This window comes from Vicugna pacos, chromosome 9 (genome assembly GCF_048564905.1).
Source record: "Vicugna pacos chromosome 9, VicPac4, whole genome shotgun sequence".
Classification (NCBI taxonomy): Eukaryota; Metazoa; Chordata; class Mammalia; order Artiodactyla; family Camelidae; genus Vicugna; species Vicugna pacos.
Window position 1 is genome coordinate 54,262,214 of NC_132995.1, and position 204,445 is coordinate 54,466,658.

The 204,445-nt window shown below is 45.6% G+C and overlaps 5 protein-coding genes, 2 long non-coding RNA genes and 4 other non-coding genes across 20 annotated transcripts; 7 read left to right on the forward strand and 4 right to left on the reverse strand.

The window, feature by feature from the left end:
• The first annotated feature begins 802 nt into the window (after positions 1-802).
• Positions 803-6,128, forward strand: LOC140698219 (uncharacterized). Its single transcript, XR_012075849.1, has 3 exons — positions 803-1,125; positions 3,097-3,302; positions 4,922-6,128. It is a non-coding gene; the product is annotated as an uncharacterized lncRNA (long non-coding RNA).
• Positions 6,129-9,136: 3,008 nt separating this feature from the next.
• On the reverse strand, positions 9,137-9,954 carry LOC140698226 (uncharacterized). The gene is made up of 2 exons (XR_012075858.1): positions 9,841-9,954; positions 9,137-9,320 (listed from the first exon to the last, which is right to left on the reverse strand). It is a non-coding gene; the product is annotated as an uncharacterized lncRNA (long non-coding RNA).
• Positions 9,955-12,060: 2,106 nt separating this feature from the next.
• Positions 12,061-39,049, forward strand: LOC140698213 (NBPF family member NBPF4-like). 5 transcript variants are annotated; one of them, XM_072967861.1, is made up of 19 exons: positions 12,061-12,196; positions 13,244-13,468; positions 17,615-17,903; positions 17,987-18,099; positions 19,610-19,820; positions 21,409-21,538; positions 22,200-22,414; positions 23,465-23,516; positions 24,382-24,596; positions 25,600-25,651; positions 26,445-26,659; positions 27,663-27,714; positions 28,503-28,717; positions 31,186-31,237; positions 32,001-32,176; positions 33,223-33,274; positions 34,141-34,331; positions 36,576-36,803; positions 38,772-39,049. In XM_072967861.1, exons 4-19 carry the CDS (start codon positions 18,079-18,081, stop codon positions 38,966-38,968), a joined length of 2,274 nt encoding a protein of 757 aa, XP_072823962.1. In that variant the 5' UTR covers positions 12,061-12,196; positions 13,244-13,468; positions 17,615-17,903; positions 17,987-18,078; the 3' UTR covers positions 38,969-39,049. The 5 variants fall into 5 exon arrangements, with proteins under 5 accessions (XP_072823962.1, XP_072823960.1, XP_072823964.1 ...); XM_072967859.1 differs by lacking the exon at positions 12,061-12,196 and adding an exon at positions 12,413-12,479; XM_072967860.1 differs by lacking the exon at positions 12,061-12,196 and having other exon boundaries at positions 13,141-13,468.
• Positions 39,050-48,126: 9,077 nt separating this feature from the next.
• LOC140698227 (NBPF family member NBPF4-like) lies at positions 48,127-75,644 on the forward strand. Its single transcript, XM_072967871.1, has 18 exons — positions 48,127-48,193; positions 48,958-49,182; positions 53,329-53,617; positions 53,701-53,813; positions 55,324-55,534; positions 57,123-57,252; positions 57,914-58,128; positions 59,180-59,231; positions 60,097-60,311; positions 61,305-61,356; positions 62,145-62,359; positions 64,823-64,874; positions 65,639-65,814; positions 66,861-66,912; positions 67,787-67,977; positions 70,219-70,446; positions 72,415-72,620; positions 74,238-75,644. The coding sequence occupies exons 4-17, from the start codon at positions 53,793-53,795 to the stop codon at positions 72,609-72,611; spliced, it is 2,007 nt and encodes a 668-aa protein (XP_072823972.1). The 5' UTR covers positions 48,127-48,193; positions 48,958-49,182; positions 53,329-53,617; positions 53,701-53,792; the 3' UTR covers positions 72,612-72,620; positions 74,238-75,644.
• A 5,526-nt stretch (positions 75,645-81,170) lies between these two features.
• On the reverse strand, positions 81,171-81,242 carry TRNAQ-CUG (transfer RNA glutamine (anticodon CUG)). Its single transcript has one exon. It is a non-coding gene; the product is annotated as a tRNA-Gln (tRNA).
• Positions 81,243-81,358: 116 nt separating this feature from the next.
• On the forward strand, positions 81,359-187,256 carry NBPF7 (Putative neuroblastoma breakpoint family member 7). Of its 5 annotated transcripts, none has more exons than XM_072967877.1 (19): positions 81,359-81,517; positions 81,860-82,073; positions 158,487-158,711; positions 162,856-163,144; positions 163,228-163,436; positions 164,854-165,064; positions 166,653-166,782; positions 167,444-167,658; positions 168,709-168,760; positions 169,626-169,840; positions 170,844-170,895; positions 173,737-173,951; positions 176,420-176,471; positions 177,236-177,411; positions 178,458-178,509; positions 179,384-179,574; positions 181,836-182,063; positions 184,027-184,232; positions 185,851-187,256. In XM_072967877.1, exons 5-18 carry the CDS (start codon positions 163,320-163,322, stop codon positions 184,221-184,223), a joined length of 2,103 nt encoding a protein of 700 aa, XP_072823978.1. In that variant the 5' UTR covers positions 81,359-81,517; positions 81,860-82,073; positions 158,487-158,711; positions 162,856-163,144; positions 163,228-163,319; the 3' UTR covers positions 184,224-184,232; positions 185,851-187,256. The 5 variants fall into 5 exon arrangements, with proteins under 5 accessions (XP_072823978.1, XP_072823973.1, XP_072823976.1 ...); XM_072967872.1 differs by lacking the exons at positions 81,359-81,517; positions 81,860-82,073 and adding exons at positions 157,253-157,371; positions 157,499-157,722 and having other exon boundaries at positions 163,228-163,340; XM_072967875.1 differs by lacking the exons at positions 81,359-81,517; positions 81,860-82,073 and adding an exon at positions 157,356-157,371 and having other exon boundaries at positions 163,228-163,340.
• LOC140698573 (U1 spliceosomal RNA) lies at positions 83,001-83,159 on the forward strand. Its single transcript, XR_012076377.1, has one exon. It is a non-coding gene; the product is annotated as a U1 spliceosomal RNA (small nuclear RNA).
• On the reverse strand, positions 98,111-129,138 carry LOC140698229 (myomegalin-like). The gene is given in 24 exon segments (XM_072967880.1): positions 98,111-99,137; positions 99,798-99,849; positions 100,731-100,777; positions 101,065-101,203; positions 102,287-102,430; positions 103,573-103,700; positions 103,703-103,798; positions 104,344-104,460; positions 106,454-106,678; positions 109,644-109,768; positions 110,381-110,570; positions 112,031-112,150; positions 112,827-112,958; positions 114,241-114,492; positions 117,801-117,986; positions 120,006-120,158; positions 120,780-121,003; positions 122,049-122,100; positions 123,109-123,344; positions 124,797-125,325; positions 126,005-126,124; positions 127,031-127,223; positions 128,079-128,169; positions 128,171-129,138. Coding segments are annotated over 24 exon segments (4,023 nt in total). The 5' UTR covers positions 128,497-129,138; the 3' UTR covers positions 98,111-98,991.
• On the forward strand, positions 144,331-151,537 carry LOC140698228 (NBPF family member NBPF4-like). 2 transcript variants are annotated; one of them, XM_072967878.1, is made up of 4 exons: positions 144,331-144,536; positions 146,125-146,352; positions 148,326-148,531; positions 150,150-151,537. In XM_072967878.1, exons 1-3 carry the CDS (start codon positions 144,479-144,481, stop codon positions 148,460-148,462), a joined length of 423 nt encoding a protein of 140 aa, XP_072823979.1. In that variant the 5' UTR covers positions 144,331-144,478; the 3' UTR covers positions 148,463-148,531; positions 150,150-151,537. The 2 variants fall into 2 exon arrangements, with proteins under 2 accessions (XP_072823979.1, XP_072823980.1); XM_072967879.1 differs by having other exon boundaries at positions 150,428-151,537.
• Positions 187,257-192,759: 5,503 nt separating the features above from the next.
• On the reverse strand, positions 192,760-192,831 carry TRNAQ-CUG (transfer RNA glutamine (anticodon CUG)). The gene has a single exon. It is a non-coding gene; the product is annotated as a tRNA-Gln (tRNA).
• Positions 192,832-194,589: 1,758 nt separating this feature from the next.
• LOC140698571 (U1 spliceosomal RNA) lies at positions 194,590-194,749 on the forward strand. The gene has a single exon (XR_012076374.1). It is a non-coding gene; the product is annotated as a U1 spliceosomal RNA (small nuclear RNA).
• The last annotated feature ends 9,696 nt before the right edge of the window (positions 194,750-204,445 follow it).

Consider the following 204,445-nt stretch of genomic DNA (forward strand, 5'->3'; position numbering starts at 1 on the left):
TTCACTGTCATTCAGTCATCAACTCTGCAATATTAGAGGTAAAGGTTTACTGTGAACACTTTCATAGTCTTTGCCTCTGCTGTATAACTTGGCCCTCCCAGTAGTTGCAGTCTACTATTGCAAGACTTGGCTTGGTTACCGTCTAATAAGGATTATACCACTTTTGCAAGGTCATTCTTAGACTTTCAACCTCTTTCTCTCTCACTCTCTAATCTTGAAACTTGTGTTTGATTAAGAAATTGCTCTCACTCAAAAATCAGGAGTTGATTGAATGGCAAAAATAATACACACGCATGCATATGACATGATATGGAACATATGAAATGGATTGTGAAAGTGGGGGAGGAATAAACTTTATTGGCCCATAGAAGGGATGAGAGAATAAGGAGGGAGGGCTGGGGAGAAGAATGAATATGGGTGGGAAAACTAAAATGGAATGATTTAAAATGTGTAAATATACTTTCTAGCCTTCACCATTCACCTTCGTGATAGATACGTACAGGGAAATACAGGCAGACTACAGTGAGTTTCACTTTGTAGCTGATGCTGCTTGTACCAGTTCTATCATTAGTAAGTCACCATTTAATTCTTCCACAGCCAGACAAGGCTCTCTGCTTAGTACAATCATAGTCATGACCTCACCTACTTTCCAGTACCCTCTGGACCCAAGTGGGTGGTTTTTAATCTCAGCGATGTTGCCGCCTGACACCTGCCATCTCAGCGTCCCCAGGCACAGCCGTGAAAATGACATCTCCTTCATGTCCATGACGTGTGCCTCTGTTGTCTGGTTGATTGCGTCGTTTCCATGATACGCGGTGATGGCAGAAATGGGTGTCGTGGGAGGGGCTGACAAAGGGAAAGTTGCAGCGGTCCTACTGAACTGTTCTCTCCTTTCAGGTGACTCCTGGGAGGACCATCCCCAAGGGCCTTTGAGTTTCCAAGGGTCAGAGATGAAAGCTTCACAAGCACAACTGCAGACAAGCTCCCAGGTGACCCATCACCTGCAGCTGCAGCGGGACCAGCAGTTTGACTGTGGTGACGGCAACGCCAGGCTCGGCCTTTCCTCCACCGTGTGGGGCTTCACAGCCAACACTGAGTTTGGAGACCAATGGCCGCCCCTCCAAGGTAAGAAAGGAAAGGAAGCTGTAGTCCAAGAGCTGGTCGTTCCAGGGCTGAGGGTGGAGGAGACAGTGGGGCCTCTGCCATGCCCCTTTCAGGTCCACTCGAAATCCCCAACGCTCTAACAGAGGGAAGCGAGCAAGAGCCTCAGATTTAGGGCCGGCTCTGCTCCAGGTCCTGGGTTTGCAAACTCTTGGTTGTTTAATTGAACCAACTTATTTATCTTCTGAGATATTCACATCTCATTTCCCTTGTCTGGCCACCGGAAAGTTAAATCTCCCTTCCAGGGTTGTTGGGAGTGTTAAGAAACATAGTTCCCAGAGTCCCTGATTCGATAAAACCTCCATCAGCACACCTGTGACAGTGTGATGTCTATCTGTGTATCTTGCTGGAGATTTAACACTTACACAATGCGTGCACATGCAGTGTCTCAGCTGAAATGCGGGACATTGGATGGTCAACACGATCTCTAGACCCCGTCTTCCCTCGCTTTCTCAGAAAGGCACGTTTGCCAGTGTTCTCTTCTCATCATCCATCCTCAAGCCAATCTTCCCATCAGATGCTCTCAGCAACAGTACGCTACTAACGTTAAGTCGCAACGTAAAAACTGACCGCACACTTCAGTCTCCTGTTGACTGTTTCACATGGCGGTTGTTTTTCTGTTTTTAGCCCTTTATTTAAAAGAAAGAACCACCTTCGTAGATGAGGTGAGCCCCTCAGGTTCTTTTCTAATACTCCATTTAATTTGTCCTCTTCACTCATCTCCACGGCCACGTCCTCAGTTTTCTTACCATGATCCCACTCTTCTTTGATTTTCATAAATGAGCTTTCAAACCCTCACGTACATGTCATCTCAGACGTATTCATCTTTCCCCTCTACTGCTCTCACTATCTCCACTGGAGACTGGGCCCGCCTGGTGCTCATCTGTCAGGCGATGGCCTCATCTGAGAAATGAGGAGAGGGGAGGTGAGAGAAGAAAGAGCACCACTGACCACCTTACAGAGATCTCATGGGAAGGGCTCAGAGCATGTTAGGGTTGTGTGGCCATGACAAGTGCCATTAGCCCTAGTGGTATTTCATTGTGTTCCCTTCCCTCTAATCTCTTTTTCTTGACTTTGGCTTCCCACATCCCTGGCGAGGACTCAGCCCCACTGGCTCAGTCACTCTCTCTCCTGCTCACTTTCCCTGGAGGCCCGAGTATGAATCCAGGCATCAAAACAGATTTTGCTGCAATGCCTAGTCTTCATGCCCTTTATTCTCATAATCGCCCAGATCTAATAGTTCATGTTACCACCTTACCTCTCTTATTCCTCTTATATGTTTCTTTTTCCTTTTTCAAAGTCAACTCATCAGAGGCTGTTACAATGATGCATTGCACATCTCAGTTCCAATATCCATTTCTTCCTTTATACACACACACAATTGTGAGAGTTGTTGTATGTTTTTTAAACATCTTCCATGCCTTATTTAGCTTGAGTATGTATAAACATTATATATAGCGTACGAACATATATATGGGAAACATATACTGATACACATCTGTAAAAATTTCCCGTTTGGGACTTCCCCAGTTCTTTGCATGTTGCAGTTTTGTTTCAACATTGAATTTGTTTACTTTCTGCAATCCCTTCCCTTCCAGCAGTATAACCTCTGAATGTCCTGATTTCCTTGCCTTTGTCTTTTCTAACTGGGAAATTTTTGTTTTCATGAATTCTATTTTTCTTTAACAAATATTCTTTTGGCAATGTGAAGATGTTTTCCTCTTGGCAATCTTACCAGAAATACATAGTTTGGGGACGATCAACAAAAGTGAAAACTACCAAGGTGTCTCCACTGGCTTCACCTGGCAGGGACGTTGAGATGGCCTCTCTTGTTCCTGGACACTTTGCTTACTTGATGTTCCACTTGGAAGACGAGTAAGTCATTGTAAGGTCATGTATAACAGTGGATCCTGTTTTCTGTGGTGGTATCTTCAGAGCTGGGTTTGGATGCTTCCATTGGAATGAAGAACCCCCCCAAGGTGGAGGGTGAGGGCTCAAGTGCCAGCCAACATGAGTGTCAAGTCTCTAGCAACAGCAATGCCTCCAGTGTCCTGAAACAGAAGATTCTGCGAAGAAAAGTGCTGCGCAGCAAGTGGAGAATTGCATGCAGATTCCCTGGCCTTCAAGCTTAGGGGACAGAGGTAATCACATCTAGGCCCTTCCATGCATGTCTTCCCTGTTGCTCCTCATCTAAGATTACAGCTCAGACTCCACTCTCTTTTCTCTTCCTTGTTCCTTCACTGAAGAGTTGATCCTACCTGCGTCTGGTCTTTCCTTGTTTTTCTGTGGGAGCTGCCACCCTGCCAGGCCCTTCCATCCCCACTTTCTGTTTGTACTGTGAACTCTGCTGTGTTCTTGCTGCTGCTGCTGCTGCCCTGGTACTTCTTCTCACCTCTACTCGTAGCTACTGGGAAGCCCGGCCCCGCGGTCCTCCTCATCAGAAGAGCGTCATTTAGGGCCCTGAACACGGGGTTCTTTGCCTGAAATCACACACTCCCTTGGTGTCATTGCCTTCCTTTCCCTACCCTTCCTCCCTCCACTCCACTGCCTCTTCCAGAATCACTGACGTCATGAATCACATGCACATGGGTTGGGTTTTGCAGAACACAGCTAGGACAACCTTCACTCCTCGACGTCTCCACGTGAATAAAATTGGTACAACTGAGGAATGAGAACCCTGGTTACAAGAACCAAATATAAATCTCTGTCATAGGTGGGAGCGCTGGACTGGCCTGGAGTCAGGTTTCTCGCCAGACACTGGTGGTCAGCTCTGTGCTAATGTCCATGGGGCTCCCAGTGCCTCACTGGAGCTGGCATTAGGTGGAGGACGGTAGATGGCACCCTAAAGGGACATTGGCCAAAAGCAGAGGCACAGGCCATGTGTTGACAGAACACAAAGAGCGTGACGTGCCTAGGGTTTCAGACCTCTCTTCCTTTTACTCACATGACTCTTACTACATGTTCAGTGAAAGTCCAGGAAAAAACATGGGCTGAGTTGGCATCTGACGCCAGGGAATCTAGGAGAGCATCCCAGTGAATTAACCTGGGGCAGATTTATGAAGACTCAGGTATACAGGATACAAGAAGATCATTGCCTCAGGCAAGGCCGTTTGAGAAGGCAAGTGATTTCCTCTAGACTGTGAGAAGGAAGGTGAAAAAAATCTTCATGGCCAGCGGGACAGGAGTTCATGGTGGAAGTAATGAAGCGAAGGAAAAAGAAAGGTGTGAAGTAGTGTAGGTCTAGTGGGTAGCTCTAAATCTTGCTATCATGAAGAAACGCTGGGTGAGCTTGGATCTATCTAACATGAATGACTTGACCCAACCCCTTGATATTCTGATTCTAACGTTCTGAGGTGAGGTTTGGGCATTAGTATTTTGAAAAGCTCTGCTGACATGCATCTAGGGATTGGAAGGACTATGGATCTGGTGGAATATCAGGAAGCAGTAGAGGAGTGTCCCAAGGATCCTTGCTCCAGACAGCAGTCTGTTTCTGAATGTATATGAGGGATGCTCAGCCCATCCGTCCCTGGGACATGTGAGAAAGGCAGCACTTCGGTCCAGGTCAAGGGCAATCAAAAGTCAGTTGGTTGCTGAGGAGCCAGCGGTGGGGATCTGGCTAAGACTCTGCAGCAGCTGTGAGGTGGCGTGTCCCCAAACACTGGTGGGGCGAGGACAGGGGATCCTAGATTCTGCACTACAGTCTGCACGTTTGTTTCAGGAGGGATTTCTTCTAACGTGTGGATCTCACTTTTCCCTTCAGCCAGCCTCGGGCTCGACCTTCAGCTCCTCCTATCAAGACGATCCCGGGCTGCTCTTGCCTCTTCCAAACATGTGGTCATCCCCCCAGGCGCAGCCATCAACAGAACCCAACAGAGACCCACATTTGATCCCTCTGTCATTCTCCTTGTCCCTCTATCTCTCCTCTGTCTCTCTATCTCTCCGCTGTCTCTCTTTCACAGCTACCCAGTATTTTAGCTACTCTGAACAGATATTCCAATTTGGAAGACACCGCATCATCAAATTTATTTTTCCTACTAGATGCAAAAAGTCTACGGCATGAAATCAAGTTCAAGTCCACACAGAACACTGCAGGGATCCTTTCCTGAGAATCATCATCACAACCACCAGCCACATCCCATGATTATTATTGCAAAACACTGATTTGATGGGAGAACTCCCAGGCATCAGGCTCCAAACGTTACCCATTGAAAAGGAGACCAGCGCTTTGATGGATACTCAGCTTTGAGAGACCGTAATGCTCACTCCTCTCAATTGCCATCCTGTTCACACTGGCATCTGGAGCAGGTGGAAGAAGGCAACATGTCAGCCTGGACCTTCTCTGCCACCAGATGGGCTGTGCTCGGTGCAGCCGGCTTTGAACATGCAGTGTCCGTGCTGAACAGGTTTCGTTCGAGTTTCATCACAAGGAAGTTATCAGACAACTGTAGAATCTAGACCATTGAACAGGACAACTGGCCTGTCTTTTTCAAACTGCCAATGCCTCCACAAACGGGATGACAGAAAGGAGAAGAGTTATTTTGGGTTCCAAAGAACTAAAGAGATTGTGCTACTATATTTCTTTAGTTCTTTTGAGCCCAAAACCTCTCCTCACCTTACTGTGTTTGTCTTTAATGGTGGTGACATTGACTTGTTTGCAGAGGACAGGTCAGTTGTCTGGCTCAGAAGTCTACATTCTGCAGTTGTCTGACCCTTCCTCATGATTAAACTCGGGCCTAGCCTTCTGCCAAGGGCACCACATAGTGCACACTGTGTGCTTCGTAGCACAGCCCCTCTGGAGTTGAAGAATGTCCACTTTGCCTGTCACCACTCTTGTCATCTAAGCACTGAACATTTGGCTATAGAGGGAGGAGCCAGTGAGATCCATTCATTGGAACACACGTTTTTCTGTCTAGAATCAGTCATTTGACGAGTAGCTCTTCGAGAGTGTATAAATATTTTATTCTATGATTCTCATTCTCTAACAATTTTACCGTCCCTGATCGATCCCTAATGTGTGTCAATGACCATATTTGTGTTTGTACAGCGGAACTTTTCCAAATCAGTCAGTTTATTTGTACTGCTTGCATTGTGCTGTGGAAAAGACAATCCCCACCCCTTCCGTTTCATTAAAAGTTCTTTGGAGTTTTACTGTGAAGTTGTGTATTTTTCAATTCAGTGTTATAATCTATGATTCTCCTGCCTGATTTAGTAGGTATGGATATATATTGATAGAAACAGTCCTGTTTCTCCTCTTCATTTTCATATCTTAAACTCTCCCACAGCTTTTAAGCTATATGTACCAATTGTAGTAGATTGCATTCAGTGTTTGTTTTCTCTCTGTTATTTCTGTGTGTGTGTGTGTGTGTGTGTGTGTGTGTGTGTAGTTTGTCTAGTATGTAGGAAGGGCTAAATAGCTAGTGTGTAGCACTGCACTAAAATATTTGTCATCTCAGTCCCTTAGTATGTCGTCACATAGTTTCAATGTGAAGTCGAAATTTTGAATGATATCTCTCAACTTCAGCTTTTTACCAGTGTGACCATCAAGGACATTATTCTACTTTTCTGTTTCCTTCTGTCTTTACCTGACACTTCTGATAATTTTCTAACAGTATTTCAACCTAGTCCAATGTATACCCTTTACATACTATTTTTTCCTACCTTGTCCCCACTACCTCCCCATTTTGTGTTAACTTCAGAAAAAAGTAGGGTAGGGACAAGAGCTGGAGGAGGAGCCCATGGGGGACTTTGGGGATCCCTACCTGCACAGGAGGCTGCCCCACCCCAGGAGCGTCAGTGGCCTCGTCGCAGAGGTCCCAGGCCCCAAGCAGGCTGCCCCAAACGCAGGGCACATGTACACCGGCTTAAATGTATAATTACATCTACTCAGTGGTGACCAGGTCTTCAAAAGTCAGACTTTCCTGGGTCACTTCTTGACATGTAGAGTTCATCCTTCAGGATTTCTAACGGTGGAAATGAGGGCTCCTTACCTTTCGCGTGTTATCTACTCATTTTCTCTTGCTTTGATACATGGACAGCTTGGCTGAATATGAAGGACGTGCCCACAATGACTCGCGTTGAGTTTTTAAAAAACATTGTCCTCCTCGGTATTTTGTTTGAGACGTGCAATGTAAACTGATTTTCTCTTCTAGTTGGAGCCAAGGAAGGTCTGGAGCTTCACAGGAATTGTTTCTTTAAAAATGTAATCTTTTACACTGGAATTTGACACAACATTGTAAGATGATTGTAAATCAATAAAAAATGTTAAAAAAATGTAATCTTTTAGCCCTAATAGGATGGGTGTTAAGGTTGAACATGGCAGTCCTATTTCTTCCAGATATCTATGACTTTCTCTCTGACCCTTTCTCATTATCTTTGACACATTTTCTTTTTGTTCAATGCTTTCATTTTTGAATTCTATGTGCCCTATGATTGTAGAGAAATGAGATCCTTTATACATTTTCATTGAGCCTATTTTTCAGAGAATTCTCTTTTTCTTCAGTTTTTCCCTAATTACTGCCAATTCTCGTTTCCTCTATCGCGTCTAAGTTTGTGTTCTGGGTTCCCTTTCTTGTCTGTGTGAGTCTTGTGTGTGTGTGTGTGTGTGTGTATCTGGATCTCAAATAGGTTCTGTTTAGAATACTTATTTCCGAAATAGATACTGTTTTATATTTTTTCTAAGTTTTTGATTGATTTTGAGGGAAGTCTTTTCATGAGCTGAAATCTATAACTCTATTTTTGTTTTTCTCTAATGTCACCTTAGAAGAAATGTCTGCTCTGTGATTTTCCTTTCCGCTAGAGTAGGATTGACCTGTGTGAGACATGGCAGTTCTAGGTGGGATCTGATGCATCTTTAAGCAGCTTAGTCAGTTTGTTTTGTCTAGATCTCTTTGTCTTGTGCAATTACTGTAGCAGATGTAAGCTTTTGAGGAAAGGCATGGTGTGTCTCCTGGTTCTGAGATTCTATTTTCTTCCGGTTGGACCTTGAATTTCTACTGGTTGCTTCATTCTTTCTCTTCACTACAAGCATGCAAAGGACATTACCTTCATCCAGGTCTCACCGTGGCCCCCACAATTGTGCCTCCTGAAGACTGTCACCCTCTGGTCCTCTGCACTGCCCAACCCCTTCCTGGCAACTCCCCAGTCGTCAGAGCTGTAGTCCACCAGGTCTCAGGCATGCTGTGAGTTTGTCCCCTTGCTCATTTGTAGGTAATTTTTCCTGCGTTCCCTCCTTAGGATTCCCTCCCTGCTGTCCTCCCCTCTGTGTGTACTGTCTTGGCTGCTCCCTCTACTGCTGTGTAGCCCCAAGCCCTGGCTAAATACAAACCACCAGGAGTCCAGTGTTGTGTGGCCCCTGGTTCTTCACGGGAAGCGTTCTGCATGGTTTTGTTGACTCTAGCATAATCCCTAGCCCTCTGAAATCGGTGTTGAGAGATTCAGCTGCCATCATCCTGGTGGACTTGTAATCTCTAATCATTCAGTGTCACATGCAGAATATCAATAGGACACAAAAATAGACAGGACATCAAACAACAACAACAGCAGAAATAACAGAAAAATACAACATAAAAGAATTAGAAAGAACAGAACATCCCCATCCTTGTAAGCCATCTTCCACAATTATCAACTACTGGTGGACCTTGTTTCACTACAATCCCACCTACTTACCTTTTCCTGTATTATTGAAGTAAATGTCAGACCTCACACTTCATCTGGAATTACACCACTGTGTTCCCCTCCGTGAGGACTCTTTCTGAAATTTGTATCATAGTATTACTGCTGTTGGTAAATGGACTCAAACTTTTGAATATCATAAAATAGACAGTGTTCAAAGCTCCCATGGTTGTTTTTAAGTTAGTTTCTTTTTGGGGGTTCCAAAAACAAATCCACAAACTATAATCAGTAGGATATGTTTTATGTCCCTTCATGTATGTTTCTCCTGAGGTCCTCCCTCCCTCCCTCCTTCTTTCCTTCTCTCTCTCTTGCTGCTCCTGCTCCCAGTGTGTTCCTTGATCTCTTGCCCTCCTGTGTTTGCAATTCATTTACTCAAGTTACAGCCTTGTTTTTCTCTAGTAGCCCACATCCTGAGTTTGGTCCCTGGGTATACATCGGCATAACCTCCTGTCCTCCTTTATGGTGGCAGAATCCAGAGCAGCATTGTCCTAATACAAAGAAGGTAGAAGCCACACATGCAATTAAACATTTTCTAGTAGCTACACTGAAAACCAAGAAGTACACCAGAATTCAGAAACAATCGTACACATAAGACACTTAAGTATCGATTGCTACATGTTAAAGGAACTGTAATTCTAAAGCATTAAAATTGTATTCAATAGGAAAATTTTTACCTATTCGGTTTTAAAATTTACATTTAAATGAATTCCAATTAAGCAGAATTAAAATCCATCTCCTCATTCCTGCCAGCCTCATTTAAATATCCAGTAGCCACATGCATCTACTGGCCACTGTTTTAGACCTGGCAGATGTAGAGACTTACCAGGTTCATGTTTGACATGTTGGCAAGAACACCTCAGAGGTGGTGCGTGCTCTCTGATCAGGAGGCACATCAACTCCTGTGTGATACTTCTAAGAGTATTAGAGGCCGTTTTATTTCAAGGCCTAGATCCATTAACTGATTGTTTGGAGCAAAATGGTGCTAATCCATCATCACGAGTTACTTACCTGGACACTTCTATAGCGATTAACTTCCCCGAAATCGTACAGATTGTATACTTAGTGGTACAGCCTGGAGCTTAATGAGCTAATTCCTCAACATTTGTGTGTGGTCATCAATTAGTTTCTTTGCTTTTTCTTTCTTGTTTTCCTGTGTTCATATGAAATCAATGTTTCAATCACACTGAAGTGTTTCAATGCATTGCTATAGAGTGCTTCCTGATACACCAACTGTCCTCTCTTTCAGCAGTGAACATGAATTTAGCCTGACCCCTACGTCCCTTTGCTAAGATCCTAACAGACTTTGAGACCTTTCCTGGTATCACTAGGACAAGGTGTTTTTCATCTTGAATATTTACTACCGCTGACCTGGACTCAGTCCTTTCTTTAAGACTCTCTGGTGTCTTTATTTCCAACACAGTATTCACAGAGCAAACTGAATATCCTAGAGATACTCATTGGAATTGGTTTATTTAGGCCTTTCCAGTGGACAGAGCTAGGAAATACGTATTCATAGTGTGTGGGTTCATGTATTCACCTACAGTCACCAACATGACAATTCAAGTTCAGAACTACAGGCTTTATATTGAAACTTCTTTGTCTGAAACAAAGCATTTTCACTTTTAATGACTCTTTGAGGAGTAGAAAAACAATATCCTAGAAAGACTCATTACATTTCCGCACATTATATGAACACACGATAAAAGATATAGCAAAAATTCTGCTAACACCACAATGGAGGAAAGCAGTTTCTGGTTTGGTTACTGCCATCGGGTGCACATATTGTGTTTTAGTCTCTTGGCCTCGTTCTTCTCCACATTGCAGGTCAACAAGGGGTGCACAGGGGCATTTTCAAAGGCTAGAGGTGACATTCACGAAGTTACTGGGGGTAGGAAGGGAGAAATTGTGAGTTTGAGATTGCAAATAGTAACTACTATACATACAATAAACAAATAAGTTACAGGGAACTATATGCAATAATGAAAAAGAATACGGAGACGAATATACCTATTTGTTTGTATGACTGAATCATTAGGCTGTACACCAGAAATGTGGTCTCCAACTCAAGTGTAATAAAACAAGGTATATTGAAGTATGCTCTAGCCTTCACTGAAAGATGTGCAAGTGTCTCAAATCCCTGGAGGGAAGTGGACCAGGCAAGCCTGATCTCTACAGACTCTCAAACCCATAGCCTGTTCTCTTCTTTCTGGCTGGGCTTGGGATGAAAGGACAATATTTTAGGAGTGAATTTTTAAATTTCAGCCTAACTGCAGCATTTCATATCCATTGAGGACATAGGACTAAGAAATTCTGAATAAAAGCGGAGTAAGCCGGAAAAAAATTAAGTAAAATCTGGAATAAAATAGGGCATCTGAATAAAACCCAGGACTTCCAATTCAGGTCTGCAACCATGAAGCCGAAAACTGAGACCCAGGCTTCCTCCTGGCGGATCAGCGACAGCACAGCCCCTCACACCTACCATTTACTCACAGAGACTGACGATGCCCTGGTTCCAGGACGTGAGGTGTGAAGCCCCTGGCGATGCAGGTTTCCGTTGGGGGGACGGTGGGCGCGGCCTCTGCCCTTTAACCCTGAGACCCAGGGTGACCCGACGAGGGGGTGGCGCTGGCTGTGTCTCCGCGCCCTTAGCGGCCGGGCCGGGGCTTCCGATGTCCGGCTCCGGGCACAGTCGGCCTGGTCCAGCGGGGACGCCCCGGGCTGGGTTCCCCCACCTGCCCGCTGCCTGGACCCCACCTCCCAGAGAAGCCCGTTTCTGGGACCCAAGCTCCTGAGCAGGAGGCGGCAAAACGCGGGGAACGCGGCGGCGGGAGCCAAGGGACTGCGGCTGCGGGAGCCCATTGGCCACACAGCTTCGTTTCTGGGACCGAGAGCGTCGGGGACCGAGAGCAGCACAAAGTGGGAGGCGGGAGCGGGACAGCACGTCCACTCCGCGCGTATCTGAGGCGCGAGTTCGCTTGCCGGCAGCTACGGAGGTGGGGCTGCGAATAAAAGACGGCTGGGCGCGGTCTAAAGGGAAAGCTGCAAGGAGACTCGAACTCGGATCACCCGGATTCAGAGTCCAGAGTGCTCACCATTACACCACGGAAACGCAGGCGAGCCCGCCGCTCCCCTGGAGAGCCAGGCAGCGATCAGCCCCGCGGGAGCCGAACGCGCCTCCTGCACGGCGCTCGCTTCCTCCGCGACGCCAGGGGGCGCCTCACTCGCTTTCCGTCGGCGCGATCCCGCAGGTTTCTACCTCGTGGATGAGACGACGTCCGCTCGGGGATGATCCACAGGCAGGGCTTTTAAACCTTGCCCGAAATCCACCTGCTGTGCCGGGATTACCTCAGGTTTCTGCTCTGAGGTAAAATTCCCGCCAGGAAAGAAAAGATGCAAAAAGCGTTCCTTACCTTTTGTGTTCAGCTGTCCTTTTCCCCCCGCCCTGGGAGCTCTGCGACCCTCAGAGCAGCCCTCGGGTCTCCCTGGGACTGCCCCGCCGTTGGACCGGAGGTGGAAACGGTAGAAGCCCGGCCGGCTTCCATCGGGGGCCTCATTCCTCTGCTGGGAGTCGTGTTCGGAGCCTAAAGACCCCTAGGCGGAGCCCCGCCAGAGCCTGGCCTCGTCTGCCCCGTGGGGGATGGTCGGGGGTAAGGAGGTGACAGCGTTTCTTCTGGCCTCTTTCCCCTCTCCCTTCTTTCTCCTCTTCGCTTTCCGGGTCCCTCCTTCCTGGCCTCTCGCGTCCCCGAGACTACAGGCGACGCTCGGTCTCGGGTGGGGAGCTCCGTGTACTGCTCGACTGGCTTCTACACGTTTCCATGCTCCTGACGTTTCAGGGCTTCAGCAGCCAGTGTGAGAGCTTCCAAGAGCGGCCCCTTTGGAAAGCCTTTCCCAGCCTCCCTTTGTGGGGAGGGTGCAACGCGCCATGTGAGCGCAGGGAAGGTGGTACATGGGGGACGTCTGCCCGAGAGGCGGGGTCGTCAGCTGAGGGGGCTCCAGGGTGGCGGGGACCTGGCGGCCAAGGCCATGGGGTCCCGCGATGGGGCGTCGTGTGCCGCTTCCTGGTGTCAGGCCCCGAGCGTGCCCCCGTGAAGAGCCAGCCCGTGTGCCCAGAGCCAGCGGGTCTGAATGGGCTTCCAGCCGAGGAGGGAGGGGTTGGGGAGCACGTTCGCTCCGCGTGGCAACAGCGTAAGATTTTATAATCCTGCTCTGAGCACAACAGGAGCCTACGACTGCTAACTGGAAGACCTGTGCTTCAAGCCCAGCACGGAACGTTCTAGTCTTACTTCCACTCATTCTCCTGCTTCTCAGTGTCCCAATCTACCAAGCCTCCCTCCTGAGCTGCTTTTATGCTTCAGGCAGCGACCTGTAGCTCTCAGTTCTTGTCCTCACTAGCTTTGCTCTGTGGGCGCAGGGCGTGCAGCTGTGGAAGCTCAGTCGTCCTGGGTATTGACGGAGCTCGGCCCAGCGCGATGGATTCTCGCCATCGGGGTCTCACCAGATGCCTCTGGTCTCTCTGCACCTTCTGGAGCAACCAACCACACCTTGACCTACCTGATGGGACCTGTGGATTCCACAGGACCTGCCATGCTGATGGAGGCTGAAGAAAGGGCGTGGATATCAACTTCTCAGACTCCAGGTTGGTGCATCTCCACAGTCAGTCATAACCAGCCATCACAGGGTGCCACCAACACTTTGATTTCAGGGTGTTGTGTGCTTACCGTTTTAAAACATTGAACAACATTGCTTTTTTATTTTTTTTAATTTTTAAATTAAAGTGTACTCAGTTTACAGCGTTGTGTCAATTTCTGGTGTACGGCGTACTTTTTCAGTTATATATATATATATATTACTGTTTCGATTCATTTTGCATTACCACAAGATATTGAATGTAGTTCTCTGTGCTGTATAGAAGAAGAAGGTTGCTGCTTATCTACTTTATATGTAGTAGTGAGCATCCTCACATCTTCAATTCCCAATGAACCCCTTCTCATCCCCTTTCCCCCACTGGTGACCATAAGTTGGTTTTCTATGTCTGTGAATCTGTTTCTGACTTATAAATAAGTCCTTTTGTGGTTTTGTTTTGTTTTTTTAGATTCCACATGTAAGTGATAGCATATGGTATTTTTTTTTCTGTTTCTAGCTTACTTCACTTTAAATGACAGTGTCCTGGTCCATTTGTGTTGCTCCAAATGACATTATTTTATTCTTCCTTACGGCTGAGTCGTATTCCATTGTATATACACACCACGACTTCTTTATCCAGTCATCTGTCAATGAACATTGAGTTTTCTCCAATGACACTGCTTTTTACACAGGTTTAGGTGTACACATACATGAAGCAGATATTACAGAGTCCTCTCGTATGCTCTGTTCTCCCTCACACTATTTCTTCTATTATTAATATCTTGCAGTCGTTTGCGACAAGGGCAGATGGATACCATGATCAAAGTGGAAGGCAGTTTTCCCAAAGTGAGGCTTATGCACTGAACCTCGAATGTGCTGACACTTATCATTTCCCCAAAACTGGCAATCGTGAATACACAAATTGTAGTATCGGGGAACTGTGTTTGAACTCTTTACTGCCATTTATGGTGAATAAGAGACCATTTATTCTCTTTAATAGTTGGGGTAAAGTCTTGGAAGGCACTTCTGGGACACATTTTCCCCAGAGGGCAAAGCTTCCTGCTCCCCTTCTAAGTTGCTTTGGGGAAAAAATGCTGCATTTCCTTCAGGTGACAGACTGTGAATTAACAACCTTCCAGGTGAATGAAGATTAAGGTCTTAATCCGCAAAATAGGAACACTTTATTTCAGACTAGTTCCACTCCCCATTTTCTGTTGGAAAGAGAGAGTTGGTCATCTTACTCCTTTACTGCAGAAACACCACTTGAGATCTTGAACTCAGGGAGACCTATGTGGACAGGTGACTGCCTCTCCCAGCCCAGGGAAGACAGATGTTTCTGATAGTCTACCTAGCTTTCCCCAGTTTTACTTTTGTCTTTTATATCGGACATGCAATAACCCCAACTCACAAGCAGTAGTATCTAGCACGGTGTCCAGGGCGTAGCAAGTCAGGCACCAGAACATTTTCTACCAACTAGGGGAGAAAGATTTTGTGAGTGGAGTATTTTCCGGGGTCTCTATTGGAACGATACAGTGAGGTTCCCGAAAGAGAGTCTGGGAATCTTTGCCCATCCTTCAGTGACTGGTTTCCAGCATAGGGACCTGAAACATCTGGTGTCTCTTCCTCGCTCCCGCAGGAACATAAGTCAGCCTTGGACCAGTGTTTCCCTAGAGGCACCCCATGAAAGTGCACACGTTCCCTTTCGCCTGTCTGTGGTCATGATCATCCTTCCGTGAGGGACCTTTTGGGGATTACAAGTAACCAAGGCTGACACGCTTTTAAAGGGGCCTTTCCGCTCACAGAGAACTGGTTTTTAGCGCAGACCTCAAAGGAACATCCCCTCAGTCTTTGGGCAGCGGCCTGTGGGACTTCTGCATCCCCTAATATAGACTCAGACAGTTTTGTCCTTGGAAATGGTAGGGTGCTTTTAAAATGCAAACTTTAAGAGTTTCCCTTAGTTTCGCCCTGGTTGTGGCTGTGTTCTTTATCGTGTAAAAGCCATTTCAGAATCTTGAGAGACATTTTCCAGCTTGGAGTTTTAAAAGGGGTGCCATGTGAATACAGAGTAAGGGAAGTTGGATTTACTTTCCTGAGAGAAAGGACAAAAGAAAATGACGACAACACACTGGGTGAGACACAGGAAAGAAGAATTTTCAAGAGAATGAGCGTGAGGCAACAAAGGTTAGTGAGTGATCCCTGAGAAATGGAAAACAAACAAGTGAGCCCTGCAATTGCTCCAGTTTGCCACCTGGAGAGAGTTTCCAGGCAAGGTGAGAGAGGAGACGGACAAGAAGCCCCATGGATTTCACTGAGTGGAGGACAGTGAGCTGAGACTCTTGGTTCCTTCTCATCATCTCCCTTTCCCCACGTTGAGCCTTTTGGAGTTTGGTGTTCTCACCTGCTGATAACCCACAGTGTCCTGGGAAGAGTCAGGTTTAAGCCCTCTTCAGAAAGGAATGTGCCGCTCAATGTGAATCTCCCCAGTAGAATTAACACCATGCTTTACCCGCAGGGACTCCATAAATGCTGATAAATGATTAGGTACATAAATGGACGCCTCAACTGAGGTGACACTACGGGCCAAACTGATTTCTTCTTATGTTGGAAATAAACAATCTCCAAGAAAGACTATTAAACTCAAGACAAGATGATTCTAAGACCTGAGTAATCTGGCAAAAGAAGGCTACCTTATAATTTTGTCCAGGCACAGACAAACCAAGGTCACTGTGCAACCGATAAAATCCCAAACTTCCTCTTCTCTTAAGGCAATGTTTTTCACATCTGTACTTCAGTCATAGACCTGCCTGTGCTGAGTCACAGTATTCAATATGGAACAAACCCTCCTTCCTCCCATCCTCCTTCGTATCTTCCAGCCAAAGCCCAAGTCTGATACGAGACTCCTTCTGATACCCTTTTCCTTAGATCATATTGTCTCTAACTGGCTACAAAGAACTAAAAACCCATATTGTTTAATGAGAAGTGTGTTCCTAGAGTTTGGCTTAAGTGAATTCACACGAGCTTTCCAGAAATGAGCATCTGCAAAGGGAGCCTCAGAAAGAAAGGTTATGTTGTGTGTCAGATAGCTAGGCTTAGAACTCCAGAACTTGCTGTTATCCTTAAGAAAAAAAAAAACAAAAACCAAGATCCTTTCTATCAAACCCTTTAATAAGTGACCTTAGGAGGTCAGACAGGATTGTCCCATGTGTTATTGAAGAGAGAGATTGAGGATAAGGTTCAGGGAGAAGGTTATTAAGGGAGACTGGTCAGCACAAACTTAGCTTAAAGAGACCTGGGATCTGGCAAAACAGAGAAACAAACAACGTTGTTGACCTTGAACCAGCAGCCAGTGCAGTAAGAGGTGAATGAGCTCAGAGATCACTCAGGGAAAGAGAGAGTCACCTTCTAACTTGCATCCTTCCCATGGAGTTGGAGCCTGAAAAAAAGAGGGATGTTCCCAAGAGATGGGTCACCATAACATAGCTGGGATTGGCTGGGTTGGTGGTTTCACAAGGGTGACAATGACCATAACCTCCAAGTGATCCACGAAGCATTCATGACGTAGTGATGGAAGGATAGAGCGGATTACTTTTCAACTCCAGGGCCCCAGGTTCATCACAACCCTGTTCACACTGAGGGATGATACTTCTGTGTGAGGACACTCAAAAGTACATTCTGTCCAGTCAAAACTAGTTGTCCAAATTCATCCTAAACTGAGGTGATTGATAATGAATTCATTACTCGGTTGACGTTCCTAGAGTCCTTGTGCAGTATTTGAGGTGCTATGAAAAATAACTTTCTATATCATTTATGAAGTAAGTACCAGCTTATTAAAAACCTTCAAAGTCTGACCCACAGCTTGCTCAGTGAGGAAAGCCAGGATTCAGGCTGATGAGTTATTTTGTAGTTATTTGTACAATGGGAAGCATTTCATCACTAAGACTGTATCCAGAGTGCGTATGTTCTTTATAAAACTGTTAGCATGGATAGAAAAATCAGGATTCTGTAGGAAAAAATGTGAGATAACTTATGGAGGAGAAAGAGTGCTGCTCAACTCCACTGGCCCACAGAGACACAGGAATCTCTTCATGCACTTAAACAAGCTGTAGGCCCGTGCCTGCCCCTGACATTGTGTAATAATACAGAGACCTTTAATTTACAGGATAAAGTGAATGAAGATGATGACAATGACCACAGCTTATCAGGAAAATCTAGCTTTGGGCTTTGGGAGTTGCAAATGGATTTGTATACAAGAGCAGTATGTGATTTTGGAAGACAACTTAGCAACATATTTGATTAAAATGGCCATTGAATATTTAGTCCATGTGCTGCCAATCACTTGATAGAGTGACTAGCCTACTTTGACTCTCGCCAACACTGACAATTTGAGAAAGGTCAAGGACTGACAGAAGAGCACATCCCCGCAGGAGTGGAGATACTTGTGACTTCAAGTAAGCCAAGTACCTTTTGTGAGCCTTTGGGTTCATCATTGTAGAGTGAGGAAATTTGGCACATTTTGTTTTTTCCCCCACAGAATTTGCGGCCCCACAGACAGCAGAAAATCGATTTCTTTCAAGCCTCTTCTGCGTCTCACACACCAATGGCATTAAGCAGTGTGGTTGGAGGATGACTTGGGGTCGGGAGAAGGTAAGCTTTCCTAAGTGGCTGATGCAGTCTTCCGTCTTTAACCTTGACACAAATGCTCCGGGGCACTTGGTCACACCCATTTCACCCTCAAGTCAGGTTAGTGCAGCAGCTAAACTGAAGGGACTGATGCTTCTGAGTGTCTCCTAAATCTCAGGGTCACCCGACCCAGGTGCTGAGAAAGTGAGGACTTCCTTTAGAACATCACTTTCCCCTGCCTGCCTGTCTTTCTCTTCTCAAGCTAATCTTCTATGTCCCTGAGCACAAGGGCACACAAATGCTGAGGATCATCAGCCTTCCCTGACCCATGACCTTGAACTTACCATGTTTTATTTTTCAGATCTAGACCAGGGCAATGGCACGTGTAAAACTCAAAGAGATCTGTCAAAGCAAGTTGCACGAACACTGCTTTGGATCCCTTTCTGTTCGATATGTGGGTGAAGTGGATGAATATAGAAGAGCAGCGTCATGCTGACAAGTCTTTCCAAATAGATGGTCTCTATTCAATGACATAAGCAGAAATTGCTTTTATCATTTAGACAGCTTGGAGACAGATTTTGTGGGACTACAACGCAATTCATATGTGAGAAGTATAAAATGTAGTGTTTAGTGACATTGCAAAAAACAGCAAATAGAGCAATCCACACCTAGAGGAGGAGTTTAGAAGACTGGCACGTCAAACCTGACGTACGTTTATGGAGCCAAGAAGTTGTCCAAGTGAGATGAGGATCTGAGCTAACAAGGGATGCAGTGAACAGAATATTGAGTCAGGACGGAAAACACTGTTTAAATGAATTATTCATTCACATGATACAATATTCTGCTCTTTGTCCTACAGTTTTTGTGATTTACACAAAACTGGCAAAGACCCAGAGGACAATGTCGTGTCATTCTACAAGTCTGCCATCTTTCACGGTGAAAAAGCCTTAAAATGTGTGAGCACTTAATGAGAAAGTGGTGTGACTTTATGACAGCCTTTAAGAAAATAAGACTTTCAAGGAAACACTTTATCTCTTGATATTTTTATAGACACAGGAGACAACACGAGAACTATGCTTGGATGACTTTTGGGAAGAGATAGGTTGGTGGTATCAGCACAAGTGTAGAAAGCGATCAAGAGTGGCTGGAGAAGGAGTGTCCCCATAGGTGGCGACGTTCATGAGACCCCAAGCGGCGTGGCCTAGGCAACTGGAAGGCAGGGGCCCCCAGGATTCCATGCCCCTCCCCCACCGTCCAGTTCTGTTATTGCAACTGCAGGCGGTTACCTGGCACGCCAGGGCCCGCTCCATCACTCCTGTTAGAGTCTGCGCAGCAGGCAGTGCCTGGGGCCCTGAGCTCTGTGCTCTTGAACGTCGTTTGTGTGGTTCGAGACCCTCAAGTGTTGTGAGCTGGTGATCCAGTTGTTGCCAACAGTAAGTTAAGTACTCCCGTTGTTGTCATGCCTCAATCCTGATTAAATTTATGTGGCTTCACTTGTTTTTAATCCATCATATGCTGCGTTTCTTCTCCCCAGCCCCCAGCTCTACATCCTCTACCTCACGTCACCATGGCAGAATGTCTTGGCCCTTTATGTGGTCCGAGGGCAGAAGTTACACTGTTGGAGATCAACCAGGAGCTGCACTTAGAGCTGACCAAACAGAAGCAGGACTTCCGAGATCTCACCCAGAAATTCCTTGTATGCCAAGCTACTACCTACTACCTGGCCAACCAGCTGCAGAAATACAGTAAGTCCTAAGGGTCATGGTCAGCAACGTGGGGAATGATCACTTTCTTCCCTCTCAGAAACGGAAACTCTCCAGACTTTCCCTTGCACCCCTTTGTCAGCATAAATGTCATTCTGAGCACAAGGCAGGAAAGGTAGAAGTAGCTATTTGACCCTCATTTCCCTGAGGATGGGAAAACTGCGGCACAAAGAGTTGAGCAAATGTTCCAGGTGTGTAGTGAGCTGTAGTGTGCGACTAGAGTTCAAATCCCAGTTCTTGATGCCTCGTGAGATCTCTCTACAACAAGCTAAACTCTGTCCATTGGAATCTTTGCTGAGGTGTATCTGGTCTTGCATCACTGTCGCCTAAACGTCTGGGACTAATGACTGCCCTCAGCAAGCTTCCCTGAGGTCACCGTGGCAAAGCACTGTGCCAGTTACACTGAGGTCATGTGGTGACAGCACACACTGGGGGAAGCAGTGATAGCACCTGCTTTGAAGGAGCTAAAGGATGAGCCAAGTCCTCGTGGAAACCGTGGTCTCGATGAGTGATACCATTCAGACAGGGGCTCCCTGGTGAGAGGGAAGCTGAGTTTCCTGGGTGGAGGGTCTCCTTCCAGAATCCCAGGAGGTCATGTGACACCCTGTGTTGAGAGTCCGGATGTTTTCTGGAGAAATCTGACAATCTGCATCACCCAGTTTGTCTCTTGCTGTGCTGGTGAAACTTTGGTGATGTGGGTCAGCAGGAAATCCAGGCGACCTTGAAGGCTGGATCATGAGACATGTGGCCAAAATGAGAATGAGGGTAAGTGGGGGAGAACCCCATCCCTAGTAAAACCCACAGCAGTATGTGGGGCAGGCCCTTCCTAGTGCAGAGAAGATCAGAGACTCTCGGCCAGGCTTCCTGGGCTCATAATCCATGCTGCATTTCTTTCTGTGCCTCAGTTACCCTCTCTGTCCATCCAGTGTTGCTGCATGTTTGAGATGCAAACAATAGTAAATTCTTGTAAAACTCTTACAACAGTGCAGGCAGATTGTAAAGACACTTCCTAGCATTGCAACTTGGACTAACACAGATTATCCTAGTATTTTGGCTCATGTCTTTCACGTCCTTATAGTTCTATGCAACATATTTCACACAAGTGTATCCAGAAGAATTTTCTTTACCCTTTGAGGTACTTCTTCATTACTGAAATCCCAGCACAAGGGAACCATGAGTCCATTAGTCCTAGGGTCCATCCCAACCACACAGGAAGCCACCACTTCATGCCCGTGCTCGGTGTTTCACCTCTGAGGTTGCAAGTCTTGGTAGAGTGGCCCGTGATGCAGGGTCAGTCTCAGGAGATGTGAATTCTGACCTTTGCTAATGCCACTTTGTCTTCTTTACTTCCTTTCTGTGCCTTGGAGTTTCTCGTTCCTCAGCTCTGAAATGGGGACTAATGGAATGCCATGCAGTCGGGAGGCTGAGGAATGAGACGTGGAAATCCCTGCCTAGAGCCTTGTAGCAGGGTTACCTCTGACCTTGGGCTGGACCCTGCCTCCTCCCTGGAGGGCAGTGAGCACAGCAGGGTGTGCAGCTTTCCCCTGAGGCAGCGTCTCTGTTTCCTCAGAGTGTGAAGAGTGCAAGGACATCATTGAATCCGTGCTGGGGGAGAAGCTGCAGTTTCGGGTGGTGACGTTGGCAGAGAAGCTGGCAGAGAAGCTGGCAGAGAAGCCAGTGCTAGCTGATGAGAGGTTCAGGTAAGGAGGGCTCTGTGCAGGGGGGCTGGTGGGAAGTGTAGGCCTGTCCGAAGTGGGGCCGCGAGCGACTTTGGGCCAGGGGAGTGCAGAAATGGACATCACAGTACATGAAATTCACCAGATTCAAATCCAGTGAACAAGTCAGTGGCCTTTGGAACCTTCACCACGTTGTGCAACCAGTACCTCACTGACCTCTGAATCACAGTCCCCTCCTGAATCACTACACCTTGTCATCCTTCCTTGACTCTCTCATTCTCCTGTGCTTTCCACTTGTCACCAGCTGGACGTGTCCACACCATGTATGACTTTGTGACACTCACTGCCCAACATACCCTACATGGATCTTTACATGCAAAGGGGCATGGCTCCGTGAGACACTGAACAGACAGCTTCATGAAGCAGGCTTAGGAAGACATTAGGGTTTGTTGCCAGAAGAAGAAGATGACTGGGACGTAACGGAATCTTAGAAGAGTATCCCTGATACAGAGGAAGCCTTTGTTATACCATTTGTCTCCTCTTTCCACAGGACATTCCCCCCATATGTGCCAGAATACTGCTCTGATGGCTCCTCGGGGATGTTCTCACAGAATTGCCTTTGAAACCTCTGACCACGTATCATCCAACTGTGCATTTTAACACCGTCTCTTCTATCTCTTCTTAGGGAATACGATACCCTAATTCGCTCTCAGGCACGAGAGCTGACCGAGTTACGGAGGAAATTACGGGACGGGAGAGAAGACTCTGTCCTGCTCATCCAGCAGCTGAAGGACATCCTCACCCACGATGACCTGGACAACAACCAGGGACAGGGCTTCCAAGAGCAGCTGACCAAGGGACGCAGGCTGGCAGAGCGCCTTGCCCGCAAGCTCAGCCCAGGTAACGTGGCCACAGGCTCTGATAGTGCTTGCCTCTCAGGCAAAGCTTCCTGGCTCATAAGAGACTCCTCACCTCGACTAGGAGTGTGCTGTTTCCATGTTTCATTTTGGGGAGCATGACAGGACCAGGACTGGCTGAGTGGGAGGACGGAGGAGAAATGCACAAGACAGAGGTCACAGTGTTTCAACGACCTGCTTCCCCCTGATGGACGGTGGCCTTTGGGGCAAGAGAGCATCCCCCGGGGTTAAAGCCCGGGAAGGAGGATGTGACAGGGGGTAGCTTGTGGGAGTGGAAAGTGCCCTGCGCTATGCATCAAAGTTCCCAGACTCCAGCCTGAGTGTTGCCTTTACTGACTGTGAGTGAGTGATTGATTTTCCCTATTTCAGTGTCTAGTTCCTCTTCTGTACAATGGATCAAACGGTCTGTTGATGGTGCTGCAGTGATTAATCTGGGAATCTTCATGAATCAGTTCAGAAAAAGAGAAGCCCTTCACTGTGTAGGGTTGGATTGGGCACTGAACGTTGCTGAAGTTGTGTTGGGAAATTTGTCTCAGTGCGCAATTTCCATAGAGAGAATTTCCACTGATAACACTCAGAGAGCATGTGAAGTTCCCAGGATCCGTGCACGTGGAGGCATGTGGGACAGGGTCGTTTTCCTCTTCTTTCACAAAGCAGAGGATCTCTATGAGAGCCGTGAAAGGGTGTACAGCCTGTGTCTAGGGAGAACTTTTTGGCCGGATAGATGAATGTGTTGTAGAGGTTGAGATGGGAGGTGGACACTTGTACAGTGGTATAGGGAACAAAGACCATTTAAATGTCGACCCCATGTCAGGTAGAGGGGACGGGATTGTCATCCAGCTGTTTGGTGTCACACTGAACGATGGATCAGACATCTGGACCAGGCCAATTATTTAAAGACATTGCATTGGAACCTGAGCACAGCAGTGACTCATACAAAAATATTTATGTTCCCATGGCCATATATAGCCATTCTGATTGCAGTCTGTGAATTGGGGAAAAGCTGACTGGATATTTGTGAATTTGTTCGCAGAAGTTGATGAAGATGAGGAATATAAACTGGAAGAAGAAACACTCACCCCCAGGTAACCATGAAGTCTTAGGAACCGGTAATGGGTAGGTGAGCTACGGAGAGGGTAGAAGAAAGATGAAGACGTGAGGGCAACACAGTGTCATGTAGCAGATGTGAGAAACGCAAACCTGCAGATTGCATTGATTGATTTCAATCACCCAGCATGGAAGTGGCCCTTTCACTTGGTTGTCTACTGTTCTGTGGCCCTTGTAGCTACGGCCCAAGAGAATGTACCACCTTTAGGGTTTCCTGCGCACACAGAGACTATGGATACTCTCCTAAATGAACACTAAGATGAGATAAATAAGTACTTTTACAGAGTTTTCAGTGCTTGTTAGTAAGGAAGGTAGCAATGGAATCAGCAAAGGAGGAACTCAAAAAATAAAGCACCAATGAAACTGCCTAGAAAAAAGTGGAGTTCTCGTGTGGCACCAGTAAGAGAAAGGCTTTAGAGGCCTTTCTGTTCCTAAATAGAAGGGATAATATCTCTGAGGCCCTAGAATACCTTGAGAGTTAGAATCACTTGACTACCTTATCTTAAACTGAATATGATAGAGGCAGATGGCAATAACACCTGGTGTGGCGGTTCACTTGTGCTTCGTGATCGTGATAGGACCACACTGGGATGTTTGAATCTCATTCCTCATCACATGCTGTGTGGCCAGTGCACCGAGCAACTACTGGTCTCTCCCTCTGCCACCCCCTGACAGCCACACTCTGCTTGACATCAAGAAGAATAGTTAGTTCCCTCTTTCTGAGGACTGACAACTTTCCTTTTCATGACTACATCCTATGCCCTCAATCAAAATCAGTTATGACAACGTGGTGTCCGATGGACATAGCTGAATTTTCTGTCATCCCTTTCCCACCTGATACAGCATTGAGCTGCAGGAGTTGGAGAAGGAGGAAGTGCTCCAGGACGGCCAGGATGAATGTGTTCTGAATCCTTCACTTCTCCAAGAAGGATCTGTCTGCAACCAGCTAGGCAGTGAAGGCAACGTTGCAGTCGGTGAAGAGAAAGTCGGCCGTGCTCCGGATGTTTCTGGTGATTGCTCCTGTGTTCCAGAGGGTGAAATTCCAACTGACCTCCCAGGTAGCCTTTCTAGTTTTGTTCCCCCACACACTGTCTACAATGAAGAAAGTTTTCTATGGAATTAGACACTAGTGGTACATGCTGGCTTAACCCGGAGAACAGGATGGATTAAGAAAGAGAGGCATCATGTGAACCAGGAAGCCTTGATTCCTTTCTAGGCCCAATTCTTACATCTGAAACCCTCGAGCCAAAGTCAGGCCATGGGACCCACGTCAGGGGTGACAAACTTGCCCCCACTTTCGCGGAACATTCACACAAAGTGTCTGTCAGACATCGTTTGTGTGAAGTGTGTCTTCCAACCTACAGTGATCTAAGTGTTCTTTTGGACACTGTCCCTAGCCTTTCTCTGCCTTAGCAAACAGAATGGTAGCCTCCCCTATATGTTAGGTCATGTGGTGTCTCTGGTTTCACTGATGTCAGTGCAAGTCTTCATCTTCCTGTTGTTGGCTTCTCTTAGTTAAGTAGATGTTTGAAAATCAGAAAAGAACCCAGTGTTCCTGTACCTTGCTCGGATGTTTCCATGAAGTAAGGCTGGGCTCTGGCAGTCTCTCCAGCCTTGAATGCCCATGGTTTCTGTGTAGCAGCAGATTTTCTCATGGATTTGAAGGTTTGTAGAATTCACCTGGTCTCAAGCACAAATTCCTCCATAGCATCAGCAACCGCCTTATGTGATGGGATGAAGCAATAGTATAGAAAGTCTTCTAGAAAGCACCTGAGCTGATTTCTAGGAACTTGAAGGAAAATATTCTATGAAATCTACAGTCTCAGAAGATGGGATAGTGGGAAAAAGCTCACCCAGATCAGCCAGAGAATGTCCCCCAAGCATTTGGCAGAAGTCCTGTGTAAATCTCCTAAGACTTAAGTGTCCTGAAATACCTCTCCTAAAATATTCTGTTGTTGCACTGAGAATATTAATGTCCTTGTGCTACCTGCGTGCAGTGTGTTGGCATGCGTGAGGTGTGATTAGTTCATCGTGACCTGCTGTCTCTGAATTTCTTCCCAGACAATCAGAATGACCGTGACGAAGCAGCTGGACAAGAGCCAACGACCCCCAGGTAATTCTGAGGATTTCTGGGCTGTTGATGCCAATCTTGACACCAGAAGACCTCAGATGCAGGGAAAAGATAATGTGCTGAGTATACCTTTTTGACCCATTCACTCAACAGCCCCATATGCACTTTAAAAATGTTGTTTCTTTCCATTGTGCTAGATGTGTGTGTTTGAATTTGTGACTCTCTCCAATTTAGTCATGTGCAGTGATTTGACCAAGGTGAACTAGCCAAACTTGGGGGTCTCAGCTGTCAGGAGTCCTCCCCTGTGTGGATAAAGGCAGGGTGAGATTCACATGTGTTTTGTGCCTGTTTGGCATCAGCATGTCGATAAGCATTTGACTGCAAGTGAAGAAAACAGACAAAAAGATTCAAAAGTATCTCAAAATGTTGAGAGTACACTCCTTCAAGTTAGGAGTTAGATGTGTGCAATTCCTAAAAAAGCCCTGTTTTCTTGGGCACCACATGTATAGCTCAACACAATGTATGCTGAAAGCAGGAGCCAGGGTCGTAGTCCTCTCTGTTTCCTGGGAGTCATGCCTGTAACAGCACACACGGCGAGTCCAAGTGCTCCTTCAACAGCTGGTTGCATGGCCAGGGTTCGGAGCACCTGCTGCTCTCTCCCTCTCCCACCCCATCGTGGCCACACTCTGCTTGACATATAGGAGGATACTAATTTCCCTCTTTGGGTGGCTTTCTGTGCCCACTCGCTATGCCCCTCTTTCCAAACCAGCTAGGAGAGCTTGGTGTTCGATCCTCGTAGTTGAATTTTCTGTCATCCCTTTCCCACCTGGCACAGCGCGGAGCTAGAGGCACCTGAGAAGGAGGAGGTGCTCCTGGAGTCCCAGGATGAATGTGTTTTGAATCCTTCACTTCTCCAAGAGGGATCTGACCGCACCCAGCTAGACAGTGAAGGCAAATTTGCACTCGATGAAGAGAAAGTTGGCCGTGCTCCGGATGTTGCTGGTGATTGCTCCGATGTTCCAGAGGGTGAAATTCCAACTGACCTCCCAGGTAGCCTTTCTATTTTTGTTCTCCCACACACCGTGTAGTCTGAAGAAAGTCTTCTCTGAAGGTAGACCCTAGTGGCACATATTGCTTTAGCCCAGAAACAGGATGGATTATGGCAGAGAGACATCATGTGAGCCAGGAAGCATCGATCCCTTTCTAGGCCCAATTCTTGCATCTGTGACCCTGGAGCCAAAGTCAGGCCCTGGGACCCAAGTCAGCGGTGACAAAGTGTCCCCTGCCTTGGCAGAACATCCGGAGGAAGTGTCTCTCAGACATCGTTTGTGTGAAGTGCGTCTTCCAACCTATAGTGATCTAACTGTTCCTTTTGGACAGTGTCCCTGGCCTTTCTTTGCCCGAGCAAACAGAGTGGTAGCCTCGCCTATATGTTAGGTCATGTGGTGTCTCTGGCTTCATTGATGTCTGTGCAAGTCTTCATCTTCCTGATGTTGGCTTCTCTTAGGTAAGTAGCTGGTTAAAACCCAGGAAAGAACCAAGTGTTCCTGTCCCTTGCTCGGATGTTTCCATGAAGTAAGGCTGGGCTCTGGCAGTCTCTCCAGCCTTGAATGCCCATGGTTTCTGTGTAGCACCAGATTTTCCCATGGATTTCAAGGTTTGTAAAATTTATCTGGTCTCAAGCAGAAATTCCTCCATAGCGTCAGCAACCGCATTATGTGACAGAATTAGCCAATACTGTAAATAAAACTCAAGAAAACATCTTAGCTGATTTCTTGGACCTTTGGAAAAATACACTCTTTACTAGACAGAGTCGTAAGTTGTGGTATTGGAAGAACGCTCAAGTAGATCAGCCAGAGTACTTGAGCGAAACATGTTTCATCATTCCTGTCCAATTCTGATAAGACTCAAGTGTTGTGAAATGTCTCTCCTAAAATTTTCCTGTTGTTGCACTGAGAATATTAATGTCCTTGTGGTACCTGTGTTCACTGAGTTGGTATGTGTGATGTGTGATTTGTTTATGGTGACCTTCTGTCTCTGAATTTCTTACCAGAAAATCAGAATGAGTGTGTCGAAGCAGCTGGACAAGAGCCAATGACCCCCAGGTAATTCTTAAGAATACTGGGCTGTTACTGTGAATGTTGACACCAGAAGACGTCAGATCCAGGGAAAAGAGAATGTGCTGAATATGACTGTCTCATCCATTCACTCAACAGCCAAACGTGCACTTGAGCAATGGTGTTTCTTTCCATTGTGGCAGTTGTGTGTGTTTAAATTTGTGACTCTCTCAAGTTTAGTCATGTACAGTGCTTTAAGCCAGGTCAACGAGCCAAGCTTGGGGTTCCCTGTAGTCAGCTGCTGTCTTCTCTGTGGATAAAAGCAGGGTGAGATGCACATCTGTTTTGTAGCTGTTTGGTGTCAGCATCTGGATAAGTATTTGAGTGCAAGAGAAGAAAATACATTCATATTCTATAAAAATGTAAGGAATTTTTGCTTGAATGCTGATTTATATTCTATATTTTCTCAAAAGATGTATTCACTTGAGCACTGCATATATAGTTCAACACAATATCTGCAAAGTGGACCCAGTATTTAGTCCTCTGTGTGTTCTGGGAGTCATGCCTGTAGCACACAGGGAGAGTCCGTTTCCTCCCTCAACAGCTGGTTGTGTGGCCAGGGCTCGGAGCGCCTCTTGCTCTCTCCTCTCTCCCTCTCCCACGCCATGGCGGCCACACTCTGCCTCACATATAGGAGAGTCACTTCCCTCTTTAAGGGGCCTTCCCTCTGGCTTTCTGTGACCACTACCTATGCTTTCCTTCCATAGCAGGTGATCTGATTAGGTGTCTAACCGTCTTAGTTAAATATTCTGTCATTCCTTTCCCACCTGGCACAGCACGGACCTACAGGAGTTTGAGAAGGATGAAGTGCTCCACAAATCCCAGGATGAAGGTGTTTGGGCTCCTTCCCTTCATCAGGAAGGTTCTGACGTCTGTGAGACTCACAGTGATGGAAAATTTGCATTTTATGAACAGAAAGTGATGTCTACCCTGGAGGGAGCCGGTGGTGGCCCCCATGTTAAAGAGGATGAAATTCCAAGTGACCTCCCAGGTAGTCTGCATTGTCTTTACCCCACACGATTTGTCTAGTCTATGAGAATTTGTTGACATGTATACATTATAAGCTTACATTATGTTTCGAATCAGGCCCTACTATTGCCTTCATTTGTTTCTTTATTTATTCATTTGGTTATTTGCAGTATGTTTAGTGTACAACGTGTCAGTTTCTGGGTTACAGCATGATATTTCAGTCGTCCATATGCATACATATATTCATTTTTATATTCTTTTCCATTGTAGGTTACTACAAGATATTGAATAGAATTCCCTGTGCTATACGGAAGAAATTTGTTGTTTAACGTCCTTTATATATAATAGTTAATATTTGCACAACTGGAACTCCCAGTTTATCCCTTCTCTCACCCCCTTTCTCTCCAGCAACCATAAGTTTGTTTTGTATGTCTGGGAGTCTATTTCCGTTAGGCAGGTAACTTCATTAGTGTCTTCTTGTTTCTCGTTTATATTCCGTACATGAGTGATATCATGTGGTCCTTGTCTCTCTCTTTGTGGCTTACTTCCCTTGAACGAGCATCTCTAAATTCATCCATGTTGCTGCAAATGGCCCTATTTTATTCTTTTGTACGGCTGAGTAGTATTCCATTGTACAAATATGCCACAGACTCTTTATCCAGGTATCTGTGGATGGTCATTTAGGTTGTTTCCATGTCTTGGCGATCGTATACGGTGCTGCTGTTAACATTGGGGTGCGTGTGTCTTTTCCAATTAGACTTCACTCTGGATGTATGCCCAGGATTGGAATTGCTGGATCATATGGTAAGTGTGTTTTTAGTTTTTGAGGAATCTCCAATCCTCTTTTCCTGTAATGGCTGCCCCAAACTGCATGTCCACCAATACTGTAGGAGGGTTCCCTTTTCTCCACACCCTTTCCAGCATTTAGGGTTTGTGAGCTTTTTCATAAAGGCCATTCTGACTGATGTGAGGTGATCCTTAATTGCAGTTTTGATTTGCATTTGTCTGATAATTAGCGGTATTCAACATGTTTTCATGTACCTCTTGGCCATTTGCATGTCTTCCTTGAAGAATTCCTTTTTAGGTCCTGTGTCCATTGTTGGGTATGATTTTTTGGGTTTCTGTTGTTGTTGTTTTTAAGCTGTATGTGACGTTTGTATACCCTGGAAAGTCAACCGTTGTCAGTTGCATCATTTGCAACTATTTTCTCCCATTTCGTAGGTTATTGTTTTGTTTTTCTTTTGGTTCCCTTTGCTGTGCAAAAGCTTCTAGGTTTAATTACGTCCCATTTGTTAATTTTTGCTTTTTCTCATTTGCCTGGGTAGACTGCCCCAGGAAAACATTGCTAAGATTTATGTTCAAGAATAATTTGTCTATGATTTCTTCTCAGCGGTTTATAGTGTCTTGTCTTGTATTTAAGTGTTTAAGCCATTTTGATTTTATTTTTGTTTATAGTGTCCTCACGTCGTTGATATATGTGTGCCTGTCCAGTTTTCCCAACGCTGCTTGCTGAAGGGACTGTCTTTTCTCCATCGTATATTCTTGCCTCCGTTGTAGAAGATGACATGATTGTAATTCTGTGGGTTTATTTCTGGGCTCTCGATTCTGTTCCATACAATTGCCTTTAAAATAACACATTCCCTGAGTTAGTGAACATTACTCAATTCCTAGTCATGTTTGTCTCACTGGCCAATCACTAGACCAAAGGTGGTCCTACCAGACTCCCATAGAGCTCTCCAGTTGTGTCATAGGAAGTAACTTTCTGGTCTCCTAATTTTGAATGACTCTCTTATCTTGCATTTCATGCTCTAATTTTGGTTCCTGAGCAGTGTCCTTGAGTTTCTAGACCTGTCCTAGGGTGTTGGCAGTCTAGTTTATATCTTTGGAGATGTCACTTCTTTGATTGTTTGTGTCAACCCAAAAGTATCTCCTTCCATTTGTCTTATCTTATCCAGAGGCTTCAGAAACCTGAACACAAGCACCACTATCATCTTTGGTATGTTTCTCTGAAGCAAGGCAGGGTCCTGGAACGTGCAACCAAATGAATGGCCACCCTTTCTTGGGGGCACTGAAGACCGTGTTGACTTGTGTTTAGATTCTGCTCATCAGTCTAATGTCAATGGAGAATGTATCTACCCCAGTAACAGACAGCATTTCAGATGGAAAAATTCTGAATATTAGTGCAAACTTCTAAGAAATAGCTAGGCAGTCCCTCAGGATCTGTGGGTAAAAGGATGTGGTTACTGTTTGCCTAGACTCAGGACATAGTGTGGGGACATCCTGTCATATTAAGGAGACGTGTCCAGGGGCTCAAGAAGCATACCAAGTGCCTTCTTCTAAGGTTCTGTCTAGGGCCTCCCGGAATATTTCTCCCACACTACCCCGTTACCACATTGCATACGTGCATGTTGCTGTGCTAAGTTTTGCATGGTATTGATCATAGGGAAGTGGGTTTTGCCCAATGTAACTGTTCTGTGAACTCATTTACAGAAAAGCAAAATGATCAAGATGGTGTGAAAGGAGCAGAGCCAATCGTCCCCAGGTAATTTTGAATATTTTTACCCTGTTGATAAAATGTGACTTCTGTAGTCCCCTAATCCAGGGTCAGCAGGAAGTGCTGAATACAACTGTATGGTCCACTTTGCCAACCAGAAATTACCTTTTTTGTAATCTTTTCTGCTTTCATTGTGCTACTTACATGGTTTCCTTTTCTAATTAACTTCTTACTTTGGTTTTCTTTTTGATACTCTGATTTTCATGCACTCATTTTTTCTCTCCTGTGTGATTGACAGAGTGAGATGCAAATCTGCTTTCTGCCTGTTTTGTGTTCACATGTTGGCATGTGTTTGATAGCAAGAGTGTAAATAGACAGTAACAGAATTATATTCTGCCACAATAATCTTACAAAGAGGCCTTGGTAGCACGAGATTTCTGGGACACTAGGGTGCCCCCAAAGCTATATGCACTTTCTTTCTCCATGTAGCACTGAGTGCAATCGAAATGAAAGGGTGAAAGGCAATGTTACGTGGCCCTATGTTATGGGTCATGATTCTACGGTATAGAGAGAATCAGTCTCTTTCTTCATCAGCTTGTTATTTGGCCAGGGTCCTGAGCACCCACTGTCAATTCTGTCTCCTGCTCCTCTGAAAAAACACACACTGTCCCACCAGAAAAGATATTTTATCCTGCTTATTGGGTCAGCCTTCGGCTTCCTTCACCACTCAATTAAACATTCCATCGAAAGGAGAAAGGAGTCTAGATTTCTGATTGCTATTATGTTAATCTTTGGTCTCCCTACCCACTAGGCTCAGCACGGAGCTGCCGCAGGTGGTAGAGGATGACATCCCACTGCCCCCAGTGGAGGAATCCTATTTGATTTACTCAGTTCTTCGAAACCTGTCAGACTCCTTCTGGCCTTCTAGGAGCGCTGCCATCTACTCATTCGAGGGATTGGAACTGTCTTATGCTCGGCATGTCACCAGTGAGTACTTTTATCAGTATGATAAACCTCCAACTGGACTGCCAGGTGGACTTTGTGTCTTTTGTACTTCACACCTCTGGCGGTGCTGAGCTATGGCATCCCTGTGGGCACACACTATAGAGATATATTGAGAAGGTTTAGGTCCCAGAATTGAGTTTTAAGCACAGACATCACGTGGGTCAGGGAGCTGTGCTCTCTTCCTCATCCCAGGGCAACCATATGCTTTGGGCCTCAAAGTAGATCACTGAACCCAAAGCTAGGGTGTCAATGTCACTCACCTCTGTGCCTTTGTACTGAGGTGCCTTTTTTCCTGATTCCCATCAAATGTCTCTTCTTACTTATAATCTTCTCATGTTCATACCCTAAAATACCCCTTGAGTTTCTATGCATTTCAAAAGATGTTGACAGCCTTAACTACATCTCTGGATTTGTTGTTTCCCTGGGGTCACTGCTGTCATCCCCAGTGTCTGTCTCCTCTAACTTGACTGTCTTAGTGGAGCAGCAACCTGAACAGCAGGACACAAGCAGCTCTACCATCACCTTGCATGTATGTTTCCATGGAGTGCAGCTGAAGCCAGCATTTCCCCACTCCATCGAGGGTTGATGTTTCTCTTTAGCAGAAAGCTCATTTTCATGCTAGGGTTTGTAGATTCCAACCAGTAGTCTGTTTTCAGTGTATAACTTCTGCTAAACCACCCAGCATACAGTGAGGGAAGGGCTGAATATCCTGGTATTCTTTTTAGAATGCAGATGGGCTATTCCTCAGAATCTGTGGGGAAAAGATACATTTCACTTTTGACTCAGACTTGGAAAACGTGAGTGTGGTGAGGATCGACCTGACTGAGGAGAGACCGCCCAGTGATCAGGAAAGCAAACCCAGGCAGCTCCACGGGAGGCCACGGGAGGCCTCCTGGGATGTTCTTCTTCCATTATCCTCCCGTGCTTCTGGTGACACATTTTCCCTGCGATAGTATTGGATACCTCCGTATTAACACGTATAGTGGGATCTGATTAATGTTTCTTGCCCTGTCTGAATTGATCCATAGACAATCATACTGTTGTTGAGGAAGAGAAAGGACAAGACTGCATACGTTCCAGGTAATTCTGAAGAATCATGGGTTTTTTGTTTCCCTTATGCTGATTAATTATTGATTGATTGATTGATATCAGAGTCTAGTCAGTTGACAATGTTGTGTCCATTTCTGTTCTATAGCGTAATAACGAATCATGGCTCTTAATTTAATGTTGACATATGGTGAGGTCAGATCCAGAGAAATGAGAAACTGCTGCAGATACCTCATTCTTCCATTCAGAAAACCACAGTGTGTCCCTGTAACAGTGCTGTCTGTTTTGACGGTGGTACTTTTATAAGCCCCTTTGATAATCTCCCTCAAAGAGAGTAACTGCTTTCAGTTGCTGCAGGGCTGCTTATTAGTTCCAGGATTTCTTGGCCTCCCCTCATCTCTCTTTTCATTCAAAGCAGCGTAAGATGCATATCGGCCTCTGCTTCTTTGTTCTTACCACACTGACAAGTATTTCCTAAAAAGAAATATACCTAGAAAAAGGACACTCATGTCACATCTCAGTAGTAGAGAAATGGCATTGGAGACACAGGATTATGCTGCCAGAGTCTTGTTCACTCAGCTGTTGTATGTCAATTTCAACCAGCTTCGTGCAAGGCTTCAAGCCTCCTTTGCAGTTTCTGAGTGTGTGTGTCCTCACTGTTGTGGACTGGGGTAGTTCTGTCTCCTTCGTCCGGAGCTCATTTTCTGGTCAGTGCTGGGACCACCTCCTGCTGTCTCTCCTATTCCCACTGTAAGCACACTCTGGCCCCAGATGGAGGACGATTGTTATATCTCCCTTTGTGGAGAATTTCCATTTGTTTTCTGCCACCAGTCCCTTAACGCTCCCATCAAACCCAGCTAGGACCCTGTGATCACTCATCCGTTTTGTTTAATCATCAGTCCGCCTGACTCCACAAGGCTCCTTAGTGAGCAGCCGGTGGGAGAAGAGAATGAAGACCCACAGGATTCACTGGATGAATGTTATTTGACTAGTTCAGTTGGCCATGACCTGTCAGACTCCTGTAGGCCTTACAGAGGTGTCTCATTCCCATGGGACCAACAGGGAGTCTTCTCAGCGCTTGCTGTAGATGGTGAGTACTCCCCTGGACAGGCCAGACAGCTCCTAATGGTTCCCCAGGTATCCTCTCTAGTCTTTGTAGTCAACAACCTCTATAGATTATGTCAGTCATTTCTGTAAACAAGCCCTGAGACTTCTGTTGATTTGAATCAGGCTGTTGGATCTAATTTGCAGAAGGCATCATGTGAGTAAGAGAACTTTCCTTTCCCCACGTCTCAGGATGCCTTCTGTCACCTGGACCACCTTCACCATTGCAGGCTGTTGGAATCAAGTGAGGCTGGAGACGGGAAGTGAGATGTGTGGGATGTGGCCCAGCACTGCCAGGCCATGATTCAGAATGGGCAGGAGAGGTGAAAATCCCACACACAAATGGGCTGAGGTGAATGAATGGGACACATCAATTATCCTCGGATCCTTCCTCTTTGTGGCTTCTGATCATGGCCTGTGAACAGTGTGTACAGCTGTGATACTGGCAGTGAGGCCACAGGAGATCTGCTCTTTCGCCCCATCCGCCCTGATCAGGGAGAAATGCTGTAGGCACAGCACAAACACTTGATCTTTAAAGACAACTTCAGAATTTTTGGAGGCTTTTCTCTACTTTCCAAACTAATACTGTTGGGGATTCCTTGTGATGTTTGATGAAATATTTTGCCTTTTCCCACGCAAATGGAAAGAATTTTCAAAGCATAGTTTAATAAAACCCATTTGTTGGGAAAAGGGAGAGAAAACGAAATGAGGAAATGAAGCAGTGATATTTAAAATTAATGCTAGAATGTGATTCAAAATAGCATTTGAACATGGTTTTACTGGGTTTGAAATTGTTTCACATAATAAAGTTTTTAATTTCAGAGATGTTACCCTTCACACCAATGTGAATTATCAGTTAACCTTGTTCAGTATCCTGAAATCCAGTGATTAATGATGAATAAACTGTCTGGAGGGAATGAGAAGGGCACAAGAGGCTGAGAGCAGTGATTCTAGGAAAAGCCCAGGAAGCTCTACAAGGTCCTGGTGCAGGGCTGGGGTCAGGAGGGGCAGCTCACATCCAGGGAGGAGTTGAACAAGGGGGATTTGGGAAGTGATGTTCCCGAAGAAAGAGGGGCCAGAACGTAGCAGGACAGTCCAGGCAAGGTGAGGATTTGAGTTCATGTAGGGAGAGTGGGGAGTACCAGTTTCCACAGGCTGAGTTAGACTGGTGAGACTGCTGATAGTGTGGAGAGACAGAATCAGACGAAGCAGTTAGAAGGACGTTGGATCAATCACCCATGAGACTCAGACAGAGTGCGCCCTCTGGAAGACGACGTGGTAACAGACACAGGAGAGACACGTTTAAGAAACACTGAAACAAACCTTGTTGAGCAGGCGGGTCTTGAGGGCGGACCTGTGAGGGGAGCCCCACAGCAATGGGGAGCAGGCCCCGTGGGCCATGAGCCCACCTGAGCCTGACCTGGACTGGATGAGCTACTTGAGCTCTTTGGTTAGCCCACTTTCTGAGAATACGGATTCATTTCACGGTGAATGTAAACATGTTTGATGAGGAGCAGTGCCTGGTGCCCCTGCAGGGGGGTGTAATATAAGGAATGTGCACTGTATCATCTCCCAGAAGAACCAGACATCCTGATTCTGTAGCTTCCAGTAAGGGACTCAGACCTCAGCTACCCTACTTACAGGTGCTAATATCCACCAGCCCACCCAGGACACATGTAGCCACAGGACGGATCCCCGTGTGGTGGCTGGAAGGCCAGTCAAAACACACGGGGAAGGGAGTTGAGAAGGCTCTAGAAGTGGGAAGAGTTCTCATAACTTGGTCCCCGTGCTATAGTCTCCCAAGTCCCTTTTCTAGTGGAATTTGAAGCCTTTAGGCCCTACTTCTCTTGTTACTTCTGTATTCTACTTAGACATCAACGATTCTTTGTCCTCCCTTCCGTGAGGCCTGTCCAGAACCTTGTCTCCAGGCTACAAGGAAAGGTCGCTAATAACAGACCCATAGTCATGACCTCATCTGCCTTCCAGTACCCTCTGGACCCAAGTGGGTGATTTTTGATCTCAGCGGTGTTGCCGCCTGGCACCTGCCATCTCAGCGTCCCCAGGCACAGCCGTGAAAATGAAATCTCCTTCATGTCCATGACGTGTGCCTCTGTTGTCTGGCTGACTGGGTCGTCTCCGTGATAGGCAGCGACGGCAGAAATGGGTGTCATGGGAGGGGCTGACAAAGGGAAAGTTGCATTGGCCCTACTGAACTGTTCTCTCCTTTCAGGTGACTCCTGGGAGGACCGTCCCCAAGGGCCTTTGAGTTTCCAAGGGTCAGAGATGCAAGCTTCACAAGCACAACTGCAGACAAGCTCCCAGGTGACCCATCACCTGCAGCTGCAGCGGGACCAGCAGTTTGACTGTGGTGACGGCAATGCCAGGCTCGGCCTTTCCTCCACCGTGTGGGGCTTCACAGCCAACACTGAGTTTGGAGACCAATGGCCGCCCCTCCAAGGTAAGAAAGAAAAGGAAGCTGTAGTCCAAGAGCTGGTCGTTCCAGGGCTGGGGGTGGAGGAGACAGTGGGGCCTCTGCCATGCTCCTTTCATGTCCTCTCGAAATCCTCAGTGCCCTAACAGAGGGTAGGGAGCAAGAGCCTCAGATTTAGGGCCGGCTCTGCCCCAGGTCCTGGGTTTGCAAACACCTGGTTTTTTAACTGAAGCAACTTATTTATCTTCTGAGGTATTCACTTCTTTTTTCCCTTATCTGACCTCCCGAAAGTTAAATCTGCCTTCCAGGGTTGTTTTCAGTGTTCAGAAACATAGTTCCCAGAGTCCCTGGTTCGATAAAACCTGCGTCAGCGCACCTGTGACTGTGTGTTCTCTACCCATGTATCTTGCTGGAGATTTCACACTTACACAGTGCGTGCAAATGCAGTCTCTCAGCTGAAATGCGGGACTTTGGATGGTCAACACTTTCTCTAGACCCCGTCTTCCCTCGCTTTCTCAGAAAGGCACGTTTGCCAGTGTTCTCTTCTCATCATCCATCCTCAAGCCAATTTTCCCCTGTCAGGTGCACTCAGTAACAGTGAGTTTCTAACGTTATGTAGCAACGTAAAGACTGACCGTACACTTCAGTCTGCTGTTTCACATGGCGGTTGTTTTTCTGTTTTTAGCCCTTTATTTAAAAGAAAGAACCACCTTTGTAGATGAGGTGAGCCCCTCAGGTTCTTTTCTGATACTCCATTTAATTTGTCCTCTTCACTCATCTCCACGGTCATGTCCTCAGTTTTCTTACCATGATCCCACTCTTCTCTGATTTTCGTAAATGAGCTTTCAAACCCTCACGTACATGTCATCTCAGTCGTATTCATCTTTCCCCTCTACTGCTCTCAGTATCTCCATTAGAGACTGGGCCCGCCTGGTGCTCATCTGTCAGGCAATGGCCTCATCTGAGAAATGAGGAGAGGGGAGGTGAGAGAAGAAGGAGCACCACTGACCACCTTACAAAGATCTCATGGGAAGGGCTCAGGGCATGTTAGGGATGTGTGGCCATGACAAGTGCCATTAGCCCTAGTGATATTTCTTTGTGTTCCCTTCCCTCTGGTCTCTCTTTTTCTTGACCTTGCCTTCCTACATTCCTGGCCAGGAATCAGCCCCACTGGCTCAGTTGCTCTCTCTCCTGCTCACTTTCCCCGGAGGCCCGAGTATGAATCCAGGCATCACAACAGATTTTGCTGCAATGCCTAGTCTTCATGCCCTTTATTCTCATAATCCCCCAGATCTAATAGTTCATGTTACCACCTTACCTCTCTTATTCCTCTTATATGTTTCTTTTTCCTTTTTCAAAGTCAACTCATCAGAGGCTGTTACAATGATGCATTGCACATCTCAGTTCCAATATCCATTTCTTCCTTTATACACACACACAATTGTGAGAGTTGTTGTATGTTTTTTAAACATCTTCCATGCCTTATTTAGCTTGAGTATGTATAAACATTATATATAGCGTATGAACATATATATGGGAAACATATACTGATACACATATGTAACGATTTCCCGTTTGGGACTTCCCCAGTTCTTTGTATGTTGAGGTTTTGTTTCAACGTTGAATTTGTTTACTTTCTACAATCCCTTCCCTTCCAGCAGTATTACCTCTGAATGCCCTGATTTCCTTGCCTTTGTCTTTTCTAACTGGGAAATTTTTGTTTTCATGAATTCTATTTTTCTTTAACAAATATTCTTTTGGCAATGTGAAGATGTTTTCCTCTTGGCAATCTTACCAGAAATACATAGTTTGGGGACGATCAACAAAAGTGAAAACTACCAAGGTGTCTCCACTGGCTTCACCTGGCAGGGACGTTGAGATGGCCTCTCTTGTTCCTGGACACTTTGCTTACTTGATGTTCCACTTGGAAGACGAGTAAGTCATTGTAAGGTCATGAATAACAGTGGATCCTGTTTTCTGTGGTTTTATCTTCAGAGCTGGGTTTGGATGCTTCCATTGGAATGAAGAACCCCCCCAAGGTGGAGGGTGAGGGCTCAAGTGCCAGCCAACATGAGTGTCAAGTCTCTAGCAACAGCAATGCCTCCAGTGTCCTGAAACAGAAGATTCTGCGAAGAAAAGTGCTGCGCAGCAAGTGGAGAATTGCATGCAGATTCCCTGGCCTTCAAGCTTAGGGGACAGAGGTAATCACATCTAGGCCCTTCCATGCATGTCTTCCCTGTTGCTCCTCATCTAAGATTACAGCTCAGACTCCACTCTCTTTTCTCTTCCTTGTTCCTTCACTGAAGAGTTGATCCTACCTGCGTCTGGTCTTTCCTTGTTTTTCTGTGGGAGCTGCCACCCTGCCAGGCCCTTCCATCCCCACTTTCTGTTTGTACTGTGAACTCTGCTGTGTTCTTGCTGCTGCTGCTGCTGCCCTGGTACTTCTTCTCACCTCTACTCGTAGCTACTGGGAAGTCCGGCCCCGCGGTCCTCCTCATGAGAAGAGCATCATTTAGGGCCCTGAACACGGGGTTCTTTGCCTGAAATCACACACTCCCTTGGTGTCATTGCCTTCCTTTCCCTACCCTTCCTCCCTCCACTCCACTGCCTCTTCCAGAATCACTGACGTCATGAATCACATGCACATGGGTTGGGTTTTGCAGAACACAGCTAGGACAACCTTCACTCCTCGACGTCTCCACGTGAATAAAATTGGTACAACTGAGGAATGAGAACCCTGGTTACAAGAACCAAATATAAATCTCTGTCATAGGTGGGAGCGCTGGACTGGCCTGGAGTCAGGTTTCTCGCCAGACACTGGTGGTCAGCTCTGTGCTAATGTCCATGGGGCTCCCAGTGCCTCACTGGAGCTGGCATTAGGTGGAGGACGGTAGATGGCACCCTAAAGGGACATTGGCCAAAAGCAGAGGCACAGGCCATGTGTTGACAGAACACAAAGAACGTGACGTGCCTAGGGTTTCAGACCTCTCTTCCTTTTACTCACATGACTCTTACTACATGTTCAGTGAAAGTCCAGGAAAAAACATGGGCTGAGTTGGCATCTGACGCCAGGGAATCTAGGAGAGCATCCCAGTGAATTAACCTGGGGCAGATTTATGAAGACTCAGGTATACAGGATACAAGAAGATCATTGCCTCAGGCAAGGCCATTTGAGAAGGCAAGTGATTTCCTCTAGACTGCGAGAAGGAAGGTGAAAAAATCTTCATGGCCAGCGGGACAGGAGTTCATGGTGGAAGTAATGAAGCGAAGGAAAAAGAAAGGTGTGAAGTAGTGTAGGTCTAGTGGGTAGCTCTAAATCTTGCTATCATGAAGAAACGCTGGGTGAGCTTGGATCTATCTAACATGAATGACTTGACCCAACCCCTTGATATTCTGATTCTAACGTTCTGAGGTGAGGTTTGGGCATTAGTATTTTGAAAAGCTCTGCTGACATGCATCTAGGGATTGGAAGGACTATGGATCTGGTGGAATATCAGGAAGCAGTAGAGGAGTGTCCCAAGGATCCTTGCTCCAGACAGCAGTCTGTTTCTGAATGTATATGAGGGATGCTCAGCCCATCCCTCCCTGGGACATATGAGAAAGGCAGCACTTCGGTCCAGGTCAAGGGCAATCAAAAGTCAGTTGGTTGCTGAGGAGCCAGCGGTGGGGATCTGGCTAAGACTCTGCAGCAGCTGTGAGGTGGCGTGTCCCCAAACACTGGTGGGGTGAGGACAGGGGACCCTAGATTCTGCACCACAGTCTGCACGTTTGTTTCAGGAGGGATTTCTACTAACGTGTGGATCTCACTTTTCCCTTCAGCAAGCTTGGGCTCGACCTTCAGCTCCTCCTATCAAGACGATCCCGGGCTGCTCTTGCCTCTTCCAAACATGTGGTCATCCCCCCAGGCGCAGCCATCAACAGAACCCAACAGAGACCCACATTTGATCCCTCTGTCATTCTCCTTGTCCCTCTATCTCTCCTCTGTCTCTCTATCTCTCCGCTGTCTCTCTTTCACAGCTACCCAGTATTTTAGCTACTCTAAACAGATAGTCCAATTTGGAAGAAACCGCATCATCAAATTTATTTTTCCTACTAGATGCAAACAGTCTACGGCATGAAATCAAGTTCAAGTCCACACAGAACACTGCAGGGATCCTTTACTGAGAATCATCATCACAACCACCAGCCACATCCCATGATTATTATTGCAAAACACTGATTTGATGGGAGAACTCCCAGGCATCAGTCTCCAAACGTTACCCATTGAAAAGGAGACCAGCGCTTTGATGGATACTCAGCTTTGAGAGACCGTAATGCTCACTCCTCTCAATTGCCATCCTATTCACACTGGCATCTGGAGCAGGTGGAAGAAGGCAACATGTCAGCCTGGACATTCTCTGCCACCAGATGGGCTGTGCTCGGTGCAGGCGGCTTTGAACATGCAGTGTCCGTGCTGAACAGGTTTCGTTCGAGTTTCATCACAAGGAAGTTATCAGACAACTGTAGAATCTAGACCATTGAACAGGACAACTGGCCTGTCTTTTTCAAGCTGCCAATGCCTCCACAAACGGGATCACAGAAAGGAGAAGAGTTATTTGGGTTCCAAAGAACTAAAGAGATTGTGCTACTGTATTTCTTTAGTTCTTTTGAGCCCAAAACCTCTCCTCACCTTACTGTGTTTGTCTTTAATGGTGGTGACATTGACTTGTTTGCAGAGGACAGGTCAGTTGTCTGGCTCAGAAGTCTACATTCTGCAGTTGTCTGACCCTTCCTCATGATTAAACTCGGGCCTAGCCTTCTGCCAAGGGCACCACATAGTGCACACTGTGTGCTTCGTAGCACAGCCCCTCTGGAGATGAAGAATGTCCACTTTGCCTGTCACCACTCTTGTCATCTAAGCATTGAACATTTGGCTATAGAGGGAGGAGCCAGTGAGATCCATTCACTGGAACACACGTTTTTCTGTCTAGAATCAGTCATTTGACGAGTAGCTCTTCCAGAGTGTATAAATATCTTATTCTATGATTCTCATTCTCTAACAAACAAACAAAAAACCATTCTTTTACCATCCCTGATCGATCCCTGATGTGTGTCAATGACCATATTTGTGTTTGTACAGCGGAACTTTTCCAAATCAGTCAGTTTATTTGTACTGCTTGCATTGTGCTGTGGAAAAGACAATCCCCACCCCTTCCGTTTCATTAAAAGTTCTTTGGAGTTTTACTGTGAAGTTGTGTATTTTTCAATTCAGTGTTATAATCTATGATTCTCCTGCCTGATTTAGTAGGTATGGATATATATTGATAGAAACAGTCCTGTTTCTCCTCTTCATTTTCATATCTTAAACTCTCCCACAGCTTTTAAGCTATATGTACCAATTGTAGTAGATTGCATTCAGTGTTTGTTTTCTCTCTGTTATTTCTGTGTGTGTGTGTGTGTGTGTGTGTGTGTGTGTAGTTTGTCTAGTATGTAGGAAGGGCTAAATAGCTAGTGTGTAGCACTGCACTAAAATATTTGTCATCTCAGTCCCTTAGTATGTCGTCACATAGTTTCAATGTGAAGTCGAAATTTTGAATGATATCTCTCAACTTCAGCTTTTTACCAGTGTGACCATCAAGGACATTATTCCACTTTTCTGTTTCCTTTTGTCTTTACCTGCCACTTCTGATAATTTTCTAACAGTATTTCAACCTAGTCCAATGTACACCCTTTACATACCATTGTTTCCTACCTTGTCCCCACCACCTCCCCATTTTGTGTTAACTTCAGAAAAAAGTAGGGTAGGGACAAGAGCTGGAGGAGGAGCCCATGGGGGACTTTGGGGATCCCTACCTGCACAGGAGGCTGCCCCACCCCAGGAGCGTCAGTGGCCTCGTCGCAGAGGTCCCAGGCCCCAAGCAGGCTGCCCCAAACGCAGGGCACATGTACACCGGCTTAAATGTATAATTACATCTACTCAGTGGTGACCAGGTCTTCAAAAGTCAGACTTTCCTGGGTCACTTCTTGACATGTAGAGTTCATCCTTCAGGATTTCTAACGGTGGAAATGAGGGCTCCTTACCTTTCGCGTGTTATCTACTCATTTTCTCTTGCTTTGATACATGGACAGCTTGGCTGAATATGAAGGACGTGCCCACAATGACTCGCGTTGAGTTTTTAAAAAACATTGTCCTCCTCGGTATTTTGTTTGAGACGTGCAATGTAAACTGATTTTCTCTTCTAGCTGGAGCCAAGGAAGGTCTGGAGCTTCACAGGAATTGTTTCTTTAAAAATGTAATCTTTTACACTGGAATTTGACACAACATTGTAAGATGATTGTAAATCAATAAAAAATGTTAAAAAAAATGTAATCTTTTAGCCCTAATAGGATGGGTGTTAAGGTTGAACATGGCAGTCCTATTTCTTCCAGATATCTATGACTTTCTCTCTGACCCTTTCTCATTATCTTTGACACATTTTCTTTTTGTTCAATGCTTTCATTTTTGAATTCTATGTGCCCTATGATTGTAGAGAAATGAGATCCTTTATACATTTTCATTGAGCCTAATTTTCAGAGAATTCTCTTTTTCTTCAGTTTTTCCCTAATTACTGCCAATTCTCGTTTCCTCTATCGCGTCTAAGTTTGTGTTCTGGGTTCCCTTTCTTGTCTGTGTGAGTCTTAGTGTGTGTGTGTGTGTGTGTGTGTGTGTGTGTGTGTGTGTGTATCTGGATCTCAAATAGGTTCTGTTTAGAATACTTATTTCCGAAATAGATCCTGTTTTATATTTTTTCTAAGTTTTTGATTGATTTTGAGGGAAGTCTTTTCATGAGCTGAAATCTCTAACTCTATTTTTGTTTTTCTCTAATGTCACCTTAGAAGAAATGTCTGCTCTGTGATTTTCCTTTCCGTTAAAGTAGGATTGACCTGTGTGAGACATGGCAGTTCTAGGTGGGATCTGATGCATCTTTAAGCAGCTTAGTCAGTTTGTTTTGTCTAGATCTCTTTGTCTTGTGCAATTACTGTAGCAGATGTAAGCTTTTGAGGAAAGGCATGGTGTGTCTCCTGGTTCTGAGATTCTATTTTCTTCCGGTTGGACCTTGAATTTCTACTGGTTGCTTCATTCTTTCTCTTCACTACAAGCATGCAAAGGACATTACCTTCATCCAGGTCTCACCGTGGCCCCCACAATTGTGCCTCCTGAAGACTGTCACCCTCTGGTCCTCTGCACTGCCCAACCCCTTCCTGGCAACTCCCCAGTCGTCAGAGCTGTAGTCCACCAGGTCTCAGGCATGCTGTGAGTTTGTCCCCTTGCTCATTTGTAGGTAATTTTTCCTGCGTTCCCTCCTTAGGATTCCCTCCCTGCTGTCCTCCCCTCTGTGTGTACTGTCTTGGCTGCTCCCTCTACTGCTGTGTAGCCCCAAGCCCTGGCTAAATACAAACCACCAGGAGTCCAGTGTTGTGTGGCCCCTGGTTCTTCACGGGAAGCGTTCTGCATGGTTTTGTTGACTCTAGCATAATCCCTAGCCCTCTGAAATCGGTGTTGAGAGATTCAGCTGCCATCATCCTGGTGGACTTGTAATCTCTAATCATTCAGTGTCACATGCAGAATATCAATAGGACACAAAAATAGACAGGACATCAAACAACAACAACAGCAGAAATAACAGAAAAATACAACATAAAAGAATTAGAAAGAACAGAACATCCCCATCCTTGTAAGCCATCTTCCACAATTATCAACTAATGGTCGACCTTGTTTCACTACAATCCCACCTACTTACCTTTTCCTGTATTATTGAAGTAAATGTCAGACCTCACACTTCATCTGGAATTACACCACTGTGTTCCCCTCCGTGAGGACTCTTTCTGAAATTTGTATCATAGTATTACTGCTGTTGGTAAATGGACTCAAACTTTTGAATATCATAAAATAGACAGTGTTCAAAGCTCCCATGGTTGTTTTTAAGTTAGTTTCTTTTTGGGGGTTCCAAAAACAAATCCACAAACTATAATCAGTAGGATATGTTTTATGTCCCTTCATGTATGTTTCTCCTGAGGTCCTCCCTCCCTCCCTCCTTCTTTCCTTCTCTCTCTCTTGCTGCTCCTGCTCCCGCTGTGTTCCTTGATCTCTTGCCCTCCTGTGTTTGCAATTCATTTACTCAAGTTACAGCCTTGTTTTTCTCTAGTAGCCCACATCCTGAGTTTGGTCCCTGGGTATACATCGGCATAACCTCCTGTCCTCCTTTATGGTGGCAGAATCCAGAGCAGCATTGTCCTAATACAAAGAAGGTAGAAGCCACACATGCAATTAAACATTTTCTAGTAGCTACACTGAAAACCAAGAAGTACACCAGAATTCAGAAACAATCGTACACATAAGACACTTAAGTATCGATTGCTACATGTTAAAGGAACTGTAATTCTAAAGCATTAAAATTGTATTCAATAGGAAAATTTTTACCTATTCGGTTTTAAAATTTACATTTAAATGAATTCCAATTAAGCAGAATTAAAATCCATCTCCTCATTCCTGCCAGCCTCATTTAAATATCCAGTAGCCACATGCATCTACTGGCCACTGTTTTAGACCTGGCAGATGTAGAGACTTACCAGGTTCATGTTTGACATGTTGGCAAGAACACCTCAGAGGTGGTGCGTGCTCTCTGATCAGGAGGCACATCAACTCCTGTGTGATACTTCTAAGAGTATTAGAGGCCGTTTTATTTCAAGGCCTAGATCCATTAACTGATTGTTTGGAGCAAAATGGTGCTAATCCATCATCACGAGTTACTTACCTGGACACTTCTATAGCGATTAACTTCCCCGAAATCGTACAGATGGTATACTTAGTGGTACAGCCTGGAGCTTAATGAGCTAATTCCTCAACATTTGTGTGTGGTCATCAATTAGTTTCTTTGCTTTTTCTTTCTTGTTTTCCTGTGCTCATATGAAATCAAGGTTTCAATCACACTGAAGTGTTTCAATGCATTGCTATAGAGTGCTTCCTGATACACCAACTGTCCTCTCTTTCAGCAGTGAACATGAATTTAGCCTGACCCCTACGTCCCTTTGCTAAGATCCTAACAGACTTTGAGACCTTTCCTGATATCACTAGGACAAGGTGTTTTTCATCTTGAATATTTACTACCGCTGACCTGGACTCAGTCCTTTCTTTAAGACTCTCTGGTGTCTTTATTTCCAACACAGTATTCACAGAGCAAACTGAATATCCTAGAGATACTCATTGGAATTGGTTTATTTAGGCCTTTCCAGTGGACAGAGCTAGGAAATACGTATTCATAGTGTGTGGGTTCATGTATTCACCTACAGTCACCAACATGACAATTCAAGTTCAGAACTACAGGCTTTATATTGAAACTTCTTTGTCTGAAACAAAGCATTTTCACTTTTAATGACTCTTTGAGGAGTAGAAAAACAATATCCTAGAAAGCCTCATTACATTTCCGCACATTATATGAACACACGATAAAAGATATAGCAAAAATTCTGCTAACACCACAATGGAGGAAAGCAGTTTCTGGTTTGGTTACTGCCATCGGGTGCACATATTGTGTTTTAGTCTCTTGGCCTCGTTCTTCTCCACATTGCAGGTCAACAAGGGGTGCACAGGGGCATTTTCAAAGGCTAGAGGTGACATTCACGAATTTACTGGGGGTAGGAAGGGAGAAATTGTGAGTTTGAGATTGCAAATAGTAACTACTATACATACAATAAACAAATAAGTTACAGGGAACTATATGCAATAATGAAAAAGAATACGGAGACGAATATACCTATTTGTTTGTATGACTGAATCATTAGGCTGTACACCAGAAATGTGGTCTCCAACTCAAGTGTAATCAAACAAGGTATATTGAAGTATGCTCTAGCCTTCACTGAAAGATGTGCAAGTGTCTCAAATCCCTGGAGGGAAGTGGACCAGGCAAGCCTGATCTCTACAGACTCTCAAACCCATAGCCTGTTCTCTTCTTTCTGGCTGGGCTTGGGATGAAAGGACAATATTTTAGGAGTGAATTTTTAAATTTTAGCCTAACTGCAGTTTATCGTATCCATTGAGGACATACATAGGACTATGAAATTCTGAATAAAAGCGGAGTAAGCCGGAAAAAAATTAAGTAAAATCTGGAATAAAATAGGGCATCTGAATAAAACCCAGGACTTCCAATTCAGGTCTGCAACCATGAAGCCGAAAACTGAGACCCAGGCTTCCTCCTGGCGGATCAGCGACAGCACAGCCCCTCACACCTACCATTTACTCACAGAGACTGACGAGGCCCTGGTTCCAGGACGTGAGGTGTGAAGCCCCTGGCGATGCAGGTTTCCGTTGGGGGGACGGTGGGCGCGGCCTCTGCCCTTTAACCCTGAGACCCAGGGTGACCCGACGAGGGGGTGGCGCTGGCTGTGTCTCCGCGCCCTTAGCGGCCGGGCCGGGGCTTCCGATGTCCGGCTCCGGGCACAGTCGGCCTGGTCCAGCGGGGACGCCCCGGGCTGGGTTCCCCCACCTGCCCGCTGCCTGGACCCCACCTCCCAGAGAAGCCCGTTTCTGGGACCCAAGCTCCTGAGCAGGAGGCGGCAAAACGCGGGGAACGCGGCGGCGGGAGCCAAGGGACTGCGGCTGCGGGAGCCCATTGGCCACACAGCTTCGTTTCTGGGACCGAGAGCGTCGGGGACCGAGAGCAGCACAAAGTGGGAGGCGGGAGCGGGACAGCACGTCCACTCCGCGCCTATCTGAGGCGCGAGTTCGCTTGCCGGCAGCTACGGAGGTGGGGCTGCGAATAAAAGACGGCTGGGCGCGGTCTAAAGGGAAAGCTGCAAGGAGACTCGAACTCGGATCACCCGGATTCAGAGTCCAGAGTGCTCACCATTACACCACGGAAACGCAGGCGAGCCCGCCGCTCCCCTGGAGAGCCAGGCAGCGATCAGCCCCGCGGGAGCCGAACGCGCCTCCTGCACGGCGCTCGCTTCCTCCGCGACGCCAGGGGGCGCCTCACTCGCTTTCCGTCGGCGCGATCCCGCAGGTTTCTACCTCGTGGATGAGACGACGTCCGCTCGGGGATGATCCACAGGCAGGGCTTTTAAACCTTGCCCGAAATCCACCTGCTGTGCCGGGATTACCTCAGGTTTCTGCTCTGAGGTAAAATTCCCGCCAGGAAAGAAAAGATGCAAAAAGCGTTCCTTACCTTTTGTGTTCAGCTGTCCTTTTCCCCCCGCCCTGGGAGCTCTGCGACCCTCAGAGCAGCCCTCGGGTCTCCCTGGGACTGCCCCGCCGTTGGACCGGAGGTGGAAACGGTAGAAGCCCGGCCGGCTTCCATCGGGGGCCTCATTCCTCTGCTGGGAGTCGTGTTCGGAGCCTAAAGACCCCTAGGCGGAGCCCCGCCAGAGCCTGGCCTCGTCTGCCCCGTGGGGGATGGTCGGGGGTAAGGAGGTGACAGCGTTTCTTCTGGCCTCTTTCCCCTCTCCCTTCTTTCTCCTCTTCGCTTTCCGGGTCCCTCCTTCCTGGCCTCTCGCGTCCCCGAGACTACAGGCGACGCTCGGTCTCGGGTGGGGAGCTCCGTGTACTGCTCGACTGGCTTCTACACGTTTCCATGCTCCTGACGTTTCAGGGCTTCAGCAGCCAGTGTGAGAGCTTCCAAGAGCGGCCCCTTTGGAAAGCCTTTCCCAGCCTCCCTTTGTGGGGAGGGTGCAACGCGCCATGTGAGCGCAGGGAAGGTGGTACATGGGGGACGTCTGCCCGAGAGGCGGGGTCGTCAGCTGAGGGGGCTCCAGGGTGGCGGGGACCTGGCGGCCAAGGCCATGGGGTCCCGCGATGGGGCGTCGTGTGCCGCTTCCTGGTGTCAGGCCCCGAGCGTGCCCCCGTGAAGAGCCAGCCCGTGTGCCCAGAGCCAGCGGGTCTGAATGGGCTTCCAGCCGAGGAGGGAGGGGTTGGGGAGCACGTTCGCTCCGCGTGGCAACAGCGTAAGATTTTATAATCCTGCTCTGAGCACAACAGGAGCCTACGACTGCTAACTGGAAGACCTGTGCTTCAAGCCCAGCACGGAACGTTCTAGTCTTACTTCCACTCATTCTCCTGCTTCTCAGTGTCCCAATCTACCAAGCCTCCCTCCTGAGCTGCTTTTATGCTTCAGGCAGCGACCTGTAGCTCTCAGTTCTTGTCCTCACTAGCTTTGCTCTGTGGGCGCAGGGCGTGCAGCTGTGGAAGCTCAGTCGTCCTGGGTATTGACGGAGCTCGGCCCAGCGCGATGGATTCTCGCCATCGGGGTCTCACCAGATGCCTCTGGTCTCTCTGCACCTTCTGGAGCAACCAACCACACCTTGACCTACCTGATGGGACCTGTGGATTCCACAGGACCTGCCATGCTGATGGAGGCTGAAGAAAGGGCGTGGATATCAACTTCTCAGACTCCAGGTTGGTGCATCTCCACAGTCAGTCATAACCAGCCATCACAGGGTGCCACCAACACTTTGATTTCAGGGTGTTGTGTGCTTACCGTTTTAAAACATTGAACAACATTGCTTTTTTATTTTTTTTAATTTTTAAATTAAAGTGTACTCAGTTTACAGCGTTGTGTCAATTTCTGGTGTACGGCGTACTTTTTCAGTTATATATATATATATATTACTGTTTCGATTCATTTTGCATTACCACAAGATATTGAATGTAGTTCTCTGTGCTGTATAGAAGAAGAAGGTTGCTGCTTATCTACTTTATATGTAGTAGTGAGCATCCTCACATCTTCAATTCCCAATGAACCCCTTCTCATCCCCTTTCCCCCACTGGTGACCATAAGTTGGTTTTCTATGTCTGTGAATCTGTTTCTGACTTATAAATAAGTCCTTTTGTGGTTTTGTTTTGTTTTTTTAGATTCCACATGTAAGTGATAGCATATGGTATTTTTTTTTCTGTTTCTAGCTTACTTCACTTTAAATGACAGTGTCCTGGTCCATTTGTGTTGCTCCAAATGACATTATTTTATTCTTCCTTACGGCTGAGTCGTATTCCATTGTATATACACACCACGACTTCTTTATCCAGTCATCTGTCAATGAACATTGAGTTTTCTCCAATGACACTGCTTTTTACACAGGTTTAGGTGTACACATACATGAAGCAGATATTACAGAGTCCTCTCGTATGCTCTGTTCTCCCTCACACTATTTCTTCTATTATTAATATCTTGCAGTCGTTTGCGACAAGGGCAGATGGATACCATGATCAAAGTGGAAGGCAGTTTTCCCAAAGTGAGGCTTATGCACTGAACCTCGAATGTGCTGACACTTATCATTTCCCCAAAACTGGCAATCGTGAATACACAAATTGTAGTATCGGGGAACTGTGTTTGAACTCTTTACTGCCATTTATGGTGAATAAGAGACCATTTATTCTCTTTAATAGTTGGGGTAAAGTCTTGGAAGGCACTTCTGGGACACATTTTCCCCAGAGGGCAAAGCTTCCTGCTCCCCTTCTAAGTTGCTTTGGGGAAAAAATGCTGCATTTCCTTCAGGTGACAGACTGTGAATTAACAACCTTCCAGGTGAATGAAGATTAAGGTCTTAATCCGCAAAATAGGAACACTTTATTTCAGACTAGTTCCACTCCCCATTTTCTGTTGGAAAGAGAGAGTTGGTCATCTTACTCCTTTACTGCAGAAACACCACTTGAGATCTTGAACTCAGGGAGACCTATGTGGACAGGTGACTGCCTCTCCCAGCCCAGGGAAGACAGATGTTTCTGATAGTCTACCTAGCTTTCCCCAGTTTTACTTTTGTCTTTTATATCGGACATGCAATAACCCCAACTCACAAGCAGTAGTATCTAGCACGGTGTCCAGGGCGTAGCAAGTCAGGCACCAGAACATTTTCTACCAACTAGGGGAGAAAGATTTTGTGAGTGGAGTATTTTCCGGGGTCTCTATTGGAACGATACAGTGAGGTTCCCGAAAGAGAGTCTGGGAATCTTTGCCCATCCTTCAGTGACTGGTTTCCAGCATAGGGACCTGAAACATCTGGTGTCTCTTCCTCGCTCCCGCAGGAACATAAGTCAGCCTTGGACCAGTGTTTCCCTAGAGGCACCCCATGAAAGTGCACACGTTCCCTTTCGCCTGTCTGTGGTCATGATCATCCTTCCGTGAGGGACCTTTTGGGGATTACAAGTAACCAAGGCTGACACGCTTTTAAAGGGGCCTTTCCGCTCACAGAGAACTGGTTTTTAGCGCAGACCTCAAAGGAACATCCCCTCAGTCTTTGGGCAGCGGCCTGTGGGACTTCTGCATCCCCTAATATAGACTCAGACAGTTTTGTCCTTGGAAATGGTAGGGTGCTTTTAAAATGCAAACTTTAAGAGTTTCCCTTAGTTTCGCCCTGGTTGTGGCTGTGTTCTTTATCGTGTAAAAGCCATTTCAGAATCTTGAGAGACATTTTCCAGCTTGGAGTTTTAAAAGGGGTGCCATGTGAATACAGAGTAAGGGAAGTTGGATTTACTTTCCTGAGAGAAAGGACAAAAGAAAATGACGACAACACACTGGGTGAGACACAGGAAAGAAGAATTTTCAAGAGAATGAGCGTGAGGCAACAAAGGTTAGTGAGTGATCCCTGAGAAATGGAAAACAAACAAGTGAGCCCTGCAATTGCTCCAGTTTGCCACCTGGAGAGAGTTTCCAGGCAAGGTGAGAGAGGAGACGGACAAGAAGCCCCATGGATTTCACTGAGTGGAGGACAGTGAGCTGAGACTCTTGGTTCCTTCTCATCATCTCCCTTTCCCCACGTTGAGCCTTTTGGAGTTTGGTGTTCTCACCTGCTGATAACCCACAGTGTCCTGGGAAGAGTCAGGTTTAAGCCCTCTTCAGAAAGGAATGTGCCGCTCAATGTGAATCTCCCCAGTAGAATTAACACCATGCTTTACCCGCAGGGACTCCATAAATGCTGATAAATGATTAGGTACATAAATGGACGCCTCAACTGAGGTGACACTACGGGCCAAACTGATTTCTTCTTATGTTGGAAATAAACAATCTCCAAGAAAGACTATTAAACTCAAGACAAGATGATTCTAAGACCTGAGTAATCTGGCAAAAGAAGGCTACCTTATAATTTTGTCCAGGCACAGACAAACCAAGGTCACTGTGCAACCGATAAAATCCCAAACTTCCTCTTCTCTTAAGGCAATGTTTTTCACATCTGTACTTCAGTCATAGACCTGCCTGTGCTGAGTCACAGTATTCAATATGGAACAAACCCTCCTTCCTCCCATCCTCCTTCGTATCTTCCAGCCAAAGCCCAAGTCTGATACGAGACTCCTTCTGATACCCTTTTCCTTAGATCATATTGTCTCTAACTGGCTACAAAGAACTAAAAACCCATATTGTTTAATGAGAAGTGTGTTCCTAGAGTTTGGCTTAAGTGAATTCACACGAGCTTTCCAGAAATGAGCATCTGCAAAGGGAGCCTCAGAAAGAAAGGTTATGTTGTGTGTCAGATAGCTAGGCTTAGAACTCCAGAACTTGCTGTTATCCTTAAGAAAAAAAAAAACAAAAACCAAGATCCTTTCTATCAAACCCTTTAATAAGTGACCTTAGGAGGTCAGACAGGATTGTCCCATGTGTTATTGAAGAGAGAGATTGAGGATAAGGTTCAGGGAGAAGGTTATTAAGGGAGACTGGTCAGCACAAACTTAGCTTAAAGAGACCTGGGATCTGGCAAAACAGAGAAACAAACAACGTTGTTGACCTTGAACCAGCAGCCAGTGCAGTAAGAGGTGAATGAGCTCAGAGATCACTCAGGGAAAGAGAGAGTCACCTTCTAACTTGCATCCTTCCCATGGAGTTGGAGCCTGAAAAAAAGAGGGATGTTCCCAAGAGATGGGTCACCATAACATAGCTGGGATTGGCTGGGTTGGTGGTTTCACAAGGGTGACAATGACCATAACCTCCAAGTGATCCACGAAGCATTCATGACGTAGTGATGGAAGGATAGAGCGGATTACTTTTCAACTCCAGGGCCCCAGGTTCATCACAACCCTGTTCACACTGAGGGATGATACTTCTGTGTGAGGACACTCAAAAGTACATTCTGTCCAGTCAAAACTAGTTGTCCAAATTCATCCTAAACTGAGGTGATTGATAATGAATTCATTACTCGGTTGACGTTCCTAGAGTCCTTGTGCAGTATTTGAGGTGCTATGAAAAATAACTTTCTATATCATTTATGAAGTAAGTACCAGCTTATTAAAAACCTTCAAAGTCTGACCCACAGCTTGCTCAGTGAGGAAAGCCAGGATTCAGGCTGATGAGTTATTTTGTAGTTATTTGTACAATGGGAAGCATTTCATCACTAAGACTGTATCCAGAGTGCGTATGTTCTTTATAAAACTGTTAGCATGGATAGAAAAATCAGGATTCTGTAGGAAAAAATGTGAGATAACTTATGGAGGAGAAAGAGTGCTGCTCAACTCCACTGGCCCACAGAGACACAGGAATCTCTTCATGCACTTAAACAAGCTGTAGGCCCGTGCCTGCCCCTGACATTGTGTAATAATACAGAGACCTTTAATTTACAGGATAAAGTGAATGAAGATGATGACAATGACCACAGCTTATCAGGAAAATCTAGCTTTGGGCTTTGGGAGTTGCAAATGGATTTGTATACAAGAGCAGTATGTGATTTTGGAAGACAACTTAGCAACATATTTGATTAAAATGGCCATTGAATATTTAGTCCATGTGCTGCCAATCACTTGATAGAGTGACTAGCCTACTTTGACTCTCGCCAACACTGACAATTTGAGAAAGGTCAAGGACTGACAGAAGAGCACATCCCCGCAGGAGTGGAGATACTTGTGACTTCAAGTAAGCCAAGTACCTTTTGTGAGCCTTTGGGTTCATCATTGTAGAGTGAGGAAATTTGGCACATTTTGTTTTTTCCCCCACAGAATTTGCGGCCCCACAGACAGCAGAAAATCGATTTCTTTCAAGCCTCTTCTGCGTCTCACACACCAATGGCATTAAGCAGTGTGGTTGGAGGATGACTTGGGGTCGGGAGAAGGTAAGCTTTCCTAAGTGGCTGATGCAGTCTTCCGTCTTTAACCTTGACACAAATGCTCCGGGGCACTTGGTCACACCCATTTCACCCTCAAGTCAGGTTAGTGCAGCAGCTAAACTGAAGGGACTGATGCTTCTGAGTGTCTCCTAAATCTCAGGGTCACCCGACCCAGGTGCTGAGAAAGTGAGGACTTCCTTTAGAACATCACTTTCCCCTGCCTGCCTGTCTTTCTCTTCTCAAGCTAATCTTCTATGTCCCTGAGCACAAGGGCACACAAATGCTGAGGATCATCAGCCTTCCCTGACCCATGACCTTGAACTTACCATGTTTTATTTTTCAGATCTAGACCAGGGCAATGGCACGTGTAAAACTCAAAGAGATCTGTCAAAGCAAGTTGCACGAACACTGCTTTGGATCCCTTTCTGTTCGATATGTGGGTGAAGTGGATGAATATAGAAGAGCAGCGTCATGCTGACAAGTCTTTCCAAATAGATGGTCTCTATTCAATGACATAAGCAGAAATTGCTTTTATCATTTAGACAGCTTGGAGACAGATTTTGTGGGACTACAACGCAATTCATATGTGAGAAGTATAAAATGTAGTGTTTAGTGACATTGCAAAAAACAGCAAATAGAGCAATCCACACCTAGAGGAGGAGTTTAGAAGACTGGCACGTCAAACCTGACGTACGTTTATGGAGCCAAGAAGTTGTCCAAGTGAGATGAGGATCTGAGCTAACAAGGGATGCAGTGAACAGAATATTGAGTCAGGACGGAAAACACTGTTTAAATGAATTATTCATTCACATGATACAATATTCTGCTCTTTGTCCTACAGTTTTTGTGATTTACACAAAACTGGCAAAGACCCAGAGGACAATGTCGTGTCATTCTACAAGTCTGCCATCTTTCACGGTGAAAAAGCCTTAAAATGTGTGAGCACTTAATGAGAAAGTGGTGTGACTTTATGACAGCCTTTAAGAAAATAAGACTTTCAAGGAAACACTTTATCTCTTGATATTTTTATAGACACAGGAGACAACACGAGAACTATGCTTGGATGACTTTTGGGAAGAGATAGGTTGGTGGTATCAGCACAAGTGTAGAAAGCGATCAAGAGTGGCTGGAGAAGGAGTGTCCCCATAGGTGGCGACGTTCATGAGACCCCAAGCGGCGTGGCCTAGGCAACTGGAAGGCAGGGGCCCCCAGGATTCCATGCCCCTCCCCCACCGTCCAGTTCTGTTATTGCAACTGCAGGCGGTTACCTGGCACGCCAGGGCCCGCTCCATCACTCCTGTTAGAGTCTGCGCAGCAGGCAGTGCCTGGGGCCCTGAGCTCTGTGCTCTTGAACGTCGTTTGTGTGGTTCGAGACCCTCAAGTGTTGTGAGCTGGTGATCCAGTTGTTGCCAACAGTAAGTTAAGTACTCCCGTTGTTGTCATGCCTCAATCCTGATTAAATTTATGTGGCTTCACTTGTTTTTAATCCATCATATGCTGCGTTTCTTCTCCCCAGCCCCCAGCTCTACATCCTCTACCTCACGTCACCATGGCAGAATGTCTTGGCCCTTTATGTGGTCCGAGGGCAGAAGTTACACTGTTGGAGATCAACCAGGAGCTGCACTTAGAGCTGACCAAACAGAAGCAGGACTTCCGAGATCTCACCCAGAAATTCCTTGTATGCCAAGCTACTACCTACTACCTGGCCAACCAGCTGCAGAAATACAGTAAGTCCTAAGGGTCATGGTCAGCAACGTGGGGAATGATCACTTTCTTCCCTCTCAGAAACGGAAACTCTCCAGACTTTCCCTTGCACCCCTTTGTCAGCATAAATGTCATTCTGAGCACAAGGCAGGAAAGGTAGAAGTAGCTATTTGACCCTCATTTCCCTGAGGATGGGAAAACTGCGGCACAAAGAGTTGAGCAAATGTTCCAGGTGTGTAGTGAGCTGTAGTGTGCGACTAGAGTTCAAATCCCAGTTCTTGATGCCTCGTGAGATCTCTCTACAACAAGCTAAACTCTGTCCATTGGAATCTTTGCTGAGGTGTATCTGGTCTTGCATCACTGTCGCCTAAACGTCTGGGACTAATGACTGCCCTCAGCAAGCTTCCCTGAGGTCACCGTGGCAAAGCACTGTGCCAGTTACACTGAGGTCATGTGGTGACAGCACACACTGGGGGAAGCAGTGATAGCACCTGCTTTGAAGGAGCTAAAGGATGAGCCAAGTCCTCGTGGAAACCGTGGTCTCGATGAGTGATACCATTCAGACAGGGGCTCCCTGGTGAGAGGGAAGCTGAGTTTCCTGGGTGGAGGGTCTCCTTCCAGAATCCCAGGAGGTCATGTGACACCCTGTGTTGAGAGTCCGGATGTTTTCTGGAGAAATCTGACAATCTGCATCACCCAGTTTGTCTCTTGCTGTGCTGGTGAAACTTTGGTGATGTGGGTCAGCAGGAAATCCAGGCGACCTTGAAGGCTGGATCATGAGACATGTGGCCAAAATGAGAATGAGGGTAAGTGGGGGAGAACCCCATCCCTAGTAAAACCCACAGCAGTATGTGGGGCAGGCCCTTCCTAGTGCAGAGAAGATCAGAGACTCTCGGCCAGGCTTCCTGGGCTCATAATCCATGCTGCATTTCTTTCTGTGCCTCAGTTACCCTCTCTGTCCATCCAGTGTTGCTGCATGTTTGAGATGCAAACAATAGTAAATTCTTGTAAAACTCTTACAACAGTGCAGGCAGATTGTAAAGACACTTCCTAGCATTGCAACTTGGACTAACACAGATTATCCTAGTATTTTGGCTCATGTCTTTCACGTCCTTATAGTTTTATGCAACATATTTCACACAAGTGTATCCAGAAGAATTTTCTTTACCCTTTGAGGTACTTCTTCATTACTGAAATCCCAGCACAAGGGAACCATGAGTCCATTAGTCCTAGGGTCCATCCCAACCACACAGGAAGCCACCACTTCATGCCCGTGCTCGGTGTTTCACCTCTGAGGTTGCAAGTCTTGGTAGAGTGGCCCGTGATGCAGGGTCAGTCTCAGGAGATGTGAATTCTGACCTTTGCTAATGCCACTTTGTCTTCTTTACTTCCTTTCTGTGCCTTGGAGTTTCTCGTTCCTCAGCTCTGAAATGGGGACTAATGGAATGCCATGCAGTCGGGAGGCTGAGGAATGAGACGTGGAAATCCCTGCCTAGAGCCTTGTAGCAGGGTTACCTCTGACCTTGGGCTGGACCCTGCCTCCTCCCTGGAGGGCAGTGAGCACAGCAGGGTGTGCAGCTTTCCCCTGAGGCAGCGTCTCTGTTTCCTCAGAGTGTGAAGAGTGCAAGGACATCATTGAATCCGTGCTGGGGGAGAAGCTGCAGTTTCGGGTGGTGACGTTGGCAGAGAAGCTGGCAGAGAAGCTGGCAGAGAAGCCAGTGCTAGCTGATGAGAGGTTCAGGTAAGGAGGGCTCTGTGCAGGGGGGCTGGTGGGAAGTGTAGGCCTGTCCGAAGTGGGGCCGCGAGCGACTTTGGGCCAGGGGAGTGCAGAAATGGACATCACAGTACATGAAATTCACCAGATTCAAATCCAGTGAACAAGTCAGTGGCCTTTGGAACCTTCACCACGTTGTGCAACCAGTACCTCACTGACCTCTGAATCACAGTCCCCTCCTGAATCACTACACCTTGTCATCCTTCCTTGACTCTCTCATTCTCCTGTGCTTTCCACTTGTCACCAGCTGGACGTGTCCACACCATGTATGACTTTGTGACACTCACTGCCCAACATACCCTACATGGATCTTTACATGCAAAGGGGCATGGCTCCGTGAGACACTGAACAGACAGCTTCATGAAGCAGGCTTAGGAAGACATTAGGGTTTGTTGCCAGAAGAAGAAGATGACTGGGACGTAACGGAATCTTAGAAGAGTATCCCTGATACAGAGGAGACCTTTGTTATACCATTTGTCTCCTCTTTCCACAGGACATTCCCCCCATATGTGCCAGAATTCTGCTGTGATGGCTCCTCGGGGATGTTCTCACAGAATTGCCTTTGAAACCTCTGACCACGTATCATCCAACTGTGCATTTTAACACCGTCTCTTCTATCTCTTCTTAGGGAATACGATACCCTAATTCGCTCTCAGGCACGAGAGCTGACCGAGTTACGGAGGAAATTACGGGACGGGAGAGAAGACTCTGTCCTGCTCATCCAGCAGCTGAAGGACATCCTCACCCACGATGACCTGGACAACAACCAGGGACAGGGCTTCCAAGAGCAGCTGACCAAGGGACGCAGGCTGGCAGAGCGCCTTGCCCGCAAGCTCAGCCCAGGTAACGTGGCCACAGGCTCTGATAGCGCTGAGCCTCTCAGGCAAAGCTTCCTGGCTCGTAAGAGACTCCTCACCTCGACTAGGAGTGTGCTGTTTCCATGTTTCATTTTGGGGAGCATGACAGGACCAGGACTGGCTGAGTGGGAGGACAGAGGAGAAATGCACAAGATAGACGTCACAGTGTTTCAACGACCTGCTTCCCCCTGATGGACAGTGGCCTTTGGGGCAAGAGAGCATCCCCCGGGGTTAAAGCCCGGGAAGGAGGATGTGACAGGGGGTAGCTTGTGGGAGTGGAAAGTGCCCTGCGCTATGCATCAAAGTTCCCAGACTCCAGCCTGAGTGTTGCCTTTACTGACTGTGAGCGAGTGATTGATTTTCCCTATTTCAGTGTCTAGTTCCTCTTCTGTACAATGGATCAAACGGTCTGTTGATGGTGCTGCAGTGATTAATCTGGGAATCTTCATGAATCAGTTCAGAAAAAGAGAAGCCCTTCACTGTGTAGGGTTGGATTGGGCACTGAACGTTGCTGAAGTTGTGTTGGGAAATTTGTTTCAGTGCGCAATTTCCATAGAGAGAATTTCCACTGATAACACTCAGAGAGCATGTGAAGTTCCCAGGATCCGTGCACGTGGAGGCATGTGGGACAGGGTCGTTTTCCTCTTCTTTCACAAAGCAGAGGATCTCTATGAGAGCCGTGAAAGGGTGTACAGCCTGTGTCTAGGGAGAACTTTTTGGCCGGATAGATGAATGTGTTGTAGAGGTTGAGATGGGAGGTGGACACTTGTACAGTGGTATAGGGAACAAAGACCATTTAAATGTCGACCCCATGTCAGGTAGAGGGGACGGGATTGTCATCCAGCTGTTTGGTGTCACACTGAACGATGGATTAGACATCTGGACCAGGCCAATTATTTAAAGACATTGCATTGGAACTTGAGCACAGCAGTGACTCATACAAAAATATTTATGTTCCCATGGCCATATATATCCATTCTGATTGCAGTCTGTGAACTGGGGAAAAGCTGACTGGATATTTGTGAATTTGTTCGCAGAAGTTGATGAAGATGAGGAATATAAACTGGAAGAAGAAACACTCAACCCCAGGTAACCATGAAGTCTTAGGCACCGGTAATGGGTAGGTGAGCTACGGAGAGGGTAGAAGAAAGATGAAGACATGAGGGCAAGACAGTGTCATGTAGCAGATGTGAGAAACGCAAACCTGCAGATTGCATTGATTGATTTCAATCACCCAGCATGGAAGCGGCCCTTTCACTTGGTTGTCTGCTGTCTCTGTGGCCCTTGTAGCTACGGCCCAAGAGAATGTACCACCTTTAGGGTTTCCTGCGCACACAGAGACTATGGATACTCTCCTAAATGAACACTAAGATGAGATAAATAAGTACTTTTACAGAGTTTTCAGTGCTTGTTAGTAAGGAAGGTAGCAATGGAATCAGCAAAGGAGGAACTCAAAAAATAAAGCACCAATAAAACTGCTAGAAAAAAGTGTAGTTCTCGTGTGGCACCAGTAAGAGAAAGGCTTTAGAGGCCTTTCTGTTCCTAAATAGAAGGGATAATATCTCTGAGGCCCTAGAATACCTTGAGAGTTAGAATCACTTGACTACCTTATCTTAAACTGAATATGATAGAGGCCGATGGCAATAACACCTGGTGTGGCGGTTCACTTGTGCTTCGTGATCGTGATAGGACCACACTGGGATGTTTGAATCTCATTCCTCATCACATGTTGTGTGGCCAGTGCACCGAGCAACTACTGGTCTCTCCCTCTGCCACCCCCTGACAGCCACACTCTGCTTGACATCAAGAAGAATAGTTAGTTCCCTCTTTCTGAGGACTGACAACTTTCCTTTTCATGACTACATCCTATGCCCTCAATCAAAATCAGTTATGACAACATGGTGTCCGATGGACATAGCTGAATTTTCTGTCATCCCTTTCCCACCTGGCACAGCGCGGAGCTAGAGGCACCTGAGAAGGAGGAGGTGCTCCTGGAGTCCCAGGATGAATGTGTTTTGAATCCTTCACTTCTCCAAGAGGGATCTGACCGCACCCAGCTAGACAGTGAAGGCAAATTTGCACTCGATGAAGAGAAAGTTGGCCGTGCTCCGGATGTTGCTGGTGATTGCTCCGATGTTCCAGAGGGTGAAATTCCAACTGACCTCCCAGGTAGCCTTTCTATTTTTGTTCCCCCACACACCGTGTAGTCTGAAGAAAGTCTTCTCTGAAGGTAGACCCTAGTGGCACATATTGCTTTAGCCCAGAAACAGGATGGATTATGGCAGACAGACATCATGTGAGCCAGGAAGCCTCGATCCCTTTCTAGGCCCAATTCTTGCATCTGTGACCCTGGAGCCAAAGTCAGGCCCTGGGACCCAAGTCAGCGGTGACAAAGTGTCCCCCGCCTTGGCAGAACATCCGGAGGAAGTGTCTCTCAGACATCGTTTGTGTGAAGTGCGTCTTCCAACCTATAGTGATCTAACTGTTCCTTTTGGACAGTGTCCCTGGCCTTTCTTTGCCCGAGCAAACAGAGTGGTAGCCTCGCCTATATGTTAGGTCATGTGGTGTCTCTGGCTTCACTGATGTCTGTGCAAGTCTTCATCTTCCTGATGTTGGCTTCTCTTAGGTAAGTAGCTGGTTAAAACCCAGGAAAGAACCAAGTGTTCCTGTCCCTTGCTCGGATGTTTCCATGAAGTAAGGCTGGGCTCTGGCAGTCTCTCCAGCCTTGAATGCCCATGGTTTCTGTGTAGCACCAGATTTTCCCATGGATTTCAAGGTTTGTAAAATTTATCTGGTCTCAAGCAGAAATTCCTCCATAGCATCAGCAACCGCATTATGTGACAGAATTAGCCAATACTGTAAATAAAACTTCTTAGCTGATTTCTTGGACCTTTGGAAAAATACACTCTTTACTAGACAGAGTCGTAAGTTGTGGTATTTGAAGAACGCTCAAGTAGATCAGCCAGAGTAGTTGAGCGAAACATGTTTCATCATTCCTGTCCAATTCTGATGAGACTCAAGTGTTGTGAAATGTCTCTCCTAAAATTTTCCTGTTGTTGCACTGAGAATATTAATGTCCTTGTGGTACCTGTGTTCACTGAGTTGGTATGTGTGATGTGTGATTTGTTTATGGTGACCTTCTGTCTCTGAATTTCTTACCAGAAAATCAGAATGAGTGTGTCGAAGCAGCTGGACAAGAGCCAATGACCCCCAGGTAATTCTTAAGAATACTGGGCTGTTACTGTGAATGTTGACACCAGAAGACGTCAGATCCAGGGAAAAGAGAATGTGCTGAATATGACTGTCTCATCCATTCACTCGACAGCCAAACGTGCACTTGAGCAATGGTGTTTCTTTCCATTGTGGCAGTTGTGTGTGTTTAAATTTGTGACTCTCTCAAGTTTAGTCATGTACAGTGCTTTAAGCCAGGTCAACGAGCCAAACTTGGGGTTCCCTGTAGTCAGCTGCTGTCTTCTCTGTGGATAAAAGCAGGGTGAGATGCACATCTGTTTTGTAGCTGTTTGGTGTCAGCATCTGGATAAGTATTTGAGTGCAAGAGAAGAAAATACATTCATATTCTATAACAATGTAAGGAATTTTTGCTTGAATGCTGATTTATATTCTATATTTTCTCAAAAGATGTATTCACTTGAGCACTGCATATATAGTTCAACACAATATCTGCAAAGTGGACCCAGTATTTAGTCCTCTGTGTGTTCTGGGAGTCATGCCTGTAGCACACAGGGAGAGTCCGTTTCCTCCCTCAACAGCTGGTTGTGTGGCCAGGGCTCGGAGCGCCTCTTGCTCTCTCCTCTCTCCCTCTCCCACGCCATGGCGGCCACACTCTGCCTCACATATAGGAGAGTCATTTCCCTCTTTAAGGGGCCTTCCCTCTGGCTTTCTGTGACCACTACCTATGCTTTCCTTCCATAGCAGGTGATCTGATTAGGTGTCTAACCGTCTTAGTTAAATATTCTGTCATTCCTTTCCCACCTGGCACAGCACGGACCTACAGGAGTTTGAGAAGGATGAAGTGCTCCACAAATCCCAGGATGAAGGTGTTTGGGCTCCTTCCCTTCATCAGGAAGGTTCTGACGTCTATGAGACTCACAGTGATGGAAAATTTGCATTTTATGAACAGAAAGTGATGTCTACCCTGGAGGGAGCCGGTGGTGGCCCCCATGTTAAAGAGGATGAAATTCCAAGTGACCTCCCAGGTAGTCTGCATTGTCTTTACCCCACACGATTTGTCTAGTCTATGAGAATTTGTTGACATGTATACATTATAAGCTTACATTATGTTTCGAATCAGGCCCTACTATTGCCTTCATTTGTTTCTTTATTTATTCGTTTGGTTATTTGCAGTATGTTTAGTGTACAACGTGTCAGTTTCTGGGTTACAGCATGATATTTCAGTCGTCCATATGCATACATATATTCATTTTTATATTCTTTTCCATTGTAGGTTACTACAAGATATTGAATAGAATTCCCTGTGCTATACGGAAGAAATTTGTTGTTTAACGTCCTTTATATATAATAGTTAATATTTGCACAACTGGAACTCCCAGTTTATCCCTTCTCTCACCCCCTTTCTCTCCAGCAACCATAAGTTTGTTTTGTATGTCTGGGAGTCTATTTCCGTTAGGCAGGTAACTTCATTAGTGTCTTCTTGTTTCTCGTTTATATTCCGTACATGAGTGATATCATGTGGTCCTTTTCTCTCTCTTTGTGGCTTACTTCCCTTGAACGAGCATCTCTAAATTCATCCATGTTGCTGCAAATGGCCCTATTTTATTCTTTTGTACGGCTGAGTAGTATTCCATTGTACAAATATGCCACGGATTCTTTATCCAGGTATCTGTGGATGGTCATTTAGGTTGTTTCCATGTCTTGGCGATCGTATACGGTGCTGCTATTAACATTGGGGTGCGTGTGTCTTTTCCAATTAGACTTCACTCTGGATGTATGCCCAGGATTGGAATTGCTGGATCATATGGTAAGTGTGTTTTTAGTTTTTGAGGAATCTCCAATCCTCTTTTCCTGTAATGGCTGCTCCAAACTGCATGTCCACCAATACTGTTGGAGGGTTCCCTTTTCTCCACACCCTTTCCAGCATTTAGGGTTTGTGAGCTTTTTCATAAAGGCCATTCTGACTGATGTGAGGTGATCCTTAATTGCAGTTTTGATTTGCATTTGTCTGATAATTAGCGGTATTCAACATGTTTTCATGTACCTCTTGGCCATTTGCATGTCTTCCTTGAAGAATTCCTTTTTAGGTCCTGTGCCCATTTTTGGATATGATTTTTTGGGTTTCTGTTGTTGTTGTTTTTAAGCTGTATGTGACGTTTGTATACACTGGAAAGTCCACCGTTGTCAGTTGCATCATTTGCAACTATTTTCTCCCATTTTGTAGGTTATTGTTTTGTTTTTCTTTTGGTTCCCTTTGCTGTGCAAAAGCTTCTAGGTTTAATTACGTCCCATTTGTTAATTTTTGCTTTTTCTCATTTGCCTGGGTAGACTGCCCCAGGAAAACATTGCTAAGATTTATGTTCAAGAATAATTTGTCTATGATTTCTTCTCAGCGGTTTATAGTGTCTTGTCTTGTATTTAAGTGTTTAAGCCATTTTGATTTTATTTTTGTTTATAGTGTCCTCACGTCGTTGATATATGTGTGCCTGTCCAGTTTTCCCAACGCCGCTTGCTGAAGGGACTGTCTTTTCTCCATCGTATATTCTTGCCTCCGTTGTAGAAGATGACATGATTGTAATTCTGTGGGTTTATTTCTGGGCTCTCGATTCTGTTCCATACAATTGCCTTTAAAATAACACATTCCCTGAGTTAGTGAACATTACTCGATTCCTAGTCATGTTTGTCTCACTGGCCAATCACTAGACCAAAGGTGGTCCTACCAGACTCCCATAGAGCTCTCCAGTTGTGTCATAGGAAGTAACTTTCTGGTCTCCTAATTTTGAATGACTCTCTTGCGTTTCATGCTCTAATTTTGGTTCCTGAGCAGTGTCCTTGAGTTTCTAGACCTGTCCTAGGGTGTTGGCAGTCTAGTTTATATCTTTGGAGATGTCACTTCTTTGATTGTTTGTGTCAACCCAAAAGTATCTCCTTCCATTTGTCTTATCTTATCCAGAGGCTTCAGAAACCTGAACGCAAGCACCACTATCATCTTTGGTATGTTTCTCTGAAGCAAGGCAGGGTCCTGGAACGTGCAACCAAATGAATGGCCACCCTTTCTTGGGGGCACTGAAGACCGTGTTGACTTGTGTTTAGATTCTGCTCATCAGTCTAATGTCAATGGAGAATGTATCTACCCCAGTAACAGACAGCATTTCAGATGGAAAAATTCTGAATATTAGTGCAAACTTCTAAGAAATAGCTAGGCAGTCCCTCAGGATCTGTGGGTAAAAGGATGTGGTTACTGTTTGCCTAGACTCAGGACATAGTGTGGGGACATCCTGTCATATTAAGGAGACGTGTCCAGGGGCTCAAGAAGCATACCAAGTGCCTTCTTCTAAGGTTCTGTCTAGGGCCTCCCGGAATATTTCTCCCACACTACCCCGTTACCACATTGCATACGTGCATGTTGCTGTGCTAAGTTTTGCATGGTATTGATCATAGGGAAGTGGGTTTTGCCCAATGTAACTGTTCTGTGAACTCATTTACAGAAAAGCAAAATGATCAAGATGGTGTGAAAGGAGCAGAGCCAATCGTCCCCAGGTAATTTTGAATATTTTTACCCTGTTGATAAAATGTGACCTCCGCAGTTCCCTAATCCAGGACACAGCAGGAAGTGCTGAATACAACTGTATGGTCCACTTTGCCAACCAGAAATTACCTTTTTTGTAATCTTTTCTGCTTTCATTGTGCTACTTACATGGTTTCCTTTTCTAATTAACTTCTTACTTTGGTTTTCTTTTTGATACTCTGATTTTCATGCACTCATTTTTTCTCTCCTGTGTGATTGACAGAGTGAGATGCAAATCTGCTTTCTGCCTGTTTTGTGTTCGCATGTTGGCATGTGTTTGATAGCAAGAGTGTGAATAGACAGTAATAGAATTATATTCTGCCACAATAATCTTACAAAGAGGCCTTGGTAGCATGAGATTTCTGGGACACTAGGGTGCCCCCAAAGCTATATGCACTTTCTCTCTCCATGTAGCACTGAGTGCAATCGAAATGAAAGGGTGAAAGGCAATGTTACGTGGCCCTATGTTATGGGTCATGATTCTACGGTATAGAGAGAATCAGTCTCTTTCTTCATCAGCTTGTTATTTGGCCAGGGTCCTGAGCACCCACTGTCAATTCTGTCTCCTGCTCCTCTGAAAAAACACACACTGTCCCACCAGAAAAGATATTTTATCCTGCTTATTGGGTCAGCCTTCGGCTTCCTTCACCACTCAATTAAACATTCCATTGAAAGGAGAAAGGAGTCTAGATTTCTGATTGCTATTATGGTAATCTTTGGTCTCCCTACCCACTAGGCTCAGCACGGAGCTGCCGCAGGTGGTAGAGGATGACATCCCACTGCCCCCAGTGGAGGAATCCTATTTGATTTACTCAGTTCTTCGAAACCTGTCAGACTCCTTCTGGCCTTCTAGGAGCGCTGCCATCTACTCATTTGAGGGATTGGAACTCTCTTATGCTCGGGATGTCACCAGTGAGTACTTTTCTCAGTATGATAAACCTCCAACTGGACTGCCAGGTGGACTTTGTGTCTTTTGTACTTCACACCTCTGGCGGTGCTGAGCTATGGCATCCCTGTGGGCACACCCTATAGAGATATATTGAGAAGGTTTAGGTCCCAGAATTGAGTTTTAAGCACAGACATCACGTGGGTCAGGGAGCTGTGCTCTCTTCCTTATCCCAGGGCAACCATATGCTTTGGGCCTCAAAGTAGATCACTGAACCCAAAGCAAGGGTGTCAGTGTCACTCACCTCTGTGCCTTTGTACTGAGGTGCCTTTTTTCCTGATTCCCATCAAATGTCTCTTCTTACTTATAATCTTCTCATGTTCATACCCTAAAATACCCCTTGAGTTTCTATGCGTTTCAAAAGATGTTGACAGCCTTAACTACATCTCTGGATTTGTTGTTTCCCTGGGGTCACTGCTGTCATCCCCAGTGTCTGTCTCCTCTAACTTGACTGTCTTAGTGGAGCAGCAACCTGAACAGCAGGACACAAGCAGCTCTACCATCACCTTGCATGTATGTTTCCATGGAGTGCAGCTGAAGCCAGCATTTCCCCGCTCCATCGAGGGTTGATGTTTCTCTTTAGCAGAAAGCTCATTTTCATGCTAGGGTTTGTAGATTCCAACCAGTAGTCTGTTTTCAGTGTATAAATTCTGCTAAACCACCCAGCATACAGTGAGGGAAGGGCTGAATATCCCGGTATTCTTTTTAGAATGCAGATGGGCTATTCCTCAGAATCTGTGGGGAAAAGATACATTTCACTTTTGACTCAGACTTGGAAAGCGTGAGTGTGGTGAGGATCGACCTGACTGAGGAGAGACCGCCCAGTGATCAGGAAAGCAAACCCAGGCAGCTCCACGGGAGGCCACGGGAGGCCTCCTGGGATGTTCTTCTTCCATTATCCTCCCGTGCTTCTGGTGATAATTTTTCCCTGCGATAGTATTGGATACCTCCGTATTAACACGTATAGTGGGATCTGATTAATGTTTCTTGCCCTGTCTGAATTGATCCATAGACAATCATACTGTTGTTGAGGAAGAGAAAGAACAAGACTGCATACGTTCCAGGTAATTCTGAAGAATCATGGGTCTTTTGTTTCCTTTATGCTAATTAATGATTGATTGATTGATTGATTGATTGATATCAGAGTCTAGTCAGTTGACAATGTTGTGTCCATTTCTGTTCTATAGCGTAATAACGAATCATGGCTCTTAATTTAATGTTGACATATGGTGAGGTCAGATCCAGAGAAATGAGAAACTGCTGCAGATACCTCATTCTTCCATTCAGAAAACCACAGTGTGTCCCTGTAACAGTGCTGTCTGTTTTGACGGTGGTACTTTTATAAGCCCCTTTGATAATCTCCCTCAAAGAGAGTAACTGCTTTCAGTTGCTGCAGGGCTGCTTATTAGTTCCAGGATTTCTTGGCCTCCCCTCATCTCTCTTTTCATTCAAAGCAGCGTAAGATGCATATCGGCCTCTGCTTCTTTGTTCTTACCACACTGACAAGTATTTCCTAAAAAGAAATATACCTAGAAAAAGGACACTCATGTCACATCTCAGTAGTAGAGAAATGGCATTGGAGACACAGGATTATGCTGCCAGAGTCTTGTTCACTCAGCTGTTGTATGTCAATTTCAACCAGCTTCGTGCAAGGCTTCAAGCCTCCTTTGCAGTTTCTGAGTGTGTGTGTCCTCACTGTTGTGGACTGGGGTAGTTCTGTCTCCTTCGTCCGGAGCTCATTTTCTGGTCAGTGCTGGGACCACCTCCTGCTGTCTCTCCTATTCCCACTGTAAGCACACTCTGGCCCCAGATGGAGGACGATTGTTATATCTCCCTTTGTGGAGAATTTCCATTTGTTTTCTGCCACCAGTCCCTTAACGCTCCCATCAAACCCAGCTAGGACCCTGTGTTCACTCATCCGTTTTGTTTAATCATCAGTCCGCCTGACTCCACAAGGCTCCTTAGTGAGCAGCCGGTAGGAGAAGAGAATGAAGACCCACAGGACTCACTGGATGGATGTTATTTGACTAGTTCAGTTGGCCATGACCTGTCAGACTCCTGTAGGCCTTACAGAGGTGTCTCATTCCCATGGGACCAACAGGGAGTCTTCTCAGCGCTTGCTGTAGATGGTGAGTACTCCCCTGGACAGGCCAGACAGCTCCTAATGGGTCCCCAGGTATCCTCTATAGTCTTTGTAGTCAACGACCTCTATAGATTATGTGAGTCATTTCTGTAAACAAGCCCTGAGACTTGTGTTGATTTGAATCAGGCTGTTGGATTTAATTTGCAGAAGGCATCATGTGAGTAAGAGAACTTTCCTTTCCCCACGTCTCAGGATGCCTTCTGTCACCTGGACCACCTGCACCATTGTAGGCTGTTGGAATCAAAAGGCTGGAGACGGGAAGTGAGATGTGTGGGATGTGGCCCAGCCCTGCCAGGCCATGATTCAGAATGGGCAGGAGAGGCCAAAATCCCCGACACAAATGGGCTGAGGTGAATGAATGGGAAACATCAATTATCCTTGGATCCGTCCTCTTTGTGGCTTCTGATCATGGCCTGTGAACAGTGTGTACAGCTGTGATACTGGCAGTGAGGCCACAGGAGATCTGCTCTTTCGCCCCATCCGCCCTGATCAGGGAGAAATGCTGTAGGCACAGCACAAACACTTGATCTTTAAAGACAACTTCAGATTTTTTGGAGGCTCTTCTCTACTTTCCAAACTAATCCTGTTGGGGATTCCTTGTGATGTTTGATGAAATATTTTGCCTTTTCCCATGCAAATGGAAAGAATTTTCAAAGCACAGTTTAATAAAACCCATTTGTTGGGAAAAGGGAGAGAAAACGAAATGATATTTAAAATAATGCTATTTTAAAATAATGCTAGAATGTGATTCAAAATAGCATTTGAGCGTGGGTTTACTGGGTTTGAAATTGTTTCACATAATAAAGTTTTTAATTTCAGAGATGTTACCCTTCACACCAATGTGAATTATCAGTAAACCTTATTAAGTATCCTGAAATCCAGTGATTAATGATGAATAGACTGCCTGGATGGAATGAGAAGGGCACAAGAGGCTGAGAGCAGTGATTCTAGGAAAAGCCCAGGAAGCTCTACAAGGTCCTGGTGCAGGGCTGGGGTCAGGAGGGGCAGCTCACATCCAGGGAGGAGTTGGACAAGGGGGATGTGGGAAGTGATGTTCCCGAAGAAAGAGGGGCCGGAAGGTAGCAGGACAGTCCAGGCAAGGTGAGGATTTGAGTTCATGTAGGGAGAGTGGGGAGTACCAGTTTCCACAGGCTGAGTAAGACTGGTGAGACTGCTGATAGTGTGGAGAGACAGAATCAGACGAAGCAGTTAGAAGGAGGCTGGATCAGTCACTCATGAGACTCAGACAGAGTGCGCCCTCTGGAAGACGACGTGGTAACAGACACAGGAGAGACACGTTTAAGAAACACTGAAACAAACCTTGTTGAGCAGGCGGGTCTTGAGGGCGGACCTGTGAGGGGAGCCCCACAGCAATGGGGAGCAGGCCCCGTGGGCCATGAGCCCACCTGAGCCTGACCTGGACTGGATGAGCTAGTTGAGCTCTTTGGTTAGCCCACTTTCTGAGAATACGGATTCATTTCACGGTGAATGTAAACATGTTTGATGAGGAGCAGTGCCTGGTGCCCCTGCAGGGGGGTGTAATATAAGGAATGTGCACTGTATCATCTCCCAGAAGAACCAGACATCCTGATTCTGTAGCTTCCAGTAAGGGACTCAGACCTCAGCTACCCTACTTACAGGTGCTAATATCCACCAGCCCACCCAGGACACATGTAGCCACAGGACGTATCCCCGTGTGGTGGCTGGAAGGCCAGTCAAAACACACGGGGAAGGGAGTTGAGAAGGCTCTAGAAGTGGGAAGAGTTCTCATAACTTGGTCCCCGTGCTATAGTCTCCCAAGTCCCTTTTCTAGTGGAATTTGAAGCCTTTAGGCCCTACTTCTCTTGTTACTTCTGTATTCTACTTAGACATCAACGATTCTTTGTCCTCCCTTCCCTGAGGCCTGTCCAGAACCTTGTCTCCAGGCTACAAGGAAAGGTCGCTAATAACAGACCCAAAGTCATGACCTCATCTGCCTTCCAGTACCCTCTGGACCCAAGTGGGTGATTTTTGATCTCAGCGATGTTGCCGCCTGGCACCTGCCATCTCAGCGTCCCCAGGCACAGCCGTGAAAATGAAATCTCCTTCATGTCCATGACGTGTGCCTCTGTTGTCTGGCTGACTGGGTCGTCTCCGTGATAGGCAGCGACGGCAGAAATGGGTGTCGTGGGAGGGGCTGACAAAGGGAAAGTTGCATTGGCCCTACTGAACTGTTCTCTCCTTTCAGGTGACTCCTGGGAGGACCGTCCCCAAGGGCCTTTGAGTTTCCAAGGGTCAGAGATGCAAGCTTCACAAGCACAACTGCAGACAAGCTCCCAGGTGACCCATCACCTGCAGCTGCAGCGGGACCAGCAGTTTGACTGTGGTGACGGCAACGCCAGGCTCGGCCTTTCCTCCACCGTGTGGGGCTTCACAGCCAACACTGAGTCTGGAGACCAATGGCCGCCCCTCCAAGGTAAGAAAGGAAAGGAAGCTGTAGTCCAAGAGCTGGTCGTTCCAGGGCTGGGGGTGGAGGAGACAGTGGGGCCTCTGCCATGCTCCTTTCATGTCCTCTCGAAATCCTCAATGCTCTAACAGAGGGTAGCGAGCAAGAGCCTTAGATTTAGGGCCGGCTCTGCCCCAGGTCCTGGGTTTGCAAACGCCTGGTTTTTTAACTGAAGCAACTTATTTATCTTCTGAGGTATTCACTTCTTTTTTCCCTTATCTGACCTCCCGAAAGTTAAATCTGCCTTCCAGGGTTGTTTTCAGTGTTCAGAAACATAGTTCCCAGAGTCCCTGGTTCGATAAAACCTGCGTCAGCGCACCTGTGACTGTGTGTTCTCTACCCATGTATCTTGCTGGAGATTTCACACTTACACAGTGCGTGCAAATGCAGTCTCTCAGCTGAAATGCGGGACTTTGGATGGTCAACACTTTCTCTAGACCCCGTCTTCCCTCGCTTTCTCAGAAAGGCACGTTTGCCAGTGTTCTCTTCTCATCATCCATCCTCAAGCCAATTTTCCCCTGTCAGGTGCACTCAGTAACAGTGAGTTTCTAACGTTATGTAGCAACGTAAAGACTGACCGTACACTTCAGTCTGCTGTTTCACATGGCGGTTGTTTTTCTGTTTTTAGCCCTTTATTTAAAAGAAAGAACCACCTTTGTAGATGAGGCGAGCCCCTCAGGTTCTTTTCTGATACTCCATTTAATTTGTCCTCTTCACTCATCTCCACGGTCATGTCCTCAGTTTTCTTACCATGATCCCACTCTTCTCTGATTTTCGTAAATGAGCTTTCAAACCCTCACGTACATGTCATCTCAGTCGTATTCATCTTTCCCCTCTACTGCTCTCAGTATCTCCATTAGAGACTGGGCCCGCCTGGTGCTCATCTGTCAGGCAATGGCCTCATCTGAGAAATGAGGAGAGGGGAGGTGAGAGAAGAAGGAGCACCACTGACCACCTTACAAAGATCTCATGGGAAGGGCTCAGGGCATGTTAGGGATGTGTGGCCATGACAAGTGCCATTAGCCCTAGTGGTATTTCTTTGTGTTCCCTTCCCTCTGGTCTCTCTTTTTCTTGACCTTGCCTTCCTACATTCCTGGCCAGGAATCAGCCCCACTGGCTCAGTCGCTCTCTCTCCTGCTCACTTTCCCCGGAGGCCCGAGTATGAATCCAGGCATCACAACAGATTTTGCTGCAATGCCTAGTCTTCATGCCCTTTATTCTCATAATCGCCCAGATCTAATAGTTCATGTTACCACCTTACCTCTCTTATTCCTCTTATATGTTTCTTTTTCCTTTTTCAAAGTCAACTCATCAGAGGCTCTTACAATGATGCATTCAACATCTCAGTTCCAATATCCATTTCTTCCTTTATACACACACACAATTGTGAGAGTTGTTGTATGTTTTTTAAACATCTTCCATGCCTTATTTAGCTTGAGTATGTATAAACATTATATATAGCGTATGAACATATATATGGGAAACATATACTGATACACATATGTAACAATTTCCCGTTTGGGACTTCCCCAGTTCTTTGCATGTTGAGGTTTTGTTTCAACGTTGAATTTCTTTACTTTCTACAATCCCTTCCCTTCCAGTAGTATAACCTCTGAATGCCCTGATTTCCTTGCCTTTGTCTTTTCTAACTGGGAAATTTTTGTTTTCATGAATTCTATTTTTCTTTAACAAATATTCTTTTGGCAATGTGAAGATGTTTTCCTCTTGGCAATCTTACCAGAAATACATAGTTTGGGGACGATCAACAAAAGTGAAAACTACCAAGGTGTCTCCACTGGCTTCACCTGGCAGGGACGCTGAGATGGCCTCTCTTGTTCCTGGACACTTTGCTTACTTGATGTTCCACTTGGTAGACGAGTAAGTCATTGTAAGGTCATGTATAACAGTGGATCCTGTTTTCTGTGGTGTTATCTTCAGAGCTGGGCTTGGATGCTTCCATTGGAATGAAGAACCCCCCCAAGGTGGAGGGTGAGGGCTCAAGTGCCAGCCAACATGAGTGTCAAGTCTCTAGCAACAGCAATGCCTCCAGTGTCCTGAAACAGAAGATTCTGCGAAGAAAAGTGCTGCGCAGCAAGTGGAGAATTGCATGCAGATTCCCTGGCCTTCAAGCTTAGGGGACAGAGGTAATGACATCTAGGCCCTTCCATTCATGTCTTCCCTGTTGCTCCTCATCTAAGATTACAGCTCAGACTCCACTCTCTTTTCTCTTCCTTGTTCATTCACTGAAGAGTTGATCCTACCTGCGTCTGGTCTTTCCTTGTTTTTCTGTGGGAGCTGCCACCCTGCCAGGCCCTTCCATCCCCACTTTCTGTTTGTACTGTGAACTCTGCTGTGTTCCTGCTGCTGCTGCTGCTGCCCTGGTATTTCTTCTCACCTCTACTCGTAGCTACTGGGAAGCCCGGCCCCGCGGTCCTCCTCATCAGAAGAGCATCATTTAGGGCCCTGAACACGGGGTTCTTTGCCTGAAATCACACACTCCCTTGGTGTCATTGCCTTCCTTTCCCTACCCTTCCTCCCTCCACTCCACTGCCTCTTCCAGAATCACTGACGTCATGAATCACATGCACATGGGTTGGGTTTTGCAGAACACAGCTAGGACAACCTTCACTCCTCGACGTCTCCACGTGAATAAAATTGGTACAACTGAGGAATGAGAACCCTGGTTACAGGAACCAAATATAAATCTCTGTCATAGGTGGGAGCGCTGGACTGGCCTGGAGTCAGGTTTCTCGCCAGACACTGGTGGTCAGCTCTGTGCTAATGTCCATGGGGCTCCCAGTGCCTTACTGGAGCTGGCATTAGGTGGAGGACGGTAGATGGCACCCTAAAGGGACATTGGCCAAAAGCAGAGGCACAGGCCATGTGTTGACAGAACACAAAGAGCGTGACGTGCCTAGGGTTTCAGACCTCTCTTCCTTTTACTCACATGACTCTTACTACATGTTCAGTGAAAGTCCAGGAAAAAACATGGGCTGAGTTGGCACCTGACGCCAGGGAATCTAGGAGAGCATCACAGTGAATTAACCTGGGGCAGATTTATGAAGACTCAGGTATACAGGATACAAGAAGATCATTGCCTCAGGCAAGGCCGTTTGAGAAGGCAAGTGATTTCCTCTAGACTGTGAGAAGGAAGGTGAAAAAATCTTCATGGCCAGCGGGACAGGAGTTCATGGTGGAAGTAATGAAGCGAAGGAAAAAGAAAGGTGTGAAGTAGTGTAGTCTAGTGGGTAGCTCTAAATCTTGCTATCATGAAGAAACGCTGGGTGAGCTTGGATCTATCTAACATGAATGACTTGACCCAACCCCTTGATATTCTGATTCTAACGTTCTGAGGTGAGGTTTGGGCATTAGTATTTTGAAAAGCTCTGCTGACATGCATCTAGGGATTGGAAGGACTATGGATCTGGTGGAATATCAGGAAGCAGTAGAGGAGTGTCCCAAGGATCCTTGCTCCAGACAGCAGTCTGTTTCTGAATGTATATGAGGGATGCTCAGCCCATCCGTCCCTGGGACATGTGAGAAAGGCAGCACTTCGGTCCAGGTCAAGGGCAATCAAAAGTCAGTTGGTTGCTGAGGAGCCAGCGGTGGGGATCTGGCTAAGACTCTGCAGCAGCTGTGAGGTGGCGTGTCCCCAAACACTGGTGGGGCGAGGACAGGGGACCCTAGATTCTGCACCACAGTCTGCACGTTTGTTTCAGGAGGGATTTCTTCTAACGTGTGGATCTCACTTTTCCCTTCAGCCAGCCTCGGGCTCGACCTTCAGCTCCTCCTATCAAGACGATCCCGGGCTGCTCTTGCCTCTTCCAAACATGTGGTCATCCCCCCAGGCGCAGCCATCAACAGAACCCAACAGAGACCCACATTTGATCCCTCTGTCATTCTCCTTGTCCCTCTATCTCTCCTCTGTCTCTGTATCTCTCTTCTGTCTCTCTTTCACAGCTACCCAGTATTTTAGCTACTCTGAACAGATATTCCAATTTGGAAGACACCGCATCATCAAATTTATTTTTCCTACTAGATGCAAAAAGTCTACAGCATGAAATCAAGTTCAAGTCCACACAGAACACTGCAGGGATCCTTTCCTGAGAATCATCATCACAACCACCAGCCCCATCCCATGATTATTATTGCAAAACACTGATTTGATGGGAGAACTCCCAGGCATCAGCCTCCAAACGTTACCCATTGAAAAGGAGACCAGCGCTTTGATGGATACTCAGCTTTGAGAGACCGTAATGCTCACTCCTCTCAATTGCCATCCTGTTCACACTGGCATCTGGAGCAGGTGGAAGAAGGCAACATGTCAGCCTGGACCTTCTCTGCCACCAGATGGGCTGTGCTCGGTGCAGGCGGCTTTGAACATGCAGTGTCCGTGCTGAACAGGTTTCGTTCGAGTTTCATCGCAAGGAAGTTATCAGACAACTGTAGAATCTAGACCATTGAACAGGACAACTGGCCTGTCTTTTTCAAACTGCCAATGCCTCCACAAACGGGATGACAGAAAGGAGAAGAGTTATTTTGGGTTCCAAAGAACTAAAGAGATTGTGCTACTATATTTCTTTAGTTCTTTTGAGCCCAAAACCTCTCCTCACCTTACTGTGTTTGTCTTTAATGGTGGTGACATTGACTTGTTTGCAGAGGACAGGTCAGTTGTCTGGCTCAGAAGTCTACATTCTGCAGTTGTCTGACCCTTCCTCATGATTAAACTCGGGCCTAGCCTTCTGCCAAGGGCACCACATAGTGCACACTGTGTGCTTCGTAGCACAGCCCCTCTGGAGATGAAGAATGTCCACTTTGCCTGTCACCACTCTTGTCATCTAAGCACTGAACATTTGGCTATAGAGGGAGGAGCCAGTGAGATCCGTACATTGGAACACACGTTTTTCTGTCTAGAATCAGTCATTTGACGAGTAGCTCTTCGAGAGTGTATAAAGATCTTATTCTATGATTCTCATTCTCTAACAAAGAAACAAAAAACCATTCTTTTACCGTCCCTGATCGATCCCTGATGTGTGTCAATGACCATATTTGTGTTTGTACAGCGGAACTTTTCCAAATCAGTCAGTTTATTTGTACTGCTGGCATTGTGCTGTGGAAAAGACAATCCCTACCCCTTCCATTTCATTAAAAAGTTCTTTGGAGTTTTACTGTGAAGTTGTGTATTTTTCAATTCAGTGTTATAATCTATGATTCTCCTGACTGATTTAGTAGGTATGGATATAAATTAATACAAACATTCCTGTTTCTCCTCTTCATTTTGATATCTTAAACTCTCCCACGTCTTTTAAGCTATATGTACCATTTGTAGCAGTTTGCATTCAATGTTTCTTTTCTCTCTGTTATTTTGTGTGTGCATATATGTGTGTGTGTGTTTTGTCTTGTATGTAGGAAAAACTAGATAGCTAGTGTTTAGCACTGCTGTAAAATCTTTGTCATCTTAGTCCCTTTGTATGTTGGCACCCATTTTTCACTTGAAGTAGAAATTTTGAGTGATATATCTCAACTTCAACTTTTTACCAGTGTGACCATCAAGGACATTATTCTAGTTTTCTGTTTCCTTCTGTCTTTACCTACCACTTCTTATAATATTCTAGTATTCTTTCAACCTAGTCCAATGTGTACCCTTTACATACTATTTTTTCCCACCTTGTCCCCGCCCCCTCCCCATTTTGTGTTAACTTCAGAAAAAAGTAGGGTATGGACAAGAGCTGGAGGAAGAGCCCATGGAGGACTTTAGGGATCCCTACCTGCACAGGAGGGCTGCCCCACCTCAGGAGCGTCAGTGGCCTTCTCTCAGAGGTCCCAGGCCCCAACCAGGCTGCCCTGAAAGCATTGCCCATGAGACCCCAGCTTAAATCTATAATTATATCTATTCAGTGGTGACCAGGTGTTCAAAAGTCAGACTTTCCTCGGTCACTTCTTGACATGTAGCGTTCATTCTTCAGGATTTCTAATGGTGGAAATGTGGGCTCCTTAACTTTCGCGTATTATCTACTCATTTTCTCTTGCTTTGATACATGGACAGCTTGGCTGAATATGAAGGACGTGCCCACAATGACTTGCGTTGAGTTTTTAGAAAACATTGTCCTCCTCGGTAGATGTGTTGAGACGTGGAATGTAATCTGATTTTCTCCTACTCGGTGCCAAGGGAGGTCTGGAGCTTCACAGGAATTTTTTTCTTTAAAAAACAAATCATTCAGCCCTAATAGGATGGGTGTTAAAGTTGAACATGCCAGTCTATTTCTCCCAGATATCTATGACTTTCTCTCTGACCCCTTCCCAGTATCTTTGATCCATTTCCTTTCTGTTCAAAGCTTTCATTTTTGAATTCAATGTGCCCTATGATTGTAGGCATGTAAGATTCTTTATACATTTTCATTGAGCCTGTTTTTCAGAGATTTTTCTTTACTTCAGTTTTTCCCTAATTACTGCCAATTCTCGTTTCCTTATCGTGTCTAGTTTGTGTTCTGGGTTCCCTTTCTTGTCTGTGTGAGTCTGAGTGTGTGTGTGTGTGTGTGTGTGTGTGTGTGTGTGTGTGTGTATCTGGATCTAAAATAGGTTTAGTTTAGAATATTTATTTTAGAAATAGTTCCTGTTTTATATTTTTCTTGTTTTTGTTTGATTTTGAGAGAAGTCTTTTCATGAGCTGAAATCTCTGACTGTATTTTTGTTTTTCTCTAATGTCAACTTAGAAGAAATGTCTGCTCTGTGATTTTCATTTCCACCAGAGTAAGATTGACCTGTGTGAGACACAGCAGTTGTAGGTGGGATCTGATGAATCTTTAAGCAGCCTAGTCAGTTTGTTTTGTCTAGATCTCTTTGTCTTGTGCAATTACTGTAGCAGATGTAAACTTTTGAGGAAAGGCATGGTGTGTCTCCTGGTTCTGAGATTCTATTTTCTTCCAGTTGGACCTTGAATTTCTACTGGTTGCTTCATTCTTTCTCTTCACTACAAGCATGCAAAGGACATTACCTTCATCCAGGTCTCACCGTGGCCCCCACAATTGTGCCTCCTGAAGACTGTCACCCTCTGGTCCTCTGCACTGCCCAACCCCTTCCTGGCAACTCCCCAGTCGTCAGAGCTGTAGTCCACCAGGTCTCAGGCATGCTGTGAGTTTGTCCCCATGCTCATTTGTAGGTAATTTTTCCTGCGTTCCCTCCTTAGGATTCCCTCCCTGCTGTCCTCTCCTCTGTGTGTGTACAGTCTTGGCTGCTCCCTCTACTGGTGTGTAGCCCCAAGCCCTGGCTAAATACAAACCACCAGGAGTCCAGTGTTGTGTGGCCCCTGGTTCTTCAGGGGAAGTGTTCTGCATGGTGTCATTGACTCTAGCTTAATCCCTAGCCCTCTGAAATCGGTGTTGAGGCATTCAGCTCCCATCATCGTGGTGGACTTGTTATCTCTCATCATTCAATTTCAAATGCAGAATTTCAATAGGACACAAAAATTGACAGGACATCAAACAACAACAGCAGAAATAACAGAAAAATACAACATAAAAGAATTAGAAAGAACAGAACATCCCCATCTTTGTAAGCCATCTTCCACAATTATCAAGTACTGGTGGAACTTGTTTCACTACAATCCCACCTACTTACCTTTTCCTGTATTATTGAAGTAAATGTCAGACCTCACACTTCATCTGGAATTACAGCACTGTGTTCCCCTCCGTGAGGACTCTTTCTGAAATTTGTATCATAGTATTACTGCTGTTGGTAAATGGACTCAAACTTTTGAATATCATAAAATAGACAGTGTTCAAAGCTCCCATGGTTGTTTTTAAGTTAGTTTCTTTTTGGGGGTTCCAAAAACAAATCCACAAAGTGTAATCAGTAAGATATGTGTTAAGTCCCTGCATATACGTTTCTCCTGAGGTCCTCCCTCCCTCCCTGCTTCTTTCCTTCTCTCTCTCTTGCTGCTCCTGCTCCCTCTGTGTTCCTTGATCTCTTGCTCTCCTATGTTTGCAATGTATTTACTGAAATTACAGCCGTGTTTTTCTCTAGTAGCCCACAGCGTGAGTATAGGCCCTGGGTATACATCCAGAGCAGCATTGTCCTAATAGAAAGAAGGTACACGCCACATATGTATTTAAACTTTTTCTAGTAGCTACACTGAAAACCAAGAAGTACACCATAATTCAGAAACAATCTTATACATAAGACACTTGAGTATCTATTGCTGTATATTAAAAGAACAGTAATTCTAAAGTATTAAAATTGTATTGAATAGGAAAATTTTTACATACTCTGTTTTAAAATTTACATTTAAATGAATTCCAATTAAGTAGAATTAAAATCCAGTTCCTCAGTCCGGCCAGCCACATTCTAAATATCCAGTAGTCCCATGGGTCTAGTGGCCACTGTGATGGTCCTGGGAGATATAGAGACTTACCAGGTTCATGTTTCACCTGTTGGCAAGATCACCTCAAAAGGGGTGTGTGCTCTCTGATCAGGAGGCATAACATGTCCTTTTTGATTCTTCTAAGGATATTAGCAGCCCTTTGATCCATTAACTGATTGTGTGGAGCAAAATGGTGCTATTCCATCATCACGAGTTACTTACCTGGACACTTGTATAGTGAGAAACTTCCCCGAAATCGTAAAGACTGTACACTTAGTGGGACAGCCTGCAGCTTAATGAGCTAATTCCTCAACATTGTGTGTGGTCACCAATTAGTTTCTTTGCTTTTTCTTTCTTTGTTTTCCTGTGCTCATATGAAATCAAGGTTTCAATCACACTGAAGTCTTTCAATGCATTGCTATAGAGTCCTTCCTGATAGTCCAACTGTCCACTCTTTCAGCAGTGAAGGTGAACTTACCCTGACCCCTGCGTCCTTTTGCTAAGATTCTAATAGTCTTTGAGACCTTTCATGATGTCACTGGGACAAGCTGTTTCTGTTTCATCTTAAATATTTACTGCCCCTGACCTGGACTCAGTCCTTTCTATAAGACTCTGATGTCTTTATGTCAAACAGAGCATTCACAGAACAAACTGAATATCCCAGAGATACTCATTGGAATTGGTTTATTTAGGCCTTCCCAGTGGACAGAGCTAGGAAATATGTATTCATAGTGTGTGTGTTCATGTATTCACCTACAGTCACCAACATTACAATTCAAATTCAGAACTACAGGCTTAATATTGAAACTTCTGTGTCTGAAAGCAATCATTTTTTGTTTTAAGGACTCTTTCAGTAGTAGAAATACAATATCCTAGAAAGCCTCATTGCATTTCCCCATAGTATATGGACAAAAGATTAAAGATATAGCAAAGATTTTGCTAATGCCACAATGGAGGAAAGCAGTTTCTGGTTTGGTTACTGTCATTGGGTACACATAAATTACTGTGTTTTAGTGTTAGTCTCTTGGTATAGTTCTTATCCACATTGCAGTTCCACAAAAGGGGTGCACCGGCTCATTTTCAATGGCTAGGGGTGATACTTCCAATTTTATTCAGTAGGGGTTGGAAGGAATAAATTGGGAGTTTGCAATTGCAAATATTAACTACTATATATAAAATAAGCAAATAAGTTATAGGGAAGTATATTCCATATCTTATATTAAGCTATAATGAAAAAGAATTTGAAAACGAATATACCTGTTTATATGTATGACTGAAACTTTAGGCTATACACCAGAAATCAACACAACATTGTAAACTGACTATACGTGAATTATAAAAACAGAACGAAATTTGACTTACTTTTGGAATCATAAAAAAGAAAAAAAGAAATGTGGTTTCCAACTCAAATCTAAGCAAGGAAGGTGTGATCAAGTATGGTCTACCCTTGAGTATAAGATCTGCAAGTGTCTCAAATCCCCGGGGAGAGATGGGTCAGGGAACCCTGATCTCCACAGACTCTAAAACCCAAGGCCTGTTCTCTTTCTGGCTGGGCTTGGGATGAAAGGAGAAGATTTCAGGAGTGAAGTTTTAAATTTTAGCCTAACTGCAGCTTTTCATATCCAATGAGGACGTAGGACTAAGAAATTCTGAAGAAAATCGGAATAAGCCAGAAGAAATCAAAGAAAATTTGGAATGAAATACGGCATCTGAAAGAAACCCAGAACTTCCAATTCAGGTCTGCAACCGTGAAGCCGAAAACTGAGACACAGGCCTCCTCGTGGCGGATCCGCGAGATCACAGCCCTCACACCGACCATTTATTCACAGGGACGGACGATGGCGCTGTTACAGGACGTGTGGTGTGTAGCAGCTCACCGTGCAGTGTTCAGAAGGCGCAGCCTCTGCCCTTTACCCCTGAAACCCAGGGTGACCCGACGAGGGGGTGGCACTGGCTGTGTCTCTTCGCCCTTAGTGGCCGGGCCGGGGCCTCCTATGTCCGCGACGGGCACAGTCGCGCGGGTGCAGCGGGGACACCCCGGGCTGGGTTCCCCCACCTGCCCGCTGCCAGGATGCAGCCACCCTGAAAAGCCCGTTTCCGGCACCCCTACTTCTCAGGAGGAGGCGGCAAAACGCGGGGGACGCGGCTTTCAGGCGGCGGTGGGAGGCAGTGGCTCGCTGGCTCGGGGAGCTCGTATACCGAGAGCGGCACAAAGGGGGAGGCGGGAGCGGGACAGCACGTCCACTCAGCGCTTACCTGAGGCGCCAGTTCGCTTTCCGGCAGCAGCGGAGTTGGGGCTGCGTGATAAAACACTGTTGGGCCGGGCCTAAAAGTAAGGTTCCACCGAGACTCGAACTCGGATCGCTGGATTCAGAGTCCAGAGTGCTCACCATTACACCATGGAACCGCAGGCCGGCCCGCCCCCTCCCCCGCTGAGCCAGGCGGCGCGCAGCCCCGCGGGCGCAGGACCCGCCTCCTGCCCGGCGCTCGCTCGCCCCGCCCCGAGCCCGCTTCCTCCGCGACGCCAGGAGGCGCCTCACTCGCCTTCCGTCGGCGCGTTCCCGTAGGTTCGACGTCGTGGCTGAGACGGCATCCACTCGGGGATGATCCACAGGCAGGGCTTTTAAATCTTCCGCCAAATCCACCTGCTCTGCCGGGATTTCTAGAGTTTTATTCCCTGAGGTAAGGCTCCCGCCAGGGAAAAACAATAAACAAAAAGTGTTCCTTTCCTCTTGTATCTCCTCCCGCCGCCTTGGGAGCTCTGAGGACCCTCAGAACAGCCTTGGGGCTTCCTGGGATTGCCCTGCCCTGGGACCCGAGGTGGAAAGGGTACAAGCCCCGCCGCTTCTATAGGAGATAGAGTCCTCTGTCTGTTGGGGGTCGTGTTGGAACCCCAGAGGCCCCTACGCGGAGCCCCGCCAGAAGCTCGCCGCTCCCGCCCTGAGGTGGGGGGGGGCGCGTCGGGGGGAGCAGGTGACAGTGTTTCTTCTGGGCTGTTTCCTCCCTCGCTTTTCTCCTCTTCAGTTTTCCAGGTCACCCCTCCTCGGCCTCCCGCGTCCCCAAGACTGAAGGCGCCGCTCGATCCCGGGTGGGGAGCTCCGTGCGGTTCCCGGGGACCCCTAGAAGTTTCTGTGCTCGGGACGTTTAAGGGCTTGAGCTGCCAGTTTGAGTTTCCAAGAGCGGCCTGTTTGGATAGCCTTTCACAGCCTCCCTTTCCGCGGAGGGTGCAGCGGGCCGGGTGAGCGCAGGGAAGGTGGCTCTTAAGGGACTTCAGCCCGAGAGGCGGGGTCGTCACGTGAGGGGGCTCCGGGGCAGCGGGGAGCAGGCGGCCACGGCCCTGGGCCCCGCGATGTGGCGTCAAGTGCCGCTCGCTTGTGTCGGGGCCCCAACATGCCCTAGTCAAGACCCGGGTGTCCATCGCAGGTGGGTCTGAATGAGCTTTCAGCCGACGAGGGAGTGTTTGGGGAGCAGGTTCCCTCCACGTGGCAACAGCATAAGGTGTTATAATCCTGCTCTGAGCGCAGCAGGAGCCCATGACTGCTAATTGGAAGACCTGTGCTTCCAGCCCAGCACGGAACGTTCTAGTCTTAACTTCCAGTCATTTTCCTGTTTCTGGGTCTCCCAATTTACCAAGCCTCCCTCCTGAGCTGCTTTTATGCTTCAGGCAGCGACCTCCTCCTGTGGCTCTCGGTTCTTGTCCTCAGTAGCTTTGCTCTGTGGTGGCAGGTTCGGTGGCTGTGGAAGCTCAGTCCTCCTGGGTATTGAGGGAGTTCCGCCCAGCGCGACGGATTCTCCAAGTCTCAGCAGATACCGCTGGTCTCTCTTCACCATCTGGAGCCCCAACCACACCTTGACCTACCTGATGGGACCTGTGGATTCCACAGGACCTGCCATGCTGATGGAGGCTGAAGGAAGGGCATGGAAATCACCAACATACCAGATTCCAGGTTGGTGCACCTCAACCCTCAGTATTAACCAGCAATTACAGAATGCCACCAACACTTTGATTTGAGCTTGAGTCTTTCAATTTTTTTTTTAATGAAGGATGTTACTTTTTAGAACAATTTTAGATTACAGATAAATTGAGCAGAAAGTACAGAGTCCTCTCTCGTGCTCTTCTCCCTCACACAATTTCTTCTATTGTTAAGTATCTTGCATCAGTCTGGTACAAGGGCAGGTGGATAGCATGATCACCAAGCTGGTTTTCCAAAGCTAGGCTTATCCATTGCAATGTGGATGTGCTGAACCCTGCGATTTCCCCAAATGTGGGAGACTCACATGCCCAATTTGTGGTAGTAGGGGACTGTGTTTGAGTTCTCCCCTGAGAATTAATGGTTAAAAACAGACTGTTTGAACATATTGTGTAGTTTCAGAAGACTCGGGGCGGGGGGCATTTACTAGACCCATTTTCCCGGAGGGTAGATTTTCCTGCTTCCGTTGCAAGTTGCTGTAGGGGAGAAAATGCTGTATTCCTTTCAGGTGCCAGACTGTGAATTGACAACCATCAAGGTTTGTGAGAATTAGGGTGCTAGGACACCAAGAACACTTTATTTCAGGGCAGTCAGTTCCACTCCCCATGTTTTGCTGGAAGAAGAGTGGACCAGCTTACTTCTTTACTACAGAAACACTACCAGAGATCCTGAACTCAGGGAGACCTATGTGGTCAGATGACTGCCTCTCCCAGCCAGGGCAGGACAGGTGTTTCTGATAGCCTACCTGGCTTTCCCTAATTTCTTTTCTCTTTTATAATGTCCATGGCAATAGCCCCAACTCACAAAGAGTAGTATCCAGCACTGTGTCCCCTGCATGGTGAGACACGGGAACATTTTCTACCAATGAGAGGAGAAAGAGCTTGTGAGTGGTATTTTCTGGGTTCTCTTTGGAACAACACAGTGAAGTTCCTGAGAGAGACTCTGGGAATCTTTGCCCCCCATCAGTGCCTGGGTTGTAGCGCATGGATTTGAAAGATGCACTGTTTCTCCCTGGCTCCCTTGGTAACATAACTCAGCCTAGGACCAATGTTTCCTAAGAGATACCCCATGAAAGCCAGGGCTTTCCATTGGGCAGCTTTGTAGTTATGTCCATCTTTATTTTGAAGGACCTTTTGGAGAATAGAAATACTCAAGGCTGACTTGCTTTTAAAGAGGCAGATCTAGTCACGAAGGACTGGGTTTTCATTACATAGCTCAAAGGAACATCCCCTCAGCCTTTGGGCAAGGAGTTATCTGGCTTCTGCACTCCCCAACATAGAGTTAAGCAAAAAGTCTTTGGAAGAGCTACATTGCTTTTAAAATACAAGGTTTGTTTGTTTGTTTGTTTGTTTACTTTTTTATTGAAGCATAGTTGATGTACAGTATTATAAAAGTTACATGTACAATACAATGATTCACAATTTAAATCTTATTCCTCATTTTTAGTTATAAAATGTTGGGTATATTCCCTGTGTTATACAATATGCCCTTTTAGCTTATTTTACACATAATAGTTTGTACTTCTTAATCCCCTACCCCGTCTTGCCCTCCTCCCTTCCCTCTCCTTAGTGGTAACCACTGGTTTATTGTCTATATCTATGAGTCTGTTTCTTTTTTGTTATATTCAGTGTTTTGTTGTATTTTTTAGATTCCACCTATAGGTGATAGCACACAGTATTTAGTTTTCTCTGTCTGACTTATTTTACTTTGCAAAATACCCTCCAAATCCAAGTCCATCCATGTTGTCACAAATTGCAAATTTTCATTCTTTCTTATAGGTGAGTAGTATTCCAGTGTGTGTGTGTGTGTATGTATATATATATATATATACACCACATCTTCTTCATCCATTCATCTCTTGATGGACACTTAGGTTGCATCCATATCTTGGCAATTGTAAATAACACTACTATGAACACTGAGGTACATGTATCATTTTGAGTTAGTAGTATCGGGTTTTTGTGTATACCCAGGAGTAGAATTGATGGGTCTTACGGTAATTGTATTTTCAGGTTTTTGAGAAATCTCCATATTGTTTTCCACAGTGGCTGTACCAATTTATATTCTCCCCACCAGCGTACAAAGGTTTCCTTTTCTCCACATCCTCACCAATATTTGTTGTTCGTGTTCTTTTTGAGGATTCCATTTTGACAGTTGTGAGATGATATCTCATTGTGGTTTGGAATTGGATTTCCCTGATGATTAGTGGTGTGAACATCTTTTCACGTGACTGTTGGCCTTCTGCATGTCCTGTTTGGAAAAATGTCTATTCAGGTCTTTGCTCATTTTTTCTATTAGGTTGTTTGGTTTTTTTGTATAACCTGTTTATATATTTTGGATATTAACCTCTTACCAGTCAAGTTTTAAGGGTTTCCCTTAAAATACAGTTCACAGTTTCACCCGGGTTGTGGCTGGGTTATTTATTCTCTAAAGGTCTCTTTTCAGAATCTTGCTAGACATTTTCCAAGTTTGATTTTTAAAGAAGGGTGCCATGTGAATGCAGAGTAATAGAAAGTGAGTTTCCTCTCCTGCCTGAATTAATAAAGCAAAACAACAACAACAAACTGCACAAAATATAGGAAGCAAAGCTTTTCAAGAGACTAGGCATCAGGCAATAAAGGTTAGTGAGTGATCCCTGAGAAATTAAGAACAAATGAGTGAACCCTACAATGGCTCCAGTTTGCCACCTGGAGACAGATTCCAACCAGGGCAGGGAAACGGAAACTGGAAAGTAGCCTGGTGGACCTCACTGAGTTGAGGACACTGAGTCATTGCTCCTTATCCTTGTCTCCCCTTCTACCAGGTTGGGCCCTTTGGTTCCTGCTGTTCTCATTCTGTCTACAGTTACCCAGGCTGAGCTGGAAACAGTCATCTTTAAACTCTCTTCCATAAGGAATATGTACCCTCACTCTGTATCCCAGTGGAATTAGCCAATGTTTCAGCCATAGTGGCTCCAGAAATGCATTTATGGAGCTGAACTAACTTAGAATCCAAGTTATCTAGATGAGCAGAGATGTTATGTTTTATAGAATGTGATAGGATAGAGGAGTAAAACTAGGCATGTTAGGTTACTGTTTTTAAGAGAACAAAGGACATATCAACCACTTGACTGTCAGAAAGCCAGGGTTTTACTGCCAGACCCCACCACATTCTCACTGCAAACTTGGAGGTTGCTTTAATCATTTTTTACTTTAGTTCTTGTACCTAAAATTCTGGGGTAAAATACCAAGTTGTATAATTCTTGAAATACGACCAATATTTAAATTATTTTTGAGGTGGGGAGAGAATTTGAATTCTGGAAGGCATTTACCTTTTCAGAAGGAAGACATATCCCTGATCATTATGACAAGGATGAAACTATAAAACTTACATAAGTTGGCTCTTTATTTCTCCTTCCGGCCAGGACATAGACAGTAGTGACAGGTGTCAGCAATATTGAGTATTCTGCGCCAACATGGAACCCAGGTGTTAGGTGTATCCTGAGAGGCTGAAATCTGGCTGAGAACCAGGGTGGTTGGGCCAGGAGATGTCACCAGCTGCTGGCAAAAAGAGAAGCGGGGATCAGGGCAAACACTGAGGTAATCCCTAGGCAGCATTGGCCACTTCCTCTAATGAACCCACCACCCTTACACTTCTTGTGATGTCCTGGTTTCTGGGCTCAGAGCTCCAGGAAAGGTTGAATAGAATTTTATCTGTCTTTGTGAAGTGAATGACACTATTTCAGGTGCCGGAGAAATGTCTCTTTTACCCTTAAAAAACTATTCTTTCTACCAAACCCTTCAGTAACTAATATGAACCTTAGGAGTTCAGGCAGGATTTTTCCACAACTGATTGAAAGAGAGAGATTGAGGATAAGAATCAGAGAGAAGGTTGTTGAGAGAGATTGTTCAGGACAAACACAGCTTTAAAAGACCTAGGATCAGTGAAAAAAGAGTATCATTATTGGGCTCGAACCACCAGCTGTTCAAGTAACAGATGAATGAGCTTAAGGATTACCCAGGGAAAAAGAGTCATCTTCTAACCCACCCATGGTTTGCGAGCCTGAAACGTGGGAGGTTTCCCAGATATGTGTGTCTCTATAACTCTGCTGGGATTGGCTAGGCTGGTGATTCCACAAGGGTAACAATGGCCACAACCTTTAAGTGTTCCATTGAGCATTCATGACTAAGTGAAGGAAGGAGTGAGCAGATTACTTTTCCAAGTTGGGGCCCCACCTCCATCACAACCCCCATACAAACTGTGGGACGATATTGCTGAGGGAGGAAGCTGTGGAAAGTACATTGTGATAGAAAAAGATAGTTGTCCAAATTCTTTTGAAGCTGAGGTGACTGAAACCTAATCAAAGTTAAGGAACTTGCCTAAAGTCATATTGCATGAGTTTTTTGAAGTGCTATTAAAAACAGCCTTAACCCCACATGCCATATATTAAGCAATTAAGTACCAAAGAAGTTATTAAAAGCCTCCGAACTCCTAGCTAGATCTTGCTCAGTGGGGAAAAGATAGTTTCCAGAGTGATGATTTATTTTTTAGTTACCTGCACAAAGGAAATCATTTTTGCAGTAGGACTCAAAGTAGCATATTTTCTGTGTTAAACTGTTAATATGAATAGAAAAATCAGAACTTTTTGAGAAAAAAAGTCTGAGGTGATTTATTGGGTACAAAGAGTGCTGCTCAACTCCACTGGTCCACAGAGAAACAGGAGTCTCTTCATGCACTTAAATAAGATGTACATATGTCTCTGCCTCTAAGATCATGTAATAATGCAGAGACCTTCCATTTGTAGGTTCAAGTGACTGAAGTTTGATGACAGTGACCCCAGGGTATCAGGGAAATATGGCTTTGGGCTTTCGGAGTTGCCAATGGGTACCTGCAAAAGAACAATCAATGATTTGGGAAGGCACTTTAGCAAAATATTTGGTTACAAAGGCCATGAAGTATTTAATTCATGATCTGTCAATAACTTTGTACATTGATTAGCCTGGTTTGACTTTGGCCAACAGTGACTTTTTCAAAAGTTAAAACAGTGATTTTTTTAAAAAACGATCAGTGAATTGCATAGGACCACATCTACCTGAAATGGAGATAACATGAAAAACATAAAAATCATAACTCTTGCCCGCTATTGAGGTTTACTCACATTTTCAAGTATAGACTTAATTGTGAAGGATAAGCAAAGACACAAAGAATCTGAGATCACCAGCACTAGTTAATTGCAAGAACCTTCTTCCCACACTGGGAAATGCTCTGGCCCAAATTGAGCATATATGGTCTCTGCGTGATGTATGAGGTCATCACTTACACAAAATGGAGCTTCTGTGGGTCACCTCCTAGACTGATCCTTACTTAATTGACGTGACAGTCTCCAGGAAACGAGGCCACTTAAGTGCACACATTCTCGGTTTGACCCCTTAAATAGTCCAACACAGACCAGATACATCCTACTGACATTCCATATGGAAGGACTCTCCCAATAGTAACTACCATTAGTGTATTTGCCAGGAGGTTCTTCACCAGATGTTTACAGGGCAAACTGACTGGGATACTTTTCTTACCCTCCACACCATCCCCCACTGAAGGGAAATAATAGCAACTAGAAGGAACAGTTTCTCTTCTGTCCCCATATTGTCTAGGTGGAGATTTTAGGCATAGCTTGTAAATCAGCAGGAATTCAATTTTCTTTCTCTGAGAAAAGGTACAATGGTTTCTCTCCGCATTGCCCGTTGGTCGGTGCCAGATTTCAGGAGGATAGCTAAGCATGTTATTCTTAGTACTGCGTGATCCCAGTCCTCTCTGGCATCACTACCACTTATGACTGTGCCTTCTTTAGACTCTGCTTTCCTCCCATTTCCATTTATATCCTGGTTGACTTACATCCTTCCTCCAGGGATGGAGCCAGCTCAGAAGTACTGCTTAACCTAGAGGTGGGACCAGCAGAAGCTTACACATGATTATCATGAAGCTGCGTTCAGAGTTAGCTACAATTGGCTACATGCTGGTATCAACCAGCCTACAGGACCATTAGGAATATGCACTTCCAAATGTAATGGTACGGATTTTGTCTGTCTTGTATTGATATCAACCTCCTCGGTACAAACATGTTTAGACTTCAGCATGGCATGTAGGGACAGAAAAAATGAAAGGAAAAGTGTGTGAAATGTGAAAGATATTAAGTTAGTTATGTTATGTTATACTGAGTTGTAGAATTGCATTTTCCCTTAACCACCCTCCCCCTCCCAAAAATTACCTGCAGAACATAGGAAATTTTTGGGTGGAGTCTACAATTCAGTTGCCAGCAAATTCTTTCTGAGGACACAATAACTTAAACTGTTAACTTATACTTTCCACTTTTGTTCCCATTACCTGTGTTGAAAAGCAGACGTTTCAATCAGCCATCCACATTTTCAGTGAGACCACTGCAGTCATCATAAGTAATGTGGTGTATATACATAATATTATGTTTCTTTATGTAGTTAGGTGCTCAGCGTGTCAGCTGTTGTCTGCTAGTGTACCTTTAGCACACACAGGAAACCCAGAGATCTTCAAAGTGTAGAGTCTCCAGGTCGAGCTCAAGAAATGTAAGGCCACACATAGAATTCTGACAGAGCCCAGAATGGCTCTTGATCTGGCAGGACCCTAGGCAGTTCCCCTGTGCTTTCCTTAGGGGGAGTACCTCCAGATTCCCCAACCACACACCTTAGAATGGACAAGGTGAAACACACACACTACTTTCACACTGGCAAAAACTTCTAGAGAACTGTGAAATGTGTTCAGCGTGCTCCGACCCCTCCAGGCACATACTCAGTGTGTTCCTGCTGGGTGCAAGTTCTCCTTTCCATCCACCCAGTAGGAGACCCCGTAGAAGCCCAACCCAGAACACCTGGTTCCCTTTTCTCCTTTCTGTGTAAGCCTCTCCAGCCTTTGCTATGGTTTTGCAACCAAGGCCTCCTCTGAGTAGGACTCATTTGGCTCCTGGAGCTACTTTGTTCCCAGTCCCAGAGAGTATGACCACTAGAAGCCAGTTATTTCACCCTTTCCAAGGCACTTAGGCACTTGATAACAGGTGCACAAATGCGAACTCTCAGTGTTCTGGCCTGGAGGAGATTAACCCTTAAAGGTAACTTACCCGAAGTTCTCCTGCAGCTATCAGGACAAAGCACCCCAGGAGACTTTGCTTGAAATCACAACACACACAGCAGTTAACTCAAAGTGGATCGCAGATCTAAATGTAAGACCTGAAGTAAAACTTCAAGAGGATACATAAGGAAAACAATCATTGTACATTTGAGTTGCCCAAAGTTTTCTAAGACACTACAACAAAACGACAATACAGACATCAAAAGACACCACTAAGAAAGTGAAAACACAAACCACAGACTAGGAGAAAATATTTGCAGATCAAATATGCAATGAAGGAATGTGATTCTTAATACCTAGAGAACTATTTCAACTCAATAGAAAGATGCAACCCAGTTTTTCAAACCAGCCAAAGACTTGAGTAGACGTTTTCCCAAAGAAGACAGATACACTTACAGCATATAAAAAGGTGCTTAGTGCCATTGGCCAGTAGGGAAATACACATTAAAACAACACTTTACACCAACTGCTGTGACTATGTTCAAATGTGAGAATGCAGAGAAACTGAACCCTCAGATATTGCTGGTGGGAATGTAAAATGATACAGCCACTTCGCAGACCACTTTGACAGTTTCTTAAGAGTTAAACACAAGCTCACCATAAACCCAGCAATTCCACTCCTATAAATGTATTCAAGAGAAATGAAAACAGAGGCCCACACAAGATTGTTCAGCAACATGAGTAGCAGTATTTTCATCCTAGCAAAAAACTGGAAACAACTCAGAAGCACATCAACTGGTGAATGTAGTTACACAAAATGGGGAATATCTATACAATGGAATTCTACTCAGTAATAAAAAAGAAAGAAGTCCAATTCAAACTAGAGCATGAATGAACCTGAGAAACACTGCTGAGTGAAAGAAGCTAGTTACAAAGCATTACATACTGACTTACACGAAATGTCCAGGAATGACAAAGTTGTGGAGGCAGAAAGCAGATTAATAGTGCTTGGGGCTAGACGAGAGAGCAGGGATCATCTGCAGCGGGGCTGGAGGGGAGATTGAAAGTAGTGTTCTGAAACAAGGTTATGGGATAGTGGAGGTGAGGGGATTGGGGAAAGAAGGTGACAATCCCAGATGAAAGGGTGGAGGCAGCCTGTGATTTGGCGGTGAACGCTGAACTTTGGGGTGCCTCAACCTAATGTCTGAAAGTGGTGCCTTAGAGCCTGTTCCGATGTCACAGCTTGTGTAAGGGATCACCCCACAACCATGTGCCTGTGCCTTCAGCCTCTGGACTCTACAAGGCAGAGCACCTAGTCAGGGTAGCCCTCCAGGTGGCACAGAAAGACCAGGGGCACCAGGTAAAAGCCAAAGGGAATAAGCAAGCTAGGATCACCTTGGTGGAGATCCTGGGAGAGTTGAGAGAGAGAGGTGTGAGGGAGCAACTGAGGGGACAGAGGCACAAAAGCAGCAGGGAGATCTTGCCTCTGGAGGAATTCCATGGCCCATGGCAGGCAATCACCTGGAATTATACCACTGCACTTCAAGGTTTGCATCAGCCCCACCCCATTCCTGACCTCTAAGGCAGCTCCTCTCCTCCAACTCACGCCCTGCTCCTGGGTCCTCATCTCCCCTCCCACCCTCCCAGAGAACCTGCCCGATTGCCACCCACTTAAGGAGCCCACCCATTGATGGTGAAATGGAGATGGATTTTGCCAACCTGCTTGAGTTCTTACTTTTAGTCCTGGGTGATCAAGAAAGGAATTCTATATTAAAGTAATGTAGAAGTTGTAAAACAATGTATCCAAATATACAACTTATATTGCGGATAAAGGGTGTCACCTTCCATATCAGGAAACAAAGGATGTTGTGACCAACTAGCCAGTAGCTTCTGCAGCTACCCCTAAAGGTGCACCCTGAGGGGATTCAGGAGGGAGGAAAACAGGAGACTGGCCCTAGATAGTTAAGGTGCACATCAAAGGAATAGTTTCATTCGGCCCAGAATCTCCTAACTTCCCCTATATAGAAGAGCACTAAATTCATTCACCTGAGATGTCTTGTTTTTCTTCAGTTAACAGTAATCTTTTGATGTTCAGCTACCTGGTTTTTTGTTTTGCTTTGTTTTGGTTTCTTTTTTTCATTCCCCCCACCCACCTACCCCCCAGACACTCCTATGTATCCTGGCTCCTCCCTTAAGCCTCACTAATGTCCCAAATAAAACGTAAGCTTTGCCCAGGTGACACTACTGGCCCTGGACACTAGACACCACCAATGGCTCCATGACTTCTGCTACACCTGGTTGATGTTAAACTAAGAATCTTGAGGGAGGAGACATTCTGCTGTTGCAAGGGACAGAAAGAATTGCCCCAGGGCCTACTCCTTGAGTCTCTCAACTCATGTCAAAAGCTGGAGTAGTTCTTTGTGATGCGGAGGGGCTAGATCTTGGTAAGATACCCACATCTTAGTCCCTAGGAAAACTAAGAAAGCAAGGACGTGATCCTTCGAGTTTCAGAATGTGAGAAGTTCCTCATCCATGGAAAGGGGGTTCGGATACTAGATGGCCTAGTTATGACCAAAGAGCCTTCTATGCCTGACACCCTGCAGCCAGCCTTGTGCAGAACATTATAAACTAGGTACTGAACCCCCTGCAACCGCATCCCAAACATAACACCTGTGCACAACCCAACCTCCGAGGGTTAGACGTTCATCCCTGAGCACAGGGTGAAGATTTCAACTCTTTTTATGAGGATGGTTGGTACATCATTCAGTATTATTTACATTATCTACACTGAGAATTGAAATGTTTGAAAGTTCACATTTCTGGGACTAGAGTAGTCGTTTTAAAGCCATGATGACAAATAGCCACCAGAACTGGTTTTCAATTCTCTCTGTCCCTCGGTGTTCACTCTAGGAGTTTCCAATTGCTAGTGTAACACATTACCATGAACTTTGTGGCTTAAAACAACACACATTGGTAGCTTATGGTTCTGGGGATCAGAAGGCTGAGATGCATCTTGCTGGGTTAAATTCAGTGTGACAACAGGGTCACACTGGAGACTTGGAGGGGAGTCTGTTTCTTTGCCTTTTCCAGCATATGCAATGTGCCCAAGTTCTTGTCTCATAGCGCCTTCCATCTTCAAAGCCAGTCATGGCTGATTGAGTAATTCTCACATCACATTATTGTGACACTGACTCTCCTTCCTCCCTCTTTCTCTGATACGCCTGGACCCCTGTGATTCCATTGGACTGTCCAGGAAAATCTCTCCATCTCAAGATCCTTAATTTAATCACACTTGCAGTGTCTTTTGCCATGTCAAGTAACATATTCACAAATTCCAGGGATTCGGATGTGGACACATTAAGGACGAGTTATTCTTCTGACACAGGCACTCTCTTCCATGAACGCATTTCTGCAAGCTTGTCAGTGAGTGGGAGCCCTTCTCTTCCGAAAGCCAGCCAGGTGAAAGCCACCCAGCCCGCTGCTTTGAGTGCCAGCCAGCCAACAGCTGTGCCCATGTCGAGGCATTTGCATCAGGGAAGAGAGAAGGAGACAGTCTGCTGGGAGAGGAATCTGAGGACCCAGTCAGTCCCTGGGAAGTTCCCAGGGGCCAGAGCTGAGAGCTGCAGACACCTTCACAAGGGGAGGAGGTTGGGTAGGGTGTTATGAACTGAATGTATGCATCCCCCCAAAAATGCATATCTTGAACCCTAATCCCCAGTGGGCTGTATTTGCAGAAGGGACCATTAAGGAAGTAATTAAGATTAAATAAAGTCATTGACTTGCGCCCTGATCTGATAGGATTAGTGTCCTTACAAGGAAAAGTACCAGGAAGCTTGGGCTCCTACCCTGTTCCAGCATAAGCTTCAGGAAAAGACCATGTGAGGACACAGGGAGGCATGGGCTGTCTGCAAGCCAGGAAGGGAGCTCTCACCAGAAGCTGAATTGGCAGGACAGTTCAGTCTTGATCTTGGACCTCCAGCCTCCAGAATGTGTGAAAACAGATCGCTGGTTAAGCCACCCAGTCTATGATATTTTTTTTATGGCAGCCCAAGCTGACTAATACAGGATGTTACCTGGCCATTGGCCCAAGCAGCTTCTCCTTTCTGGGCCTGTCCGTTTTTCATTTCTTGTAATTAGCACTTAACACCTGCTTTGCCCTCGTTAAGGCTGATTTGTGACTTTAGAATGAGGATTTAACCACCTGACGTAGGATTTCATAGTATAATTTATTCCATGTAACAATGACTTGAACCAAGGATCTTTCCCAGAGTTTGTTTTGAACAAGTTCGACATCTTCACAGATATCATCCTAGCATGACTTAGGACAGCTGGATTCATATTCTGTACGATGACCCTGTGACCCCACATGGCCTGCATTTCTTCTTCTCCTGGGAGGCTTCTGTGATTTGGAGTCTCCAGAACCACAAGATGTGGGTTTGTCTGCTGGTGAGGAATCTGTGTGTAAGTCTGTGGAGACCCAGAGAAAAAGGGAAGATTCCCCAGAATCAGGGCATCAGTGGGTGTGGGGTTGGGGGATGAGAGTTTGTTCTTGTGGGAATAGAGGAGGCTGGAGGATGACAGAGGAGGCTGGGGTATGTGTGTGTGTCCGGCATGAGGTCAAGGGAGGTTTAGAGTAGGGCAGCTTCCATTCTGCAAGCAGAGTCTATTTTTATTGAAGTATAGTCAGTTTACAATGTGTCAATTTCTAGTGTAAAGTATAATGCTTCAGTCATGCATGAACATACATATATTCATTTTGATACTCTTTTTCACCATAGGTTACTGCAAGATATTGAATATAGTTCCCTGTGAGATACAGTATGAACTTGTTTATCTATTTTATATATGTTAGTTAGTATCTGCAAATCTCAAACTCCCAGTGTGTCCGTTCCCACCCCCTTCTCCACCTGGTGACCATAAGTTTATTTTCTGTCTGTGAGTGTGTCTGTTTTGTAAATAAGTTCTTTTTTTTCCTTTAGATTCCACATGTAAGTGATATTATATGGTATTTTTCTTTCTCTTTCTGGCTTACTTCATTTAGAATGACAATCTCCAAGTCCATCCATGTTGCTGCAAGTGACAGCAAAATAAAATAATTACTCTTCTTTATGGCTGAGTAGTATTCCGTTGTATAAATATACCAGGACTTCTTTATCCAGTCATCTGTCAATGGACATTTAGATTGCTTCCATGTCTTGGCTATTGTAAATATTGCTGCTATAAACACTGGAGTGCGTGTACCTTTTTGTTTGTTTTTTGTTTTGTTTTCTTTTTTTGTGGGGGAGGTAATTAGGTTTATCTGTTTGTTTATTCTTAGAAGAGGTACTGGGGATTGAACGCTAGAACTCGTCCATGTTAAGCATGCATGCTGCCACTGAGCTATACCCTCCCCCGTCATGTATCTTTTTGAATTAAGTTTCCCTCTGGATATATGCCCAGGAGTGGGATTGCTGGATCATATGGTAAATCTGTTTTTAGTCTTTTGACGAATCTCCATACTGTTTTCCACAATGGCTGCACCAAACTACATTCCCATCAGCAGTGTAGGAGGGTTCCCTTTTCTCCGTAGCCTCTGCAGCATTTATTGTGGACTTTTGAATGATGGGCATTCTGACTGGTGTGAGGTGATACCTCATTGTAGTTTTGATTTGCATTTCTCTGATAGCGAGTGATATTGAGCATTTTTTCATGTGCCTATTGGCCATTTGTTGTCTTCACTGGAGAATTGCTTGTTTAGATCTTCTGCCCATTTCTGGATTGGGTTGTTTGTATTTTATTATTAAGTTGTATGAGCTGTTTATATATTCTAGAAATTAAGCCTTTGTCAGTCTCACCTTTTGCAAATATTTTCTCCCATTCTGTAGGTTGTTGTTTTTGTTTTCACTATGGTTTCCATTGCTGTGCAAAAGCTTGTATATTTAATGAAGTCCCATTTGTTAATTTTTGCTCTTATTTCTATTGCCTGGGTAGACTTCCCTAGGAGAACATTGCTAAGATTTATATCAGATAATGTTTTGCCTATGTTTTCTTCTCGGAGATTAATCGTGTCTAGTCTTATATTTAAGCCTTTAAGTCATTTTGCATTTATTTTTGTGTTTGGAGTGAGGGAGTGTTCTACCTTAATTGACTTACATGCTGCTGCCCAGTTTTCCCAACATCACTTGCTGAAGAGACTGTCTTTTCTCCATTATATAGTCTTGCCTCCTTAGTCAAAGATTAATTGACCATAGGTTTGTAGATTTATTTCTGGGCTCTGTATTCTGTCCCATGGATCCATATGTCTGTTTTTATGCCACTACCACGCTGTTTTGCTTACTGTATCTCTGTAGTATTGTCTGCAGTCTGGGGGGGTTGGGGTTGGTTATTCCTCCGGCTTCATTCTTTTTCTTCAGTATTGCTTTGGCAATTGAATTGCCTATTTCTGATTGGTTCATCTTTATAGTTTGTAGTTCCTTGTTACAGTGACCTACATTTCTATTGACCATTCTTCTTAATTCAGTTAGCATTTGTATTATCTGCTCTTTGAACCTGAGGTCTAGTAGACTGGTGAGCTAAGTTTCATTCTTTGCTCTTTCAGCAGATTTCTTTTTTCTTAATTGCTAGTAGTTCCTCTGTCTTTTCATTTTATTTGTCTCTGTATGGATTCAGGAGAAACAGTTATCTACTGTGGTCTTGAAGGGGTGTTCTTATGAGTGAGTGTCCCTGTGTAGACTGTGTGTATGCAGTATTTCTGGTTTGAGGGCTGGTTTCAGTATGGATGCCAGCCACTCCTTTCTGAGGGTTTGTGCGCCATTATCCCCTTACAGGGGGGTGTGGTTGATGTGGTATCTAGAGCCTGGGCTGGATGTGAGGTGGGGCTTCCTCTCTGCTCTGTGTCACTGCCCTGTCAGGGGTGGGGTCCACTCCCAGTTGGAGTAAAAGCCTTGAGGGTTGGGTTCGATCAGACTCTGTTGCCCTTGAGTGCATGCCTTGCCCCAGAGGAGGTGATGGCTGAAGCAGGTGCCGCCTGCGTGGTCACAGAGGCTGTGTATGCTGCCTGTGTAGGCTTTCACAGTTCCGCTCAAAAGCAGCCCAAGGCTGCGTCCTTTTCTCTGTTTATTTGGCCCAGATCTAGTGTAAGGCTGTGGTGTGGAAGGGGTTGGGCTGTTGTAGCTGCAGGAATTGAGGTGGCTGTGCTGCCACTTGAGATCTGGGCTGCTTCTGTTGCAAACTTCTTTGAGGACCTGTCTGCCCCAGATCTAGCCCTAAGCTGCTGTGTGGGGTGGGTAGAGTAGGGTGCTCTTGCTGGGAGACCTGCTGAGTATGCCTAAGAGCATTGACAATGGGCATCACTGCCCCACTCAGACCACACCCCAGGCCCTCTGGGCTGTCTTGCATAGCTAGACGACTTCTCTCCCAGGGCCTGTCTGTCAGCCCTTAGGCACTCTGGTCCTGTGTACCGCCTTGTGCGCAAGCTGAGAGTGTCCACTGTGAATACTACCACCGCCCCGTGTATGCATGGACTGTGGCCTCCAAGACCCTGCCCAGATCACACCCCAGGTGCCCTAGTCTGTTTCTGTGCAGCTAGACCGAGTCTTTGCCAAGATCCTGTGGCAGGCTGTGGTATGGGGTGAGTGGGGCTGGAGTGGTCACCCCCCTCTGACTGGGAAGTGAAGCAAGGTGGCTGCTGCCAGTGCAAGGCTCTCTCACTCTGACTATTTGTAAGCCAGCGCATGTGCACCCTTGGTAAGTAAGTAGAGCCTAGGCTTCTCCAGCCCTTCTAGCATCTGTCTCAGTGAATTTCCCAGGAGGCATGGGGGCCTGTCTCCTCCACGTAGGACCCCAGGACTGGGATGCTCAGATGATGGCTCAACCTGCTGACTCCCCAGGGTGAGGGTCCACCTGCATAGACCTTCTCCTCCTTACAGATCCCTCCCAGGGACACAGGTCCTGACCTGATGCCTTCTGCCCCCATCCTACCTGGTTACGTGGAGATCTTTCGCGCAGCCTTGGTTATATAGGAGATCTTTTGCTATTCTGCACTTTTATGTGAGAATTGTTCCACATATAGTCATATTCTTGTGTGTTTGTGTGGTGAGGTGAGCTTCATTTCCTCTTACTTTGCCATCTTGATCCTGCCTCAGACTCTGAGCTTCCTAATGCCAGTCTGTCTTTCCTATTCTTACATACTCAGCCTAGGGACTAGTGCAGAAATTGGAAATAAAGCAGGCAAAGAGCAACTTTATTTCTTTATACACATTCTGCTTTAATAGCCACCAAAAAGACTGTTTCATTTCCTCTCACCAACCCTGTCCACCAGTTATATTGGCCTCCAACGTACCACTATAGCAACATATATAAATATATATCATACATTTATACACATACACACATTCTAAAGCACTGTGAAGACACAGACTAGGCTTTAGGACAACTGGTGAGTGCTCACATGTCACTTACAAGTGATCACTGGTTTGCTTTACTCAAGATTTTCAGTGGCTTGGTGTGGCCATTCATCCCCAAATCCAAGAGGGAGGTTAAGATGACCAAATGGAACAGCAAATTTAGAATGAGGTCAGTAAACTTTTGGAGATCATATGAGAATAGAAATAGGAAGTACCAGGGTAAGCATGAGATGGCATCTGCAAGTCAAAGCTCTCACCACGTGGATCCCAAGAACTCGGGTGCTGCAGTGTAGACTGACGCCAATCCTGACCGACCCAGCTGTGCTGGCCCCCGGTCAGGTCATCGGGGCCCCGTCAACACTGTCTGTCAGGGCATCGCCGCTCAGTCGTGTGCTTTTAGATCTGCCGAGGGGCTCCAGTGTCAGAACCACAGCTCCGATCCTAGGAAGCAGGTCCTGTCTGCCCTGAGTTGACCATCTGAGGATCAAGCTGAGGTGAGAAATGTGCTGTTGCTGGTTCCCATGGCACTGGGGCGTCCAGAAGCAGTGTCACGAAGTCCTCTACAAACTATGCGTGTTTTGCTCAGTGCTGGGCCAAGTGGACCTTGGCTGGCTATTCCACAGCTGCAGGAAAGGCCCACTGCCTTTTGGCACTGCCCCACCAGGCGTCATCTTGGACTCTTTCCAGACCCTCCAGTAGGTGTGGAGGAGTGAGACTCATATCCTCCTCAGCAGACAGGGAGCTGTGCAAAAGCGGGGCAGGCCCATCCTGCCTGCTGTTTTAAGGACCTCTGGTGGCTTCGCTTCTTGCATGGCTCCTGGAAGGCAAGCGTCACAGGACTGAAGAGCCCGGCACTGCCCTTAGGGATTTTACCTGGAGACCAAAATTGCATAAAGTAAGAAGGCATTATCAGGCCCTACTGGTGGCTAACTGAGGCTGCAGAGAGAGCTGATTGGTGACAGAAGCCAGGAGCTCCGTGAGAGCCTATTAACAGGATGAGCTGAGGGGGTATGCTGAGGTCTGGAGGAGCAACTGGTGCCACCAGGTTAGTGGAAAAGCCCCCCACACCCTCCTGTGGTGATACGTCTGCTCAAAGCCACTGCACACCAGGTGGCATGATCCTACCACTCCCTCTTGAGGGACCAGTTCCCTCTCCATTTCACCTTGGAGCAAAAGGATGGCTTTTGTGATAAACAGGAAAACAGCTTAGCATGAAACATGCACATATAGAAACAGCCTGTTGGAGGAAGGAGAGGGCATTTTGCAGGCAAGTCCCCCTTTTGTGTCCTGTGACTTAAGGAGGAGTGGGACGGGCCACGTCAGCAGGGACATCAGAGACCTTCTTGGTGCCACCTCTTACAGATGAGGGGCAGCAGGCTCACAGAGACTGAGGTCAGCAAAAGCCACACAGCCAGTTAGTGACAAGCCTGGGATTAGAACTCAGTCCTCGGGCCCTTTCCAATGACCTAGCAGAAGTCGAGAGGACTCTTCCAAATTAGGGAAGCCAGCGGGTACCAGAGGCTATTGGGTTACCTTTGCTGGGACAGGAATAAGGCTTTACAGAGGCAATCCTGTAAGTGTTCTTCTAAAAAGGCTCAGGAAAGAAAGGAATCATCAGAGAAAAACAAAAGGAATTAGCACACAAAAAGGCAGAGTTAAATTATGGCCCAACCCATTTTGACACTGTGAGGTCAACATTCTCTAGATTACAGTTTAGGAACATTCCTAGGCATATGCTCAGTTACTTATGGTAAAGCTTCGATGGCCAGTGTAAAAGGTTTAATTTCTGATTTTTAAGTCATTTCTTAACACCTCAAGTTTTCTTCAAAGTGGTTCCTAAAGAAGGTGTTAGTGTTTTCAATAAACAGAGAATGTCTCCCATATATGTAAAATCTTCCCTTTAGTTTATTACCCTGTTCTTTTTTCGATCAGTAAGACCCAATGATTTTCTTTTGTGTTGTTGCTTGAAGAAAACTCTGCCAAAATCCCAATGCTGTTCTCAGCTCCATACTGTATAGTGAAATCTGTTTAGTAGGCTGTATCTTGCAGTTATTTTTTCATAAAGTGGTACAGGAAACCCCAGAACACATGAGTGACCTCAGGATCCCTTTACTGAAATCTTAACACAGAGGCAGACCCCTTATGTCCTCTGACCTCGAGAATCAACTGAATTGCATTTCTCCACACTCTTGACTTGGCATGAAGGAGAGAATATTGCAGTAAAGAGAAGGTGATGACAAAGTGAGAGTGAACCTAGATGGCAGGGGAGGTTGCTGATTGGGGTGGGAGTGCTGATGGGGTGGAAATTGGACAGATGCTCATTGAGGACCTGTGCTCCTGCAAGTGGACCAGAAGTCTCTCCTGGAAGGTCAGGGAAGGTCAGAGATGACCTCCCGACTCTGATGACAGATGCTGAAGGGTTTGAAGCAGGCTCTATGGCTCTGACTAATGCTGTGGTTTCCTTACCTCCAAATTAGTCCTTGCCTTCTTCAAAACATCGTGTGTCCGGGTCACTGAAAAACGAAAACAGCCCCACAAGGGAGAAGTTACCAGGGGGGCCCATACTTGCCTTGGGTGTGTGCTCTAAAGCTTTCTTTCTGGCCACTCAGCTTGGGGTCTCCTGCTGCCCCCCAACACCACCCCCAGCATCCATGATTACTGATAAAACGGGAGGTTCACGGATGTCACATCAGTCTCCCCCTTTCCCTAGCCTCTCTGGTCACTCTGCATCCACAGCACAAGCGGGGAGTCTGCAAGTTCCCCCATCTTGTGTCCTATTCCGTGGTAGGGGGACACCCACACTGGCTGAAGATGAACTGCTCCATGCTCTCCTTCTGCTGGTTGGCAGTCTTCAGACGCTCTGCCGTGCTCTGAAGGAGACTCTCCTGTTTGGATAGTTTGGTTTTCAGCTCTAGAAGCTCCCTTTTCATGGACTCTCCCTGGGAAGAGAAACAGGCTCTCTGACAATGGTCAGAAATCTGAAAGCCCCCCGGGCTTTGTGGCTCCTAACAACCCAAAATAGGATTTTACCATCTTCTCAACTATTTTTGGACTCAATTCTCCCTACCCCACCAGTTAAAGCATCTAAAACCCTCCAGCAGATGTCAGCTCACAATGAGGCCATTAGGTATGAACACTGAGAAGCTGGAAGCCCCCGTGCACGTTAGCACAGGCTACACTCCTGTTGCTGCACAGGACCTGACTCCAGGCCAGCTCTGAAACCGTCAGCTGTGAACAGGAGCTCAGATTTAGTGTTGACATTAATCATATCACTTGGGCTACACAAGTAAGACTTGGTTGTTAGGAATATGGTGACTGGCAAGACAGGGCTGGCCTGAAACAGTCTGCAATTTTGTAAATATCCCTGCCAACTTCAAAATGGAAAATCACCCCCTCCTCTGGAATTAGCATAGTTGGGTCTCCTAAGATGTCAGGTGTCAGTGATATTAGTCTGGAGTTAGAACCCCTGGGAGGGGATCCTGAAACCTGGCTATTCAAGGTCACCAACCAGAGAGCTGGCTTGAGAGCACCCGGGGGAGGTTGACTCTCCCCTGGCCTGACCTGGAGACTGAAATTTAAGTGATTTGTTGGGATTCCAGTGGGTGGCTAAAAGAGGCTGGTCAACTCATGATGACATTCTGTGATCCTACCTGATTTGTGGAAGTGGGGTGGGGTGAAGACAGAAGTTCTTGATGTTTTAACATGTCCCTGAACTTGAGCTCAGGCAAACATCAGACAGGTAAAGAAAGTGAACATGAATGGGTTATCAGAGCTCTCCTGTCTCTCCCTCCTCCATATCCTCTCCTTTTCCTCTTTAATTAGTTATCCCAGGAGTCAGGGGTCAAAGGAGAGGGGATGTCATCAGAGCTGTGCTGAAAGCAGCCACCATGGAGGAGAGGTCTCCTTTCTCTGGTCCCCTCTGTCCCAATTGACCATTCAGCTCCTGATCTTCAGGGTCTGCAGACTGTGGAGGCATAAGGATTTTGGGGGGGCAGAACGAGTAGATGACGCTGGCCTCTTACCGACTTTCCATGCAGTGCAGAACCATCGGAGCTTGGCAAGGCTGCTCGCCAGAACATGGTGAGGAGGGAGGCTGCCTCCTCCAGCCGGTGATGCAGGGCATTGGTGCTGCTCTGAAGCTCCTGGATGCCTTTGCTGCCCATCGCCTGGGAAAAGGGGGAGGTAGCCATGGACATCCCTGGGGCTGAGCAATCACTTTTTTTTCCTGTGAGCACAGGCCCCAGCTTCCTTTGTGAGTGAGGCACAGACAGGGACCTGCTTGAACCTGTGAAACCCTTTTCTAACCCTGAATCTCAGGATCTCTGACCTCAGCAGGGCCCTCCCACTTGCAAGAATTCATTTGATTCCAGCCTTCCCCATACTCTTCAGCTCCTAGTCCTGCACATGCTCTGGAGTTTAAGGTCCCTAATTTTTGCACTGTGCCCTGCCCTAATTCACACCTCATGCTACAAATGGGCTGAACCATTTGTAGCTCAAAGGATTGAGGTGCTGCTCCCTTTACCTGACATGCCCTCTTCCCCGGAGAACGTACACATCCTCTGTGGCATCCCCTGTGCCAGTAACACCCAATTCTGGGTTCATGCCCTCACACCCAGAGTGCAGCTTCTAACATTGTGCCTGGAGCCCCTTGTTATGCTTATGTAGTCAGGTGTGGGGCTCCCTCCCTAGTGAGGGGGCTCCTGGGCACAGGCCTCTCCCTGAGCATCCATGCGTCTCCAGTGGCTCAGACAGCACCGCAGCTGGGGGTGCCTGGTCTCTCCTGGTGAAGGGCTCTGAGATCTGCTTTCTGCCCTCCTCCCCGGCTCAGTCTGAACCAGGAAATTCCATGGCTGCCATGTTCCTCACTCCTTCCGCACATTTAGCCCATATCGACGCAAATTTTCAATTTCTAGCAAACTGATTAAGTGATTTTCTTCTGCCCAAGGATGGCCATGTGCCAGCATGACTTTAGCAGATAATAAGCTACCAAAGGGTGCTCAGTACAGTCCCATGTGTATGTCAACACTTTAAAAATGCTCTACTGATGAGGACGGCAGTGCTGCACAGGCTTTTCTATGGTTCTGAGTGGAAATGCCAAGTCAGCTACATCTGGAACAGAGCAGAGCTTATCGTGAAATTAGCAGATGAAGACAAAAGGCCCAACTGGGTGTAAATGGAACATATATCCTCAGCTGTTGGGAGATGTGAAGCATGGGGAAAAAAATAGCAGAAGGAGCTAAAATCAGAAGAAGGAAGGGCATACGGAAAATATGCAAGAAAGAGGTCTGTAATGGAACGATGTAATTACCTCTGTGCCCGGAGCTTCAAGGCCAGGGAGGTTGCAGGCTGATCTCGTGAGAGATGCTATCTTCTTGACCAGCAGTCTGCCCTCCCCGATCTGCTGTCTTAGGACGCTGTAGTCATCAATGTGGCCATGACGTGGCGGCCATGCTTATTGGCAAAGGAGCCGTCAGTAGCATCACCCTCCAACTTGGGAGGGGTCTTTATTCCAGGAGAAGCATCCGAACCCAGCTCTGAACAATCAAACCACAACAGCACAAAAGCACTGTTATTCATAATCATTCCTTAGTTCAATACAAAAGAGAAGTCAAATAATGAAAGGGGGCAGAAATAAGACAGTCTTGGAAAGTACAAGCATGGTGTGAAATCCTTATATATTCTGGGTTCTACATTTTTATAATCTTTCTTATATCCTCTCATAATGATAAAATCGCCAGGAGGCAAATTTTATCCTTATTGACAAATGAAATATTCAGGACATATATTATACACACAAATTTTTAACTACGGGGTTGAGAAGACACAGATAAGGAAATGAAGCTGGACCCAGAGAACACTTTCAAAAATTGGGTGACTGCAGTGAGGCAACAGCAGAGCAATCGGAAAACAGCACGAGGAAGAAAGGCAGCACAGAAGGTGCAATGAGCAGGGCTAAAGGCCTTGGGACATGCAGAGAAAAATCTCTAAATTTAGATAATGCGTATACAGAGAAACAAAGGTTACTCGCACTAATAATTTTCCATCGTCAGTCCCTGAGTCCTGTAGTTGCCTTATTTACCATTTGTCCTATTAAAAGTTGTGGTCTCAGAGCCAGGAGCAGCGGAAGAAGAGCTGGGGAAGACCACAGCTGGAGAATTCATGCCCACGTCCCGAACTGGAGGGGAGGCAACTGAATCTAGGGAGTCAAGGTAACCACAACTTTAGGAACCCTGGGAACACACTGCTCCCCAAGCACGTGCACAGCCTAGTCTTCACCACCAGACAGTAAGGCAAGAGGACCCCCCTCTTACATAATCATCACCCATGTACCACATTTAAAAGCAACAGTAAGCAGATCACTTAGTTTGGAACAAAAGGAGGTTCCTATAATTCACAGAGCAACTTCTAGTTTGAAAAATTACTAGATATACTTTTCTTACCCCAGTTTTTGAATATAATTTTGTACGCAGTGTCCAGTGCAGCGCTTTGAAACTAAATATAAATATGCATAAATATATGCAGTATATATGGTAAAAATATTTGATCAAAGAATGAATGGATTTATGGGCCATTAAACTCAGCACTCTAACCACCATTGTGATGAGTGGGGACTGGGAAATATGCAGTGGTGTGAGAAGAACAGGCGACAGAAGCCTTGGTGAGTTAGAGACGCCCTCTTGGAGGCCAGGCAGCAATCCTGCAGGGGAGGAATTGGGAAATATCACAAAGAGACAGGAATGATTCTGCTCAGGCAAATGTGGCCTAGAGCCTGCTTTCTGGCTCAGGCCTCTGCACTGGACAAGGAGGAGGAGGAGTGACTGAGCCAGCAGGGCAGAGTCCTGGCTCAAGTGGTGGGGAGGCAGTGAGTGGGGAAAGCCTTGTTAAAGGGATGAAAGGGAGACACAACTGAGCATGACAGCCGCACGGCAGCCCGAGTATGTGAGGCATCCACCTAATTTTAACCAGAAATTTTTTATGTGCCAGGCATTTTGCTTGGTGGTCCACGTACGCTTTCTTATTTAACGGCCACAGCAACATGATTGGGGGAAATCACCTTCATTGGACAGATAAGGTCATTGATACATGAATCTCGCAGAACCAGGAAAAAAAAAAAAACGGGTAAACCAGGCATGAAAGTGTAAAAGCTCATCTTTAGATAATCCAGAGCAGAATGGTTCCCATTTAGAATAAAATTGAGGACATGTCCATAGTGGTGAGTGGAGATGGTGAATTAAATGGTCTATCAAAAGGAAAAAAGAAGAGGAAGTAGAAATGAATGTGTCAATATTCATTGGGGCGGTATTGACACTCATATTAAAACCAGAGGACATGAGACTGATTGATGAATGATACTGAGAAGAGCGGGAGAGAACTGTGTAAACATTTGTATCTGGAGAGGCAAGCCGGGGACAGGGCAGCAGAAGTGGGTGACTATACCTGGAACAGCACCACCACCTCCCACTGCCTTCCTACAGCCAGGGTTTCCTCAGGGACAGGAACGTTTTGCCACATGGCTGAGTTCCCCTCATGTTAGGCAGAGGAAGCCAGGCCAGAGAGTCTGGGAAGGCCAGTAATACCAAGACACGGCATGGTGAGGCAGAGGGAGCACAGACTGGAAACCACAAGTTCTGCTTTGAGTCCTGGGTTGGTCTCTCAACTCCTGTCAACCTTAACATGTCAGCTAATGTCTCAGTGCCTGAGTTTTCTCATGTGAAATACAGAGACAGTAAAACCTACCCTACCTGTGATGAAATGATTTGAAAAATTATTTGAAAGCATGTAAAATTTAAAGCACTCCACAAATACAAGGAATAGACATTAACATACGTAGCTGTTAATTCTTAAGCATTTCTTATTATGCCAGGCACTTGTACATTATTTCATTTAATGCCCCACATAGCCATGCACAGTATATATTAATATAATCTTCATTTAAAGATGAGGAAGCTAAGGCTTAAATAGCCTGAGGAGTTTAAATTCCAGGCAAACACCTATAAATCGCAAACTCAGAATCTGGAGCCAGATCTTACCCTAAATCCCACTCTCTCACTCGGGCACTGTATTGAAGCATCTCTGATTTCACCCCGACCTTAAGGAGCATGGAAGAGGCAAGATTGTGCCTTCCACCACAGACATCCCGGGGACCTCCCCACTGGCTGAGGGCTTCCTGATCCCCTTTTCCTTCCTACCTTGGAAGAGCGGCTGCTTGCTTCCAGGGTCAGGGCTGACAGGGAAGAAGGGGCTGAGGCCGGCTTTGCTGGCACCTCCATCCAACTGCTGCTCGAGCTGCACTCGCAGACAGTTGTTCACCTGAATGCTCTGCTCCAGCTGCCCTCTCAAAGCTCGGATCTCTGCCACCAGGTGGCTCAAGTCACTGCTCAAAGGGACTTGGTGACAAGCATCCCAAGTGTAAGCTGTAAGGAGAGAGAGGAGGGCTCTGGTAGCACTGATTCAGGTATTTCCAAGCATCTGTCAGAACACTTCTCTGTGACATTCCTTCCTGCCAAGGACCACGGTGTCTCAGGGTCCCAGGCAACACACCTGTGATGGAGATGTCCCTCTTCCAGTGGGGGGCCTGGCACACACTGAGATGGCGCACACTCCAGTCTAGAGTTTCCCTGAGGCTCAAATGACCCTTGTGCACCTGGAGGGCATCTGATTGGCAGGTGAAGTCAAGCCTATTATTTTACCTCTCTATTAACCTTAGTCCTGCAGGCTAGAAACAGGGTCTTCCAAGATAGGTGTACTGAACTAGAGAAGGGAAGGTGCTGAGGGAGGAGAGTCGATGATTTCCACACTCAGGGGTCAAAGGGGAGAGGAGGAGAAAGGCCTCGGGTCTTGGGCAGCAGGTAAGAATGGGAGTGGGGTACCACAGACCAAGGATCATAACTAATTGGACTTCTCAATTTCTCCTTGTTTGTTTGTTTGTTTTTTTATCTCCACTCACCACCCGTAGTCTGTTTCTGTGTACTGGGGAAGAAGAGATTAAACAAATATTCTACAAGACCACAACTGTTCATCTAAAAACTATGAAGCCAAATGTTCTTTCAAAAGATGGAATTTGTTTGGGTTTTTAGCAAGGCAATAGGATGCAAATACCATCTAACACATGCACCCAGTTGCATCTGGGCCATAGGTCCAGAAACTAAATTTTTTTGTTTTTCCAAACACATTCATAGTCCTGTAATGAGCTATGCGAATATTCTCACTAAATGAGATAAATGAAGACTATGAATATTCTTTCATCAGTTCAGTTAGGATTTGTCACCAAATGTGTGTATTAAAAAGATTTTAATTCAGAGTTCTTATTGGGTCATAGAGTTAAGGATAGGGGATAATGGGGCTTTAGTGGTAGGAGCTTTGAGATGAATCCTGAAAGACCCATTATAAGGGAGCAAGACATGAAAGGGGAGGTAGCTGAGGATGAAGTGGTTTCCAGATACCAACCCCAAAGTTCCATGATGCTCCTCCCTTTTGTTCTTCTCTGAAATCCAAATTCTCACAAATTATTGCTTATTATTTAAAATTTTTTCATCTATTTATTCTCCTTCATCTTCTGATTACACCTTATATGAGACCCTCCACACTTAACACCCATAATATCACTACACCCATTCAAACAGGTTTCCCTGATTCTAATGCTGGACTCCCAACTCCAGTATGTGACACCAGTCTTACTATCTTAAAATTCTGTTTCCATCATGTACCCATTTTGCTTGGAAAATATACTCATTTTCCGTTGCCTACTACACAGAGTAAATTGTCATCCTACCTCGTAGGCCTTCTATATACTGGCAACTCTCCTTTCAACTAATCTGACTCCATTCTCTTGCCTTCAATACAAAACTCCCCTCTAGGCTGGTTGGTCTTCCCCCTGACCCAGCACTTCCATGACTTTGTACATAAGCTGTTCTGAAGCCTGCTGTGCTTCTTTAATTCTTCAAGTTCTCGATCAACTTCTCATCAACAAATTAGAAAACTCAGTCACATCTGATGAAGATTCAAATTTGGCTGAACAGTGAAATTATAATAAACCATAGTACTTAAGGAGCTTTTAAACATATAGTCAAAAAACAAACAAACAAACAAACAAAGAGTTGAAAAGTTCAGGGAGTCAGCATCCCATCCAAAGCAAGAACTTTTTCAACGGGATCCTTGAAAAATCATCTCTTTCTATTTAAACGGGGCTTGGATAGGAAGCCGACTGCTTCGAAACAGCCAATCCATCACTAGAAGGCTTTAGTGGGAAGGAAAGCATTAACTGTGCAGATCCCAATTCCATTGCCCTTCACCCTCTGGCCCTTGTTCAGCCCTCTGAAGGGATAACAACACATCAGCTCCTCTTCACCTGACAGTTCTTCAAATATCTGAAGCCCGTTCTCATAGTCATATGATCTTTTCCAAGCCTACAGTTTTTTAGTTTCTTCAACCAGTCTGAGATATTTGGTCCCTGTCTTCATTACATTCCCTTGTTTGTCAATGTCCCTTTTACAAGATGGCACCCCACAATCTAACAATATTTCTGACATGGTCTCTCCATGTGGACAGCACAGCTGTACCACTGTGGTCTCAGGTTAACTTGGCTTTTCTAGCAACTCTGGCCTACAACTTCCTTGTGTAAATGTGTTTCTACCTAACTCCCCCGTCCTCAAGCCCACCAGTGGCTACAGAGCAAGATCTCCCCTTCCTGTATATCTACCACCGATATTTTTAACCAAAGTCAGGAGTATTTTTAATCTTTGCTAGATTTCATCACATTGACATCAGCCCTCTGTTCTAGCCTACTTGGAGTAATTGTGTTTAGAATGCCCTCCCCATTTGAAGAAGAATGGGGAAATGTTAATAAGATTCTCAAATACTAGCAGGTAGCAAAAATCCTCACTACAAGAGTTTAAAATTTAAATCTAGGCTGAAAATATAGGTCCTGTTAGTAGTATTTCTGAAATTTTTAAAAAGTCTTTTAATTTTCTCAGTGAGGAAAGGTCAGGGTGGGACCAGGTTGCGTGGGTGGTCAGAATTCACAACATTTAAGATGTTTTCAAATGATGATACCACCAGGGCAGTTGTGTTAAAAATGAAAATCATTATATAATCTGGAGTTTGATTCGCTTATCTGAGACCATCTAGGTGGGTGAGTTTGATGCCTGTGGCCGACTTTTAAGGACATTAAGGCTGGATCTTGCTCATGTCACCAACCCCTGGGCTTTGTGTGTGAGAGCTCCCCTCCCTTCCTATTGGGAGCCTCAGTGAGTGAGGTTTTTTCTGAGACAGACCTCTGTAGGTTTCCAAGATCTCCACAACTCCCAAGGTGAAGACTTCACCAGGATCCTTAGCAAGAGCAGGCAGCTCACAGGGTGGGGAAGAGGCAGATACACATACCTTTCAGCCCCTTCCTGGAACTGCCATAAAGTGCCTCGTAGATCTGTACCTCCGACTGGAGGGACTCGAAGAGCTGCTGTTTCTCTTCACACTGTTGCTGCAAGAGGGCCAGCTTCTGCTGCAGCCTGCCAGGAGACAAGCAAGGGCCCGCTGAGCTTAGGGACCCCTTGGCCACACCAGGGCAAGAGCCTGTGAACCAACTTTTGCATCACAGAGTTTTAGCCCTAGACATCAAGTCAGAGGTCATGAAGACCATCACTTTTATTTTACAGATGTAGCAACAGAGGCTCAGAGAGGGAAAGTAACTCTGCTTGGAGTCATGCCATTAGCTGCAGGACCCAGGACATGCCATCCGGTATTCTCACTGCCCCTACAGTGCTCTTTTCACGCTGACAAGCAGTTACAGGGTCTGTGCTGGGAACTAGCGTCATGGCTGGTATAGAAGCTTCCCAGGTCACGATGAGACTCATGTCCTCAAACTAACTGGAAGCAGTAGAACGTACTTTCTCCAGTATCTAATATGCTGAAGCCGCTATAACACGGTTTTACCCTCTCAACTTTGCAATGAAAAAGGCATTCCCAGAGAAGTCCTTCCTTCTTTTCAAAGTCACCCATAAATCTGGAATAGCAGAGAGGAAATTGAGGCTTCCAAAAAGGACCATGAACTGTCTTGCCAATATCCTTTTTCCTAAATCTTAAGATGGAGCCACCTTCTTTATGAGTGGGCTTCCTCTTACTTGGAGTCTTTCTCATGGAGAGACAGTCGTTCCTCCTGGAAATGCAAGATTTCCTGCTGCTTCTCCTTCAAGTCTTCCAAAAGCTGCTGCCGTCCCACCTTTTGGTGCTCCAGCTCCATTTCCAGCTCTTGAAGCCGAGATCGAGAGGTCAGCAGAGCCTCCCTCAGGCATTCTGTTTCCTGGGAGCGCTCTGGTGAGCAGAACACAGGAACATTTATATTGTGGGGCCAGAGGTCAGCAGGAAGATGAGCCCAAGCACATCCACCCTGACAAACAGAACTAAGGTAAAAGGAAGGCCAGCATATGCTGCAGCCTGCCAGGGGAGGCGATGCGAGTGTCTACTCACTGGATCCACACACTCTGGGGAATGGGGAACCGGTATCTTTGCAATGCCCTTGACCCTCTGATTTAATATGACCTACTTTGTTTCACAGAAGACATTCTGGTTTCTAATGCTATTTTCTAAGTGCTCACATACCTTCTGTGCAATAATCTATTCTAGAGTTTTGCTAACTCAAGTTTTTAGAATATATTATTTTCATCATTTCAAAAATGGGAACATCTGTCCTTTCCTGGGCTTGCAGCCTCTCTCTGATCATCATGATTTCTCAAAGACTATCAACAGGAACTCTGAGAATAAGGTTCCAGTGCTGTCAGTCCTCTGGGGTGGAATCACCTGGGCCTGGCAGATGGTGCTCACTTACACCTTACTACCTTCTCACCTGTAAGTCTGGGCGAGTCTTTCCAGGCAGCAATGGTAGTTTAGTAGTTCTGCCTTCTCCCTTATCTATGACGTTCATTATCCTCCCAAGCAGCGACCTTTCCTCTCACACCTTATTGCTCTGAAGAGGCTAATTCAGAAATATCTCTTGATGTCTTTTTCCTTTTCCACAAGCATTCTTTCATTCTGGGCTTAATCCTCTTTGCCACTATTCTTTATCTGTTATGGTTATTTAATAAATATTTGTAAATAAAAATAATTTGTAATTAAAAATATATCGATTGCATCCAGTCAAGTAACACTATGGTCAGCTGCCTCCAGCTGCACACAGGAAGTGATGCTCACTCGTGGATGCCCACTGAATAGTGTTGGGAAAGCTCGGGAAGACATTCTGCTAACACGTCCAGAAATAATCATGAAGATTGGTGACCAAGGAGGAACCCAGAGTGTATGAATAGGGAGTTGGTGGGGAGATGGTGAGGAGATGTGGGGATAGCAGATCAGCACTGGGAGGGGCACTCAGAGCAGCAGCAAAGTCTGGAGAAACCTGAGAGGGTGTGTAGGCTCTCACGTTCCTTCCTTTTCTGGTTCCAAACCAGCTGTGATTTTCAGGCAGGTAGAACAGATACCCACAGGTATCCAGTTTGGTAGCTAATGACTGTGAATATCTGCAGGAAGCTCTGCACAGAAGTGGTGGATTTCCTAGAGCTCCTTGTCCCTGCAGCATAGGAGGCTGAGGGCCCAAGGCTGGGAACTGGCAGGAAGTAGCCCTTTCTAGACTGAGAATAGCTATGGAGGTTTTGGGCTGGTGGATCTGGGTAGCTCTGTTCTCTCCACTTTCTCTCTTGGCTGCTCCAGTGGGTGATCAGTGTGGCCAGGGAAGAAAATGGCCTGAGACTGACCACACTTTGTGGCTTTTGATCACTCACCTCTGGAAACATGACTCAGCTGAGCCTGAAGGCTTCGGTTTTCCTCCCTAAGGACTCTGTTCTCACTGTAGAGCTGAGGTGTGGACTCCAGGCCTGGACTGTAGAAGTTAGAGGTGGATCCTGTCCCGAAAAGTGCAGGCAGACAAGTTACAACTTTGGGTCACAGAAGCTCTCAAAACTGCCCGTTCTGTCCCAACCCAGCAGAAACCCCTGAGGACTGGAGTCCTGGGCCTAAAGCCTGGTGGGCCAAATGCCTGATTTTCCTGTGCCTCCTGTGGATGGGTTCTTCGCATGCATGATCCCATATCCTGGCCGTAGTTGTTCAGGAGGCTCTTTGCCCTAAATAGCTGGTGCTGGGGTGGTGGCAGGAGAAGGGTGTGTGGAACGGACAGTGTCCGAGTGTCAGCAGCCGGGGAGGAGGGTGTGTGGAGGAAGGCAGCCTTGGTAAGTGGCTGGGGCAGGACCCGGCAGACCTGGGTCTACCACTTGTCAGTCATAGGACAAGGGCCCAGAGAAGTCAGCAGGCAGCATATGAACAGATTAAGGATGGGATGAGAAGTCAGAGGATTCCTGGGATCAGACCTGGTTAGTTCTTCCATGAGGAAAGTTACTCTTTGAGCTCAGATACATCTACAAAGTGAGGAGAATAGAACTTGTCCCCTCCCCTTACTGATTGCAAAGAGCAAGTGGAGAAAAGCAAACCACCATGCTTTGAAACCTGCAAACTCCCCCTAAGGCTTGACCTTCAGAAGTTCCCTAGTTACGACCAGAAGTAGAAGACCTGAGCCTCTCCTACCGCTTCCGCGGGCAGTGGAGCTGAGCCTGTGTTCCAGCTGCTCCCTCAGGCGGTCATTAATGCAGATGGACTCCTCCAGGCGCTGGCGCAGGTTCCGGATTTCACCCAGATGCTCCTCCAGCAGGTCAGCCCCTGCAGCCATCCCACCAGGACAGCAGGAGGTGGGAGATGGAGAATCCTGGTCACTAGTGGGGCCCACTTGGGAGATGGGCTCAGCCAGTGGTCTCTCAGCAAGATCCCTAAACATCACCATCCTCTCTCACAGGCACCCATGAGCTCAGGTGACTGTTTAAACAGTAAATTGGCTTCAAAAAACTGGACAGCCTGGGGCTAGGCAAGCCCCACAGGCCCCTTCCCATGCAGGGGTACGTGTAACGGAGTTGTAAGGGTACGTGTACAGTTACTTGGTTAACTGGTAAGTGTAAGGGGTTTCACATGGTTTAGAAAAATAGCTGAAGGCTGTGGACATCAGTCTAGCACACGGAAAGGTGTGGCTGTTTCCTGAGTGCGACTTCGGGTGTTATAGAGAAGGCCTTACTCTACCCTAATACCTTTCCTCTTAGTGATTCTTGACTAAACATTCTTTAGCAAGGGACAAAGCCCTTCCTGCACCTGTAGAGAGAAGGCCTAAGGTAAAAGTTAGTACATCATGTAAACTCATCCTGTGTGGTTAGTGACTGACAGTCTGCTTCCCTTACATCACTTTGCACATGGAAGGAATAAAGGAGCCTGGGCTGATATAGGGATCTGGAGTCTGACTATAGGGGAGGAATCAACACCCGCAAGGAAGGCTAAAAGATGCAACAAAAAGCAGGGGGAAAGGTGCCAATGACACACTACATCAACTGCCTCATTTTGCTTTGAATCCAGCCTCTTTCTGAAAATTACAGCTCTTCCTGTTGGAACTGGGCTGCATCCCAGCATTCACCTGTATAGCTCCACCTCTCCAGTTAGTGTGATGTCTCTGGCCCCTGACTGGGAGAGCTAGGAGTGAGAGGGAGAGTTTAAATGGGTTTGTACACAGGATATACATATGGGGGGGGGGAGCTGTGTAGAAACAGCCTCGCTTCTGTAACAACTCCTGACTGACGGAAGAATGTTCTGTGAATGTTGGTGTCTGGCATTGTGGAAGGACGAAAAGGGAATCAGGATGGAGGGAGAGAGAAGGACATGAATGTGAGTGCACAGAGGTAGCCCCTGACTTTCCCAAACCCCTGCAGAGCACCGAGGTCCTGGGCCGGGAAGATGATGGATGTACTTAGAAAGGACTAAGTACTGATGAGGTGCTTTCATTTTATCCCCACTGTGAGCCAGGGCCTAGAGGAGAAGGGAAAGCAGCCCTGCCCAGGCAGGAAAGAAGTGGATTCTAAATGAGATTTCGTCTCAGACTGATCTGCTCGGCTTTGTGCTTTACCTGTGGGTTTGGAGTTAAGCTGGTACATGGGTGATCCTGAGGATAGATCCCCAGATATGCTCCCTTTCTGAGGCCTCATCATGTCCCACTGGCCACTACTGCCCAGGTACCCAGGCTCCGGGATTCTGCTCGGGTCTACGGTGCCCCTTGGAGGAGAGTGGGGCCCGGCACGGTTGAGGTATTGGGAAGAGCTGGCTTCTAGATGGTTGCTCTGCAGTGTGGCTGGGCAAGCAGGATGAACAGTGTTGACACCTGGGCAGAAAGAAACATGAGTGAGAAGCAGAGTATCAGAAAAGAAGCTTCGGCAAGGAAGTGTGTGATTGCTGAGAGCAGACACTAGAGTGGGCACGTGGGCTATCAGAGATCCCAGTCCACTGCGGAATACCAGTTGGATGAGGACTCGCACACTAGAGGCTCTTTCACCCCTTATATTTACTATCGTGAGACGCCAAGATGTAGAGGAAGAATAAAGGATGGGAAAGTCACCAGTGTACACAGAGGAAGAGTCCAGTGGCCCTACTCCTGGCTCCCTCTGTAGTTCCTCAGGATAGAGTCTAGGAGGTTCCAGAAGTAGAACTCATTGGCAAAGTCAGGGGTCAAAAGTGCGTTGGGGTATAGCACTGAGCACTCCTGTGAACAGGAATATTTGTTTCCCTATTATTACTTGCCTTTCCCAAAAGCTAACCAGCCAGTTTTTCCATTTCTCCATTTTTCCATTTGGGGTTTGCCAGAGAAGAAAGGGGGCGTAACTCCAGCTAGACGTGGTGGCCTCAGTTCCTGCAGACTGATGAGCTCTCTGCTGAGGCTGGGGGAGGTTCTGCTTAAGGCAAGTGGTGACTTGGATCTTATACAGCATGATTCAAGGATGCAGGATGTCATCTCTCCTGTCTGAAGGGTCTTTAAACACCCTTCCGTGGAAGGAGGTGGGACCTTTCATTTCATAGGCTGCTGCTTTCATAGATCTTTGAAATCATGGGCCTGCCCCAGCATCCCTGCTTCTGTGTGAAAAGAAGCCTGGCTTGGTGGAGGGAGGGAGAGAGGTGGACAGGGCTGTAGCTTAGGATATTCACATTCAGAAGACTGTTTTCTTCCAGGGATTATCCACATGGGCAGCGGAGTAGATGGGTAGCCCCTCTTAAGAAATAGGACTGAGGTCGTTTCCTCCAACTAAGCCAGATCCTACTGAGGGGTCAATGCAACTGGCAGTTGCCAATTTTGATCCTCATTTATAGCTATTTCTCAAACTTGGCTACATACTGGAATCACCTGAGACAATGTAAAAGCATGTATTAACGCCTGGACCTCCAGAGATTATGCTTTCACTGGGATGGGGTACAGCTTTGGCACTGGATGTTTTCAAATCAGCCCAGCTGATTCCAATAGGCAGAAAAGTTTCAGAAGTAATGTCATGGGTCTCTCATTCTCTGGTTTGCAAAATACTAGATATTTATTAGGATCATTGGAAATGAAGGCGGGGCATGAACAATGTAAGCATCTAAATTATAGTCAGGAATTAAAAAGAGATGTCACTTCCTACCTCTTTCACATCTCCTTCAACCCCGGCCGCACACAAGGCAAAGGGAGAAATCAGTAGTTGTCAAGAGTCAGCTTGCTTTCTCACCAGTTCTGTCAGTAACAGTGATCAGTATCCTCAGGTTCCAGCCTCCCCAGCCACACAATACAGCTCACACTCCTGAAACCATGCAAAGACACCAGACAGACTCTTGCACAAGTAGATTTTGGCCCCACGGTGACAGGAAGCCGCCATGCACAACTGTCCACATGGAAGCTTGGTTTAAAGCAAAGGTGGAGCACTGGTAAGTGATGGCCCTTGGAAAGGACTGTGTTTCCAGAGGCAAAAGGAAGGGCTACAACCTTTCCAATGCGGGAACCATCGGAACTCTGGTCAGTGGCACAGACTGGATATGACTCTAACCCACATCAGCAGACCCCTCTTCATGCTCAGTACTCTCCTTCCATCTTTCCTTCTTACCCAACACAAATTGACAATGTGGAAAGATGAAGGAAAAGGCGGCAAGGAAAAGAAATCTAGAGAACACTCTTGCCCTTTTGGCAGGGGACAAACTTGTTATCCGTTGATTGTTGGTTCCAGGGCTGCTGTAGTAGCAAGTTCTAGGTCAGAGAGAGCAGTACCTTCCTCTTATCTCTGAAGAGGGAGAGAAAAGACTGATACAAGTAGCCTCCAGAGTTGTTCAGCTGAGTTCCCAGCTCCATGTCTGAGCAGGATGGTAACAACAGCATTCTAAGCAGAAAAGACTAACTAGAAACAACATGGAACTGGGAGCAGAAGACCTGGGGTAGAGCCCATTTCTCCCACTTACTAGTGACCTTGAACAAGTAATCACCTCCATGAGCCTTAGTTCCCTGCTCTGGTTCTGTCACACAAGGTAAGAGCAGGTTCACATTGCTAGGTAAGCCTAGATTGCTGTACCTGTGTGACACTGAAGCAGGCCTCCTCACTGCCTGCAGAAAAGATGTTCCAACTGTCCTCAAAATGGTCTCAGTCTAGCTGGTTCTGGAAATCAAACCAGTGCCAGAGTAGACAGTGTATCTATTTGCAGGGCTGACAAATCAGCTGGTCCAAATGACTTTTGGGGCTTCATGTTCACAGGTTCTCAGCTGTGGTCTTCAGTCACTGGACACTCTCTGTGTGGTGACCCTACCATCAATCTCTGCCTCACTCAAGTTTCTTCATAGGCACAGAGTGTGGTTTTAGATTAATTTCAAACCACTCTCTGGTTTTTTAATCACTACCGGAGTGCAAATTCATAATGTGAAGCGCTTTCCTTAATTTTTAAGCTACAAGTCATCACATACAAAATTTTTTACAATGAGGCATCCAGCCCATATGTACAAGAAACCTTTCTCTAAAAGGTGACTGCACACAGTCTATAAATTCTGTGATTTCATAATATCAACTATGTCTGAGAGTGGACAGAATTCACAATCAGACATCCCAGCCTCTGCTTCTGCTTCTAGCTGCTCCTGTGTCACCTGCACAGAAGCAGAAATGAACTTTGTGCAATGGGAAGAGGACTTTTGTCACCCCTTCAGAATCCCTCTTCCACCATCGCTCCCAACCTGATGATGTCAGGATTTGAACGTGATCAAAAGCATTTCACAGTAGGAAGATACAACAGATGTAGAAAGGATCCCATTGAATGTGGCCATCTTTTTCTGGTCACTTCATCCTGCATAGGCAAGGCACCAAATCTCTCTCCCATGCCCTTCCAGCAAACACGTCACCAGTGTGTCAGGACTTGAGCATATCTGGTGGAAGTTACCCCACACTGACAGCAGTGGGGGAACACCACTAATGAACATATATACCTCTTCACGAATAAGACATGCACACGCACGAGAAAGGTTAACAGTAAATACATTTCCAAAACCAGCAAGCACAGCTCTCCCTCAATCGACCACTGATAACATGTACCCCTAAGCTATTTTTTAAAACTGCCATCCAGCCAAAGCCATGCAGAGAAATACAGTGTAGGCCCATCAGTTGCAAGCACACAAATGCAGCAGGAAGTGCTCACTTTCTCCCAACTGCTTCTGCAGCATCTGCAGCTCCTGCTGAGCCTCGGCCAAGGAGACCATGGGTGTCTCACAGCAGCCAAGGAGGGGAGGGCCAGCAGAGCTGAAAGGCAGGAAGCTGGGTGGAGCTGAGGGCAGTGGTGCCTGGGGAAGGCTAACCAGCATGGGTATGGATTGAAAATGAAGGCCTACAAACAGAAAGTTAGGGAGAAATGAGACACATCATTAGAGAGGAAGGGAGAGAAAAGAATGGGTGAAAAATTGAGAAAGTGGAAGTATTCCTTCACCAGATGTCTGCTTGGGGAGTGTCTATCACTCGATGTTGTGATGACTGAGATGGCCAAGGGGGAGCACTGCTACCCAAGGGGCTTGCCCGGCTGACCCGCTCCTCCTACTCCCCTGCCAGGGCTCTCCTGCACACATATTCCACGCTCATCTTGAAAGCACTTCACTACAGAAAGCAAGGTGGCATTACCGTAACAGAGGCAGCCTTGAGAGCCCCATCCTAGCCATCTGGGCACGGACAAGTCAGGGTGGCTGTGCCTGAATGCTCTCAAGGGCCCCTGGCTGCTGTTCCCAGCACGTGCCAGTCCTTGCCCCTGTCACAAGACTCTCCCTACAGCTAGAACTCCTCTTCTGAAAGCAACAGGACTCACCCTGAGGAGGGCAGGACTAGACTAAGATAGTGGGGAAATTGCATTACGAATGCATGTGATTCAAGACGGATGGAAACGAACTTCAGAATCACAAATCAATGTGTTCATCTACCAAAGGAAAAAGAAAGGTCTTGGCAAAGTGACTGACCCAATGGATTACAAATCTGTCTGGGCATTCAAATAACTTACAGAAAATTCTTAATATATGCAGATTCTCCGGGTCCTAATGCAGACCTACTCAATCATAAACTCTGAGAGCAGGGCTTGGAAATTTGATGAACAATATTCTTCACAGGTGATCATTATGCAGCCCATCTATAGACAGGCTTTCAGGAACCCTGGGAAGTTCTGATGTCTGAATCTGTCTACTCTTTCCTAAAAACCGTTGCAGGGCAGGTAGCAGAGGGAGGGAGGGAGCAGAAACCAAGACAGACCTGTGGAGTCTGTCTCACTTGGAAAACAAGTGAGATTATATTCTGAAAAATAATCCTTGCCCCAGGATGCTGACCCGGTATCAGAGCCGTACTGCAAAGACTGAATTACCAAGTGAAACAGCCCAGGCATCTTTCAGGGAGGCATTCTGATTTTAGAACTCTTGACTCTCTGCTCTTTTGGACCCCAGACATTTACACAGGTGTCTACAGTGCTAGACAAATAGCCTTCCCCCATGATTTCCTACTGCAGCTGCTGCCCACTCTGGCCCGGAAACTTTGAGCCCAGGCTCAGGAAGAGTTGGACATGTTCTTTTTCTTAAGATTTTGGTTGACTTGTCTACAAGAGAGACGAGGGCATCATAAAGAAAGTACTACTCTTCTGGGGGCACTGTACGAGTCTGTACAAGTCTGTACGAGTCTGACCTCACCACAACCACACTGGCGAGCCTGCCTGTCTTGCTGGGGAGCAAGAGGTGAGGCCAAGGCCTTTTCCCTGCCGTCACTGCTGTGGAGCTGTGGTTGGACAGTGCACCCCTGGCAACTAAGCTGAGGCAGATAAGTGAAATGTACCCCTCTAACTGGTCCAGGATACACAGCGTGTACATATCAAGGACTGCAAACCCATTGCTAAACCCATGAATGATAAAATAATAGGAACAGTATCTTGTCTGAAGATACTGAAGCATCTCCAGCTATGAAGCAGCCCCACCTGCCACAGAGAGGCCTCTGCAGATAAAATGGGCAACACGTGTAGGCAAGCAACAGTTGTGAATTTCTTTTTGTTCATTGGCTACAGTAATCCTGGGAGAAACATTTTGCCTCTTTGCTCCCCAGAGTGAAAGGAGAAAATGAAGTGAAGATGCTTATTTTAAAATGACTAGCCAACTACTGATCAAAATTGGTATGCAGATCGAAGTCTGCTGTGGATTACATATTCTTCTAAAATATTTGAAACAAAGAGTAATCAGACACAATTAGAGATTCAGGTGGTCTCCTGTTTTTGTCCAGGATCTGATGCATATAAGCCCCAAATGATGCTGTTTTTTGTCCCTGAAGAAAAGTCAAACAGGCACCTGGGGGAGGAAATGAAGCCCCTGCCCCATTGGCTGTTGCATACCTGGATGGGCCTGGCTGGCCTCCTGGGGGGGTTTCTGGGGAGCTGGCAAGCTGATGGGATTGCTGCTGGGTTCGGCCTTAACCCCCTGAGATGCACTGGTTGCTGATGGTTTAGAAGACAGTACAGCAGAATGACTTGAATGATGGATGGAATCTACAAAACCCACGAATGAAAGAATATGTTTGGTGTTCTACAAAGAACTGGAATCTGGCCTTATATTTAACCAGGGGTACCTGGGCAGAGCCTTGCTTTCAGGGAAAGCACCAAGCACAAGCACAAGCACTGTGAGCAGGGTTCATCCCTTGCTTGCACAGAGGAAAGCCACCTTAGAGGAGATAGTGGGGCTCAGAGGCTGATACCATGAAAATGGCACCTCCAAAAAAACCAGGCAGGTCCAGCAGCATCTGTGGATACCCACAGATACTCAGGGGTTCAGGAGCTGCAGCGAGCGGGAGGGATAACATACTCCATCTCAAGGAAGGAGGTCAGTCAGATGATTGTGTGCTCATGAGGCAGTGGGGAAGGAAGGTCTCTGTGATGTTCTCACTCTCCCCACTGTGGCTCCCCTGGGTGCAACGGCATACACGTGCTAGTGGAGACCCAGTGACCGGGGTAACTTGTAGAGTCAGGAGCAAAGCAAAGATCCTGACCCAGTGGGGCCTGTGCTTGGCACGGCTCAGCCTGATACACACTAAGGTGCATCTACAAGGCCTGGATGTGGAGGTCTCCTCTCAGCCTACATAAAGGTGGTGCCACTCAGAAAGTGGAGGCTACCTGAGTGACCAGGTGAAGCTTGCTTCTCTTCATAGTGTGTATACTCGCTGGCTATGTCCATGTCAGAGCAAGCTTCCAGCTCATCAGACAGGAAGGAGGAGCTGCTGGGAGAGCGGTGGGAGTCAGACAAGGCGCGGCTGCTGGAGGGCGTTAGGGACCGGGCATCTAGCTTGGCCTGCAGGACTTCAATCACTTTCTCCTTCTCCTGTAGCTCCCTGCTGAGCCTAGTGAGGTGAAGGAGGACAACAGGTGAAACCAAAGTCACTGGACCAGCTAGTCCTGAATAGGGCACTTGGGAAAAGCCACCTAAGTCAAGAGACCATTCCTGCAGAGTAAATGAAATAACCCATCTCTGACAGGGAGCGGAGAGTGCACCGGCCACACGATACACTGAGGACTAGCGGAGCTCAGCCAGCCCTCTAAGGCACTGCTCCTAAAAGTGTGGGCCCCAGTACAGCTGGTGTCTGAGAATTGTTGGTTCCCAGTCCCCAACAAGGTAAGTACAGAAATGGAAGGTAAGCACTGAGAAGTACATAGCAGTGTGGCATTCCCACAATATCCAAGAACACGATACGTAGAATCATCTGGTTGATTGAGGTACAGACCATGTGTGTGTCTGTGATGGATCAGAAATGAAAACAAAAACAAAACACTCCGTCCTTTACTGCAGATATTTTGAGAAGCACTAGGTGGTCTAAAGCACGCTCATGACAGAGGGGCTTGAACTAGTGACCACAAAGGATTATAAGCCCGTATTTTATTGCACGTTATAAGATGATATGCAGTGACTCACTGAAAACTGGCTGCTAAGGCATGGTAGCCTCCTGGGATCTGCAACGTGTAGGCCTTTTTCACTAGGAACTGTAATATGATTATTTTTTTTTCCCAAGGAAATTGGGAGGCCATTAACTAGCTGCCAACTCAAGTGGAGGTAAGTCAACTTGGCAAAAAGAGCACCCTCGGTCCTTGAACACACAGGGAGGAAACAGAGGAGATCCTTGGGGGTGTCAAGGACCCTTGAAAGCTGGTTTGTTTACTAGACTGACCCTAGGTTACTGAGCCTGGAGAATAAATATACACACAGAAATCAACAGAATTGTATCAAAAGAGAGTAAAGAATTAGGCTAAAAGACAACAGTAAGGTGTTCCACGAATAAATGAATTCATTACAATCAGTATTCGTTTTTGCCCCCTGATTTGTGAAGTTGCATTCACCCTTCCCCCTTGGACCTTGTTCCTGAGTCCTTTACCAGATCCTATTTGAATTACCTCAGGGCCAGTGGCTCAAGTGCAGCTTGCTCTTTCTCACATTTATGATCCTCTGCAAAACAAATTGAGAAAGAAACAGTAAGACATTAAACAGGTGTCCCTTCACACACTGTAAGTGTAGGAGCCTGTTTGGGTGTAGAATAGTGACTGCTCTTTGTGGGTCCAGGATATGTAGGAGAATTACTCTGGGAGACCTCAGATTGCATCTCTAGAGACATACAAACTCTCCTGAGCTCACCAGGCAGACCCTCCCTGACCTGGCGATCACCATCACGACTTCCTCTGCCCTAAATCAATGCAAAAGAATAGTTTAAAAGGTACTTGGCCAGCTTCCCTCCGGAACATCCCAGGGTCCAAGCCTGCCACAGACTGCCTCCCAGATGTATGGCTCTGTGTCCCATCGTGGCTTTCAGGTAGAACCCACTCTTACTCTGAAGAGATGACAAACAGCCCTGTCCCACCTCTGCACCTGCCACCAGGACGTGGGATGGTTGGTCCCCAAGACTGATCCTGCTCTGTTCCCTCAGGTGCTCTCAGGAAATTCTAAGTAAAAGACTTCAATAACTACCAATATTCCTAGCCCTTGTGCTATGGCATTCAGTGCCCAAACCACGTTCAAAAGGGCTTGGTGATTTATCCATATTTCAATTATATTCACGTATGATTCCACGCAATAAATGGAGAAACAGAGATGCCAAAAGGGTAAGTCATTTGCCCAAAGCAACTTAATGGCGGCATCCAAGCTAGAGCTTGGGTCTTGCAATTCTCAGTTCACAGCTCTTTGTACTATAATGATGTCCTCCAACCTCTTCTCCCTTTCACCCCATTAGCACTGGATGAACAAGGCCTCCTTCCCTAAAGGGTCACATCCATAAATGATGACGATTTTAGAGTTGTAATCATGGCCTCCAACCTCAGGGCTTCCCACTGGCCAGTCCTGATCCTGTCCTGGTCCCCAGGAAATGAAGTGGAAGCAGGACCTGGGGTAAAAGGCTGTGGTGGAGGTGTGGCCCGGGTCTGGCAGTGATGAGAGTGTCCCTAAGCCCTGTGGCCAACTTACTGGTGCTGAGTTTGCTGGTGAGCCTGTCTGTCAGCTGGCTTCCCTGGGCCAGTTGCTCCCGGAAGCTCTGCCCCAGGTAGTAGTCAATGTCATTGCTCCTTAGGAGGTCCTCAAAAGATTTTACTGTATCTTTCGAATGCTGGGTGAGAAGATAACAGATACCTCTCCCTTCTCGGATTTTCTGGCGTAGGTAGGATAGTTCTCGGGCCTGATCCTGAATCAAGGAATCATATTTCCTAATGCGGGAAAGAGGAAGAAAGGAAAAGCGTAACAATTAAATGATGGGCTTCTGTAGAGATTTCTGTGAGAACATCTCTATGAGTTCCTCAGGTTAAGCTACTTCTGGCACATAAACTGAAGGAGATATTTAAGAGTAAATTCTTTTCTGACAAACTGCTGCATCAAACACCTTGTTATGTCACTGTCCTTCCACTGTCTTCTGTATGTTAGTTAAGTGTCCAAAAATGAAAAGTACGTTCTGTGAGGGTAAATACAGTATCATATTTTACCCCCCTTATAGCACCAATAGAGTGTAGACTCACAGTTGATACTCAATAAATGTTAAATATACTCACTGAGTAGAGACTCAATCAATACTAAAAATCCGAATAGGTCCGTTCATGTCTTCTGTTTCAAAGACCATCTATATTATGGCAGGCTGTATTTTGCAAAGAGGGCCATTGCTCAAGCTCCCTCCCACATGCTCGTCTGCAGTGTGGCTTTGCCCTCTTTCATCATCAGGGAGAAGTTACTCTCTACCTCCTTAAACCTGGGTGGGCCCTGTGGCCACTTGGACCAAGATAATACAGTGGAAGTGACACTGTGCCACGTCTAGGATTCGCTCTTAATTAGCCTGGCAACTTCCACTTCCTGACCCTGGAAAGCCAGTTGTCGTGTTGAAGTGAAATTACCCTGAGCCCACCATACTGTGAGAGGCCCTGGAAGACAAGAAGCCACACTGAGAAAGAGAGAAGCCAAGGAGCACCCTGTCACCTGCACATGAATGAAGAAGTAGTGTCCAGCCAGACATTTCAGATGACTGCAGCCCCACCGCCCTCTGATGGCAGCTATTTGAGACCCCCCTAAGTGAGTGCTACCCCACTAAGCCCCGTGAATCCACATAAATTATTGTGTGAAACCACTAAGCTTTGGGGTAGTTTATTTCTCAGCATAGATAACCCGGACAGATACTGAGATGAATGTCTACCCAGTGTTTTTCAACACAAAGTATCAATAACAATAATAGTTGTGGGAAATAGTGCTGAGAGCTTTAAAATATGCTAGGCATTATTACAAGCACTTGTATTAATTCATGTAAACCTAGTAACTACCCTTTGAGATAGGTTCTCTTATGATCCTCATTTAGTAGGTAAAGAAACAGGCTCAGAAAGACTAAAGTAGTTTGCACAGCCAGTAAGTACCAGAGCTAGGACTCAAACCCAGGGAGTCCGACTCCAGCCTTCCTACTGATATATGCCATCACTTTACTAATGCAGTCCTAGGAGGAAATCCCAGGGACCTGCTGTCTCCCAGCAGGGGCCACGTGTCCCTTCTTCAGACCTCGGGCTACCATTTAAATAAGCGCTCTTCTGATTGTCCCAGTGGGTCTACCTGCCTGGGCTACTCTCTTTCAGACAAAAACTTGGACAGCTTCAGTCGAGTAAAGTTCCAAAGAGTGCCCTCCTTACCCAGGCCACGAGGCTGATCTCAGCTCCTCGGCCAGCTTCCCTTCCGTTCCAGTTTTCGGGAGCTGGGCTTCCAGCTGGGACACCCGCTGGATCAGACTCTCCAGATCTTTTTTAGCCTGAAGCCCTGGGGGATAGAAAGCCCCAGTGCCATCAGACAGCCACCCCTCATCTTCATCAGTGACACTGTGAGGCGAAGATCCCTGGAGGGTGCCAAGCGCCTTCAGCTTTCGGGGTCTCTCCAGACTAGATGAATAATCGCTTGTGACTGACAGGGACCGGACCCGGCTCTTGAGGTTCTGAATGACCTTATTGGCGTTCTGCAGCTGGGCTTTCAGATCTTTGATGTCCTTACGTAGGACAGAGATGTCTTCTGATTTCCCGTATGCCTGGAGCTCCTCCTGCTTCCCTAGCTGGCTCTCCAGAGGCTTCCTCCTGGGGGGGCTGGCCAGCGTCGAGCCCAAGGGTCCCTGCTCAGAGCACAGCCCCTCCATTAGGACTGTCTCCCCGAGGCTGTCGTGCTCCTCACATTCTGAGAAAAGACAAAGACATCCTCCTGGATAAAGCCGGGAAGGCTGCTGTAGCCACTCCCTTGAAGGGGAGGCAGGTTTGATCACGAGGACAATAATGACTAGAGCAGAAGTTGAAGCAGCACTTTATTCAGCCCTGGCACTGTGCTAGTATTCAGACACCCAGTTATTCCCTGTCCTCCCATGCGCCCTGCAGGTCAGGCGTGGTCCCCTTCTATTGTACTCAGTGTTTTTCCCCTTGATTTCAATTTGGTGGGTGTCCCTACAGTCATAGGGCTTTTATAATAGAAAAACAAATTTTTTAAACTCAACGGTTTACATATTCCTCAGAGCTCATCTGGTCTTTTCATTAATAAATAGGCCTTAGCATTTTTCTACAATAATCAGTTGGATAGAAATTATTATTATTATTATTATTATTATTATTATTATTATTATTATTATTATTATTATGAAGAGAAGTATGGTGAAAAATAATTGTAGCCATTCAGACTCATATTCAGCCTTAGTTTGGGCAAGAGGGATCCTCCAAACTTCCTGTCCCTCTCTGGTCCTGGGTCCTCTTCAGTTTGCAACACCCCCTCGCCCCTACTCCTTGTCAGATGCAGGACTGGCCAACAGCACTCAGACCTGAAGGCTGACTCCAGGGAGGGAAGGTGAACCCCAGTAGCGTGCTCGTACCAGGACTAGTGCTTTCCTCCCGCTCAGCCTCATTCTCGCTTCGGCCACAAGTCTCGTAGCCGAGATCCTGGAGGTCCACCTGCACCTGCTTGCTGTCCTGCTTCACCAAGGTTTCACCTGCTTGGGAAGAGACAGAGGATGTTACAGAGTGTCTGAATCCCTCACACACTCCCTCATCCTCAGTGGCACAAACTCTGGCCCTGAGGGGGCAGGAGGTCACATCCAGCACGGGACAGATGCTGCTTTATTTATGTGGGAGAAGAGACCACCTGCTCCAGGCAGCAGGACTTTCCTCTGCCCAGTTGAGCCTGTTTGCCATGGATCCCACCTGCAGGTAACCTGGGCTTCCCTGGGACCAGACATCTTTAAGTCAAGCGTTGCATATTTTCATCTCCAGAAGTCCCAGGGAAGCCAGCAACTGCTTTGTTCACAGGGGCTCAGTAAATGTCTGGATGGAGCTGAGCGAATTCAGAGTTCCAGGACATGCAGATCTGTACTGTCCAGTAAGGTAATTACTAGCCACATGTGACCACTTTATATTAGCTTGATTGAAATTAAATAGAACTTAAAATTCCCCAGTTGAAGTAGCTACATTTCACGTGCTCTGTAACCACATGAGACTCAGATATAGAACATCTCTGTCACTGCAGAAGTTGTATTAGAAAGTGCTGATTCTAGACCAACAGTGATGCTATATTTTTGAAGAATCTGATGTGGCGCAAAGAGGAGCAGAAGAGAAACAATAAGCGTATGTTGGGAGAGTTAAGGCAGTTTGTCGACCGTCTCAGAAGTCAGCAAACCTAGATGTTAGCCTATTCCTCCCTACGCTGTCCCTGCAAACTTGCTTCATTCCTTTATTCTTCTCTGCCATCTGCAAACTGAAGTTATGTATCCACTTCCACAATCCTAGGGTCATGGTCAGGATTAAATTTGTTTTAAGGTTGGGGAAGAAAAGTGAAGTCGGCAAGGCATGCAGCTTCTCAGGGAGGAGATGGACACTTTGGTAATGGTGAACTTAAGACTTACTAAACATGACTCTGTATTTCTGCAGCTGGTTGGCCTGGGCAAAGACAGTGGCTTCTGATATCAGTAGCTTCTCCTGGAGATCTTGAAAGCGTTGTCTGCATTGTGCCAGCTGGGAGCGCAGGTGCTTGGTGGATCCCGGGAGGCTAATTTCGGATTGAGGCCCAGGGTCACGGGCCTGGGGCTGGTTACCCAGCTGTGAAAAGAGCCAGCAAAAGGGACAGGGCAGTCTGAGCTCATCCCCCATGCAGTGATGGTCACTTCCCCTTGCGAACCCTGTGGACTTTATTCACGTGTCTGTCACAGCGCTCCTCATGCCCCTGGGCAGTTACTTGCTTTCCAGGCTGAGCTCCTGGAGAGCTGGGGTAACGTTTTTTTCATCTGCGTATCTACAGCATGATGCCAACTGAGTCTCTGAGCAGCTCTCAGTAATGTTTATTCAAAGGTTGAAAAGAGAAGGGGTGGAAACCTCCACTCGTCTCTCCCTGCATCCCTGCCCAGTGTTCCTCTCAGAATCCTCTGTGTTCTCCATTTTATTTACCCCTCAGCAAATCCTCTTTCCCCAAGAGGATCCTGATGACCCCTCGTGAGGCTCAGGAATCCACACCTGTAATGAGCTGTGATGAAAATGGCAGTGATAAGAAAGAAATGTCATTACACACCACTTGTCTGGCTGCCTTAAAACGCTACGCACCCCTGTATTGCTTCCTGTTGAAATGATCTGCTTTTGTGCCATCTTTCCCCACCATATTGAGCACATGAAGGGCAGAGACCAGGCCTGCTGCTAATGCCTAGTGTGTCATCTGGAAACCTAAGCATTCAAGAAATACGTATGGAAAATGAATTACTCAAGCAATATTTATGGATAATATTATTTAAAAAGAAACCTCTCTAAAGCTGACAGTGTGAGGACTATTATTACCACCGCTTGCAGTACAAAAGTGCCTCTCCCTTGCTACCTCCTACCCACAGGGCAGAACTGTTACAGTAAAAACCGACACCTACAGCTCCTTCTGCAAGAGTCTTTCATTCCACCTTACCCCACACTTACTTGGAGGGCATCCACTGTGAGGGCAGCCCCAAGGTCAAGGCTCCGGGGCCTGGGGCAGGGCCTCGCGGTCACACTCTCCGCTTCCTGGCATTGGAGAACAAACCAGCTCTGCGTTCATTCTGGCGATCTCCGTGGCCAGGTGCACGAGGAGCTCGGGATTACTTGCACTATTCCCTTCCTTGCTGCTCAGCACCAGCTGTTCTTTGAGGAGGCTGATGATACTGTGAGCATTCTTCAGTTTTCCCTGGAGCTTTCTGAACTCAGCCTGAAGGCTGTTCTCATTCAGACCCCCTTTGGCAACTACGGTTTCCACCATCACCTCGCCCTTCTCCTTGTCTTCCTCGACCTCCCATCCATCGGACATTGCTTCTCCCATCTGCTCTTTCAGCTCTGCATTCTCAAGGCAAAGGCTCAGCATGGTGTTCCTGCAGGAAACATACACAGTCAGGGCCAGGGCTGGTCCTGGCCCCAGTTCCGAAGAGGCCCCTTTTACCCACAACTCAGTCCATCAGACTCAGAGACACCCCAGAGCCTGAAGTGAACTCGGACGAGTCTCTAATTTTATTCAAGAGGAAACCAAGGCTCAGGAAGAGTAAGACACTGCCCACACTCCCACAGCGACTCGATGGCAGCATGATCACCAAAAATCTCAGGCTCAAGACACCTACTCTAGTTGTCTTCACCTGTGCTTGCAGATTCATGTTCTAATTTTCAGTGGCGTCTGGAACAAACAAGGGTACTTACACTGTTAAGAAAAGAATAAAACAGCATTTGCCTGGGGAAAATGTATTATGATGGAGTCTACAGTTCTACTAATTAACAACAGTCACTTTTTAACCACTAGATGAGAAATTGGGACCTAGGAACGCAGAAGAAACAATACTAATGTGAGCTGTAGTCATATGTACTTATGTGATTATTTGCTTTATGTCTGGCTCCTGTGATAGGAGATCACCTCCATGAGAGCAAGGTTTCTGCCTGTCCTGTTCACCCTGTATCCCCAGAGCCTCCACAGTGCCTGCTACATAAAACATTCGTATCTGCTGAGGAAATAAAATGGACGAAAACACTGATTTTCATCGAGACATTCTAGACCCAGCCTTTCCTCTCACCACGTCCTTCACTAGGGTTAGAAGGAAGCAATAAAAAAAAACATGGCTTTAATAAACAAACTCAAACCTCTTTGAGCCTCAGTCTCCTTTTTATATAAAATTAGGATTATAACACTTACCTAGTGGAGTTAATGGATGCTTAAATGAAATTACATTTATGGTATGGGTAGCTCAGTGTCTGCAGCAGAGAAGTCATTCAGTTCTGCGTGGACTAGCTGCAGACCTGAGCAATACTAACATCAGAATCCTAGGAGGTGCTTGTTTAAAAAGCTTTAGCGCTAAGGCCTATGAATCTACATTTTACTTATGTTCCACAGTGATTCATACACAGGCAAAATTGAGAACTGCCAACTAGGAGAGGTAAGGGGATTAACCAATTCACAGTCTGAGGGACCAGTAGTTGGCTATGCCCCTAGATTAGATTTCTCAGAATCCTGAAGTTTTGGGGCAGAGCAAAGCTTGTCTATCATGAATTAAGGATGAAAATACTTTAGAACACAGGACTCAGAAAGACTATGAGACAGTTTCCTCAGTGGAGAAAAGGGGGCAAGTATTTCACCAAACTGAGGTGTAAGAGGGAAAGAAAGGGACACGTGTGGGATAGAGAACAATCTTTACTATTTACATGTTACGACTTTGTACTTGGGGGAAAACACTGCTGTTATCACAGTAGGAACTGATGAAAGCAATGCTCGACAAAAGCTTCTCAAAAGAGGGGCTACACATTAGATAGATTCCATCTTCTACAGTAACAGTGACTTCTAAGGTTGGATGGAGAGTTAAATCAGTTTCAGGTTAGTAACTCTGGGGGAAAAAGAAAGTAATCCACGATTTGGTTTGATTGCACATTCAACGGTAGGATCAAAAGAGATGCACTCTTCTTAACGAAGAGAGCACAGTGAAGTTTTACATATTACACAGTTCAACTAAAACTTATGCTTTAACTTAAATAGAATTTAAGAAAAGACATATCATGAGAATTCAGAGGAAAAGGATGATCACAAGCGTATTTAAAAAATTGACAAAATATATAGTGTGGAAGAAAAGGCTTCGAATTTAAAAATTGAGAGCCAGGGGTCTAGCCATGGACTCTTATGCAAACTGAATAAGTTGCTAGAACTTTTTAACCTGTGTTTCCTTGACAATGAAAAAGGACATTTTGCTGGAGGCCAAGGCCCTCTTCAGTGCTAATTTTATTCTCTGATTCAGGCACATTTAAGTGGCACATAATAGGCAGGGGAACAATAAGGCATGAATTAGAAGTTTACATCTGCACAGCTGTGTTCTAAACAGCAGGCCAAAATGAATATGACCCTTAGGGATGAATAAATATGTGGATTAGCCATACAGTATCAGCGTGTTCCCCAAGCATCTTTTGAAAAAAGGCCGTTCAAGACAGAGTGGCCCATCTAGCCAATAAATAAGTGGCAAAAATACTTGCCACTTTTGCAAAGTAAATAAAACAGCAGAGATGATGAAAATTGCTACTCCATGATTTAAGGATTCATGCTGCTGAGAGAGGGCTGAGTGGAGATGGAAGGGCTTCTCTATAAATCCTCCTCCTCATGGACCGTTCTGGTTCTGCACACGGCAGTGAAGCGTCTTGGGGAGCACTGACTCATTACATGTTCCAGTCAATGCAAAGGTGCAACACCAGACATATACCTAGGAGATTTCCACTCATGACGGTCACATGTAATGGCTAATCATGGGCATTATTATACTGAACTAAGACCAGATTTATTTAAATAATTTGAATGATGATTACTGAGAATCACTTAATTTTTCTAAGAATTTATAGAACCACTGATGCACTGAGCCTGGGATGTAAAGCAAGAAGCCCCATGCAGCACGCACGCCTTGGCTGCAGCAAGGTCAGTCCCTTGGCTATGGTGGCCCCTCAGTCAGCAGGCCCCCCTTCTCTGGGGCACATCCTGCCTGATGTGGGCCACAGAGGAGAATCCTGCTTCCTCAATTTGAGCCTTTAGCTCCTTCAGTTCCCCCTCAGCTTTCCTCTTCTCCTCTAAGTGCTGGTGGATCTCAGCCCTCAGGTGGAGCATTTCCTCCTGAAGAGCCCTGTTACTGTCCCCTCCTGTTGGGGAAGGAGGAGGAAGAGAGACTTTCTGGGTCTCCACAGCTGCCAGGCTTTTCTCCAGAGCCACCTTGATGAGCTGCAAGAAAATCACGGTTTAAAGAAGTTAGGCCGTTGAAGAGGAGCTAAAAGGAACATGAGATCACAAAGGCAGCCTTTACTGGGACCTAAAATGGGCTCCCCTAAAATGGGCTCAGCCATAAGGGCCCTGCAGACTGGTCTGGGTGGGGAGGACACCCCAGGAGCAGTGAGAGCTGTTGCCATAGGCAGGAAGAGGAGACTGCAGAGGTGGGCGAAGGAAAAACCACGAGCACACAATAAATCTCAAACAAATGCAAACAAACGAGGTTTAAACAGGACGAGAGCCTGTGGGTGCTGTGATTCTTCTCTTTTCTGAGGGGACTTTTCACAAGTCAGGAAGCTTCATCAGCTCCACAACACTTGAGTCCTTGACTGCAAAGATCATGGCTCGAGGTACCGGAGCTCAAAGCCTGACGTTGTGCCTGTAACTCCGACTCCAGAAAGGACGATTAAGAGGAAGGGCTCTGGACACTCAGAAATCAGCAGTCACGGTCACAGCATTAGAATACGGGCGGAGCTCCAGGTAAGACAGAGCAACCTTAGTTTCACTGGCAGCAGGAGAAGCACGCTCCACAACTGCAGAAAAGTTAAAGGAAGGTCACCTGCTTGGCAGCCAATTTCCCTTGTCGGTTATTGCCCGGTGCTGATGCTGCCGGTCAAACCCTCTCTATGAAACTAGACACGTGAGAGAAAAAACATGCAGAAACAATTTCCCATCACCTTGTTTGTTTGAAGATACTCTTGAAATTACTCAATTGTTCAACTAAAGCAGATTGTATAGTTTTTCCTCAAGTAAGAATTTTTTAACTCATAGACTTTCTTGTCTTGGGCTCCTCTCCAGTTTTTCCCATGCTTTTCAAAAGTGTAGAAACCAAAATCTGAGTACAATCATCTACTTAATGTATGATGAATTGTTTTAGTCTGTGAGTCTCTTGCCTGTCTGTCCAATATTAATCTTACATCCCAGTGTCATACTGGCTCCTTTTCCCATTCAGTGGCAGCATTTGGGGGCTTGACTTAACTGCAGGTCAATTTTGACCTCCCAATGGTCTACCTTTCCTCACAGCTATTTCTGGGTCATGTTTCCTTTATCTCTATAGATATAGTGACTTGTACTTGTCACAAGTTCATTCTGGCTATACAGAGTCATTTCCCAATTATCAAAGTCATCAGAATATTTATGCGCATCTTCATAAATCATGTAGTGGCCACTTGATTAGAGATGATTTATGGAATTAATTATATGCTCTATTCCTTCATTTAGGTCTGAAATATACTGACTAGAACAGCACTCAGGGAAGCTTAAATGGACCAGTGGTTAACAGAGCTGCTTGGCTTGGCACAAAGCCACTGACCTTTGCTTTGGACCTCGTAACCATATAGTGAAATCTAGGCTGCAGGTATTCGGTGGGATTGATTTATGGCATGTTTGTGTAGAAGAATTCGGTAGCATAGCAGTTGAGGTTGTGAAGAGATGTGCAAGACATGCACCCACGTCACAGAAGAAAGAGATTCCAGACACAGTTGTTCATTTTCTAGGCATCCAATTCCACTTGGGGTTGTGAGCCTGAGATTTAGGAGGCTCTTGGGAATGTCTGTCTCTGTGGCTCTGCTGTCAGGCTTAGATTGGTAGCCATTCCTACATGTGTCACAAAGCACTTGGGACAAAATAAAGGAAGGGGGACTGGATAAAACCACTTTTGAAAGTTTATGACCTCACCTCTCATTAAAATTATGTGATGTTGTCTTTCTATATCAACTGTCTGCAACTAACTAAACATTGCCATCAGCTTTGACTGTGGACACATTTACCCTTTTCTAAACCTTAAGAGTTCCTTCTGCTTAAAAATGATGTCTGACTTTCATGTCACCTATCTATTGTCCAAGTGCCTTCTAGATGTACATTATCTTCTCCTATTAATTTAAATACACCCACTTTCTTTTAAAAGAAAATATAAGAACCTTGAAATGTTAATACCAGACAGGACCTTTGGTTCATCTGGTCTGATCTCCCACTTTAAAATGAGAAAAGGGAGATCTGATTTGTTTCCCAGACTAATTTGGGTTTTCATATGTCCATGTCAAAGGGAACTTCCTTTGGCTAAATTGTCTGTAAAATTTAAATGTAAATGCGTGAGAAGTGACTCAGGATCTAGCCTTTTTATTTTTTTTTCTTTATCATCTAGGGAAAGCTAATACTTTAATTTTTTTCCCCTCAAAACCCAGGGCTTCCAGTTGAATGCAGTGTTAATTACATTTATTGTTAATTACATCTCTTATAGGTTTTTTTTTTCACATTTCCGAATTCATCTGTTCATCTGTTGTACTGTTCCATGGCATAATTCAACTTTTTTGTAGGCTGGGTTTCTATTTGCCCCACAAAGGTCCATGTGCAGATCTGATCTCTTACTTGAATAGAGTTGTTTTAGCCATATTGTTTCCTATCTCTCACAATGTTAATCAGTCCTTAGACAGCATAAGGCCATTAAAAATGATCTCTTCTCAAGTTCATCACTGAGAATGGACTTTTGTGTGAGATATCTGGGGAAAATTACCCAAATGGCTAGATCTGAGGCTACCTGAGGAGGGTGAGTCCAAAACTAAAGATGAAGCAATTTGCTTTGCTCAAAAGCTGGTTCTCTTGGAAGGAACACAAAGTTGAATGTGTTTGTTAGGGGAAGTATGTGCATGCTTGAGGTAGGAAGGGAGCATGGTGTTGAGAACAAGGTCAGCCTCCTAAGGACACAACAAGGAGAAGTTTGTAGCTCAGTCTTAAGGGACCAGTTCCCTAGAAACAAGCAAACACATTTTTGAGAATCTTGACACAAAACAATTATGACAAAACAAGCTTTATTTAATTGGTAGTAGGAGAGTCACACCCTCAAACTTCAGAAAAGCTGAGGTACATTTACAATGATTTCACACACCTCCTTCCTAAAACTGAAGACTGATTTTCAAGGAAAGGTGATGCAAAGATAAATGGTGCTTACCCAGTATGTTCCTCACCCAACAGGTATATACTTTTTCTCATTTATTAAGTATCTCCTATGCCAAGTAATAGGGAAGACATTGCAAGGGAAATACAAATGCCTCAATATAAAAGGCTTATTTCAGGGCTGGACTGACCTCATGAACTTGGTCTGGTCATTCTCTCCACATGAGGCTAGAGGGTAGACGGCTGAGGGAGAGGTGACTTGACAAACCAGTTTGCCTATAACTGAGAATCAGAGTGAAGAGCTCACAGTACCAGGGGTAGTTTGGACCACATCAGTCAGAATCTGGCTCTCTTCATCTCTGTGTCTCCTGTCCAGTTACTTGAAGTGAATGCTGTCCCACAGTAGCAATAACCATCAGTGACCTGCTGACACCCCAATCTAGCTCTCTCAGAGTGGACGTTTACTTACTTATCGTGCAGGTTCTAGGTAGTGGGGTCTGTCCAGAGGGGCAGTAGTGTACATAGTTAAAGTTACAAGCATCAGCGAGGACGACCAGAAGAAGCTGTTCAAGCAAAAAGAGAAGTGGAGCTCATGCAGGTACTCAGGGGAGAAGTTAGGGTCAGATGTGTCTAGAGCAACACAAAGGGGATCTTGGTAGAAGGTAAAGAAACTTGTGTTGAGGATGCGAGGTATTCCAGACAACTACTTGTGTCCTCCAGAGCCAGACTGTGCCAAATCCTGTGAGGTTTGGGCACTGCTCACTTGGGATCTTTTTGTTGGTGTATTAGATGTATCCTCTTTTTCTTACGCAGGAGATGAAGAGGCAGACCCCAAAAGCCTCATTTCTCCTCTAGTTTTCCTAATAGCTTCAAGGAAACTATCACTGGAAACACCCAGCTTCTTCTAAACAAGGACAGATACTAATGATCCACGTTCTTCTTGACTCAGAGTCACAGCCATGGCCTGTCTAGGACATGTGATTGCTACATGCCACTGGGGAAGGTGGAGACACGTAGCAGTTCTAGTGAGTGCTGTGGGGTCACTATGGGTGACTCAATCTGAGGTCCAGGACATTCTATTCTTGAGCTTGAGAACATGCTGGTTACACCTTCACTGATGGTCGGCAAAACAGTGTTTCAGCCTTGGGTACCAGGTTTTGAGGACTGATAGGGACTTGCTCTTCAAGTGTCATCTGCTGGTCATTGACAGGTCACAACTTGGGTAATCTGTCAGGTTGCCCAACAAAGTTCTCTTTTATATGAGACTTCACAGAAAATGATCCCTGCTTTAGAAGCATTCCAATCCTCTTAGAGTTTCCTAGAGAATAATCTCCTGAAGCAGGTCCTAGGCCAGCCACCTCCCCCAGCAGCCCTTCGATGGCTGCCTGTCTTCTGTGATGTGTTTCAGTTACATAAGCCCAAGAGACTCAGTGTCCATGTGCTTGTAAGTAAAAAGTCTTCTGAAGCTATAGCTATAGATGGTACACAGGGGCAAAGGGGGTAGGAGGGGGCAGGGAGCAGGAGTACGAGATAGGAGAAATAAAAAGGGTGGTTGGGAAAGAAAAATAGGGTGAGGATAGGGGTTGGCAAGGTGGCTGGGAAACTCCAGGAGGGCAGGAAGAAGACGGGGAAGTGGTTTATATAAAAAGGTATTTTCTCACACCAGGTCCACAAGGGTGGCAGGAGACCACCAGACCCCAACGGCTATGAGCTTCCACCCTGGGACCCCAGAACCTGAGTTGGACTTACTTGCTGGTGGCTTTTGTGTGCAGCCTCCTCCTCAATACTATCGGTGAACTCAGTACTCGCATCTTCCGTGTCGTCCCCTGCAGCTGCACCTACAAGTAAGTCCAGAAGAGAAAGGTGACTCCCTTTGTAGGTGCCTTCCAGACAGCAGCTAAAATTACACTCGTTTTTGCCATTCGCCTCTGATGTCTTCCTTTCCCCATATGCATGGCCCCTAGCCAGCAGGCTCACAAGGAAGGCAGGACCAACATGCCAGATCTGTATAAAAGACTCTCACTGATGCTTTCTTACTAACACTCAAGCTTACAGCTCAAAACGGAAGCTGCCTCTGACTGCACAGACCTGTACCTGAAGAGCCAGCTGTCAGAGAGAGTGGTTACCCCCTCACTTATTTCCAGAAAGCTTGAACTATTCCCCCTCCTGCCACTAACTGGCCATGTAACCACCTTCCCGCCTGTGACATGGGCCCAACCTGATTGACTTTTTTCCCATCGCTGAGTGCTGAGAGGCTCCCGGATTTCCTTGGGATTAGGGCAGCCCTGCTCTACTCACTTTTCCATTGTGGGGATCAGCTGTGTGTGGGGTGATAACCTCTCTGAGGAACCCTCCTCTGAGGGCCCTGTGTCCTACTGAAGCTCAGGTCCAGTCAAGACCCAAGGCACAGAATGGTTCAGCTGTTTCCTAATTCCTTCCTCTTACCTCCCCTCCTCCCCATCTCCCCCAAACTCTTCTCCAATGCCAAGATCTTTTGCCTGATGATTTCTTGCACTGTTTTGTCCAAATGGAATTTAATCCATTTTTTTCATTCCCCGAAGATGAAGTTACTTGAGGCACAAACATACATGCTTGCACTAAGGGACAAGCAGTTGCAGTTCATGGTCTGGATAAAGGTCTACGTTGACCAAAAGAATCTTCTGCAACTTGAGGCCTATGCTGTTCAATTCAGTAGACACTAGTCACATGTGGCTATTGAGCCTGAAGAACTGACTTTAATATAATTTAAATTAATTTTAATTTAAGTAGCCATACATGGCTGGTGGCTACCATGTTGGACAGCACAGATCTAGGGTATTTCTTCTTCTCCACATCTGTTAAAATAAGACTATTCATCAAATTTTAGATTAATACTAGTGGCCCACATTATTGATTTCTTCTGAAAGTGTAGGAATTTGTAATTGTTAATTCCTTTGGACACCAAAGAAAATCTACTGTGACACTCCCTGAGCCTTATAGAACTTACCCAAATTAGAGATTAGAGAAACAGTTCCGACCCTGGCCTTGGGAACCAACCTGTTAAAACTCTTCTTCTGACCACTGGGTTAACTGGGCCTCAAAGAGATTAGGTGGCTTGACCAAGGTTACAATGGCTAGTCCCGGACAGGAGCTGAGCCAAGATGTCAAGTCTCTGGACTGTCAGACAGAGGCAACTCACTGAAGTACTAAAAGGGAATAAGCATTGTCCTCACAGCTTAATCTTATGACTCATTCCCTGGTCTTCATTATGAATGGTGGGTTCACTTTGGATCAAGGCAGTACCCTGTTCAATACAGCTGTACTCACAAGGAGGCACCTTTACCACTAAGCATCTTTAAAGATCATGGCCAACTGTGTACAATAGGGATTTCCAATACTTACTTTTTCAAGCCCCAGAACCATCTCATTCAGCATACTGGTTGTGTAGAGGTGAATGAACACACTACCTAAGCTTTGGCTGTTCAGAAACTCACTGAACCTAGGATGCTGATTCATTTGAGGACATCTATATTATATTATGCTTACTTTGGAAAAATCTTTCCCTGTGCAAAAATAGAGATCAGAGCCTTTTTTTTTTTTTAGCAAAGAAATGAATTGTCCCGCTCAGTGATTGAAAAAAATATACTTTTCACATTGTTTCCCTTCTGGGTGTAGGACTAGAGAAGGATCCTTGGCTGAAGAAAGTTCAGCTCTATGAGGTCAGGATCCTCATCCCTGTAGCGCTGGGCCCACAGCCCAAGGTGATTCGGGTGCTACGTTCCAGAAGTAAGGTAAGTGGGGGTGAGGAGGGTGATTGTCACTGGCCTTGAGTGCTTCTAACACTTTCGGCCGTTCACTTACCTTTGTCGACCTTTCTGATGCCACGTCTGCATTTCTAGATAGTCTTTTCTTTAATTCACTCTGGGGTGGGATACCATGATTTTGACTTCATTCGGAGTTAAAAGGAGACAAAGCAAAAAAGGCCAATTCCATCTCGACACCCTACTACATGGGGGTTTTGTTTTCCTTACTCGTTTTTTAGCTAGCTTGTGGTCTGCTGTACTTCCTTCGGGGCAGCTTGAAGGGTTGCTCAGCCTTTACCAATTTGAATTAGAATGCTGAAAGCTTTTGTGTGTGTTTCCCTGAGGTTTGTAAAGTTAAAAAATTTATAGAAAAAAAAGTTATCCTACACAAGGTCCTATCTAAGTTTACATTAGACATCCCTCTTTCTGTTGTCATTTCTGGTTTTTCATAAGCGACAACAGAAAATTGCTCTTTGTGGGCAATACCCTTGTCTAAGCTTTTACAAAGCAACAAAACACTATGTTCAGAACTAAATTGGAGTAGTACTTTAAATTTCTAACTTGACGTTACTATATACTCACTAATTTACTGCTTATTTATGATAAATATGAAACAACATGCCTGCCACCTTTAGAATTTCTGAAAGCTAAGAATCTCTTCCCTCAATTTTAACTTGCTTTTCCAGGTTTTATCTCCAAGGTTGTTTTACATGTTTGACTGAAAATTTTATTAAAAATTTTAATTTTTTGTAATACTTCTCAAGTTGTGGTTCTTTCAAGTTTCTTGGCTCTGAGACACACATAATGAGGTGGTACCAAACCTCCCTTTCCTAGATTTAGAAAATTATCTTCTACCAGCTATCTGACTCTAGAAAGTATACATAAATAAACTTCTCAAATACACTACTATAAAATCTTTGGGTGAAATTTTAAGTATTATACAAATATAAGGTCTTCTTTTATCATTAAGGCAAAAATTCACACTTTTGTGCTTTTTAAGTTGAGGATGGCAAAATTACTGAGAACACAGACTCCGGAGCCAGATTGCCTAGGTTAGATTTCTGCATTTGTCATTAGTTATGTGACTTCAGACAAATCACAATCTTCCTGTAACTCAGTCCCCTCACCTATTAATTAGGGTTAATAGTAATATCCACTGTGTACACTTGTCAACTTTAAAAAGTTTCCTGCTTTTGAAGTGCTTAGAACAGTGCTCGGCATACACTGTGTACTCCATAAATGTTGCCTTATTATTATTGTTGTTTTACATTACTGTTGGTAAATTGGTCTCTGGGCTGAAGAGTTGAGGGTTGGAAATGGAGACCAGAGAACCTAAATGCAGTCAGCAGAAGGATCTCTCACATTATCAATGGATGATCCTGACTGAGTCTACCTGCGCTTCTTCACTGCTGAGTATCTGTTCCCCCACAGGAGGTGTGAAGTAACATTCCTAGGTTCTCCCTCCTTCACAGGACCACTGAGAGACCACAGAGTGGTCAGTAAAGTAAGATGCACTCTTTTGAGTAGGTGCTTTACAAATAGGATTCATCATCATGAAACAACTGCCTTAAAAACCATCGTGCATGAATAAGCCTTGAGGGAAAGTCACGAAGTGTTATTTTGATTCCTCAGTGATGAGTCCAAACTGGGCTGCAACAATGCCATTGTCTCCAGATTCTACTCTCTAGTCATTATAATTTCCTTTTTAAGCCATTTATATGCAACCGACAGAAAAAGACTTAAGATTTTCCCATAAGTTACTCAGAACGTGGGAGTCATATTTGAGTAAGTTCTGAAAGGGGATTCAAAGCACTAAACTTTACAGCACAAACAAGTTTGCAGCGCCAAGGGCCCGGCCGTTTTCCCCTCAGCGCCAGGCTCTTGTGTGGCGGCCCCCTGGGCCCGTCTCACTGCCACTCCTAGGCACTCTGCCACACGCTCTTCACCAAACTCTCACGTGTTCAGTCATGAACCAACTACTGCTGATAAAATATGATGATGCTACCTGACAGAATGAAAGGAAACATGTCTCCCATCAAACTGCAATTCTACCTGCATCTATTCTCCTCTGGACCATAGGAAAATTTTAAGATTTCATAGTCTTCCATAAGCTTCTGCCGAGAAATAAAATTCTATAGCTAGACAGATTCTGATCCTGGAACAGAAGTAGCTAGAAAACGGCTGTCTGCGGTCAAGCCCCATTATGGTGGTATCTCTGTGTCTTTAAATTGCAACATCTCTTAGGTACCCTTCCAGCCTGTTCTTAATTCAGAAAGCAGCTATTTTCAGTGATTTAAAATTCTGTAATGTCAATAAATTCTCCCTGCTTATGATCTCTTTTTCCCTCAGAGAAGACAAGAAGAGGACTTTCCGGGAACATTTACAGGGACGGCACCACCGATCATCGCAACTGGCTCCTCACATTTCCATCCCACTCTCTACTACTTGCTTCAGCAAGGAGAGCAGAAAAGGTTTTTAAGGTAAAACAGTCCATTTCACATTTCTGGGGGAAAAATAATGCTGTTTCTTTAGTCTCACTTCCTTGAGAGCACAAAAATTCAGGTTTCTTCCTCTTCCTTCCTTCACATAAATACAAAGGCACTTGCTCATTCCAGAGCCTTCCTTTGACTTGGAATTTTAGTACAGTAATCAATAGACTGATTCTCCTATAAGGAAAAAAAAAGGTACGAGCTTTCTCTTCTTTTCACATAGATCTTTTAAGAATGAAATCAAATAGTTACTGTTTGGCCTTTGATAATTTTATTGGATCAGTAACAATTTTTTGTGTGTCTCAACTAAAGTAACTGAAATTCTAACGCTTATGTATAAAAAAGCACACGCTCCATTTCAGCACAGATGTTAACACAGTTTAACACAGCACAGTGCCATGAAGAGATGAACTTCCAGAGGGAAATGTACAGCTTGTTTTGGTGGGAAATAGTCCTGGAAATAATCTAGCGCCAAGTTACTGGGTCATTTAACATGTCGTTTCCTTCTTCATTTAAATTGTTATGAATCACTTTAATTTTTCCCAACAGCCCTAGGATCAAAGGTTTACGTGGAATAAAAGTAAACCTGCTTTTATTATCCAACTGATAATACTTATTGGAAACAGACAGAAATTCATGATTTATAAAACATATTTGTATATATACACATGCCTCTAAAGTTTACAGACTGAGAGAGAGATTGGTATTTCATAGCAACGATTTTGGTAACTGCAAAAAGAAGCATTGCATACTCAAGTTATATACTAAAAGCAAACCTACATGCATTTGCTAGACAATTATGAGTTCTCAAAGGGAACAAGGAAGTCGATTTGGTTCATGTACTTAATTAACACCCTACTCTTCATTAGATCAAGCATTTTCTGGTATTGCTAAACTTTCCATTTTATCCAGAAAAAAGCTGTATGATACTTTTATGTCTGGAATCTGACTTTAAACTACAAAAAGGGAATGTAGTGCAAAAGGAATTAATATGCTGCTTTATGCATTTGATTATTCTTATTTGAAATCTGATAAAAATTAGTATTGTCAGCTCTACAGTTTTATGTTTCCCTTCCACTTCCCATCCTTTGTTGAAAGCAAATTACAAATGCTAATTTTTTATTTGGGAACTTCATCCTGCCTCATGTGATTATACAGAAGTTGAGGACTTACCTTCTGTCAATATTCAAACTACTTAAAAGCTACATGATTTTTTAAAATCATAATACAAAGGTTTTAAGTTATTGCTCCAAATGTCTAGTGAGAGGGTAGCATCCAAAACGCAGTAAGACGGAGAACTATTACCCCACAGAAATCACTCTGACGTAATTTCCCATTGACTCATTCTTTCTGTTTTTCACTGGGTTGCCTTATATAAGCTCCATATTCCTAGCTATTCTTTCTATAATACACATGGTCCTGTACTACCAAAGGGAGAAAAGGAATCTGAGTTTTACCCCAAGAGAAACAAGGTAAAATACTCTATATGCTTACAGCCACAGGGTGTTAGTATCTGAAAAAGACAGCTAATTTCATCTATTGTACCTCAAGTACCATTTCTACAAGGCAGATGGAAAATGGACTTTAGAAGCATGTAGGTGACTAATATTTCCTCCCCACGCCCTAGGAAGTTTGTCGCACTTCCCTGCCGGGCACTGGCTGCCGAGCTGAAGAATCACCAGTGAGGCCCTAGCTGATGAGGCAACTTGAGTTTTCCAGGGATGTGAAGATTCTGTGCCTTTTTCAAATAAAAAGACCAAGAATCCAGAAAACAATGACTATCCTAACAACAGGAACTAGAGTTTTCTAATACCGGCTCAAGGAAAGCAAAAGTATGGAAGTATTGTTCCTTCTAGGGCTTGCAGTCCAAAGGGAAGACTTTACGTAGGTCAGTTAACCTCTCTTCCTCGGGGAAAGGCGAAGTTTTGGTGTCATCTGATCTGTCCCTCCTTTCCCTGATCAGAGGACTCTAGACCCAACTGCAGACTGAAGCAGACAGAACTGAGATCAATTTTCTCAAACTGTTTTGACGCTGTGAGGCAAACTTCTCAACCAGAAACTGAATTAAAAGCATAAGTAAGCATAAAAGTGATAAGCCTTTTATATGTATCTGCCATTGAGGCCACTTCTGTATAAACTGCACAACAGAATATACTAAGGAACCTCCTAAGGGAACTTGTGGCTTAGATCTAACATCCTATCCAGGTCAAGACTCTCTTGATCTTTAACAGATCTCTCACCTCACATAATGACAAAAGTAAATCTTTTAAAAATATGAATGAGGAAGGAGAAGAACCAAAACTATTGCTGCTGTCCACAAATGAATGAAGGGAGGTGGGTGTGGGAGAGGGGCGGGGTGGTGGGTAAGGGTAAGAGGTCACCCGTTCAAAGTAAAAGCTTGACAATATTAAAACAGCCCCATCATGCCTTTTCCAAAAAGTTGTGACTTGGCTTAATAGCTAAAGAGAGAACATGCAAAAAAATGTTGATTTATACTAGTCACTAACAATCGCTAGACTTCAGTAGTTTAGTTTAAACCTGTAATAGAAAGGAGTTTAGGGGAAATATCTGTCAAAAGGACTTCCACTTCATCATTAAATACATCTTGGAGGTCCCGTTCAACTCTCTACTGCTAAAAGCTACACACTTCAACTACCCTGACCTCTTACAAACATTACAACCAAGAAGGAAATGTGAGAAAAACCAAATCTAGCAACATGGATTTTTCTCAATTTAAGTTCTATGCTTCCAATTAAGCATAGCCTGAGCCTTTCAAGTTTTTTATTCAAGCACAAGGTTCTATAAGCACGCAGTGCTTTATCTGAAATTATTGTGATGCTGAGAAATGCCTGGCAAAGGTAGATAGTTCATAAGAGGAAAGGTCTGTGCTCCGGAAGAGAGAATGGAATCATATTATCTCATGCTAAATATGATTATATGAATGACATGGTCCATGAAAGCATCATGCATCTATGGGCTGCAGAACAAAATGACTTAGAATCATATTCCCTAATAAGATGCCAAATTATCACACAAAATTGTTAGACCAGCAAGCTCTCTCCAGTTAGCACTGTTTGCCAGCCTCATTCCAGATATAAAGACCAGAAAGTCAGTATCAGATTTTAGTCACATCTACGGTACCAAGATCAAACTCTTAATTTCTCCTTTGCCACTAAATCATTTAATTTTCTAAAATGCTTCTCAAGGACCGAGATCAATGGCAAGTAACTATAGCAGCATAAGTTACTCTACCTTTTTAGGGTCCAAATCAGGACCAGAATTCACTTACTTTTTCCCCTAATCTACATATTTTAATAATTTTCCCGTAGGAAGTTGGGTCTCTCATTACTCACCCAACTATCTTAATATTTCTAATACTCAGCAGCTGTTCAAGATACCAAGGGAACTTCCTACTCTTGTTGGAGGGTGATAGAAGCAGGAGTGGTTGTTTACACAAACTACTGTGATCACTATAAGCTATGAGAACTCAAGAATCGCCTGTGGCTGAATGTTAATAGGAAACTTAGACAGCATCATTGGTCTATTAGTAAAATTAAGGGAAGACACTTCCTAAATGCCTTGTCATCATATGACAGACTCGTCTTTGGTGGGTTGACATTTCTACAGCTCCACTACCTGCCTCTTCACTTCCAGAAAGTTACAAAAATCTTTGTGGGGGAAAGGGTCACTAAAGATTGGAAGACTAAGGAAAAAGGATGATTCTGCTTATACTTCCTATCTCCTTTCATAAACGACCCTCTTTTCCCCCCAAAGCCCATTAAAACTGGAAAGCATTTTCTTTAAGAGGAGGGCTTATGGCTGCCAATCTTTTGCAAAATACTTAATCAGAAAATCCCAGGATGTTTCTCCAGTAGAGTATTTTCTTTCCTGTCCACTTTAGAGTGACTGATGCTCTTTCTGTTACAGGCGTGGCTAAGGTTACAGAAACCTGGACAAAATTTAGAATGTAAGTAAACCGTGTCCACACACAAAAGTGAAAGAAATAAAAGTGTCATGTAAAAATGCAGGGAAAAAGTAAAAACCCTTGTGCTCTGCCTAGTTTACAAAGGGGACACATTCACGGTGCGAAAGAGCCTCAGTTCCTATTAACCAAATTCCATGTTTAAAAACTGAACACTCAGCTTCTAACTAGGAAATTTGTATCTAGCAGAAACAAGAAACCTCGTGGGTGAACAAAGCTCTAAAGTAATCTTGGTTACTTTTTATACTCTTGACATTTAGGATAGCAGAAATACAGTCTCCAGGGCCCCCTTGTTGCCACAAGAAAGCACTGAGACAGTGACCAAAATCTAGAAAGATCTGTGACATTTCGCTCTAAAGCATCCAAACACTTCAAAGTCTGAAGTCTATTACTTACTTTAATATGGAGAAATGTTAAAGCACTAAATGGTGAAAATTATAGGCCTTCACGTAGTGCCAAATGAAAAGATGTAAGAAATAGTCTCCTCTGACTATAAGGTATTTGGTGAAATACTGAATTTAAAGGGGGGGACATTATCTTTGAAATTACCTTTCTATATAGAGAATTCTGACTCTAGAAGACCTCGGAGCTTTCTTAAAATCATGTTCTGACTCAATAGTACACCCTCAGTTTAAAGAAAACACTTAAATGAAATTTAATCTGCACCGAATCTAATTTCACTGTCATTCAGTCATCAACTCTGCAATATTAGAGGTAAAGGTTTACTGTGAACACTTTCATAGTCTTTGCCTCTGCTGTATAACTTGGCCCTCCCAGTAGTTGCAGTCTACTATTGCAAGACTTGGCTTGGTTACCGTCTAATAAGGATTATACCACTTTTGCAAGGTCATTCTTAGACTTTCAACCTCTTTCTTTCTCACTCTCTAATCTTGAAACTTGTGTTTGATTAAGAAATTGCTCTCACTCAAAAATCAGGAGTTGATTGAATGGCAAAAATAATACACACGCATGCATATGACATGATATGGAACATATGAAATGGATTGTGAAAGTGGGGGAGGAATGAACTTTATTGGCCCATAGAAGGGATGAGAGAATAAGGAGGGAGGGCTGGGGAGAAGAATGAATATGGGTGGGAAAACTAAAATGGAATGATTTAAAATGTGTAAATATACTTTGTAGCCTTCACCATTCACCTTCGTGATAGATACGTACAGGGAAATACAGGCAGACTACAGTGAGTTTCACTTTGTAGCTGATGCTGCTTGTACCAGTTCTATCATTAGTAAGTCACCATTTAATTCTTCCACAGCCAGACAAGGCTCTCTGCTTAGTACAATCATAGTCATGACCTCACCTACTTTCCAGTACCCTCTGGACCCAAGTGGGTGGTTTTTAATCTCAGCGATGTTGCCGCCTGACACCTGCCATCTCAGCGTCCCCAGGCACAGCCGTGAAAATGACATCTCCTTCATGTCCATGACGTGTGCCTCTGTTGTCTGGTTGATTGCGTCGTTTCCATGATAGGCAGCGACGGCAGAAATGGGTGTCGTGGGAGGGGCTGACAAAGGGAAAGTTGCAGCGGTCCTCCTGAACTGTTCTCTCCTTTCAGGTGACTCCTGGGAGGACCGTCCCCAAGGGCCTTTGAGTTTCCAAGGGTCAGAGATGCAAGCTTCACAAGCACAACTGCAGACAAGCTCCCAGGTGACCCATCACCTGCAGCTGCAGCGGGACCAGCAGTTTGACTGCGGTGACGGCAACGCCAGGCTCGGCCTTTCCTCCACCGTGTGGGGCTTCACAGCCAACACTGAGTTTGGAGACCAATGGCCGCCCCTCCAAGGTAAGAAAGGAAAGGAAGCTGTAGTCCAAGAGCTGGTCGTTCCAGGGCTGGGGGTGGAGGAGACAGTGGGGCCTCTGCCATGCCCCTTTCAGGTCCACTCGAAATCCCCAACGCTCTAACCGAGGGAAGCGAGCAAGAGCCTCAGATTTAGGGCCGGCTCTGCTCCAGGTCCTGGGTTTGCAAACTCTTGGTTGTTTAATTGAACCAACTTATTTATCTTCTGAGATATTCACATCTCATTTCCCTTGTCTGGCCACCGGAAAGTTAAATCTCCCTTCCAGGGTTGTTGGGAGTGTTAAGAAACATAGTTCCCAGAGTCCCTGATTCGATAAAACCTCCATCAGCACACCTGTGACTGTGTGATGTCTATCTGTGTATCTTGCTGGAGATTTAACACTTACACAATGCGTGCACATGCAGTGTCTCAGCTGAAATGCGGGACATTGGATGGTCAACACGATCTCTAGACCCCGTCTTCCCTCGCTTTCTCAGAAAGGCACGTTTGCCAGTGTTCTCTTCTCATCATCCATCCTCAAGCCAATCTTCCCATCAGATGCTCTCAGCAACAGTACGTTACTAACGTTAAGTCGCAACGTAAAAACTGACCGCACACTTCAGTCTCCTGTTGACTGTTTCACATGGCGGTTGTTTTTCTGTTTTTAGCCCTTTATTTAAAAGAAAGAACCACCTTCGTAGATGAGGTGAGCCCCTCAGGTTCTTTTCTGATACTCCATTTAATTTGTCCTCTTCACTCATCTCCACGGCCACGTCCTCAGTTTTCTTACCATGATCCCACTCTTCTCTGATTTTCGTAAATGAGCTTTCAAACCCTCACGTACATGTCATCTCAGACGTATTCATCTTTCCCCTCTACTGCTCTCAGTATCTCCACTGGAGACTGGGCCCGCCTGGTGCTCATCTGTCAGGCGATGGCCTCATCTGAGAAATGAGGAGAGGGGAGGTGAGAGAAGAAAGAGCACCACTGACCACCTTACAGAGATCTCATGGGAAGGGCTCAGAGCATGTTAGGGTTGTGTGGCCATGACAAGTGCCATTAGCCCTTGTGGTTATTTCATTGTGTTCCCTTCCCTCTAATCTCTTTTTCTTGACTTTGGCTTCCCACATCCCTGGCGAGGACTCAGCCCCACTGGCTCAGTCACTCTCTCTCCTGCTCACTTTCCCTGGAGGCCCGAGTATGAATCCAGGCATCAAAACAGATTTTGCTGCAATGCCTAGTCTTCATGCCCTTTATTCTCATAATCGCCCAGATCTAATAGTTCATGTTACCACCTTACCTCTCTTATTCCTCTTATATGTTTCTTTTTCCTTTTTCAAAGTCAACTCATCAGAGGCTGTTACAATGATGCATTGCACATCTCAGTTCCAATATCCATTTCTTCCTTTATACACACACACAATTGTGAGAGTTGTTGTATGTTTTTTAAACATCTTCCATGCCTTATTTAGCTTGAGTATGTATAAACATTATATATAGCGTATGAACATATATATGGGAAACATATACTGATACACATCTGTAAAAATTTCCCATTTGGGACTTCCCCAGTTCTTTGCATGTTGAGGTTTTGTTTCAACGTTGAATTTGTTTACTTTCTACAATCCCTTCCCTTCCAGCAGTATAACCTCTGAATGCCCTGATTTCCTTGCCTTTGTCTTTTCTAACTGGGAAATTTTTGTTTTCATGAATTCTATTTTTCTTTAACAAATATTCTTTTGGCAATGTGAAGATGTTTTCCTCTTGGCAATCTTACCAGAAATACATAGTTTGGGGACGATCAACAAAAGTGAAAACTACCAAGGTGTCTCCACTGGCTTCACCTGGCAGGGACGTTTTGAGATGGCCTCTCTTGTTCCTGGACACTTTGCTTACTTGATGTTCCACTTGGTAGACGAGTAAGTCATTGTAAGGTCATGTATTACAGTGATCCTGTTTTCTGTGGTTTTATCTTCAGAGCTGGGTTTGGATGCTTCCATTGGAATGAAGAACCCCCCCAAGGTGGAGGGTGAGGGCTCAAGTGCCAGCCAACATGAGTGTCAAGTCTCTAGCAACAGCAATGCCTCCAGTGTCCTGAAACAGAAGATTCTGTGAAGAAAAGTGCTGCGCAGCAAGTGGAGAATTGCATGCAGATTCCCTGGCCTTCAAGCTTAGGGGACAGAGGTAATGACATCTAGGCCCTTCCATGCATGTCTTCCCTGTTGCTCCTCATCTAAGATTACAGCTCAGACTCCACTCTCTTTTCTCTTCCTTGTTCATTCACTGAAGAGTTGATCCTACCTGCGTCTGGTCTTTCCTTGTTTTTCTGTGGGAGCTGCCACCCTGCTAGGCCCTTCCATCCCCACTTTCTGTTTGTACTGTGTGAACTCTGTTGTGTTCCTGCTGCTGCTGCTGCTGCCCTGGTATTTCTTCTCACCTCTACTCGTAGCTACTGGGAAGCCCGGCCCCGCGGTCCTCCTCATGAGAAGAGCGTCATTTAGGGCCCTGAACACGGGGTTCTTTGCCTGAAATCACACACTCCCTTGGTGTCATTGCCTTCCTTTCCCTACCCTTCCTCCCTCCACTCCACTGCCTCTTCCAGAATCACTGACGTCATGAATCACATGCACATGGGTTGGGTTTTGCAGAACACAGCTAGGACAACCTTCACTCCTCGACGTCTCCACGTGCATAAAATTGGTACAACTGAGGAATGAGAACCCTGGTTACAAGAACCAAATATAAATCTCTGTCATAGGTGGGAGCGCTGGACTGGCCTGGAGTCAGGTTTCTCGCCAGACACTGGTGGTCAGCTCTGTGCTAATGTCCATGGGGCTCCCAGTGCCTCACTGGAGCTGGCATTAGGTGGAGGACGGTAGATGGCACCCTAAAGGGACATTGGCCAAAAGCAGAGGCACAGGCCATGTGTTGACAGAACACAAAGAGCGTGACGTGCCTAGGGTTTCAGACCTCTCTTCCTTTTACTCACATGACTCTTACTACATGTTCAGTGAAAGTCCAGAAAAAAACATGGGCTGAGTTGGCATCTGACGCCAGGGAATCTAGGAGAGCATCCCAGTGAATTAACCTGGGGCAGATTTATGAAGACTCAGGTATACAGGATACAAGAAGATCATTGCCTCAGGCAAGGCCGTTTGAGAAGGCAAGTGATTTCCTCTAGACTGTGAGAAGGAAGGTGAAAAAATCTTCATGGCCAGCGGGACAGGAGTTCATGGTGGAAGTAATGAAGCGAAGGAAAAAGAAAGGTGTGAAGTAGTGTAGTCTAGTGGGTAGCTCTAAATCTTGCTATCATGAAGAAACGCTGGGTGAGCTTGGATCTATCTAACATGAATGACTTGACCCAACCCCTTGATATTCTGATTCTAACGTTCTGAGGTGAGGTTTGGGCATTAGTATTTTGAAAAGCTCTGCTGACATGCATCTAGGGATTGAAGGACTATGGATCTGGTGGAATATCAGGAAGCAGTAGAGGAGTGTCCCAAGGATCCTTGCTCCAGACAGCAGTCTGTTTCTGAATGTATATGAGGGATGCTCAGCCCATCCCTCCCTGGGACATGTGAGAAAGGCAGCACTTCGGTCCAGGTCAAGGGCAATCAAAAGTCAGTTGGTTGCTGAGGAGCCAGCGGTGGGGATCTGGCTAAGACTCTGCAGCAGCTGTGAGGTGGCGTGTCCCCAAACACTGGTGGGGCGAGGACAGGGGACCCTAGATTCTGCACCACAGTCTGCACGTTTGTTTCAGGAGGGATTTCTTCTAACGTGTGGATCTCACTTTTCCCTTCAGCCAGCCTCGGGCTCGACCTTCAGCTCCTCCTATCAAGACGATCCCGGGCTGCTCTTGCCTCTTCCAAACATGTGGTCATCCCCCCAGGCGCAGCCATCAACAGAACCCAACAGAGACCCACATTTGATCCCTCTGTCATTCTCCTTGTCCCTCTATCTCTCCTCTGTCTCTGTATCTCTCTTCTATCTCTCTTTCACAGCTACCCAGTATTTTAGCTACTCTGAACAGATATTCCAATTTGGAAGAAACCGCATCATCAAATTTATTTTTCCTACTAGATGCAAAAAGTCTACGGCATGAAATCAAGTTCAAGTCCACACAGAACACTGCAGGGATCCTTTCCTGAGAATCATCATCACAACCACCAGCCCCATCCCATGATTATTATTGCAAAACACTGATTTGATGGGAGAACTCCCAGGCATCAGCCTCCAAACGTTACCCATTGAAAAGGAGACCAGCGCTTTGATGGATACTCAGCTTTGAGAGACCGTAATGCTCACTCCTCTCAATTGCCATCCTGTTCACACTGGCATCTGGAGCAGGTGGAAGAAGGCAACATGTCAGCCTGGACCTTCTCTGCCACCAGATGGGCTGTGCTCGGTGCAGCCGGCTTTGAACATGCAGTGTCCGTGCTGAACAGGTTTCGTTCGAGTTTCATCACAAGGAAGTTATCAGACAACTGTAGAATCTAGACCATTGAACAGGACAACTGGCCTGTCTTTTTCAAACTGCCAATGCCTCCACAAACGGGATGACAGAACGGAGAAGAGATATTTTGGGTTCCAAAGAACTAAAGAGATTGTGCTACTATATTTCTTTAGTTCTTTTGAGCCCAAAACCTCTCCTCACCTTACTGTGTTTGTCTTTAATGGTGGTGACATTGACTTGTTTGCAGAGGACAGGTCAGTTGTCTGGCTCAGAAGTCTACATTCTGCAGTTGTCTGACCCTTCCTCATGATTAAACTCGGGCCTAGCCTTCTGCCAAGGGCACCACATAGTGCACACTGTGTGCTTCCTAGCACAGCCCCTCTGGAGATGAAGAATGTCCACTTTGCCTGTCACCACTCTTGTCATCTAAGTACTGAACATTTGGCTATAGAGGGAGGAGCCAGTGAGATCCATTCATTGGAACACACGTTTTTCTGTCTAGAATCAGTCATTTCACGAGTAGCTCTTCGAGAGTGTATAAATATTTTATTCTACGATTCTCATTGTATAACAGTTTTACCGTCCCTGATCGATCCCTGATGTGTGTCAATGACCATATTTGTGTTTGTACAGCGGAACTTTTCCAAATCAGTCAGTTTATTTGTACTGCTGGCATTGTGCTGTGGAAAAGACAATCCCCACCCCTTCCATTTCATTAAAAGTTCTTTGGAGTTTTACTGTGAAGTTGTGTATTTTTCAATTCAGTGTTATAATCTATGATTCTCCTGCCTGATTTAGTAGGTATGGATATATATTGATAGAAACAGTCCTGTTTCTCCTCTTCATTTTCATATCTTAAACTCTCCCACAGCTTTTAAGCTATATGTACCAATTATAGTAGATTGCATTCAGTGTTTGTTTTCTCTCTATTATTTCTGTGTGTGTGTGTGTGTGTGTGTGTGTGTGTGTGTAGTTTGTCTAGTATGTAGGAAGGGCTAAATAGCTAGTGTGTAGCACTGCACTAAAATATTTGTCATCTCAGTCCCTTAGTATGTCGTCACATAGTTTCAATGTGAAGTCGAAATTTTGAATGATATCTCTCAACTTCAGCTTTTTACCAGTGTGACCATCAAGGACATTATTCTACTTTTCTGTTTCCTTCTGTCTTTACCTGCCACTTCTGATAATTTTCTAACAGTATTTCAACCTAGTCCAATGTATACCCTTTACATACTATTTTTTCCTACCTTGTCCCCACTACCTCCCCATTTTGTGTTAACTTCAGAAAAAAGTAGGGTAGGGACAAGAGCTGGAGGAGGAGCCCATGGGGGACTTTGGGGATCCCTACCTGCACAGGAGGCTGCCCCACCCCAGGAGCGTCAGTGGCCTCGTCGCAGAGGTCCCAGGCCCCAAGCAGGCTGCCCCAAACGCAGGGCACATGTACACCGGCTTAAATGTATAATTACATCTACTCAGTGGTGACCAGGTCTTCAAAAGTCAGACTTTCCTGGGTCACTTCTTGACATGTAGAGTTCATCCTTCAGGATTTCTAACGGTGGAAATGAGGGCTCCTTACCTTTCGCGTGTTATCTACTCATTTTCTCTTGCTTTGATACATGGACAGCTTGGCTGAATATGAAGGACGTGCCCACAATGACTCGCGTTGAGTTTTTAAAAAACATTGTCCTCCTCGGTATTTTGTTTGAGACGTGCAATGTAAACTGATTTTCTCTTCTAGTTGGAGCCAAGGAAGGTCTGGAGCTTCACAGGAATTGTTTCTTTAAAAATGTAATCTTTTACACTGGAATTTGACACAACATTGTAAGATGATTGTAAATCAATAAAAAATGTTAAAAAAATGTAATCTTTTAGCCCTAATAGGATGGGTGTTAAGGTTGAACATGGCAGTCCTATTTCTTCCAGATATCTATGACTTTCTCTCTGACCCTTTCTCATTATCTTTGACACATTTTCTTTTTGTTCAATGCTTTCATTTTTGAATTCTATGTGCCCTATGATTGTAGAGAAATGAGATCCTTTATACATTTTCATTGAGCCTATTTTTCAGAGAATTCTCTTTTTCTTCAGTTTTTCCCTAATTACTGCCAATTCTCGTTTCCTCTATCGCGTCTAAGTTTGTGTTCTGGGTTCCCTTTCTTGTCTGTGTGAGTCTTGTGTGTGTGTGTGTGTGTGTGTGTGTGTGTGTGTATCTGGATCTCAAATAGGTTCTGTTTAGAATACTTATTTCCGAAATAGATACTGTTTTATATTTTTTTAAGTTTTTGATTGATTTTGAGGGAAGTCTTTTCATGAGCTGAAATCTCTAACTCTATTTTTGTTTTTCTCTAATGTCACCTTAGAAGAAATGTCTGCTCTGTGATTTTCATTTCCGCTAGAGTAGGATTGACCTGTGTGAGACATGGCAGTTCTAGGTGGGATCTGATGCATCTTTAAGCAGCTTAGTCAGTTTGTTTTGTCTAGATCTCTTTGTCTTGTTCAATTACTGTAGCAGATGTAAGCTTTTGAGGAAAGGCATGGTGTGTCTCCTGGTTCTGAGATTCTATTTTCTTCCAGTTGGACCTTTAATTTCTACTGGTTGCTTCATTCTTTCTCTTCACTACAAGCATGCAAAGGACATTACCTTCATCTAGGTCTCACCGTGGCCCCCACAATTGTGCCTCCTGAAGACTGTCACCCTCTGGTCCTCTGCACTGCCCAACCCCTTCCTGGCAACTCCCCAGTCGTCAGAGCTGTAGTCCACCATGTCTCAGGCATGCTGTGAGTTTGTCCCCTTGCTCATTTGTAGGTAATTTTTCCTGCGTTCCCTCCTTAGGATTCCCTCCCTGCTGTCCTCCCCTCTGTGTGTACTGTCTTGGCTGCTCCCTCTACTGCTGTGTAGCCCCAAGCCCTGGCTAAATACAAACCACCAGGAGTCCAGTGTTGTGTGGCCCCTGGTTCTTCACGGGAAGCGTTCTGCATGGTTTTGTTGACTCTAGCATAATCCCTAGCCCTCTGAAATCGGTGTTGAGAGATTCAGCTGCCATCATCCTGGTGGACTTGTAATCTCTAATCATTCAGTGTCAGATGCAGAATATCAATAGGACACAAAAATAGACAGGACATCAAACAACAACAACAGCAGAAATAACAGAAAAATACAACATAAAAGAATTAGAAAGAATAGAACATCCCCATCCTTGTAAGCCATCTTCCACAATTATCAACTACTGGTGGACCTTGTTTCACTACAATCCCACCTACTTACCTTTTCCTGTATTATTGAAGTAAATGTCAGACCTCACACTTCATCTGGAATTACACCAGTGTGTTCCCCTCCGTGAGGACTCTTTCTGAAATTTGTATCATAGTATTACTGCTGTTGGTAAATGGACTCAAACTTTTGAATATCATAAAATAGACAGTGTTCAAAGCTCCCATGGTTGTTTTTAAGTTAGTTTCTTTTTGGGGGTTCCAAAAACAAATCCACAAACTATAATCAGTAGGATATGTTTTATGTCCCTTCATGTATGTTTTTCCTCAGGTCCTCCCTCCCTCCCTCCTTCTTTCCTTCTCTCTCTCTTGCTGCTCCTGCTCCCGCTGTGTTCCTTGATCTCTTGCCCTCCTATGTTTGCAATTCATTTACTCAAGTTACAGCCTTGTTTTTCTCTAGTAGCCCACATCCTGAGTTTGGTCCCTGGGTATACATCGGCATAACCTCCTGTCCTCCTTTATGGTGGCAGAATCCAGAGCAGCATTGTCCTAATACAAAGAAGGTAGAAGCCACACATGCAATTAAACTTTTTCTAGTAGCTACACTGCAAACCAAGAAGTACACCAGAATTCAGAAACAATCGTACACATAAGACACTTAAGTATCGATTGCTACATATTAAAGGAACTGTAATTCTAAAGCATTAAAATTGTATTCAATAGGAAAATTTTTACCTATTCGGTTTTAAAATTTACATTTAAATGAATTCCAATTAAGCAGAATTAAAATCCATCTCCTCATTCCTGCCAGCCTCATTTAAATATCCAGTAGCCACATGCATCTACTGGCCACTGTTTTAGACCTGGCAGATGTAGAGACTTACCAGGTTCATGTTTGACATGTTGGCAAGAACACCTCAGAGGTGGTGCGTGCTCTCTGATCAGGAGGCACATCAACTCCTGTGTGATACTTCTAAGAGTATTAGAGGCCGTTTTATTTCAAGGCCTAGATCCATTAACTGATTGTTTGGAGCAAAATGGTGCTAATCCATCATCACGAGTTACTTACCTGGACACTTCTATAGCGATTAACTTCCCCGAAATCGTACAGATTGTATACTTAGTGGTACAGCCTGGAGCTTAATGAGCTAATTCCTCAACATTTGTGTGTGGTCATCAATTAGATTCTTTGCTTTTTCTTTCTTGTTTTCCTGTGCTCATATGAAATCAAGGTTTCAATCACACTGAAGTGTTTCAATGCATTGCTATAGAGTGCTTCCTGATACTCCAACTGTCCTCTCTTTCAGCAGTGAACATGAATTTAGCCTGACCCCTACGTCCCTTTGCTAAGATCCTAACAGACTTTGAGACCTTTCCTGATATCACTAGGACAAGGTGTTTTTCATCTTGAATATTTACTACCGCTGACCTGGACTCAGTCCTTTCTTTAAGACTCTCTGGTGTCTTTATTTCCAACACAGTATTCACAGAGCAAACTGAATATCCTAGAGATACTCATTGGAATTGGTTTATTTAGGCCTTTCCAGTGGACAGAGCTAGGAAATACGTATTCATAGTGTGTGGGTTCATGTATTCACCTACAGTCACCAACATGACAATTCAAGTTCAGAACTACAGGCTTTATATTGAAACTTCTTTGTCTGAAACAAAGCATTTTCACTTTTAATGACTCTTTGAGGAGTAGAAAAACAATATCCTAGAAAGCCTCATTACATTTCCGCACATTATATGAACACACGATAAAAGATATAGCAAAAATTCTGCTAACACCACAATGGAGGAAAGCAGTTTCTGGTTTGGTTACTGACATCGGGTGCACATATTGTGTTTTAGTCTCTTGGCCTCGTTCTTCTCCACATTGCAGGTCAACAAGGGGTGCACAGGGGCATTTTCAAAGGCTAGAGGTGACATTCACGAATTTACTGGGGGTAGGAAGGGAGAAATTGTGAGTTTGAGATTGCAAATAGTAACTACTATACATACAATAAACAAATAAGTTACAGGGAACTATATGCAATAATGAAAAAGAATACGGAGACGAATATACCTATTTGTTTGTATGACTGAATCATTAGGCTGTACACCAGAAATGTGGTCTCCAACTCAAGTGTAATCAAACAAGGTATATTGAAGTATGGTCTAGCCTTCACTGAAAGATGTGCAAGTGTCTCAAATCCCTGGAGGGAAGTGGACCAGGCAAGCCTGATCTCTACAGACTCTCAAACCCATAGCCTGTTCTCTTCTTTCTGGCTGGGCTTGGGATGAAAGGACAATATTTTAGGAGTGAATTTTTAAATTTTAGCCTAACTGCAGTTTATCGTATCCATTGAGGACATACATAGGACTATGAAATTCTGAATAAAAGCGGAGTAAGCCGGAAAAAAATTAAGTAAAATCTGGAATAAAATAGGGCATCTGAATAAAACCCAGGACTTCCAATTCAGGTCTGCAACCATGAAGCCGAAAACTGAGACCCAGGCTTCCTCCTGGCGGATCAGCGACAGCACAGCCCCTCACACCTACCATTTACTCACAGAGACTGACGATGCCCTGGTTACAGGACGTGAGGTGTGAAGCCCCTGGCGATGCAGGTTTCCGTTGGGGGGACGGTGGGCGCGGCCTCTGCCCTTTAACCCTGAGACCCAGGGTGACCCGACGAGGGGGTGGCGCTGGCTGTGTCTCCGCGCCCTTAGCGGCCGGGCCGGGGCTTCCGATGTCCGGCTCCGGGCACAGTCGGCCTGGTCCAGCGGGGACGCCCCGGGCTGGGTTCCCCCACCTGCCCGCTGCCTGGACCCCACCTCCCAGAGAAGCCCGTTTCTGGGACCCAAGCTCCTGAGCAGGAGGCGGCAAAACGCGGGGAACGCGGCGGCGGGAGCCAAGGGACTGCGGCTGCGGGAGCCCATTGGCCACACAGCTTCGTTTCTGGGACCGAGAGCGTCGGGGACCGAGAGCAGCACAAAGTGGGAGGCGGGAGCGGGACAGCACGTCCACTCCGCGCGTATCTGAGGCGCGAGTTCGCTTGCCGGCAGCTACGGAGGTGGGGCTGCGAATAAAAGACGGCTGGGCGCGGTCTAAAGGGAAAGCTGCAAGGAGACTCGAACTCGGATCACCCGGATTCAGAGTCCAGAGTGCTCACCATTACACCACGGAAACGCAGGCCAGCCCGCCGCTCCCCTGGAGAGCCAGGCGGCCATCAGCCCCGCGGGAGCCGAACCCGCCTCCTGCCCGGCGCTCGCTTCCTCCGCGACGCCAGGAGGCGCCTCACTCGCTTTCCGTCGGCGCGATCCCGCAGGTTTCTACCTCGTGGATGAGACGACGTCCGCTCGGGGATGATCCACAGGTAGGGCTTTTAAACCTTGCCCGAAATCCACCTGCTGTGCCGGGATTACCTCAGGTTTCTGCTCTGAGGTAAAATTCCCGCCAGGAAAGAAAAGATGCAAAAAGCGTTCCTTACCTTTTGTGTTCAGCTGTCCTTTTCCCCCCGCCCTGGGAGCTCTGCGACCCTCAGAGCAGCCCTCGGGTCTCCCTGGGATTGCCCCGCCGTTGGACCGGAGGTGGAAACGGTAGAAGCCCGGCCGGCTTCCATCGGGGGCCTCATTCCTCGGCTGGGAGTCGTGTTCGGAGCCTAAAGACCCCTAGGCGGAGCCCCGCCAGAGCCTGGCCTCGTCTGCCCCGTGGGGGATGGTCGGGGGTAAGGAGGTGACAGCGTTTCTTCTGGCCCCTTTCCCCTCTCCCTTCTTTCTCCTCTTCGCTTCCCGGGTCCCTCCTTCCTGGCCTCTCGCGTCCCCGAGACTACAGGCGACGCTCGGTCTCGGGTGGGGAGCTCCGTGTACTGCTCGACTGGCTTCTACACGTTTCCATGCTCCTGACGTTTCAGGGCTTCAGCAGCCAGTGTGAGAGCTTCCAAGAGCGGCCCCTTTGGAAAGCCTTTCCCAGCCTCCCTTTGTGGGGAGGGTGCAACGCGCCATGTGAGCGCAGGGAAGGTGGTACATGGGGGACGTCTGCCCGAGAGGCGGGGTCATCAGCTGAGGGGGCTCCAGGGTGGCGGGGACCTGGCGGCCAAGGCCATGGGGTCCCGCGATGGGGCGTCGTGTGCCGCTTCCTGGTGTCAGGCCCCGAGCGTGCCCCCGTGAAGAGCCAGCCCGTGTGCCCAGAGCCAGCGGGTCTGAATGGGCTTCCAGCCGAGGAGGGAGGGGTTGGGGAGCACGTTCGCTCCGCGTGGCAACAGCGTAAGATTTTATAATCCTGCTCTGAGCACAACAGGAGCCTACGACTGCTAATTGGAAGACCTGTGCTTCAAGCCCAGCACGGAACGTTCTAGTCTTACTTCCACTCATTCTCCTGCTTCTCAGTGTCCCAATCTACCAAGCCTCCCTCCTGAGCTGCTTTTATGCTTCAGGCAGCGACCTGTAGCTCTCAGTTCTTGTCCTCACTAGCTTTGCTCTGTGGGCGCAGGGCGTGCAGCTGTGGAAGCTCAGTCGTCCTGGGTATTGACGGAGCTCGGCCCAGCGCGATGGATTCTCGCCATCGGGGTCTCACCAGATGCCTCTGGTCTCTCTGCACCTTCTGGAGCAACCAACCACACCTTGACCTACCTGATGGGACCTGTGGATTCCACAGGACCTGCCATGCTGATGGAGGCTGAAGAAAGGGCGTGGATATCAACTTCTCAGACTCCAGGTTGGTGCATCTCCACAGTCAGTCATAACCAGCCATCACAGGGTGCCACCAACACTTTGATTTCAGGGTGTTGTGTGCTTACCGTTTTAAAACATTTAACAACATTGCTTTTTTATTTTTTTAATTTTTAAATTAAAGTGTACTCAGTTTACAGCGTTGTGTCAATTTCTGGTGTACGGCGTACTTTTTCAGTTATATATATATATATTACTGTTTCGATTCATTTTGCATTACCACAAGATATTGAATGTAGTTCTCTGTGCTGTAGAGAAGAAGAAGGTTGCTGCTTATCTACTTTATATGTAGTAGTGAGCATCCTCACATCTTCAATTCCCAATGAACCCCTTCTCATCCCCTTTCCCCCACTGGTGACCATAAGTTGGTTTTCTATGTCTGTGAATCTGTTTCTGACTTATAAATAAGTCCTTTTGTGGTTTTGTTTTGTTTTTTTAGATTCCACATGTAAGTGATAGCATATGGTATTTTTTTTTCTGTTTCTAGCTTACTTCACTTTAAATGACAGTGTCCTGGTCCATTTGTGTTGCTCCAAATGACATTATTTTATTCTTCCTTACGGCTGAGTCGTATTCCATTGTATATACACACCACGACTTCTTTATCCAGTCATCTGTCAATGAACATTTAGTTTTCTCCAATGACACTGCTTTTTACACAGGTTTAGGTGTACACATACATGAAGCAGATATTACAGAGTCCTCTCGTATGCTCTGTTCTCCCTCACACAATTTCTTCTATTATTAATATCTTGCAGTCGTTTGCGACAAGGGCAGATGGATACCATGATCAAAGTGGAAGGCAGTTTTCCCAAAGTGAGGCTTATGCACTGCACCTCGAATGTGCTGACACTTACCATTTCCCCGAAACTGGCAATCGTGAATACACAAATTGTAGTATCGGGGAACTGTGTTTGAACTCTTTACTGCCATTTATGGTGAATAAGAGACCATTTATTCTATTTAATAGTTGGGGTAAAGTCTTGGAAGGCACTTCTGGGACACATTTTCCCCAGAGGGCAAAGCTTCCTGCTCCCCTTCTAAGTTGCTTTGGGGAAAAAATGCTGCATTTCCTTCAGGTGACAGACTGTGAATTAACAACCTTCCAGGTGAATGAAGATTAAGGTCTTAATCCGCAAAATAGGAACACTTTATTTCAGACTAGTTCCACTCCCCATTTTCTGTTGGAAAGAGAGAGTTGGTCATCTTACTCCTTTACTGCAGAAACACCACTTGAGATCTTGAACTCAGGGAGACCTATGTGGACAGGTGACTGCCTCTCCCAGCCCAGGGAAGACAGATGTTTCTGATAGTCTACCTAGCTTTCCCCAGTTTTACTTTTGTCTTTTATATCGGACATGCAATAACCCCAACTCACAAGCAGTAGTATCTAGCACGGTGTCCAGGGCGTAGCAAGTCAGGCACCAGAACATTTTCTACCAACTAGGGGAGAAAGATTTTGTGAGTGGAGTATTTTCCGGGGTCTCTATTGGAACGATACAGTGAGGTTCCCGAAAGAGAGTCTGGGAATCTTTGCCCATCCTTCAGTGACTGGTTTCCAGCATAGGGACCTGAAACATCTGGTGTCTCTTCCTCGCTCCCGCAGGAACATAAGTCAGCCTTGGACCAGTGTTTCCCTAGAGACACCCCATGAAAGTGCACACGTTCCCTTTCGCCTGTCTGTGGTCATGATCATCCTTCCGTTGAGGGACCTTTTGGGGATTACAAGTAACCAAGGCTGACACGCCTTCAAAGGGGCCTTTCCGCTCACAGAGAACTGGTTTTTAGCGCAGACCTCAAAGGAACATCCCCTCAGTCTTTGGACAGCGGCCTGTGGGACTTCTGCATCCCCTAATATAGACTCAGACAGTTTTGTCCTTGGAAATGGTAGGGTGCTTTTAAAATGCAAAGTTTAAGAGTTTCCCTTAGTTTCGCCCTGGTTGTGGCTGTGTTCTTTATCGTGTAAAAGCCATTTCAGAATCTTGAGAGACATTTTCCAGCTTGGAGTTTTAAAAGGGGTGCCATGTGAATACAGAGTAAGGGAAGTTGGATTTACTTTCCTGAGAGAAAGGACAAAAGAAAATGACGACAACACACTGGGTGAGATACAGGAAACAAGCATTTTCAAGAGAATGAGCGTGAGGCAACAAAGGTTAGTGAGTGATCCCTGAGAAATGGAAAACAAACAAGTGAGCCCTGCAATTGCTCCAGTTTGCCACCTGGAGAGAGTTTCCAGGCAAGGTGAGAGAGGAGATGGACAAGAAGCCCCATGGATTTCACTGAGTGGAGGACAGTGAGCTGAGAGTCTTGGTTCCTTCTCATCATCTCCCTTTCCCCACGTTGAGCCTTTTGGAGTTTGGTGTTCTCACCTGCTGATAACCCGCAGTGTCCTGGGAAGAGTCAGGTTTAAGCCCTCTTCAGAAAGGAATGTGCCGCTCAGTGTGAATCTCCCCAGTAGAATTAACACCATGCTTTACCCGCAGGGACTCCATAAATGCTGATAAATGATTAGGTACATAAATGGACGCCTCAACTGAGGTGACACTATGGGCCAAACTGATTTCTTCTTATGTTGGAAATAAACAATCTCCAAGAAAGACTATTAAACACAGACAAGATTATTCTAAGACCTGAGTAATCTGGCAAAAGAAGGCTACCTTATAATTTTGTCTAGGCACAGATAAACCAAGGTCACTGTGCAACCGATAAAATCCCAAACTTCCTCTTCTCTTAAGGCAATGTTTTTCACACCTGTACTTCAGTCATAGACCTGCCTGTGCTGAGTAACAGTATTCAATATGGAACAAACCCTCCTTCCTCCCATCCTCCTTCGTATCTTCCAGCCAAAGCCCAAGTCTGATACGAGACTCCTTCTGATACCCTTTTCCTTAGATCATATTGTGTCTAACTGGCTACAAAGAACTAAAAACCCATATTGTTTAATGAGAAGTGTGTTCCTAGAGTTTGGCTTAAGTGAATTCACACGAGCTTTCCAGAAATGAGCATCTGCAAAGGGAGCCTCAGAAAGAAAGGTTATGTCGTGTGTCAGATAGCTAGGCTTAGAACTCCAGAACTTGCTGTTATCCTTAAGAAAAAAAACAAAACAAAACAAAGATCCTTTCTATCAAACCCTTTAATAAGTGACCTTAGGAGGTCAGACAGGATTGTCCCATGTGTTATTGAAGAGAGAGATTGAGGATAAGGTTCAGGGAGAAGGTTATTAAGGGAGACTGGTCAGCACAAACTTAGCTTAAAGAGACCTGGGATCTGGCAAAACAGAGAAACAAACAACGTTGTTGACCTTGAACCAGCAGCCAGTGCAGTAAGAGGTGAATGAGCTCAAAGATCACTCAGGGAAAGAGAGAGTCACCTTCTAACTTGCATCCTTCCCATGGAGTTGGAGCCTGAAAAAAAGAGGGATGTTCCCAAGAGATGGGTCACCATAACATAGCTGGGATTGGCTGGGTTGGTGGTTTCACAAGGGTGACAATGACCATAACCTCCAAGTGATCCACGAAGCATTCATGACGTAGTGATGGAAGGATAGAGCGGATTACTTTTCAACTCCAGGGCCCCAGGTTCATCACAACCCTGTTCACACTGAGGGATGATACTTCTGTGTGAGGAAACTCAAAAGTACATTCTGTCCAGTCAAAACTAGTTGTCCAAATTCATCCTAAACTGAGGTGACTGATAATGAATTCATTACTCGGTTGACGTTCCTAGAGTCCTCGTGCAGTATTTGAGGTGCTATGAAAAATAACTTTCTATATCACTTATGAAGTAAGTACCAGCTTATTAAAAACCTTCAAAGTCTGACCCACAGCTTGCTCAGTGAGGAAAGCCAGGATTCAGGCTGATGAGTTATTTTGTAGTTATTTGTACAATGGGAAGCATTTCATCACTAAGACTGTATCCAGAGAGCGTATGTTCTTTATAAAACTGTTAGCATGGATAGAAAAATCAGGATTCTGTAGGAAATAATGTGAGATAACTTATGGAGGAGAAAGAGTGCTGCTCAACTCCACTGGCCCACAGAGACACAGGAATCTCTTCATGCACTTAAACAAGCTGTAGGCCCGTGCCTGCCCCTAACATTGTGTAATAATACAGAGACCTTTAATTTACAGGATAAAGTGAATGAAGATGATGACAATGACCACAGCTTATCAGGAAAATCTAGCTTTGGGCTTTGGGAGTTGCAAATGGATTTGTATACAAGAGCAGTATGTGATTTTGGAAGACAACTTAGCAACATATTTGATTAAAATGGCCATTGAATATTTAGTCCATGTGCTGCCAATCACTTGATAGAGTGACTAGCCTACTTTGACTCTCGCCAACACTGACAATTTGAGAAAGGTCAAGGACTGACAGAAGAGCACATCCCCGCAGGAGTGGAGATACTTGTGACTTCAAGTAAGTCAAGTACCTTTTGTGAGCCTTTGGGTTCATCATTGTAGAGTGAGGAAATTTGGCACATTTTGTTTTTTCCCCCACAGAATTTGCGGCCCCACAGACAGCAGAAAATCGATTTCTTTCAAGCCTCTTCTGCGTCTCACACACCAATGGCATTAAGCAGTGTGGTTGGAGGATGACTTGGGGTCGGGAGAAGGTAAGCTTTCCTAAGTGGCTGATGCAGTCTTCCGTCTTTAACCTTGACACAAATGCTCCGGGGCACTTGGTCACACCCATTTCACCCTCAAGTCAGGTTAGTGCAGCAGCTAAACTGAAGGGACTGATGCTTCTGAGTGTCTCCTAAATCTCAGGGTCACCCGACCCAGGTGCTGAGAAAGTGAGGACTTCCTTTAGAACATCACTTTCCCCTGCCTGCCTGTCTTTCTCTTCTCAAGCTAATCTTCTATGTCCCTGAGCACAAGGGCACACAAACGCTGAGGATCATCAGCCTTCCCTGACCCATGACCTTGAACTTACCACGTTTTATTTTTCAGATCTAGACCAGGGCAATGGCACGTGTAAAACTCAAAGACCTCTATCAAAGCAAGTTGCACGAACACTGCTTTGGATCCCTTTCTGTTCGATATGTGGGTGAAGTGGATGAATATAGAAGAGCAGCGTCATGCTGACAAGTCTTTCCAAATAGATGGTCTCTATTCAATGACATAAGCAGAAATTGCTTTTATCATTTAGACAGCTTGGAGACAGATTTTGTGGGACTGCAACGCAATTCATATGTGAGAAGTATAAAATGTAGTGTTTAGTGACATTGCAAAAAACAGCAAATAGAGCACACCTCCACACCTAGAGGAGGAGTTTAGAAGACTGGCACGTGAAACCTGACGTACGTTTATGGAGCCAAGAAGTTGTCCAAGTGAGATGAGGATCTGACCTAACAAGGGATGCAGTGAACAGAATATTGAGTCAGGACGGAAAACACTGTTTAAATGAATTATTCATTCACATGATACAATATTCTGCTCTTTGTCCTACAGTTTTTGTGATTTACACAAAACTGGCAAAGACCCAGAGGACAATGTCGTGTCATTCTACAAGTCTGCCATCTTTCACGGTGAAAAAGCCTTAAAATGTGTGAGCACTTAATGAGAAAGTGGTGTGACTTTATGACAGCCTTTAAGAAAATAAGACTTTCAAGGAAACACTTTATCTCTTGATATTTTTATAGACACAGGAGACAACACGAGAACTATGCTTGGATGACTTTTGGGAAGAGATAGGTTGGTGGTATCAGCACAAGTGTAGAAAGCGATTAAGAGTGGCTGGAGAAGGAGTGTCCCCATAGGTGGCGACGTTCATGAGACCCCAAGCGGCGTGGCCTAGGCAACTGGAAGGCAGGGGCCCCCAGGATTCCATGCCCCTCCCCCACCGTCCAGTTCTGTTATTGCAACTGCAGGCGGTTACCTGGCACGCCAGGGCCCGCTCCATCACTCCTGTTAGAGTCTGCGCAGCAGGCAGTGCCTGGGGCCCTGAGCTCTGTGCTCTTGAACGTCGTTTGTGTGGTTCGAGACCCTCAAGCGTTGTGAGCTGGTGATCCAGTTGTTGCCAACAGTAAGTTAAGTACTCCCGTTGTTGTCATGCCTCAATCCTGATTAAATTTATGTGGCTTCACTTGTTTTTAATCCATCATATGCTGCGTTTCTTCTCCCCAGCCCCCAGCTCTACATCCTCTACCTCACGTCACCATGGCAGAATGTCTTGGCCCTTTATGTGGTCCGAGGGCAGAAGTTACACTGTTGGAGATCAACCAGGAGCTGCACTTAGAGCTGACCAAACAGAAGCAGGACTTCCGAGATCTCACCCAGAAATTCCTTGTATGCCAAGCTACTACCTACTACCTGGCCAACCAGCTGCAGAAATACAGTAAGTCCTAAGGGTCATGGTCAGCAACGTGGGGAATGATCACTTTCTTCCCTCTCAGAAACGGAAACTCTCCAGACTTTCCCTTGCACCCCTTTGTCAGCATAAATGTCATTCTGAGCACAAGGCAGGAAAGGTAGAAGTAGCTATTTGACCCTCATTTCCCTGAGGATGGGAAAACTGCGGCACAAAGAGTTGAGCAAATGTTCCAGGTGTGTAGTGAGCTGTAGTGTGCGACTAGAGTTCAAATCCCAGTTCTTGATGCCTCGTGAGATCTCTCTACAACAAGCTAAACTCTGTCCATTGGAATCTTTGCTGAGGTGTATCTGGTCTTGCATCACTGTCGCCTAAACGTCTGGGACTAATGACTGCCCTCAGCAAGCTTCCCTGAGGTCACCGTGGCAAAGCACTGTGCCAGTTACACTGAGGTCATGTGGTGACAGCACACACTGGGGGAAGCAGTGATAGCACCTGCTTTGAAGGAGCTAAAGGATGAGCCAAGTCCTCGTGGAAACCGTGGTCTCGATGAGTGATACCATTCAGACAGGGGCTCCCTGGTGAGAGGGAAGCTGAGTTTCCTGGGTGGAGGGTCTCCTTCCAGAATCCCAGGAGGTCATGTGACACCCTGTGTTGAGAGTCCGGATGTTTTCTGGAGAAATCTGACAATCTGCATCACCCAGTTTGTCTCTTGCTGTGCTGGTGAAACTTTGGTGATGTGGGTCAGCAGGAAATCCAGGCGACCTTGAAGGCTGGATCATGAGACATGTGGCCAAAATGAGAATGAGGGTAAGTGGGGGAGAACACCATCCCTAGTAAAACCCACAGCAGTATGTGGGGCAGGCCCTTCCTAGTGCAGAGAAGATCAGAGACTCTCGGCCAGGCTTCCTGGGCTCATAATCCATGCTGCATTTCTTTCTGTGCCTCAGTTACCCTCTCTGTCCATCCAGTGTTGCTGCATGTTTGAGATGCAAACAATAGTAAATTCTTGTAAAACTCTTACAACAGTGCAGGCAGATTGTAAAGACACTTCCTAGCATTGCAACTTGGACTAACACAGATTATCCTAGTATTTTGGCTCATGTCTTTCACGTCCTTATAGTTTTATGCAACATATTTCACACAAGTGTATCCAGAAGAATTTTCTTTACCCTTTGAGGTACTTCTTCATTACTGAAATCCCAGCACAAGGGAACCATGAGTCCATTAGTCCTAGGGTCCATCCCAACCACACAGGAAGCCACCACTTCATGCCCGTGCTCGGTGTTTCACCTCTGAGGTTGCAAGTCTTGGTAGAGTGGCCCGTGATGCAGAGTCAGTCTCAGGAGATGTGAATTCTGACCTTTGCTAATGCCACTTTGTCTTCTTTACTTCCTTTCTGTGCCTTGGAGTTTCTCGTTCCTCAGCTCTGAAATGGGGACTAATGGAATGCCATGCAGTCGGGAGGCTGAGGAATGAGACGTGGAAATCCCTGCCTAGAGCCTTGTAGCAGGGTTACCTCTGACCTTGGGCTGGACCCTGCCTCCTCCCTGGAGGGCAGTGAGCACAGCAGGGTGTGCAGCTTTCCCCTGAGGCAGCGTCTCTGTTTCCTCAGAGTGTGAAGAGTGCAAGGACATCATTGAATCCGTGCTGGGGGAGAAGCTGCAGTTTCGGGTGGTGACGTTGGCAGAGAAGCTGGCAGAGAAGCTGGCAGAGAAGCCAGTGCTAGCTGATGAGAGGTTCAGGTAAGGAGGGCTCTGTGCAGGGGGGCTGGTGGGAAGTGTAGGCCTGTCCGAAGTGGGGCCGCGAGCGACTTTGGGCCAGGGGAGTGCAGAAATGGACATCACAGTACATGAAATTCACCAGATTCAAATCCAGTGAACAAGTCAGTGGCCTTTGGAACCTTCACCACGTTGTGCAACCAGTACCTCACTGACCTCTGAATCACAGTCCCCTCCTGAATCACTACACCTTGTCATCCTTCCTTGACTCTCTCATTCTCCTGTGCTTTCCACTTGTCACCAGCTGGACGTGTCCACACCATGTATGACTTTGTGACACTCACTGCCCAACATACCCTACATGGATCTTTACATGCAAAGGGGCATGGCTCCGTGAGACACTGAACAGACAGCTTCATGAAGCAGGCTTAGGAAGACATTAGGGTTTGTTGCCAGAAGAAGAAGATGACTGGGACGTAACGGAATCTTAGAAGAGTATCCCTGATACAGAGGAAGCCTTTGTTATACCATTTGTCTCCTCTTTCCACAGGACATTCCCCCCATATGTGCCAGAATTCTGCTCTGATGGCTCCTCGGGGATGTTCTCACAGAATTGCCTTTGAAACCTCTGACCACGTATCATCCAACTGTGCATTTTAACACCGTCTCTTCTATCTCTTCTTAGGGAATACGATACCCTAATTCGCTCTCAGGCACGAGAGCTGACCGAGTTACGGAGGAAATTACGGGACGGGAGAGAAGACTCTGTCCTGCTCATCCAGCAGCTGAAGGACATCCTCACCCACGATGACCTGGACAACAACCAGGGACAGGGCTTCCAAGAGCAGCTGACCAAGGGACGCAGGCTGGCAGAGCGCCTTGCCCGCAAGCTCAGCCCAGGTAACGTGGCCACAGGCTCTGATAGTGCTTGCCTCTCAGGCAAAGCTTCCTGGCTCATAAGAGACTCCTCACCTCGACTAGGAGTGTGCTGTTTCCATGTTTCATTTTGGGGAGCATGACAGGACCAGGACTGGCTGAGTGGGAGGACAGAGGAGAAATGCACAAGATAGAGGTCACAGTGTTTCAACGACCTGCTTCCCCCTGATGGACGGTGGCCTTTGGGGCAAGAGAGCATCCCCCGGGGTTAAAGCCCGGGAAGGAGGATGTGACAGGGGGTAGCTTGTGGGAGTGGAAAGTGCCCTGCGCTATGCATCAAAGTTCCCAGACTCCAGCCTGAGTGTTGCCTTTACTGACTGTGAGCGAGTGATTGATTTTCCCTATTTCAGTGTCTAGTTCCTCTTCTGTACAATGGATCAAACGGTCTGTTGATGGTGCTGCAGTGATTAATCTGGGAATCTTCATGAATCAGTTCAGAAAAAGAGAAGCCCTTCACTGTGTAGGGTTGGATTGGGCACTGAACGTTGCTGAAGTTGTGTTGGGAAATTTGTCTCAGTGCGCAATTTCCATAGAGAGAATTTCCACTGATAACACTCAGAGAGCATGTGAAGTTCCCAGGATCCGTGCACGTGGAGGCATGTGGGACAGGGTCGTTTTCCTCTTCTTTCACAAAGCAGAGGATCTCTATGAGAGCCGTGAAAGGGTGTACAGCCTGTGTCTAGGGAGAACTTTTTGGCCAGATAGATGAATGTGTTGTAGAGGTTGAGATGGGAGGTGGACACTTGTACAGTGGTATAGGGAACAAAGGCCATTTAAATGTCGACCCCATGTCAGGTAGAGGGGACGGGATTGTCATCCAGCTGTTTGGTGTCACACTGAACGATGGATCAGACATCTGGACCAGGCCAATTATTTAAAGACATTGCATTGGAACTTGAGCACAGCAGTGACTCATACAAAAATATTTATGTTCCCATGGCCATATATAACCATTCTGATTGCAGTCTGTGAATTGGGGAAAAGCTGACTGGATATTTGTGAATTTGTTCGCAGAAGTTGATGAAGATGAGGAATATAAACTGGAAGAAGAAACACTCACCCCCAGGTAACCATGAAGTCTTAGGCACCGGTAATGGGTAGGTGAGCTACGGAGAGGGTAGAAGAAAGATGAAGACATGAGGGCAAGACAGTGTCATGTAGCAGATGTGAGAAACGCAAACCTGCAGATTGCATTGATTGATTTCAATCACCCAGCATGGAAGTGGCCCTTTCACTTGGTTGTCTACTGTTCTGTGGCCCTTGTAGCTACGGCCCAAGAGAATGTACCACCTTTAGGGTTTCCTGCGCACACAGAGACTATGGATACTCTCCTAAATGAACACTAAGATGAGATAAATAAGTACTTTTACAGAGTTTTCAGTGCTTGTTAGTAAGGAAGGTAGCAATGGAATCAGCAAAGGAGGAACTCAAAAAATAAAGCACCAATGAAACTGCCTAGAAAAAAGTGTAGTTCTCGTGTGGCACCAGTAAGAGAAAGGCTTTAGAGGCCTTTCTGTTCCTAAATAGAAGGGATAATATCTCTGAGGCCCTAGAATACCTTGAGAGTTAGAATCACTTGACTACCTTATCTTAAACTGAATATGATAGAGGCAGATGGCAATAACACCTGGTGTGGCGGTTCACTTGTGCTTCGTGATCGTGATAGGACCACACTGGGATGTTTGAATCTCATTCCTCATCACATGTTGTGTGGCCAGTGCACCGAGCAACTACTGGTCTCTCCCTCTGCCACCCCCTGACAGCCACACTCTGCTTGACATCAAGAAGAATAGTTAGTTCCCTCTTTCTGAGGACTGACAACTTTCCTTTTCATGACTACATCCTATGCCCTCAATCAAAATCAGTTATGACAACATGGTGTCCGATGGACATAGCTGAATTTTCTGTCATCACTTTCCCACCTGATACAGCATTGAGCTGCAGGAGTTGGAGAAGGAGGAAGTGCTCCAGGACGGCCAGGATGAATGTGTTCTGAATCCTTCACTTCTCCAAGAAGGATCTGTCTGCAACCAGCTAGGCAGTGAAGGCAACGTTGCAGTCGGTGAAGAGAAAGTCGGCCGTGCTCCGGATGTTTCTGGTGATTGCTCCTGTGTTCCAGAGGGTGAAATTCCAACTGACCTCCCAGGTAGCCTTTCTAGTTTTGTTCCCCCACACACTGTCTACAATGAAGAAAGTTTTCTATGGAATTAGACACTAGTGGTACATGCTGGCTTAACCCGGAGAACAGGATGGATTAAGAAAGAGAGGCATTTGTGAACCAGGAAGCCTTGATTCCTTTCTAGGCCCAATTCTTACAACTGAAACCCTCGAGCCAAAGTCAGGCCATGGGACCCAAGTCAGGGGTGACAAACTTGCCCCCACTTTCGCGGAACATTCACACAAAGTGTCTGTCAGACATCGTTTGTGTGAAGTGTGTCTTCCAACCTACAGTGATCTAAGTGTTCTTTTGGACACTGTCCCTAGCCTTTCTCTGCCTTAGCAAACAGAATGGTAGCCTCCCCTATATGTTAGGTCATGTGGTGTCTCTGGTTTCACTGATGTCAGTGCAAGTCTTCATCTTCCTGTTGTTGGCTTCTCTTAGTTAAGTAGATGTTTGAAAATCAGAAAAGAACCCAGTGTTCCTGTACCTTGCTCGGACGTTTCCATGAAGTAAGGCTGGGCTCTGGCAGTCTCTCCAGCCTTGAATGCCCAGGGTTTCTGTGTAGCAGCAGATTTTCTCATGGATTTGAAGGTTTGTAGAATTCACCTGGTCTCAAGCACAAATTCCTCCATAGTATCAGCAAACCGCCTTATGTGATGGGATGAAGCAATAGTATAGAAAGTCTTCTAGAAAGCACCTGAGCTGATTTCTAGGAACTTGAAGGAAAATATTCTATGAAATCTACAGTCTCAGAAGATGGGATAGTGGGAAAAAGCTCACCCAGATCAGCCAGAGAATGTCCCCCAAGCATTTGGCAGAAGTCCTGTGTAAATCTCCTAAGACTTAAGTGTCCTGAAATACCTCTCCTAAAATATTCTGTTGTTGCACTGAGAATATTAATGTCCTTGTGCTACCTGCGTGCAGTGTGTTGGCATGTGTGAGGTGTGATTAGTTCATCGTGACCTGCTGTCTCTGAATTTCTTCCCAGACAATCAGAATGACCGTGACGAAGCAGCTGGACAAGAGCCAACGACCCCCAGGTAATTCTGAGGATTTCTGGGCTGTTGATGCCAATCTTGACACCAGAAGACCTCAGATGCAGGGAAAAGATAATGTGCTGAGTATACCTTTTTGACCCATTCACTCAACAGCCCCATATGCACTTTAAAAATGTTGTTTCTTTCCATTGTGCTAGATGTGTGTGTTTGAATTTGTGACTCTCTCCAATTTAGTCATGTGCAGTGATTTGACCAAGGTGAACTAGCCAAACTTGGGGGTCTCAGCTGTCAGGAGTCCTCCCCTGTGTGGATAAAGGCAGGGTGAGATTCACATGTGTTTTGTGCCTGTTTGGCATCAGCATGTCGATAAGCATTTGACTGCAAGTGAAGAAAACAGACAAAAAGATTCAAAAGTATCTCAAAATGTTGAGAGTACACTCCTTCAAGTTAGGAGTTAGATGTGTGTAATTCCTAAAAAAGCCCTGTTTTCTTGGGCACCACATGTATAGCTCAACACAATGTATGCTGAAAGCAGGAGCCAGGGTCGTAGTCCTCTCTGTTTCCTGGGAGTCATGCCTGTAACAGCACACACGGCGAGTCCAAGTGCTCCTTCAACAGCTGGTTGCATGGCCAGGGTTCGGAGCACCTGCTGCTCTCTCCCTCTCCCACCCCATCGTGGCCACACTCTGCTTGACATATAGGAGGATACTAATTTCCCTCTTTGGGTGGCTTTCTGTGCCCACTCGCTATGCCCCTCTTTCCAAACCAGCTAGGAGAGCTTGGTGTTCGATCCTCGTAGTTGAATTTTCTGTCATCCCTTTCCCACCTGGCACAGCGCAGAGCTAGAGGCACCTGAGAAGGAGGAGGTGCTCCTGGAGTCCCAGGATGAATGTGTTTTGAATCCTTCACTTCTCCAAGAGGGATCTGACCGCACCCAGCTAGACAGTGAAGGCAAATTTGCACTCGATGAAGAGAAAGTTGGCCGTGCTCCGGATGTTGCTGGTGATTGCTCCGATGTTCCAGAGGGTGGAATTCCAACTGACCTCCCAGGTAGCCTTTCTATTTTTGTTCCCCCACACACCGTGTAGTCTGAAGAAAGTCTTCTCTGAAGGTAGACCCTAGTGGCACATATTGCTTTAGCCCAGAAACAGGATGGATTATGGCAGACAGACATCATGTGAGCCAGGAAGCCTCGATCCCTTTCTAGGCCCAATTCTTGCATCTGTGACCCTGGAGCCAAAGTCAGGCCCTGGGACCCAAGTCAGCGGTGACAAAGTGTCCCCCGCCTTGGCAGAACATCCGGAGGAAGTGTCTCTCAGACATCGTTTGTGTGAAGTGCGTCTTCCAACCTATAGTGATCTAACTGTTCCTTTTGGACAGTGTCCCTGGCCTTTCTTTGCCCGAGCAAGCAGAGTGGTAGCCTCGCCTATATGTTAGGTCATGTGGTGTCTCTGGCTTCACTGATGTCTGTGCAAGTCTTCATCTTCCTGATGTTGGCTTCTCTTAGGTAAGTAGCTGGTTAAAACCCAGGAAAGAACCAAGTGTTCCAGTCCCTTGCTCGGATGTTTCCATGAAGTAAGGCTGGGCTCTGGCAGTCTCTCCAGCCTTGAATGCCCATGGTTTCTGTGTAGCACCAGATTTTCCCATGGATTTCAAGGTTTGTAAAATTTATCTGGTCTCAAGCAGAAATTCCTCCATAGCATCAGCAACCGCATTATGTGACAGAATTAGCCAATACTGTAAATAAAACTTCTTAGCTGATTTCTTGGACCTTTGGAAAAATACACTCTTTACTAGACAGAGTCGTAAGTTGTGGTATTTGAAGAACGCTCAAGTAGATCAGCCAGAGTACTTGAGCGAAACATGTTTCATCATTCCTGTCCAATTCTGATAAGACTCAAGTGTTGTGAAATGTCTCTCCTAAAATTTTCCTGTTGTTGCACTGAGAATATTAATGTCCTTGTGGTACCTGTGTTCACTGAGTTGGTATGTGTGATGTGTGATTTGTTTATGGTGACCTTCTGTCTCTGAATTTCTTACCAGAAAATCAGAATGAGTGTGTCGAAGCAGCTGGACAAGAGCCAATGACCCCCAGGTAATTCTTAAGAATACTGGGCTGTTACTGTGAATGTTGACACCAGAAGACGTCAGATCCAGGGAAAAGAGAATGTGCTGAATATGACTGTCTCATCCATTCACTCGACAGCCAAACATGCACTTGAGCAATGGTGTTTCTTTCCATTGTGGCAGTTGTGTGTGTTTAAATTTGTGACTCTCTCAAGTTTAGTCATGTACAGTGCTTTAAGCCAGGTCAACGAGCCAAACTTGGGGTTCCCTGTAGTCAGCTGCTGTCTTCTCTGTGGATAAAAGCAGGGTGAGATGCACATCTGTTTTGTAGCTGTTTGGTGTCAGCATCTGGATAAGTATTTGAGTGCAAGAGAAGAAAATACATTCATATTCTATAACAATGTAAGGAATTTTTGCTTGAATGCTGATTTATATTCTATATTTTCTCAAAAGATGTATTCACTTGAGCACTGCATATATAGTTCAACACAATATCTGCAAAGTGGACCCAGTATTTAGTCCTCTGTGTGTTCTGGGAGTCATGCCTGTAGCACACAGGGAGAGTCCATTTCCTCCCTCAACAGCTGGTTGTGTGGCCAGGGCTCGGAGCGCCTCTTGCTCTCTCCTCTCTCCCTCTCCCACGCCATGGCGGCCACACTCTGCCTCACATATAGGAGAGTCACTTCCCTCTTTAAGGGGCCTTCCCTCTGGCTTTCTGTGACCACTACCTATGCTTTCCTTCCATAGCAGGTGATCTGATTAGGTGTCTAACCCTCTTAGTTAAATATTCTGTCATTCCTTTCCCACCTGGCACAGCACGGACCTACAGGAGTTTGAGAAGGATGAAGTGCTCCACAAATCCCAGGATGAAGGTGTTTGGGCTCCTTCCCTTCATCAGGAAGGTTCTGACGTCTATGAGACTCACAGTGATGGAAAATTTGCATTTTATGAACAGAAAGTGATGTCTACCCTGGAGGGAGCCGGTGGTGGCCCCCATGTTAAAGAGGATGAAATTCCAAGTGACCTCCCAGGTAGTCTGCATTGTCTTTACCCCACACGATTTGTCTAGTCTATGAGAATTTGTTGACATGTATACATTATAAGCTTACATTATGTTTCGAATCAGGCCCTACTATTGCCTTCATTTGTTTCTTTATTTATTCATTTGGTTATTTGCAGTATGTTTAGTGTACAGCGTGTCAGTTTCTGGGTTACAGCATGATATTTCAGTCGTCCATATGCATACATATATTCATTTTTATATTCTTTTCCATTGTAGGTTACTACAAGATATTGAATAGAATTCCCTGTGCTATACGGAAGAAATTTGTTGTTTAACGTCCTTTATATATAATAGTTAATATTTGCACAACTGGAACTCCCAGTTTATCCCTTCTCTCACCCCCTTTCTCTCCAGCAACCATAAGTTTGTTTTGTATGTCTGGGAGTCTATTTCCGTTAGGCAGGTAACTTCATTAGTGTCTTCTTGTTTCTCGTTTATATTCCGTACATGAGTGATATCATGTGGTCCTTGTCTCTCTCTTTGTGGCTTACTTCCCTTGAACGAGCATCTCTAAATTCATCCATGTTGCTGCAAATGGCCCTATTTTATTCTTTTGTACGGCTGAGTAGTATTCCATTGTACAAATATGCCACAGACTCTTTATCCAGGTATCTGTGGATGGTCATTTAGGTTGTTTCCATGTCTTGGCGATCGTATACGGTGCTGCTATTAACATTGGGGTGCGTGTGTCTTTTCCAATTAGACTTCACTCTGGATGTATGCCCAGGATTGGAATTGCTGGATCATATGGTAAGTGTGTTTTTAGTTTTTGAGGAATCTCCAATCCTCTTTTCCTGTAATGGCTGCCCCAAACTGCATGTCCACCAATACTGTAGGAGGGTTCCCTTTTCTCCACACCCTTTCCAGCATTTAGGGTTTGTGAGCTTTTTCATAAAGGCCATTCTGACTGATGTGAGGTGATCCTTAATTGCAGTTTTGATTTGCATTTGTCTGATAATTAGCGGTATTCAACATGTTTTCATGTACCTCTTGGCCATTTGCATGTCTTCCTTGAAGAATTCCTTTTTAGGTCCTGTGCCCATTTTTGGATATGATTTTTTGGGTTTCTGTTGTTGTTGTTTTTAAGCTGTATGTGACGTTTGTATACCCTGGAAAGTCAACCGTTGTCAGTTGCATCATTTGCAACTATTTTCTCCCATTTTGTAGGTTATTGTTTTGTTTTTCTTTTGGTTCCCTTTGCTGTGCAAAAGCTTCTAGGTTTAATTACGTCCCATTTGTTAATTTTTGCTTTTTCTCATTTGCCTGGGTAGACTGCCCCAGGAAAACATTGCTAAGATTTATGTTCAAGAATAATTTGTCTATGATTTCTTCTCAGCGGTTTATAGTGTCTTGTCTTGTATTTAAGTGTTTAAGCCATTTTGATTTTATTTTTGTTTATAGTGTCCTCACGTCGTTGATATATGTGTGCCTGTCCAGTTTTCCCAACGCCGCTTGCTGAAGGGACTGTCTTTTCTCCATCGTATATTCTTGCCTCCGTTGTAGAAGATGACATGATTGTAATTCTGTGGGTTTATTTCTGGGCTCTCGATTCTGTTCCATACAATTGCCTTTAAAATAACACATTCCCTGAGTTAGTGAACATTACTCGATTCCTAGTCATGTTTGTCTCACTGGCCAATCACTAGACCAAAGGTGGTCCTACCAGACTCCCATAGAGCTCTCCAGTTGTGTCATAGGAAGTAACTTTCTGGTCTCCTAATTTTGAATGACTCTCTTATCTTGCGTTTCATGCTCTAATTTTGGTTCCTGAGCAGTGTCCTTGAGTTTCTATACCTGTCCTAGGGTGTTGGCAGTCTAGTTTATATCTTTGGAGATGTCACTTCTTTGATTGTTTGTGTCAACCCAAAAGTATCTCCTTCCATTTGTCTTATCTTATCCAGAGGCTTCAGAAACCTGAACACAAGCACCACTATCATCTTTGGTATGTTTCTCTGAAGCAAGGCAGGGTCCTGGAACGTGCAACCAAATGAATGGCCACCCTTTCTTGGGGGCACTGAAGACCGTGTTGACTTGTGTTTAGATTCTGCTCATCAGTCTAATGTCAATGGAGAATGTATCTACCCCAGTAACAGACAGCATTTCAGATGGAAAAATTCTGAATATTAGTGCAAACTTCTAAGAAATAGCTAGGCAGTCCCTCAGGATCTGTGGGTAAAAGGATGTGGTTACTGTTTGCCTAGACTCAGGACATAGTGTGGGGACATCCTGTCATATTAAGGAGACGTGTCCAGGGGCTCAAGAAGCATACCAAGTGCCTTCTTCTAAGGTTCTGTCTAGGGCCTCCCGGAATATTTCTCCCACACTACCCCGTTACCACATTGCATACGTGCATGTTGCTGTGCTAAGTTTTGCATGGTATTGATCATAGGGAAGTGGGTTTTGCCCAATGTAACTGTTCTGTGAACTCATTTACAGAAAAGCAAAATGATCAAGATGGTGTGAAAGGAGCAGAGCCAATCGTCCCCAGGTAATTTTGAATATTTTTACCCTGTTGATAAAATGTGACCTCCGCAGTTCCCTAATCCAGGACACAGCAGGAAGTGCTGAATACAACTGTATGGTCCACTTTGCCAACCAGAAATTATCTTTTTTGTAATCTTTTCTGCTTTCATTGTGCTACTTACATGGTTTCCTTTTCTAATTAACTTCTTACTTTGGTTTTCTTTTTGATACTCTGATTTTCATGCACTCATTTTTTCTCTCCTGTGTGATTGACAGAGTGAGATGCAAATCTGCTTTCTGCCTGTTTTGTGTTCGCATGTTGGCATGTGTTTGATAGCAAGAGTGTGAATAGACAGTAATAGAATTATATTCTGCCACAATAATCTTACAAAGAGGCCTTGGTAGCACGAGATTTCTGGGACACTAGGGTGCCCCCAAAGCTATATGCACTTTCTCTCTCCATGTAGCACTGAGTGCAATCGAAATGAAAGGGTGAAAGGCAATGTTACGTGGCCCTATGTTATGGGTCATGATTCTACGGTATAGAGAGAATCAGTCTCTTTCTTCATCAGCTTGTTATTTGGCCAGGGTCCTGAGCACCCACTGTCAATTCTGTCTCCTGCTCCTCTGAAAAAACACACACTGTCCCACCAGAAAAGATATTTTATCCTGCTTATTGGGTCAGCCTTCGGCTTCCTTCACCACTCAATTAAACATTCCATTGAAAGGAGAAAGGAGTCTAGATTTCTGATTGCTATTATGGTAATCTTTGGTCTCCCTACCCACTAGGCTCAGCACGGAGCTGCTGCAGGTGGTAGAGGATGACATCCCACTGCCCCCAGTGGAGGAATCCTATTTGATTTACTCAGTTCTTCGAAACCTGTCAGACTCCTTCTGGCCTTCTAGGAGCGCTGCCATCTACTCATTTGAGGGATTGGAACTCTCTTATGCTCGGGATGTCACCAGTGAGTACTTTTCTCAGTATGATAAACCTCCAACTGGACTGCCAGGTGGACTTTGTGTCTTTTGTACTTCACACCTCTGGCGGTGCTGAGCTATGGCATCCCTGTGGGCACACCCTATAGAGATATATTGAGAAGGTTTAGGTCCCAGAATTGAGTTTTAAGCACAGACATCACGTGGGTCAGGGAGCTGTGCTCTCTTTCTTATCCCAGGGCAACCATATGCTTTGGGCCTCAAAGTAGATCACTGAACCCAAAGCAAGGGTGTCAGTGTCACTCACCTCTGTGCCTTTGTACTGAGGTGCCTTTTTTCCTGATTCCCATCAAATGTCTCTTCTTACTTATAATCTTCTCATGTTCATACCCTAAAATACCCCTTGAGTTTCTATGCGTTTCAAAAGATGTTGACAGCCTTAACTACATCTCTGGATTTGTTGTTTCCCTGGGGTCACTGCTGTCATCCCCAGTGTCTGTCTCCTCTAACTTGACTGTCTTAGTGGAGCAGCAACCTGAACAGCAGGACACAAGCAGCTCTACCATCACCTTGCATGTATGTTTCCATGGAGTGCAGCTGAAGCCAGCATTTCCCCGCTCCATCGAGGGTTGATGTTTCTCTTTAGCAGAAAGCTCATTTTCATGCTAGGGTTTGTAGATTCCAACCAGTAGTCTGTTTTCAGTGTATAAATTCTGCTAAACCACCCAGCATACAGTGAGGGAAGGGCTGAATATCCCGGTATTCTTTTTAGAATGCAGATGGGCTATTCCTCAGAATCTGTGGGGAAAAGATACATTTCACTTTTGACTCAGACTTGGAAAGCGTGAGTGTGGTGAGGATCGACCTGACTGAGGAGAGACCGCCCAGTGATCAGGAAAGCAAACCCAGGCAGCTCCACGGGAGGCCACGGGAGGCCTCCTGGGATGTTCTTCTTCCATTATCCTCCCGTGCTTCTGGTGATAATTTTTCCCTGCGATAGTATTGGATACCTCCGTATTAACACGTATAGTGGGATCTGATTAATGTTTCTTGCCCTGTCTGAATTGATCCATAGACAATCATACTGTTGTTGAGGAAGAGAAAGAACAAGACTGCATACGTTCCAGGTAATTCTGAAGAATCATGGGTCTTTTGTTTCCTTTATGCTAATTAATGATTGATTGATTGATTGATTGATTGATATCAGAGTCTAGTCAGTTGACAATGTTGTGTCCATTTCTGTTCTATAGCGTAATAACGAATCATGGCTCTTAATTTAATGTTGACATATGGTGAGGTCAGATCCAGAGAAATGAGAAACTGCTGCAGATACCTCATTCTTCCATTCAGAAAACCACAGTGTGTCCCTGTAACAGTGCTGTCTGTTTTGACGGTGGTACTTTTATAAGCCCCTTTGATAATCTCCCTCAAAGAGAGTAACTGCTTTCAGTTGCTGCAGGGCTGCTTATTAGTTCCAGGATTTCTTGGCCTCCCCTCATCTCTCTTTTCATTCAAAGCAGCGTAAGATGCATATCGGCCTCTGCTTCTTTGTTCTTACCACACTGACAAGTATTTCCTAAAAAGAAATATACCTAGAAAAAGGACACTCATGTCACATCTCAGTAGTAGAGAAATGGCATTGGAGACACAGGATTATGCTGCCAGAGTCTTGTTCACTCAGCTGTTGTATGTCAATTTCAACCAGCTTCGTGCAAGGCTTCAAGCCTCCTTTGCAGTTTCTGAGTGTGTGTGTCCTCACTGTTGTGGACTGGGGTAGTTCTGTCTCCTTCGTCCGGAGCTCATTTTCTGGTCAGTGCTGGGACCACCTCCTGCTGTCTCTCCTATTCCCACTGTAAGCACACTCTGGCCCCAGATGGAGGACGATTGTTATATCTCCCTTTGTGGAGAATTTCCATTTGTTTTCTGCCACCAGTCCCTTAACGCTCCCATCAAACCCAGCTAGGACCCTGTGTTCACTCATCCGTTTTGTTTAATCATCAGTCCGCCTGACTCCACAAGGCTCCTTAGTGAGCAGCCGGTGGGAGAAGAGAATGAAGACCCACAGGACTCACTGGATGGATGTTATTTGACTAGTTCAGTTGGCCATGACCTGTCAGACTCCTGTAGGCCTTACAGAGGTGTCTCATTCCCATGGGACCAACAGGGAGTCTTCTCAGCGCTTGCTGTAGATGGTGAGTACTCCCCTGGACAGGCCAGACAGCTCCTAATGGGTCCCCAGGTATCCTCTATAGTCTTTGTAGTCAACGACCTCTATAGATTATGTGAGTCATTTCTGTAAACAAGCCCTGAGACTTGTGTTGATTTGAATCAGGCTGTTGGATTTAATTTGCAGAAGGCATCATGTGAGTAAGAGAACTTTCCTTTCCCCACGTCTCAGGATGCCTTCTGTCACCTGGACCACCTGCACCATTGTAGGCTGTTGGAATCAAAAGGCTGGAGACGGGAAGTGAGATGTGTGGGATGTGGCCCAGCCCTGCCAGGCCATGATTCAGAATGGGCAGGAGAGGCCAAAATCCCCGACACAAATGGGCTGAGGTGAATGAATGGGACACATCAATTATCCTTGGATCCGTCCTCTTTGTGGCTTCTGATCATGGCCTGTGAACAGTGTGTACAGCTGTGATACTGGCAGTGAGGCCACAGGAGATCTGCTCTTTCGCCCCATCCGCCCTGATCAGGGAGAAATGCTGTAGGCACAGCACAAACACTTGATCTTTAAAGACAACTTCAGATTTTTTGGAGGCTCTTCTCTACTTTCCAAACTAATCCTGTTGGGGATTCCTTGTGATGTTTGATGAAATATTTTGCCTTTTCCCATGCAAATGGAAAGAATTTTCAAAGCACAGTTTAATAAAACCCATTTGTTGGGAAAAGGGAGAGAAAACGAAATGATATTTAAAATAATGCTATTTTAAAATAATGCTAGATATTTTAAAATAATGCTAGAATGTGATTCAAAATAGCATTTGAGCGTGGGTTTACTGGGTTTGAAATTGTTTCACATAATAAAGTTTTTAATTTCAGAGATGTTACCCTTCACACCAATGTGAATTATCAGTAAACCTTATTAAGTATCCTGAAATCCAGTGATTAATGATGAATAGACTGCCTGGATGGAATGAGAAGGGCACAAGAGGCTGAGAGCAGTGATTCTAGGAAAAGCCCAGGAAGCTCTACAAGGTCCTGGTGCAGGGCTGGGGTCAGGAGGGGCAGCTCACATCCAGGGAGGAGTTGGACAAGGGGGATGTGGGAAGTGATGTTCCCGAAGAAAGAGGGGCCGGAAGGTAGCAGGACAGTCCAGGCAAGGTGAGGATTTGAGTTCATGTAGGGAGAGTGGGGAGTACCAGTTTCCACAGGCTGAGTAAGACTGGTGAGACTGCTGATAGTGTGGAGAGACAGAATCAGACGAAGCAGTTAGAAGGAGGCTGGATCAGTCACTCATGAGACTCAGACAGAGTGCGCCCTCTGGAAGACGACGTGGTAACAGACACAGGAGAGACACGTTTAAGAAACACTGAAACAAACCTTGTTGAGCAGGCGGGTCTTGAGGGCGGACCTGTGAGGGGAGCCCCACAGCAATGGGGAGCAGGCCCCGTGGGCCATGAGCCCACCTGAGCCTGACCTGGACTGGATGAGCTACTTGAGCTCTTTGGTTAGCCCACTTTCTGAGAATACGGATTCATTTCACGGTGAATGTAAACATGTGTGATGAGCAGCAGTGCCTGGTGCCCCTGCAGGGGGGTGTAATATAAGGAATGTGCACTGTATCATCTCCCAGAAGAACCAGACATCCTGATTCTGTAGCTTCCAGTAAGGGACTCAGACCTCAGCTACCCTAGTTACAGGTGCTCATATCCACCAGCCCACCCAGGACACATGTAGCCACAGGACGTATCCCCGTGTGGTGGCTGGAAGGCCAGTCAAAACACACGGGGAAGGGAGTTGAGAAGGCTCTAGAAGTGGGAAGAGTTCTCATAACTTGGTCCCCGTGCTATAGTCTCCCAAGTCCCTTTTCTAGTGGAATTTGAAGCCTTTAGGCCCTACTTCTCTTGTTACTTCTGTATTCTACTTAGACATCAACGATTCTTTGTCCTCCCTTCCCTGAGGCCTGTCCAGAACCTTGTCTCCAGGCTACAAGGAAAGGTCGCTAATAACAGACCCATAGTCATGACCTCATCTGCCTTCCAGTACCCTCTGGACCCAAGTGGGTGATTTTTGATCTCAGCGATGTTGCCGCCTGGCACCTGCCATCTCAGCGTCCCCAGGCACAGCCGTGAAAATGAAATCTCCTTCATGTCCATGACGTGTGCCTCTGTTGTCTGGCTGACTGGGTCGTCTCCGTGATAGGCAGCGACGGCAGAAATGGGTGTCATGGGAGGGGCTGACAAAGGGAAAGTTGCATTGGCCCTACTGAACTGTTCTCTCCTTTCAGGTGACTCCTGGGAGGACCGTCCCCAAGGGCCTTTGAGTTTCCAAGGGTCAGAGATGCAAGCTTCACAAGCACAACTGCAGACAAGCTCCCAGGTGACCCATCACCTGCAGCTGCAGCGGGACCAGCAGTTTGACTGTGGTGACGGCAACGCCAGGCTCGGCCTTTCCTCCACCGTGTGGGGCTTCACAGCCAACACTGAGTTTGGAGACCAATGGCCGCCCCTCCAAGGTAAGAAAGGAAAGGAAGCTGTAGTCCAAGAGCTGGTCGTTCCAGGGCTGGGGGTGGAGGAGACAGTGGGGCCTCTGCCATGCCCCTTTCAGGTCCTCTCGAAATCCTCAATGCCCTAACAGAGGGTAGGGAGCAAGAGCCTCAGATTTAGGGCCGGCTCTGCCCCAGGTCCTGGGTTTGCAAACGCCTGGTTTTTTAACTGAAGCAACTTATTTATCTTCTGAGGTATTCACTTCTTTTTTCCCTTATCTGACCTCCCGAAAGTTAAATCTGCCTTCCAGGGTTGTTTTCAGTGTTCAGAAACATAGTTCCCAGAGTCCCTGGTTCGATAAAACCTGCGTCAGCGCACCTTTGACTGTGTGTTCTCTACCCATGTATCTTGCTGGAGATTTCACACTTACACAGTGCGTGCAAATGCAGTCTCTCAGCTGAAATGCGGGACTTTGGATGGTCAACACTTTCTCTAGACCCCGTCTTCCCTCGCTTTCTCAGAAAGGCACGTTTGCCAGTGTTCTCTTCTCATCATCCATCCTCAAGCCAATTTTCCCGTCAGGTGCACTCAGTAACAGTGAGTTTCTAACGTTATGTAGCAACGTAAAGACTGACCGTACACTTCAGTCTGCTGTTTCACATGGCGGTTGTTTTTCTGTTTTTAGCCCTTTATTTAAAAGAAAGAACCACCTTTGTAGATGAGGTGAGCCCCTCAGGTTCTTTTCTGATACTCCATTTAATTTGTCCTCTTCACTCATCTCCACGGTCATGTCCTCAGTTTTCTTACCATGATCCCACTCTTCTCTGATTTTCGTAAATGAGCTTTCAAACCCTCACGTACATGTCATCTCAGTCGTATTCATCTTTCCCCTCTACTGCTCTCAGTATCTCCATTAGAGACTGGGCCCGCCTGGTGCTCATCTGTCAGGCAATGGCCTCATCTGAGAAATGAGGAGAGGGGAGGTGAGAGAAGAAAGAGCACCACTGACCACCTTACAGAGATCTCATGGGAAGGGCTCAGAGCATGATAGGGTTGTGTGGCCATGACAAGTGCCATTAGCCCTTGTGGTTATTTCATTGTGTTCCCTTCCCTCTAATCTCTTTTTCTTGACTTTGGCTTCCCACATCCCTGGCGAGGACTCAGCCCCACTGGCTCAGTCACTCTCTCTCCTGCTCACTTTCCCTGGAGGCCCGAGTATGAATCCAGGCATCAAAACAGATTTTGCTGCAATGCCTAGTCTTCATGCCCTTTATTCTCATAATCGCCCAGATCTAATAGTTCATGTTACCACCTTACCTCTCTTATTCCTCTTATATGTTTCTTTTTCCTTTTTCAAAGTCAACTCATCAGAGGCTGTTACAATGATGCATTGCACATCTCAGTTCCAATATCCATTTCTTCCTTTATACACACACACAATTGTGAGAGTTGTTGTATGGTTTTTAAACATCTTCCATGCCTTATTTAGCTTGAGTATGTATAAACATTATATATAGCGTATGAACATATATATGGGAAACATACTGATACACATATGTAACAATTTCCCGTTTGGGACTTCCCCAGTTCCTTGCATGTTGAGGTTTTGTTTCAACGTTGAATTTCTTTACTTTCTACAATCCCTTCCCTTCCAGCAGTATAACCTCTGAATGCCCTGATTTCCTTGCCTTTGTCTTTTCTAACTGGGAAATTTTTGTTTTCATGAATTCTATTTTTCTTTAACAAATATTCTTTTGGCAATGTGAAGATGTTTTCCTCTTGGCAATCTTACCAGAAATACATAGTTTGGGGACGATCAACAAAAGTGAAAACTACCAAGGTGTCTCCACTGGCTTCACCTGGCAGGGACGCTGAGATGGCCTCTCTTGTTCCTGGACACTTTGCTTACTTGATGTTCCACTTGGTAGACGAGTAAGTCATTGTAAGGTCATGAATAACAGTGGATCCTGTTTTCTGTGGTGTTATCTTCAGAGCTGGGCTTGGATGCTTCCATTGGAATGAAGAACCCCCCCAAGGTGGAGGGTGAGGGCTCAAGTGCCAGCCAACATGAGTGTCAAGTCTCTAGCAACAGCAATGCCTCCAGTGTCCTGAAACAGAAGATTCTGCGAAGAAAAGTGCTGCGCAGCAAGTGGAGAATTGCATGCAGATTCCCTGGCCTTCAAGCTTAGGGGACAGAGGTAATCACATCTAGGCCCTTCCATGCATGTCTTCCCTGTTGCTCCTCATCTAAGATTACAGCTCAGACTCCACTCTCTTTTCTCTTCCTTCTTCATTCACTGAAGAGTTGATCCTACCTGCGTCTGGTCTTTCCTTGTTTTTCTGTGGGAGCTGCCACCCTGCCAGGCCCTTCCATCCCCACTTTCTGTTTGTACTGTGAACTCTGCTGTGTTCCTGCTGCTGCTGCTGCTGCCCTGGTATTTCTTCTCACCTCTACTCGTAGCTACTGGGAAGCCCGGCCCCGCGGTCCTCCTCATCAGAAGAGCATCATTTAGGGCCCTGAACACGGGGTTCTTTGCCTGAAATCACACACTCCCTTGGTGTCATTGCCTTCCTTTCCCTACCCTTCCTCCCTCCACTCCACTGCCTCTTCCAGAATCACTGACGTCATGAATCACATGCACATGGGTTGGGTTTTGCAGAACACAGCTAGGACAACCTTCACTCCTCGACGTCTCCACGTGCATAAAATTGGTACAACTGAGGAATGAGAACCCTGGTTACAAGAACCAAATATAAATCTCTGTCATAGGTGGGAGCGCTGGACTGGCCTGGAGTCAGGTTTCTCGCCAGACACTGGTGGTCAGCTCTGTGCTAATGTCCATGGGGCTCCCAGTGCCTCACTGGAGCTGGCATTAGGTGGAGGACGGTAGATGGCACCCTAAAGGGACATTGGCCAAAAGCAGAGGCACAGGCCATGTGTTGACAGAACACAAAGAGCGTGACGTGCCTAGGGTTTCAGACCTCTCTTCCTTTTACTCACATGACTCTTACTACATGTTCAGTGAAAGTCCAGGAAAAAACATGGGCTGAGTTGGCATCTGACGCCAGGGAATCTAGGAGAGCATCACAGTGAATTAACCTGGGGCAGATTTATGAAGACTCAGGTATACAGGATACAAGAAGATCATTGCCTCAGGCAAGGCCGTTTGAGAAGGCAAGTGATTTCCTCTAGACTGTGAGAAGGAAGGTGAAAAAAATCTTCATGGCCAGCGGGACAGGAGTTCATGGTGGAAGTAATGAAGCGAAGGAAAAAGAAAGGTGTGAAGTAGTGTAGTCTAGTGGGTAGCTCTAAATCTTGCTATCATGAAGAAACGCTGGGTGAGCTTGGATCTATCTAACATGAATGACTTGACCCAACCCCTTGATATTCTGATTCTAACGTTCTGAGGTGAGGTTTGGGCATTAGTATTTTGAAAAGCTCTGCTGACATGCATCTAGGGATTGGAAGGACTATGGATCTGGTGGAATATCAGGAAGCAGTAGAGGAGTGTCCCAAGGATCCTTGCTGCAGACAGCAGTCTGTTTCTGAATGTATATGAGGGATGCTCAGCCCATCCCTCCCTGGGACATGTGAGAAAGGCAGCACTTCGGTCCAGGTCAAGGGCAATCAAAAGTCAGTTGGTTGCTGAGGAGCCAGCGGTGGGGATCTGGCTAAGACTCTGCAGCAGCTGTGAGGTGGCGTGTCCCCAAACACTGGTGGGGCGAGGACAGGGGACCCTAGATTCTGCACCACAGTCTGCACGTTTGTTTCAGGAGGGATTTCTTCTAACGTGTGGATCTCACTTTTCCCTTCAGCCAGCCTCGGGCTCGACCTTCAGCTCCTCCTATCAAGACGATCCCGGGCTGCTCTTGCCTCTTCCAAACATGTGGTCATCCCCCCAGGCGCAGCCATCAACAGAACCCAACAGAGACCCACATTTGATCCCTCTGTCATTCTCCTTGTCCCTCTATCTCTCCTCTGTCTCTCTATCTCTCCGCTGTCTCTCTTTCACAGCTACCCAGTATTTTAGCTACTCTGAACAGATATTCCAATTTGGAAGAAACCGCATCATCAAATTTATTTTTCCTACTAGATGCAAAAAGTCTACGGCATGAAATCAAGTTCAAGTCCACACAGAACACTGCAGGGATCCTTTCCTGAGAATCATCATCACAACCACCAGCCACATCCCATGATTATTATTGCAAAACACTGATTTGATGGGAGAACTCCCAGGCATCAGTCTCCAAACGTTACCCATTGAAAAGGAGACCAGCGCTTTGATGGATACTCAGCTTTGAGAGACCGTAATGCTCACTCCTCTCAATTGCCATCCTGTTCACACTGGCATCTGGAGCAGGTGGAAGAAGGCAACATGTCAGCCTGGACCTTCTCTGCCACCAGATGGGCTGTGCTCGGTGCAGGCGGCTTTGAACATGCAGTGTCCGTGCTGAACAGGTTTCGTTCGAGTTTCATCACAAGGAAGTTATCAGACAACTGTAGAATCTAGACCATTGAACAGGACAACTGGCCTGTCTTTTTCAAACTGCCAATGCCTCCACAAACGGGATGACAGAAAGGAGAAGAGTTATTTTGGGTTCCAAAGAACTAAAGAGATTGTGCTACTATATTTCTTTAGTTCTTTTGAGCCCAAAACCTCTCCTCACCTTACTGTGTTTGTCTTTAATGGTGGTGACATTGACTTGTTTGCAGAGGACAGGTCAGTTGTCTGGCTCAGAAGTCTACATTCTGCAGTTGTCTGACCCTTCCTCATGATTAAACTCGGGCCTAGCCTTCTGCCAAGGGCACCACATAGTGCACACTGTGTGCTTCCTAGCACAGCCCCTCTGGAGATGAAGAATGTCCACTTTGCCTGTCACCACTCTTGTCATCTTAGCATTGAACATTTGGCTATAGAGGGAGGAGCCAGTGAGATCCATTCATTGGAACACCCGTTTTTCTGTCTAGAATCAGTCATTTGACGAGTAGCTCTTCGAGAGTGTATAAATATCTTATTCTATGATTCTCATTCTCTAACAAACAAACAAAAAACCATTCTTTTACCATCCCTGATTGATCCCTGATGTGTGTCAATGACCATACTTGTGTTTGTACAGCGGAACTTTTCCAAATCAGTCAGTTTATTTGTACTGCTGGCCTTGTGCTGTGGAAAAGACAATCCCTACCCCTTCCATTTCATTAAAAGTTCTTTGGAGTTTTACTGTGAAGTTGTGTATTTTTCAATTCAATGTTATAATCTATGATTCTCCTGACTGATTTAGTAGGTATGGATATAAATTAATACAAACATTCCTGTTTCTCCTCTTCATTTTGATATCTTAAACTCTCCCACGTCTTTTAAGCTATATGTACTATTTGTAGCAGTTTGCATTCAATGTTTCTTTTCTCTCTGTTATTTTGTGTGTGCATATATGTGTGTGTGTGTTTTGTCTTGTATGTAGGAAAAACTAGATAGCTAGTGTTTAGCACTGCTGTAAAATATTTGTCATCTTAGTCCCTTTGTATGTTGGCACCCATTTTTCACTTGAAGTAGAAATTTTGAATAATATATCTCAACTTCAACTTTTTACCAGTGTGACCATCAAGGACATTATTCTAGTTTTCTGTTTCCTTCTGTCTTTACCTACCACTTCTTATAATATTCTGTTATTCTTTCAACCTAGTCCAATGTGTACCCTTTACATACTATTTTTTCCCACCTTGTCCCCGCCCCCTCCCCATTTTGTGTTAACTTCAGAAAAAAGTAGGGTAGGGACAAGAGCTGGAGGAAGAGCCCATGGAGGACTTTAGGGATCCCTACCTGCACAGGAGGGCTGCCCCACCTCAGGAGCGTCAGTGGCCTCCTCTCAGAGGTCCCAGGCCCCAACCAGGCTGCCCTGAAAGCATTGCCCATGAGACCCCAGCTTAAATCTATAATTATATCTATTCAGTGGTGACCAGGTGTTCAAAAGTCAGACTTTCCTCGGTCACTTCTTGACATGTAGCGTTCATCCTTCAGGATTTCTAATGGTGTAAATGTGGGCTCCTTAACTTTCGCGTGTTATCTACTCATTTTCTCTTGCTTTGATACATGGACAGCTTGGCTGAATATGAAGGACGTGCCCACAATGACTTGCGTTGAGTTTTTAGAAAACATTGTCCTCCTCGGTAGGTTGTGTTGAGACGTGGAATGTAATCTGATTTTCTCCTACTTGGTACCAAGGGAGGTCTGGAGCTTCACAGGAATTTTTTTCTTTAAAAAACAAATCATTCAGCCCTAATAGGATGGGTGTTAAAGTTGAACATGCCAGTCTATTTCTCCCAGATATCTATGACTTTCTCTCTGACCCCTTCCCAGTATCTTTGATCCATTTCCTTTCTGTTCAAAGCTTTCATTTTTGAATTCAATGTGCCCTATGATTGTAGGCATGTAAGATTCTTTATACATTTTCATTGAGCCTGTTTTTCAGAGATTTTTCTTTACTTCAGTTTTTCCCTAATTACTGCCAATTCTCGTTTCCTTATCGTGTCTAGTTTGTGTTCTGGGTTCCCTTTCTTGTCTGTGTGAGTCTGAGTGTGTGTGTGTGTGTGTGTGTGTGTGTGTATCTGGATCTAAAATAGGTTTAGTTTAGAATATTTATTTTAGAAATAGTTCCTGTTTTATATTTTTCTTGTTTTTGTTTGATTTTGAGAGAAGTCTTTTCATGAGCTGAAATTTCTGACTGTATTTTTGTTTTTCTCTAATGTCAACTTAGAAGAAATGTCTGCTCTGTGATTTTCATTTCCACCAGAGTAGGATTGACCTGTGTGAGACACAGCAGTTGTAGGTGGGATCTGATGAATCTTTAAGCAGCTTAGTCAGTTTGTTTTGTCTAGATCTCTTTGTCTTGTGCAATTACTGTAGCAGATGTAAGCTTTTGAGGAAAGGCATGGTGTGTCTCCTGGTTCTGAGATTCTATTTTCTTCCAGTTGGACCTTGAATTTCTACTGGTTGCTTCATTCTTTCTCTTCACTACAAGCATGCAAAGGACATTACCTTCATCCAGGTCTCACCGTGGCCCCCACAATTGTGCCTCCTGAAGACTGTCACCCTCTGGTCCTCCGCACTGCCCAACCTCTTCCTGGCAACTCCCCAGTCGTCAGAGCTGTAGTCCACCAGGTCTCAGGCATGCTGTGAGTTTGTCCCCATGCTCATTTGTAGGTAATTTTTCCTGCGTTTCCTCCTTAGGATTCCCTCCCTGCTGTCCTCTCCTCTGTGTGTACTGTCTTGGCTGCTCCCTCTACTGCTGTGTAACCCCAAGCCCTGGCTAAATACAAACCACCAGGAGTCCGGTGTTGTGTGGCCCCTGGTTCTTCACGGGAAGCGCTCTGCATGGTTTTGTTGACTCTAGCATAATCCCTAGCCCTCTGAAATCGGTGTTGAGAGATTCAGCTGCCATCATCCTGGTGGACTTGTAATCTCTAATCATTCAGTGTCAGTTGCAGAATATCAATAGGACACAAAAATAGACAAGACATCAAACAACAACAACAGCAGAAATAACAGAAAAATACAACATAAAAGAATTAGAAAGAACAGAACATCCCCATCTTTGTAAGCCATCTTCCACAATTATCAAGTACTGGTGGAACTTATTTCACTACAATCCCACCTACTTACCTTTTCCTGTATTATTGAAGTAAATGTCAGACCTCACACTTCATCTGGAATTACAGCACTGTGTTCCCCTCCGTGAGGACTCTTTCTGAAATTTGTATCATAGTATTACTGCTGTTGGTAAATGGACTCAAACTTTTGAATATCATAAAATAGACAGTGTTCAAAGCTCCCATGGTTGTTTTTAAGTTAGTTTCTTTTTGGGGGTTCCAAAAACAAATCCACAAAGTGTAATCAGTAAGATATGTGTTAAGTCCCTGCATATACGTTTCTCCTGAGGTCCTCCCTCCCTCCCTCCTTCTTTCCTTCTCTCTCTCTTGCTGCTCCTGCTCCCGCTGTGTTCCTTGATCTCTTGCTCTCCTATGTTTGCAATTTATTTACTGAAATTACAGCCGTGTTTTTCTCTAGTAGCCCACAGCGTGAGTTTAGGCCCTGGGTATACATCCAGAGCAGCATTGTCCTAATAGAAAGAAGGTACACGCCACATATGTATTTAAACTTTTTCTAGTAGCTACACTGAAAACCAAGAAGTACACCATAATTCAGAAACAATCTTATACATAAGACACTTGAGTATCTATTGCTGCATATTAAAAGAACAGTAATTCTAAAGTATTAAAATTGTATTGAATAGGAAAATTTTTACATACTCTGTTTTAAAATTTACATTTAAATGAATTCCAATTAAGTAGAATTAAAATCCAGTTCCTCAGTCCTGCCAGCCACATTCTAAATATCCAGTAGCCCCATGGGTCTAGTGGCCACTGTGATGGTCCTGGGAGATATAGAGACTTACCAGGTTCATGTTTCACCTGTTGGCAAGATCACCTCAAAAGGGGTGTGTGCTCTCTGATCAGGAGGCATAACATGTCCTTTTTGATTCTTCTAAGGATATTAGCAGCCCTTTGATCCATTAACTGATTGTGTGGAGCAAAATGGTGCTATTCCATCATCACGAGTTACTTACCTGGACACTTGTATAGCGAGAAACTTCCCCGAAATCGTAAAGTCTGTACACTTAGTGGGACAGCCTGCAGCTTAATGAGCTAATTCCTCAACATTGTGTGTGGTCACCAATTAGTTTCTTTGCTTTTTCTTTCTTTGTTTTCCTGTGCTCATATGAAATCAAGGTTTCAATCACACTGAAGTCTTTCAATGCATTGCTATAGAGTCCTTCCTGATAGTCCAACTGTCCACTCTTTCAGCAGTGAAGGTGAACTTACCCTGACCCCTGCGTCCCTTTGCTAAGATTCTAATAGTCTTTGAGACCTTTCATGATGTCACTGGGACAAGCTGTTTCTGTTTCATCTTAAATATTTACTGCCCCTGACCTGGACTCAGTCCTTTCTATAAGACTCTGATGTCTTTATGTCAAACAGAGCATTCACAGAACAAACTGAATATCCCAGAGATACTCATTGGAATTGGTTTATTTAGGCCTTCCCAGTGGACAGAGCTAGGAAATATGTATTCATAGTGTGTGTGTTCATGTATTCACCTACAGTCACCAACATTACAATTCAAATTCAGAACTACAGGCTTAATATTGAAACTTCTGTGTCTGAAAGCAATCACTTTTTGTTTTAAGGACTCTTTCAGTAGTAGAAATACAATATCCTAGAAAGCCTCATTGCATTTCCCCATAGTATATGGACAAAAGATTAAAGATATAGCAAAGATTTTGCTAATGCCACAATGGAGGAAAGTAGTTTCTGGTTTGGTTACTGTCATTGGGTACACATAAATTACTGTGTTTTAGTGTTAGTCTCTTGGTATAGTTCTTATCCACATTGCAGTTCCACAAAAGGGGTGCACCGGCTCATTTTCAATGGCTAGGGGTGATACTTCCAAATTTTATTCAGTAGGGGTTGGAAGGAATAAATTGCAAATATTAACTACTATATATAAAATAAGCAAATAAGTTATAGGGAAGTATATTCCATATCTTATATTAAGCTATAATGAAAAAGAATTTGAAAACGAATATACCTGTTTATATGTATGACTGAAACTTTAGGCTATACACCAGAAATCAACACAACATTGTAAACTGACTATACGTGAATTATAAAAGCACAACAAAATTTGACTTACTTTTGGAATCATAAAAAAGAAAAAAAGAAATGTGGTTTCCAACTCAAATCTAAGCAAGGAAGGTGTGATCAAGTATGGTCTACCCTTGAGTATAAGATCTGCAAGTGTCTCAAATCCCCGGGGAGAGATGGGTCAGGGAACCCTGATCTCCACAGACTCTAAAACCCAAGGCCTGTTCTCTTTCTGGCTGGGCTTGGGATGAAAGGAGAAGATTTCAGGAGTGAAGTTTTAAATTTTAGCCTAACTGCAGCTTTTCATATCCAATGAGGACGTAGGACTAAGAAATTCTGAAGAAAATCGGAATAAGCCAGAAGAAATCAATGAAAATTTGGAATGAAATACGGCATCTGAAAGAAACCCAGAACTTCCAATTCAGGTCTGCAACCGTGAAGCCGAAAACTGAGACACAGGCCTCCTCGTGGCGGATCCGCGAGATCACAGCCCTCACACCGACCATTTATTCACAGGGACGGACGATGGCGCTGTTACAGGACGTGTGGTGTGTAGCAGCTCACTGTGCAGTGTTCAGAAGGCGCAGCCTCTGCCCTTTACCCCTGAAACCCAGGGTGACCCGACGAGGGGGTGGCACTGGCTGTGTCTCTTCGCCCTTAGTGGCCGGGCCGGGGCCTCCTATGTCCGCGACGGGCACAGTCGCGCGGGTGCAGCGGGGACACCCCGGGCTGGGTTCCCCCACCTGCCCGCTGCCAGGATGCAGCCACCCTGAAAAGCCCGTTTCCGGCACCCCTACTTCTCAGGAGGAGGCGGCAAAACGCGGGGGACGCGGCTTTCAGGCGGCGGTGGGAGGCAGTGGCTCGCTGGCTCGGGGAGCTCGTATACCGAGAGCGGCACAAAGGGGGAGGCGGGAGCGGGACAGCACGTCCACTCAGCGCTTACCTGAGGCGCCAGTTCGCTTTCCGGCAGCAGCGGAGTTGGGGCTGCGTGATAAAACACTGTTGGGCCGGGCCTAAAAGTAAGGTTCCACCGAGACTCGAACTCGGATCGCTGGATTCAGAGTCCAGAGTGCTCACCATTACACCATGGAACCGCAGGCCGGCCCGCCCCCTCCCCCGCTGAGCCAGGCGGCGCGCAGCCCCGCGGGCGCAGGACCCGCCTCCTGCCCGGCGCTCGCTCGCCCCGCCCCGAGCCCGCTTCCTCCGCGACGCCAGGAGGCGCCTCACTCGCCTTCCGTCGGCGCGTTCCCGTAGGTTCGACGTCGTGGCTGAGACGGCATCCACTCGGGGATGATCCACAGGCAGGGCTTTTAAATCTTCCGCCAAATCCACCTGCTCTGCCGGGATTTCTAGAGTTTTATTCCCTGAGGTAAGGCTCCCGCCAGGGAAAAACAATAAACAAAAAGTGTTCCTTTCCTCTTGTATCTCCTCCCGCCGCCTTGGGAGCTCTGAGGACCCTCAGAACAGCCTTGGGGCTTCCTGGGATTGCCCTGCCCTGGGACCCGAGGTGGAAAGGGTACAAGCCCCGCCGCTTCTATAGGAGATAGAGTCCTCTGTCTGTTGGGGGTCGTGTTGGAACCCCAGAGGCCCCTACGCGGAGCCCCGCCAGAAGCTCGCCGCTCCCGCCCTGAGGTGGGAGGGGGGGCGCGTCGGGGGGAGCAGGTGACAGTGTTTCTTCTGGGCTGTTTCCTCCCTCGCTTTTCTCCTCTTCAGTTTTCCAGGTCACCCCTCCTCGGCCTCCCGCGTCCCCAAGACTGAAGGCGCCGCTCGATCCCGGGTGGGGAGCTCCGTGCGGTTCCCGGGGACCCCTAGAAGTTTCTGTGCTCGGGACGTTTAAGGGCTTGAGCTGCCAGTTTGAGTTTCCAAGAGCGGCCTGTTTGGATAGCCTTTCACAGCCTCCCTTTCCGCGGAGGGTGCGGCGGGCCGGGTGAGCGCAGGGAAGGTGGCTCTTAAGGGACTTCAGCCCGAGAGGCGGGGTCGTCACGTGAGGGGGCTCCGGGGCAGCGGGGAGCAGGCGGCCACGGCCCTGGGCCCCGCGATGTGGCGTCAAGTGCCGCTCGCTTGTGTCGGGGCCCCAACATGCCCCAGTCAAGACCCGGGTGTCCATCGCAGGTGGGTCTGAATGAGCTTTCAGCCGACGAGGGAGTGTTTGGGGAGCAGGTTCCCTCCACGTGGCAACAGCATAAGGTGTTATAATCCTGCTCTGAGCGCAGCAGGAGCCCATGACTGCTAATTGGAAGACCTGTGCTTCCAGCCCAGCACGGAACGTTCTAGTCTTAACTTCCAGTCATTTTCCTGTTTCTGGGTCTCCCAATTTACCAAGCCTCCCTCCTGAGCTGCTTTTATGCTTCAGGCAGCGACCTCCTCCTGTGGCTCTCGGTTCTTGTCCTCAGTAGCTTTGCTCTGTGGTGGCAGGTTCGGTGGCTGTGGAAGCTCAGTCCTCCTGGGTATTGAGGGAGTTCCGCCCAGCGCGACGGATTCTCCAAGTCTCAGCAGATACCGCTGGTCTCTCTTCACCATCTGGAGCCCCAACCACACCTTGACCTACCTGATGGGACCTGTGGATTCCACAGGACCTGCCATGCTGATGGAGGCTGAAGGAAGGGCATGGAAATCACCAACATACCAGATTCCAGGTTGGTGCACCTCAACCCTCAGTATTAACCAGCAATTACAGAATGCCACCAACACTTTGATTTGAGCTTGAGTCTTTCAATTTTTTTTAATGAAGGATGTTACTTTTTAGAACAATTTTAGATTACAGATAAATCGAGCAGAAAGTACAGAGTCCTCTCTTGTGCTCTTCTCCCTCACACAATTTCTTCTATTGTTAAGTATCTTGCATCAGTCTGGTACAAGGGCAGGTGGATAGCATGATCACCAAGCTGGTTTTTCCAAAGCTAGGCTTATCCATTGCAATGTGGATGTGCTGAACCCTGTGATTTCCCCAAATGTGGGAGACTCACATGCCCAATTTGTGGTAGTAGGGGACTGTGTTTGAGTTCTCCCCTGAGAATTAATGGTTAAAAACAGACTGTTTGAACATATTGAGTAGTTTCAGAAGACTCGGGGCGGGGGGCATTTACTAGACCCATTTTCCCGGAGGGTAGATTTTCCTGCTTCCCTTGCAAGTTGCTGTAGGGGAGAAAATGCTGTATTCCTTTCAGGTGCCAGACTGTGAATTGACAACCATCAAGGTTTGTGAGAATTAGGGTGCTAGGACACCAAGAACACTTTATTTCAGGGCAGTCAGTTCCACTCCCCATGTTTTGCTGGAAGAAGAGTGGACCAGCTTACTTCTTTACTACAGAAACACTACCAGAGATCCTGAACTCAGGGAGACCTATGTGGTCAGATGACTGCCTCTCCCAGCCAGGGCAGGACAGGTGTTTCTGATAGCCTACCTGGCTTTCCCTAATTTCTTTTCTCTTTTATAATGTCCATGGCAATAGCCCCAACTCACAAAGAGTAGTATCCAGCACTGTGTCCCCTGCATGGTGAGACATGGGAACATTTTCTACCAATGAGAGGAGAAAGAGCTTGTGAGTGGTATTTTCTGGGTTCTCTTTGGAACAACACAGTGAAGTTCCTGAGAGAGACTCTGGGAATCTTTGCCCCTCCATCAGTGCCTGGGTTGTAGCGCATGGATTTGAAAGATGCACTGTTTCTCCCTGGCTCCCTTGGTAACATAACTCAGCCTAGGACCAATGTTTCCTAAGAGACACCCCATGAAAGCCAGGGCTTTCCATTGGGCAGCTTTGTAGTTATGTCCATCTTTATTTTGAAGGACCTTTTGGAGAATAGAAATACTCAAGGCTGACTTGCTTTTAAAGAGGCAGATCTAGTCACGAAGGACTGGGTTTTCATTACATAGCTCAAAGGAACATCCCCTCAGCCTTTGGGCAAGGAGTTATCTGGCTTCTGCACTCCCCAACATAGAGTTAAGCAAAAAGTCTTTGGAAGAGCTACATTGCTTTTAAAATACAAGGTTTGTTTGTTTGTTTGTTTGTTTACTTTTTTATTGAAGCATAGTTGATGTACAGTATTATAAAAGTTACATGTACAATACAATGATTCACAATTTAAATCTTATTCCTCATTTTTAGTTATAAAATGTTGGGTATATTCCCTGTGTTATACAATATGCCCTTTTAGCTTATTTTACACATAATAGTTTGTACTTCTTAATCCCCTACCCCGTCTTGCCCTCCTCCCTTCCCTCTCCTTAGTGGTAACCACTGGTTTATTGTCTATATCTATGAGTCTGTTTCTTTTTTGTTATATTCAGTGTTTTGTTGTATTTTTTAGATTCCACCTATAGGTGATAGCACACAGTATTTAGTTTTCTCTGTCTGACTTATTTTACTTTGCAAAATACCCTCCAAATCCAAGTCCATCCATGTTGTCGCAAATTGCAAATTTTCATTCTTTCTTATAGGTGAGTAGTATTCCAGTGTGTGTGTGTGTGTGTGTGTGTGTCTATATATATATATATATATATATATATATATATATATATATATACCACATCTTCTTCATCCATTCATCTCTTGATGGACACTTAGGTTGCATCCATATCTTGGCAATTGTAAATAACACTACTATGAACACTGAGGTACATGTATCATTTTGAGTTAGTAGTATCGGGTTTTTGTGTATACCCAGGAGTAGAATTGATGGGTCTTACGGTAATTGTATTTTCAGGTTTTTGAGAAATCTCCATATTGTTTTCCACAGTGGCTGTACCAATTTATATTCTCCCCACCAGCGTACAAAGGTTTCCTTTTCTCCACATCCTCACCAATATTTGTTGTTCGTGTTCTTTTTGAGGATTCCATTTTGACAGTTGTGAGATGATATCTCATTGTGGTTTGGAATTGGATTTCCCTGATGATTAGTGGTGTGAACATCTTTTCACGTGACTGTTGGCCTTCTGCATGTCCTGTTTGGAAAAATGTCTATTCAGGTCTTTGCTCATTTTTTCTATTAGGTTGTTTGGTTTTTTTGTATAACCTGTTTATATATTTTGGATATTAACCTCTTACCAGTCAAGTCTTAAGGGTTTCCCTTAAAATACAGTTCACAGTTTCACCCGGGTTGTGGCTGGGTTATTTATTCTCTAAAGGTCTCTTTTCAGAATCTTGCTAGACATTTTCCAAGTTTGATTTTTAAAGAAGGGTGCCATGCGAATGCAGAGTAATAGAAAGTGAGTTTCCTCTCCTGCCTGAAATAATAAAGCAAAACAACAACAACAAACTGCACAAAATATAGGAAGCAAAGCTTTTCAAGAGACTAGGCATCAGGCAATAAAGGTTAGTGAGTGGTCCCTGAGAAATTAAGAACAAATGAGTGAACCCTACAATGGCTCCAGTTTGCCACCTGGAGACAGATTCCAACCAGGGCAGGGAAACGGAAACTGGAAAGTAGCCTGGTGGACCTCACTGAGTTGAGGACACTGAGTCATTGCTCCTTATCCTTGTCTCCCCTTCTACCAGGTTGGGCCCTTTGGTTCCTGCTGTTCTCATTCTGTCTACAGTTACCCAGGCTGAGCTGGAAACAGTCATCTTTAAACTCTCTTCCATAAGGAATATGTACCCTCACTCTGTATCCCAGTGGAATTAGCCAATGTTTCAGCCATAGTGGCTCCAGAAATGCATTTATGGAGCTGAACTAACTTAGAATCCAAGTTATCTAGATGAGCAGAGATGTTATGTTTTATAGAATGTGATAGGATAGAGGAGTAAAACTAGGCATGTTAGGTTACTGTTTTTAAGAGAACAAAGGACATATCAACCACTTGACTGTCAGAAAGCCAGGGTTTTACTGCCAGACCCCACCACATTCTCACTGCAAACTTGGAGGTTGCTTTAATCATTTTTTACTTTAGTTCTTGTACCTAAAATTCTGGGGTAAAATACCAAGTTGTATAATTCTTGAAATACAACCAATATTTAAATTATTTTTGAGGTGGGGAGAGAATTTGAATTCTGGAAGGCATTTACCTTTTCAGAAGGAAGACATATCCCTGATCATTATGACAAGGATGAAACTATAAAACTTACATAAGTTGGCTCTTTATTTCTCCTTCCGGCCAGGACATAGACAGTAGTGACAGGTGTCAGCAATATTGAGTATTCTGCGCCAACATGGAACCCAGGTGTTAGGTGTATCCTGAGAGGCTGAAATCTGGCTGAGAACCAGGGTGGTTGGGCCAGGAGATGTCACCAGCTGCTGGCAAAAAGAGAAGCGGGGATCAGGGCAAACACTGAGGTAATCCCTAGGCAGCATTGGCCACTTCCTCTAATGAACCCACCACCCTTACACTTCTTGTGATGTCCTGGTTTCTGGGCTCAGAGCTCCAGGAAAGGTGGAATAGAATTTTATCTATCTTTGTGAAGTGAATGACACTATTTCAGGTGCCGGAGGAATGTCTCTTTTACCCTTTAAAAACGATTCTTTCTACCAAACCCTTCAGTAACTAATATGAACCTTAGGAGTTCAGGCAGGAGTTTTCCACAACTGATTGAAAGAGAGAGATTGAGGATAAGAATCAGAGAGAAGGTTGTTGAGAGAGATTGTTCAGGACAAACACAGCTTTAAAAGACCTAGGATCAGTGAAAAAAAGAGTATCATTATTGGGCTCAAACCACCAGCTGTTCAAGTAACAGATGAATGAGCTTAAGGATTACCCAGGGAAAAAGAGTCATCTTCTAACCCACCCATGGTTTGCGAGCCTGAAACGTGGGAAGTTTCCCAGATGTGTGTGTCTCTATAACTTTGCTGGGATTGGCTAGGCTGGTGATTCCACAAGGGTAACAATGGCCACAACCTTTAAGTGTTCCACTGAGCATTCATGACTAAGTGAAGGAAGGAGTGAGCAGATTACTTTTCCAAGTTGGGGCCCCACCTCCATCACAACCCCCATACAAACTGTGGGACGATATTGCTGAGGGAGGAAGCTGTGGAAAGTACATTGTGATAGAAAAAGATAGTTGTCCAAATTCTTTTGAAGCTGAGGTGACTGAAACCTAATCAAAGTTAAGGAACTTGCCTAAAGTCATATTGCATGAGTTTTTTGAAGTGCTATTAAAAACAGCCTTAACCCCACATGCCATATATTAAGCAATTAAGTACCAAAGAAGTTATTAAAAGCCTCCGAACTCCTAGCTAGATCTTGCTCAGTGGGGAAAAGATAGTTTCCAGAGTGATGATTTATTTTTTAGTTACCTGCACAAAGGAAATCATTTTTGCAGTAGGACTCAAAGTAGCATATTTTCTGTGTTAAACTGTTAATATGAATAGAAAAATCAGAACTTTTTGAGAAAAAAAGTCTGAGGTGATTTATTGGGTACGAAGAGTGCTGCTCAACTCCACTGGTCCACAGAGAAACAGGAGTCTCTTCATGCACTTAAATAAGATGTACATATGTCTCTGCCTCTAAGATCATGTAATAATGCAGAGACCTTCCATTTGTAGGTTCAAGTGACTGACGTTTGATGACAGTGACCCCAGGGTATCAGGGAAATATGGCTTTGGGCTTTCGGAGTTGCCAATGGGTACCTGCAAAAGAACAATCAATGATTTGGGAAGGCACTTTAGCAAAATATTTGGTTACAAAGGCCATGAAGTATTTAATTCATGATCTGTCAATAACTTTGTACATTGATTAGCCTGGTTTGACTTTGGCCAACAGTGACTTTTTCAAAAGTTAAAACAGTGATTTTTTTAAAAAAAGATCAGTGAATTGCATAGGACCACATCTACCTGAAATGGAGATAACATGAAAAACATAAAAATCATAACTCTTGCCCGCTATTGAGGTTTACTCACATTTTCAAGTATAGACTTAATTGTGAAGGATAAGCAAAGACACAAAGAATCTGAGATCACCAGCACTAGTTAATTGCAAGAACCTTCTTCCCACACTGGGAAATGCTCTGGCCCAAATTGAGCATATACGGTCTCTGCGTGATGTATGAGGTCATCACTTACACAAAATGGAGCTTCTGTGGGTCACCTCCTAGACTGATCCTTACTTAATTGACGTGACAGTCTCCAGGAAACGAGGCCACTTAAGTGCACACATTCTCGGTTTGACCCCTTAAATAGTCCAACACAGACCAGATACATCCTACTGACATTCCATATGGAAGGACTCTCCCAATAGTAACTACCATTAGTGTATTTGCCAGGAGGTTCTCCACCAGATGTTTACAGGGCAAACTGACTGGGATACTTTTCTTACCCTCCACACCATCCCCCACTGAAGGGAAATAATAGCAACTAGAAGGAACAGTTTCTCTTCTGTCCCCATATTGTCTAGGTGGAGATTTTAGGCATAGCTTGTAAATCAGCAGGAATTCAATTTTCTTTCTCTGAGAAAAGGTACAATGGTTTCTCTCCGCATTGCCCGTTGGTCGGTGCCAGATTTCAGGAGGATAGCTAAGCATGTTATTCTTAGTACTGCATGATCCCAGTCCTCTCTGGCATCACTACCACTTATGACTGTGCCTTCTTTAGACTCTGCTTTCCTCCCATTTCCATTTATATCCTGGTTGACTTACATCCTTCCTTCAGGGATGGAGCCAGCTCAGAAGTACCGCTTAACCTAGAGGTGGGACCAGCAGAAGCTTACACATGATTATCATGAAGCTGCGTTCAGAGTTAGCAACAATTTGGCTACATGCTGGTATCAACCAGCCTACAGGACCACTAGGAATATGCACTTCCAAATGTAATGGTACGGATTTTGTCTGTCTTGTATTGATATCAACCTCCTCGGTACAAACATGTTTAGACTTCAGCATGGCATGTAGGGACAGAAAAAATGAAAGGAAAAGTGTGTGAAATGTGAAAGATATTAAGTTAGTTATGTTATGTTATACTGAGTTGTAGAATTGCATTTTCCCTTAACCACCCTCCCCCTCCCAAAAATTACCTGCAGAACATAGGAAATTTTTGGGTGGAGTCTACAATTCAGTTGCCAGCAAATTCTTTCTGAGGACACAATAACTTAAACTGTTAACTTATACTTTCCACTTTTGTTCCCATTACCTGTGTTGAAAAGCAGACGTTTCAATCAGCCATCCACATTTTCAGTGAGACCACTGCAGTCATCATAAGTAATGTGGTGTATATACATAATATTATGTTTCTTTATGTAGTTAGGTGCTCAGCGTGTCAGCTGTTGTCTGCTAGTGTACTTTTAGCACACACAGGAAACCCAGAGATCTTCAAAGTGTAGAGTCTCCAGGTCGAGCTCAAGAAATGTAAGGCCACACATAGAATTCTGACAGAGCCCAGAATGGCTCTTGATCTGGCAGGACCCTAAGCAGTTCCCCTGTGCTTTCCTTAGGGGGAGTACCTCCAGATTCCCCAACCACACACCTTAGAATGGACAAGGTGAAACACACACACTACTTTCACACTGGCAAAAACTTCTAGAGAACTGTGAAATGTGTTCAGCGTGCTCCGACCCCTCCAGGCACATACTCAGTGTGTTCCTGCTGGGTGCAAGTTCTCCTTTCCATCCACCCAGTAGGAGACCCTGTAGAAGCCCAACCCAGAACACCTGGTTCCCTTTTCTCCTTTCTGTGTAAGCCTCTCCAGCCTTTGCTATGGTTTTGCAACCAAGGCCTCCTCTGAGTAGGACTCATTTGGCTCCTGGAGCTACTTTGTTCCCAGTCCCAGAGAGTATGACCACTAGAAGCCAGTTATTTCACCCTTTCCAAGGCACTTAGGCACTTGATAACAGGTGCACAAATGCGAACTCTCAGTGTTCTGGCCTGGAGGAGATTAACCCTTAAAGGTAACTTACCCGAAGTTCTCCTGCAGCTATCAGGACAAAGCACCCCAGGAGACTTTGCTTGAAATCACAACACACACAGCAGTTAACTCAAAGTGGATCGCAGATCTAAATGTAAGACCTGAAGTAAAACTTCAAGAGGATACATAAGGAAAACAATCATTGTACATTTGAGTTGCCCAAAGTTTTCTAAGACACTACAACAAAACGACAATACAGACATCAAAAGACACCACTAAGAAAGTGAAAACACAAACCACAGACTAGGAGAAAATATTTGCAGATCGAATATCCAATGAGGGAATGTGATTCTTAATACCTAGAGAACTATTTCAACTCAATAGAGAGATGCAACCCAGTTTTTCAAACCAGCCAAAGACTTGAGTAGACGTTTTCCCAAAGAAGACAGATACGCTTACAGCATATAAAAAGGTGCTTAGTGCCATTGGCCAGTAGGGAAATACACATTAAAACAACACTTTACACCAACTGCTGTGACTATGTTCAAATGTGAGAATGCAGAGAAACTGAACCCTCAGATATTGCTGGTGGGAATGTAAAATGATACAGCCACTTCGCAGACCACTTTGACAGTTTCTTAAGAGTTAAACACAAGCTCACCATAAACCCAGCAATTCCACTCCTATAAATGTATTCAAGAGAAATGAAAACAGAGGCCCACACAAGATTGTTCAGCAACATGAGTAGCAGTATTTTCATCCTAGCAAAAAACTGGAAACAACTCAGAAGCACATCAACTGGTGAATGTAGTTACACAAAATGGGGAATATCTATACAATGGAATTCTACTCAGTAATAAAAAAGAAAGAAGTCCAATTCAAACTAGAGCATGAATGAACCTGAGAAACACTGCTGAGTGAAAGAAGCTAGTTACAAAGCATTACATACTGACTTACACGAAATGTCCAGGAATGACAAAGTTGTGGAGGCAGAAAGCAGATTAATAGTGCTTGGGGCTAGACGAGAGAGCAGGGATCATCTGCAGCGGGGCTGGAGGGGAGATTGAAAGTAGTGTTCTGAAACAAGGTTATGGGATAGTGGAGGTGAGGGGATTGGGGAAAGAAGGTGACAATCCCAGATGAAAGGGTGGAGGCAGCCTGTGATATGGTGGTGAACGCTGAACTTTGGGGTGCCTCAACCTAATGTCTGAAAGTGGTGCCTTAGAGCCTGTTCCGATGTCACAGCTTGTGTAAGGGATCACCCCACAACCATGTGCCTGTGCCTTCAGCCTCTGGACTCTACAAGGCAGAGCACCTAGTCAGGGTAGCCCTCCAGGTGGCACAGAAAGACCAGGGGCACCAGGTAAAAGCCAAAGGGAATAAGCAAGCTAGGATCACCTTGGTGGAGATCCTGGGAGAGTTGAGAGAGAGAGGTGTGAGGGAGCAACTGAGGGGACAGAGGCACAAAAGCAGCAGGGAGATCTTGCCTCTGGAGGAATTCCATGGCCCATGGCAGGCAATCACCTGGAATTATACCACTGCACTTCAAGGTTTGCATCAGCCCCACCCCATTCCTGACCTCTAAGGCAGCTCCTCTCCTCCAACTCACGCCCTGCTCCTGGGTCCTCATCTCCCCTCCCAGAGAACCTGCCCGATTGCCACCCACTTAAGGAGCCCACCCATTGATGGTGAAATGGAGATGGATTTTGCCAACCTCCTTGAGTTCTTACTTTTAGTCCTGGGTGATCAAGAAAGGAATTCTATATTAAAGTAATGTAGAAGTTGTAAAACAATGTATCCAAATATACAACTTATATTGCGGATAAAGGGTGTCACCTTCCATATCAGGAAACAAAGGATGTTGTGACCAACTAGCCAGTAGCTTCTGCAGCTACCCCTAAAGGTGCACCCTGAGGGGATTCAGGAGGGAGGAAAACAGGAGACTGGCCCTAGATAGTTAAGGTGCACATCAAAGGAATAGTTTCATTCGGCCCAGAATCTCCTAACTTCCCCTATATAGAAAAGCACTAAATTCATTCACCTGAGATGTCTTGTTTTTCTTCAGTTAACAGTAATCTTTTGATGTTCAGCTACCTGGTTTTTTGTTTTGCTTTGTTTTGGTTTCTTTTTTTCATTCCCCCCACCCACCTACCCCCCAGACACTCCTATGTATCCTGGCTCCTCCCTTAAGCCTCACTAATGTCCCAAATAAAACGTAAGCTTTGCCCAGGTGACACTACTGGCCCTGGACACTAGACACCACCAATGGCTCCATGACTTCTGCTACACCTGGTTGATGTTAAACTAAGAATCTTGAGGGAGGGGACATTCTGCTGTTGCAAGGGACAGAAAGAATTGCCCCAGGGCCTACTCCTTGAGTCTCTCAACTCATGTCAAAAGCTGGAGTAGTTCTTTGTGATGCGGAGGGGCTAGATCTTGGTAAGATACCCACATCTTAGTCCCTAGGAAAACTAAGAAAGCAAGGACGTGATCCTTCGAGTTTCAGAATGTGAGAAGTTCCTCATCCATGGAAAGGGGGTTCGGATACTAGATGGCCTAGATATGACCAAAGAGCCTTCTATGCCTGACACCCTGCAGCCAGCCTTGTGCAGAACATTATAAACTAGGTACTGAAACCCCTGCAACCGCATCCTAAACGTAACACCTGTGCACAACCCAACCTCCGAGGGTACTAGACATTCATCCCTGAGCACAGGGTGAAGATTTCAACTCTTTTTATGAGGATGGTTGGTACATCATTCAGTATTATTTACATTATCTACACTGAGAATTGAAATGTTTGAAAGTTCACATTTCTGGGACTAGAGTAGTCGTTTTAAAGCCATGATGACAAATAGCCACCAGAACTGGTTTTCAATTCTCTCTGTCCCTCAGTGTTCACTCTACGAGTTTCCAATTGCTAGTGTAACACATTACCATGAA

Coding starts and splice junctions, on each gene's coding strand:
- LOC140698227 (XM_072967871.1), top strand. CDS start 53,793: ATGACTTGGGGTCGGGAGAAG. Junction 62,360..64,822: donor AATTCCAAGTGACCTCCCAG/GTAGTCTGCATT, acceptor ACTCATTTACAG/AAAAGCAAAATGATCAAGAT. Junction 67,978..70,218: donor CTCAGCGCTTGCTGTAGATG/GTGAGTACTCCC, acceptor CTCTCCTTTCAG/GTGACTCCTGGGAGGACCGT.
- LOC140698228 (XM_072967878.1), top strand. CDS start 144,479: ATGCTCTTTCTGTTACAGGCGTGGCTAAGGTTACAGAAACCTGGACAA. Junction 144,537..146,124: donor ACCTGGACAAAATTTAGAAT/GTAAGTAAACCG, acceptor CTCTCCTTTCAG/GTGACTCCTGGGAGGACCGT. Junction 146,353..148,325: donor CCAATGGCCGCCCCTCCAAG/GTAAGAAAGGAA, acceptor TTTTATCTTCAG/AGCTGGGTTTGGATGCTTCC.
- LOC140698213 (XM_072967861.1), top strand. CDS start 18,079: ATGACTTGGGGTCGGGAGAAG. Junction 26,660..27,662: donor AATTCCAACTGACCTCCCAG/GTAGCCTTTCTA, acceptor ATTTCTTACCAG/AAAATCAGAATGAGTGTGTC. Junction 34,332..36,575: donor CTCAGCGCTTGCTGTAGATG/GTGAGTACTCCC, acceptor CTCTCCTTTCAG/GTGACTCCTGGGAGGACCGT.
- NBPF7 (XM_072967877.1), top strand. CDS start 163,320: ATGACTTGGGGTCGGGAGAAGGTAAGCTTTCCTAAGTGGCTGATGCAG. Junction 170,896..173,736: donor CAAGAGCCAACGACCCCCAG/GTAATTCTGAGG, acceptor CACCTGGCACAG/CACGGACCTACAGGAGTTTG. Junction 176,472..177,235: donor GCAGAGCCAATCGTCCCCAG/GTAATTTTGAAT, acceptor CCTACCCACTAG/GCTCAGCACGGAGCTGCTGC.